The sequence below is a fragment of the Dicentrarchus labrax genome, unplaced genomic scaffold, assembly GCF_905237075.1.
Source record: "Dicentrarchus labrax unplaced genomic scaffold, dlabrax2021, whole genome shotgun sequence".
Classification (NCBI taxonomy): Eukaryota; Metazoa; Chordata; class Actinopteri; family Moronidae; genus Dicentrarchus; species Dicentrarchus labrax.
Genome location: NW_026136703.1, coordinates 18,924,998 through 19,193,754, shown reverse-complemented (window position 1 = coordinate 19,193,754; position 268,757 = coordinate 18,924,998). Strand labels below are relative to the sequence as shown.

General features: G+C 40.8%; 10 protein-coding genes and 1 non-coding gene across 19 annotated transcripts; 7 read left to right on the top strand and 4 right to left on the bottom strand.

The window, feature by feature from the left end:
* Positions 1-13,167: 13,167 nt before the first annotated feature.
* On the bottom strand, positions 13,168-13,239 carry trnae-uuc (transfer RNA glutamic acid (anticodon UUC)). Its single transcript has one exon. It is a non-coding gene; the product is annotated as a tRNA-Glu (tRNA).
* Positions 13,240-13,809: 570 nt separating this feature from the next.
* crip2 (cysteine-rich protein 2) lies at positions 13,810-36,735 on the top strand. The gene is made up of 8 exons (XM_051389635.1): positions 13,810-13,978; positions 26,558-26,652; positions 31,152-31,209; positions 31,876-32,007; positions 33,446-33,514; positions 33,692-33,786; positions 34,935-34,992; positions 35,268-36,735. The coding sequence occupies exons 1-8, from the start codon at positions 13,936-13,938 to the stop codon at positions 35,333-35,335; spliced, it is 618 nt and encodes a 205-aa protein (XP_051245595.1). The 5' UTR covers positions 13,810-13,935; the 3' UTR covers positions 35,336-36,735.
* A 25,836-nt stretch (positions 36,736-62,571) lies between these two features.
* crip1 (cysteine-rich protein 1) lies at positions 62,572-68,920 on the top strand. The gene is made up of 5 exons (XM_051389648.1): positions 62,572-62,749; positions 66,897-66,991; positions 68,076-68,133; positions 68,471-68,518; positions 68,678-68,920. Exons 1-4 carry the CDS (start codon positions 62,710-62,712, stop codon positions 68,512-68,514), a joined length of 237 nt encoding a protein of 78 aa, XP_051245608.1. The 5' UTR covers positions 62,572-62,709; the 3' UTR covers positions 68,515-68,518; positions 68,678-68,920.
* A 12,310-nt stretch (positions 68,921-81,230) lies between these two features.
* On the bottom strand, positions 81,231-102,738 carry mideasb (mitotic deacetylase associated SANT domain protein b). The gene is made up of 14 exons (XM_051396328.1): positions 102,527-102,738; positions 99,487-100,318; positions 98,430-99,439; positions 96,095-96,367; positions 95,130-95,472; positions 94,780-94,846; positions 92,226-92,368; positions 91,560-91,663; positions 88,716-88,791; positions 87,739-87,827; positions 86,883-87,026; positions 86,161-86,280; positions 84,401-84,600; positions 81,231-83,016 (listed from the first exon to the last, which is right to left on the bottom strand). The coding sequence occupies exons 2-14, from the start codon at positions 100,061-100,063 to the stop codon at positions 82,791-82,793; spliced, it is 3,372 nt and encodes a 1,123-aa protein (XP_051252288.1). The 5' UTR covers positions 100,064-100,318; positions 102,527-102,738; the 3' UTR covers positions 81,231-82,790.
* Positions 102,739-106,786: 4,048 nt separating this feature from the next.
* On the top strand, positions 106,787-109,846 carry ptgr2 (prostaglandin reductase 2). The gene is made up of 8 exons (XM_051396327.1): positions 106,787-107,105; positions 107,211-107,329; positions 107,792-107,983; positions 108,113-108,283; positions 108,617-108,826; positions 109,079-109,288; positions 109,425-109,464; positions 109,563-109,846. The coding sequence occupies exons 1-8, from the start codon at positions 107,069-107,071 to the stop codon at positions 109,625-109,627; spliced, it is 1,044 nt and encodes a 347-aa protein (XP_051252287.1). The 5' UTR covers positions 106,787-107,068; the 3' UTR covers positions 109,628-109,846.
* A 1,517-nt stretch (positions 109,847-111,363) lies between these two features.
* Positions 111,364-121,071, bottom strand: tmem62 (transmembrane protein 62). The gene is made up of 13 exons (XM_051396326.1): positions 120,783-121,071; positions 120,221-120,332; positions 119,934-120,071; positions 119,366-119,411; positions 118,719-118,860; positions 118,256-118,380; positions 117,829-117,951; positions 117,105-117,260; positions 116,432-116,591; positions 115,952-116,150; positions 115,637-115,732; positions 114,897-115,015; positions 111,364-114,048 (listed from the first exon to the last, which is right to left on the bottom strand). The coding sequence occupies exons 1-13, from the start codon at positions 120,981-120,983 to the stop codon at positions 113,728-113,730; spliced, it is 1,938 nt and encodes a 645-aa protein (XP_051252286.1). The 5' UTR covers positions 120,984-121,071; the 3' UTR covers positions 111,364-113,727.
* A 415-nt stretch (positions 121,072-121,486) lies between these two features.
* ttbk2a (tau tubulin kinase 2a) lies at positions 121,487-144,558 on the top strand. 4 transcript variants are annotated; one of them, XM_051396324.1, is made up of 16 exons: positions 121,487-121,581; positions 128,317-128,479; positions 130,809-130,956; positions 132,294-132,367; positions 133,082-133,222; positions 133,659-133,763; positions 133,967-134,032; positions 134,163-134,255; positions 134,363-134,488; positions 134,747-134,904; positions 135,033-135,240; positions 135,363-135,586; positions 135,700-136,252; positions 137,119-137,457; positions 138,257-139,230; positions 140,018-144,558. In XM_051396324.1, exons 2-16 carry the CDS (start codon positions 128,411-128,413, stop codon positions 140,463-140,465), a joined length of 3,726 nt encoding a protein of 1,241 aa, XP_051252284.1. In that variant the 5' UTR covers positions 121,487-121,581; positions 128,317-128,410; the 3' UTR covers positions 140,466-144,558. The 4 variants fall into 4 exon arrangements, with proteins under 4 accessions (XP_051252284.1, XP_051252282.1, XP_051252285.1 ...); XM_051396322.1 differs by lacking the exon at positions 121,487-121,581 and adding an exon at positions 123,718-123,989; XM_051396323.1 differs by lacking the exon at positions 121,487-121,581 and adding an exon at positions 124,065-124,430.
* A 631-nt stretch (positions 144,559-145,189) lies between these two features.
* On the top strand, positions 145,190-156,673 carry cdan1 (codanin 1). The gene is made up of 28 exons (XM_051395267.1): positions 145,190-145,308; positions 145,785-146,500; positions 146,593-146,793; positions 147,098-147,288; positions 147,591-147,707; positions 147,793-147,871; positions 148,015-148,135; positions 148,453-148,562; positions 148,750-148,839; positions 148,959-149,034; positions 149,272-149,477; positions 149,843-149,975; positions 150,221-150,364; positions 150,587-150,753; positions 150,906-150,987; positions 151,152-151,241; positions 151,344-151,398; positions 151,600-151,736; positions 151,832-151,935; positions 152,206-152,355; positions 152,634-152,697; positions 152,903-152,981; positions 153,854-154,077; positions 154,280-154,387; positions 154,484-154,547; positions 154,700-154,911; positions 155,481-155,588; positions 155,709-156,673. Exons 1-28 carry the CDS (start codon positions 145,231-145,233, stop codon positions 155,829-155,831), a joined length of 4,029 nt encoding a protein of 1,342 aa, XP_051251227.1. The 5' UTR covers positions 145,190-145,230; the 3' UTR covers positions 155,832-156,673.
* A 1,068-nt stretch (positions 156,674-157,741) lies between these two features.
* Positions 157,742-199,052, top strand: stard9 (StAR-related lipid transfer (START) domain containing 9). Of its 2 annotated transcripts, none has more exons than XM_051396229.1 (32): positions 157,742-157,985; positions 161,029-161,098; positions 163,767-163,883; positions 173,839-173,955; positions 174,199-174,231; positions 174,335-174,396; positions 174,982-175,094; positions 176,939-177,081; positions 177,263-177,330; positions 177,531-177,628; positions 177,833-178,045; positions 178,732-178,829; positions 178,919-178,996; positions 179,280-179,354; positions 180,177-180,356; positions 181,357-181,408; positions 181,797-181,922; positions 183,011-183,093; positions 183,261-183,322; positions 183,783-183,976; positions 184,157-184,637; positions 184,818-191,612; positions 191,979-192,182; positions 192,304-192,487; positions 193,021-193,167; positions 193,342-193,441; positions 193,705-193,871; positions 194,037-194,101; positions 194,252-194,454; positions 195,552-195,631; positions 196,075-196,233; positions 196,634-199,052. In XM_051396229.1, the coding sequence occupies exons 1-32, from the start codon at positions 157,939-157,941 to the stop codon at positions 196,733-196,735; spliced, it is 10,716 nt and encodes a 3,571-aa protein (XP_051252189.1). In that variant the 5' UTR covers positions 157,742-157,938; the 3' UTR covers positions 196,736-199,052. The 2 variants fall into 2 exon arrangements, with proteins under 2 accessions (XP_051252189.1, XP_051252188.1); XM_051396228.1 differs by having other exon boundaries at positions 179,277-179,354.
* A 1,255-nt stretch (positions 199,053-200,307) lies between these two features.
* Positions 200,308-248,735, top strand: sptb (spectrin, beta, erythrocytic). Of its 2 annotated transcripts, XM_051396231.1 has the most exons (37): positions 200,308-200,609; positions 206,082-206,354; positions 218,543-218,694; positions 218,823-218,996; positions 220,480-220,577; positions 222,056-222,136; positions 222,301-222,416; positions 222,556-222,668; positions 222,751-222,938; positions 223,975-224,092; positions 225,346-225,504; positions 226,277-226,579; positions 226,662-226,812; positions 227,073-227,943; positions 228,123-228,260; positions 228,830-229,589; positions 230,166-230,368; positions 231,690-231,780; positions 232,218-232,364; positions 232,850-233,116; positions 233,592-233,816; positions 234,418-234,507; positions 234,889-235,179; positions 235,490-235,620; positions 235,887-236,091; positions 237,108-237,331; positions 237,617-237,767; positions 238,728-238,972; positions 239,899-240,037; positions 240,401-240,485; positions 241,015-241,211; positions 241,433-241,515; positions 242,247-242,310; positions 242,651-242,907; positions 244,139-244,312; positions 245,146-245,188; positions 245,733-248,735. In XM_051396231.1, the coding sequence occupies exons 2-37, from the start codon at positions 206,207-206,209 to the stop codon at positions 245,922-245,924; spliced, it is 7,074 nt and encodes a 2,357-aa protein (XP_051252191.1). In that variant the 5' UTR covers positions 200,308-200,609; positions 206,082-206,206; the 3' UTR covers positions 245,925-248,735. The 2 variants fall into 2 exon arrangements, with proteins under 2 accessions (XP_051252191.1, XP_051252190.1); XM_051396230.1 differs by lacking the exons at positions 200,308-200,609; positions 206,082-206,354 and adding an exon at positions 209,739-210,389.
* A 120-nt stretch (positions 248,736-248,855) lies between these two features.
* LOC127361537 (synaptosomal-associated protein 23) lies at positions 248,856-265,013 on the bottom strand. Of its 4 annotated transcripts, none has more exons than XM_051396235.1 (8): positions 264,895-265,013; positions 259,935-260,049; positions 255,455-255,496; positions 254,863-254,911; positions 253,651-253,768; positions 252,237-252,410; positions 251,942-252,086; positions 248,856-251,302 (listed from the first exon to the last, which is right to left on the bottom strand). In XM_051396235.1, exons 2-8 carry the CDS (start codon positions 259,989-259,991, stop codon positions 251,240-251,242), a joined length of 648 nt encoding a protein of 215 aa, XP_051252195.1. In that variant the 5' UTR covers positions 259,992-260,049; positions 264,895-265,013; the 3' UTR covers positions 248,856-251,239. The 4 variants fall into 4 exon arrangements, with proteins under 4 accessions (XP_051252195.1, XP_051252196.1, XP_051252194.1 ...); XM_051396236.1 differs by having other exon boundaries at positions 264,858-265,003; XM_051396234.1 differs by lacking the exon at positions 264,895-265,013 and adding an exon at positions 264,656-264,822.
* Positions 265,014-268,757: the final 3,744 nt, after the last annotated feature.

Here is a 268,757-nt window from a genome sequence, read left to right as displayed (position 1 = left end):
AACTTGCAGAACACTACTGAGTGGTGCACATCAGAGGGGATTTAGAAATGGATATTACCCTGCACTATGCCACTGGGCACAATTAATCAAAATATTATCACAATAAGGCCTACAGCAAAATCCAAATTGCAAGAAGCTGCAGTTTTTGATAAAAGTCAAATGTGTGACAAACAGCATTATAATGAAGTGCTGCAGTGCTGCAGGGATGACCTGGCCTTCACATTTTGCCCTGTAGACGTAAGAAAACGTGTTTGTTTGGTACAAACCCCCAGATAATGTCACATATTCATGATTTTCTTTTCAGAGAAATTACAATTTTGGATGCAAAAATGATAATTCCCACACTAATCATGAATCATATCGCAATATCTGTCAAAATAATCGCAATATGATGCTTTTACCGTAACGTTCAGATCTAGTATAGATTATGATTAAGAGAAATAAAGTAAGTTTAGTGTGGATCTGGGCTCGGTTTGATTGAACTTACAGAAACTAGTTAACAACTATGTGTCATACAATAAAACACAATATTTAAAGGTAAAACCTCAGTTGTACACCTTAGAAGAGTTAATAATAAAACAATTTGTGGACACGTCCCAAAGTTGGTATATATATATATATATATATATATATATATATAAAGAAATCTGAAACTTGGTGTGCCAAAAAAAATTAAGCTTCCCTGTCGTATCCCTTAAAACCAGTGCTGAGATCCCAAATTACTCAGCTCAGTGGTGTCAAGTGAGGTCCACAAACCACCAGGGGACGGCCCCATGGGGTTACTGGCAAAGAGGAACGGGCTTAGTTACTTTTAATTAATGTGTCTAAGAATGGTTACTAAACCCATACGTTTATCCCTAAGCGCTGTGACAGTAACTGCATGAATGTTAAAGATTACATTACACATAATGGTTGGTACCTGATTGTTGGGGTGGCACACTTTCATTTAAATGTTTATGTAAGATGGCCTTTTTCATTTCATTGTATTGGTCTGTAGGCTTTATAGATAGATTTAATTATTTTCTAATAAGTGCAAAAAGATGGGATGCTCTTAAATTTAGGTTTTCTTCTCATGATGAGAGTCTTTAAATTTGCTCAGTAATAAGAAAAAAAATCAAATATATTTTCCCTGTCTAATCGCTTTTTTTTTTATCCACATGCAATAAATGGTGTGGTAGCAATTAAAGTTTCTGATCAGATCATCATTAATCAAGCTGAGAAATAATTTCCATGCTACAATTCAGGTTTATTTATTATTCTATTATTTAATGCAGTGTGGTATGAAGCTCATATTCACACATATTTTAGCTCTGTGAGGCAGAAAGTTGCACAACACAATGTCCTGCAGCGTGCAATGAGGGCAGCGCAGTGACTGATGGTATGATATTATGGGATACACAGGATTCTGGCAGCATCACAGGGAGGCGTATCAAGCTTATTACAACCACCTATGGACCTGCATGTATGTGGGCAAATAGAAAGTGGGCAGGATTTTGTAGTTTGGCATAAGCTGCCATAGAAAAATTTGATATATTTTGTACTGCAAGACAAACTAGCAGCACTGTTAAACATGTACCATAAACACAGCCGCTCTCATTGGGAAATATAAAATAGGGTCGAGCATACAGAGGGGCAAGAGAGAGAAAGTGTAGTCTTTTGGAGATAGTTGTTTGATTAGCTGCAGTTTTCATTGTGGATACAAGCGTGGAGCCTCTGTGCTGGAGGAATGCTGTGGCGAGGGCTACATCTGATCTATACCATATGGAAGCCTCAATTACTGTTTTCTAACACAGGGGACTACAGTCTGCAGTCACATGACCGCCATAAGCCAATCATGTGTACTTACTGTACGCACTCCTGCTCAAGTGTGCAGCCTCAATGTTGGATCTGTGCTGCATTGGAGAGATCCTGTATTGTGTCCCGGGGCTCTTTCATGAAAAAAGAACGAGAGACAGATAGATGTGTTTGTGTTTATGTCCTACGGGTGTGTACATCTATTGTCATTCAGACTGAAATATAGTTAATTTGAGAATATTTTTTTCCATGATTATGTGCAAACTAAAAGGTGTTTTTAATGTGTATTATGATGTTGTGTTACAGAAATTACCCTTGTGTATTTCTGCATATTATATATTTATTGCTCACTGCTATGTGCAACATTTCTGCATGAAACACCATCACAGCCATTATCTGTCCGAATATTGCTGCATGTTGTTTAAGACAATGCTCACTCTATTGCAGTTTATTTCATATGCTTACCTTGCTAACTGACTTTCCTTTGGAGCAATAAAAATGTACAGTATTGCAGTATATTACAGCATATACCTGCACAATGTGTGTGTTATATATATCACATAGCAACTGACACAAGTGAGCTGTCTTTTTAAGCTCTTGTAATATTCCCCCAATAAACTGGGAAGTAAACGATGCCAATCCTTAATAATATGGTCTTAATTAAAGGAAAATAGGTGGTCAACAATGTGGCCTTGTGTTTGGGAACTGTAACTACTTTCATTAAGACTGTTTGCTTACTTGGCTGCTTGCTGTTGTGCAGATGTTCTTTTTGAATCCACTTGCTCCTCTGCCAGATGTTGCTGCAGTCAGAGACACGGGCAGGCGAGCATGCAGGCAGAACACTATACAGCACAGAGCAGTGCAGGTGTTCTCCCTGATGAATCTCAGTCTGTGGAGATGGATTGGCTCGAGACACAGAGCGTCTGCAGAAACTCCCCTCCATTCGCGCGCAGTCCCAGAGGGTGACCTCTGATGGCCTCTCTTTCTTTCGCCTACTTTCTTCCTTCTGTCGTCGTCTTTCTTTCCTCTTTGTAGCAGGAGAGACACAGACACAGAGGAAATCAATTAGGCCTGTTTCCTGGCAGAAACCATTCCATATCTGTGATTGTGCTTCCTCATTTGTTCTCTCACTGGGGGTTGTGCTTGGATCCAGAGACACTATGGGAGGTACAGCAATAAAGAGACTATTGTTAGAGCAATTTCTCCTCTACATGTAAGTCTGTATAGGTGTGTCCGTATTAACAGTGGAAAAACGCCGGGATTATCCAGTCATTTTTATTAAGGAACAATACCTGTGATTGTGTTCCCTGGTGGATGTTCAAACACCATTAAAAGGGTGTTGCCTACACCCCTCACTGTCAGCCAGGTTAGTGACACTTGCCTTTTAAGCCACGCCGCAGCCTTTGTTTGGTCATATCAAGTCACAACCTCCTGCTCTGAGTCATGCACTAAGTATAAGGCATAGTTAATGTTAAATAAACATTACTTGCTTTGCCACAGTGCAGCAACAGCAATTCAAAGAGACCCCACACTCTTGAATCTACACACAAAACTACTCATCTGCACCTCCAACTGAAGAGACATCACCACCACATTGCAGTCTAAACAAAAGACTCATAAAAGGTGCAGTCTATCAAGTGACACAAGTACAGTTTTTTTTTTTTTATTGAATACAAGTCTTGAAACGTGACAGTTCTCTGTTGCAGACTTCATTAGTGACAAGCCATGCTTTAACAGCTCTGAAAGCTTTGGCACAAAGCAGCGCTGACTCTTTTAATTGGGAATCTCTGCTGTAGGGGATCTGTCAGACAGATTTCACAGCTAAAAATATCAGTAACTGAAAGGATACAGTGCCTCACAGGACATACAGCTTGTGTTTATTAATATCAAACTACAGGGGGAGCTATTGTCTTGCTTTTGACAAAATGGGCAGTTGATAGAAAGGGGTAGCGGCTTTGCATACAGAGGCCATGCATAGCTGGATATAGTGCCATCCATAATCTTTAGCTCATATAAAACATGTATTTAAGCTCCAGGACCTTTAAGAAACCATCAAAATGGCTTAGTGCCAATGAGTACATGGAAAACAAGATGCTCCATGTTGCACTTACCTCAGTCCACCAGCAGGAGTCATCACTCACACATCCCTTTTCCATTGTCCTCATTTGCCTCTCTAACAAAGCAGTGATCTTGTGGAAGAGGAAAAAAAGGACCGGAGGTGCAGCCATCCCTAACACTGGAAATTACTCTTAAGTGAGTTATCATGAATTCTGGGACGACGGCAGAGAGCAGCTTCAGGGTGGCACACAAAGATGTTTACCGTACACCTCAAAGCATGACATAAATCACTCTTGGCCATGATGTCCTCATTATTGAATGCAAGAAAGCTGGTTTACATTCAGGGCTGTGCGTGTTGCTTTTTGAAGTCCTTTTTCAGACTGTCATCTGTTACTGCAGACAAGGCTTGGCCAGAAACACTCAGCCATACTTTGAAGGCCACTCAAGAAACCTTGGCCCTAATCCAAAGGGATTAACCATATTGCATTTGTGGGTTATTGATACTGTGACCTTCACAGAATGAAAGCAGAATAACTATGACACTGAGAAGAAAGACTGTGTCAGACAGTTGAATATGTGGCACCAGCCCCTCAAAAAACCACCCTTTCTAGGATCCCAGGCCCCTCCTTGCAAGGGAATCCTGCTGCTGAGTGTTCACCCTCCACCACAAGATCACGTGCCAAAATGCCAGGAGCCGCCAGACAAGAGCAACACATTTCTTTTTTGTCAGCTGGTGAACCGCCAAGCATGTCTCCATCTTCAGAGACAGAGGCATTGGCAGCTGGTGAGAGGAGTGTGCCATGTGGGGAAAACCCGCCACACTCAGACATAAAAAAGGAATCACTGGAATGGCAAATGGCATCAGAAAATCACGTATTGAATTTCTATCCAGCAAGAATGCTTGCCATTTCATTGGTTGAAAACCATCGGAGCTACACCAGCTGATGTCAAGATGCTTAAAGAACAAAGATTCAGCAACTTGTGATACATATCTTTCTCAGGACCAAAAGACAGAGGTGCAACTTTATATAACAAGTGATTCGAGATGCAACTGCGATTTAAAAATGTGTTATCTTTTAAATACAGTATGCATACCGCAGGCAGGAAAAGCCAGGTGTATATATCATTAAAGACAAAACAGAGGTGTGTACTGTTGCTTACACAACACTAAATAATAATAATAATATACTTTATTGTCCTTCCCAGGAAATTTGTTACCGCAGTCTGTACATACATACATACATACATAGAAACAAAAAAAAGAAAAACACATATGGACACCGCGACATAACAACAAGAATAAACACTTAATACAGCACATTTAGCACATTTACCCCTCCCTGTCCTGTGCAAAGCACTCACTCACGGCTGTTACCGGGATGCCTTGTTTAAAGACGCTATGGCAGAAGGTACAAAACTCCTGCCATAGCAAGCACGTTTACAGGCCACATAGGGCTCTCAAGTGATCTATCACTGGGGTTGTCTGCCAAGAGACAATTTATTTTTTTATCCCAAAAATAGCTGATTTCATTCTAATGTGCTAATTGGTTGTTTCACCTTGTTAAGTTCCTGCTTTGGATGGAAACCTGATCTTTTTGAGCCTCTCCAGTACTTGACTAGAGCCTATAATGTGATGCAGTTCATCTGGAGGAACTGAGTACAAGTGTTTACTTGTTGCCATGTCAATTTGAACAGTGCTTTATAGACACGTATAGACAATTGTTTGGTAATTTATTGTTTGGTAACATTAAGAATCAAGTGTGAACAAGATCTTCTTTTTCTTAGTCTAGCCAAGTTGTTATATATTAGTCTATATTAGTCATTTCTGTACACAAGTGTTTATTCAGTGGACCCCCAGGATAGCACCAGAGGTCATTACGATAGGATTTGTGACATTAGGATTTTCATGGGGATTGCTAACTTTATAATGTATTAATCAGTGCTGTAGTACTCAAGTCTGGACTGGAGACATTTTTTGGACTGGTTTGTATCTGCACTGTTACTTGTCTTGGAGTTGGTCATTGGTTTTGCCAGATATTCTAGATGGTTTCACCCGGGTCCAGCAACATATGTTTTTGTTTTCTGAAGCAACTTCCTCCAAAACAAAACCACTAATGAAGCGTGTATTGGTTTTATTCAAAATCCAACTAGAACCAGTATTACATTGGCCAATTATTTGCAATTTCCTGTCTCGGTCTTGACCCTGTCCCTCTCATTTAGACTTGGTCTTGACTTAAACTCGAACCTCTTTGGTCTCTTAACTCATCTCAACTAGTCCTGGTCTTGGACTCTGGTTTCAAAGCTTTAATCTCTTAATTTAGTATGACTGATAAATGTGAAAATCCATTAAAGAAATGTCACCAAGAAGCTCTGACAGTAGAAAGACAGAGGTGTTTATAACCTTTTCAATTCTGGAGAGAATATGGGGAGGGGGAAAGAAATTAAGGTTTGTCTCGTGAAGGTCCCTACAAGCACCTCAAACAGGATGGGATCTGGAGTATGCTTTGTTTTCCATTGCGGAACCACCCATGTTCAGAAGGTCTAATTATACATCACAAGAGCTCAACTCAGGGAGTGTGTGCAGCATGTTTCTTTACATCAACTGGAACAAAACCTTTTTATGTATCGGTTAGTTTGACTTGGACCAAAGCTGCGTAGGGCAGCTACATCTGAAATGTCTCTGCCCATGTGGAAGAAACAGACACGCTTTGTTTAATGCTGAGGTAAAGAAAATTTTCCAGCACTGAGTTTTTTTTTTATTATGAAATTTGGGCTTGCAGGGCCAAGTGAGCGAGACCTTGTCACAGTGACTGACATTGTTTGTGGACAGACTTAGCAAGGGAGTGCCTGTCAGTTTGAGGACATGTGAAAGAGTAGACAGTTTCTCTTGGGGGGTTTCCAGCAGCCGTCATTTCAAATTCTTTTGACTTCAAGTGTCTTTAATAACTCTGATAGGTTAATGTTAGAAAACAGCATTACCCCCAATCAGATCAGAACATTTATTCTGCATGATAGGTGCTGTTTTTTGTCAATTGCTAAAATTCACACTTCAAGTGTATCTCTGGCAAGACCATTTGCATAAAACACTGCATATATTTAAAAGAAGTTGATGAAAAGATTGATACCACTCATGTACAAGTACAAAAGAAGAAAAGTATGCTAGCTAACCCCAAGTTAGCATAAAGACTGGAAGCAGGGCGAATATAATATAATATTCATAGGTTTGTTTTCATTAGTGTATAATCACCTGAATATAGGAATCATTGTGTTTTCATTACTCAATTGCCAAGAAAGGACAAACCAAAAACTGGCTGTAGATAGGACAGTTTGCGTTTTTCCCAAGTTTCACGGCCACTGTCGTTTCTCCCAAACACTTCTCATTCCCAGGTCGTCAGATACAGACATCAGCAGTGTTCAGTTAGTTGCAATCTGCAACTTCACCACTAGGTGCCACCAAATCTTACACACTGCTCCTTTAAAAGAACTGTTCAGCATTTTGTTTTCTTTCAGAAAGTTAGATGAGATTATCAATATCACTCACGTATGCAAGCTAAATATGAACAGACATAATATGAACAGACACCGATGCTAGCTAATCACAAGTTAGCATGAAGACTGGAAGCAGGGGGAGCAGCTAGCAGGCTATGGCTCAGTTTGAAGCTAAAATCTGCCTACCAATTGCTGACAAGCTGTGTTTAGCTTGCTGTTTCCCATCTTTATGCTAATCTAAATAACCAGCAGCTTGCTGTAACTTCATATTTGGCATATAGAGTGTGATATCTATCTTCTCATCTAACTCTGCAGGAAAGCAATTCGGTGCATTTCCCAAAATGTCACAACTGCCCCTGTAATGTTTGTGTGTTACACTTTATACATCCACAATACACGACTAATACAGCTGATTGGATGTTAGTCTGTGGCAGTCCTGAATGATTCGTCTGCTGATGAAGGAAGTGCACACAGCACATTAACTGAAACATTCGCTGAGTGAGATGGATTCTTCAGGAGCAATGAATCACTGATCAGACGTATTGATCATTAATCAGCTGTACTTCAGCAACAGAAAAGCCTTGATTAGTCAGACATTCAACTGATTGCACCGGGGGTCTTTAGTGTGATTAAAACGAACGGCAGAAATGTAGAAAGCCAAATGTACTGTTCTGTTAAATATTGGTTTAAAACAGCTTAGTAATAGTGGTTCAGTCACCTTTAAATTCAAGTAAATATTTGATCAGTTAATTATCCTCCTAATGACTATATTTTAATTAAAAACTCAGATGAACATGAGGACATGCAGGTTGTCTGTGTTTAAAGTCTAACTCCCATGTGAGATATTCCCTCGGAAATGATAGGGAGCTCTGTGAGAGGGAGGATCACAGGACATGTAGATAGAGAGATCAAAACCTCCAAAAACTTCTGCCAGCTGCCTCTACCACACCCTCCCTCACCAGGGGCCCCTGATTGGGATTCAACATGAGCGCCACACCTCATGTCTCCATACATGTGCCCCTCAAACCCCTCGCTTCGTCTTGTCGTCTCGTCTTGTAAACAAACACAAGGCAGAAAAACGAAATGACAGATTTAGTGAACATATACCGGCTAAAAATAGGCTTTTAGATTAGACAAGGGAGCAGTGAAAGTGCATACAGTGGAACCTCAGCCAACAGTGACCAGTGAGGACATTTGCCAAGTAAAACAATACACCCACATCGCTAAAAATGGCATTCAGTGGAATCTAAAACCCCAAGTCCAAGTGGGAGTAAAAAACTTCAAAATTGACTGTCCACGGCAAAAGAAAACACACGGGGCACTTTCCCATCTGCACTTAGAAATGCTGTGATGGAGCTGCAAACAGACTATTGTTTTGTCTGTAAAAGCCACCCTAGGGCTGGGTCAAAAGTCCCGGTGAGTATTGCATGTGATGGGTCGGGGTTAAAGAGGTCACTGAGCGTGTGACTAACATGTAGAGGTAATGTGTGGAACTGGGGGGGGGGGACCCATTTAGTCAGACAGCTAATTAAAATATAGGCATTATATTTGATTAACCATTAATATTTGTGAGTTACACATTCATTTTCACTGTTATGTGGCGAATATAGTGTATTATTTGTGTAAATTGTTTGTATCATGGCTCAACAAGATGACAGCATCCTCCAAGCAGACAAGGTCCATCCCAATTTTTAGAGAAAGATAAAAACCGGCCTTGTTGCGCTCTCAGTCTTATCTAAAAGATAAAGTATCTGCCCATTAAAATCTCTCTAGACTCCGTCTGTCACCCAACGTATAGCTTATCATCTCCTGAAAATGTTTAATCTTACCCCGTCTCCTTGCAGTGCTAAACATAGGCTACTGTTTCTAAAATAATCGCCACTCTAGAGTGTGTGCTGTGGGAACATTTCAATAATTAATTCAGGCTCTTTTTTCTCTCTCTCTCTCTTACTCAAAGACACGCACATGTTCACCCAACAGATCACGTGTCGTCCATACAAACACAGCGTACAGTCTTACATTTTCAGAAAATACCATAGCTGTCTGAGGTCTTTTAAATGATGTGCTTGTCCACTTAAAATAGAGGCCCTCAGATACCCCTCAATCTGTCCTAAATCATCCGGTTGCCTCTCTCTTGCACTTTGTGCCCGCTTGCTGAAAGAAGCAGCCGGCTGTGGTCTTGGGCTGGGCTCAGGCTGGCCGTTCTGTGGGCTCCTCAGAGCAAACGGCATGTCACGTGGATCATGTGGATTATGCATGCATTTGCATCTGTGGAGCCTGAATGTGTGGATGTGTGTGTTTTAGAGGAAGGGGGGAGAGTGGGATGAAGAGGAAGGAAAAAGGAAGGAACTGAAGGCAGACATTGGATTGTCACTGTCTGGGGTCAAAGGCAGCTTTGGCACCTGTTTGGCCTTGGGGCACAGGGCTTATACAGTATGTGTTGGGGTGAGTGCTGTTTAGGACAAGTGTGCAGCTGAAAGGTATAAACAACCATCTGCTGCTAACTGGATCAAATATGCTTGTGACCTATTGACTTATTAAAGGCACTGAAAAACATTTTTTCCCATCCGCTACTTGCCATAAGTGATTGGTTCCGGATGTAAACACTGTTTTCTGCCAAATTTAGAGCAGTTTTATTGATTTTACATTAGTTCTGTATTTTTTTTTTTTTTTTTTGCTCTTCTTACTGGTGTGAAATGGGCGAGACTTAGTATTTGAGTGCACTAATCAGAATTTAACAACATTTGGATCGAAATGTACTGACAGCTGTGGAGTTGTTTGCCAGATCGCATCAAATCACACCTGCACATTTCTGAGGAAAGAGATTAAGTGTAAAAGTCTTAATAAATGGTATCTGCACTGTTTTAAATGGTGTATTATATATTATTTTTAAAGAGTTGGCTATGTTTCCAGGTAGTTTTTCATATGTTAACTTTTCTGACTGAATTTTATGTGCAATTTTGCTTCCGTGTGGATTCTAAGAGGAAGTATTGCATTCATCTACTTGAGAAAGACAATTACACAATTTAAGAAAAATCAAATGGACAATCCATTTATTAGCTTACTAGTAACAAGTTTTCCCTTGATTTAGTATTTGAAAGACATATTTTTAAAACAGTGGTCCATAGTCCCTAGTAAAGGTCAAATTCCAACAACACTAAATTCTACAATTCCCATAATTCCCATCTTCCATTAGGCTCTCCCTGCCTTGTAAATGCCCACAACATTCAAGCTTCACACCCCAGTGCTTCACACAAGCTTTCTGTTATTAATAATATCTCTCAGACTGAGTTGTGGTTCCTCCAGAGCCTCTAGTGACAAGTATTATGTTTGATAAAGAAAACATTAGGATGTGTCACATTTTGATCCCTTGTTTGCTTTATCCTGAGTGTATAAAAGTAAAGTACTAACATGCTTTTTTTTTTAAGCCCTTAGGACCACCTCAGCCTTCTCTCTCTACCCCCCCTTCTCTGTCTATTCCTGTCTTTCCCCCCGTGGGGCTGGATGCTTGATCTGCTCTGGAGAAACAAACTGGAGTGTGGGTCTGAACCATGCACCAGATCCGAAACAAGTTAAAAGTAAAACTATTGGCCTGGATATGTCCACTTCAGCCTCCCTGGGATTACCATCTCCTCAGAAGCGCCAAATCACTCTGCCTGTCAGGGGCATATGTTCCCTCTCATATCATTCCTTTTTTGCTTCATATATCCCCCAATCTTAAAATTTTAAGACTTTATTTTGAAAGGGAAGGTTTGCTGATTGTACATTCTCTCTTTCAGCCTCCCATAGATGTTTTATATCACAGATAGTGGGGAATAATATACCTCTCCTTTCATCTTTATCGCATGTGTTCAGCGAGCCGAGGATTTCAGAGAACACTGGCCCTTCAGTTTCAATCTCCTACCTCCTCTTTGTCTCCATTTCGGTCTGTAGTATATTTGACCTTCTCTCCTCTCTCAGCAGGTTTGAGTCTGATTGTGCGCCGCAGCTGAACTGGCAACAAACCTGCAACCACAGCAAACAATTGGAGGTGAACGGTAATGAACTCATGTCCTCTGTGAAACACACACTGTGAGCTTTGAGGCAGGAAGACTCCATACTGTACACCGGGTAGGACAACACTATCAAACATCTGCTTGAGCATCTCCTGATCAGGATTTGCCCAAAAGCTGCCCAGTGCACAGTGTTTTTGCTGCCCTTTAAGAGGCCGTTGAGTCTCCACCTGACTGATTTTCTTTTAAAACAGTGAGCTCAGAGATAAGGAGAAACCGGTTACAGGCATGCTGACGGGTGCTAATCAGCCGGGACACAGATGTGGGAAATATCAGTGTCTGTTCCTGGACCAGGCTCTGCGCTGTGTCACTAGGCAGACAGACCAGACAGCACCAATGTGTGAAATAGATGACCTCAGTCACTCTCAAAGAGGCCCAGTAGAAAGAGCTGCTGGAGGAACTGATAATATTTTGTCAATGAGTCTTTTAATTAGTCATCATAAGTGAATGCAACAACGACATGTCATCCCAGATTGTGAGAAATTCAGAAGCTGTTATTCAGCTCCACCCGTCTCCCTCGGTAGGCCTAATTTGTCAGGAAGCCAGCAGTCTCCTTAAGGGGAAAGCCGATCCTCCAGAGCCACGTTTCAGCGTCTTCCTTTGCCTAACAAATTCCTACGAGTCAGTCACTCTGAAAGAGAGCATTGTGATTCAACCTAACACTACTCCTACTCCTCTTGTGGAAAAAGGGGGGAAAGGGAAGTGGGAGCGCATGTGTCCCAGTGAAACTGCCCCACCACTTGCCCAAAAGCTTTCCCGCCTGGCCAGTGCTGGCTATGACAGAAGACAGGCTGGGCTCATAGAGAAAGAAATGCTGCCTTCGAGTGCTGCTTGTAAAAGTTACCACTTCAAATACAGCTATGAAGATTTTAAAGCCTGGATTATGCTTAAAAGAAACTAGGCCGTATGTGACGTCATGTGAAAGTTTAAGTGTTAATAGCTGCTCTGAATTACCACAAATAAACACTATAAATTGTTTGGAAAAGGGTAGGCACTTTAAAAAAACAAAACTCAGTGAACGTGCCATTGCCGCTCTTCGCTCTTCTTTCAATAAAGAAATAGCCTACTATCCAGTTCTGATGAAACTGATCATCAGTATTAGTCAGGTACCACATTTCCATTTCCATTTTTTTCTCAAAGGTTACATTATATAATCTTATACAACACACTACATCAGAATCAGAATCACTTTTATTGGCAGTGCGCACACACAAGGTATTTGACTCCGGTTTTACATTTCTCTCAATGTACAAAACACAGACTAACAGCATAAACAGAACAAGTTCAACAAAATAGACATAGACTTATATACATTATTTTATACGTATATATAAACAAACATTTGTAGACAGTAGACAATAATGCAATAGTGCAGAGTGCAAAGGATGCTGAAATTCATATTTTACGTGCAGGTATCTTTATGTACATGGGGTAGATGGAGTCTACTGTAGATACAGTACATACAGTATGTACAGCATGAGTAGATGAAACTGCATTTTCAACATTACGAAAAATAAGTAATAAATGGTTTTCAGGTTCAGTGGATATTAAGAGTCCTATGGTTATTGTACAGGGCAGTCAACTGTTGGTCAGAGTGATGGCCTGTGGGAAGAAACTGTTCACGTGTCTGTATGTTTTGGCGTATGGTGCTTTGTAACAGGTTGTGTGCTGCTTCCAGACAGGTAAATGATAGAGCCAAATGCCATCTGCAGTGCTGCCTCTTGAACCAGACAGTGAGTGACAATCAGGACGAACAGACTAATTGGAGAGCTAATTCCCATACCGGGAGTTGAACCCGGGCCACCTGGGTGAAAACCAGGAATCCTAACCGCTAGACCATATGGGAATATATGCATTGTTATTTGACATAAAGTAACCATCCCTACCATGGTAGTTGGACCACAAATGCATAGATTAAAGCCTGGCAATTTGCAAGATGGATTCTCACTGGATTTTGTGATTTCAGGACATTCATGGCAAAAACCTATATAAAAAAAAAAGCTCCAAAGCTTCAGAACATACAAATTCAGTGTGTGATCTGCTGTCTTTCGCTTTCAGTTTTCAGGCTTTCATCAGTTAAAGCAAATTTTTTTAGGCAGCATACTTTGCCAAAGGGCTATTGCATCCCTAATAATTTCTTTCTAGTTACTGTTTGAGGAATACTTTTCCAACAAAAATGTGCTAAGGGAGGCAGAATAAAGAAAGAACACTAAAAACAAGCATTCAAATGCCATTAAATCTCAGAAATTCCCCCAAAATATGATCGTTTTCTACCTTTTTTTTTTTTTTGCGTCCACATTTTCGATGAAGTGGGGACATTTCCCACAACCCGTGAAGGGGGCTCGAGTACGGGTAATCGTGGCGGGTGGGGGCGTGGCTATGCAAATGAGGAGCCGTTGACTGAATAGATGCTCCCCCAGCTTCTGTGAGCAGGAGCGGGACACTTGCTGCCGGAGGACGAAGAGAAAGTGGACGCCGCTCCGGACAAACAACAAAACAAACACAGCTCGCTTTCACTCGAAACCACAACATCGCGACGACCATGGCTTCAAAGTGCCCCAAGTGTGACAAGACGGTGTATTTCGGTAAGTGATGGCCGCTTTATTTAGTCCCACCTATTTGTAATTACTTTTGGTAATCATGATGGTGATCCCCCCCCCACCTCCACCTCCTCTTCAACCGCCTCTATAAGATACTCCTGACAGGGGGTTGATCTTGTTTTTTTGGGGACAACTTGTGCCACAGTGTTTGTAAGCCTATAGTTAATTCATTTACAAATGTAAAACAAAAAAACCCCTTTCTCTGAGCTTTGTTGTATCACAGATTTACATGAGCTAAAAATGACTACTTTTCAAATGAAGTTCTGAATGGAAACACAAGTGCGCTTTTACCTTCTCTGTTTGAGAGTATTTTACAACATACAGAAGCATAATAAAAAGCATTTTTGTGCTTAATATTGGATCCATAAAGATCAATATTGCTGTAGGCTTTTTTTTTTATTGTTCAGGAGTGGGGAAAAAATGTAAATCCTTCCTACATTTCCTAAAGGAATTCCTCACAGAAGTAAAACATTCCTTAGATTAGGCACTTTTTTTTGTAGGAAAAGAGTTGCTGGCAATGTAAATGATTCACAGAGATAAACTTTGGGAAAACAAAAAGCTGGAGAGGCAAATGGGTCAATGTAAACAAAAGCTTTTAGAGCAAACATACAACAAATTTCTACTTTTTATTATATATAAAATTACTTTTAATGTACATGAGAGAAAACATTCCCTGTCAAAAAACTGCATAAATGATTTATCTTATTTCCAAACTGATCTGTGCCATTTTTAATTTGTTGCGTTTGGTAAACATCCAAGCATGGCAGTTGGCTTTGGAGGGCTGCTGATGATGATCGAAGCCCTTGCCAAGAGAGTAGAAATGCCATATGCAGAGATTGCCCACTCGCAAGAGGAGCACAGCAACACCACGCTGCGTCAGTGGGATAGAAAAACCTGTAAACATGCATCTTTTGCATCCTTGAAAACAAATACAGGGGGGGGGGGGACTTTGAGTCACACTAAGCCACAAGGAGGACGATGGCATCTTTTATATTTACTATAACAGATGTTTACAGTGACAGAAATGCACACAGACGAGCAAAGTAGAGGATTAAAGGAGCTCAGGTCGTGAAGATAAACAGAAATTTACATTGCTGCCTTGAATCTGAAGGCTGCACATTAGATGCTCAGTTTATTTTTAGGGAACATGCTGCTGTCCTGTTGGACCTTGAATAATCCTGTGTTTATGTTCGGCCATATGCTGGGAAACAAAAAAAACGAAAGAAATAAATGAATGTATTCCTCTGCGCTGATCTTTTCTACACTTCAGAGCACACATCAAAGCGGTCACGGGGGTCAAAATCAATTATGTGAGTGGATGGAAGTCCTCTTACGTAACAGGAGTGGCAGCAAACTCTCATCACAGCTGCTGCTCATCCAATGGATCCAGAGAATCACTGTGACACGGAGCAATATCTGCACAAATAAGATTTATTTTCCTCCCATGCAGATTTTGTGCACATCTGAGTGTTCATTTGTGTCGTAGCCTTAATTTGCTGCAGCGAGTGAGTCACAGCTCCTCCATGATGTGTGTGTGTGTGTGTTTTTTTTTTTTTTTTTTATGTAACACACTGAGATCCATCCTTGCATGGGTTTATTTTTGGTTGGGGTGTGTCTTAATGGGTGGCGAGCGCCTCGGGCTGAGTCGACTGTAAGGATGATGAACGGCTGCTATGAACCAGCATGGGCGGATTCAGCTTCAGCAAAACCAGGGAGGATGGAGAAAGTGAGGGGAGGTGTTAATGACATAATTGAAGTTTATGTCATTGCAAAAAGGGGGGGAGGGAGAGGCTGGGAAACGTATGACAAGGCACGGGGGAGAGGTCGGGGTGGGAGAACAGTTTCACGGACTGTGCTGCTGCCCACAGATTGAAGCATCAACATGTGATGTTAGTGATTTTTAGATGCTGTAGAATGAGCTCAGCAGCTCCACCTACATACTTTGCTCTCCAGAGAGTGCAAGAGATCCTGTGTTGAGGTGAGTTTTCAGGTCTGGAGAACAGTTAAAGTGGGTGTAAAGTGGAAAAAAAAAGTCTCCTGCTTCTCATCTACACCAGCACATGTGTTATTGATACAGAAAATTGTCTATTTCCCGTCCCCATTTTGCTCCCATTTTCTTTCTTGTGGTGGTGGTGGTTCGTGGTGCGCTGTATGGAGCGGTGATTGGCCCACCCTGCAGTTACCCACCTGGTCCTCCAGCTGGTGTTGCCCAATATTGGATTTAGCACGCAAAAGGCGCTCAACACTTTCCTCTCCTCCTTTTTTTTTTAACTCTTGCAGAACAACGTCATTAAACACAACGGCGGTGAGCCACAGTCTGGGGAGCAAGATTCTTTTTGGGGTTTCGTGAGGGGAAACGTTTTTGTATTATTTTCCGTCTGTTACTTTTAATGGACAGCTGTTTCATGGGGGCGATGGTTCAATTTCATCGCCACCAAAGGCAAATGTTGACTGCCACTGCCACTCTTGTTGCCTGTGAAGCTTCTACAACCCTTTAAGTGCAGGGAAAACCGTCGGTTGTCGCTGGTGTTAAAAGAATGCGGAACATCTTACTTTTTAATTGTAGGGTTTTGGCTGAATTCAAATTCCCGGCGTCCACATTGTGGCCTCACATCTGTTAGTTCCTGTGGGACAGAGATGCTTAGAATACACCAGGGACTATTGGCTGACATGTGACCAAGGCCCAGTGGAAATACAATGTTAGCGTGCGATAGAGAGTCCATGCTGGACAGAACACAGCGTGGCTCACATAGTCTCCCAGCTCAGGACCCAGATTCAGCTCTTGTGCACGACAAATGGGAGCAAAGCGTCTTTGTGCAGCTAAGTGAATAAATGAGAACTTTAATGGGAACTAATGGTACTCTGCTGTGAGTTTCTCTCTCTCTTTCTCTCTCTCTCTCTCTTTCATTCACCAATTCCTCTCACTCTGGCTCTCTTTTCCTCTTCTTCAGTCACTTGCTCTTGCCTCAGGCCCTGAATTCCTCTTCCCCTGATTTATTTTTTTATTTTTTTAAAACTACGAGGACAGGGGGGAAAATGGGGTGAGATGGCTCGCCTTTTATTTAAACGGAGACTCTCGAAGTGCCTCATGCATTATAATGAGAAACGACATCTCTATTCACACAAAGCTCTTTCTGTCTCTGTGCACGTTGGTCCTTCCCAGAGAGGCAGAATACCTTCGTCCTCTCAGCATTCACGTTTCCCACACACCCCTTTTTATCCCACATTTACCCCAAACATCCACACAATACCCTTTTTTTTTTTAATGCTTCCCCCTCCTGTCAACGTTAGAGTACCCTGTTTTCCACTCGGCTGCCCAGTGGGCTGTGTGAATGTGCCTCGTCAGTTATGTAACATCATTTCTTGAGTCGTTGCCTCCTGCTTGCTGCCATTGCATAACCTGCCAGCTACTGTGCGCCATATAATGAGGGGCCCTTTTTGAGGCACAAATATGATCCCCTAATGGACATGGCATTAAGCCTGGTGCTGAAAGGCAGGCTGCCCCCCCCCCATGCCCTCCCAACACAGGTGAAACCATCCCACCTTGCAGCAGAATGACCTCTTACATAAGAGCAGAGGCACAAGGGATCAAAGTTGGTTGTCTGTAGTTCATCCAAATGACTCACACTTCAAAGATCTTAAGATTTTCATTATATCAAATTTCATTTTTGATATAATTTATGCATTTATCAGCAATAAACAGTCGATCTGTTTTGCCTGTTTAAGAGTCATATTTGTACAGGTGCACAGCCAGGAGGACATACTTCCAATAAAGGCTGAAGACCAGCCTAAAAGACGATTTACTGGAAGCATGTTGGACAAAACGCAGCAAATTCGATGATAAATCAGAAAGGAGATAGAATTAGACCAGAGGTTTTGTAATAAATGTAAAAACAAGAAAACTGGAACTGGAACAGGAAAATCCTTCTACAGTTTGTAGAGCGTCGACTGAAGAGCAGCACATAATCCTAAATTGCATCTAGCTTGGATTCCATGTACTAACTTGTAAAGACTTACAATCTAACCTGGTCTCTATCCTCTGTAGTCCCTGGAGAGTAGATGTAAAGTCAGTGTAAAGATGCCAATGTACAAACTGAAGCAAATATGCTACCAAGCAAGTTAGAAATATTTAACTTGACAGACTGGAGAAACATGGCGGAAGAAGTTCTGAAATCAGAGATCAGTCAGAGAGCTGTCACACACACACATACACATACACACACACACACACACACACACACAGGTAGTGCGTACATTTCTAGCTATGTTACAGCTATACATCGATCAAAAATGACTTTCTAAGGGAACTCTTCCACCTGACCACACACTCATGTAGACACGGTCGATTTTATAACGTCACTTTACAAGACTCAGGTGATTTCACTCAGTCTACTCCTAAGCATATCTACATTTTATGCCTCTGTCATATGATGTCTACCCCTCAGGGGCTGATTATCCAATTACCAAAGGCTGGATCTGAAGGTGCCATTCTAGTGTGACAGTCCTGCTTCCTCGTTTGAAGATATGGTCCACTACTCTGTAAGTTAGTCATGCAGACTAGATCTTTTTGAAGTCCCTGTAGCCGGGACACAGTGTCCTGACCGGTTAGAGATGAGGTGCAGCGTGGGGCAAGCAGTCCCAGGGGTTCAGGGAGGGCAGACAAGTCACTGAGGCAGGGAGCTGTGGAGCAGCGGTTTGCCTGGAGGCTCCTCTGACCAGCGCAGACAGGATGCGAGTTAACTGCAGCCCCATTTACGTCAGCCGGCAGGATTCACGAGGTCGGCCTCTTTTATTCAGAGAGGGGAGGGGGGGAGAAAGGGAGAAAGCCTGGGGAGGAAACCTCGCCTTGGCTGAGGCGACAGACGACCTCCAGAGCTAAGTTTTGCCACAGGGTTGCATCAGCCACAGGGAGAGACGGATCCAAATGTACATGTTTCCTAGTGGCTCTTAGTAGCATCGGTCCCCACCAGAGAGAGAGAGAGAGAGCTGCACGAATACACCGACCCCGAACAAATCCATCCAAATGTTTTAACACACCGGTGCCGGGGGCTCAACTCACTGTCAGTCCAGGATGAGCTTTTAAAACTCAAATTCTGTGCTTCTTTTTCAAATCCCTGTAAACCTTATCGAGTTCAGATTATTAATCAAGTGTTGAATATTACAGTTTACACAATAGACCTTTTTCACAGCTGCCATTTTCACATGAAATAGTAGTGTAGTAGGGTAAACACAGGTTCCATTTAGTGTAGCAGAGCCTTTCCAGTGAGCCAACATGCACAATAGCAGCACTCTGATCATAATGGAGCAGAACCTTAATTTGTATGATTGGTAGAAAAAGGGCTGCTGTGAAAAAGGTCTGACAATCCTTTTCTATGTTTGATATCGTTGTGTTTTGACAAACCAAGGCTGTGAATTCACTGAAGTCACCACGAGCAAATTATAATGGACATTTTTTCGCAATTTTCTGACATTTTATACACAAAACAATTTGGGATGGGATTAATTGTGACCGATGTATTGGTGATTTCAAATAATCGTTAGTTGTAGCCCTCAAGTGACTGAATCACTTCACTGTAGGTTTCTCTAATGCGAGAATTTGGTTTCACATATCATTATAAACAAAATCCTGTTGATGAATTGAATTGGAAGAGGACATCGTGTGCTCTGGGAACTTCCTTTCAGAATTTAGTCCTTATGGCATTTCATTAAGTAACAGTTATCATATTAAGCTAAGGATTAATCAATAACAATAATAGTTTTGGCCTCTACAGTTCTGGCATATTGCCTGTAAACATCCAACTCTTTGGCGATGCCTCTTGGACATGAAACTTGTTAAAATCATCAAGATTGATCAAATATCAAACAAAATCCCCAAACCCCAACACCCAAGAGATACTGTTGGTTGAGTATGTGACAGATGAGTTTGTTTAATGCACAACTTCTTCCTCCTTCAAAGTCACTTCCCTCAGTGAGGTTGAATGCCCCCTGTGTGCCCGATTGAATGTCGATTGTCTGGTGAAGTTAAGTGAAAGGTCACAAGTCCTTGAGGGTGTTTGTGCTCCAGAGAGCAGAAAAGTCAGAGGATGCGAAGAAGGAAACACAGGCTGCTTGTTTTTTCCTTTCGTACATTTCTCTTGAGCCAGGTTTTTTCTTTACTTAATGCACCTCCCATGTGTGGGTCCTGCTTTGCCTTATGGGCCTCCAGTCAGTCAGTCAGCCAGTCAGTCAGTCAGGTGTATGGTGTTTATTAGGACTTGCAATTATCACACTGCTGTGACAAAAGCCCCAAAAAAGACACACCCGCGTGGACTCAGCTGTCACCAATAGATGAAGCGAATGAGAAAGAGGACGGGGAGAGGGCAGTGTGCATCTATGTGTGTGTGTTTTTGCTTTATGAGTGTGTTTTGGATGGGTTTATTGTGGCGAGAGCTGAACAGATGGGTCCACGTTACCAGAGGGTGCTACGGAACAGAATCCAGCCAACTGTGATTTAGAGATATTTACAATAACATCGGTTACATCATGAGCGTCATGAAGAGACTCGTTCATAAGCTGCGTGATTTGGATGTCTGTTTTCAAAATGCATTCAGTTAACATCAGCCTTGTGTGTCACAAAGTGATTGAGTTTACAGTCATAAACTGTACGTTTTTGCTTCATTAAAGTGTATCACGTGTATGTACACTTTACACACGAGCCGGTACACAAGCAGAAAGAGCCGCCTTTTACAGTCGCTGCTGGTTTTTATCTCCTCCCGCAGCACGCCAAAGAAGTGGACGCAGCGTCGTCCTCTTCGTCAAACGCATTACATTTCCCCCTAGGTGCACCCTGATCGAATTATTGAGTTATAAGAGAGCACCCATATGAGATTTCACAGCCCAAACCAACCCCCCCCCCTCCTCCCTCCCCCTCACGGACATTCCTGCCACGTTGCATGCTGGGAGCTCAGCTGTCTAAATGTTGTTCAGTACTTGTACTAGTGCTTGTTTATCTGTTGTGACTTCTTCAGACTTTAAATGAGACAGAGAGGGCAGATTTCCTCCTGACCCGGGGTGAATCTCAGTCCATCGCCGGCTGGTTCGGTCGCAGCTGCCCTGTCACTGTTCACAATTAAGCAACCATAATTAAGTCATTTGGAGAAAATGGGGCCATTAATGTTTCCCCCTCTGAAGACTGGTTGTTAAAGTTCTGTTGCTTAATGTTCTGTCCAATTACAGTGTGTTTGTAGACCATTTGCTACAGGCCCGCTCCCATGCTGCTCCTCTCGCGGACTGTCTGTACACGGGAGAAATAATTGGTTTCACTCTTAATATGATCTGAAGTGTAAGTGAATCATGTAACAGAAAAAAAAAAAAAAAAGAATCAAATTAGAACCTTGTTTGAAGTTCTCTGATGTACGTCTATCTTTGCAAGCAGAACGAATACTCTCACCCGCTGGAATATCACATGAGTCATTCGTTTTCAATGATATTACGATCTATTTGATGTTGAATTGCTGTTTTTACCCTTTTGCATTAGATGTCTTATGACTGTTATTTAGGCCCAATTAAAGATGTCTCTTCATCAAAGACCACGACTGGCCCTATCTAATGCTTTTGTGTCATCTCCTGATTAATCTTTATCGTATGGGCTGATATCAAGGATGATATGTCATTAGAACAGAAAAAAAGCTTTTCAAAATAAAATTTCCCCCATCTTAAAGGAAAGCTGTGCTCTCTTATTAGCTATGGTCTTTTACAGATGTTCAAAGTATGTTTGCAGCTATGACATCCGTTATGGCCGGACCCAGTGCTGCATAAAGTGTAAATATATCTGACCTTATTAAATCAGAAAGTATGAGCCATTCACGATTTTCAATGGTTTTTCCATTTAGCAAGGTAAAAGCACCTAAATCACTTACTCATGCCTTGAGTATAAAGTTTAGATGAGATGTTGCGCCTTAATTTCATGCCAGTACTAGCGCTAATGCTGCCCTAATGCCATTTCTGCTGGCCGTTTGGTAATTTCCTGGCTCCAAATCAACTTAACTGTGCAGAGGTGGGTGGAGTGCCACAGCTGAGGTTGTGTTCATGTGCATCAGGTGGTGCAGTGCACAGTTTAAGGCACTCATTTCTGCACACGTTATCATGTTTCCTCACATCTTATCACACGAGCAAGCCTCTAACAACATGTTTTTTGTGGGTTGAGTTGATTGATGTGCACACGCAGACCTCTTCAAAATCAGCAAAAACACACTGAGTTTTGCCTCCTCTCCTTCTGGTTAATGTTCAGTCACATCACTGAAACCAAGCACTTGTAAACACTGAGGCTAAATCACAGAGAGGAGTCAGCAGCAGGCTGTCTCAGTGATTTAAAACCATATTGACAATGCAATCAGAGAAGCCAACCGCAGACTGAAGAGCTTAGACCAGGAATTTACAAATTAAGTTAAGCAGCTTACAGTCGTGCAGGTATCATATGGTTTCGGTGATCATGACCTCTGACCAGCGCTGTTTCATTTTTACTTTTTCATCCTCTCGTCTGGAGCTCGCTCTTCCTGCAGTAACATCGCCTGACAGTCAGTATTTAATATGAACACTGGACATTTATCTTAATTGAACGTGATTTCAATAATGTCCTCATATGAAAATCTAATTTTCAAAAAAAATCTTCAAAGCAAATCCATTCAAAAACGTCTATTTTCTATAGAATCGTCTGAGCCTGTCGCAGTCATCTGTTGTGGTTGCTGACTTTTTTTGGGCTCCATTAACTTCCAAGATGAGCTCCATCCAAGCCCATGGATGGAGCTCATCATTTGGATTCAGAAGGGATTGATTCCCCCAGGAAATTGTTTACCTGAGACGGTAATCCATCCTGGTTCTGACTCTGCTCTTTTATCCCAACGATGTTCTATTTAATGTTTTTAGTAATATTAAAGCGAGGTGGTCTTTGTGTCAGGCGATAGGGAAAATCCCGATTTACTAGAATTACTTAATTTGAGATATCACTTAGTAGGTTAACCACAAAAAACAGACAGACACGGGAGTGTAATGTGAGACGTACTACAAGTCTTCAGCAGTGATTCCCCCAAAGCTGTCCCACCGTTTGCATCAAATCACAGGGGAATCCTTTGTTATGTGCAATAGAGTGAGGCAAATAGCAGGCTGTCATGAGAGAATTGGCTAAAAGGATTTGGCACACCGTCATCAATGTTGACAGTGTAGATGTGAATATCCGGAGAGACTTCCCTGTAAACAGGAGCTTGTTTGTTTACGTAAGTGGGTGCATTTACCCTGGGGTTGTTCCTGTAATGAGGTAGAGGAAGACTCGGCGGCATTTCTGTCACCTCATTTGTGCCCACACGTTTACTATTATGGGAGACGAAGAACTGTATTGCATCATTTCTATTCATCAGTTGTTTTATTTATTAAAACAAATCTTTGCATGCATCTAAAAATGTCAACCTAAATGCATATATCCTGGCTTAATTCCCGTGGTCGGGGCTATATGAAGGATAATAAAGATATTGCTTGGAGCTGGGGGTATAAACATCTGGGCCAGAAGCAGATCCCCTCCACCTCCCCCACTCTATAACTCCCACAACACGTAATACAGACAGACAGGCTCACCCGTCTTACAATAACAACTGCCCTCTAAAACAGGGAGCTGTTAAACACTGGACTTTGTTACTACACACAGACGGACTCGTGTACAGAGGAATGAGGACATACTGCAGAGGCTCTGACGTCTGTTTCCATTCATACGCTGGCTTTTCAGATCTGTCTGGAGGTGTGTCGTGTTCATGAGCCAGTCAATGACATGGACATACACGCACACACACACACTAAATGCACAATATTGAGGATACACTAACAGTATTTTTAACTCTGTAGAGGTGTCAGGAGGTATGTGGATATCCTCAAATTTAGGAGGAAATAAATCACACACACTTAGACTCAGAACAGACAGGTTAATCCCCTGCTGGTTCCATTTAGACTCTGTTTAAACATCTTGTGAATGTGTTTAAAGGTTTGTCACGACTCTTTAATTTAAAAAGATCCTAGAAAAGGCTAAATTTACTGAAGAAAATTCAAGTGCTTGCTTAGGCTGAAAGTTGCACACATCTCAACAGGTCTTGAAATGTCTTTAAATATTGTTGAAGAACTGAAAGAAATGTAGGAGCCGAAAGCATTTGAACTGTAAGAAATTACTGTTCAAGTACTGTAGGTAGTTGAACTGTCAACTTCACAATAAGAGCTGTCAGCAGATGAAAGCAGTTGAACTGTCGGTGGAGTTGTTAACAATTAAAGCAATTAAAATAGTGTTTACAGTGTTAATAGTTGAAGTGTTAGACATCAGTTTTTAGCTTCACTGTAGGAAGTTGAATTGTCTTTTTTAATGTAAATGCTGAAAAGTAGTTGAAGATCAAGAGCTGAAAGCAAGAGAAGTGTGAGTTTTTAAGAGCTAAAATGTCAGTAGATGTCTCAACTGTGTTGAGGTGTACGAGATGAAAGCAGTTGAACTGTTTATAGTTTACTTGGTTCTCAAACTGCGGGGCAGGCGGTTGAAGTCAGTTGAATTGTAATTGCCTTTAGCATTTGAACATTTAATTTCAAGTTCAAGCGCTGTAGGCAGTTGAATTGTAAGTTTAAGCTCTGAAAGTAGTTGAACTGTCAGTCAAAATGTAACAGATGGAAGTAGCTGAAATGTCAGTAGATGTCTTAACCGTAAAAGCAGTTGAGGTGTAAAATAAGAAATAAATATCAGTTGAACCGTAAACGATTGCAATAGAAATTAAACTTAAAGTTGAAGCAGCAGTGAACTATGCATACTGTTAATAGTTGAAGTGTCAGCTGGTATGTAAGGGGTTATATAGCAGGTTAGACAAACAAAAGCTACTTGTCCCATTCATACATTTCCTTTTAACTCTAGTGGTGGAGTGGGGGGGTTTGTGGCCATCTTCTTGATTTAAGAGCAGCTTATTGATTTTAAAAAGTGATTTATTGGAGGCTTTTTACTCTGAATAACAGTATCTTTAAGTGTGAGTTCCCATTTCCGCCAGTGTGCTATGTCCAAGTCAGCATTCCTCTGCTCTGCAAGTGTTGATGGGAGGTCCCCAGCTATTCTCCAGGGCCTTGTTGTTGGCCATTTGTCTCAGTGCTGTAATTGACAGGGAGGGACTGACAGTGAAACTGATTGGAGAGTAAACAGAAACCTCTGCAGGGAATAGTTAAATCCTGGAGAAGCATTTTCCACACATGATACCCATAACACGGTCACTCACGTCGAATCAAATCAAATCAAATTTAACTTTATTATCGAAAGAGAGAAATTAATTTGGTCAACGGGGAAAGAAGACGCAGGAGCATTACAGAAAATCCCAAAATACACACAATCCATAAAAGTACATCTATAAAAGCTGTACATCCGCGTGGTTGTCACAGGATGTTTGTCCTCTCTTAACTGCGACCTGAATTAGTTCCCTATTGCTCATTTTTATCTCAAGATTTGTGGCACTGAAGCTAAAAGTGTGAGTTGGTTTTGAAAAGTCTGTTATAGATTTAAAAAAAAAAAAATCTTTCCTAGCTTGTAAATTATTGTTATCCTTTGTGCGACGTCCATATTCAGTCATAGTTTTGTCTTCCGGTTTGTTTTTGTTTTCCTGTGTTTTTGTTATTTGCATTCCATACTCTTCATTTATTTAATTTCCTTCCTGATATGATGCTGATACAGGACTTTGAAAGTACTTTTACAGGTTGCGGTACATATGGGAAAGCATCTAGAGGAAGTAATCGTCTATATGTCTGCATACATGCTGTGTGTATGTGTGTGTGTCTGTACGTATGTTTGTGTGTGTTTTTGACTGAGGGTATGTAGGAAACAGACTCCAGTATCCGGCTATTTGTGCCCTGCCTTGATAAGAGAAGGTGTTTCCTCTGCTGCCTGCACGACTCCTTAGGGCCCATTGTGTGGAAGCAGCAGGGGTTTATTATTGGTAAGGGTATAATTAGGGTCCCTTGCCTGTCTGGAGGAGGGGCCGGTTTTGCAAGACTGGAGCAATGGGGTTGAAGGGCTGTCTGCAGCAGGATGGTTATACTGTAAACTGGGGGGAGGAGAGGGGTGTTTGTATGTTTTGAGGAGTAACACAAAGGATCTGGGTTAGATGTGGGCAACCCCTGCTGCTCCAGCTGGACTGGGACTCACGCCACTGTCTGTCTATCCCGCAATGACATCATCCTTGCATCCTATGTGGCACACAGGCATTCCCAGTATTCCCACCACACCCCACCCCCACAATCACTCAGTTGGCACGATGACAGGATTTCCCCCAGGACACATCAGACCAGCCACAGAGCACAAGCTCATCCTTATTCTGAAAGAGTGAAGCAATGAGGGACGTCATTCCTCCCCTGCGATGAGTGATTTGAACGGCACATTATATATACGCACAAAGCCCGACACAATCGATGGAGAGAATAAAGACCGTTGTTCGTCGTAATGTATATAAATGCTGCTTTATGTGAATGTTTGCACTCACCCCCACCCCCGTTCCCTCTCCACCTCTGTCTTTTGTCTTTCATGTGCAGCTGAAAAGGTGTCATCACTGGGGAAGGACTGGCACAAGATGTGTCTCAAGTGTGACCGCTGCAACAAGCTCCTGAACGCCGGAGGCCACGCTGAGGTCAGTAACACACCACCAGCAGCCGTACAATACTGTCACTTCAGGGCTGGAATTGAAATGTATCTGATAATAATTGTGAGGTTGTGAAATCTGACTCTAGTGCTGCGGTAAGTAACAAAGTACAGCCACTCAGGTACGTTACTTCCAGAATAGAGGGAAATGTTGTGCTTCCTGCTCCACTATTGTACATTTATTTCAAAGCTTTAGTTACTAGGATTCATTGTGGTAAATTAACAGTAAGTCTATAAAAACTGTCAACTTAAACTCCTTAATTAAATTATGATGACAATAAAATGCTTCACACACATTATTACATCAGTAATGCATTAATGTTACTGTTTAAACGGTCTCCAAAATACCAAAGGCAAATTAGCATTTAGTGTAATGTAATGGACAATTTTCTTATCATAGCTTAATAATATTCCAATTAAATATAAATAATCATATTCCAATTAAATATATTTAATCATAAATCTAACACATTTTGCTGCTAATACTTTGTTTGTACTTTTAATTGGGAACGTGGAAAATTTTTACTTTATTAAAAGATCTCAATCCTTTTTCCATTTTTTTATTTTCAAAAATGTTTAATTCTGTCTCTTATTCTTATGATTAATCAATTAGCTGATGTACCCATCACAGTTTCTGGGGGTGATGTATCCAAATGGCTTTTTTCATGTCAACAGTCCAAAACTCAAAGAGGTTAAATTTCCACATATTTACAGGTTCAGCTTCTTGCTTGAAGACACTTCAGCAGGGATTGAACACAAATTGTCCAGTCGTTGCTCAGAATAGCTTCACACTATGTAAATGAATGGTGAAATTCTGAAGGAAATATACAATATATAGGTTTTAACTCTGCAACTGGGGCAGTGATATGGCGGTGAACATAGAGCACATCACTAACATTGCCTGGGGCAGGAGTTCACTTCCCACTGAGCCCATTCATGCCAGCATTATATGCACTCAGTGATGCTGTGCAGCACTGTGGCTAAAAGTGTCCACTAAATGGCTTAGCATGTTGAATTGACTTCACAAGCTTTTATCTATTAATGCAGTTTCTATTTTAGGTGGTTATGTTTCTTTATAACATATGTCAGTACAGTAGTGTTGCTCACACCGGGTCAAAGGTCAACAAACTCTATGCCATTGTTTCTGTACAGTTCATTGACTGTTGTTGTGAAATGTAACAAGGGGAAGTCAAGTATTGACTTATTGACAGATTGTCCCTACAGAGAATCCTCAATGAATAATACCAACCATGTCACATGTTTATGCTTTAAGGAAACTTTATTATCTATATTTGTTTCTCATATATAGCTTATTTTTCTTTAAAATCCCTTAAAATATGTGTAGTTTACGCCAAGGCAGTTAAATGAATATCTGGTTCTAGGCACTTGGAGATGTAGGGACTACACGCAGGGCTTGTTGTGAACAATTGTTGGCAACCACTACCATGCTAGCTATTTAGGAAGATGCTGTTAGTCCTTCATGTTTGTTCTCAGGATTGTGTTTAATAATTTCCATCAATAATTTCACACAGGTATTCAAGTAGATGTTTTTGTACCATTTGACTCCTGTCTTAAACCATTCTTCTTCAGTGGAAAATGTTACATTAAAGACGAAGTTAAATAAAAGTAAGCGGTGTCACGGTAGCTTCCTCCATTTAGGACTCGTCGTTCACCCAAAAGTCGGCACAATTGAGGAGGTTTGCTTTGGTCAGCGATGGCAATTAATGTGCCGAACTTCACTCGAACTCAGGGTGGCGAAGGCTGGTAAAACGTAACGGTGGCTGAAATAATGAATACTATTGAGTGGGCGGTGAATTTGAACACTTAACGGCTGGTGGACGCTTTTAAAAAGTTAATTTCCCACCCTGGTTGAACTTCACCCCTTCGAGCGAATCCATTTTAAAAGCTGGTGTCACCGGGTCTTTAGACTGGAAGAGGGATCTTTTTCAAGTGTCTTTTTCACTTAATAGAGATATTAAGTTCTTCCCTTTTTTATTTCACTTCACAGAACTTGTGCATTTTGTACAGGAAATTGCTGAGTGCATGCCCTTCTTCCGGCCTTGTTGTGTGTCTGGTTGCATCTGTCAATATGAGTCGTCCCTGTGGGAATATTAACCCCCACAGCGTTACCAGATGAGTTGCCTTTTTTTTTTTTTCCTCCCTCTGTGTGTTACGCAATCACACGGCAGTATCACGTCTCAACATAGATTCCCCCGACTGTGTGTGCTGCTCACTATCCGGCACCTTCACCCTGGGGATTTTCTTATTATGCTCTTCTTTTTTTTTTTTGCCTTCCACTACTCCGCAGTCAATTAAATTCTCACCCTCTCGCTCTCTCTGTACATGGGTGAATATCACACACACACACACACACCTTTCTGAATCTCCCGCTCTTTTCTCAACACAAAAAGGATGTGATCTCAGCATCTTTTGTACACAAAAGCAATTTCCCTGCAGACATGAAAGGATGCAGTTTAATCTCTGCATGATTACAGTAATGTAGTCGCACAATCTCTCTGAGGCCCATGTTCCCTAGGCCATCCTCTCTCTCTCTCTCTCTCTCTCTCTCTCCATGGACAGCATCCAAATCCCGCCCCGGGCTTCAGCGCCGGCCATGAGCCGGACTTTAGTAGGCGAAAACTCAATACTCGATCATCGTCATGGAAACAGTGTAAGGCTGAGAGGTGGTACATATAAAATAAATAAAAAAAACAGGGAAGCGTGTAAAAGGGACTGTGGTTTTTGTCGGGGAGGGTGTTTGATGTCATCACAAGCCTGGTATCCAAAAGGTTCTGACCCTCAGAGCAATACTGCTTCTTTAAAAGGAGTTGGGGGGCCGGATGAAGCCCACTGCAGCCTGTCCTCTGTGGGCCAAAGGGGGAGGGCAGCAGCTTCCTGGGGCTGGTGGCAGAGAGCTGTCAATGTTGACCCTAATAGATTAGGGTTGTATTCACTTTTAGCACCTGATTAGCACAGTTTGTCTTCAAAAAGTAAATAAATTACATTTATAGTCTTCTACTGCTGACTCAAGTGACATTTATCAGATTCCATTCAACTCCCTCTAGAGCCACAAAAGGCTTTGTACTGTTATTCTTTTCTCATATCCAGTAGTCCTCCCAAGACCTATAAACAGATTTTGATAGAAATCGAGTTCCCCCTGTAAAAAAATACATCGCTGTTACACCAAAGTGTTTCTTTTTTCCAACTTTTTTGATTATTTTCTTGTGAAATACGGTGTATTTGCAGCAATTATGCCTCATTCAAATGGTGTAATCTGAGAAGGAAAAACAACTCTTTGGTGAAAGTACCCAGCTTAAAGCCCTAACCTCAGACGAGGGGTCACAACAAAACAGGGCTTTGTTTGAAGGGGTTTCACAAGCCAAAGAGGTCAGGAACCACTGTCCTAGAACATGCACAGCACCACATCCTCAAGAGGAGGATGAGGAAAGGAGGAAGTCAGGAAAAAGAAAAGACAAATAGATGGGAGAAGACAGATCTCGGTGTCAGGATGTGGGAAATGAACAGCTGGGAAGAGAGTGGGCTGTGCATTGATGGATAATCCATTTTTAGGGTCCCTCTGTCTCTTGATGTCTCACAACCGGAGCCACAGCGAATACTGCACAGCCGACTGTTAACAGCCCTACTCGGGTTCACTTGACAATGAAGCCCTGTGTGTCTTGTCCTGAGAAAGTCATCAGTGCTTAGTCACGGATTGGCATCGGCACCCAAACCTTCACGGATCTCATAAATGTCAAACAGGACGTGTGAACGGAGTGCGTTGCTGCTTTAACAGTAGCTGATCCTGTCACGGGTAATGCATTATTAAAGGTGAGAGAACAATCCTTTTTTTTTCTGCCACACCGTCTTCTGGGGAAAAGGAGCTCATGTGGCCAAAGCAGAAGGGATTGTGGGTAGTATGTCCCCTTTTTTGTCCTTACCACCCAGTGCCTGGCGTCATGCCCGTGGCATTCGCTTGGTTCTTCTCTTCTATGGGCATTAGGCTCTGGACCAGTGGCCACCCTGGCCCTCAGCCCTGATCCCCTACCCCCTAAGATGATCACATGCTCCTGCAATGACCGCCACTTTCCCAGCATGCATCAAGCGACAGGCCATCTATGTCTTAGACTGGCTTTCTCTGCCCCTCAGGTGGCAGACAGTCACGCGTGTACAGACGCGTAGGTTGTACTGAAGTTTTGCCGTTAAACTCATCAACAGAATCCTGTTTCTCGGATACAGCCGGTGTCATTCTTATGTGTTGAGATGGAAACAGTCAGGACACAATAACTCCATCTCCTCTTAAAACCATGGGAAAAAAATCAAAACAAAACTATATCATGTCAGAAAAATGTGTGATAAACATGACTTCTCATCTCACGTCACAGTTGCATTTTCCCCTTTGCGTCATCAGGTGTTTTTTTAATCCTTAAATGCCTATTGAGTCAGTTTGTTTTATCTGTTCGTCACTGTGTTTTTCTGTCTCTCCCACAGCACGATGGAAGGCCTTACTGCCACAAACCATGCTATGCTGCCCTCTTTGGGCCAAAAGGTGAAATTCACGTCATTTTATTTACATTCACATACACTATGTTTATCCATCTTTACCACTACTCTCTTACTGCATCCTAACCAGATATGGTATATATTATTTTGCAGTGTGTGACAGTTGGCTTAGTTTGTTTATGTTTGTATTTATTGTTGTAACTCTGTTGTTGCTCTTGGCCAGGTCTGTATTGAGACTTTTAGCTGGTTAAATACAGGAAAATGTGAGTTTTTAGTATGGAGGAAGAAATAAATAAGTAAATACATAAACAAAATGCTGACCTTAATACATAAACAAATACATGTCTTGAATTTATCTCTACATTTTTACAAACCTACATGTATTTATTATCTATTTGTGTGTTCATTGACTGTTACACCTGCTAGCTCCTAGCTCGCTGCAAGATCAGATACCAATATTTACTTTGAAATTATGCTTATTTAATTATGAATTGAATATTTATTTATGCATTTATTTTATTAAAATGCTTATTTATGTATTTACTTTGGGATTTATTTATACATTTATTGATTTATTCAGTCACTCAGTCATTTATTTTTAGTCTTTAGTGGAGTCAGTTATAATGTTTCAGTACAGATCTCAAATTAACATTTCCTCCTATTTTTTTTTTTTTTTTTTGCAACTACTGATGTTTTTTCAACTCTTTTTCAGGTGTGAACATCGGTGGAGCCGGCTCTTATGTGTACGATACTCCAGCCAACAACAACCCGTCTCCCACTAGTGTGGACTCAGCCCCCAAAGCTGAGGAGAAGCGAGTGTTTGCACCCAAGGCAGCATCGAAAGGTAAACAACAAGTAAAAACAAGTTTATATTCATATTGCATGTGCTGTACATTGTGGTTCTTGCCGGGGGAAAAAAACCTACTTGATAGGGAGGTGCCTGTCACTTTAGATTTTGGTGTTTTCACGAAGCTGTAGGTCAGACGGAAAGCTGCTGCTGACTCAATGATAAGAACATCGATACATGAAGTCTTTCGGGACTCGAGGAAGATTTTCTCAGACGTTTTAGATAGGGTGTGTGTTCTGGGAAATCCCATGTCAGCTGGAACAAATGGGTGTTTTTCGTTGATTTATCTTCTCTGTGCAGTTTTCAGTTAGTGGCTCTTTTCCTCCCACTTGGTTGTTTTAAAGCCACATTGTCTGGATATTTCAAGTGGGTGTCAATCTGTTAAAACTGACCAATCCCAGAGGGTGTAGGCGACGTGAAAGCTGAGGAACGGCAGAACAGAAGACTAAAGTTTTACTTTTTTCCAGTTGATACTTATATATATATATATATATATATTATATATATATATATATATATATATATATATATATATATATATATATATATATATATATGAAATATTACTTTATCAGTTAACAGTGAAATCTGATTGTCTGCTGCAGGCAAAATGTAACTGAATTCAATAACAGATTGTTACGAGCATGGAGGAACTTCTTATATTACTTATATTGAATTTTATTTTACTTTAGGTTTAAAATATATAACCAGGTAGACATCAGCAGTAAACAATGTTTTAACAGTCTTAATAATGTAACTTGAGATATTGCATACTTTCTTTAAATTCTTTACATCCCCGACAGATACTTGAACAGGGATTTAGGATTTTGTTACCTTTCTGAATCTAAATCCTTTCAGTGTGTGGGGGGGCTGAAATTTAAAATAGCTTATCAGATGACGTGAGATCTTACGACTTACTTTACTCAAACAGAAAGAGGAGAAGTGATTTTATTAAAATGCAGCATTCTGTATCACAGCTTACAGCCAGTCATACAACAGAACCACCATAAAAAGAAGACATTTTGTTCTATATCCTGTTAATAGTTTTATTTTGTTCATTTAGAGTCTCTGTTTTAAGCAGGGTTGAGTCTGTGTGAAGAGGTTGTGTCTTTGCCTTTTGGCGCCACCTGCAGTTCCCAGCACAGCGCTACACGTACGCTAAAAAAACCTCCATTGGCGCTCATGATTGGCCTCTGTAAGAGGGAGTGAACGTTTTTAACTTGGCAAACAGAATATCTAAATTGGCAAAATTAGCCTCATTACTCGATAATTCCTTCTTGAGACATATAAAAGCTGTTTAGCACATTTTTTACCCCTACAGTATTCATGCATTGGATTTCACACCCAATGGACAGTTTACCTCGCCGTGCCTTTTCAGTTTTTCCAATTCCTAGCATTGTAATGTGTCTGTAATGTGTCTGTAATGTGTCTGTAGCTGGCAGCATCACCACTTTTTCCGGAGAGGCCAACCTGTGTCCCCGCTGCAACAAGAAGGTGTATTTTGGTGAGTAGTTCCACACTTCCAGGAAACAAGCTGAGGGGAAAAGGTGTGAACTTGCAAAGTGGTTGCCATGGTGTCTCACAGGTGTGTGTGTGTGTGTGTGTGTGTGTGTGTGTGTGTGTGTGTGTGTGTGTGTGTGTGTGTGTGTGTGTGTGTGTGTGTGTGTGTTTGTCACAATAGCTGAGAAGGTGACATCACTGGGTAAGGACTGGCATCGACCCTGCCTCCGCTGTGAGAGGTGCAGCAAGACTCTGGCTCCTGGCAGCCACGCAGAGGTGAGAGAAAGTAGATGAAAATCTGAAGGAAAAAAAAGACTGTAAGAAGGTTACTTACATGACGCCTGTGTTTTAGTTGTGTTAGTTCAGTTTTATGTCTTAGCACTGAGGTTATTGTTAGTGATGGTTTAATTAGAAACACCAACCTTTAACTATAGGTAAATAAACCGAACTAACTGAATTTGCGCATTTCTTAAAAAACTGAACATTACAAGCTTTGTAAAAGTAGATGTTATTGTAGCACTGTTGGATTGGACTGCATTAGATTGTACTGGTGTGCCTCATTAAGGGTATAATGCTCTGTTTAAAAACAGGAAGCGCTTCTTGGGTCTTGACAGCGATGTGCAGGCAACCAAGTCAACTTTATTTATATAGCACCTTTCATACAAACGATGCAGCCCAAAGTGCTTTACATTGCACAACCGAAACAACACACAAAAACAAAAATGAACAACAATAAATCAAATATTTCAAGGCTAAAAATTAAGACAATAGCAACAATAAAACGTGAAAAAACCCCATAAAAATATAATAGTCAATAGAGAAAATACAATAAACATAAGGGTGATGAATTAAAAGAAGTTACCAATGTTCACAAAAAGGGGGGATTCGTTCCAATAAAAGTCACTGTTTCATCAAGGTACAAAAGATTAAAAAGCCTTGAGCGCCCTGATAGCTCACCTGCTACGTCCTTGCTGCAGCGGCTATGGGCTTAAGTCCGACCTGTGGCCCTTTGCTGCAGGTCATCCTCTCTGTCTCTCTACCACTGTCACCATTGATTAAAGGCAATAAAAGCCCCCCAAAGAAAGGTTAAAAAGCTTTAATAGCTACAAAATACAAGACCATACATATCAACTGAAATCAACATACATAGAACAGGATTATAACAGAAGGACTGTAGGATAGTGGTGAGAAAATCAACACCTAATTCATGTCATGAAAAAGATCAGAAATCTTTATCATTCTTGAGACCAGGATATATAAAAGTTTCCCTTTTGTAGTAGTCTTTTCAATCTGTCACCATATAACAAAGTCTTTTCAGCCTCTGTGTCTTGACAAAGCAATGTTCCTTGACTCTTTTGTGACAGAAAAAAACACATTTATTTACTTTTCTAGTGTTAATTATATATATTTCTTTTACATTCCAGCATGACGGCCAGCCCTACTGCCACAAACCTTGCTATGCTGTCCTCTTCGGGCCCAAAGGTAACCGCTAGGTGGTGCTGTCAACCCACCAATTATCAGCTACACTTGAAAACAGAATGTCGTATGTCTGAGCTGTTGACCCCGTGCTGCACACGTTGCACACAACGAGTGTTACTCAAGAGTCATTTCATCATAAAAGTTGTCTACAACACAGCAGATTTTCTTCAGCCTGTACAGGAAATGTTTTGCAACCTCTCCTGCTCATGTTGTACCTTCTCTTTACCCTCTTTATTTAACCCCTTACCAACCCACTGCTGTCCCTGTGGTTTTTCCAGGCGTGAACACTGGTGGTGTGGGCAGCTACATCTATGACAAGGAGCCCAGTGCAGTGACCCAGCCTTGAACCTTTGTCCCCTCAGCCTTCATCCCTCTTCTCTACGCAACACTGACCATCAGCCACAGTATTATTTGTAGCCGTTTTTTCTCTTCCCCCACCTGTGCGTCCATACCTGAGACAACCAGCCTTCTGCTCCAGATTCCCTTCTCCTTTTTTCTTCTGACCCACTCCCGGCAGCCCCAGGACCAGATTTAGCACCATGAGGAATGATTTCAGATTGCTTAGACATGTGTTATATGTATTTGCTCCAGGAGAGCTTTCAGCACCCCCCGCTTCCAGCATTCCCACACGATTTCTATAAGTTATTACGCACCATTCAGATAATCTTTTGCCATGTTTACACATTTATAAATGTATGTGCACACATTAAATTTCACCGCAGAAAAAATACGAAGGTCTTATATTTCAATTTTGTACCCTAAGAAACGAAGATTGAAGGTTATCTGTTTTGAAAAAAAGTGGGGATGGAAAGTGATTCTCAGGTGTGTGGAAAGATGCATTGTGGGTAGAGGTGCAGCGCGTTGACTGTGACGTGTTGACAGCCAGTGAGGAATTTCACCTTGGAGGCTGCTGCACGCACAGGTGGTGCTCAGGAGCGCATTGCCAATAAATCTGTATTTTACAAAACGCCATATTTACAGTTTGGCTGCCTGACAACATTCCTTATGTGAGAAAAGTGAAACTCTTTTTTTCTTAAAATAAAAAAAAGTCCTAACATATTATAAGAAGGTGGGAATGTGGATCTCTCAGGCGACTGTTACATGAACACATCCATAAGGCTGTATTGAGTCGATTTATTTTACTTTCGAGCATACGTTAACCCTGTTTTATGTCGAAATTTGGATAATAATGTGCTAATAAATAACACAAATGTCTTGTCCCATTTGTTATACATTAATACTATTTTTTAAAGTGGGGTTAAGTTTTAGGAAGGGAGTGGGGTGAGAAACATGTATTTATTACTTTTAATTCAAGGCCTTTTTAAAAAATATTGTTAGACATTGTACTACTATCCCTGTATGGGAATGATTATGGAGGTAAAAACGAGTCAATGTAAGCTGTATAAATCTCTACGATCATAATTTTTATTGTTATTTTCAAAAGGAATAACCCTGCTGTTTATTTTTTCCGAGAGATGATGCGCTATTTGAAGTATTATATGTTTTGCCATTAGCAGAAACAGTAGCTTAGCTTGTAGAAACAGACGAGGCACTGCAGACAAGTCATTCTGGAAAGAAGAATGTGCATCTTAGTATTACTGTATGACTGTTACCGTGTTTGTTTATTACCTGTGTTACATCGTAGGGCTTCATAGACACTGTTTGTAGAGCTGAAACGCTGCACTTCAGCCCTGCTGCTGCATTTGTCTTTTTAATCCCCCTCAAATAAATATTTCAGAAACTCTTCGTCTGTGTTTTTACGATTTATTATTATGTGAGTTTAAACTCCCTTTTTCTGTTCATGGATTGCAATAAATAAACACTACATGTCATGTGAGTTTGTTGTCTAATTATGAGTCTTAATCATAAGCATAAACAATCTTCTACACTGAGGATCATGTATCTCTGTCTGACCTATGAATACTATAAACTACAGTCTTGTAATTAAGAGAGCAGAAGTTAAAGCAGAGGAAGCTTATGTGTCACTCTCACTACCGGTTATGGTGCTCGGCAATGAACTTGAAACATAACGAGAGCAGAGCAAACGTTTCCCTGAATGAATCACGAGGCTCATTCATCTCAGGTCAGACTTAACTGTCGTAACCGTAACGCGGCGTGTTTTATGATGCAGAAAAGCTCTGTTTCATAATCCGTGCTGCATGTGGGGATGTTTTAAAGTTATATGAGGTGTACTCCTTCTAGTCAGGTGTCAATTGGAAGGAGAGAAATACAAGTGATTGCATCAGAGGTTGGATAAAATAATAAAATAACCACTATAATATGATGTAATGTATAGGTTTGGGGAGTAATGAGTTACATATAATTGAGGTATGTAATTAGGATACAAACATTTTTAACTGTAATCCATTATAGGAAAAAGCTACACTTAAAAATGGAGATATTAGTAGGATTACAATTTTAAAATCAGTTTACACAGAGGAGAGGACATATTATGCTAAAAATCAAGCTTTTCTCTTGTCTTTATTTCCATATTTGGTGTTAAAGTAATCTAAGAAAGTAAAAAAAAAAAAAGTTACATTACTTCAATATTGTGATGCTTGGATTACATTACTGACTACATTTTTAACAGGTATTTAGTAATTGTATTGGAAACCCTCACAACAACGATACTATAACAACACATTAACTAATGGTTGTCTTGGTCTTTTTGGAGGACTTTTTGATGAAACAACTGTTTTTGATCTGAATTACAGGAAAAATCATATAATGTTCTGAGACAGGACAAATATTGTAGTACTCTGGTCCCCAAACTATGGTACGTGTACCGCAGGTGGTACGCAAGCAGCCTCTAGTGGTATGCAACAAACCGATGAAATGTAATTTTCAATAAGTTTTGCTTTTCCTGTAATGTTTTGTTGCAATATCAGTCCACCACATGGTCCCCCGTTCATGCATGTAGCGCACTCATACATCCATGACTAGTTACGAGCTAAACTGTGAAGGCAAGATAGTAAGTGGAGGTAAAATGAATGGTTCAAAAACACTGTTATTGTGGCTCTAAACAGGAATGACTGGGAAGAGAAGTGTGGACCTGGATTCCCCCTTTTCCACCAAGTTAGGTCAAGTCTTTGAACCGGTTCCATTCAACCATCAATAACAAATAATCTTATTATTCATAATGAATCCGCCTCCTGTCCTGAGTGAGCTGTCCAAAGTTGAATAGAGTCGGCCTACGCTCCTGTAGTTTAACATCAGTCATAATGGTGGTTGTAAAAAAACATCATTTATTCTAAATAATATTATGTAGGTGTTAAGAGTGCCGTTGTTGGTAACACTTTACTTTGAGCCCCCCTATTTAGTATTTATATAATAGTTTTAAATATGTATAATACACTAATGTAGTTGCACACAGCTCTATCCCATGAAGACATATTTTTATTACAACTGTAATATTATTCTGTCAGTTCATTGTCAGTTTATACAGCAGCCTCCACTTTACAGAGAAGGTAAAACTAGTAGCACTGCAGTCCTACTGTATTTGAAATAGAAAGCAATAGAAAGCTTAGTTAGTACACCGAGGCACACACACACATCCAAACATAATGAGTGACAGCAGGAAGAATGGCATCGGCCAACTGCACAGTTTCAGTCTTACATCACTCATGAAGAATGTGTCGCGGTTTCAGTGTAATACAGGTACGGTAGCATTGTTTGATATTAATAGGAAGGTTTCAGTTGCAACGCTATGTCATCAGATCAATCATGAGATAAAATATGAACCACCATTTTTTCCCACATATATCACTTACCAATTTTTACTATGGAAACATTCATGTGCCGTTGTACTGGGCCGCGCCCGGGAAACTGTTGCCTGGATACCAAACAGATGTCAGTATATATGTCGTCACATAGCCGCCTACATCATGAACTCTTTATTGTTTTCACATCAGTCCTGACACACACACACACAGACACACACACCTTGGACTGACTGTGGCTTTGTGACTGAGACTGCCAAATGAAACCATCTGTTGCAGGCAAAATTAGACACACAGGATTTACAGAGGATACAGTTGTCACCACCTGTAGGATGTAGAGTCAACAGCTTCAGTCATGTCCACTTGGTTTTTAGCTTCTATATTGAATGTGAAAAGGTTTTCTCCTACATTTGTATGTCAATGTTCATTGTCAGTTTTGGATGTATTGTATTCTTTATAAACCTCTTTTGACCTGTGGCTTTAAGATAACAGCCAGAGCTCCAAGCCTTTAGCTTCTGTAACGCTTCTTAAACTCCATTTTTGGTGCCAGCTAAATGGGTTGAGCACCTAGTCCCTTAACATAGGATTTTGTAAAGAAGTAGCGGCCAATGCGCCACAAAAAGTTATAGACATTTTGCTGCCTTTCTCTTCATCTCCATCCTCCCTTTCACAAATAATCTGGCTTCCACTGCACATCAACTTCTTAATGAAAACGTAAGTGCTGACATCAGTGCCCTCCGTGGTTACTTCCACACAACTGTGTGTGATCATTACTGTTGTTTTGCAAATGCACATGTGTTTAAGACTGTGAACAGTTCACACTGTAATCTAATATTGATCACGTTTTAAAAATAGCAGCCCAAAAAAAAAAAACAATCGACATTAGTAACCTTAGAGACACTACAAGAAGATATTGCTTCATTAGGGGCTAACTCTAAAGACGCTGGAAACCCCTTCCCTGGGAAAGAAACCCTTTATGAACTAACTAGTGGAACATAATCTAGCTTGAAGATGAGGAGGGACTTCACTGCAGATCTCAGATATGGAAATATCTTTATGTGATGTCTCTCACAACTGCTTTTCCAATAAGGGGATATCAATTCCTCCCTGTGCCTTTTCTTTTCCTTTCGACCATTTCCTCCTCACTGAGGGAAGCAAGACTTTGTCTCACATCATAAAACAATATTTCCACCATCTACAGTTATTCCCTAAATAGATCTTGCATACTCGGGCTGTGAACGTTCCATGGACTCTACCCGTCTACCAGATGTCCGAAAGCTTCAGCGAAGTGACCAGAGCAGCCGTATTGAAAGAGGAGGGGAGTGTAGAGGTCACTGTAATGGGACCGGGAGTCTCTGGGGGGATGTCTTTGTCACTTTCCCTGGCCTGACTAGTCTAGCAAACATAGAGCAGCAACTACCCATCATGTCCATAAGTGGTTTGATTTCAAGTTTGTCAAAGAGATTTAAAGCAAACAGAAACATGAAGCCCCTGAAAACTTTAAAATCTTAAATATATCTCTAAATCCTTAAGTGTTCATGACTGAATATGCAGCGTTCACCTTATCGAGAAGGTTGTATGATTGATTACAGAGTTGGTCGTGTGAAGATTAAAATACTGCGGACTGACAATGTGACGCCATATCCTCATTTTTCTCAATCGGCTTCTTACTGCAGTTTGAAGGATGTCTGAGCTCCTTGAACTGGTTTTGTGTGTCTGTGCACCAATCACGATTCAGCAGTATTTGAATCAAAATCTGGAGTTGGTTGGTGTGTTGTTTGCTCACGTTGCCATGCTACTGTAAGTATGATCACACCACACCCACGCAGTCCTTCGTTTTTTTGTGTGTAATGCTGAATTCATGCAGAGGCACTGTGGTGTGTGAATGTCTGAATTTGGGAGACTCTAATAAGTGCCTGAAAAATAAAACGAATATGGACACCTCACCTCAGCAAAAGGCCGGCGTTCAATGTAAATAAACCCAAATTTAATGGTTTAACTGTGGCAAACTGTGCTACGACACACATAACACCCAGTTCTTGGAGGTCAGGTGTCAGTCGGACTCTGACGCCGTAAAGCAGCTGTACAGAGCTCTCTGTACTCTGGATCTCACCCATGTTAGCTTAACTTCAGCCCCAGTCAGGTGGGTGACAGCCTGCCAGGGGAGTCACTGTTTTGTTTCCCATTCAAACCAGGCTGAATGAATTATTGAGGCGCCTCCTCGTAATTAGATTGCACATTTTGGACCGCTCATTGATCTGCAGTGATTATAGGGGACTAGCTTATCATAAGAAATTTACATTGCAGTTATGATTATGATTTTTCCGATAGCCATCGCTTCGGGGCCAAGAGTCTAATTCAGCAAAACATCTGATGTGAGGTGCCCACTTAATAACATAAATGTGCTGTCACAAGCCTGGTTTCTGCATATGTCTGGTTTAACAGTACTGTTGCATGAGATCCTGCGCATTAGTAAAAGGCGTCAGGGACTTTATAAGCATTGTCCTCCTCGTCACGGTGACAAGGCCATCTGCCTCCACATCCTACCACTGTCCCCCTGATGGTTTTTCAGACCTTCAGATGCCGTCTTACCACAAAAAACACCACTTTACATGTCTTCTATGACAGTTATCTGATGATATCAGAGAGAAGCAGATGTGAGAGTTTAATCACAGAACAGCCTCTCCCTCCTTCTGCTCATAACATCCTCCCTGAGGCGGCAACAGCTCGGGCCCGACTGAACACAGCCAGATGGAGACACATTCAAAATGTGACAGGGATAATGGTGCAATGATTTTCAAAATAAAAGGGAGAAAAGTTGAACCCCAGGACCTCCTTGCTACCCCGACAGCCCAAGCTAAAACTCTTTCTCTATCTACCCCACATGAGCACAGGTGGGCCCGTCTGCTGTTTCACATTGACGAGAACAGCAGTGAAGAGACATGAAACCATGGCAAGCTGCCACAGCCCAGGCCTGAAGCCAAGACCTTCTTTCCCTCTTGTCTCCTACGCTCTGAATCCTCTGTATCCCTCTCTCCCACTGGTCCCTCGGGGCCTGCCCAGCCCACGATGAAGGGATTTTTATCATGCTTTTGGTGAAAGGAGCTCTTTTTTTTTGCACCGATATCTCAAAGACTCAAACAAACCAGCTGCCTTCCCAGGTTTTCTCACACCTACGGGTTCTCTGTCAGAGCTACATGAGGGGTAATTGGGGCAAAGACAGTAGGGATAAGCTTTGTTTTGGATCACAACAAGTTGTTGGCAGCCAAAACAAATCACAGATAAGTTAACAAGGAATACAAAGACATCCCCTTGATTATAAACCCAAGACCAACATCAGGGCTTTCTGCTGTCATTTATCTGGTTTGTTGAAGTGGAGCCGGTCAGGAAAAACAAGATAAAACTAAAAGTGAGATTGTAAAAACATTGTTGCAGCAGAATCTGGAGATATAGTCAGTTCTGATATTCATGCTTTGGAAGTTCTGGCTGAACTTAGATGTTTGCCAGGAACATCTTTTTCTTTGCTTGAATTCATAATGTTACATGAGGCAACTATAAGCGGTAAAGTCTGCTCTGTCCAGCCTCCCTTCTTAAAAAAAAAAGGGTTTTTGCATGTTTACTGATGTCAGATCAGTTACATAACGTTATAACGTTCAGCCACACCCTTACACCCATCAGACAGGCAGGAAGCAGCTGTTAAACCGATCACATGGGATGGCGGACTCCTCATCATCACGTCTGTCCTCAGTCTTTTCCCTCTTTTGTCACCCTTTCCTGTTTTTCTGCTCTTTTACTGCAGGTTTCCACTGTGTGTATTTGATTGAGTATGCATGGCTACGGGATCTACAGGAGGGTTAGTCAGTGTCAGGGCCAAAGGTGAATGATGGAAGAAAAAGAAGAAGAGAAGAGTAGTGGCCTCAGAGTTGCCATATTTCTTCTTTTTTTTTTTTTTTTTAAAGTGAAGTTGGCAGTTTATTCACCTTTTAGTATTTTGTCCAACTCTGTTAAGCCAGTTGGAAAGCTGAGAGGGGGCTAGAGCAGAGGAAAGAAATGCAAAGAAAGTTCTGGTGAGATTCAATCCCAGGCTTGTAGGTGGGCTGCTGCACTCAGATCAGTTATCCTTATATGAAATGTTCATTAAAAAGAAACTCTGGTTGAGCAAATGGGAGGAAATACCTCTGAGACAAGTAAAATGTTTTTGGCACTTTGGCTCTCAGTTCGCTGGTGGACAGAGTGGAACATTTAGCAGCTAAAGAGTCAGATATTTCCCACAGGATCCGATGGAGACCCAAGCGGAGCTAAAGGAGAGTTAACAATGTTAATGGGCTTTCTTTTTGTGCCTGCTGGATGTGTACAGAGGCAACTGTTTGCCTACAACAGCCATATCAACTATATAAGGTGATAATAGGTCAGTGTTGTGTTTACAGCTTGAAGACTAATGTTAATGTTAACCACCAGACAAGGAGCCATTCCCAAGGGCGTCAACACTGTTTAGTCAATATGTGAAACCCTCACCAACTTCCCGTGATGTGACTGCAATAAACAGTTTGATCCTTGATCCACAGAATAACTTACAAGAGATAGGAACTGATCTCTAACCCGCAAATACTGATGAAAACTGTCCACTGAATGAGAAAGGAGTCCAGTAAATAATCCTGGCTGACGTATGCATGATTGAATGTCGGTGAATGCAGCAGCATTCATGAGTAACTCCACCTAATTCTTATCTTTAATTGAGCTCAGATATAAAAACAATGACCTCATACCGGCCTGGAGCCACTGTACACACAAAAATGCTTAGCGGTCACACAAGTAGAACAATAAGGCAAATATTTAGCTGCTAATGTGTCCAATTTCCTTCTGGTTTGCCTGGTATGTCTAAAACATACTTTGAATTTTGATATTTTCAGCTAATGTGTTACATAAATACAGTAGGACTCCTGCATGTCGGACAGAGAGGGTGTCTGTCTGCATCCAAGTCCACACCTGCTAACGTCACAGCAGCTTCACTCATTGTCGAGGATCCGGTAAATGAGCAAAGCCTTTCTGTGTACAATGGACCCAGTGTGCATGCATGCCAGACTGAGATGGAAAACAAGCGAGGAGGGGCGCTGGGCTAAAGTGCTGCAAGCAGTTTGTAGTCGCTTTTGGAGGAGGATGAGAGATGACTGGAATGTCAATGAGAGGGGATGATAGGTAGGGAGACAACAATGGCAGACAGGACAAGACAAAAATGTGACTCATGAGACTCTTCTCCTGGCACGGGATGCTCTTAAAGATGAACTTTTTCAAAGAAATCAGTGTTTATTGACAGCGCCTCTACTAACAGGGGCGTGTCCATGGCCTGGGGTGGCACTGGCCCTTATCCTTCCCTCTTCCACTCCATCTTTCAGAGGCTGTAGCAGGCTCTGTTTTAAAGCTAGAGTGAAGATAGTAGTATCATTTGAAATTAGATGATCTACCAACCATTAGTACCAACTATGTCATGCTAGCACATCGGGAAGGGGGCTAAATAAGGCTACACATTTAGGCTAAATTTTGATAATGGGAAAACTAGCAAAAATGATCCCTTGACCTCTGACCTCAAGATTTCTGAATGAAAATCAGTTCTATGGGTACCCACAAGTCCCCCCTTTGCAGACAGGCCCTCTTTATGCCCATGCAGCTTGGGGCAAAAAACATGCAGTTGGGGTTTAAAAGTGTTATTTTTGCCTAGTGCATGTGAATATTTCTGCATACTCGGGTCCATGAACGGTATTGGAATTGCATAAATTGGGAATGACTGGAAAGCTGAGAGACATACTTCATTCCACCCCTGCATAAGTCAGTGCCACCCCAGTCAAAAAAAAGCCTGGACACGCCTCTGTCTCCTAGCAATGTCGGTCAAACACTACATGCGCCAACCAGAGGACTGAATCTTAGCCACTGTTTCCACAAAAATGGAAATTATGAACAATAGCGGCAGTATGATTTTACATAATGTTTTCTTACACAAATGTAATTTCAGTTCCTGGTGTTTTTGCCTGTCGATTCACTTGGAGGTCTGCTCTTTGACATCTGCGCTTTATGCCAGTCTCACTGCGAACACACGAGACACCAGATGGAACATAAACCAGAGCAGATCTTTTAAAAAAAGTGGGCAGTGACAGGATCTCAATTCTGCACACTTTAGCCTGCAAAGACCCCAGCTGTTGCTCTGATATTATTTCACAGACTTCTTCAGTGGTCACCGAGTGTTCCCACATAGTGAAAGCCCACCACAGGGACACTTTAGAGCCTATCACTTGGGAAAACATTTTCTCTGCGTCCGCCTTTTATTTGCCTGGCGAGGGAATTGAGGCCTGTTTGTGTTATGGGGAGACGGTTGCCAAGGACAACCGTGTTTCTCAGACTAGCAGCATTCCAAGTTATTTTGAACATCTCTCACTTTTTGTATGATCTGGAGAGCCTCTTTTCTCTTGAAACATATCTTCAAGCGGAAATTTAAGAAATGACTTCATTATATTCTCAGTGGTGGAGGAAATTTCAGACGAAGGGATGAGACACAAATGTATCCTACTCCAGATGCAAACATGTTGGAAGATTCATACTTCTTATAGGAATAACATGTTATTAGTGCTTGATTTTTCACTGGTCTGTGGTTGGACAGGCTTGGTAGGGTTGCCAGAAATGTGGCTCAGAAATCCCCCTGCCACAAGAACCTTTATTTGATTTAGTCCAATAAGAAATTGATCAGTGAAAACCACAAGATTTTTATGGTTCCCTCCAACAGGAAAGAAAGTGGTTTTCACTCTGCTATGTTTAGTAAAATATATTTTAGAGGCTGTGCGATGAGCGCGGCTGATCAGTTCCTCTATAATCGTCACATGTGTGTTTTATATGCTGTTTTACTGCGTGTTGTAGCTGGGAGGCAGCATGACATTTCTCCACAGGCTGAAGCGTGGCAACTGTAGTAAAATAGTAAAATAAGACTCAGTTTATAAAGTGTCTTAACAGTTAACCTTTCCAAAACCAAAAACGCCAAGGTAAAAGTGTAAAGAATGGATTAAACAGTATGTTTATCTGCTTTAACGCAAGCTCCAACCATTAGCATGCCAGGCTAACAATCTTACAACAGTATGCAATATTTTACACGCCCTGATCTGCCTCTGACTGGCTTACCCTGACATTCTCACCCTAATCCTAACCAACCAAACCAATGAAGGCAACGAGTACCAATCAGAGGCGGAGTAGGTCGGGTCATGACTTCACTACACTGTGGAGAAAAATGTTGGCCTACTGTACCTACTGTAGCTTCTTGTCAGTATTGCACATGTGCAACACTCAACAGAGATCAGAAGGAAACAAGATGGTTCACTCGTTATCTACTTCAATTATAAGCTCTGGATGCATTATTTTATTTAGGTTTTTTCCTCACTTCTCAGTAATAGTTTAGGTTGCATTAATAACTATTAATTAATAATGGTCCATGTATGTACCATCTCTCACACAGTCACCATATTATATACCTCATTAGACTGCATCAACAAGGCGTCAAAACTCGCTTTTAAAAAGTCTTAATAACATTCTGAGTTACACATTTTTTCCAGAGCTGGTGGGGCGGCTGCGGATCAGGTGGTAGACAGATTCGCCTACTGATCGCAGGCTCGGTGGTTGGATCCCCACTTCCTCCTTTTCCAACATGTCAAAGTGTCCTTGGGCAAGACAATGAACCCCAGTTGGCTCTCCAGCCACTGGGGATGCACAAGTCAGTACATTCGTGATTGCCAGTCCCAATCCGGCCAACAATGGACACTCTGGACAGGATAGTAACATTTTTCTTCCCTCAACAATAGTCAGCAAATGTGCCCTTAAACAAGGCATTGTATTACAAATCCCTCCAATGCAGCAGCTCAAATAGAAAACAGTGGTTCAAAAAAGATTCCCAGATGTAATTGTGTATGATGTGTCATCAATGAAAAAGAGCGTACATGCACGGTCAAACTTTCCTGGACAATTAAAGGCCAAAAACACACCACAATGGATCCATTTACATGTTAAGCTTTGTCAGGATTAATTTACATCTACGCCCACTTCAAAACACATCTCAGTATCTGGTGCTCTGTTCAATGCAACATCCAGATCCCTCACCGAGATACAGCTCACACAGGGGCCTAGCTGAGCTGCCAGAAGTGGACCACATCACACACGGCAATTACATAATCTGCACCACCAACTTGGATGTGGGGCTATCTTTATCCAGATGGGGCTGAATGAAATAGAGTCTGAGAGGGGAATGGTCTCTGGAGGTGAGCCTTACTGGTCTGCGTACTGTTAGACTAAAAGCTTGAGCCTTGACGACAAAGTAAACACACTCGGGGATTCACAGACGTTTTTTGTTGTGGAATTTTCAATGTGAAACTATGATCCTCGTGTGTATGTTTCAAATTACTGCATTAAATCCCGCAGTTCATACCCTCCCTTGATTTACCGGGTCTTTGCCGCCATATTTAATGGGCTGAGGAGAACAACAGCAATCGTAAACAGGAGACCACAAAAGGTGGCCACCCGCCATACTTGTGGAAATAAATCTGGAAGCAGCAACAGCAAACAAAATACAGTCAGAGTCAAGTTTCCATAAGTTGTTTGAAACTGTGTATTTCACGAGGATTAGAGTTATATAAAACTGCCACGATAGGATCATTGTTTATGGATTTGAAATTAGATGGTGCAGAGGAAGAAAACTTGCATAAAATAAAATTCCCTGTGTTTCCATCATCTTTGGGACATCTTTTCATATAATGCAACCTTGCATTTGAGTAGTCACACACCTCCAACTGGCCCACTCTTTATAGTATAATATTTCTCAGTAGTTAAATCAACTTCATGAGTGTTCATGGAAATACAGAGAAACAGACATGCGCACCGGATGATTAATGGCTCTCTTACTGCAATTTGACTTTCACTGGCACTCGCAGAATCTGTCCGAAGGAAAAGGCAGACTGTTTTTCCGGCAGCGTTTAGGTATAAATATCATGAGATGTATTTTTTTTTTCCTCCATTGACTCAGTGAACTCTCCAGTTGCACTGAACATACGGTACAGTGGTTATTTTCCAAATACCAGCATTCAGTCATTTTATCCTACTGATATTCTAAAAACGGGCACGTGGGAAAGTGTGAGGATAATAAGACTGTTAAATACGTCAAACAAAAGGATTTAGAAAATCATGTGGATGTAAGCATTCCTTCCGGGCGAAATTTGATTTATTTAAGTACCATTAATGGCTTTAATTATGGGTGTTACTGCATACACAGCTGGTTCATTAGGTTGTGAATACATCCATACTGCTTCAATTTTGTTCACTGATCAGTATCAAAACAAATGGATTCATGACCTCATGTGTTTATCTAAATGGTTATAACTACATCCATCCATCCATCATAAACTGGATTGCTACGACGTTATGAACCTAATAAAGCATAATATTCCTTTTTTTAAATCATTCTACTAAACTATCTCAGTTATTGAATGACCATGAAGTGAATAAAAAGTTACAGTCTGTCACTGGTCACTGTTCCTGCTGCCTCCCCTTAACATGATTTATGGGGAGAAGGAGAGCACAAGCATATAATTTTGAGCACTTTGTGAATCATTAGTCCGGTGATTGATCTGAAGTGGCATATATATGGCATTTACAGGATAAAAATGTAACTATTCAAAGCTTTTCGGTCGATGATTGCTCACAGTGTTTAGGATCTAAGTGCAGTTTCAGCTGAGATTGAAACCAACCATGAAGCTTTTAAAAGAATCAAAAGAAAACCGCTGTGTGATGAAAATTGCCTGTTAGAAGCGGTCGATGAGGCAAGCCACTCAGATTGGTGGGTTTTCTGCAGGAGCAATTTCCAGACCTGCTCTGGAGACCTGCTAACCTTGTGAAAGTGTGCGTGTGGTTACCGCTCCTTAAAATCGAGTAAACCGTTGATGAGGCCACTTTGATTCTCATTTAGGATTATTATTTTTCCAAGTAGCCATCTGCCTTTGAACAACACGTTTATTCATTTTGCTTGCCGGGAGTTAGATGAGAAGATTGACGTTACTTGTGTGTGCATTGCTTTACTGTTACTTTGGAAAGGAAGTCAAGAGGTAATTAGCTTAGCATAAAGATTGGAATCAGGGAGAAACAGCTACAGCCTGTCTGAAAGTTAAAGAAACAACAACACAAACCCCACCCATTATATCCCATTTAATAAATCTGCACAGTAAATTGAATGTATTTTTACGCAAAGCTACGTGATGGAACAATTTCTTAGTGAAAGGCAGCTGTTGCATCCTGGGTCTTGTCACCGTAACTTCCCATAAAACCACAACTTCTTGTTTTTTTTATACAGATTAAACAATAAAGACACATGTACATTTATGAGCTTTAGGCAGAGCTAGGCTAGCTGTTTCCCCCTGCTTCCAGTATTTATGCTAAGCTAAGCTAAGCTAATTGCCTGTGCATTAACTCCATAGTGTGAGGTATCAATCTTCTCATCTGATTCTTGCTAAGAAAGCAGTTAATTCTCCAAAAAGGTCCAACTTTTCTTTTACAAGCGGAGATCCATTATAACAAAGATCATCCACAGTTGACAGTAATGACACACAGTTACAACAAAAAGGAAGATCCAAGAAAAATAGGAGCCTTTCAGATGTCCTCTTACAAATAGTATTGCAAAAGTTTTGTATTTTTAGTGCCCTGGTCCTAAAGTCCACCCTCAAAGTCCAGCTTGGCACCATAAACAAATCTTGGACATAAAAATTGTTGCCAAGTATTGCACCAGACAGATTTATGAGCCATCTTTTGTCCAAGTCAAAGCCTGGTGAGGCAGTCCACCATGTGTCCACCTACTGTAAACTTTAAAAAGGCCAAGAAATAGGGGGAAAAAAGCAGGCTTGTAGCTGCTCAGTGGGAAATGCTATTAGACCTATGATTGTTCTGACTGTGTGCCAAGCCTACAATGAGGTGAGACAAGATCCACTGAGTTACTAAAACTGACAAATGACGCTTGATCTAGAAACTGTAAATCCCATGTTTGCATTAACGTGTTGCCATTTATGTTCCAAAAAACATTAAAAAATCTCTCTGCGGACCGTCCCGTACCTTTAATAGGCCCAGTGGTGCTGAAATAAAGCAGCATGAGTTGGCGTCACTGCCAAAATGAGGCTCTAATGAGCAGAAATCTTAACACGTTCAGAGTCGTGGAGGTACCGGAGGGAAAGTCACGAACAACCAAGAGACTGTCAACAGGTGCTAAATTATAGGCCGTGGTCAAGAGATATTTGACACCTTTCAGAGAGAAGCGGTTTGATCTATGGTGAGGATGGAGGTTTATGGAAGAAGGCTGGTCTGCTGGTTTCAGTCAACGGGGAGCTACGCCTTCAAGGCTGCAGAGGAGATTGATTTACTGACTTGTACATAGCAGAAGTTGTGGAGGCCAGTGAACAAAGGAGTGTTTGTGTCTTTTGGTTTCTTACTGAGGGTTGAGGAGAAAACCCATTCGACAGCAAACAAAGTGTAAATATTTAGACAGTGTTGGACATATTTCTTCTGTTTAGTTATTTTCTTATTCACTGATACAAGTGGAAGAACCATCGATTGCACTGAACTGCAATCAAAAAAGTAGGCAAAGAAAAAAGCTGCAATCATCTTTGAACTCATTTTATTTATCTTTGACACAGGATGTCAATAATCATAACTGATTTTTTTTTTGGCTCTGGGTGAAGTGCAACATCTGTTTGAGATTTTATCAATATAAAGTTACATTTACACATTCAGCAGATATGATAAAACAGTATCGATCAGTTGGAGTTGACTGTAAGTCTATTATTCACTCTGTGTTAGCTGTTTTTTGGGTCATATCAACTACTCTAGCTGCAAATGGTCTAATTGTGTTCAGCAGCTATTTGCGAACTGTGTCTATGTGCTGTTTGGTGCAGGGTAGGTAGCATACAGTAGGTTTTTAGAGGTTTTCATCTGAAAACGGTTGCGTTGCGTATGAAGGAGACGAGACTGAAAACAGAAAATAGTAAAGTTGCAGGCCGAGAAAAAGATGCTAAAGCACTCCGTAGAGCGTAGTGAATGATATCTATCACATTACATTTACATAACAAGGTTGGGAGGGTTATAAATGTAATCTGATTACTAATTACCCATTGAAAACTTTAGTTTGTGACCTAATCCAAGTAACATTACTTTTGGTTACTTTTGGTTTACTTCAACACCAAATGCAAATAAAGACAAGAGAACAGAAATATCTTGTATTTTATAAGACAACAGAACAATGTAACCTTAGGAAAGGAAAATAGAAACTATGATCTTGTAAATATTTATTCACAGTGAAAGCATTTTTGATGGTAATGAACTGGCAACTGTAAGATTAACAAATGTTTCACTGGCAACCAGAGTAGTGGAGTTATAATGTGCATTGTAGTCTTTCATTCTTTATTTTGAAATGTGTTTTAAAAATTGTAATCTAATAATCTCCATTTTACTGTGTATATGTATGTATGTATGTATATGTAATGTGATCACGTCTTTTCTGTGTGTAACTTGTTACTTCATTTGATCTCCTGTAAGTATATAAAAATATTGATTTGTGCCACTTTAAAAACAAATTATCATGTACAGTGACAGTCTCACAACAACTAAATTCCTCTTAATCGAGAACAGATTCTCTGAGGACAGCAAAGATAAATAAAACAACATGACATAAGAACATAACGGCATGATAAGAAGCCAGTTTGCAGAAATCAGCAGGAAACACTTCAGAGAACACCACTGAAACCTATTAAAACATGTGGTATTGTTTGACAGTCTTACTCTGCTTACACTAATCTCCGCTGTGCTTTCATTCAAAATAATATCCCACCTTCAGTCCCACTGCCATTTATATAAAGCAATTGTCTGATTGTGGAAAATTGGAGTCATGCTCTTTAGAATAAAACACCCCCTAAATTTGATCCAGCATGCCTTTCTTTTTCTGGTTACCACTCAGCTAATGAGTTCCAGCAAAGCGGCTTTTGACAGTAAATTTAAGGTGATATTGTAAAACTGCGGTCCTAAAACAAGCAAAGAAAAACAGGTTTGTTGACAAGGAGCACAAAGGCAGAAAGTTAAATAGAAATATAGGAGGAAATGTATTTAGTTTAGAGTCTATTTGATCAAATCTTGTCAACACAACGAGCACGAGGAGACAATCGGTGTATTATTGGTGATTATTGAGACTTGGGATGAAAAGCAAAGACTTGAACGAGGAGCTGCTGCTGCTGCGATCCAAAAAAAAAACACATACTTGCATAGTTAAGTGTGAAATATGACATTTCTGTCTCTGTCAAAAAACACATTATGTGAAGCAGTCTACAGTGCAATGAATAGGCAAGTATGTGCAACAAATCTTAAAGCATAAAATAGGCCTCGTGGGGGAAACTGTGAGGCTAAATACTGCAGTGGTAAAACCAGATGTTGATGATATACAGGCACTCCTGGGTAAAATATATCATGTACAGCATCCAAGCAGCCGGCTACTTGTTTTATTTGAGCACGCGTCCAATTTTTTAATTCACAGATTTAGGGTAGATTATATTTCTTAGGTGTAATTTACTTGGATTTCCTTCAAAAGTCTGGATTTAATGTTTTTAAAATTGACCATTTGCTAAAACCAGCCCCCCTTTTCAAACAGTACATATAGTTTATGTTGATAGATTTTAGCAAAATGTCACTTTTTGAGAAGTCATTATGTTGTATTAATTATAAATATTATTATACTCTTGAAAGCTCCAATTTCAGTTCTCCATGTTGCCCTCATTAACATACACTGATATAACAGAATGGAGAGAAAAACATGACGTCTATTCTTTCTAATTGAATCAATATCTGTTTTCTTTCATTAATTACATCAAACACTTGACTTGAAGTGACTAAAAAAGGGAATTTTTCTTTCATGTCACTCAGAGGAAATGATCACATAGCATCCTCAGAAACACGCAGCCTCTTCATTTCCTGTTATTGAGGAACTTGCCGTTGCCGTGGCAGCAGAACACAACCTCCCCGACAAACAATTACCAGTTGCCAAGGAAATTGCAGCTTACCACAGTGTTTATTTGTGTGACCTTTCTCTCGCGTCTAAATAGTTGAGCTCGGGCCAGATCCCAGCATTAAATGAGCTTTAATGACAAAGGTTTACTGTAGCACAGTCGGTTCAAATGGCTGTTTTAAATTCTTACAATCTGACTGGTTTTTTTGTTGTTGTTTTTTTTATTATCAAAAACGTCTGCAGCTATGTTTTCCTCTTAATGGTGCCCAATTTGGGTTTTCCTCCCTTGACAGTTCCCATGAAGATCCAAATGCTTGACCCGTTCTTACCCCGACCAACAGTGTTTGTACATGCATCCGTGTAAGTGTGTGTGTGTGTGTGTGTGTGTGTGTGTGTGTGTGTGTGTGTGTGTGTGCATGTACATGAGGGTATTTATTTTGATTGAGGGGCCACAGCTGAAAGACATCCAAGTCAAACATGGCTTGAATTTGTCCACCGTCTCCGACTTCTTGCACAGAGGCTCTGGAATATGTCGGTGAGTCTTTGCCATGGGAATAAAAGAAGAGGCATTGAGTGTGACTAGAGGGTTGCTGGTTCGAATCTGGTACGTCTCTTCATTTGGACAGCACCTTTCAACAACAAGTCAACTCACTGTGCTTTATATAAGACATAAAAAGCATTAAAGTAATCATTTTTATTAGATAAAACGCTGTTTTGAAGGCATTTATGGTTGGAATTTCTTCATCAATAGCAATTCATTACTATACAATACTAGTTTTATACTAATACTAGTTTTTATTGTTAGTGTCGGAGTCCACCATCCCAGCACAGTTTCAATTGCCTTCACATGCACAAGAGATTTACAGGAAAAGAAGCATTAATGTAACGTTAATTTGGCTTTATACTATTAAGTGGTTAATACCAGAGTTTCTTAAAGTGGGAGCCAACATGCGGTTGCAGGGGAGCCTCAGAAAATCTCAGAGAAGGCAAAATGTATGACAAAATATTGAATAATTACCCTATTATTATGTATATTATTATAAAATCTAATTTATATGAGTATATAACACATCGATATCGTATTCTATATCGTATTGTCAACAGGTTTTTAAAGACATCTTGCAAAATGAGTCCACATGTATTTGGTACCCCTGGTTTATACCAGCATTGGCATTTTAAAATGAATTCTCCTTCAACTTACTGCACCAACAGAGCTGATCAGCAGGTTGTGGCCATGCATGACAGCACCCGCAGTCATGAGGACACCAGGGTTCACTAACTATTACAACACTTACACTTATCTCGTCCAATCTGTTTGTAGCCATTCAACATGTTCAAACAAGCTTAGTATAACTCAGCAGAGGGTGAACGGCACTGATGAAAGAGGAGGGACGCCTCCAAGATGATGTGATGCAAGACAAATTACTCCACAAACTTGTCAGTGAGCTGAGTGATGGTGATGTTTAGGGCAAGGGAGGAAAATCTTTATGAAAGCCTACAGTGTTGTGGTATGGACGCGATCAATATTACACAGGCAATTTGTAATTTATATGTCATGTCCTCTAAAAATGGAGTTACATGGGAAGCTAGGATAAACCTCCTCGTGGTCGTATGGCCTCCACCAACCAGCCGAGTTGCAGTTTACATCAATGTTTGTCCACACTCACATAACATATGGAGTGAAGACTTTGACATGGTTCCAGTTTCCAGTCAGAAACATGCTGTCTTCACCTAGAGACTGTTTTTTACACAGAGGACTGACACAATCATTTGAAGCTCAAAATCAGCAAAACTTATGACCTTGTTGTTGCACTACAATGCTTCAAATATGGATGTTGTTACTAAAATGTTGGTGCTTCAAACACATCTTCAACCTGGCACTGACCACAGAAGATCTACTCAATTGTTTCCTGTTTTATTTTGTAATACTTGTAACCTCTCCTCTTGTGTCAGTAACTTTACCTTCTGCCGTTCTGCATTTTTCCCGCCCGTTTTGATTGTCTGCCCTGCCCTGATTCATTTCACCTGAGTCTAGTTATCCTCACCATGCTCACCAGAGCATTAAGTCTGTGTATTCCTTTATCCCAGAGCCAGTTCGTCTTTGTCTGAATGTCAAGTGTTCCAGCAAGTTTCCGAGTGTGTTTCCCAGTGTTTTTAGACTTTCTGCTTTGTGATGTGGACTCTGGATGTCTTGCCTGCCCCTTTTGGATTTGTTTGCCCGTTGGACTGCCTCCGTTTTTTTAACTATTGCCCGCCTTTTTCCCGTAAAGCCTTTATACCTCCCTTTGACTTTGTGTAATAAATCACTTTACTGCACCAGATCTGCCTCAGTAGTCTGCATTTGGGTCCAATTCCTTGTGTTCCCTGTCACTAAGCTTGTACAATTGTGACAAAGTTATGGCCAAAAATGTGCTTTGTGAGGTCACAGTGAGCTTGAACCTTTGACGACCAAATTTTAATCAATTCATCCTTGAGTCCAAGTGGGCGTTCGTGCCAAAAAAGAAATTCCTTCAAGGTATTCTTCATCGCGTTCACAGAAATGGGACCAAATGGACGGACAACTTAAAATCATAATGCCTGGGGAGTCCCGGTAGCTCACCTGGCAGACTTCTTCAGCTGTGCTATCACAAGAAAACTAATTATCAAAGACATAATGCCTCCAGTCTTGGCTGAAAATACACTTTTAAAGTATCATTTCAGCTTACATGTCATCTTTGCATACCATCATCTTCCTTCCATGGATCATCAAGTTAGCCCAGAGCAGATTTTTTCTTCCTCTGAATACAAACATATCATTACAGTCCTGCAGGACCAATCAAGACATTTACCTCTGATGTGGGGATAAGTAACCAATCTGAAGATGACTTATCGCTTCGGCGACCACAACAAAGCGCAGATGCTCCAGTGTTTCCTTGTTCAACTCAAATCACAGGAAACCGATGTGGAGCGTGAGGTAATGAGAGCATCAAAGGCGAGCGGAGATAAGAGTGCAGACAGTGACCCTGGAAAAACCTGGAGTGTGTCTGTAATAGTGAGAGAATCTGTGTGACCCTTCAGTAATCCCACTGTGACATTGCTGCTTTTAGCAAGTAAAAATATCAGAACCACGGTGGAAAATACTCAAAAGTTGAAACATTCTCGCTGTAACAACTACGAAGTGGATCTTGAGGTCAGATTGTGTTATCAACCGCCGTGTCAAAGTTCAAGAATGAAGCCTCAACTTTTACTTTTGAATCATTGTTGACATGAAGTCCTTAAAGTGCTCAGAAAACTGGAACTTCTACATCTACGAATACATGACAACAAACTCCATCTGCTTATACAGCTCATGTGATATGATTTAAAGCTCCAGAACAGCTACTAAATGGAAGCATCAACTAATGTTTTAAATATCAAAAGTGAGCTTTAAACCTCAATATTAGCACTATTTTTCAAAAATTTAAATAGTCAGGTAAAGTAGAGGTACTTAAACCTTCAATTATAACAGCAGAAAGAAGCTATAAGCACAATGACACCATATTTTAGGTTGATAAGGCTGCAGTTGCCTATCCAGAGATGGAGTTACAGAGCAACACTGACATTAAGTTCATGTCTGGAGTGCTGGGGGTCCAACTGAGGACCTATTATGACTCTGTAGTGGTCTCAGCAATATTTTATAGCGTGATCAGCTGGGGCAGAAAAGCTGATTAGGAAGGCAAGCTCTTGTCCTTGGATGCCCCCTCGATCCAGTGTGGGTTGGCGGGAAAAGGGAGCATAACGAACAAATTATCCACCATGATGGAGAACATGTCCCATCCCATGCTGTGCAGCTACTTCAGTGACAGCCTGCTGCACCCACGTTGTGCCAAAGAGAGGAAGCGCAGGTCTTTTCTTCCTGCTGCTGTCAGGATCTACAATCAGCACGTCTCCCAGTAGACCACACACACGTTTACATACCGGAACTGAGAACATGTGTGATTAATATGTGCAATTAACATCTCTGTGCAATATATCCAGTATATTTTAGTATATTAGTACTTTATTTTATTCATTTTCTTTGAATTTACCCATTGTGGGATATTAAAGAATGAACTTATCTTATCTTGTCTAAGTGTAATATTCACTCTCCTTTTGACTCTGATTTGGTCTCCACCACCTCCAGAGGGAAATATCTGGCTATTAAGCTCACTAGCTATTATAGCTACAGCAGCTAGTCGCTAGAAACAAGGTTATCGAGAACACTGAGAGTGAACCAAATTGTGGGCTGTAAAATAAAATAAAATGCTGCATACTCCATATACACTACTATGTGTAACTGAATACATCGACTGTACAGTAAATGCATGTGTGTATTAGAGTTTTTTAGTTTTTTAAGTGTGTGAAACTGAAGCACTTCCCTCTATGACTCAATCGCTCTGACAGCGTGTGTGCTTCACTGAATGGACACAGTGTCCTCCTCCAACAAGCTGTGGTGCTTTCCTGGCTTCACGTTCTCCCCAGCCTCGATTCCGTCCTCTGGGTCTCCATCTGACAGATCTGTAGGAGTGATGGCCGCCACCCCGCCGCGGCTTGTTTTACTTCACTCCCTGATTTCCTAACAACAGATCATGTTTGCTTGTGTTGCGCTCCGCATGGACCCTGATCCATCACTGTGTATAATTACAGTGCTGCTTGCATAGATTAAACAAAAAACCCAGAAAATATTGGTACAGTTAAAACAAGCAGAGCAGAGGTTATTTTGAGATCTTTGACAAGAAATGTATTGGGCTCATTTTGCTGCTCTGGAAGCAATTTCAGATGTTCTCCTATTAGTCTTCTAGCAAATTGAGAGGCCTCTTTCTGACTGATGCTCACACAGTTTAAATGTCAGATTAAATGTTTTTCTTATTTCTTGTATGATGGACTACTTTCACAAAGAGCAGATTTTGGACACATGGACGCCATGATGTCATGCTACAGGATTTATGGCTCCCAAAAGTAAAACGCACTCTATCTGACGGTTGCTCCCAGTAGCTCCTCTTACAGTAGCCCCTCTGTGTTTGGGTGAATTTCAGCCAAGGGGGTCACACTGGGAAACTCGTTTTTTAATCATATGAATTCACTGGTCAGAGGTCACCTCGCAGTCTGAATGTGTTTGAATGATGCAAATGGAACTCAAAAAAAGCAGCGACTATCCTCTTAGAGGAAAACGTGACATAATATGTCAGATCCCAGTTTTGGGTGCCAGACTTTCAGTCGTAAATGTATTAAAGCTTTTAAACTGGCTTTGCAAGATTCCAGTGTGCAGCTCTCGAGTCTGGCAGCTGTGAAGCTGAAATGCAAAACAAAAATAGACAGAAACCATCGTCGCTTAGCTTGAAAGTATTTTGAGATACACATTTTATAACTCAAAAAGTAGCTGCTTGGCCCAGGGCGGAAACCAAATCTCATCATAATGAGTCACCTGCCAAATCTCTCTGACCCTTTTTGGTTTTGGATTTTTTTAATTCATATTTTATTTTAACCTGCCTTGGGGTCCGCTGTCAACACTTATTTATGATCAACCTTTTAGGTTCATGTGGCAAAACTTGTAAGGAAACAGTCCATTTACACATCCAGCAGACACCGAGCAACGCTGCTGTAAGATAGAAATGTAGATTATAGCCGCTTTAAAGGTCTGGTGTGACATTTAGGAGGATCTAGTGGCAGAAATGTCATGTAATATTCATAGTTAGTCTTCATTAGTGTATAATGACCTGAAAATAAGCCATGTTGAACTGCCATGTTTCTGTAGTAGCACAGAATGTACAAACCAAACACAGGAAACACTTAAGTTTATCTTAATAAAACCCCCAAACAATTGTGGAAGCAACTTACAAAACTATACCTGTAAGATTTAAATTGTAGAATATAAACACTTCACTAGTTTCTGGTACACTGACTGGAATCAGTTTTCTGCCTGTATGACTCAGGAAGTGTGCAGTAGCCTGCTGTCTCTACTGTGCACATTAATGTCTTCATGTGGTAGCAGTCATGTGTGTATTTGCCGTACTTGATTAGTGATGTAGAACATGAAACCGCCATGTTAATCGTGTCTAATTTAAGGGAGGAGGGCTGATCGCTGCAAGGTTGTAATTACAAGGCAGTAACAGAGGCACATCAGGGGCCAACCTCACCGGCTGGACGAGAGCCCAGGCGACCCCAGGAGCAGAGTGCAAGGCGCCGAGGCGTGACTCTCGGCTACCTGGGTGGCTGGTAGAGATTAGCTCTCTGATTAATCTACAGTGGGTAGAGCTTCTGCCTGCCATCCTTGATTTAATGAAAAAGACATCGCATGAAGAAAAATTACAAGGCTCCAAAAGCCTGCAGGTAAATCTGTCACAGTAAACCAGTTCTGAAAAGGATTTGAGGTCACGTCATCGGGATAAAACTTAATCTTCTTTCTTTGTTTGAGCACGTTGGCGCCTGCTGTCGCATGTTTAGTAATATTTCTTCTTCCAAATAAGACACATTCAGTTTCCTGCCTGACACCAGATGTTTAGAGAGTTTTCATAACATGGAATTACATGAAAATACTTTGTTTACTGGGATTTAACTTTCATTCAACATCAGGCAAGAATTAATAGACTAGAAAAATGGAAATTTACCTCCATGTTTCTCTCAATCAGTAAACCACAGAATGCTCCAAAGTACCAAAGATCCATGCCAAACACACACAGTTTGACAAGATCAGCTGTTTGTTTGGTTGCCATGGTGATATATCAAGAGCTCCTCAGAAGGTTTGTTATCTTTTCAAACTCCCTCTGAAGGTGTGTCTGTATCTGTAGCGTGTGTAGACACCACATAAGAGTAAGCATAACAACATAACAAACGCCCACACACACATTCACACACTACTGTACAGACACACATACAGATTATAATGTTTTTTAACTGCACTGATCAGGTCAAAAGTTGCTCTGGAGTTGGGTGTAATCTGTTTGTATTGTAATAATTACACTGAGAGCTCTGGGAACACTGACATTATCATCATCATCATCATCATCATTATCGTGATGCAATCACAAGTCATCAGCTGTTTGGCTACCTGACCTGGATTTATAGTCCGACACCCCAGCCTTGTTCCAAATGTGTTCATTTGACTTTAACTGAGTTATATTTAATTAATTCTATTAAATAGTAAACTACACCGATCAGCCATAACATTGTGAGCACTGACAGGTGAAGTGAACAACAATCATTATCTGGTTATCATGGCATCAGTGGGTGGGATTTATTGAGCAGCAAGTGAACATTTTGTGTTAGAAGCAGGGAAAATGGGCAGCGTGAGGATTTGAGTGACTTTGACAAAGGGCCAAATTGTGATGGCTAGACGACAGAGCATCTCCAAAACTGCAGCTCTTGTGGGGTGTTCCCTGTCTGCAGTGGTCAGTACCTATCAAAAGACAGGTACTGACCACTGCAGTGGAGACAGGGTCATGGGTGGTCAAGGCTCATTGATGAACGTGGCGAGCGAAGGCTGGCCTGTGTGGTCCAATCCAACAGACGAGCTACTGAACATGGCGGTTCAACATGGTGAACTCTATCAAAGGCAACCCACGGCGTCTGTAGATAAGAAAGGCTCATTCTACAAGGTAGCCAAAACACAACGATTCTCAAATTTAGGTGATTATACACTAATGAAAACATACCTATGAACATTATATTCAATTTCTGCCAATAGATCCTCCTAAATGTTACACACTGGCCCTTTAATTTACCACTTATCTGTCTATTTTCAGCCATTTATGCACAAGCAACCCTTCTGTAAGGTATAATAATTGTATACAGACCATGTAGAAAGAACTCATGCACAGCAGAGCAAAGGTGTGTGTTGTTTGTCCTCAGTCACTGCCAGCTCTGTTGCCTCACCTTGACTTGTATTATTCATCAGGTGAGTTATCTCGGCATTGTGAATAGATCGGTGGAGGCACCCATCCAGCAGATTATGACAGAGCGGCAGGGAGGTCAATTTACTCACACACACAGAGGGTAAATAATTAAGAATGAGAACTTGGCAGCACCGACTTATCTCACTTGTTGTGTTGTTTTCATTGTTTTTGTATATAGATATTTAGTTCATTATGTCCTGTAATCAGTGTTGGGAGATTCAGATGGGAGCAATGTAATTTCCATAATTTAGAAGATGACTTAAATTAACCTTAAACGTTTATACTTTGTGCATTAGCTTTTTATTTTAAAATTCAAACGCCTCCAGATGAACCTTTCAAAGGACAGTGTGACCTACAATAAACATCCCTCTATCATCTACAGTACAAAAGTAAAACTGACCTCTTGTGGCCCCGTGATCATGTATGATAATTAAGCTAAATTATATCATTGTTCACACAGCTCTGCAGCAGGGAGGGTGTAAAAGAAACTCAGCCTGAATGGGAGAACAAGAATAAAGGCTTTTTGTACAGAGTATTAATCATTTAGAGTTTATTCCACAGAGGCATTCTGCAGGAGTTGTGAAGATTAATTAGACTAGAACAGTGGTTTCCAAACTGGGGTCCGAGGACCCACATGTGTCCTTGAGTAAGTTGAACGGGATCCCCAGAAATATTTTAACTTTTATCACATTTTTTGGAAGAAAGAAATCTGGTTTGCCGTTTTGATTGATTGTTATTTATAATGTTCCTAGTTTGACTTATTATGAAGACTTTTTTTTATTATCTTTAAACCTAAAAATAAAAAACTATTCATAGGAAATTCCTCAAGACAGTATCCTCTCTACATTGCATCTATTGCGGGGGTCCTTGACATGAAAAAGTTCAGGAACCTCTGGACTAGAGTATGAAATCCCAGTGACTAAGTGCCGACTCTGCACTTTAATGATAAAACATGACTTATAAATTCCAAACATTATTGTGTTTTTATGTTCTCGTACAGTATTCTTACATTAAATATTCACTCCAGACATGTTATAAGAAATATCAGATTATTTTGAATGAGTTCAATAAACAGATGTCATACCTTATTAAAAACTCCAGAATCTACGAATTCACAAATATTGTTTATTTCAAAAGAGACATCTCAGTATAGTGAGATATTGTATCACAAGTGTGTAAGTTGCATATTGGACTATGATTTGCTTCCAAGCTAGCTGTGATGACACAAAGTCATCTGAAACTCAGATTTAAAGTGCGCAAAGAAACTTTCCTCCTTCTGCGAGTGAGAAAACACCACAGAAAATGTTAAAAAGAGATAAAAACGGGTTAAGGGTTGTGCAGAATCAGGGTACTGGCACCTCTTTTGGTCCAATTCAGGCACTGGAAGCCAAAGATGATCAAATGAATGATTTATAATTAATGTTATTCAATAGCTTCTAATAATTATTATACTGATTTCATAGTATTTCTCATCTTTGCTGAGCAAGAGTTTTTAAATTAAAGCATGTGCCAAATAAAGGAAGGTTGAGTTGAAAGCAAATAAAAGCCCAGATTATTAATTTATACATATATGATTCTGCACATTAAAGCTAAAACAATCAAATTGAACTTTTTTTTGAGTGGAGGGGGACACTGTGGACACCTCTGAAGCAAGTAAATATAAAATAAAGACAACCAAAGTGGCATGTTTTAACTACACAACACATACAAATAAATAAATCTCTCTTAAAAACTTTAAAAAAGCTCAAAAGAAGGAGAGTTTACTTTAAGTGCAGTAGCCAAATTCCTTCACATCAGTGCCCAATGAGATGTTTTCTGGCACGTACTCTCAGTCCAAGCCTCAACACAAGCCTCTCCCACTGGTTAGAAAAAGTTCTGAGTTGAACTATTTCCTCGGTGCTATAAATACAGGAGGAGCGCACATCTGCACTTCAGAGCGAGGCGTGGTCAGCCAGAGCTAACAGGTGGGCCAGTGCGTACAGCTGCAGTCACTCTTCATCCGCAGGATACCTACCGTGTTTTTACATTAACACACACACACACACACAGCTGCAACAAAATGCCAAAGTGCCCAAAGTGCCAGAAGGAGGTCTACTTCGGTAAGGCTGCTCTCTTTTATTCTCATGTTTTTAATGCAAGGATGTCATGTTTCATGCGTTTCATCCATTTCCTGGTTAATGTAAAACAAAAGAAAAAAAAAATGCGGGTTTTCTGCACAAATGAGGAAACAGGAAATTCGACAAAGCAAGAAGCTGCAAGCACATGACTGCGTGACTTTATATATTATACGAATAACATGTTAAATAAGTTTTACAGGGAGTCACAGCGCCACTTCAAAAGTAAAAGTACTCGTTGTGCAGACTGAGGCTCATTATTGGATATTAATGCATGTAACCAGTACTTGGTGGAGTATTTGGTCAAAGTGGAGCTCATTTGAACAGTTTTATGTACTTTTGGGTAGTTAAAACATAATGCATCATAATATTACATCCATATACTTTGTATGCAACATCCTAATCTGCAGAGTAATCAGTAACTGGTGTTGTAACTAAATGTTGTGGACTAAAAAGTACAATAATTCCCTCTGACACTGATGAGTAGTATAAATACAAAGCAGCAGAAACTTGAAATACTTAAGTAAAGTACTTCAAAATTGTGTTTAAGTACAGTACTTGAGTAAATGTACTTGATTACTTTCCACTGCTGATAATAAGGCTCCACAGATACAATAATACGACACTGAGTTCTGCACAATGAGTAGAATCCTTTAAGTAATTGATCTGAAGGCCTCCTCCTCCACTGATGCACTCACACACAGTACGCAGCACTTTAATGCTGCAGCTGGTTGAGCTGGAGCTAATTTTACCTGCTTTGTTTACTTGTTTGGGTACTTGTATAATCTATAATTAATCATATAGAGTAAAAAGGTAAAATTTTCCGCTCTGAAATTGAAGAAGATAATAGAAAATACTCAAGTAAAAGAATAGTACTTGAGTAAATGTAGTTAATTTAATCACTAGATTTTTAATACACCTTTATTTGCTTACTTGCTCACTCTCTTTAGCTGTCAGTCCACCCTCTTATAGTCAATATATATATGTATAATTTTACAAATGAATGCCTCGGAAGGTCACTTAAGCTTTCTTGTTATCAAGTTACGTTGCAGTTTAAGATCTGTGCTCCCTCTAGAAATTGAATTGTCTTTCTCGATGACTGACGAGCTACGTGAATAATGACTCGACAGCTTCATTCCTTTCCAAAGCGATCTTGTTGGTCCGTCTCACGAGGATCCCATCAAACAGGGAGCAATTACAGCATCCGGGGAGGAAAAGGGACAGTTCCATTTTATTTCGTGTCTTAATCCATTTACCAGATTGTCTGCCGCTCAGTAGTGCAACAGAGTAAATCTTCTCTGGAGAGACACGCCGAGGGCCGAGGCCAATACAGAGTACAAAGCCAAGTCTTTGGACTGTCAGTCAGATGAATTGACCGTGCAACTGGGGAGCCACGCTTCCCATTCTTCCCTTTCATGGATAAACTTCCCCCTTTGGGCCAAAACAAGCGAACCAGTTTGTTTCGTCCAGAACGAGCCGACCAGTCTTTTTCCTTTTTCCATGCAGGAAGAGGGAAATATAGCCTAAGACAAAGCTTTGTATTCTTTTTGTGGTAGCCTCGTCCTGACCTGTCTACATCAATTTCCCCCCTCAGACCTCCTTTATAAACTCGCTCCATGTCTCACTCCTTCATTCTGCAGTCTGTGATCGCCTCCATCGCACCTCGCTGCTCCACATCCTCCCTTACTCTTTTTACTGCTCATCTGTCTTAATGTTTCTAAGCTCTCAGATGGAAACAATGAGGCTACCGCTGCCCCCGCTGAATGATGAGGGGGGAACTTGATCCACTTCCAGCTTCACCTCGAGCATTAGACAAAAGAAATTTTAATATACTGCTCCTGCTTTCCACTGCTGGTCAACTGACTTTAAATAAACTAAATAGGCAAATTTTGTTATCTTTGGACAGAGCCCAGCTTGCTGTTTCCCTGTAACGTTAATCATCTCATGGCTGTAGCTTTATATTTAGTGTATAGACACAGGAGTGGTATCAATGTTCTTATCCTGCTCTAGTAAATTATTTCCTAAAATTAAACTATTTCTATAATTAGTAAGAGTTAGAGGTGTTTGTAGGCTGATTTTGGACAAAGCCAGGCTTGTTGTTTCCCTCGTCTTATGCTAAGCAGTCCCTCCAGGAAGTTGCGAGGTTGCTATCGTAACCATTAATGCAAATTCAACCAATAAGGGGGTTTGTTCCATCATTCACAGTTTCACCACCAAACTCACTTCTATGTTTCTAGTTGTGAAGGTGCAGATTATGCCGATGCGAACGTCTCACATTAACCCCGTCCAAACAAGTTGCCTTCGTAAATTGTAAATTTGAATACATTTCAAAGCTATTTTTGCATTAACAGATGTTAACATTAGCTCATTTTATTTTTTTAGTACGAAAAAAAGAAAAAGTCTATTTCCTTTAAATATGCCGCTGCAGCCAGCAGCTGGTTAGCTTAGCTTAGCTTAGCACAAAGACTAAGAATAGAGGGACACAGCTCGCCTAGCCTAGTGTCCAAAAGTAACACAATCTACCTGCCAGCTCTTTCAGCCAAGAATAACGTTAATTAGTGAGCTAGTTTTGATTGCCTTTGGATAGAGCCAAGCTAGCTGTTTCCCCCTGTTTCCAGTCTTTTCGCTAAGCTAAGCTAACTGGCTGCAAGCTGTAGCCTTAAATTTACTGAGCAGATATGAGTGATATCAATCCTCTCATCTAACTCTTGGTCAGAAAGAGAATAAGTGTATTTCCATAAATGCTAAACTATTCCTTTAAAACTTAAACTCAGTTGATCTTCATACCATAAAGAGGGTTCCTGTATTTAAGGTCATTCACTCAACCCTAAATCCTTCAGACTGCATTCTTAGACTCTTTTTTTAGCTCGACAAAGTGTTATACAACCTCTCCATGAATCTTTTTTGGGAAGGAATGAAGCGAATAGTTGAGCAGGCCTCCCTCATTGTGTTTTTCCATTCAGATTTGTGTCTGATTGTGTGTTTTGGACCGCCTCCATAATGCCCCAGTCAATGCGAGTTGATACAGAGAGCAGATCTCATTATACGTCTGTCTGTCACACCTCATATCTTCATATCATCAGGTAAAATAAATAACCCCGTGCACAAAAAGTCAGCTTTATCAGAATCCATACACAATGAGGAGTAGAACTGATCAGGATGGGACGAAAGCCCGCTGTTCGCTCAGTCCACTAGTTTGTTATTTGAAGTCAAGTACTGTGATTATTTCGGGTCAGACTTTCGTTCCAACCCCCCGGCCGCATTTTGCTGAAATGTTTTTATGCTGCTGGGCTGAGAGGTTGACCTCGCCCCGGAGCACTTTCTCTTGTTTCCGCTGCCTGTTGCATAATCTCATGCCACATCGGGTTATTTTTAGGGAGGAAAATATGTCAAACGCTAATACTGTGGGAAGGTTTGGAGGCCGGTGGCTTCAGGTGAAACAAGGGTTACTTTTGCATTCCTTCATACATCCTCTTGTCCTTTGACTTCTTTATGTTTTTACAAAATGATGGCAGATGTTAATCACGTATTGCACTCTGCAGGATGACATATGTTCAGTTAGTTCATCAGTTTACACTTCTCCTTTCCCTTCCCTTCTCTTCTCTTTGCACAATTTCCCAGGCTTGCATTCCCCCGAGCGATCAGGATCCTTGCGTGTAGATTCTTGGCCAGATTCTCGCTCGTATTCGAGTGATGAGTCTCAAACGTCGTCTAAACTCTTGTCCATCTTTCTCCATTAAAGACTTAGACTGTCGGGTTCCTCCCCACTTTTATAGTCCTCCTGATGAGTGTTTGTGCAGATCAGCCCTGCAGATAAAGACGGTCTTTATCAGAGTTTATGAGACGGGAGGAGGACAGATTCCTTTGGGACACTCTGTCCTCTTTTTCCTCAAGCGCCACACCCAAAGAATGTTATCGAGATTATCTGCAAAGACAAGATCTTGTTCGTCTATAATTGATATTGCGCCAAAACACTCAGGACTATGAGCTCATACTTCTGGTCTGAGATGCATTAACCGAACCACGTGTGACCCTGTGACACTTCCAACTCCTCTGCAGACGACAGTGGCTCTCTTTGTGGTGGAAGTTCACGGCTGTGATTATTAATTTTGTCTTTTGGTGTGTTTGGCAGCCGAGAGGGTGACGTCACTCGGGAAGGACTGGCACAGGCCCTGTCTGAAGTGTGAGAAGTGCAACAAGACGCTGTCACCTGGCTCACATGCGGAGGTGAGACACCTGAAGTACCTACAGTACAGATAAAACATAATGTATACAGGGTATTAAATCTGAACCTCATTCATTTGTAGTCAGTATTTAGCTACTATTAAGCAACTTAAGTTATAAATTTGTTTTTAAGAAGTAAAGCTCAAATACAGAAATTCAAATAACAAAAAAAGTTATACTAATAGTTGGTATATTTGTTACTTAGCTATTGATTACCTCAATGATTATGTTATTTGCTAGTGAAGAAAGACTGAAGAAAAGACTCATGAAGTTAATCCAAATTCAACCAACCCCTGTGAATTCCTGCAAGTTTACTTCAATTTTTAATGACTTATACAAAAAAAAGTGTAACTATTTTTGCAATTTTCACTTTCTCCCACAATTTCATTGCAAAAACATACTTAAAAACATCACAACAATCCAAAAACATTTGATGAAATCCTGGTGGGATTGACTAAATTTGTTATTTTAATTAGAAATGGGTCCATGGGTAGAGTGTGGCAAAACATAATCCAGTCCGGGCAATTAAATGGACAGTTATATATTAAATATCTTCAATAAATACGGACGAGTACATTAATGTATTCACCCCCAAGTTCAAGACGATTTATCAAGTATCATAATGTACCTTATAACAGCAGCTTTACACTACGATATATAACGGTCAAGTGCAGTTTAAGAGATTGAACGAGGTTTGCTAGCAGCCCCAAGTCTTATTTAAATGTATGATTGTATGAATACACCCCCAAGTTCAAGTCATCAAAATAGTATAATTGTAAGCTTTAACAGGGAAAGAAAAGAGAGGGATTATATATGAAACACCATATTTGGACATACACACACAGGAATACAGCATTTTATTTCACTGTGTCTTTAAATGTACAGTTATTTCTATGATAATGTACTTTTTTTGTTTTGTTTTGACAACTAATAAAGACGTTTTGAGCATACTTTTCACCAAAAAAAGCATATAATGTTGTTGGATTGCCTCCAAAATACAAAAATAGACAACGCTTAGCACCTTAATATTTGTATATGTTTTGATATTTTCAATACACCCATGCTCATACAACTCTGCCTTTTACAGCATGAAGGCAAGCCATACTGTCACAACCCCTGCTACGGTGCAATGTTTGGACCTAAAGGTAAGAAAAAAAGGATTGGCCCCTGACAGCCATGATAGCGAAAGGCTTTGTCACCTTTGTTCATGAGACTCTTGGCCAGGAACGCCCTGTGGGAAAATTATGTTTTGTATCTGATTGTGTAAAAAAGGCAGTAAATGATCCCATCCCATCAGAGCATACGCTGTCAGCTGATTGGGTCACGCATTCAATAAACCAGTCATTACACAATTGGCACCATTCTGTTAAACTCTTATCTTGGGTGGAAGTAGTTGTTGAAATTAAAAAAAGGTGAGGCCATGAGATCATTTCCCTGCTTTAATGCCCATTAATGTTGACTTAATGTTATCTTTCCTCGCAGGATTTGGACGCGGTGGAACCGAGAGCCACGCATATGCTAAATAGAAAGGTAGTGAGCACACAGCAGCTGTCAGCAGATCATTTGCCTACATTTGTTAATCTCTCATTATTTTCATCCTATTTGTTAAGACACGCTTACACCTTGACTCTAAGCAAATCTTCATCGTTGCACTTCCTCATGTGTTTGTTTTCTATGCTTCTTCATCAGGTTCAAGGCCCCGCAGTAAAAACTTTGCCTGGAAACTAGAAAGCCAGCATGCTCGAAAGTCCCAATAAAAACCAGCAAACAAACTGTAATCTGATTCAGAAGAAACATTTTGTGTGCGTGTGTTTTTATTCTGGGTTTTCTGAAGAGGATTGTGTATTCCCATGATACAGCAGTGAAGACGTTGTCCTCTAGTCTCATCCTGTTATTAATGTGGACATTCTGATTAAACACTTTTTAAATTTGTGTCATTCTTCATTTGGTTTTTCTCTGCAGAGTCTCTGTATGACAGACCCTTGAATTTGAAAAAGATATATACAGTAGGCATATATTTTTGCATTTAATTAATTTTCTGTTAAAGAAAGTAAATGAAGTGCTTATTTTTAAAGTTTGGATTATTATTTAAGTTTAAGTTTAAGAGTTAATAGAACAATGAGGAAACACTGAAATTTGAAAAAAGCCTATTAAGCATGATTCTTAAAATAAAAAGTTATTGCGTTCACTATTTGGGTTCATTGTACAGTTTTTGTTCTGTACTGTTGTTGTTGTTATGTGTTGATGGTGATGCAGAATCAGGGTTGGTGTATTTTATGCAGTAATATGAGTATTTACAGCTCAAAAACCATTAAACTGACCTCAACCAACCACGTGGTCCTTGTTCTGGAGCTTTTAGTCTTATCACATGATCTTCCTCAGCAGTGTAGATGTTAAAATAAAAAATGTTCTGAGCTTTTTAACATCTTGGCAATGATTTTTTAAACTATTTTAAGTGAGAAGTGGGTTTAATGTGTGTCTGGGTTGTCTCCAGCTGCTCACCATTTCCTGTTATCTTGCTAATGTTAGCTATTAATAAAGGCATAAAAAAATCCCCCAAGTTCTGATCATATTTTTATGGTGGTGACACAATCAGCAACATTGTGTTTACAGTACCACTCGACCACCAGGACACTGAGTTTTTAAATTATTTTTAAAACATTTACGCAATTTATTGGTCCCAAAATGTTCGAGGACAGATATATGTGACATGAAACCAAACACTACAATCTGTATCTGTTATCTCAAGTAAAATGTCACTAATAATAAGTCATCTTACTCTTGAATAAGCGCCAAACTGACCTCAGGAAATGTCAATTTCTAAATGAGTATGAGTGTGTATAAGAAAATGGCCTTGTATGGACTCCATGACATTAAAACTTCCATCTACTGTGGAAAAGATTGTGTGATGTGATTGAAAGCTCCAGAACAGCTACTAAATGTTTTTTCCAACTATTTCCGAAGGTCAGGAATAAATTTGGTCAAGTCTGCAGAAAATATCTCAGTGGCAAAAGGAAAGTAATTTTTAGAAATGCATATGTTTTTGGAGGAGCAGCTGAGTCTCTGCAGATCCACCAGATGCTTCCTCTTTGGGGGTTTGTTTTTGGGCTCTGTTGCCAAACCTTTTGCTCTGCACGGTCGCCCTTCGCTGTGCATGAATCACGTAGCAGCTACCACCTCCACCATTGCCTCTGCCATTGCAGGCCTGACAGTTGCTATGGCAACAGACACAAACAAGACCCAACAGACAAGCCAGAGTGCCCGTCTGTCTCTCTGCAACAAAGACGCTCACTGTCGCAGGGAAAAAATCTCAACCAAGGCCACAGACACCGAGGCAACTGATGAATACATGCAGAGGATGTTTGGCAGTGAAGCATTTTTTTTTTTCAGCTCTTACTTTAAATTGGTTGTGATGTGAAATACAAATGTGGTTTGTTCATACATTTTCTAAATGTTTTGTGAGAGGGGTTAGGCTTTATAAGCTACATGTTTTCAGTCATTGCTATCATTGATTTTGTTTTACATTTGCTTGTTATTTTGTGGCTGTTTTTTTTTTTTGTTTGTTTGTTTTAATTATCTGCATTTTTTAATTTAAAGCAGCAACAAGAAGCTTTTATTGTTTGTTGATTCTGGCAGCCCCTGTGGACAAAAGCAGTAGTGCTAGGAATAATTATATAGAAATGTCCAATCTTCTTGCTGATCTTGTATGCCTATGTAGGTCATATACAGGCATCAGTATTAAAGTGAGACTGTTTAATAACCAGTTAAAAACTCCTACAAGTATCTTGTAAACAAAACTCCCCATGCACTGCCAACAACAGTCAGGTGCTAGTAGGTTGCAGGACCATGTAGTAAGAAATCAGAACCACCACACAAAAGAGCGAACAACGCTGTCAGTAAAGTCACTCCAGTGTGCGGTGGTTAATTCTGACGTCTTACTCCTACAAGTATGATTAAAAGTCCAGGGTGTAGGATTTGGTGGTATCTAGCTGCAGATTGCAACACCCTCACTTCAATCTCCCTTTCCAAGAGCGATACTAGCTCCATGGAAGGCCATGTAGATAACTGTAGATATAAAAAGGCTCATTCTAAGGTGATGATACATTAATTAAAACATACCTGTGAACATTATGTTCCCTTTCTGCCAATAGATCCTCCTAAATGTTAAACACTGGACCTGAAGATAGAAATAAAGACCCATTCAATCTAATTTAAATACAGTACTGATGCCCAGTTAACACATGCACGGTTAAAACTACTAAAAATGGGGAAGTCAGTTCACTGCCCCTTCAATTACTGTTTCACTTTCAGTACACACTTTACAATTACAACTGTGCCACATTTAACACTCAAAAGTCTTTTGTAGCAACTAGTTCAGAAATTTAACTTCTAGCCGACAACTGAGGATTTTGCTATCTGAAATTATAACAGTTGCTGGAAGAGTTTATCAACAGTAGTTAAGTAGCTAATCTCTGAGTTCTCTGAGAACTAACAACCGTCCACTAATCGTACGGTTGTTGGTTCGATCCCGGGCTCCTCTGGCTGCATGTCGAAGTATCCTTGAGCAAGATACTGAACCCCAGGTCCTCTTACCATTTACTTTCAAATTTAATATTTGCATTTTTAACATTACAAGAGAAAGGTAAACATTCATTCCCAAATTCAGTAAGGATCAGGACAGAGCTTAACCCTGAACTCTGATATTGGAGCCTCCAATGTTGAACTGCCATGTTTCTACGTTAATGTTTCGCCCAGGAGTTTCTTAGTTTCTCCTCTTGTGCTTGGAAGAAGAAGGAGAAGCGAGGGAGTTGCAATCTGCACTAGACTACTACACTAGATGCCACTAAATCCTGCACACTGGTCCTCGAATACATTCCTCTTTCGTTTTGGGCTTAGAAAAGGCTAAACTCTTAAAATAAAGAGTATCTCTGTCATTACAGCGCCGTGTACATCACATAAAAAGTTTAATTTAGCCTCATTTCTACATAAACTGCTGAATGTCCCCGTGATGGGTGAATAAAAATAGGATCTGAGGGTGATTAAGGCTCCCTGTCTGAGCGTTCTGTGTTCAAAGGTAGTGTTTCACTCCTTCGTCATGGTCTGGTGGCGTCTGTTTATATTCCCGCCACTGATAATAATCAGCCTCAATCTGAGAATGCAAATATCTCATTCTCAGCTTTGCTCTCAGGTTTATGTTTTTTTTGCACAGGAAATACCAACATTTCGGTTGCTGTGGCGACGCGTCCGGATGTTTGTGTGAAACCTGCAGCATTAGTCAAGTTCACAAGTTTGATGGTGAAGTACATGTACCAAATATACTTCTGGCTCCCAACAGTCTCACAGCACATACCCCGTTCATGTCGTTGAAGGCCTAATGTTTTAAAACCGGGGATCATTTCCCGACATGATCATCATAAAAGCATCATGCAGGCAGTAAGTAAGCACATTTATAAAGCACTTATGTTGACTTACACTGCACTTAAAGTGAAGTGTTACCATTTTGTTTTTTGTTTTTTTTTCTGAGAGAGACGTCGGAGTAATTTGCCAACGAATACCCGCTGTGTCAGCATGAATCAGAGGCCCTCAGTCATGAAGCAGTAAAATTAGACTCGTAAACCTATTAAGGGCTGGAAAATAAGTGTGGAAGTGTCTCACGGCTATCATAACTCATCCATACATGCAGAATTAGGGTGGCTGTGACTCCTCAAATCATCTTGGATCACTTTAAGTAGAGGGCAGAGTAAAATAATGCACATCTACGAATGTGAGAAGATACGATTGATTCAAAGACTTATTCTTGTTGTGGTACTTTATGTAAAGAGGTTAGGGGGCATTAGGTAAATAATTGTCTGCTTTATTGTAAAAGAACAAACAAAAAATAAATTAAATCAGGGTTGAAAGTAACTAAGTACATTTACTCTAACGCGTATTTCTATTTTAAATTAGCCTACTCGATACTCTCGTACATTTCAGAGGGAACTATTATACTTTTTACTCCATTACATTTATTTAATAAGTTTAGTTTCACAATCACTTTGCAGATTTAGATTATTAATATAATATTTTGAACAAAAACTTCTTATAGATTAAGCTACCCTGAAGTATAAAAAGTAACTGAAATCAAATTAATCTATCAGTAATTATAATCCAATGATATAATATACATTATTCTGAAATCAGCCCTTCTGCATAATGAGTACTTATGACTATAGTAGAATATATAATATATTTGTTGCTAATACTTAAGTAAACATTTGAGTTTACTAGAGTATTTCTACACTGTGGTATTACTTTTATTTAAGTACATTATCAGAGTACTCCACCATTGAATAAAACAAATTAAAATACAATAAAATTGACAATAAACAACAATTTGACCTTCCTTTTAAAGCTCCCTTTGATATGATTTAAAACTTTTAGACTTTGGCGACTCCTAGTCGTATTAAAATAAAAAAATACACTACACTATGGTATTAGATAGCAATGCACACTGATACACAGATCTCTCTGCACTAAACTGCACCAGGGACACTGAGGTTAATCCGCTTGAAGCAACACACATAGGTTGCACTCACACTGGGATTGTGTCTTTCTCTCAAGATCAAGGTCAAGGACAGCTTTATTATCCCCGCAGGATAATAAACAACAGGCAACAAACAATGCACCTTAAATACAATACAAAGGCCAAGGGCAGCAGACAGCCAGGACCTTGAACAGATGTGGAAGGTCACTTAAGGTTGTGCCTGCACACTTTGACTATACCCTGTAGTCTGTTCCTCTTTTTGAGGGTAAGTAACCCATAGCAGCTAACAGAAGCAAACATCCTGATTCAATAAAGCAGGAATTAATTATAATTCATTAATGTATTATGAGGGCAAAAAAAAAAAAAAAAAAAACGAAGGAGCAATGTGTTATTTCTTGTTTTTATTGTTGGTTATAAATTAATTTATGTGTATTACACTCCTCAAATAGTAAAAGAGGATCTAGGACCTTTTCACTCAGGAAGATAACCACTGCATGCATTACCACTTCCTGCTTTTATGAGATACATTAAGTGAGAGAACACAACATGCCTGAAGAATACTTCATATCCCTGAGCATGAAGAACCTTAAACTGTATCAGATGTGTGATAACCAAACACAGTCTTATAGTCAGACCATACCAGTATAGTTTTAATATGACACACACACACACACACACACACACACACACACACACACACACATCTCTGCCAACATGCTATTATTATCTGCGACATCTGTCTTTACTACAGTATTGATCCTAGACTGTTTAAGATATTAAAAATATATTGTATTCACCACTATGTGCACATTTGGTCCGCTCAGAGTTTCCACTCCCGAACCTGTGAATGTGATTTCAGAGTATATAAAGAAACATATGAACAGGAAATCCACCATATACTTTTCTTTTAAACTTACTACTACTTCTATAACTGTTAATACAAATGTCTGTGGAGTTTTTTCCTTCCCTTTGATGGCAGTAACATTCAACATTCAATCATCCCTAAACTATGGGTTCCCAATCTGAGGGTCAGGGCCCCTCGCAAGATGATTAACGGGATAAGAGAGAACCAAAAAATGTTCAACACAATATAGAAAATACATAATATACATAATATTTTACTTTAAAAATGATTTAAAACCAAAATGTTGCTTTGGTTAAACTTCTAATGACTCAAACATTAAACATTAAACCTGTGACACAAACACGCAAAAAAGGAGGCTGACCACTGTATACAGGTAATATTGTATGGGAATATTTGCTTTCTTGCCAAAATTTAGATGAGAAGATCAACAGCACTCTCACATCTGTTCAATAAAGATGAAGCTGCAGCCAGCATAAAGACTGGCAACAGGGGGAAATAGCTAGCCTAAGTATATGTAACAGCAATAGAAATCCACCTACCAGCTCCTCTGAAGCTCATTTATTAACACATTATATCTTGTTTGGTTATAATCTGTTAATCAGTGAGCTTTAGGTGCTGATAGGTGGATTTCATTACATTACTTAGTAACCTGCTGCTGACAGTAGCTCTATATTAACAGAACAAACATGAGCGTGTTATCCATCTTCTCATCTGACTCCTGTCAAGAACCTTTCCCTTTAGAGATCCCGTTTGTCAAAGTGGCATTGGGACACCAGTTATCTAACAAACTCTGTATTAGTGTTTTATTTTATTTCACAAAACATTCAGTTAGTATCGGAAACAGAATCCTTCGTGTTTTCACATTTCACCGCCCTCCTATCATCATTACTGGCCCCCCGCCCAGGCCCGAATAAAATTCAGCGTGTGAAAATTCGGAAACATGTCCAGCACAGCCTCTCGTGCTGAGAAATGCTAACTCAGGGAGCATCTTCAGCCCCGTGAAGCATCCCCCAGCGTCCTGTTTGGAGTCTGACTGAACATATCAATCCAGAGGCTCCAGCAGAGAGTTTTATTTCTGAGCAGTGTAGTCAGGCGTTGGAGGGATGAGAGTCGTTGCGGTTACCGAGCAGAATCTGGTCCTCATTTCTGTAATTGAATATGCATGGCTGTCTCAGATACTCGCTCCCATATCCCCATTCACTCCTCGATTCCTTCCCTTGATCCCATTCTACTTAATTCCTCCATTTCCCTTCCACCTCCTTTATATTCCTGCCTCCCTATCATCCCCTCTCTCTCCTTCCCTCCTTACATTACTCCTTCTATCCGCCCTCCCTTCTCGTTTACCGGGACTCGGGCTGCAGTTGATTAGTGCTGTTGGATGTATTTGTTTCCACTGCTGCGCCCCATCTCAGCAGATGTGTATAAATAGGCCCTCTGGCGTTGTAATTGCTAATAAGGATCCAGTGTGTGTGCAGAAAAGACGAGCTGCTGCCACAAGAATTTGTATGGCAGCCAGCTCCCCCTGAACACACACAGAGAGGGGATTCATCAGCAACTCCAAGCCCAGGAGGAAGCCTCTGTGCTGGAGTAGATAATGAGGAGGCCAGGCCTCACAGCCTGGGTCTCGATCTCCAAAAAACATCTTGGTGCATCAATCATGTTTTTTCCCCTGTTTAAGCCAAAGGGTAGGAGTCTGGCAAACACTCATCTCCTCCAATTAGGCTTTCAGCAGCCTCAGTAACAAGAGCCTCCCTATTATAGTGCAATTAAACCTTGGACACCAACATTAGTTTAGGCTGTTGTGAACACTTTGCACTCTCCCCGTATCTAACGTGTAATTACACTATTTGAGTTGGAACCAGTGCTGAAATGATTGGTAGATCAACAGAAATGTAACAAGTTACTGATATGATTTTATTATTGTGACCATATTAGCATTTAGCTCAATCAGTTGCCATGCCCACGGTGCATTGATCCAGGCCTTAAGCCTGTCTGCCTGAACCTTTACTCCCTGCAGAATATCCCTGAATACACACCACGCAGACTATAGCTTAGTGGAGTTGAAGGGGAGAGCGGTGTACAATAGACAATAAAAACATGTTCTTTTGACATGTGTTGATCAAATAGCATGCCTGTCTTTCAGTAACTGGTAAGGTTGAGGACTCAAGAACCAGGTTGCACTGTTTATACAATCATATAAGTGAATAAAGACATACAACAGCCTGTAAATACAGACCAATAACTGAGACATCTGGGTGCTTACAGGCTGTTAGTCAACAAACGCTGATGGTGGCTTATTTTATTTGGCTATAATGTGCATAAATAAAGGCACCAAATACATATCCCTCATTGTATCTGCTCCCATGTTCACTGTTGTGTTTCTGCTTTCTTTGCTGTGATAAGTACAAGTACCAGAAAACGAGAACTCATTATCTCGATCCTTTCATCTCTGCACTGGCTGCCTGTTAGTTAGTTTTAAAGTAGATTTTAATTATCTCTTTTAAGGCACGAAGTCCTGGAGCTTTTAATCCCCCATGTGCCTCCACGGGCCCTGAGGTCCTCAAATGCAGCTCTCCTGGTGGTTTTCAAAACAAGATTTAAAAAGGTGACAGAGCTTTTTGCCATTAGAGCCCCTAAACTGTGGAACATCCTTCCAAAGGTTTTATTTTTATTGTTGTTATTGATTTATTGCTGTGTTTTACAGTGTTTTATTCTGTATATTGTTCATGCTGCTATGGTTCTTAGTGATTTATTGTTTGTGTTGTTTTTACCCTGTAAAAGCACTTTGTAAACCCGTTTTTTTAAAGGTGCTATATAAATTAAAGTTTATTATAAGTATATACTGTATATCTGACAAGGAATGCTTTATCTAGCAATTGCCACCCTTTAAGATAATGGAGGTGGGGTTGTATTGCTGACCGTGCTAAGGTATCTTACCTCTATCTTACCGCCTCCCCAGCCCGGCTCCAGACAGACAGGCCCTTCGGACCCTTTCACTATTACACCTCAACAGGCTGAATCTGATGATGTGACACTGAGCTGTAGTTCCTGTTCTGAGACTGCACACGGTGAGGCTAAGAGGAAAGAGCCAAATGTCTGGGATGCGGTCGAGGATTGAGCTGTTAGATTTCAGCTTCCAGGTTTTTGTAGCAGTGCAGCTCAAAGCATTTTCGCTTCCAAATTCTGAAAATACCTTTTTAATTGTTCGACTGTTAGTTGAACAAAACAAAACAGTTAAGACATCAGTTTGGGGTCTGGGAAACCGTCAGAGGTATTGTACACTAGGCTAAACTCCCTTGTGGCTGGATTTTGGCCTCAGGCTGAGAGTCTTCACATCACACCTCCTGTCTCAGCTCAGCTCTGACGGCCAGCCATATACACTATCACATCGAGGTTGATGGACAGTGAAGGAGGTGATGAGTGTTCTTGCATGTGTAAAAGAGAGCAAGGGCATGAAAGAAATCCCCTACATTCATTTCTTCTGTCTAACTCCTACACACACTCTTGCTCTCACACACACACAGGCAGAGCACCTGGTCACGTACACGCAGGGTTTTTCTTTCAACATGCCGTCCGAAGCCTCGAAGGATCTGAAGACAGTTTGATTGTACGAGGGCTGTGATAAATAACCTGCGGTCTCTCTCTGCGTCCGTTGTGATGGATGCTCTGCAATACCAGCGCAAATGTAAGTTATCATTAAGCTGGAGGAATTTCTTCAGAAGTGTGGTTTTAAATGTAAAAGATGAGTGCTATTTTTCAAACTCAAATGACACCGAGAGATGGAGGCGAGTGAGCTTTTCGTGCAGTTTTGCCGTTCAGTGTTTCCCATTGAAATCCACTAAGACCTTGCTGTGATCTCTAATTTTCTCCAGCTGTAAGATAAAAGTCAAATAAAGTTGTGTTCAAGCACTCCTTGGATTCCTCTCCTCCCTTCCATGTCTTCCATCCCTCCCATTTGTCTTCCTCCTCCTCCCACCTCCTCCCTCCTATCTCCTCCTCCCACGGTTTGGAACAGGCAGAGAAGAGTATGCAAGGACACACTGAGCCGCATGCTGTTCTTGTTTGCCTTTCCCAGATTGCCCTGCTGCTAGCCCTGGTGCTAGTGGGAGTTGCCAGTTCCCCTCATCATGTTATCTCCACAGTCAGATCCTACAGTTATCTCCGAACCATCCTACACTGTCATGGCAGTTATTTTACATTTTCCACACAGTAACTGCTCTTTTTTGTTTTGCTCTAAGGTATAAATAGAAACTCTTTATAATGCTGCCATGGAAAAATCTGATCCATATTTTAAAGGTGCACTGGGAAACTTTGCATGATGGCAGCTTTAAATTGATATATTTCTCATTCTGTGGGGAGGGAAGTGTGCATAGATGAGTATATTAATAAGAATATTGCTTCAATATTATTCAACAACACAATACAGTAAAAAAAAAAAAATTTTTTTTTCAGGCAAAATGTGAAACAAAAACTTCAATAAAATGTACAATTAACAAATGTGCTTTGTCTCAACCAGGACAGATGGGATACTTTCCTCTCCTGCTGCTTCATATTACGATCTAGGCCGATGGGTGTATTTTAAGTTAAACTCTTGCCTAGAACAGCCGTAATGCTTTGCATGAGGATACTGGTCCACAACATACATGGTAAACACGGCATGAGCGGGCTGGCACATGAACAGAAACGTTGATTACTGTGCTCTGTTATCAAAGAGAATAAAATGTAATGAAACTGTTGCATAGCCAAGTGGAAGTAAGAGTGGAACCTATTCAAGTAGATATTTATGAATCAAATCACTGAAAGGTATGAGGACACACTCACTAAAGATGCATGGAGATAGAATTGTGACACCCAATCTGCTTTGTGAACTCCCTGCATGCCTTTGAGGTCATTCTGTGATTTTGTACTACATAAATAAATTTGACTGCACCTTTAAAATCACTATAGGATAACCAGAAGGAGGTGTAGTTTCCACCAAACAAACACAACCTGATTAGGAAGCCATCAGACACTTATGCAAGGCAGCACAGCTCGGCTCTCAGCTGGTGTTACAACGACGCCCTCCTCTGCTCTTCGTAGGTACTCGGGTGCATGAACAGCTGGGACAATGCTGCCCCCTTGTGCCGCTTCTTCTCTGATATGGTTCCATCAACACCACCATCACTTTTGGGTGTTTTTTTTTTTTTTTGTAAAGAGCTAGGATAGATAATGGAGAGGGATGGGGAAAAAAATGGCACACTCGAAAGCTTCATGAATATTTTAAAACTTTAATATACAGTGCTTCATAAATCATTACTAAAAACACAGGTGGTAAAAATCAAATCGAAACAAATAAGTTACACTGTAGTAAAAAGCACTTGAGATTCCTTTCCGTTTTTCATCATTAGTGTGAACCCCATATGAAAATAGCATAGAAAGTATGCAAACATAGAATTTCATTCATATATATTTTCTAATCTTTAGCTAAATAAACCTTTTGTCCCCTTTAAAATTCCCTTAACCAACTGGATGAAATGAGAAAAAGTTTTACAGCTGTGTGTGTGTCGTGGCCTCGATTTCATCTCGAATTTCTTTCTTCTTAAAACAGCTTGAAAACCTTTTTGTGGACAACAACTTTCCCCCACGTGAGAACCTCAGGACAAGCCCCAAATAAAAAGGAAATATAAATTAACATACCAAACATGTGAACAGTCTGCAAAAACTTTTTTTTTTTTTTCCATTGACAGTTTTCCATTTGACCTCAAAGCATTCTCACACACACTTTTAACAGTTTGTCCACACACACACACACACACTCACGCACACATAAACAGTCTGTGCATAGACCCAGGATTAACTTGTGGAGTAACTGGTAATTGGAGCTGCTTTCACCCCCCTCCCGGCTCCCCCCCCACTGTGGTTTGTCCTTTAAAGGAAAATAACCCTTTAACCCATTTGTTGCTATGGCAACAGAAGCTGGCTCCGGCCGAAGGGCTTAACATAGAGATATGTCGAGATAGACGGATCAAAACATGTCGTTTCCATAGTCCAATTCAGTGCCTGCTATCAGCAACAAGGTAAACAGAAAGAAGTCAACAATAGATACACGTCGGGGTTAGACAGATGAAAATATAGAGCCTTGAAAAAACAGCCAGCCAGTCTTAACCGCCACTACAGAGTCAAATCCTTATTTTTATTATTATTATAATAATTTGTACGTATTTCCCCATGCATTATTAGCAGGCTGTGTCACAATGTGCGTCTTTAACTGTTGACCCACATAGACAAATAATCAATGGAGTGTGTCGGTGTCACAACGATCTGAACAATTTGAGATATTTTTCCAATGCGGGTAAACGAGAGAATTACTTCTCCTAATTTTTCAGGCATAACAGGTCAGAATTTAGAAAATCACAAAAATATCAGCAAACAGGGACTTTTAGTGTGAAAATATCGAAGAAGAAGAAGAAGAAGAAGAAAAAAAAAAAAAAAAAAAAAAAAAAAAAAAAAAAAAAAAAAAAAAAAAAAAAAAAAAAAAAAAAAAGAAAAAAGAAGAAGAAGTCCCTGTAAACATCTGCAAAAGTTAAGTTAGGTATGGTGTGCAGAAGAATGCTTCTGACTCTTGTTCTGGTCTGTTTGCTGTTGTCTGTCAAAAGTGAACTCTAGCTGAAATGTGCAAGTAGAGAGCATAGGTTATATTCATGTCAGTATCTGGCCAATATCTCCTGTTAAAACCAGCAAAATATGGCTTAAGTTTGGTTTACAGTAGAGAACGCTTACGCTTCTCTTACCGCCTGTTTGTATCAGCAAATTATTCACCAATATCAAGGAGAACGTGGACGCTGTAGAAGTGAACTCTGGCTAAAATTTCAGGCTAGTAAGTGTGTCATGAATGTTGGTATCGGCTTCCAAAATGTGTCTTGATCTCATTTGTGCTGTTTGTTGTCTTTCCCCACTTTGTTGTGTATCTACAGAGACCTGCGGTTTCAACAGTCCGAGTCAGTGCCTCCTATCAGTTACAGGGTTTGACAGAGAGGCATCCAGAGCAGCCAGTCATAAGCATGACAGAGAGGGGGGGGGGAGGGGGCTTGGACGCTCTGGTAACAGGGGGTGGGGTCAACTTGTTCTATTGCACATATGTTTCTGCCTTTTCTTCATTTCTGGCTTCCAAAAAAATCTCACAGTTATAAACAGGCAGCAAGTAGCATTATTTTTGTTTTTTGTTTAAATAAAAAAAAAAAAAAAGGAGGAGAAGAAGCTATGGACAAGAACGGAAAAGCGCTCAATTAAATTGCAGCCCAAAACAGGATATTATAATAATAATAATAATAATAATAATAATAATAATAATAATAATAATAATAATAATCAACAAGAATATTCACAAAAACAACAGCAATAACCATATATAGCTACACAGGCAGAAAAAGTAACGTTTACCTGTATATATATATTTATAAAAAAAAACAAAAAAAAAAACAACAGTGTAAAATTGATTGTCATTTCAAGATAAAAAGCATCAAAAACATCCAAGGCATCAACAGTGAGGAACAAACTGGGAACTATAAAAAGTGACGAGGGCTGAAGAGGGATTCACAGAACTAAAGCCCAAATGAACAACGCTCACAGAGAAAGAGAGAGGGAACCCATTTGGTGCACAACATGCGTCTGAGAAAGCTTTTGGCAGCCTTGAGTGCAGAAGAGCGGCGAAACAAAGGCAACAGTTTGCACATGCCATCCATCCATCCATCCATCCATCTGTCCGTCTTAGAGCAGAGAAACTAACAGCACGACCCTCCGTTCGTTCGCCTCGCCGCGCTCCCCCAGCTGTCAGATTTCAGTGTCCATATCGCCAAAACTTCATCCAGTCGGGATGCGGCAAGCGCGTGCTGTGGCTCATCGAGAGAGGGAAAGAAAAAAAGGGAGTCCAACAAGTTCCCGCGTCTGACAAAAGGAGGCGGCGAGAGACTCGAAGTGCTGAGGAAGGCCGTGGCCTGGCGTGGTAAAAGCAGGACAGCGCCGAGAGTGGCGGCATGGCTTTGATTTGGCCGAGCCCTGTGACCAAGAGAGGTAACTCTTGAAAAAAAGCTTTTCAAGCAGAGTAAAGGGGCGTTGGTGAGTTTTGGAAAAGCACACACATTCTCTCACACACACACACACACACACACACAGACACACACACACACACACACACACTCAGTCCACGCATTCACAAACACACACACACACACACAGTCCACGCATTCACAAACACATACATGGGAGTAAATCTGTCCCTGAATGTGCCAAGCAACGGAAGTCTTCTTGTTCCACAAAATATACACAAAGTTCACAGGAGGGATTCTTTTTTTTTTTTCTTCTCTCCAAACTTTCCTTCTTCCATTCCAGAGAGATAGCCACGCTGCACGGAGCAGTCAGTCTGTGCGGCCTTTCTCTTACTTCCAGTCCTCGTCGTCCTCGTCCTCCCCGTCTGACGAGTCGTCGTTGGTGCTGTCCCCGCCTATCTGTCGCGTCCCGTTCTGCTGCCGTGCGGCGAGGAGGGCGGCGGCCTCCGCGGCTGCTCGTTCCTCCGCCTCCTTCTGGCGTAGTGCCGCGGCCTTCTTCTCCTGCTCGGCGTGGCTCTTCATGTGGGCGCTGCGGCTCTTCACCTTGTAGAAGATCCTACAGGAAAAGAAAGGAAGAGTTTTTCATACATGAATGCGTAACATTGCTTGTGTCTGTTATATAAATGTTCTGCATCAATGATTTGAAAATGTATCCTAAGCCGTTAATTACTAATTAACTAATGATCACTGCTGCCTACTCTATAATGTCCGACAACAAAATTAAAAGGAGGGAGACAGCTGGTCTGATTATTATTGGGGTGGTACGAGAGTTTTTGTTGCCTCATGACTTTTGCCCCACACCACAAGGGGGGTAAGAAGATAAAACTGGCCTGTCCACAGTCAGTTTATTTTAACATGATGTCTAAAATTGGCGTCACATCTCTGTAAAAATAGCAGCGTAGGAAAAAAGCAAAAGCACTTAGGGAGCAAAATCGTAATCATTCTTGTTAGTTCAGGGAGTTTGGTGACCTTCAGCAAATTCCCAGAATACCAACGCACAGCAGCCAGACTGTAAAATGGGAACAGTGAATGCAAAACAGGCTTGAATTTAGCATTCCAGAAGATGGATAGAAAGCACAAAAACAAATGACTGGAAGATACCAACTGAGAGTCCCCTCATCATGTCTATTTAAGATAAAATGCAATAATGCTGAGTGCTTAATTGGGTGTTAAGAGAGGCAAAATGTGCTCATTGTTACACATTTACTGTGTCGAAAGTCAGTCAATAGTAATTACTCTCTTTGTCTCTCCTCATAAAGACCGTGGGCAAAGTTCAGTATGATGCATGGAAATAAGGGCTGGGTAATGACGGGCCGTATCAGAACAATGAATATCACAGCATGTGACACAGCAGTGGGTCTGTAGCTGTGCGGCAATGTACACTGAAACCATCCCCAAATTATGCAATTTTCCAAATCTTTTCAATGACTGTAAATGGCAAATAAGCCTGGTTGAGTTTCCTGTATCAGCCCCTGTAGCGGTGGCTAATCTATAATGAGCACCCTTTGAGCAGGGTAAGTATTTTAAAGGGTGAGTGAAACTCTTGCCAAGTCACTGGGTAGAGCTGCATCGACGAGAGGCGTGATGTGCCGTATCTACTCTGTGTTTCAGTTGCTAGGACACAGTTGGCAATAACAGGCCCGGTGTTGCCAGAGGACGGGCTGTTATTTAACCAAAGCATGACAGGATGGGCTGGTTCTTTCGAGCACCGAGAGACACTTGCCTCTATTTACCAATACATATTCCAAATGGGCAGTGGCAGTGGCAATATTTCCTGCAGAAATTCTGTGTTTCACATCTAGCTAGCTCAGTCAAAGGCCACTTATGTGACTTCAAGTGGCTGCTGCTGCTACTGCTGTCAGCTTTGCATAAGTAAACAGAGCCATGCCAACGTCTCCAACACAACAGCAGTGACTGACGTGATGTTTCTGATCACTGACCTGCCACATTTCTTGCAGGGGAACTCTCCCTCTTGACCAGCTGTGCCTTTGTTTCCTGTTGAAGGGCTGGTCTTGCGTGCGTTGCTGTCGTAGCGTGACTTGGCGCTGGGAGGGGGTGGATGAGGTGGTTGGATGACCCGGGACAGCGGCTGGTCCCGCCCCGCGTCTTCCTGGCCTTTCATGATCAGGACGGTCCCAGGCTGCACACACACACAATAAAAATGAGAAGTAGAGTTAACACAAAAAGCTCCCAAGATGTTTCACACAAGTCACTGAGAGCATTTGGGAGATAATGAGCCTGGAGCTACTTTATGAGCAACTTTTATGGAGGGTAGGATTACAATGGCATGCAAACGTGCCAGTTGACATACATATGGACACAGTTTAAGAAGACAAAAATAAGTAACAGCCTGGCAGTTTTATCAACAACCTGTTATGTGTGCTAAACGGCAAAGTGCAATGGGAGTAACAGGGATAAAGTTTTCTTGTCGAGTCATTGTTTGCTAACAGACACAAAGGGGTTACACAATCCAGAGGGGTGGACATCAGCCACGTTTTCTCTTCTAAAACATCCAGCAGGGGGCAGCAGATCCAACACCCATCCACCAGGACAATTCGGGTAGAGTTCAAAAGGACAAGCATGTCAAGTCTGGTGAGGCCAACTGAGGTTTCTAAGGAGCAACAGAGTGGAAGTTTGCTCCAAAATAATGTCTGTTTGCTTCCTCCCTTTGTTTACCCTGAAGCAACACATGTGAGTATATGTAGATGTAAATGTTTTGCAATAATAAAGAATATTAGAAAAATCAGATAACTCCTTTGATCAAAGCAGTTTGATGGCATCCTTCTGGAGTACTGACCTATTTATGTTCGGTTTTGATTCTGCATGATTTCATTTTTTATTTACGATGCCACGATGACCCACATTTCTATATATACACTGTATATGTAAGATTTTTATTCAGGAATGGACTAGATGTTTACGTATTTACAACATCACATTTTAGTTTTAAATGGCGTATCCTGGCCCCTTGCATTATGGGTTGTTTGTAGCCATACTGCTGCTAGGCTAGTAAGATTACCTGAGTCCATTTTTAATCAGTCAGTCCAATCGGTTGACCGATTAATCGGGCCGATTATTTGGTGCTTGCAAGGTCGATAAACAGAAAATGACTGCAGACACGTCTGTTAGTTTGTTTCCAGGCCGGTATGATAACTCACATGCAACCTGCTGTAAGCGTTTGCCTAAAACTGTGGCTAGCATTATATATATATAACTTATGTTATAATAATGCAGTTGAGCAACATCGCTTATGACACACTGTACCTCATTCTCCCTTAATACCAGTCACATTCTGAAATCTACAGAACAAACATTATCTGCAGCAGAAACTTAGTGAGAACCAAATAATCTGTCAAACTGCCAAAAATGACCGCTGTCACTGAATCACTGAAGAGAAACTCAAAAAGACCGAACAGTGAGAGAAATATCACCTCTGAGAGCCTGACGAGAAAGTGCGAGTATGTGACTCATAAAGAAGATGAAGCATTTCCTGCACCTGAAAATATACTACACAAATGTATTTCATGTTTCACTTTTACACTTCACAATGAAAAGGCTTCAAGGATGAGGACTTTCATATTCTTAACGGTATCTAGGAGGAAACCTTCCCATCTTTTTCCAATCTACTTATTTATTTATTCATTCTGTTCTGGGTTTCCGTTCCCATGAAGTGCAGATTTAAACTGAATTTCACACTCACGTTCTCAGTGGACTGCAACGTGTGTGTCACCCTGGTGGGGCCGACTTCCTGTTTCCTGTCAGCTGATCCTTCCCAGTTCCTGCTGTCCTCCTCCCGTTGTGGCTCCAATCTGTGAGAGCCCTGCTGACCCAGGGACAGAGAGCGTACGTGTAAGACAGAAGACCTCCAGGAGAGACATTTACAGCTAGATGCTGATTCATAAAGCTCTGAAGTAGAGTGTTGTACAATGAAACTTCATCTCTTGAACATTAGTTTAAAGGTTTTTTTTAATGTTATTAGATGATATGACATATAAAGAAGGGGATTCACACAGTTCAACACAAGTGGTCAATTAATATACTTTGAGCTGTGGTTATTTCTGAATGTGACAGTTTCACATCTAAATAAAACTCTACACGTTTAATCATGACCATGCAGTTTAACAGTAGCATTCATTCTGTTCACTAACCTGGTCTCTGCTGACTGTATACAAAGCTCCTGAACTACTTTTGCAGATGCTTATAAATTGTTTTAGCTTTCAGTAAAATCATTTTAAATCAATATTTTGTCTGCTGTATTTGTTTTTGGGACTCTGCTGTTTGTAAGAAGTTTGTTCTGCTTAATGTCAGTGTCTTTATTCTCTCTCAGGAGATTAATTAGCTAAAATGAGCAGCATTACATCTATACCTTAGCAACAAAAAAACATCTGTTTCTGCCATACAGACATTGAACATTAAACTGACCTTGTGGTCCATCTCCTCCTCAGTGGTCCTGCTCTCAAGAGGCTCAACCTCTCCGTACGTCAGCGTCCCGTTGCGGCCGATCTTGACATGTTTCTTGTACGTGTAGTAAAACTCCACACACTGCGCCACCGACTTGGTGATCACCTGTGAACGACACACACATTTCCCTGTTAATGGAGTTTTAATTTCTCTCTCCTTTCTTTGTAATGTCACTGCGTGCAGGCTGTTTTGGAGCACAGTCCTGCTGTTGGAAAGCAAACACGAGACACAAGACAGAGCAGATGATGTGCAGCTTTAAAAAAAAAATTAATTGTCTGTTTTTATTCAGTATATTTTGTATTATGTTTTGTATTTTTGGTACCCCTGATGACTTAATGTCCTTCAGATAATAAAATAAAATGACATTTGTTTTGAGAAGCTTCATTGCGGCTACAGCAACAGCCGTCTCAACAACAAAGGCCTAAAGCAAACTCATAAATCAAATTTTAAAAGCCTTTAATCTGGTGGTTTGGCCAATGAACACTGAAAAACTTAAACTGATATAATTTGGCCTCACCCTTGATCACTGAAGTGGTTAGGACAAGAAAATTAAATTGTTTTGCAGTCTTGTGGAAAAACAATAATGGACTGTGACAGTGCAAATAATTAAACAAGGACGAAACATTGTTCCAGAGTGACTGTATTTCCTTTTCCCCGCCCACACATAGCCAGGGAAAATAATGTGTGCGCAATGTTTTTTAGGGAGGGTGTGTAAACTGTGGGTAGAGAAAAAAATCCAATCAGTCAGAGCCCACAGTTACTATGTGGCTTGGACGAGAAGTCATTTTTATTTCCCTGCTCATATGTTTGAACGTACCTGTTTCTGCACCTTGAAGAAATCCTTCTTGTACGCAGAGATGCCTTTGTTAAACTGGCGTCTCTCAGCTGCGGTCCAGCTGTCGGATCCTGAAGGAGGGGGGAGGCAGAAGGGAGATAGGTAGAGAAAGAGAGAGACATTTAAGAAGGAGGAAAGATGCAGCATGTTAATGGCCAGTTTAAAAACACTCAAGTATCTGCTTCCAGACTATATTCTGAATGTGTGCAGACACTGACAAGTTCAATCCCACCCCCCACCATTAAAACCACACACACACACACACGTAAACAATGGCTCTCCTGTCTTCTGCTTGGGATTAACCACATGCTGTAAAACTCCTCCCTTCTCCCCTCCTTCCCCTCATCATGTTGACCCTGACAATCCTCCACAGTCAACCCACTACCCCCACCGACACACAACCCTGACACTCTCACTGCTGCAGCTGCCATTGCTTTGAGGCAAAACAGAGGCCTTAGAAAGTCACTGTTGGATGGTCAAAAGAAAATAGGGGAGGAAAATGTTCGACACATCCAAGAGTCTAAATGGTAGCATAAACAGAAAATATTCAGAATGCATCTGGGCTGAAATCAGGATTTCCAAGTAAACATGGGCATTTGTTTTCAGCGTTTGAATATCAGCTGGGTGGAGTTTATCAGATAAGGCAAAAAACGGATGCCAGAAAATAATTTCAGGATGAATCCAGTAAACTTTCTGAGACATTGAGATATTAATTATTCAGTGACCTGCCAACTATTTTCTTGATTAATTATTTAACTGTTTGGTACAGAAAAACTGAACTAATATCTAAATATTATCAATTTAATGTCACTCAAGGCTTAAACAAACTGTAAATCCTCAAAACTGAAGAAGATGGAATTGCAGATTTTGTGTTGATCTGTTGTCGTTTCAGCCCTAATGCTTTTATTATGGTAAAAAATGATATTGAAATACAAGTAAATTCTACTTTTACGACTCACCTGAGTAGTGGTAGTTTGCCAGGTGATGAGACTTGGGGAAAATTGGATTCTTCAGCATCAGGAGAGACAGCGCAGCCTGAAAGAAAAACAAACACTGCTTTAAAGTGAACCAACACGGCACTTTAATTGTTATGAGCCTTTATGCAGCAGGTCACTCTCCTGCCAAACACGCTGACTCTTGCTCTATTAGGCGCTCAAACTGTGCTTTATAAACCCGTAAAATCACACTGAGCTGATGTTGCTTACAGGTAACCAGGGAGTGAGATAACCATCGTTCTCATTGTTTCTCCCCCCAGCATGTATCAAGTACCTGAGTGCATTATATCACGATCATACCCTCCCTGGCATTGTCGAAAAAATAAGAATGAACTTTGTGCTCTTTGAGAAGAAACAGTCTTGACTGTGCATGAATGTTGAAAGACGGCAGTTTGAGCCGGACTGCTGCAGAGAGTGGGCGCTTACACACACACACACCCCCCTCCCCTCGTAGTTTCCATGGTAACGTTGGACCAGTGCTGGTCGCTGGGGTCTGAAATCTCCACCAGTACTACTATAACTCTGCATCAGGCTGCGAGTCAACTCCAGCTTGTACAATTGGGCAATAATGGAAGTATTGATTTAGGATCACCGTTTAAGTCACTGTACTGTACATCTCTCCTGATCGGTGTGAAATAATTGATTGGCAATTAGATCCACTGCAATTTATGGTCGTAAAACAGGTCTTCTTTAAACAAAAATAGTCCATGGATTAAAAATATGATTTAGAAATGTTCAAACCTAATACTTAAGTACTTAATACTAAAAATAAGGTGCCACAGATACTTGAACATGTATATGGGTTTTTTGTCATTATGCAAAAGAACTTTTATTCCAATATTGCCATTTGTTTTGTGTTGTAAAGCACCGTATATTGTTGGTTCAGAAATAAAGCGTATTGTTATTTTAATTATTATTAAAGCTGCAACGATGAGTTTTTTCCAGCTTCTCTTATGTAAGAATTTGCTGCTTTTTCACATCTTAACATTATAATAAATTGAATATCTTTATATTTGAAAACACCTCCTTGGGCTCTATGAGGTATAAGTATTATTATTATTATTATCATTTAAATTAATCAAATCAACTTCAATAACAATTTAGATACAAGCTGGTTACATGCAGCAAGGCTATTCTGAGATGCTAAGCTTTCAATTTTCCTTTTTAATATCCCAGCATCCACTTGTAGCCATCTAACCCTCCCTCTGCTCATTAAATTCTCGTAAACAATAATAAATATAACTGCATCCTCTGCTGCTGGTGTTTCAAATGGGGGTTGACGTGAAACAGGAAAGAGCCACTTGAGATGCTGCCTCATAGCGTTTAACACTGCCCGCTCTTTGGCCTCGTTATCGCAACCAGCATGGGGCACATTGTTCTGTTTTTTTTGGTTAAGATTACATTCTTGGATAACAGCACTGTGAGCTAAACTAGCCCTGATGATGAGCTCTGATGTAATTAGTGGTCTGACAGTGATGCAATAGGTGTAAGACACAGGATGCATCATTGCAGCAGTAAAAAGGTGGAGCACCAATCTGACCAATCAGATTTCTTGGTGGGACTTTTTCTGACCTTCTTCAGGCGTATTTTATGACTTAGATGTTTTGTCTGGTTGCTCAAGTAGAGCAAAGAAATTTGCGTAAACCTGACCATGCGCATGTAACCCTAGTGTTAATACAACAATGGCAATACCCTGTATAATGGTGTACATTTCACCTCGCAACCTCATGGTAGAAATCATCATGTTGAGAGAAGATTTCCCCCCAAAAACACAACTTAGAAACTGGAACTAGTGAATTTATGGTTGATGGATGAATCGATTGTTTAAGCTCTGTAGTGAACCCTGTACATCACACCTCAGTGACCGCATGTGCAGCTCCTCTGCTCTACAGAGGCATCACCGTAGCCTCTGGCTCAATAACCAAACTGTTTTACTATCTCAGTCATCTCAGGCCACCACAGAGTTTCACTGTATAGCAGATTGAAAGTCTACAGATCAGTCACTTCCGTTCAGTAATCATTGAGAGCTCAGATGAAGGCATTCGATCATTACATTTAGATGCACACAACAAACCAGGTTAGTGGAAGATATCAAGTTAAGGCAGGAAGTCGTAGGACATGTGTATGTGCACTGCAACAACCCGATTACTGTAAACCTCACGTTTACATGCAGCTGGTCAGTAATACGATTTCTGCGTGGCATACTTTCAGTTTATTAGTGAGATATGAAGCTACACTTTGACATGTTTTTGTCCTGGTTGTATTTAATCATTCTGGATACAAGGACGCACTGATCTTATCTTTCATCCCACCTCTCTGAAGTCTTTGAAATGCACTTGCACGTATCTAGCAAACCCTGTTAGAACAAGGTTAAGGGTTTACAAGAAACAGAAATCAGTTTTCACCAGCAGAAAAATCTACGCTTACTAAGTGCTTTTGAAATAACTTCAAAATGATGTTACTTCGGAAAACAAAAGTAAACCCACTACTGTATAAAAACGACTATAATTGGTGGTAATTGTATCCTTTCAATCATTCTTTAAATCCCCTTGTCTTCAAACGTAACATTAAATATGAATTACTATATAAAACATCTTTACATATTTACCACGTAGGAGTCGAGTTAACCTGCTTTACCAGTGGTAGTGCTGATTAGGTTTGATTGACAGCGACCAAAAAACGCTTTTACACTACACACTAACTTGACTCGAGTATGCACAGTGCAGGACACAGCTTCCAGCCATTATTTCCATTAATCATGGAAATCCCTGCCTTGTCAGTCAGTGTGGATTGTTCTGTTGTGCTCACCATTATGTCCCCTTTGCACTCGTACAAACAATGGTGGGCTAACTCCTGGTTGGTGCCTCCTCCACAGAAAACACTGGAGCAGGCCAGGTGCATGAGGTCTTCCACTGAAAGACACAGAGTGATTATGAGCGAGCAACACAGAAATGAATACTTTTTAAAAACCTGAAACTAGAAAAATAATTGAATTCAACAGTATCTTCTGTAATTTTATTGTATTTTGTTAATGTGGGATCCACAACAAACTTCCCCACAGTGACAGTTAAGTATATTTTACCATATTAAATTGCATCATATACGCTGGTATCTGAAGAGTTCAAACTGCTTACATCTTCTCACTAAACAAACAAGTATCTAAATGTAATAAAGGAGGACATAATGAAGGATTATGCAGCTTGAGATAAAATCCCATCCGCCTTATGGTGAATTATTAAACACAGTCTATTCAAACAGAAAGTTACTTCTGTATTTTGCAAACAAGGAAATGACAGACTTCAGCCTGAGACTCAATCAAAACAAAGTGCAGTTATTCTTTTCCTGATGAGTGACATACAAAATGACCATAGGAAAATTATCTGTCCAGTAAATAGCAAGAATCTACTGGCTGCCAGTATTTAGGCTTTCAGTTTCAGGTGATGTAACAATTGTGAAATATGATACTTTTCTTACCTTTCTCCTGGTAGTCGGGTTTCTCCTCCAGTTCAGTCAGTGGAGCCCAGACCAGCTCAGCTCGATGATGATCCAGCTCAACAGCTGACCGCTGCCTCAGCTCTGGCACCTCCGCCTGGTACCGCGACCCAATATTTATCCGTCTGGGAACAGGACATGAGCGTGAGCTTTGAATTTGATCTATCCAAAATTCATCAAGTGCCTTCACTGTTAAGAAGTTTTTATTCACTCTTAAATATTTCAGTCAATACATCATGTATGAATATCAGATTTCCTTTAAGAGTAAAGCTCTTGTTTTATTTCTGAGATCATATTTTGATTTCTTGGCTTTTCTATCTGCCGTGATCTTTAAATAGTCACAGGAAGATTGTTGAGGCACTCTGGGCTCTGAGCACTGCAATTCCTGCACTGCTTTGAATTCAAGCTTGTTGTACGTGTCTCTTGTGCTCTAAAGATAATGAATAAAATGCAAATCCCTTTGAAAAATGTGTATTTCAAAACAGTGCACTTCCTAAATTCCTCAAACTGAAAGTAAAGGGATCCTCATCATGCTGTAGGACAAAGGTTATGTTCAAGTAGAAAGAAGGGCTGATTCTCAAACAAATGCATGTATCCCATATGCTTACATGTCAACTGAAACCAGATACCTCAGTGCTATAGTTGTGAAAATCATGCTGCGTAGTATTAACAGACAATCCAGTTCAAGCATGCCCCTTCCCTCCCCTGCATTTCCAGTGGGCCTGCAGTATTTCCAGCTAAGTGTGTGCGTGTGTGTGTGTGTGTGTGTATTCTGGCAGCCTCCACCAGGGAAGGTGGGCTGCTAGAAGTTCAACTGTGATGGCTCTGGTTGTGTTTGGGAGTACACCAGGCCCAGCTGAAAGCCTGATTTATGGGAAGCTTCACTGGCTCGTCCCTGACTGACTTCTGAACAGCTTGCACAACGCACCCCAACGGACTGCACCTCACTGAGCATGCAACACCACAAAAGAATCCTTGACTAATAGTTTAAGGGTTAAACTAAATGGAGTCTTAGTACCCCCCTTTCTCTGTTGCTCTAAATTTCATAAACATTCAAGCTATCAGTTTACATCTATGAAGTATTTTGGCTATTGACCATGTTCTACTGAAGGTCTTATTTGGTTCAAGTTGTTTACATGCACTGAATGAATGAATCTCTCTCGGGATAAATAAAGTATCTATCTATCTGACGTACTGCATGCTGATTTTACCTGAGAATACGTTTGAAATTCTTAAGATTTTCATGAAATTAAAACCCCATGTTTGATACGATTTATGGTAACTTTGTTCTGCAATAGCCAGTCTATGTATTTAAATTTGGTAATTACCTCCCTGTACAGTAGTTTTTATTGTTAGTGGCGGAGTCCGCCATCCCCACACTGGATTGAGAATGCCTACCGAGCTAAGTATTAAAGATTCACAGGGGACAATCAATCGAATCCTGTGTAATTTTATCTCATTGATGTCAGCAGCACTGTTCAGTCTATTTACACAGTATCGGAGTTGTATAAAGTTACAACTGATGCGAACACAACATCATACTGCTGCTGCTTCACGTTAAAAGTGTTAAACTTGTGAAACACAACCACAGGAAATGCAGTATATCAAGGTTAGCGCTAACCACGATCAGGTATCAAACATGCATCTACATAACCAAGACAACACGTATTTTGGATATTTTTTGGACGTAATTTCAACCCTTCAGCAAGGCAAAAGGGTATCAGATTTCAGCTGCACTTCTTATTGACTGACTTCCTTATTAAAACAATGAGAGTCTGTTTGGTTGCACTGGAAACAGATATATCAGTTGCTCTACTGTTGTATTTCTGACAAAGTAGCTGCTCAACGAGTGTTTGCTGTAATATTAAACTGCACTTGCTGTTGCCACGGTAACAACAAGTGTCCCCCAAATCAACCAGGTCTGAAATCTTAAGGATTACAACTTCAATATCAACAAAAGCCACATATGGTAGATTGTTAAAAACCAGATACCTGCCCGGTGTAACGTTAGCCAACCTTTGCATATTAAATTGAAACAGATTACCTTTAAAACAATCAAAACCACATTCTCTGTTCATGTATGTTACAGAGCCTCTGACACACTGACTGCCATTAGTTTTCAAAAGGCTTTAAGGCTTTCATTTGACAGTTAATATGGAGTTGTTATGACAGGATGCACTCTCTCTTATTGAGGGAGACATTAGACTGCATAGTAAGATCAGAAGGCGAATACTGGCACTAATGCTAGCTGTGGATGACAGGGCAAAAGATTCCAGTGGTAACAGTGGCGGAGAAGGAGGGCAGCTTTAAAGGATGGGTTTAGAATTTCAAAAAGCCTCTTTTCTCTTTCGGGACAATTCATGATTCAGCCAAGTGTTATGGTTTGAATAATTGATTGCAGAACTACTATGATAATGCATGCCTCTGAGTATCCATCATTATCATTTATCTGAAAACGTCACACAAACCCCCAAACCCACCCTTTCCATAATGGAAGAAGTTGATGATTTGGGGATGTTGGGAGGGGAATACTCACGGCTCTATGCTGACTGGAGTGGCCTCACTCATAGCAGACAGAACTGGTGGTGTGATATCGCAGCTGTCTGAAGGAGCAGAAACAAAAAATGAACACAGTGACATTATCAAAAAAGGAGTTATGTAATCAGAAAAGGTCATTCAGGCTTCAGGCTTAATGCTAATACTGAAACTTTCATAATTGATTTACACACAAATAGTCTGATATCAGATTATTTATGGTGAATTATTGCCAGATGCTTATTACTAATTAAGTGTCAAGAGCTTCATCATTGAATTCCCACAGTTAGGATATTATGGGGATAATTCTGGGAGGTTTTATGAACTTATCTTTTTGCTTTTTTCACTTACTGGAGCGCAACAGGCTGCGTGTTGCCGACTTGGGGGTTGCTGGAGGTGGCAGGCCCTGGGCGCTGGCTGCAGCAGCTGCAGCAGTGGACAGGAAGGTGGAGAAGTACAGGCCAGAGCCCTCACGCACAGGGCTGAGGATTGGCGGCGGCGTGTAGGGAGGTATGGTGAGGGGGTTATCTGCGAGGCGAACGGGGGAACGTAGGTGACTCTGGTAGGGTGTGATTGAGTAGACAGAGGGGGCAATGAATAAACTGGGTTTAGGTGGTGGGATGAAAAGAGGCTCGGGTCGGGGACGCCGTTTGCACTTTTTGCCGTCATCGTTCTCTCCTTCAGTTCCTCCATTCTGGTGAGGAAGAATAGTGTTAAGAGGTAAATGAATCACAGGAGTCTCTGTGTGCACTGTGATACCTACATTTTCATTTTAAGCAAGAACACACACCAAAAACAAAACCTGATAGATGAAAATGAAAAATGAATGATATGCCTACTCAAAGTTGGCTTTTTGTTTATTCATCCAGAGAAATTGTAGAGCGAAAGAACAAGGCACCCCCAACCCTCTACTCTATGGTACATAATGTACAGCATGGCAGTGCTAAACCCTGATAATCTTCCTGATCTGGGACAGGGCCACCAGTTCGCCAAATCCCCCCCAAATGAAAACAGGGAAAGGGAGAAAACTGTGGACTACTGAAATGGGGGCAGGGGAGACATGGAGAATGGTGGGGGGAAGGGAGCATGTGCTGGCGGGGCGATGTGGCATAAATGCAGGGATTTAATAGCTGGAGTTTAGACAGTGGAACACCATCAAACTACCTGTTCATTCTGCGTCAATTAATTCTTACAGTTCAACAAATAATGTAGGTTAAAGTATTAAAAATTGTACTAATTTAAAAGTGGCACCAAAGTACACTAACTTCAAAAACAATAAGAAAACAAAAAGCAGCAAAGAATGAATATGCACAAACCTGCTCTGAGCTCTCGGACAAGGAGTTCCTGAGTGAGCGTCTCCGGGTGACAATGACTGAAGGCTTGTGGTCAGCGCGGCCGAGGTCCTGGGGATTTGAAGGCCTGGGGGGCCAGTTGGAGGCCAGGGCTGCTTCATCTCTATCAGGAGAAGAGGGTTCCTTCCTTCGTACTGGAACGGACACGGGGATGACGAGTGGAACGAGGCTGTCGTCTCGGGGCCGCTTGGCATTCAGACCCTCTGAGTCAGTGGGACTCCACGGCCGGCGGGGTTCCTGATAAAGACGGTGGATGAAGTGTTAGAAGACTACTTATAAACTGATTTTCTCTTTAATATAAAGACATTAATGGCATATGTAAACGCATTACTTTCCCATTGCTAATGTGCAGGTTTGTGCAAGTAATCTTTTAAGTCAATTGTTAGATAAATAGATAGATAGATAGATAGATGAATGGTGCCTGCGCGCGCTGGCGCCACCCCCACACACACACACACTACAAGAGGGCCAAATTTGTGTTTTATTTGATTGTTTTGTATGTTTTTTCAATATATCTTGTCACTGTAAAATTGAAAAATAATAGTCAGATTAACTGATACTAAAAATAATGGTTAGTTGCCACCCCAAATGTCAAAATTACGTCCCTTGTTGAGGTGAAACGTCTCAAGTGCGTGACTCCTCAAAGACAACTTCATCCTGTTGTTTCTTGCTATAAAGGCACTTGTTGAAACACGTGAAACTGCAGCTCATGAGCTCAACACATCAAAACTTTCAGGTGACACATTTTCAAATGCACAAACGAGTAAAATCTACTTGGCTAGCCGATACAGTGCACGACATAACAGGTGCAAAGAATCATACTCCCTAACAACTTAAGTAACTGTAGCTTAGCAAAACCACAGCACAGTAAATCTTTAACTAAAATTTACTTGGATATCTATTACTTCACATGGGCAGGCTGCAAATATATAAATCAATACAGTAAATTGGTACTAACCTCACACAAAAACAAACAATATGAAGAGAAAATGATGTCTCATACTCAAGTAACAAACAGTGAACTGCTGTGAAAACTAACCCTTCAGAAGACTCAGCGAAAGCCTTCCCAGACAAGCCTTTCGTGTGTCTGCACCTTGATACAGTACTGTTAGGTGCAGCACTTAAGTGACAGACCTTGCATACATGGCAAAGGAACCGTCCCCAAAAGCATTCTTCACATTTCTTTCTTTGAGAAACCATAATGAGTGGGCCTGTGTGCTTTAGAGCAACGATCAATTCTGGAGCAACTTCAAAGCCATCTGAAGCACCACATCACAGGCCAGTCGAAGACAGATGCATTCTGCCACTGCACACTGCATCTTCATGGCTAGAGAGGCATGCAGCAGTGTGGCTACGCTAAATCTGTGCTCATTATTGCTGGTGGAAAACTCCAGCCCCTACACCAGAGTGGTGGAGAGACATTCTGCTGAGCACTGCAGGCAGGGCAACCCTTCACCCCTCCCTGTATAGAGGGAGGGGAGGCCAGGCTGGAGTTTCTCTCCTTTGATGGGATGGGGGGAGGTGTGCAGGCATGTAACCGAACACACTGTCTGTATGATCAGCTACCCGTGAGGCAAATCCAGGGCACAGCCATGCTGAAACTACAGACATACTGACTCAGTGCTGTTTGGCAACAGGACTTGTTGCACAATCAAGACATTCAGTACATAAACATAGATAAGTGTAAGACTTTACAGTCAGGTTATGTGAGCTGAGAAGTCACATATGAAGCTATTTGTGAAGAATGTTTACCTTGTGACAACATTCACAATGCAAAGTCTTGTTTTAGCTGCATATTTTTCCAACAAGGCAGAGCTAAGCAGCTCAGTTCTGGGGTGCATACTTCGTTGGGGCGTTGATTACATTCAGCATCTCTTCCAGCAACACGTTAATCACAAACAACACAAGTTTGGCACAGTTTTCCTGGCAGTTGCGTTAGGCCGTTTGTTCCAGTTCCCACTCTTGCTTGGGGAGTTAAAGTCCCACTGCAATTATACCCTGGGATAACACTAGAAAAATAGATTTTGTAGCTCTCGCGGAGATATTCGCAATTAAGGCTTCCAGCTTGCAGCAACGAGTTTAGATATAAACTGCAATGCAATCATCAGGATTCGGAACACTCAGTTCTTTTCTGTTTAAGGTTATTTCTGTGGTTGCTTGAGAGGAAACAGCTGAGAAACAGATGAGTGAGCAAAAGAACAGCGAAAACAGAAAGACACAGAAAAGGAAAGACATGGAAAGAAAAACGAAAACATTGAAAGATTATTTTGACAATCTCAAAACTGAATGGAGCACTTACCTTTACAACATGTGGTGGTAGAGACTCCATTTCGGAGGCCTTCTGAGCAAGGGTCTCCAAGTTGACCTCCTGGGACACCCTGCGTTTCCTGCGCGTGCTCTGGATGACGCCTGTCGGGGCCGCCTGGATGTCACGGGCCCCGTTCTGCGAGCCCTGCGGCCCCGGGGCAGCCTGATCCGAAGAGACGGAGAGAAAGGGGTTGTCGGATGGCGCCCCACCTTCCTTGGATAACCGTCGTGATCTGCGAAGGTGGGTTTGAGATTGGAGTTGTGTCTGGGGCTGTGACTGGGACAGGGGGTCAGACAGGAGAGGGGGCTGTAGTGGATCTGAAGGCTGCTGGGGTTCTGGGGTGATGTCCTGGATAATTGGTTCCTGGATCTTTGGGGGAGCTGGAGCAGAGGACTCCTGGGAGTGTACCACCACAGGCTGTGGATGTGGGTGAGGGTGTGCATTTTGCGCACCAGGGTAATAGTCAAGCACATGAGGGTTTTGTTGTTGCAACTGCTGATGTTGCATTTGTTGCTGAATTTGGAGCTGTTGCTGCTGCTGCTGTATCTTTTGTTGCTGCTGCTCGTGCTGCATTTGTTGCTGCTGCTGTAGCTGTTGCTGTACATGCTGTTGGTGTTGAATGATTTGTTGTTGCTGCATTTGATGATGATGCTGTTGCTGAATTTGTTGCTGGATTATGTGATGTTGTTGTTGTTGTTGTTGTTGTTGTTGTTGCTGCTGCTGCTGTTGCTGGCGTTGGATCTGCTCTTGCTTCTGCAGCTGCTGCAACTGGTGAGGGGGTTTTGCTTGTGTGGAATAGATAGGTGGATTAGGTAAGGTTGTCCTGTTGCCTTGAAAGGTCTGGTAGTAGGGTGGCAGGTGCTGCTTGGGTTGACCAAAGGCCAACTGGAAGGGCTGCAAGACTGAGCTTCCTCCTGGGTGGGATGTGCTGTGCTGCTGGGTGTTCAGTGCCCCAGGTTTCAAGGTCTCCTGAAAGGCCTGGGACTGCTGCTGCTGCTGCTGCTGCTGCTGTGCTGCTGCTGCTGCTGCTGCTGCTGCTGCTGCTGCTCCCACTCCAGTCCCCGAGCCTTGACTGCATCCCTGTATGCATCAACTGCAGGGTTAGGCCCTAGAGGCAACTTGTCTGCAGTTCTGTTAGAGGGCTGCTGATGTGGCTGTAAGCCAGAAGTCTCATGCATAGACTTTGCAAATGCATTCTGGGTCCTTGAGTCCGTTACATTAACTCCTCCGATGTAATTAGCAATGTTTTGTCCCCAGTTAGTCATGGTATTCCACGAGGCAGCTCTCTGCTGCTGGGACAGAGATGGCTGCTGCTGACTGGGCTCCTGGTGCGCCCACTTCATAGGCACAGTCTGCTGATAATGACCCCTGCTCTGGTCGCCCTTATCTGGGCTGAATATGACCGAGTTTAGGTACATGTGAGGGCCCTCTGGATTGGAGGTGACAGTACTTGCAGCCTCGCTCTGTCCGGGGTCTGAGGCAGTGCCACCCGGAACATAGTACGACCCCTCAGGGTGCTGAGAACTCTCCTTCATTGCTATGCTTTGTTCGTTGAAAAACGTGATGCGTTTGCCAGTTCTTTTGGCGCTGGGTTTCTGCTGGGCTGGTACGCTCATGACGGGCATGAATAAGCCGAGCCAGGTGAGTATTTCCAAGCAAACCAGCTATTAATGCTCCACTGGGTATCACTTGAATATATCAATCCAAAAAAATCAAAAGGGCAACCACAGTAAAATAACTACATTGACATCAGTGGCGAAGTCAAGCAGGGTAATCGCCTCTTCCCCTCTGAAGTTCTTTGTGACCAACTCAGAGGTCGCCGGCCTGGGGTGAGCAGATCTGAAGAAGTCTGCCTGTTTTTCTCATTCATGGGCAACACCCTGTATAGAGAAAATGAGAGAGGGGTCAAGCATTGAGCCATCAGACTAAAGGGGTCCCCACGGGGGGGGGTCTCATTATCATCCCCGCCTCAGCCATGTAAAAACCTGCTGTTTGCTTTTTCAACAATAGACCTCTACTGAAAGGTATCGGGTGTGAGAACAGAGGAGGGGAGGGGCAGGTCTAAACTGTTTCATCATTCCCTAAGCTCACATGACACAGGGATAAGATCCTGCACGCAGGCCAACACGTATACTGAACCTGAATATGCTATTGGAACTTTATGAAAGGTTGTTGATAGAGATAGCTCGATCAATAGTTCCTGGAAATGTCATCACAGGATATTACTGCACCACGTTTAACGATGAGCATGACATCAGCACCGGGGGAGATAACGCGCACTGAAAAAATGTCCCTCGTGGCTCCACTGCCCAGTAACAGAAAAAAGGAAGCTCTCTTTCCCGCCAAACTTTCAGCAGTTTGAACGTGACAGAAACCTCTCTTTTTACAACTGTGTGATTCATAAGAGGTGTAAAAAAAGGAAACCCATGCCCTTTGAACTATGTACTGCAGACTCAAAAAGGAAGGGCAACTGAAAGCGAGCAGACATGAGTCATGATGACACGAGCTTCGCAAGGGGAAAAAAGGAGAGCAGGGAAAAGTCAAAATGGCCTTGCATGCTTTGATAGCTTGTAGGGGGATCTTGACAATTGCCATGGAAACCTGTGATGATTATCAAAAATATTATCCGATGGCAGGGTTCTGGAGCAGATTTTGACACAGCGCAGTCTGCCAAATATCAAGATGCACACAGATCCAGACTGTTTCTGTTTAAAATTTCAAATCCTTGCTCCATCTGTATTAAAACAGAAACTGTGTCACTCTTGTGCAGCAGTCAACCATCTAAAAACAGAAAACCACTGAGGCTCTTTATCGCTGCAAGAATCACCATAAGCAAAAAAAAAAAAACAACAATTTCTCAAGTAGATTATATAAATGAATACAAGAATCTCTACAACATGGACTTGCCAAAAGGCCCATCTCTCACAACCTAGGAAGTGACTGACAATTGTCACCCTTTACTCTGGTGGCCTAGTAAAACAGAAGCTTCCTAAAATAGACAGCTGCAGCTGTTCAGATCCTGCACTGGCTCAGAGGCACCACTGACTGAGAAGGAAACTGAATGACCACGCAGTGTGGCTAACAAACAGCGTGTGTGCATCAGCGACGCCATGTGATGCTACACACGCCTATAGCCATGTTGTCAAACCCCCCCCCCCATTAAAACATCCCTCTCTCTGAAGGAGCTGCACATAAATACATGTTTTACCTTGCAGACGGACCCAGCTTTTGGAGCAGAGATATTTTAACCTGCTGATCACTGGGCGACCACGCTGTGTCTCTGTGCATTAAAAAAAAAAAAAACACACACACACACACACCATCTGAGGTGAGGGATCATCGTGACGCATCACAAGTGCAACCTTACACAAGCCCCGGGGTTTAGCCCCATAAACAAAAGTAACACGTTAAATTGGATTAGAATAAATGTCAAGCACCATTAGCCTCCCTAATCCATCGCCGTTTCCTAATATAAAACCCAGCCCCGTTGTGTGTGTGCACGGCTCGCACAACCAGCGGGAATGCGAAGGGGCCTGCAAGCGTGCAAGAAAACAGACACAATTAAGAAAAAATATAATAAAAAAGGAAAAACATGCTGAGTCCTTCCACGACAGGACTCTTTCCTGGACCTCCCTCCCACTCTCCCTCCCTTCCACATCACTTTCTGACGCCAGCCAGCTCAGCGCTATTTACGAGAAACCCTTTGTTGCAGGAAACGGATTATCCAGTGCCATGTCCCGTTGCAACCACCCGAGCCAACAATGCAGCCCCCGTGTGCCCAGAAGACAGCTAATAAACAAACACCGAGGATCGATTCAACTTGTCAGCCACGTTAATACGTCACATGTCTCTCTCATGCACGCTGCAAGTCAATCCGCTTTGACATATATAGCAATATATATATATAATACCATATAAAAACATCCTACAGACAGCCGTGCGCGCCCTGTTCGTCTCGGCGAGGTAAACAAAACTTTGTCAGCGAGCTGCGGCCACAATAACACAGCAACTGTCGACTACAAACAAACAACGCCATCGACAGCACGGCTCCAGTGCCCCCTCTCTAATGTCTCTGTCCCAATACTTACTGCTGGTTTTGGTCATGAAAGCTGCTACTAACGGCGGCTCAGCCCTGCAGGATCGCACACATCGCAGCTCTGCGCGGCCAGCAGCGGCAGCAGGCCCGCACCATACAGACAGACAGACCCGCGATGATGACTGCATACATCCCCAAGGTTGACTCATGCTATGCTGCTGACCTCACACTCGCTGGTACTTTTTTTTTCTCCCCCCCCCCACCCCTCACTCACTCACTCACTCCCCCTCCCTGCTTTCTATAAAGTCAAGAGCAAAAGAGGATCGACGTCCGTGCGTAAACAGAGTTCTTCCAGGTCGGAAACGCAGCGCTAATCTGCACAAACTCTCTGTTGCACATTATTGCACTATGGTTGCACACACAGAAAAAAAAAAACTCACGCTGACAATGCGGCCTTTTTTTTTGCTGTACATCGAGTCTCTCCGTGTCTCTGCTTGTCTTGTGATCCCCCCCCCCCCCAAACCACCACCCCCTTTCCCTTGATACCCTCCCATCCCCAGCCACCAGCTCGATGGCCACACCTACTTCCATGCCCATAAAAGGTCTTCCTCCAACATGCAAGGCGCTGTAATTTACGGAGCAAGATCCCTCTCAGTGTATGCGGGAAATTCCTACACACATGGGAGGACCGCGGGGATGGAGGGGAAGGGCACACCCGGCTACTCTCGCTTTCCAAGTTTGACACACTTCCTTTTTTCATTTTCTTTTAAGTCTTTTTTCTGAAGAAATCTCTTCTTATAATTCCTGTGTGGTGGATGCACACAGCAGGGAGGGTATTTATTTATGGAAGCTGCAGAAAAAACCCCCAGAGAAAATCTGGTGGTGAAAGCAGTAGATTTAAATTTATATTAAGACAGAGATAGAAGAATTTTTTGTTTTGTATTTTTGTTTTGTTTTGTTGTTGTTGTTTGTAGATTATGTGAATTGGTGCTATGAGAAACAGTCACTTTCATTATCCATAATCAATAATCTTATAATGCTTATTTTATAAATGTATTTGTTAGTTTGTGAAATGTCAGAAAAAGAGTGAAAAATGTGAAACACAGAGCCCATGGTGGCGTCTTCAAACGTCCCCACATATGATAGCATATATGTTTTGGTATCTCAGGTGTAATTAATAATATTAATACTTTATTTATATTACTTTCAGGTGGTCAAGGTCCAGCAAGCTTTTATTGTGAAAGATGCCAGAACAATACAATGTGTGCTTTTCCTATACTGTCAAGTGAATTAATCTGCCATGAAAGTTCCAGTTTCTAGATGAGAAGGATAGTTTAGCTAGACTTTGTTGTGAGCTCTGCCACTAAGGCCAGTAGAGCTACACACCATTTAAATCAGTATCAGCTGTTCGGTACCAGTCTCCAACTGTGTTCATGTGAGTTTCACATGTGGAAGAAATAATAACTAGTGAATACTTAACCAGGCCCAAATGATGCAAGGCGATCTGTGGCCTACACGGTGATGTAATGTCAAACAAATAAAAACGATAGCTCAGATAAAAAAACAAGTGACCCTGATCGGCATGAGGCAAATGTATAAGGAAGTCCTGAAACAAACTGCTGACTGATTAGTCAACCAGCTGATTCAGTGTAAGTCAATGTATTATGTAGTTCAACAGAAGAACATAAATGGAGAACTACTGAACAGGCTGGTTCATCACTAGACAGCACAGGAACCGGTATTGAACATGGTGTCTTACTGACACTTTAATAGCACCGAGCCATCAGGATGTAAAGTTCGAATGGGTAGTAAATGTTAAAATTATACCAGCCACTCGTTACTATTGTTTCTTAAGGGCTGGTGAGTGAAGCAAATCTACCAGCCACTTGCATCTGTGTTGTGCTTTTCCAGCTATAACAAGTCAAAATGTCCACTGTGAAAAGGGAAGGGAAGTCAAACAGTCTGCCTACTCCTATATGATGTTGGAGTTTTAATATCATGGCATTGGACATGACTAGGCATGTGAGAGCCAGACTCTGCAGGGCGGTAGTCTCTCTCCCTCTCCCTCTCCCTGGTCTTTGGCCCTTAAAATAACGTGCAAAGCCTGAAAACATTCACAGATGCAGCTGACAAGTAATCGAGTCAGACTGACATGCCTGCCTCCGATGACACTGTGACTGCGCTGGGAATTGTGGTGTCACCACTCAGTGTGAGTGTTTGTGCCAAACAACCTTTTTTCTCTCAGCGGCACCGATGTGGTTTTGTTTTAAGCTGATATATTAGTTGATTAATGGTTTAGTCGACTGAATGAAAAAAAGGGAATCAGATTAGACTTTTTCAAGCTAAAATGCCAAATACTTGATGGTTGCAGCGCCTTTAAAGTAAAGATTTTGTACTTTTCTCTGTTTTTATTTCACAATAAAGAGGATGTCTTTGGGGCTCTTTTCTTACATTTCTCATTTCTGATTTTACAGGATTAATTGATAAAGAAAAGAATCAAAAGTTGCATGCAGACCTAGACACCAATATCCTGCATTTTCCCCCACACATGACAAAAAAAAATCCCCCTACAAAATCACGTGCACAACACAAGTTGTTTTAGATATGCCAATTTTCAGCTCACTGCCACTATTGACAAGCAGTAAACTAATACTGACTTTATCAAACTTAACATATCACTTTATAATCTGCTGATCATGTTGATCACTAGCTACAGGTGTAATATGACACACTGGGTGTGTTTCCTCCGGGACTTTCTGAGATTCTGTGTGTGTGTGTGTGTGTGTGTGTGTGTGTGAGAGAGAGAGAGAGAAATAGAAAGAGAAATCATGGCAACCGAAAGAAAACAGAATATGTGTGCTGTGCTCACTCTTCGACAGGTGGGACACACTTCCTCCTGCAATGCATTTGATAGTATAAGTAACATTTATTTTAACAAATTAAAATCAAAACAGATTTCAATGCTCTAAATCACCATGCAAAAATAAAAAAAATAACCAGAAAGAGAAGGAGACAGGGCATATCTTGCTGCCCAATGTGTATTAACATGCCACAACCTGAGGGACAATGAGTGACCTATATACACAAATACACACTTACATGAAAAAAAAGTCACTTATTTGTGTTTTGGTCTACTTTAAATCAGTTTTCTACTTTATTCTAAGTTATTAATATCATTATGCCCTTACTAACCTGTATATGCATGTATTTAACACTTGCTTTGGTAATATAAACCCATGTTTCCCATACCAATAAAGCTCCCTTTGAATGTATCTGCATTCATACAGAGAGACTGAGGGTAAGTGCAGGGTTGGGTGAAGCTACCTATATTCACCACAGCTCCTATATATACATATATATATATAAACACATAAACAAAAACACATTAATATGTGGCTAATAAGAGCGTACCACACACAACACACCCAGCACAGGGTTGACATGCACAAGCTAACGCTGTACTTACATTGAACTGTCCCTCCACGGCTCACACATACAGTAAAGTCTTCATTTCCCTGTAGCCACCAGTAGCTTTTGCTGTGCAGATAAAGGTAACGGTATGCTAAGTGTAACTGCAGCGACTCACTATCGAAACTTTTTTATTTATTTATTTATTTATTTTTTATATAAATTCCTCCACAAGGCGTCACTTCCCAGTTCCACTTTGAAAACACTTTTAGCTAGCTAGTCGACTCTCTCTGCAATGTCTCCGTGGGAACCGACCCCCCCCCCCCCCCGGCAGTTTTATAAGCTTTGATGCGAAGCGACCGACTGCATTGGCAACGTAGACTGTCAGTGTAGTTAAAGTCACTGGCCGAGTGTGTCCGATAGCTGCAGTATCGATGACCTGTAATAATAAGGGCGCGTACCGTTTCTGATTTGCCGTGGCTGCCTTAACGGCTCAACTGCACCTTGGAGAAGACGACTTATGTCCGACAAGATAGTACCCCTCTTCTACACCGGAACAGCGGAGGGGAGGGAGGGGGGGATAATGTCGTGTACCTCACGTTAGCGTTCAGATGATTAAGAATGTCATTAGCTAACTTCAGGGAACACGAAACAGATACATATTGAGCATGCGCAAAATAATAATATAAAATAATAATAAAAAAAAAAGGCTGCCTTTTAAACATAATAAAAAAACAAAATAATTTTAAAAACATGTCGACAGTGGGCGTCACACGAAGTGGTCACTGTTTTAAAAATAGATACGGAATCAAACACGGGATGCTTATCGATTACCAGCTAAAAAAAAATAAATAAAAAAAAAAGATCGGCCCAACTGCCTAACGGGATTTAAACGAAGGCGGAAGTTAGTGACAGGGAAGCCTCTCGCTCGGTTAGCGCTGAATGAGTGGCGTCTGTTGACTTTCTGCTAGCTTACAGACTAAACTAGAAGGAACCTGTTCGACAATGTAAACATATTGAATAGTTTTTATAATTAATAGTCTTCTCCAGTTGCTATTTATTAGTATTAAAATCCGCACACCATTTAACTCTGTATGTGACCTTGGGGCCGTTTGTTGCCAGGTCTGGTTATCACGTCAGGTACCAAGTAGCGTAAAGTTAAGAGGCTAACGTAACTTTTTCAGAGATGCAGGTGCAGAAAGTCGTTCTCAACTCACGACCAGGTAGGAAAACTAACAGAAGAATGTCCTATTTTATGATGTCCTATGCTGCAGCATTACTGCACCCGTGTGGCTGATGTGTATTTCAAACCACTTATTTACATTAAGGTACAAACGGGGCGCCAGTTCCTGAGAATTTCCGTCTGGAGGAGGCGACTTTAGCACCTGACCTGAAAGATGGGGAGGTCCTTGTTCGGACGCTTTACCTCTCAGTCGACCCTTACATGGTAGTTGTACAGCCACTCACGTTATTGTATCTGCGTATGCATTAGGAGATACACAAATGGTGCAAGCTCACAACAATCAGGGCTGCACAATTTATTGAATATTATCTAAAGAAGATGCAATTTGAAGGTAAAATGAGCATTATGACGAAGTTTGTTTTGTACAGACCTAATAAAAACAGGTTATATATCATGATTTTAGTAGTTTTTTAACTGGAAATCTGTGATGCAAAAAGGATAATTTCCACTAATCGAGAATCATATCGCAATATCTGTCAAAATAATCGCAATGTTGTATATTTTTTTTATCATATCGTGCAGCCCCAATAATAATAATAATGTATCAAAGTTTTAGATCAGTGAAACTAGTCCATCTGTGTCATCTATAGAAAGGTTAATGCAGCCAGTGTCAAAGCTTCCCCATCTCCATAACTCCCATAAATCTTGCTGTCTTTGCTGTTACAGCGATGCAGAATGAATGAAGACACAGGTGCTGAGTACCTGACTCCATGGCAGCTGTCTGAGTGTGTGGATGGCGGAGGTGTCGGTGTGGTGCAGTCCAGCCGCTGTAGTGCCTGCACTGAGGGAGACGTGGTCACTTCATTCAACTGGCCTTGGCAGACCTTTGCTGTTATGAAAGGAAGTGTCTTACAGAAGGTGCAGCATATTGCCTTGTGTGTCAACACCGGGATATAGTCCATCATGATGATTTAAAAAGCACGCATGGACTAAAAGAGCCCTACACGTACTGCTATTAATACTAATATTACCTTCTGTCTATTGCAGGTCGATCCGCAGTTGGTTGATGGGCACTTGTCTTACTTTTTGGGTGCAATTGGCATAACAGGCCTCACTGCACTGTTGGGCATAAGGGAGAAGGGCAACGTGACCAAGGGGGCCAATCAGACCATGGTGGTGAGTGGAGCGGCTGGGGCCTGTGGCTCCATAGCCGGACAGGTAAATACAGCACATTTTGGTTCAAAAAACATGTTGTCTTTTATATATATAAATATATATTATGTATATAAATAAATATATATATATATATATATATATATATTATATTATATATATATATATTTATACAGCTGTAGCTATCTGAGGTACTGGCAAAATGCACACACAAAACATTTTTAAAATCTAAACGCCTACTCTCATTTTACTTTTAACCACGCTCAGAAGATCTAATCTAGCTAACCACAGATGCAAACATAAACAGAGCGGATTGCAAAGAAAAGGAAGTGACATCCTGATTAGATCATTTTTGACCCTGCTTTTTTATTTTTCCAGATCGGCAGGCTGGATGGTTGTGTGAGAGTAGTTGGGATTTGTGGTTCTGATGAGAAGTGCAGAGCTTTAGTGGAAGACCTGGGCTTTTCTGCAGCCATAAACTACCGCCAAGAAGACGTCCCTGCTAGGCTGAAGGAGTGCTGCCCTGGTGGGGTAGATGTTTACTTTGACAACGTGGGAGGTACCATCAGTGACACTGTAATCGCACAGGTACTGCTTGAGTCGAGTCTGTGTGTGCAGAGCGTAATCTAGTGGATGTTTTACTTGAGCTTTTTTACATTTCTTGTGTATTTGGCAGGGAAAATGTGTGAATTCTGAGGTGTTTGTTGGCTTCTCTTTCCCTAATTGTGCCGCCAGCATTTGCAAAATTAGAAGTGGTGGATGTGGATTCTGAAGGGCCTCCTCTTAATCTTAAAGTTTTCTGTGCCTTACATCGACCTCCAACCCTCCTCTAACCTCCAGATGAACAATGGTGGCCATGTGATCCTGTGTGGGCAGATCTCGCAGTACAACAAGGATGTGCCGTACCCTCCACCCTTGAGCGATGAGACACAGGACACCCTGCGGAGTAAGAACATCACCCGGGAGAGATTTACGGTGCTCAACTACATGAACAAAGCAGACGCGGCCCTCTGCGAGCTCAGTCAGTGGGTTAAATCAGGCCAAATCAAGGTAAGGAGGAAATGATGATGATGATGATGATGATGATGTGTGGTTGACCATGTGGGTGTCTTTGTTCGTTTGCAGAATGCATGCTTCTTTCCTCCTCTTTGTTTCATTTAGTTGGAATTTTGCTTTCGCTCTGTAGGTGCTGGAAACTGTGGTGAATGGCATCGGGAGTATGGGAGGTACGTGGGTTTGAATTTGAGCATTTTTCTTTCTTCTTTATACTCTTTCTTTTTGATTAACTTGGCAGAAGTTGAATCATTCTTTCATTTTGTTGCAGATGCGTTTTGCTCTATGATGAAAGGGGGAAACATTGGCAAGCAAATTATAAAGATATCAGAGTGAAGAAAATCACCGTAGCTGCCAGCAGAGACTGCTCTCACCAGACGCCTTGGGAAATTAACCTTCTGTTGCCTCTCCATTACTGCCGTTAACACTAACTTAATGAACTCTAGAACGACATTGCCCTGATTATCTGAAGCCCAGTGTTTGCAATTATGAACCATAGATGAAAACTTTTTTGTGTTTTTTGTTCTCAAGAAAAATAAAATGAAATGTAAAGAATGCTTTGGAAGTTACATAAATGTTTAATATTTGATTTAGACTTTTGGAAATTGGTGCAGCAGATACAGAAGAATAGTTGGTTTTAAACATATTATAGTTGTACCATTACAAGACATTAGCAGACATTGAACTGACAAAAGGCAGTAAAAAGTTATCAAATAAGTCTAAAAAAAAGTTATTAAGTAATATTAAGCTTTTTAATGTAGGTAAAACTGTGTGTTAGCTGAACACAGGAAAAAAACCTGCCTTCTCAGCTAACTACCTCGCTGAAGAGTTAACATTCTTCATAAAACTACGCCAGCCTGTACAACCAGAATGCTTGTAACAGTAAAATAATGGTGGCAAGTTATATATATATTATATGGAAGTTATCAATAACACAAGTTAGATTACTAACACTACTTGGAAGTTCAGAGTTTCTATATTTATAACATTATTATCCTCTTTATTTACTTGGCTCTTGTCTTCACCAGAGAACACAATGGAGATAAACCTTTTAATGTATCTTTTGATGTTAAATTAAAGATTTTTTAACTACCATTTGCTAGCTAAATTTGTTTTAACTCAACATTTTGTTCATTCCTGTAAAGAAAACTAAATAAAATAGTTATTTTATATAAAAAAATGTTTTATAACATTTTGATTATTATTTAGGATGTGAACTGTAGATATTCACTGAGCCTTCAGTCTGTTAAACAGCCTCGTCCTGTATTTGAAAAGAGCTGAAAGAACAACAGCCGAGAATGAGGAGGAGGAGGAGGAGGAGGAGGAGGAGGAGAGAAAACACTGAACTACATATGATTGTTAACAATAAGAAAACAAAACCACTAATTTTACACAAACCTCCCACAGTTACTGCATTCACTGTGAGTTAATAGTACAGTTAATCAGTTGTTGCTGTGCCGGTATTGTTATGCAGTAAATATAAACACAAGAGTACAAACAGCGATGTATTAACATTAGTTTTAATGAAGAAAGTTAGCTGTAGCTAGCTGAAGAAACTAGTGCCCACTGTTTTCTACCAGTTAAGCTACTAACATGCACAGCATCAATCACATTGTGCAGATGTGATTCGAGATCTTCTTTCTCAAGAAATTAAAGACTTTAAAGTAGCATTACCTAGCCAATTCTGTTAGCATCAGCTTTACAGTTAATGTGCTTTAATGACAAAGATAACAAGGGTGATGCTACGGCAGTATGTAACATATGGATGATGAATATTACATGCACTGAATGGGTGTTAAGAAGAGCTATAGCTGAAGAGGGCTGGTGTATACTGTATTTTCCACTAGTGTTTTCAGTTAAGATACCTTCCCCTTCTTTCATATACACATAAGGGAAATGGGAAATGTAGTTTAAAAGGAAGTAGATAAATAATGTGTGCCTAGACCAACTGTGTAGGAAAACTAAGGAGAATAAAATGAGAGAGAAATAAGCATTTTGAGTCATCTGATGATGGTTTTTTACTGTCAGGCTCCATATTCTCGTTTCAAAGACGCGAAGACAAACAAAGTATGTAATTTACCGTAATGAACATTTTATTCCACAGCACTATAAACCATTAATAAAATAAAATTGTGGTTGGCTCTAATTTCAGTTGTCACAAGAAAAATATGTGGCAGGTGTAAAATCGTCATCTGTTCATTCATATACTCGTGTTTCAACGTAGGAGGAGTTGGGGGGGGGGAATGCAGAATAAGTGAACTGAACACCAGTACATCACTTACAGTATATTCCTCGGTGGTGGAGTCAGTTTCTTTTTTCTTGTGAACAGTCAAATCAGTGTACAGTACAGAACAATCACAACCAGATTCATAGTTAAACATAATCAGTGAGCATCAATAGAGATGAAGTTTTGGTGCTTTTCTGCCACCAAAAAAAACAAAAAAAAAAAAAAAAACTGTCCCATGCATAATTTGGAGGTGGAAGTGAAATGCAGTCTCATTACCCTCCAAATCATCAAATACTGCCTCCTTGTGGACAGATTACATAGCTTGTGAGAGGTATTGATCGTCATGGAAGAACCCCCCGTTTGAAATATCTATCTATCTATCTATCTATCTATCTATCTATCTATCTATCTATCTATCTATCTATATGCTGGAATTCTACACTTGGTAATGCTCTCATACGATGATGAAAAAGACTTCTATATGCAGAGTGGGAAAGTTATTAAACCATTGCCGGCAAGAGTGCACATAATTGAATTTTCCCAGTGTCTAGCAGCTGTTCTAATATTAAACTGCGTGCCTTATCACAGCACTGAGCAATTATTCTCCACTCACGCTGGTGTATGATTTAAAAAAAAAAAAAAAAAACTCTATTGGAACATTGCTTCTATTAAAAGACTTGATAAATGTGGTCTTCATCCTATTTGTCTCCTCTTTTTTAGACCGGTTTGTTCTTGTGGAACCCAGCACCTGCTACGACTGACTGGAAAGGATTGAGCTAGAGTGCAAACAGACACAGTTAACTGCTCTCCCACCTTCACAATAAAAAAGGGAATTAACATTCTGGGCGACACAACAAACGTGTTTTTCACACACAAAAAGCGGTCAAAGTAACGCAGGACATTTTCTCCTTTCTCGTGCTCGACGAGGGAGGTGAAGAATGCCCGTTTGCAGTGCAGATACACAACATTAAAGGAAAAAAATCACTCAATACAATCAGGAAAGGAATAAATAAATAATAAAAAAACAGCATAGTACTGCTTAATCTCATTTCACCACATCTATAAACACATTCATTTTGTTTAGTTTGTTTTTTATTAGCCGCCACGCATCTCGACTGTTTGACATGTTGTTTTTTTTTTAGTTCACTGAGCTACTTGTGGAGTATAAAAACATTGTCCTGAATTTCTACTGGGACCAGCCTATTGTTCGAGTGCTCACATTCCTGAGAAACAAACAGCTGCTTCCTGTAGTCACATTTGAAGGAGCACATAGAGTCGGGCCGACTTCTTTTTTTTTTGTGTTTTGGTGCATTTTTTTTGACATGACTGTTCGATGCGAATACCGAGGCGTTTTATAGTGGCAGTTTTGTGCAATGTAATCACTTTTATTTAAAAACACTTTCAATCATTAACTACTTGTACACGGCTCAACTACAGTATTGGATTGATTTGTCATTTCCTTCCTTTGATTCACTGTAAATATGTAGAACAAACTCAAAAAAACTAGTGATCGTCTAGGTTGCCAGTACCTGTGTCGTCTTCACCAAAGTTACTGTAACTACGAGGGGAAGTTAAGGGAAAGCTTACAGTATACAAAGTGATGCGTACACCTTTCTTATCCACATGATTAGTGTGTCAGAAGGTAAACATGATCGGTTTTGGCACATCGAGCCTTCATTAGTGAATGAAAATCATTTTCAGGAGGGAAGAATAAAAGGTGAAATCTTTTCTTATTCATCTTTGGCAGTGGTGAAGTGGCATTTGGCCAAGGCAACACTTCCAAAAAGTGCTAAAGCTCAAGTAAATGAGTCAGCTTAAACCAAAGCAGAATACAGCTCTAATACTGTCAAACTGCGGCACACATTGGACTAGTCCTCACATAGTTTAAATAGGCGATTTTACCCTCAATGTATCCAAGGTGTGTTTTTTTTTTTTTACACTGTACAGATTGCTATGAATATGGCAAGAAATGTGCTCACCGGTACTTTACAATAACATGCATATTAAGTAAACAATACTATCTATAAACAGGATAGTGAGTGATGTACTGTGAAGTGGCGTTTGGAAGGAGGGGAGAGAGAAAGGAAGGAAGGGGGCTGCTGTGTCGGGAAATAAATTGAGGCTTCCAGCGTGGATAGAAACAGCAAAATATATCTGTGAGTCAGGCTCGGGCGGGGGGAGGAATCGTGGCGGTGCAGTGCAATTACTGTCAAGAGGGAGAGACGCTCTTGCTGTTGTCGCGGAGGAGAGGGGCGGGGCCAGTCCAGGCGCGGTAGACCAATAGCAGACTGAGCCCGAACGCCCATGTGCGGACAGGGGACAGGAAGAAGGCTATGAGGCCGTAGGTCTCCAGGAGAAAGTAGCAGGAGTGGGCCTGCCAAGTGAGCAGCAGCAGCATGAAGAGGTGAACCGCCAGAGTCCGCCAGCGGCAGCCCGGCCGCAGGAAGTGGGATTGGAAGGTGTTGCCACGGCAACGGTGGTGGAGGCTCCAGCACAGATAAGAGGTGAGGGGCATGTTGAAGAACAGGATCTGGCGGAGAGGAAATTAGTCCGGTTTAATGTGATTAGTCCTTAAAATAAGATGAGGATAATTATGATAATAAGATAAGACGAGCGGGTCGGTGTAAGGCTGCGGTTCACAATCTGTCTGGCTTGTGATCTTAAAATGAAGGCATGACTTGTGAGCAGTGCACACACACTGAGATTTTTGCATGTGGGACAGTTTAATTAGATTTTGAGTTAAAAGTATTCAGTATTTTAGAATATTGTATATATATATATATTTGGGACCTCTTGGTGTGAAAGATATAGATGTTGTGAAATTGCAAAAAGACACTAGTAGGTCTGTGGAACATATTAAGTTAAAAATTAGAATTAAAAAGTATGATGTATATGCCAAAATGGGGGTAAAGCTGCAAGATTAACAGTCTTTGGGTGTTTGGTGTTGTCTTTCTGGCCACCTGATGATGGTCTCTACCGACTCCTGAGGGAAATATCTGACTCTTTAGCTGCTAAATGCACCACTGTGTTCACCAATCAGTCACTAACTGTGTCTGTCTATGGTTTGGTGCTGGGCAGGTAGTGTACAGTTGGTTTTTAGGGCTTTTGTGATGAAAACAGCTGCCTGCTGTGGCTGAAAACACTATGAGAGCAAACCAGAACCGTTAAGCTGAAAGCTCTGTAGAACAGAGGGCGATAGTCATGTGACCTTTTGCTAATAAAAAGCATTGATTTTAGTTGCTTTAAGTGTGTGAAACATGTGAAGTTATAACCTATATACACAACTATTACACACACAAAGCATATTTGCAGAAGGTCTTGCTCATGGTACAGACACTGCTGAGATTTAGACACATTGAATAAAATCCATTTTCTTACTTGCACGACTCCAACAACGTAAGTGAGACTGCCCTCCAGGAAGTGCCCATCAATGAACACCCCAAAGGCGAAGCAGGCCCCACTATGGCCGTCTATCAGCTCTCCTATGAACCATGGACCTGAGGGAAGACAGGCGGAAACATGGGAGCTATTTATGCAGAAACAGATGTAAGACTATAGAAGGCTATTTCTGAAGGAATTGCAGTGTGAAGACTGACGCTTCACTGCACTGCTGGCTTTAAAAGTGGAATAATACCAATAAGCACATGGTGTGAAACCTTTTTACCAAGTTTGTGCCGTACGGGTAAGTAAACATGTACAGTACTACAGTAAGGTATGTGAGGGTAAGGTATTTCTCTGTAATTCAGTCTGCTATTTCAATCTCTCTTGTCAGCTCTTATCAAAAGATGCAGGTAACAGGAAACGATAAATAATAATAGAAACAAAACCAAGCAAGAGTAATTTCCTGTAGTTTAATTTAATTTAAAACACTTTATGACTAATTTCTGTGTTAATCCACACCTCGCATAAAAAAATAAAAATAATAATTTGCAGAGCTTCCAGTATTCACACCAATGAAAAAGGAAATGTTAAGTAAACCAGCATGTTTACAGAGATATCTTATAGGTGCCTATGTATGTTTGACTGTTACTTACTGACAATCACAAAGAGCCATATTATGACTTCTTTAATTCACAGATACTGTGTAGATTTACTATTGCAATACTATTTTAACCCACCTAACGCTGTACACAGGTTGAACAGCAGCAGCGAGTAGTAGAAGGTGTCCATTGTACTGACCAGATGGAGCGACATACAGGCTTGAGAGGTCAATCCTGTAGATGATAAACCAAACAAAAATGTATGAATGGATAAAAAACAGAATCATTATTGTTATTTAAATAATTACTGACACCTATGTGGCAAAGCAAACATGATAAATTCTTGTTCTTGTGTCGCAACCAGAGCAAAGAGTACACTGCACTTCAGTTGCCTGTATTTTAAATTAGGTTATGATGATGTATTGGTTTGCGGGGCGGCCAGTGACAGCTCACCTCTCCCGGGAGGAACACGCAGGAACCTGAAGGCCAGCAGCACGCCGACATTCAGCAGCATCATAAATATGAAAGCCACTCGGCCCAGGATGTAGTGATCTGTGAGGAGGATGAAGGACTGCACGAAACCAAAGCTGGGAGTCAGGTCGTCCTCCAGAGTAAAGTGCTGCTCCCGCACCGACGACCGGCCTGCCGCGTCCTAACTCACACACAGACACAGGAAAAGATAAGAGGAGGCGCAAATAGGTCTACAAATATAAAAAAAAGAGCACATGAAAGTCTGCATAATAGTGGGATTGCCAGCTCTACCAGTGATCAATAGTAAGCGGTGTGTCAAAGCCACAGTGCCTAAACTGCAACCTACTGAATCATAATTCAATTCGAGCAAACAAGCCTAATAAATTTAATCAAGTCCTATGCAATATTTAAAAGTCTCTGAACACTTTTCACTTTAAGTGGAAGATAAATGAATGTAGTGACCTCCACTTTAACTCTGATGGTGTGCAGTCCAGTGAGGTAGAGAGACGGATCCCACAGCAGCACGTACAGAGGACCTCCGGCAGAGTGGCCTTTCCCCAGAGGTTCCCCGTCCACACTCACATGCACTGCTGTGATTGGAGCCTCGGAGAAGGCCAAGATTCTGTTGAGCAGCAAGAAAATTAATGTTTTAATATTCAAAATGACATGAAGGCAGTATTATTGTGATTACGAGGTGCCCAGTGAAACACTATTTATGATGAATCTCTCCCAAAAGAAAAATGAAAATGTTTAAAAATTCTGTATTCAGATTTGATACGTGAAATGTTAGAAATGTACAGGGTATATATGCTTGTTATTACCATTTAAATAAGTGCACTAGTTCATGAGAAATAGCTCCTCATGTTAACAAATCATTTAAAAGATCTGTAGATCCAGATCTGTCTAACTACTAACTTGGGCTATGACCTACATTTCTACCAAATTACACTAAAACTAGATTTTTCAGACAGACAGTAGCAATCAAACACAAAACAAAACCTCCTGGGCAGAGATCACTAGCTTACCTAACAGTGACGTAAAAAAACAACATTACAAGCTGGTTATATTATGCAACACGGGCAGGTTGTGGAGGGTTTATGGTTCAACAAACGGTGAGCACACACAGAACAGACACCTGATGTGTGTCGATCTCCGTATTCTACCCAGCGGCTCCACTCCGGGATGAAGGTACTGCGCGTCCTTGGGGTTGGTAATGAGCACTGCAGGCCACTGCTCAAACCTCAGATCAGAGAAACTCAGCAGGTCGTGGTCAAAGGCCAGAACCCTGTACCTGGAGACAGATGTGAAACTGGGGTTTCTGCAAAGTTCACCAAAGCGAAATTTAAGACTTTTTAAGACCTTTTAATACCACACAGAATGCAATTTATATACTGGCCATAACCGGGATGATGTGGCCCAGAATTTCAGTACTTCCAAACAGTATAAAACAATGATTCCTAATGATATAATTAATTAAATTAATGCAACCTGGATCCGGATAAATAACGATTAACTCATTTATGTTACCCTCGCCCATAATGAGTTGATGAGCTTCCTAACAGCAGCGACAACAAGTGATTGAACAGCCTCCTGTGTGCATAATCTGCTGTCCAAACAATCCCACTTTTAGTAGTTTATAGGCGTGTGATGTCTCCTGACAGCCCGCAATCAGATGCAAACACAACTGACATTAGTTGCTATGGCAGGAAAGAACATTTTTAGACCTTTTAATACCTTCCAGTTGCTTTTTTTTTCTTTTTTCAAGACTTGCAGATACGGTTGTGTGATTCTTTATTTCTGCGGTGGGATAAAAAACCAAATAATGAGGAGATATTTTGTGATCCTGTTGTTTTCCGTACCGGCGGTTGTCCATCCAGTCGCCCAGCTCCAGCTCCAGGGTGCCTTGGGGATGTCGGCTGTGGAGGACGGGCATCAGGCCGCCCAGTGTGTGCAGGTGGCCACACAAATAGGCAACTGCAGATCTAAGACACAAGAATGTAAAAAAAAAAAAAATACCAACAACTGCTTGACAACATTTAGAATATTCCTGAAAATGCATCTATCACGTCACATGTAACCATCACAACCGTGACTTGGATTTTAATATATTTGAACAGGAGGACTTTAAAACCAGCAGCCTTTGTGATATACATCTTGCCTGAAGGTCAAAAACTGCAGGCTCTTGAATGTTTGCACAATGACTTGAAGGACAAATATGCATTTACACACCCAGTTTAGAAAAAAAAAACTAAACTGGTTTAGCTTCTTACAGCAGTATTTTCTAACCTCATCATGTCCCGAACTCCCGGAGAAGGGGAGACGACGGTCGATGTTGTGTAGTGGCCAAACCAGATCGACTGGTTGCTTTTCAGACTCTCAGCTCTGAACGTGTCCAGCAAGTCCATCTGAGTCTGTGTATATATTGAGGAAAAAAACATTTATGTTCTCTTATATTTCATCATCTCCGGTGTGTAAGTGCTTTATTTATATATTATTATTATTATTATTTATTCCTATGAAGACAGAAAAAAGTGATTGTGAAACATGTTTACAGCACTGTTTACCATTTAAAGTACTGTATTCAGTACAACCTTCTATTTGCTTTTGTCTTTAATAAATTAGTAATAGCCACAATCCTAAATCAAATCTCCTCTAATCTTTAAAAGTAAAGCTTCTCCGCTTTCTGAAGTTAGTCACAAATTCAGCGAATGTTTATGTTCCGACAAGGGAAGGTGGGCGACGGCCGTACCTGGTTGAGAATACCAAAGAAATTGTACGGCCTCTTGGGTCCTGGAGTCAGGGTGGCATCCGCACAGACAAAAGAGTAGTTGCCAAAGGGAGTTTTGTGAACGTAGTGGAAAGAGCCGACTTTCTGATTAGCCGAGTACTTCCTAGAGAGGGATTGGAGGAGAATAGGAAAAAAAAGAGTCAACGTGAGCAACAAGATAATGTGGTCTGGGATGAAGCCAGCAGTTCCAATCCTAATAGGGTCCTGAGATAATTTAATGCATTTTAAATAAATAAATCAGGCTCGTACAGGAGGCAGACTCTGTCTCTCGCAGAGGATGACCGCAACATTAAGGGATATTCGTGGAGATGAAAGATCAATCAGCATTAACGGAGGTAGCGATGTCGCATAAAACATCGTTTGTGTCAGAATACGAGAGAGAGAGAGAGAGAGAGTCGGTCTGATCATGTGTAGATTCTGCTTCTATTTTGGTCCTCGGAGGGGCTCAGACAGCAGCTCGGGAGTATTGTAGGTCTGCAGCTGCTCATATTTCAGAGGCAGTGAAGTTACTATGTGCTCTGATCAACTTCAACCATTAATATAAAGACATGCAGGAGTAGGACTGTGAATCAGGACAAGCTCTGTAGTATTGACCTTTCCATACTGACCGGTAATAGTTGTTGATGCTGTCCAGTGACATAATATTGAAGGCATCTGTTAGGAGAAAACGAAAAAACTGTGAGATTAAGCAGAACGTAAAAGGAGAAGTGAAAAAAAAAAAAAAAAAAAAGAAGTGAGAAGACGACAGCTTTTAAGATTTACTGCTAAGGACCAAAATGTTTGATGAAGAGACTCCCCAGAGGAGCGACACATATTTAATCCAGGAATCAGATTTCTCCCCCTTTCGTGTCACAGAGAGATATCGAACAATATCTGCTGTTACATACACGCCAGATAACAGATAAAACTTGACAGGATGGACGTTAACTTTAAATCCAATAACCAGCTTTCTTCTTTCTTTTTTTTTTTTTTTTGGACAGCTGGAAAGTAAGGCTATCTTGTTTCACATCTAATAGCTTACGATCCAATAACAGAGGGAGAAGCAGCAGTGAAGAAAAACAGGGAGGGTTAGGGTGACTTCCTGTACTAAAATGCACCACAGTTAATGGATTCCTCAGAAAGTCCTAATTGTACACTCCCACGCCTAATTCAACCGTAACCAGTGAGTTTAGTCACCGTGATTTCCGCGGATGTCTATCCACCTGGTGCGCTCCATCACGCGTGACCTCTTCAGGACGTTGTGGTAGGCCTGCCACTCCACCTCGTGCTGGAGGGAGCCCACCTTGCTCTCTGTTTTAGCATCTGTCAGATCCCCTGTGGAGTGGAAGAGGATGCGCCTGAGAAATACATTTAGGAAGCCACACGAAGGAGGCCACACCCAGTCCGGCTTCCTTACAATACAAGGACTTTTTAAACTAGTTATAAGGTGTGTGTGTGTGTGTGTGGGGGGGGGGTTACTGTACCTGTTGCGAGCACTAGAGCTGGTTGGATCACTTCAACTGTGTCGGTGCAGAACTTTTCAAAATCTGGAATGCGTCTTGGGTCGTGAAATCGGCTAATGTGAATGTCAGACACCTTGAAACAGGCATAAAACAGGGAGAAAAACATGCATTAAAACACAGTCTTGGATCTGGCTTTTGTGTCTCTCTCTCTCTCTCTCTGTGTGTGTGTGGTGTGTGTGTGTGTGTGTGTGAGAGAGAGAGAGAGCTGTAAAGCACAAAAAAAAAAAAGGTTCAAAGTCTGACTACAACTTACCGAGCTGCTGAACCACCTTTTGACCTGACAATGACACACTTCTGTGGTCAGTGACCCCTTTCTGTCAATCATTCACAGAGAGTTCAGTAGGTGAACTACCATAAGCTAGGCTTCCTACAACAACACTGCAAAAAGCCAAAAAGGTAGATAACCCCCATTCATGTCAGATGTAACTAAAGATTGTGGCATTAAAACACGGAGATAACAGGTTGAAATGAGTCTGCTGCAAAGGACTACACAAAGCTAGCGTTAGACAGGGATGAAGCCCACCTGTATAAACCAGAATATATTGCTCAACTCGCCGCCGGGGAACGGTGGAGAGCTCCCCGTAGATCCACCTCCATCACCGGCAGTCGGGCGCTGAACGCTCCGCTTCGGGTGCCAAGCCGTGTCATAGCTGTCCAGCACCCAGGAGGTGATGCACGCCAGGGCCAGTCCGAGGATAACCAGCGCACCGAACAGCTTCAGCATCCTCCTGTAGTGGCGAGAGATTGGGGAGGGGAGGAGGAGGGGAGGGAGGAGGGGAGGGAAGCTAGCTGCCGCCGTTTGTCCCGGACAGAGAGGGAGAAAAAAAAAGCTAGCTGCTGGTGGAAGACTAAGCTAAGGGCACGAATCACACTAACATGTAACTACAGATGTGAAGTGTGAACCATTTGGCTACATGGCTAAGATCTCACGCTCAGACCGTTTCTGTCGCTGCCATCGCGGCCACGGGAGATGCATTGATGTGCGTGGGTTCATTCACGGCTCTCCGTTCAGCTGCCCTCGGAGGCGGAGGAGGTAACGTTAGCTCGGCAGCGGTACTAGCGGGTTCTTCAGCTAGCTACCAGCTACCAGCTACCAGCTACCAACACAGTGCCCGGTTGGATCGGGGGACGTCACCTTCGGATCAAAGACAGCGTGTGAACACAGAGCTCTCACTCTGAACGCGGAGCTCTCACTCTGAACGCGGAGCTCTCACTCTGAACGCGGAGCTCTCACTCTGAACGTTTTCTGGGGACTGAAATCGATCTCGAGCCTACTGCACCTGCTATCGCGAGAGGTTGCGGGAATAAGAAAACAACGGGAGGTGAGAATTATTATTATTATCGTTGTTGTTATTGTTGTTGTTATTGTTGTTGTTATGATTATTATTGTTGTTGTTAGTCTTATTATTATATTTTATTATTATTATATTCTAATCTGTTATTGTTGTTATTATTATGATGATGATTATTATCGTTGTTATGATTATTATTCTATTATTATTATTATTATTATTATTGTTGTCACTCTATTGTGTTATTATTATTGTTATTATTATTCTATTATGTTAATATTATTGTTGTTATTATTCTATTGTGTTATTATTACTGTTGTTATTCTATTGTGTTAGTATTATTATTATTATTATTGTTATGATTATTATTGTTGTTGTTATTATTATTCAAATTTATTATTATTATTATTATTATTATTCTATTTTATTCTAATCTGTTATTGTTGTTTTTATTATGATTATGTTGTTATTATTATTATTATTATTGTTATTATTATTATAATTATTGTTGTCATTCTATTGTGTTATTATTACTGTTGTTATTCTATTGTGTTATTATTGTTATTATTATTAGTAGTATTGTTTTATATTCTTATTTTTCTATTTTATTATTATTCTAGTGTTGATATTTTCTTGATTTGTTTGATATTTTCTTGATTTAATCATGTTATCATTTCTTAATGCTTTGTTACACTCATGCCAATAAAGCAAATTTAATTTAATTTAATAGACTGACAGTACTCTATTAACCACAATGGGGAACTTGCAGCGGAATCACATGGATTTATTCATTCTATTTGTAAGGGACCATGTTCAATATTAAACATAAATGTTACTCATAAAACAAGATATTAAAGAAACAGAAGGCAATATTACAGGATATATATAAACAAGATTTTTTAAATAGAGCATACCGTTAAGATAAACCTGAATTACACAGATTTGGTGTGCAGTTACAGTGCAGGGCAAATTATGAATGAATAATCCCACTTGTAATCTCATAAAAAGAGCAGTGGCAGACAGAGACATTTTAAAACTCAATTTAAAAGAACTGCGCGTTGGAGCAGACCTCAATATGTACTGGAAATACACAAAGATACTGCCACAGTAATATACTGTGCATTAGCACACAAAGGTAATACTGTGTATTACATTAAGGTGCTGGTTTGAGTTTTTATGGAATAAAATAGAATAAACTGTACATGGAGTGTATATATTTATATGTTTTTTTTTTTATAAAAAAAAAAAAAAAAAAAAAAAAAATTTTTTTTTTTTTTTTTTTTTTTTTTTTTTTTTTTTTTTTTTTTTTTTTTTTTTTTTTTTTTTTTTTTTTTTTTTTTTTTTTTTTTTTTTTTTTTTTTTTTTTTTTTTTTTTTTTTTTTTTTTTTTTTTTTTTTTTTTTTTTAAATTTTTTTTTTTTTTTTTTTTTTTTTTTTTTTTTTTTTTTTTTTTTTTTTTTTTTTTTTTTTTTAATTTTTTTTTTTTTTTTTTTAAAATTTTTATTTTTATTTTTTTTTTTTTTTTTTTTTTTTTTTTTTTTTTTTTTTTTTTTTTTTTTTATTTTTTTTTTTTTTTTTTTATTTTTTTTTTTTTTATTTTTTTTTTTTTTTTAATTTTTTTTTTTGTTTTTTATTTTTTTTTTTTTTTTTTTTTTTTTTTTTATAAAAAAAAAAATAAAAAATTAATTTATTTTTTTAAATTTAATTTTTTAATTTTTTAATTTTTTTGGTTGTTGTTTTTTTTTTTTTTTTTTTTTTTTTTTTTTCCCACCCATCCCATCCCTCCTTTTTTCCCCCCCCCCCCCCCTTTTTGTTTTTTTTTTTTTTTTTTTTTTTTTTTTTCTTTTTAAAATATTTTTACTTTATCCTCTAAAATTTTTTTTTTTTTTTATTTTTTTTTTTTTTTTAAAATTTTCTGGTTTTTTATTTTTCCACGTTTCTATAATAAAACATTAAAAAAAATGTTACTAAAAAAATAAATAAATAAAATAAAATAAAACACTCAAACGCTGGTTTGTGGCGATAGCGCACAGCCTCGCGCGTCGACCGTTAACCCGCGAACGAGCTTTAAAAGGACCCTCCGAAAGAGCGCGCGCGCCCGAGCTGTTGCGAGGGGCGATCGAATCGGGGCCGCGCGCGCAAGGCAAAGGCTTGATGATCATCACAGAGTCGTCACGTCACGGATCCGCAGCGACCGATAGAGATGCTGAGGTGACAGGCAGAAGGAGAAAAGGGACGACCACACTCAGACATATTCCCCCCGTCCGCTCGCTCGTTTGCCGCTAACCGCCGACTCGACCACCGCCGCCGCCGCCGCTTCCTATGGACGCTTCTCCCGCTATGGGATTCCGCTCGATGTCGCCGCCTCCAAACGTAGAGGATTTTTTCTAACCACACCCGGCTCTTCTTCGGATCAAGCATTGGCAGCAAAGACCCGAGGTAAGGATCCAGAATCCAGAGGCCGTGCTACGGCGCCCTCCTCCTCCTCCTCCTCCTCCTTCTTCCTCCTCTTCGCTTTCTACCAACCCCATAAGATCCCCATTCTTTGTCGCGCCTGCAGCTGCATGCGTTTGGGGTTTGTTGTCCCTGCTACGGTGTCGGGAGCATTTACAGCATACCCCTCCTACACGCCAGGGCCAGGGGATGAGGTTGCGTGTGGCCTGTGGACGGCCAAGTGTTCGTGGACGCGCCTGAGTAAATCTGCTGTGGCAACCAAAACTCGCTATGCAACAAGCCTGAAAAAAAAAACCAGTCAGTCCACTGCAGGGGGAGGATAGGTGAGGTGGTTTTAATTTTGCAGACCGGCATGGAAAATGCATTGTGACACTGCTGCAGCTCGCTACCTGTCACATCCCCCCCACTGGAAACAGCTCACCACAGGTATTTGTGTTTGCCTTCGTGCATTTGTTAAAACTGTGTTGTTGCACAACTGGGTCTTTAAAAATGACAAGTAATTACACCAAACCAGGTACTTCTCCTTTAAGGCTTTTATTATTATTATTATTATTATTATTATTATTATTATGCCAAGTAAACACACTGTCTCATTCTTTACAGTTGCATTCATGCTGTGACTTGAGGGTGGAGCCCACCCCCCACGCTGGCTCCTCAGGGCCTTGTCCTGCACACAAAGTTGTCAGACCACCAGACACTAATTTATTTCCTGCAGCAGTCCGACAAGTCTCCCTAGTTTGTTTTTTGTTGCCACCGAGCCAGGCCACACTCGGATTAGAGAGGAAATTATAAGCAGACGTTTGATTATCTGTCAGGTTTATTCTAATTGGAGCCACGTGGTAAGGCATATGCATGCATCGATGGTGTTTCTGGGGGTCAGAGTTTATTGGCTATCAATATTTATTGACACAACATCTCCAGATTTTAGTTTTAAGTGGAGGCACGGGAAGGGACCACTTTGACACTTTCATGATGCTCTGTGTGTCCTGCCGTAAACTCGCAGCTTCCAAGCAAGACCAAACAGGGGCAGAGGCGACAGCAAAGCTGCAGTCAGCAGATGAAAATGGCACTGCACCATCGTCGCCATGGAGACGTGGAGGTCAGGAAGCGTGATTCATGATGAGACAGACCCCTAGCTGTCATAAATTGGTTTAATTTTTTGGTCCAAGGTCTGCTCCTCATGGGCTGTTTCTCTTCTTTTTCTCTCTCCATTGATGGTGTGTGTTTTTTTTTTTTTTATGTATGAAGGAGGAGGAGGAAGAGGAGGAGGAAGAGCAGAGCCTCTGTGAGGTGTGAGATTAGTCACAGCGTGAGGCAGCCGAGCTCGTACATAGGAGTGTGTGTGTGTGTGTGTGTGTGTGTGTGTGTGTGTGCACTTCTGCGTGTTTTTGAGTGCATTTGTGTGTTGGAGAAGTGTCTTAAGCCCTGTTACATGCAGTGTACTGGCTGATAGCATCATTCCTGGTATTCTCACACACTCTGAGGTTGTGTTTGAGGGATAAAAGTAAAGGTACAAGTTGGTACAGACTTATTGTCTGTATAGTTTGGCTAACAGAGACTTCCGGAAACATCCATCCCTTCTTCCGTATCTTCCAGCGGTCTGTCAGAAGTGTTTTTCTCATCCCTTGAACACATTAGAAACAAATCAGTCACTCAGAAAGGATGTCTCACGGATGATAGCTCGGATGTGAAAAAAGTCGAGGAAAACACTAGAACATGGTGTGACCTTGGAAGGTCTGACACAGCGCTCACACAGCAGAGGTTATTTAATCAGTGTTTACGGTGTACTCTCTCTCATCCCTCCAGGTTAAAAGGGGGGTTTTGTTGTACAGCTTGTTTCCTCTGTGTGTGTGTGTGTGTGTGTGTGTGTGTGTGTTGTGTCGTCGCCAATTAGCATAGCATCAAGAATCCCACTGATGTTGTTCCACTTTGTTTTTCACTCTGTGCGTACAAAGATTTGCACGACGCTCAGACGCTGCACAGGAGGAAACATTACAGGTTTTTAGTGCCTGACATTAACTTAAATTGTTTGGCGAGTTTTTTTGGGAAAAATCCCTTCATTAAACATCTTCAATGCATCATCAGTGGTTGTTAAACCTAATGATTCCAAGCAGCATACTTTTTAAAAAAACTAAAAATAGAACAAACACTTAAATAACTAAACAAAACTAAAATATATGTGAGATTAAATTGACTTTCTTAAGGATTTAAAGGAGATTTTTCCAAGTCCAGAGTGTTCCAAGAGTGTAAAATCTACCTACAATCAAAATGTAATTACACAATAAAACAGTTTTGTATGAAAACACCAGACTTAACAGTATAATATTCAAAAACAGGTATTTCATTCTTTGTAACTAACTACTCATTCTGTCCCAAAACAACATTATACAAATACATACATACATTACTATGTACTTTGATGAGAGTCTGGTTCAGCTTTGGGCAGTATGATTTTAAAGACGTGTGTTGGTCAAACGTTTAGTTCCCTTCAACTCCTGCGATATCAGTCCGCTGATCGGTCCAGAATGAAGTATCTCAACTCCCATAATGCCATACTGTCTAATAAAAGACAGTATGGCGTTCTGAAACGTCACTATAATAACATTAATTCACCATATAGTGTGTATAGTTTATTAATGGTAAATTGTAAATGATGGCACAGCATCAGGAGCAATCTGAGGTTCAGTGTCTTGCTCAAGGACACTTCAGCACGCAGCAGGATGACCTTGTGAGTAGTGGACGCGCCGATATAAATATTAAACATACATATAAAAGTCTTAATCTTAACCTTGAATTGTCAGTGTCCAGACATTAGGGTCGGCAATGATAATAAACAGTAACTAAATGCTAAAAGAACACAGTTCAAAGGCTATTAGAGGAATAGTATGTCTTAAGAAGAGATTTATAATCCGCAGACATCTCGTCCAGTAGTCATCTTACTCCAGAGTTTTAACCCTGGGTCACATTTCATGCTTGTCATTTCACAGTTATCTAGTCCAACCACGCTTTTCCCCTCTTCCAATCTCCCAACGTCACCCTGGTGCATGATGGGATTGATTGCCTCCTTGATGTCGGGATCATGCCCTGTAACCAAATAGTGTTTTGAAGGCCCGTTGCATAACGCGTAGATGCCTGCGCGCCGTGTGCAGAATGATGAATCGAAGTCGGGCTTTGCTGTGAGTGTTTGAAGCCAGACTAAAGGAAGTTACCAGCATGTGCTCTCCCGAGAAATACCTATTTATGACACGGATGTTGTATAATGCAGGAGACACAGCTTAACTAGGGGGAAACTCATTGTACAGACAGCTTGCTTTTAATGTAAAGGAGGCATGTGCTACATGGCAGTAAATGTATTGGTACCACCTTTTTCCCCTTTATGAAGGTAACCAGTGGCTTTATTAAATAATAATGTAATAATGCTTAATAAATCAGTTATAAACCATAAATAAGAACAACCTGCAGAGAATCTGGACAACCTATTAACCTGTATAAAAGTGTGTAACACACAAGTATTTATTAACGTAATAACAGTCTATTACTACCAAATAAGTTTACTAAATTAGGCTTTAGTAAATAATTGTCCATTAATACAGACCTTTGATTGTAGGTCTTGAATTCAGAATAAAAGTAAAATTCTCTTACAAAATGCTATCTGAAGCAGGTAAATTAAACTTATACAGTTCAATATGATGAACCATCAATGTATTTATATAAAACACATGCTACAACAATGCTTTATAATGCAAAGGATGAGGAAAAGATGCTGTTACACAAGCAGAGCTCATCATCCTAATGCTAAATTAGGCAGATTAAACAGTCTCGTTATATCTGACAAAAGTTGTACTACTTTTCTTCATAAGACCTGCTCCTTGGCTGTCATACGCAAGAAGATAAATGGCTGGGGGAAAATGATGCTATGATGAAGCCTTTTTGTAATTTAAGACGCAGGACTTATGCCCGCGAGCTGGTGGGGTAGAATTTGTCTAGAGAGACAGCTGCTGGCAGCAGGTGTGGCAGCTGCAGTGATGGTCGAGTATCAGAGTGCTCCAGCCATTAAGCCAGGGGTTTAACTTTGTCTCTCAACTTGGGGGGGGGGGGGGCATTGAAACTTTGATATGAAGTTCAACCCGGCCTAAAAACACTGGCCTTTGGCATATTCAACTCTATGAAACCTCCTTGCTCAACACCCAAGAACATGAGCTAAAGATGCTGAAGTTATCAGTTTGTGCACACTAGCTTAAATACCCAGAATTCAATCGATTTCCTTAAGATTTATTCCTGAGCGTCTGACAGTTTTGTGTCTCTTCCGTAGGGTTCTCCATCAAGGTCCAAATGCCCGGCCCAGTCTGAGACGGCTGGTCGAGGTGGGGAAGCAGTGAGGACAGCGTCCCTGGTCCACAGACGGGATGAGCGGGGGAGCGGAGCAAGCTGACATCCTGAGCGTGCTCTCCCTGGTCAAGGAACGATGGAAAGTGGTAAGTGGCGTGTTATACATTCGACAATAGGCAGCGTGTTTGTCCAGCCCCGTCACTGCCTGTCCCTAGCTCGCCCTCTGTCCTACAAACAGCGACTCTTTGTTCGTCAAACAATGCTTTCCCCCTGCCTATGAGTCCTTCTGCTTGCTTCTAAAGCGTCTCACCTGTGGCTTGGACAGTTTGGGGTTGTGTCTCTCTGTCCAGGTTGGGCTGCTGCAGTATGGGAGATCCAAAAATAGCCTGTATAGCTATTTGTGGCAGTGCAGTGTGCTATAGGCAGCAGCAGCAGTGTTCCCCGAGGGCCTATGTCTCTCACTGCTGTGCCAGCCTGGGTGCCATGTGAGGCTGTTATTCCTAACTGGCAGCCTGGCACCGCTTCCTGTCTTCTAAGGAGCAGAGTTACATAAGAATGCTGCAGCTAATCCCACGACTTTAGCTCCTAGTGCGACACAAGACTCTGTGTGTGTGTGTGTGTGTGTGTGTGTGTGTGTGTGTGTGTATGTGTGCATGGAGGACGGCGAAGGACACGTGGGAACTTAAAGCTGTGCTAGTACTGAGAGTTGAGAGCGAAACGGCAGAACAGTTGGGGGCAGTTTGACAGAGTGAAGAGAGCATCTTGGAATGAATCACATACTTCTTGGTGTCATATTTGTTGAGAAAACTGTGCAGCCATTTTTGCCTGCCACGCTATCAGACCCATGTACAGCGGTTATTTACAGTTGAGCTAATTACCTAGTCACATTTATTCCTGTGAGGTCAGAACTGAAATGATTAATCAATTAGCCGACCTACACAGAAATAATCAGCAACTATTTTGAGCACTTACTAATGTGATAGTTCATCTCTCTCAGCTGAAATGTCAAACAGCTCCTCAAGTGTGATTATTTTCAGTTCTTCTTTCTCTTTTGTGGTAGTAAACTGAGTATGTTGGGGGGTTTCAGACTGTAAGTTGAAAACCACATTCAGCTTTATGGAACTTTCCCTTTTTCATCAAGAAGATTCAAGTCAAAAGAAATCGGTAATGAAAATAATAATTTCCTTGCAGCCCTACTGTCATGTAACCAAAAAAGGAGGTTTCATGAATACTCATCTCATGAACCGAAGTCACAAAATAAAATGCACTGATACAGTCAAAAATAGGTTGAAAGGATATTCTAAAGCTAAGAAAATGCTCATTTTATCACAGCAGACCATATTAATCCCTTTCGTTGCTTCTTAAAAAAACGAATTTGGAGATTCTCATTTAAACTATCTGGATAAAGTACTGAAGTAATTTATCCAATTGGCCTCCTGTTGCAGTAGCCTTTTATAATATTTCAATATTGGCTGCTATCCCAATCAGAAACAGTTTTGTTTTTTTCTAGATTTCACAAATGCATAAACTCTTTACCCTTTACCACTCAACCCCCGCCTTTGAAGAGAGGGCCCAACTCTGAAAGCAACGTCTTGATATTTTTTGGAAACATTCCTGCAAGTAGAAGAGCTTAAGTTCTTTTTGTGCAGCCCTTTCTCTATTTTTAATTCCTGTGCATTGCCTGTATTTGAGCAGCACACAAATGAATTGCACTGGAGGACCTCTGATTTTTTCATTCATTGCATGGCCTATTTTAGATTGTTATACATAAAGATTTTAAGGATTTCTTAAGCTGTTGGACTGCCAGCTTTGAGGGATGAAAGGGACACACTATATCTTTAAGGTGTCTGTTGAATAATCTCCCATGCGTTGTACTTGGATCACTTTTACAACAGGGTTCAGTTCCTTTTGAAAATAACCACAATGAGTTTAATCTATCAATACATATATATATATATATATATATATATATATATATATATATATATATATATATTATGTTCATATTCAGCAGTCTGTGAAAGTTCTACAGTGTGTGTCCATATGTAGTGCAGGCTTTATATAAACATTAGATTTTTGGTTTATTTTTATAACAAACAATACAAAATTAAATATAGTTGTGCATAGTGCTAGTAGAGTCATTTAAATTAACTCCTTCATGCCCACATTGCCATGGTGACACTGATGTCACCAGAGGAGGCCATCTGATTTGATATTGATAATGACCTCTAACCTCACCGAAAAATAAAAAATAAGCACCAAACCTTCCTGTCAGATGGACAGTTTCAAGCCTTTAGATGAAAACATTTCTCTCCTGCTGTCTTTGAGCAAACGTTTTGGAGGATGTCCTGTTACTGACTGCGGAGAGAGAAAAATCTTTCTTGTGTTAACCTTCCCATGTTTTATAAATGTGCATCTCACTGTCCATGCACACCGCATACAGGCTGTAAATGTAGGTCTTCAATCTCCCTCCAGGCGAAGAAGATTGGGGGTGGCGGGTTTGGGGAGATCTACGAGGCGGTGGACCTGCTGACGCGGATCAATGTGGCGCTGAAGGTGGAGTCGGCCCAGCAGCCCAAACAGGTCCTCAAGATGGAGGTCGCCGTGCTCAAGAAGCTCCAGGGTGAGTCGAAAATGGATTCAGTGGATTTGGTTACATTTCGGGAAACTTGATTGATCCTCCCTGGCACATGTGACCTATTGATTCGCCCCAAAAGAGGATACAGCGTGTAGCATTAGCATTCCTGGCTGGAAAAAAACAAAGTGAAATATTTCCTGTCAGTAATTTCTCCCTGATTGATAGAACAAACAGACCAATCCAGGAAATGTCACACTAGCAGAAAACGCAGGGATAGCCTTTGTGCATCGATAGGAGCGTGTAATAATCTCCCCCTCTGGAGACCAGATATAGATCATCTGACTCATCTGAAAACACAATTTGGCCCAGGGTTCAGCTCAGTTTGCTTCAGTCTCCGCAGTGTAAAACACACGGTCATTCAGCAGGAACAGCAGAGAAATCGTTCTGTGCATCTTGTGTTTTAATTGTGATTTTAAGTGTTAATGTGAAAGTTTTTCCAGACGACAGCAACAGAAGAGAGAGAGAGTAGCAGTACGAGAGGAAGTGAATGTTTGTGTGCCGGGACACTCCCTACGTCTCAGAGCAGAGACGCAGGATCAACACAAGGGGGGGGGGGGGGGTGTTGGTGTATAGTCTTTCTCTTTTTTTTAACTCTGTCTTTTTCCTCCCTTCTTTCTTCCTGCTTTAAAACCACTATGCCCTTTTTCTTTTGGCCTTCTGAGAGGAAAATCAATGACCTAGGATCATGTTTGCTGTCTAATGGCTGCGGCATGGGGCATCATGGGTCTGTTGCTTCCTGAGGGAACCAGCATGTAATATGAGACGAGCTCAACTCCAGGCCCCCCCCCCACAAACATTGCTGACCAGTCCAGCTGTAAAGAGTAAACATCCACCCATGGCCTTAAAGGAGGGCTTAAGGGTCATATTAAGCTAAAAATTGCTTCATTTGTGTACTAATTGGATTATTTTGATTTATTTTATAAGAATTTGGTGAAAGTAAGCGACCCAGTAACTGTTCTTAACAATTTGCATTCACTGTGCACTGTCTGGGGTGTGGCCGCAGTCAAGCTGCCAGTGCGGCAATGTCCTTTGAGACCAGACACACACACTCACACAAGGCATTCATGCACACGTGTAGACGGGTGTTGTGTGCTATAGCCTATAAATCAGCAGGGTAGTCACACGGGGAAGCTGCTGATGGGGGAGAAGTGAGCTGTAGTGACTGGAGAGGGAAGGGCAGGGAAATATGGACACACACATCATCATGATTTACACGCAGCATGCCACATCTTATGATCGAATGATGCAGCTTGACGTCAGGTGACCTCATCTTCTCATCTGAAAATATCCTGAAACTCTCGTCTCCTCCTGTTATTTCTTAGGTAAAGACCATGTGTGTCGCTTTGTGGGATGCGGCCGCAACGACCGCTTTAACTACGTGGTGATGGAGCTGCAGGTTGGTCTACATGCAGAAGACTTAATTCCTCATGAGTCAGCAGAGCTTTTTTGCTGTTTTACATAACTAGAAATGGAATATTTTTGGGCTTTAGACTGTCGGTTGTACAAAACAAGCTATTAAAGCCATATTGACTGACCAGAAGATGGACTGACATTTACCATCCTACGCTGCTAGTGTGAAAATATTTATAGCAACAGTACTCTCCATGTAGAGATTCAGGCAACGCTACTGTTCACACACTACAACACCTGCTGTGATCTACTGAGGCATCAAGTTAGTGTTAATCACTGCACCCAGTGCACAAGGCTGTAATATTAAAGTCATCACCACAAATCTGAATTTGATGATAGATGAGCTTTGAGTGTTTTGAAAATGTGGTCTGGTTGTGATTTAAACACACAGGGATGGTCCAGACCACACCATGTGTTTGATTATAGATGATCAGTGCAGCTGAATTCTTTTTTAGTTTCTGCACTTTTTGGCTTGTTTTCTGTCCACTAAACATATTTGGCTGTCACCACTGTCAACCATTTCAGTCAGTTAAATGTTTTCCAACTACAGTGTATTGCTTCCAAAAGAGAACTAGATAAATAAGTTTAGTATTTTTGTCCTTTTGTGACTCGATTGTTTGGACAGACAGAGGTCCTGCTGTGTTCCTGAAGCAGGAAGTTTCCCTCTTTACTAGCTGATCTCATACACGTGCTTTCTCAGGGTCGTAACCTGGCTGACCTGAGGAGGAGTATGAACCGGGGAACCTTCAGCATCAGCACCACCCTGCGTCTGGGGCGCCAGATCCTGGAGGCCATAGAGAGCATCCACTCTGTCGGCTTCCTGCATCGTGACATCAAACCGGTGAGTCACAGCTAGCTCGGTGCAGCAGAGGATATTTAATGCTTGGTTCTCATTTCATTACCTTATGTCCCTTCTATATATTCCCGACGACACAAGGGAATGTTTTTTATTATCTATTGTCTGGGTAGTGTTTGTGAGTCTTGCACTTTTTATTATTGGCTGCTAGTATTGTTGCTGATGCAGTATTTTATATTTTGACTGTTGCACTTACAGTAAGTTGGCTCACTATGTGTGTTGGCGTAATGCCCAAATGTAGCAGAATGTAAATATCTTCTGTCTACTGAGCTTCTGTATTAAATCATATTCCACCATAGGAACACATTTTATCCCCTGTGGCTACATGCACATAAATAAACATAACATTTTACTCACATATATTTTTGGTATAATTTTATTATTCTTTTAACCATTTCCTCCTGTTTTTAATTTGATCCAGTCCAATTTTGCAATGGGCCGCTTCCCGAGTACCTGTCGAACCTGCTACATGCTGGACTTTGGTTTAGCTCGCCAGTTCACCAACTCTTGCCAGGAGGTCCGACCTGTAAGTGCCCCTCCTCTGTTAAGTATCTAGTGAGCTTAAGGCTGCACTTTTCAATATTTTTATATGTATAATGTTAGAAGTGGCAATAGAGGGCCAGAAAGTATATGTTTTCTTTTAATTTTATTGTGTTTTTTGGCTAAAATTCTTTAATTAAATTACATTAATTTGAGTATTTAATGGCTGTTGCTGTCTATGTTTGTCAGCCCCGTCCAGTGGCAGGGTTCAGGGGAACAGTCCGCTATGCATCTGTCAATGCACATAAAAATAAGGTCAGTATTCATCCACCCTGTGCTAGAGCTGTTGTGTTATCTATCATGCTGCCCTAAACACGTCTATTTATGGGCATTACTTTCTCCTTTTATTGATTAATGTGAACTCAACCCGGGTTTAATTATGCAGGAGATGGGTCGGCATGATGACCTGTGGTCTCTCTTCTACATGCTGGTGGAGTTTCTGGTGGGTCAGTTGCCGTGGCGGAAGATCAAGGACAAAGTAAGGACAACCAGTAATTATTGACCTCCTGGGAAACTAAACAGCCCTGTCCAGGTAGCCGTAAGTAAGGAGATGTGACAGGTGTGTGTGTGTTTGTTCATTCCCAGGAACATGTTGGGAAGCTGAAGGACACTTATGACCATCGTCTGATGCTCAAACACCTGCCGGCAGAGTTTGGTGTGTTCTTGGAACACATCTCCACCCTTGACTACTTCACTAAGCCAGACTATCAGGTGACCCATGGGTTTAATTTGGATTTAATAAAAAAAAAATGTTTTTTTGACTACACAGGAGTGCTGGTTTCTGCATCTTTTAATATAGTTAGACATTTCTCCTAAGCAAAATGTTCTGTATATGATCTGGAAAGGTCGGCTAAAGCTGATGTGATGTGTTATGTGCCTGTCTAGCAAACTTTAAAACCCATTTTCTGTGGAATCTCACTTAATAAAAGCTCATAAAAAGGTTAATTATGTATTTTTGTGTTGTTATAGCTGCTGATGTCAGTGTTCGACAACAGCATGAAAACCTACAATGTCGTGGAGAATGACATTTATGACTGGGAGCGGACCAGCACAGATGGCACTTTGACGATCAGTGCCACTGCCACAACACCGCAACATCACACCCGCCTCACTCCTGCACACATGGGGTACTTTTGATCGAAAAACACCATAAACGTGACTAGACATGGTTGAAATTGAGCAGTATAGGTGGTTACCTGTACTGTCCTTTATAGCCTCAAATATGAATTAATGTTTGTACCTTTTGTTGCCCCAGTATGGCGAATGCCTCCTTGATCCCTGGCGACCTGCAGAGGGAAAACACAGACGAGGTTCTGCAGGACGAGCAGCTCAGCGATGTGGAGAACAACCCCGCTCCAGAGCGCCTACCGGGCTCTCCCCTCCATCCACACCGCAACCAGGAGGCTGATGTCTGGGAGGAGCTGGACCGCAACCGTAACCGCATCAGGACGGCAGTGTGGAAGGTAGACTACAGTATAGTTTCATCACCTCAGGCGCTCTCAGAGAATTGATACCTCAGCTGAAATCTTCCCTTTTTTAAATTAATTGATTATCAGTCATTAACAAATCTGGCTGGTTTCCATAGGCGGCAACGGAGGAGGAACACAGCAACAACCAGGGTAACCAAGAACACCAGAGCCCCTATGCTGGGCCAAGCCTGGGCTCTCCAGTCAAACTGCACTCTGAGGTGGCGGCTTCAGACCGTGATGGCCCTATGCTGAGGAAGCTTCGCAACATTCACAGCTTTGAGCTGGAAAGGAGGCTTGGCCTGGAGTCCAAGCCCAGTCCTGAGCGCTTTTTGGAGGCCAGGTATGTCTGTCAAGTAGCCGATCCATCTAAATTAACATCAGTTTTTTTCTAAATGTTTCAAAGGAGAGGAGAGTAAAGAATTGATTGTTTGCATCTGTCTTGTGTCTCTTCAGCTCAGCAAAGCAGCAGCTTGGCACCCAGCACCAGGACAAAGAGGCTGACGGTGCTGCAATCATCCCAGTAACTCAGGGTCAAGCTGTACCTGCCGGGGATCGTCCTGATAGGGTCTGGCACTATGATGAGGAGTTCCGGTCTGGTGGTGGTTCTCCTAAGCCAGCATCCTCTGGATCTCAGGAGCAGGGAGAGGGGGCAGTTAGCAGTGGGGGGTTTGTGGCCCTCAATCTGAGCTCTGGGAGGCAAGACATTGACTCGAGGGAGTGGGTAATGGTGGAGCGGCCCTGTGGCTCTCCAGGAGCCAAGGCTACCCCCAGCCCTTCGGAGGAGGATGAGGAACCAGAGGTGCTCCAGCCAGGGGAACAGTCTCCTGGATGGGAAAAGGGCAGCCCAGGCCCTAGCTCTGGCAAAGCTAAACAAGAAAGTATGGCTTCCTCCAAGGGAAGTGCAAAAGTGGACAAGTTGGAGCTCAGTGTGGGCCCTGCAGGGGCCCTGCCCCCCGTCACTCCGACCAGCCCAGCTGAAGCTCTGGCTGAGGGAGTTCTCACTCAGGTAAGCACTTTCATTTGAAGGCCATCTCACAACATGGCATACATTAAACTGACTGTAGTCAGCATTTTACAAAGTTAAAAAGCTGCACAGAGTTCTAGCCGTAGAACCTCAATGCTAATATCATACAACAGTCAGAGTTCCACCAGCTGCATCTTGCTGTAGTGTGAAGCTAAATGTTACTGCTTTGTGTTTTCTCGCTTCTTTGCTTGTGTTTACTTGTTAGAAAAAGACATTTGTGTCACAACTGAGCTTTTTATCAGATCACAGCATGGGGAAAAAGAGAGCTTTTGGCTTTGAAATGCACTTTGATTTGCATTAGATATCACGCACAATTTTATCTTATTTTCAGATATTTGCAATGTGTTTGGTTGGTTTTATTTACTTCACAAATTAAATGATTTACTTCCAAAATATGCTTTCATTTGCTTAGTTTAAATTACTTTTTTCTCCTTTGCTATTTATTACCTTCAACCAGCCCATCGAGTCGAATGCCAAAAATTCTACTCAATCTACGAGTTGGACATAAACCGCTTTTACTCAAATTGTAGTGCAGCTTTGTTCCCTACAAGCAGAATAACTGTCCCCTCACTCTCTCCTACAACCAGAACAACTGCCTCCAAGTTGAAAATGTACACAGCCTTCCCAAATTCTTCTATCTCGCCTCTGTCTTCCTTCCCTAGCCTAAGACCATCCCCTTATCTCTAAATCCTCCCGTCGCTTTACCTATTCAAAACAACTCTCCCGTCGTGCTCCCCCACCGCTGCAACCTCGCAGTACTTCCACCATACTTCCTTCCTACACCTCCCTCACCAATCTCACAACCCCTCCTCTCTCCACCTCCTACTTCTCTCCTTCCCGTCTCTTAGCTCCCCACCTCTCCTCCATCCCTGCCTGAGGAGGTTGCGGCCCGGACATGCAGCCCCATCCCTCTGCGCTCTCCCAGCCCACACACTCTCCTGACCACCTTGTCGGACCCGCTGCACCTGCGCCAGCCGCCGGGCCTGAGGCGCAGCCAGTCCGCCGACCAACAGCAGCAGGAGCGCCCCTCCTCTTCCTCCTCCTGCCACGCCTCCCTACCACTACCACCAAACCCTGCCCCCGGCACCCGCTCGCCCAGTCGTAGGAAACTGCCGGCCATCCCAGCGGGTGCTGCCAACGCCAAGTTTCCCTCTGTCATACGTATCACCCGTGCCCAGCTCCAGCAGGTGATGAGCCACATCACGAATCCCGTAAAAAAAAAAAAAAAAACAGACCTCCATTCAGCTTCGTCTACATCCTTAGCAATTACACCGGCTGTCAACATTTTTATTCTTTCTTCTTTTGCTTTTGTTTAAGTTGCTTATTTTGGCTTCTTTGTTTCGTTGGCTTGCTTTTTGTGTTGTTGTCAGGCAGCTCTCTCCAGAAACCATGAGGGGCATTGTGCAGGCCAGACAGAGCATGGGTCAGATGTGTCCTTGTGTCTGGACATGTGTTCTTGTGATCTGAATAGGGGTGTGTGTTTGTCTGATTGTGGCATGTGTGTTTGGAATGTCGAGTCATGACTACAGGTTGCATGGTCTCTTTTGTTTCAGATCGTCTTTGTCCTCTCTATCTTTCTCTTTCTCTCTCTCTCCCTGTATTTGTTCCTCACCCTCTCTTCGCTGAAGCCCCCTGCGAAGTTGCGTGAACGTTTCCTGTTCTACTTGCTGGTTTAGTACTCACAGCTTGACTGACACTGCCATAGCACTTGTGTGTTTCGGTCTGATAATGGTAGCTATGGTATTGCATGCTGTTGCCAAACTAATCACCATTTATTACCCCATATTATACAATTCTCCCCTTTTCACACACTGCATCAGGCTCTTGCTACAGAACTACAGCACAACTCGACATGTTGTAGTCTATCAGCAACAGGCCTTTGACAATTGGAATATTATTCCCATTTTTAGTATGGTTTATTTTTTTAAATAACACCTGTGTTTCTTTCTCTTCCCTCCCATCTTTCCACTTCCCCCTCCCCTCCAGTTGACAGCTCAGCGTCCCTCTGGGCTGTCCTCCCAGTCAGGATCAGACAGTGCCCCACAGTGCCTCCTGCTAGAGAGGCGTGGTGAGGCTGAAGCTGAGGCTCAGCAGGTCCAGGAGCACACAGTGGACATCAGCTCCCCCCAGGACCATGTGCCCACTCATCCAGGGACACCCACAGACCCCCTGGCTGAGACGCTGGTCAATGGAAACAACCACACTAAAGCTCCAAGCCCTGTGCCAAGCCGCATGTCTTCTCCGCGTTCTCCTCGCTCGCCTCCTCCACGTTCGCCTTCCTCTCCACGCTCTCCACACTCTCCTCGCTCCCCTCGCAGTCCTATGTTTGCCAATGGCCACTTCTCCCCTCCTGCTAACGGCCAAAGAGATTTCAGTTATGGAGCATTCCCCAAGCTGAAAGACCCTGAGAACGATTATGGCCACATTCCCTGTTCCACAGAGCCTCAGCTAAGGGCGGAAGAGAGCAGAGGAGTGAACCAGGCCCCAGATCAGACCAGTGGCCCGGTCTCCTCCTCCCCAGTTGCCCCCCGTAAGGACCCTAGCCGGAGGCAAAGTCGCATCCCAGTCCTTGAGCCCTCCAGCCTGCTGGAGCTCCCTCCTCCAGGGTCTGCTAAGGAGAAACTCCTTCAGAAGAAAGCCAGTCACCATGGCCCGGTCCCCTCTCCCACTGCCTCACCATCCCTCTCTGATAGGCGTGGCCCCATGATGGCCTCACTTGCCAGGGACCCGCTGTCCTCCGCCTCTGACCGCTCCCAGGACGAGGACTCTCTTATGGGCTCCCGTTCTGACCGCCAGGGAGACGATGCCCCTTCCCTCTCCTCCTCCTCCAGCCCTCTGTCCCGCAAGAGCAGGATCCCTCGTCCTGTTCATCCGGCTTCCTCAGCTGAGCAGCTGGCTGCCCAATACCTGCCACGCCCACCCCCTGGAAAGCCACCTTGCCGCCCCACAGTGGAGGGCAGGTAAATTATTGATCAGCATTTTTTGCTTTCATGGATCAAAAATTTTACAATTAATCAGTAACTCAAAGTGTTTATGATAAACAGCGTGAAAGAAACAGCATGAAGACATGAAAAAAAAACATAAAATTACTTGCTGATTTAATCAATTGTTGTACATTTTGGGAAATTTGCTTATTTGCTTTCTTGCCGATAGTGAGATGAGAAAATTGACCTGTCATGTCCGTACGCTAAATATGAAGCCAGAGCCAGGAGGTGGTTAGCTTAGCTTAGCATAAACACTGAAAGCAGGGGGAAACAGCTAGCCTGGCTCGGTCCAAGGGTAAAAGAAATCTGCCTACCAGCACTAAACTTTACTAATTAACAGTGCCTAAGAGTACAATGTGTCATGGCCGAGTTCTTACTGCAGTGGCCCTGGTTTGAATGTGGTCCATGTCATCCTCTCTCTCTACTGTCCTGTCGAAATAAAGTGACATGCCAAAAAAAAACAAAACCCACAGCTTGTTTTTACATTACTGTTTGTGTACACTTTAAAAAAAGAGAGATATAAAGTGTTAATTAGTCAAATTTAGAGGCGATGGAAGTTTTGGACAGAGACAGGTTAGCTGTTTCTGCCAGTCTTTATGCAAAGCTAACCACCTGCTGACTGGCAGAGCTTAGGAGAGTGATATTGATCCTTTCATCTAACACTTGGCAAGAAATATGATTCATCAACATGTTTCTTGGTTTGCTTTGAAATATATGACTTGGCAGTTGTTCATAACCTGCCCTGCTTTTTGTACCCACTTAGGCTTAGGCGTTACCGCATCCGAGCTGGCAGCACCAGTGACTCAGACCTCCTGACATGCCTTGCTCAGCTGATGCATGGTTCCCGAGGCTCCCCCCTTCATCACCGCTCCTCAGCACAGCACGGGGGGTCCAGGATGGGCATCTGCAGCCTAACGAGCTCTCCGCACCACCACCGCAGCTCTAGCGCATCCCCGCGCAGCTCCTCCTCCCTGCAGCGCTCCGTCAGCTCCTCGCCCTCCCGCCACGAGCACCGTGGCGGCGGGGGAGGGAGTTGCCTGGGCCGCAGCCGCTCTCCTCCCAGCTTCTCTGGCTCGCCGCCTCCCCGCCGCTTCTATCCTCACCACCAGGAGACTTGCTGCAGCCGCCAGGCCCGCACTGGCCTATTCCACCTGTCTAGGGGAAAAGCCTGTAGCCGAGAGGGCAAGTGCTCCAGCAAGCTGAGCAGATAGTTGCCCACCAGCTTGTGTTGCCACAGCAGAGGATGGGAAGACTCCAACTATGATAGGGCAGGTTCAGTAAAAGCCTGAGTCTTCCTGTATAATTAGAAAAAAAATCGTGTTTCTCTTTTTCCGCTGTCAGTCTGAACCTTACACTTGTCTCGTCGTTTCCCACTGTTCTCTTTACTCCTTCTATTTGCACACAGGGTTTGTCATTTATTTATGTGCCCAGCTTGAAAAGGGTACTTGGAATTGCACTTCCATAAAGTTGTTGGACTTCTTGAAGAATGGTCAAAATCTGTGCAGCTGAAGCTGAGATATCTGGATTTTTAGTCTGTTATGCCCCAAAAACCTCATCACATCCTCTCTATCTCAGAAGCGCCCACTTGTTTCAAACCCCACACCTCCAGTTTGTAATGAAGCCTTTCTGTTAAATATTTTTTAAATCTCAAGCTAATCTATTTAATTGGTGCAGTGCCCCTTTATGATGTATATGATAAGCGATATTGACATGTCATACCATTTTATTTATATTATTACATTGTAGAGAAAAATAATATAGCTGCAATATTAAACAACGATTTCCCAATGCAGGCAGTACTGTAATACATACATCAATAGCTAGATGGGCCAGTGGACACATAAGTGAAACAATTTCCTGTTTATTCATCTTCATCTATCCTGCACCACAATATAATGTAACTTACGTATCCCCAGTATTAATGCACTTGGATCATACTGATATGACATCAGTATAGCTGATCACAGCTTAATTAAATATTGGCCTGGGGTTGACTCAGTTATCTCCTCTGTATTTGGAGATTGCAGGCAGGGTATAATATTTACTTTATGCGATATGTGAATGCATAAAACCAGAATTTGTGTACAGTTGTATTTATTGAGATATTTATTTTGATGCTTAGCAACGCTTTTTTGACTCCTACCCTCTTCTGTGTGATAGTGGATGTATGGTTTTGTGTCACTCACATTAGTTTTAAATGTTTAATCGAAGGGATCGCTCCAAAGTGACCCCTTTTATACAATCAATCGTGTAAAGTGCGTGAGGACACACACCTTTTTGTGCCTACTGTGTTGCTAAGAGGGAATCAGAATGTCTCACTGAACAAAGGGATTACAAGTTAGAATTGTGAAACTCCTTTTTAGATCTCAAGGCATTGATGGAATGTGTGTTTCCAGTATAGTTGTAGTAGCAGTAGTAAGCTTAAACAACGCATTACTGATGAGTAATGTTCAGACAAAGATGTTTGTCTCAGTGTGTGCCTTGGCACTTTGGGCAGCTTGAGGATTAACTTTGGTGTATTTGTAATTAGAAAACAAAAAAAGGAGCCAAAAACAGATTTGTGCCAGCAGTTATAAGATGACCCTTTTCACCAGTATTCTTTTATGTAGAAAAGGTAGCAACACAAACGTTTGTAAGTCAAACACAATTTGAGCAACAGTTTACTTGAGTACAGAGTAGCTATTATTTGTAATGACGAAAAGGAAATATTTCAAGTTAAAGCTGACTTAACTGTCCTGTATGTATGTATGTGTGTATATATATATATATATATATATATATATATATATATATATACAGGTCAGTGTTGGAGTTAAAACTTTGAAAAAAATGTGAATTTCAGACCTTAACATTTTGTCAAATGTTATTAAAAATGGAGGCCATATGTACATATATTTTTCACACCAAAACGACGTTCCATGCTTCCATGTGCAAGAATGGTTTTTTTTTTTGTGTTTTTGTTTTTTGTTCCTCCTGCGCCGGAGAATGTCTTTTTATATAATAATACACAGTATGTTTGTGCACAAGGCAAAGGAATCAAAGTATTTGTTTGTGTTTACTTTAGTTAGGATTCCTCACTGAAACTCTCCTCCACAACCTCCTCCCACTCCTCTGCTTGTAAGATACTGTAAAAATAACTCCAGCTTCCTCCCAATGCTACACTTTGCATGCTCAACAGAGAAAACACGGAAAAAAAAAAAAACTGAATCAACTACTGAGTAAAAAGCTGCATACCACTTCCCATCACACAGCATCTATCTTGTGTAGAGTTAAACCCAGCAGTGTCTTCATTCCATGCTGGGTGAGACGTTTTAATTTCTGTATGACTAGTTTTCTGCACTTCCTGCACTGACTTGGTATGATTGTGTTGCTGGAATATGATAGACTGTATTTTTTATCAGTGCAAGTGGCTGAAATAAAAAAGGAGAATAGTCTTCGCTGTGTTTAAAGCACTCGTACTGTGGGAAACAACTCGAGTTGAAGGATCACTGTCAGTCATAGCCTCTTTAACATTATGGCTGCACACATGAACAAAGATTAAAAAAAAAAAGAAAAATCACATTGCCAAATATTTTGATAGATTTTGAAGGTTTGACTTTAGATGTGATAAATAGGGGAGTGTGTAGGGACCGAATGGGCACATTGCTTTGTAGATATAAAATGTGCTGTGTCGTTCGACTCGTGCAGATATTGCAGATACCTACGCTAGCCTCACAGAGCAGCTATGATGACTCATCCTGAAGGCAGACAGCGTTCAGTCAGTCAGTCGCCTTAATGTCTCTTCTCTGCCCCTCTGTGCGTAGCGAGGGATGACTGAGCCTTGTCTGTGTTGGAGATCATTCCACTATTGGGCCAAGCCAAGCCTTCCTGTCACGTATCCCTCGTCTGTAAATGGCATGTGCTACCATGCCTGTCAGCGTGGTCGATACATGTATCACCACTGAAATCAGTGCTGTCAGACTCTTGCGCTTACATAGCAGTGCTTGTACCGGAGAGCTCCCTGTTTTTCTGTGAGAATGCGTGGGCCGTTTATTGATTGACTAGTGGAAAGATTTCAGGGTGCAGTGTTCAAGGTGTGTTTGTTAGTGTGATAAGTGTGTGCTCTCAAACAGGGGCGTGCAATTTCTACATGTCGCCAGCAATCAATTTGTGACTTCTCCCACTTTCAACTCTCTATTTCAGACTCTCAGATTTCAAGATATTTCAAGCTTTCGAAGTTCAGAACGCTGTTGTGCAGACTTTTAATATATACCTGTAAAATATTCAAAGTAATTATTTAAATAAAATCATTATTGTGAAACCATAACTTATATGCTAACAGGCGTCAGTGAGAGTGAGGAACAGACACTAAACAGTGCTGCTGGTTTTAAAAGATAATCAGATTTCTTCTTATGTTTTATTATTATTATTATTATTATTATTATTATTATTGCACATAAGTGGTGTGAAGTCGTAGTACTAGTGATACCTTCCAGATGAGATTTTCTTTGTCACTTTTTAAAGCGACCTCCTCATAGAAAGGTGTCATATTTATAGTAGCTTGCCGGTATTTGTGGTTACAGATACCAATAGGCCAACAGAACAAACCCAGCTGTTTTATTTTATTTTGAAAAGTGAGATGGAAACTAATGAAAGCTTTTGTGTACACTGGTACACTTCTCATATCATAACATTGGATTACTTGTCAATAACTTATAAATACTTGACAGAATTATTTATTGTGACATTTGCTAATTTGCCCATCTATCATTTTGACTTCAATTGTTGGGATTTTTTAATGGTTGATATTTTTGTGTTGTAATGTATGTCATGGTTTTGAAATGTAACTGTACAGTCTCAAGGAAAGAATGTAACAAGTGGGAGTTTTGCATTGTATATAACTGTAATTATTTATGTTTATTCTATCATTTGTATCATATCAATGCCTTGTACAGTGTTTTTTTCTTTTTTGTTTTAAAATTATTTTGTATTTTATTTTTATAAACTGGTTACAAATAAAATACTCATTCCGCATGCAGACAGAATCTTGTGAAAGGTTTCTGTTTTTATATCCTGAAATGTTGGGCACTGGATGAGGACACAACGCAACGCGGTGTTTCAACAAAAATAAATATCAGAATAAGATTGCCACCAAAATACCAAATAAACATGGAAAAACAGAACAGATAATAACTGCATAAATTAATACAATAAAATACTTTTTTCAATGATGTTTGCCAGTACAATTTGCATGTGTTTTCAGACACTCTGGACCTTGACTTGGTATGTAAGATAATTTACATTTAATAAAAATGATGAAGATTTGTTTGTTTTAATGTATGTGGAACTTGTCAATCAAATTAATCATATATTTTGGAGGATTAAAGTCATAGGCTCTAACCTAAAAATTCCCAAACTGCTGGCCTGTGAGACAATTTTACATGGCCCCCAAAACGTTTTGTTTTGTTTAAGTCTGACCTGCAAATTTAAAATCATCCCTACCTTGATATTTCCTAGATGTTTTATTCTAAGAGATCATTAAGCACACACAATGAAGCATAAAATTCACATTTAATATAAACTCTGATTTATTGCAACGACACCAAAAGTTGAACCGAGGCAGTCAGACAACTCATTATTTTTTTGTTGGAGTTTGGTGACTGTTACCTATCTAATCTGCAAATAACAAAGCGACCACACAAAAGCGACATAACAGGTAAGAGGGAAAGACACTGATAAATTACATTTATTGTTAAAAAACAAAAAACAACAACTCTGGACTATCTTTATGTATGTATTTAAGAGGTAGAGGCTGCACACAGGAGAAAACAACCTGGCCAGTGGCCCCCATGTGTTTTCAGTGAGAGGATTATGGACTGTCAGCTTCTGTCAGCTGCGACACGTGGTTGGCGTACGTCATACGCATTACGCGTCTGCGTAGGCGCTGGCCCCGCCCCCCTCCCCTCAGTGCTTTCGCCGCGCAGCGTCTGGGCAGAAATGGCGGCTCTTTTGGAATCACTCCTGTTGAAGAAAGCGGACGTTAACGCGGTGTTGGACTGGCTGAAAAACGTCGAGGTTGGTCCGAAATGATCCAGAGCCACACGAGGGAGACATGTTACACGCGTTCGCCCTCGCGTAGCGCGTTTTTGTGAGATGACAAAGGTCGCAACTGATTGTAAACAAAACTTTTAGCTAGAGAGCTAGCGGGCTAGGTTAGCTACAGCCTGGATGGGATGGACTCCAGACGAGTCGCTACGTAGTCAACTTCCCTACCAGTCAAGAAACTATTTAGCGGTAAAACACAAGTTACAGAAGCTGTTTACTGCTGGTATTATTATTAATATGTGAGGATGGCTGTGCGGTATAGCAGATGTTGGTCAGTGCATTGTTAGCTAGGTTACCACGCTATTTTCTGCAGAAATGTTTACTGACCAAGTTACTTTGTTTTGGGTTCATCGTGGATTAAATAGCGTGGATCCTTTGTGCTATTTCAGGTTTATAAACTGTATTTATCCCAGTTCGTTTACAACATATATGCCTCTTTTCAACAGGAGGCTGACAGCCTGGCATTCAGTGAACCTGGGCTGACAGTTCACAAACAAGAATTTGTCCCATTTCTTTTAAACTTCCTGAGAGAGCAGAGCAGTCAAGCACTAACCCATGGCCCTGCCACGCCAGCCAAGACCCCCAGCCGCCCCAGACCTGCTGCACAGACGCAGGGCTTCACTGACAGGAGGGGTTGCAGGTCTGCTGGTGGCGGCACTGGATCTCGGAGTGCCAGCAGGGTCCAGCTGTTTTCTCCTGCTTCCTCTGGGTCACCTGGAACGGATGCTTCTGGTCAGTCAGGGTCTCACTGTCTAAGTGGGGTCAACGCCTTCAGCAGTTCCCCATTTAGTGCAGCATGGAGCCCCGCCTCAAGGCCTTCGGGCTCCGATCGCCGGTCTGGCCAGAGGATCAGTCTCGGGGACTACATTGTTTCTCCTCCTGACCTCCAGCCCAGCCCCAACTTCCAGTCACAGAAAGGCCGCAAGAGAAGTGGCGGCAGCGTGCCGATGGGGGGACAAGGAAGAGGAGGGCGTGGAGGACATCACAGTGATGAGCTTGGACGGTGGGAGAGTGGGGGGAGGAGGTCGGGTAGAGGAGGAGGAGGAGGCGGCGGAGGAGGGCACAGTAGGATAAATGAGGTTTCTCCTCCGTCTGTGGTGCAGCTCAACTTGAGCAACTTGGAGGACTTCCCTCCAGTTGGCTCATCGCCCATTTCACCTGCGTAAGTCCACACAACTCTCAGTTAAACAAAAGTCAACACTGTCTCCATCATTCATGTTCAGATTAGTCTAAAATGTTTCCATTATCCTTCAGGGCGTCCAAACCATCTAGAAGAATAAACCCAACACCAGTCAGTGCAGAGCGGCCACACTCCAAACCAAAGACCTGCTTCACCTCCACCCCATTCAGTAAACCTTCTACTCCCCCATTAGCTGTAGAGGCACTTGAGGGGTCGGTGACGGTGGGCAGTCCTCTGAGCCTGCAGGAAGAGAGGGAGCTGCTAAAGAGGGAAAAGTAAGTGCACATGCAGAATGATTCTACACAAAAGCTGACCTCATATTGTACCAGTTTGAGATGTTGAAGAACGTACTTTTTACGTTTATCTGGCCTTTGCTACATGCCCTCTATTGTTTCACCATTCTACATTGTCGATGGGTGGTGCCTTGCAGTATTCACAGAAATGTATTGCATTTTACAGATGTCTACACACATGTCACAACATCTAATTTCCTTATTTTCTGCGTTTTTTGGCTCCAGCACTTCTGCCTCACCTCAGTTGATCTCTGCTGTTTCATAATCGGATATTTTTTGTTCGTAGGACAAAGCGTGCCCAGCAGGTCGGCACTCCTCTGCCGTCCTCACTTGACCCTTGCACTCCCACCAAGTCAGGGCTCAGAACTGGGTCTAAAGTTACACCAGATCTGCAGACACCCTGTCCTGAACCATCCAAAGTCACCTTCTCTTTGGAACTGGATCTCCTGGCAGAGCTGTACTGTACCTGCATTTCTGGTAAGTGACCACAAGGTGCCATTAATGTGCTAAGTAAATAAATCGTGGAGGAAAAGATGTGAATTAAATGGATTTTTTATGTCACTTAAAGATATTTAAAAGAGTAAAAAAAAATATATATATATATATATAAATAATTAAGAAGTCAGACATAAAATAAATAATTTTGGAGTTGAAATTATTTACAAATCAATGCACTAAACACTATATAAATACCTGCCAATAAAATCATTGGAAGATGTCAATTTAAAGATCTCCAAAGATGAAGAAAATGAGTTTGTTTGTGTTTTCATGTCTTACAGAAAACCTAGTGCCAAACATTTTCCTGGAGCTTTTTTTTGTGATGCAGTTGCTAACGTCGCAGTCTCCTCACACTCATGATGATAATGAACAGGGAAGTTTGTGTGCAGCGAATTCAGGTGTGAAGATAGTTTTTTATATCTTTTAAGTCCTATAACATCAAAATATTGAATCGAAGTTAAGAATTTCTTTTTCCATTTTCAGATGTTTTGGAGAAATGTTTCCTTAGACAAGTACACAACTGTGTGTATTTTGCTGTGAAGGTTCTGGAAAATCAGTTTCAGTGAGTTGTTTTACATCTTGTGACACAATTTTCCAGAATTTTCTCCCGTTCGCTTACAGGAATATAACAGCTATTTCCCCGAATTAAGTGACACTGCTCCTCCGGTCTCTCTGAGTTGATTCCTAACCATGTATTCTTGGCAGGTTGGTAGCTCATTTGGACAAGTGTACCTTGCGTCTGCTGGCAGAGAACGAAAGGGTGACGTCTTTCTCTTCGGATCTCAGGGACCGTCTGACTCAGGCCCAGGACAGGAGCACAGCCAAGGTAACAGACTTTTACTTTATGTACAGCTATAAGTGCTTATTATTACCTGAGTGTTATTGAATATAATTAAACAGACATTAGACAATACCCGTTTTTTAAATATTTATATTTTTTAATAGATTAATCTTTAGATTTGCTATGAGTCAGTTAATTGACTTGTCAGTTGACATTAAATTAAACTATTTTGATGATGATTTTGATTGTTCTTTACTTCGGAGAGTACATCATTTTTTAAGAAATTAAAATAGTTCTGCATTTACGTGATTTGATTTGATATGTTTCCCCTAATATGTTTTTATTCTCCGTATCTTTTCCAGCTGTCTCCTTCAGTTTCCACTTTCATCCACTCAGTCCCTTTCCAGCCTGCTACTGACAACCGGTCCAACTTCAGTAGTGACAAGGCCTTCCACACATTTAAAAAACAGAGGTATATCACAGTTTTTGTGTTGTTTTGTAACACTGCCCTCTCACTTTGTGTCCAGTAAAAACAACTTGTATGAAGCAGATCAGGTTTGTTTATAATTACAAACGGCCGAGTACAGGCTGAGCACATGCTGACTCAGATGTTATCGTTAGTTACATTTTGGCATGTGATATTTTTGTCCTTTTCTCAGAGATATTTTTTATGAGGTGTTACGAGAATGGGAGGACTTTCACAAGGAACCTGGGTGGAACTTTGACCCTGCTCTTGGGAGTAGGATAAAGTAAGTCTAATTTTATTAAACTGCTTTTTTTAATCTAATGGACCAGGTATAATTCATTATTTTTTAATTTCTGATGTACTTTCGCTCTGTGCATGTCATTGTTCCATCTTCTTTTTCAGAGGAATGATGAGTCAGCTGACCTCTGCAGGAAACCATTCCCATTTTGCACGTCTGTTTCTGAAGCAGCTTGTTCAGGTAGAATGTGAGACACACACACACACACACACACACACACACACACACATATAAATCTTAACAAATACGGTACTTTTTATTTAAGCCATTTTTCCTACAGTGATAACATTTTGAGACAAAGGAGACCTTTAGAAACTTCCTGACTTTATCTTCCCCTCCACAAAACATTTTTCTTTTAAACAGATTGTGGCATATTGCACACAGTTTGCACAATAAATCCACCTTTTTTTTTTAAAGATGTGTAAAGGCCCCCGTGTGAACAGCTCTCCTGGGGATACTCCTGATGCTGACTTACTAGGCATGCTGGGAGCTGATAGTTTGGGGCGTCTGAAGCGTCTTGAGGAGCGCCTCATTCAGCCTCATGGAGTCGCTGGCCCCTGCCCTCCTCCATCCTTCCCTGGTCACCAAGAGTTCTTCAGAGACTTCCTGCAGGCAGCTAGCTGGTAAGACAATACGTCCAAGCAAAATACATCATATAATTAGAATTACATTATATATCATCAAAAATATAAAACATTTCATTTATTTTCGGAGCTACTTAATCTGACAAGCCAGTAAGGGTCCAACCTCAGGTTTAATGAAAGGCTTGGTTATGTTGTTAGATGCATTATACCCCAATATATAGCTATAGTAACTATATTATCAACTATATTATAAAGTATAATAGGTAAATGAAAGGCAGATCATTTGGCAGATGTCCTTTTTGGTCAAAATTAAACATTTTCCTTGACAACTAAAGCTAAAAGCCTTTAGTGTTAATGTCTGCTATCTTTATATGATCTAACATGTCTTACATATTGTGTACCAGCTGCCAGCTGAACCAGCACTTGCAGGACAGTCTCTGTCAGCAGCTCCTCCAGCTGGATGAGGTGTCCATCCTGAGCCCTCCTGCTTCCATTGGGGAAGGAGAAGAGGAGGGGGATGGGGACATGGAGCAGCAGGTATTCTGTGAGAGTCAGACAAAGTGAAATTATGTCAGTGTCACAGTTTTTTTTGCTTCAGGTGCCATGTCATTTTGGATCAAGCTAGTTTTACAACCACTTCTTTTGAAGCCTGTAGTAGACGATTGATTGCAGCATGGTACGGCAGATTCAGAAAAGATGAATCTGACCGACATGTTCTTAATATATAATTATATAATATAAATATATAAACCTTTGTCCCTCCATTCCATCTACCTCACCAGGATGAAAAGCAGCGGTTCACCTCAGTGCTGCTCCTAGCTCGTCTTCTGGCTAAGTTTCTGGGATTCATTTCCTTTCTGCCTTACCAAACATCTGAGAGACCATCCAGGGAGATACAGGAGACTGCTATAGCCCTGCGCAGCAAGGTGAAAAAGCATGTTTATAAACCAGTTCTTGTGGCCTGTTTTAAAATAGAGCTGGTAAAAGCTAACCAAAATGATTCATTTCCTTCACATGTGTTAGTTGTATCTCATTAAGGAAACTCTAAAATGTTCCTCTTTTAAGCCCAGACCAACAGTTGTAGAGATATAAATGCAAATTTGTTGCCAGGCATTCAATTTCATTTAAAAAATCTCTTGATCCCTCAGAGTGTTCCAGTGCTGGATGTGTGTGCTGTGCTGAGTAACAGTGTTAAAAGGAGGCGCACCATCCTGACTGTGCCCTGGCTTGTTGAGTTCCTCTCCATGCTGGACTGTGTTGGTCCTCTGCTGCTCTGCTACAGAACTGCATTGGGCACACTGCTTCTCCTGTACAGGTCTGTCTCCATTTCTGCACATTTCTAAACATCTGTTAAAGAAGTGATTTAGAAAGAAAAAAATAAACATACTTTTGGTGGTATAACAATTAATTCCCATTCAGAATAGCACTGACACGGCTTCATTTAATTTACTTTTGTATGCTTTGTAGGAGAATGTTGCTGGGCAGATGTGGAGAAATGTGTTACCTGAACAAGCTACTGATGGTGTCTGTGTTGGGTTGGCTTTTCCAGGTGAGACACAACTTGTGGATATTATTTATATTTTTCTATATAGTGGTATATAGTAAGTAGTGGAACAGAAAAACTACAGAGCTCACTTTGGTGTTTGTCTGAATGTGTACATAACAGTTATATGTAATATATATATACATGCTTGGTGTCTCTAACTTGTTTAGATCCCAGTGATACCCGAGGACATTTTCTTCACCAATGAGTTCACTGAGGTGGCCAAGCTGGAGGACAGCAGCACGACTGCTGCAGGGCTTGTAAGTGAAATGCTCATTCAAGTAGCTATTTATCATATCATATCATAATATAACCACTGCTGGTTTGTCATTTTTATTGAGGTTTTTCTTGTTATTTTGTAGGACTGCATTCCCCTGGTTGATCAGCAGCTTCTCTATACATGTTGTCCATTTCTTGGTGAGTGGAAAGTTAATTAATGGCTTTTTTTGTGTGTATATGGTGACAGTGTTCTCAGTGGAAGAATAAAAAGGCAGTTATTCAGAAGCTGAATAACTCACATTTGGTCTATATATGAATGCTCTGCACCACAAAGTAACCTACACTCGTTGTGGATCGATATGTGAATGTGGATATTCTGCCTTGTTTTCATCGGTCCAGGTGAGTTCCGTAAGCTCCTGGCTGCCTTTGTGTCTGGAAGCACAGCCAAGAGCGGAGGAATCATCCGCAAGATCACACCCACTTCTGCTGAGCTCAGAGATACACCAACTGCCAACAGGTCTCAGCAGAAACTGCAGGTGAGTCAACAGGAGAGTTAGTAGAGGGAAATGTGGAGTGACATCACTGAATTGGCTGTGTGCGAGTATTTAAACCAATCACTTAAATGTGGCAGGTGGACCTCGAGCAAGCCTTCTTTCACAACCAGCCCCCGTCGCTGCGTCGCACTGTGGAGTTTGTGGCCGAGAGAGTTGGATCCAATGCCGTCAAGCATATGAAGTTAGTATCACAGAGCCAGGGGGGTGGTTGAGTCCATTTAAGAATTGAAAAGGACTAAAAGTAGTCAATCAGCCTGCATCTTTGGTTGGTTGCCTGCCTAAGAGGTTAGTGACTGTTCAACAGTCCAAAATCAAAGCACTTAGGTGGTGGCTGGTGTGAATTCAGCACCCAATGTAGATGTATTTTACAGATCAAAACTCTATTTTTAACATAATACTGAACTGTACATAACACATTGGATGTTAATGTCTATTTGGGAATCCTCAACAGGGCCACATTAGTGAGTGAGTTGGTGGAGCGAGGTGAGAAGATGCTGTGCAATGGACTGGAGTCGCCAAACTCAAATCCCTCAAAACTGAATGACACCATCTGTGCTCAGCTGTGTGTCGCAGGATTGGAGGCCCTAGCAAAAGCCACCAGGTACAACAACTTCTTTTACAAGCAGCCAGCAAAATCCTCTTCCCCTAATCCATGCCTAGATTTAATAGGATTTTAGTACCTGGTTCTTTTTTTAACAGCCTATATGCATGCATGAGTAAATGGCCATTTGATTGTTGGAAAAAGGGGTTTCTTTTATTTTTAAATTAAATAAACTGTTAGCCTTGCCTTCTGGGTTTCTCGTCACACACCATTAGCATTTCACTTCTGTGTGGTAATCTCTTCTTTATGGTAATGTACTTTTTTATGTGAATTTTCAGGTTTTGCTGTGAGAAGAGTCCTGAAGCCATACGAATTCTGCTTCCCGATGAGACCTCCCCTGCTGTAAGTCCTGTAAAAAATCAGCATGCACAAATGATATAATGAGATGTCAAACAATAATTCCTAAAGCACTTCTAACAAAGTTTTACATAGATTTACGTGGTTTACAGAGAAAAACCATATCTATAAATGCAGAACAGAGAAAAAAAACACACTAGAAACTTGTAGGTGTGGGTGTTCCCATGTTTTTCTCACTCTCGCTCTGCAGGTCCTGAACACAGCTGAAAACATCACCAAACGTCTCGCAACAGAAAAAGCCTGCAGCTGGCTCTCGGCCAACATTACAGGTAGCTAGTTAATGCGGCATGGTTGGGTTTTTACATGTTTCTACTGTGTTAAATGCAATTTCTTTAGACTCTAAATTGATTATTTCCATTTTCCAATGCAACCAATCACACCCTTTTGAGTGTGATATTAAAAAAAAGAAATGTACAGCTAATGAGACATTGTCCTTGTTGGTTATTTGTATTCCATTTTTATCTGCAAGAATCTAGCTTATAATTTAAAACCAGACATTACTGTAATGAATTATTCATGTCAAGTAACGTTAATGCAGGGAGGCACCGATCTAACGAAGCAAATCAGTGGATTCCTATTTTATTCTTGCTGCAAGTTGATTGTCATGCCACAGTAAATTAACCTGCACCTGCACCAGATGGTTGGTTACACGGAACCATCTGGAAAGTCGTCATTGGAAACTGTTTGGAAAAGACTAGGCAAAACTCAAAAGATGATTGCATGAAGCATCTTTCTATCACTGTCTATCATGAGCAAACTTCAACCAGTCAGATCAATGACCCACATAACGTAGTCAAACTTACCGAGGCCACATCAACACTAACCTCTCTGGGAGCCGCTATTGTTGTTAAGCAAGTGTCTTCTCGCTGTGTCATACCTAGCATCCACTCCTGTAGCACCCAGTACTTCCTCAAAGGAGGCTGAGTAGTCCAGTAACACTGTACCGGCTAACAGACAGACTCTTACATAGTAAAACTTTGTAGAGATACATAATACTATAAGGACTGAACCTTAAAGCTCTCAGTGCTGCTGGGATCATGTTACAGAACATCATTGCCTTTTGTGGTTGAAAAGGAATAAAAGCTGTGATTTCGGTTCCCTGAGGACATCCATCTAAGACTTGCTGTTTTCTCACCATCAGCTCTGATAAGACGAGAGTGGAAAAGCAGGTATGATCGTGTGATGAAGGCTGTGGGAAGCCCAGTGGCGCCAGACTCTGGGGATGTGGGGGCCGTGGTTGAGCTGGTCACCCAGGAGCAGTCAACTACCCCCAAGAGGAAACAAGGAAGTGACAGAGTGACATCTTGCCCTCCACACTGCAAACACAGTGCTTCACTGCCCTCTGACATCCTCATTGAGATAAAGGTATGCCTGCATTAGAGTAAACAGTGCTAAAATACGTGTAGGGGCTTTGCTCAGAACTAGTTATTCTGCAAATGTAGCCTTTTTTCGGTTAGTTTTGGGGTTGAAATTCATGAATAACAACTTGCATCTTTAAAGAATAAATCTAACCTCTCGCTGAAGAAAAAGTGAATGATTTCTGTGTGAACTTTAACTTTTAATGTAGGAGTTGCTGAGCATTGCAGTGGGCCCCAGGACTGACGAGGAACTGCCTACCGCCTCTCAGATCAAAACGCTGTTACAGAGAGTAGGAGACACTCTGGCCTGCAGAAAGGTACAAGACACACACAAGTGCAACAAAAAACATGTGTGGATTCAAGGTTCTTTGCCAGTATTCATCACACTCTGTTCTTCTTATCTCGTTGCTTAGTTCTCAACTGTCTTGTCGGAGCAGATGCTACTGAACTCTACTGTCCTACTGGCCTGCAAACTGGGTAAGAGACTGTTCAACTGTAAACTGGTTAATTCCCACAAGTGCAAATGCTTCATAAACAGCATTATTTAAACTGCCCTTTGCAGCTGAAATAGAAATATAGTTGATGTACTGTGTAAAAGACCTGAGTGCATGTTGTGTGTATGTGCTCAGTGTCTGCAGAGCTGCCGGTGCTGTCTCTGTCAGGGTGCAGCGGAGGTGATAGGGTTGTTGTGGGTCCTGGTTCAGGGTCAGAGCCTCCTGTCAGAGCGCTGCTGGAGCAGCTTGCTGAGCTGTGGGAAGGAGACTGCTGTTCCTCCGCCCCTCTCCACCTGCTCTTCACCCCACTCACTGTCACTGCTGTGCTGAAGGCCAGCGACACTGAGGTACCACTGCTGCTATGACTGATAAAGAAGTATTAATGATGCTACTACAAGTACTACTACCTTTTTTGCCTATATGTTTATAGAATACTCTCCTAAAATGCCTCTACTGTGTGCATGGCCCTCTGTAGACACTACAAGCCTTGTAGATCAAGGATTTAAAGAAACTGGTGTGAAAATGTTGGTGCAAAGTCCTTGAAGTGATTCCATCTTCAATGTACAAAGCACAATATATGAAACTTGAATGCTTTCACACAGATAAATGGAGTAATCTGTATATTTCCCCCTCTGTTTTACATTGGTTTAGGATGAAAAGTGTTTTGATCAGATGGTGCTCACTCTGATTTACTTGGTCACTTTTGTATCAAAGTTTTTTTTTGTTTTTCTTCAGATTTTTAGTTTTTCTACAACATATTTTACATTGTGCAAATTCTGCATCATGCATTGTTTTCCTCAATTGGATAGCTGATAGTATAGAGACAGACAACATTTTCTATTATTGCTTATTTCTTTGAAAGTTGTTTGACTCTGTAGTCTTTAATCTTTTGTAATTCATTTGCTTGTCTTTTTAGTGGAATAACTATCTATTCCTGGTGAGACAGCTGGTTGACAGAGGAGTCTTGAGTGAAGAAGAGGTCATATCCCATTGGAAGAAGCTAACAAACTTGGCGTTGCCAGCGGTGAGGGTTCTTGTCATCATGTATTCCTTTGGAATTATTTCTTTTACTCGTGATTTGACCTCTTTTCACTCTCTTCCTCTCTCTTGCTCACTTTGTTCTCTCATTTCTGTGTCATTTCAGAAGCTGATAGAAAATTTTCAGCTGCAGTCACAGAGTATTAAACCTCCCTTGCCTCTGGCTGAGTTGCAAAGCCGCATGGACATGCTGCAGGTCTCTCAACAGACAGTAGAGGGAGCTACATGACAACAATAATGCTACCCAGTATCCCACTGCACCTTTGTGTGATCACCACAGTGTTTTATGTCACATCTGTCAGTGTGTTGTTCAAGAAAGAGACAGTTCTGGGTGACTTCTTGTTGTTGACTATTTTTCGAGTTGCCACAGCCCATCAAAGCTGTTCCTAGCAAGCTTCAGACTTTTGTTCTCCACCTGTGAAGTGACAGCAGCCTTTCACGAATCCCTCTGCTCTTTTGCTAAGGCGCCGGTGAGACACAGAAAGCCCTGCCACTCAGAAGTAGCCAGGGACCACACCGTCTCTCACACCTTAGATCTGTTGATCCTTCCTGCAAGCGAACCTGGTGATTGTGTCCGACGGGATATACTTGTAGATCAAGCTTTTCAAAGAGTCAAGGCTATAGCAGAGAAATAACAAAGACACAGGAGAAGGGTCGCCATCAAAATGGGAATTTGTGAGTTTTTGGAGCCGAGGACTCAAACTGAGTATCTTCAGTAACTCAGCTCATTAAAAGGTCCTGGTTTTTAAATGTAAGATTCTATTAAACAAGCCATAGTTTGTCAAGAAACACTTGATCAGACAGCTACTAAAAATGAGCTGAAATATGTGTTGTTTTTTTAGTCCTACCACAGAAAATAAATGTCTTAAATTTTAGTATAGCACTTTCACACACTGCCTTTGACCGCCACTACTAGTGATTGCATGTTTATCTCATGAATGCAAGACTGCGTTTGTGATTGTTTTTGTTCATGTTGAACGAGCGCTGTACTCCCTGCTGCTTTTAAATTGAAATATTTTTTATGTTGCCACAAAATTTCAAATATAACAATAAAGATGTATTCTGATGTAATTGTTGATTCGTGTCTTGGTCATCATTGTTTTTCACAGATTTTTGTTTTCATGATTGCTAGAAAAATCACATTTGCTTGTTAATTTATCACTAAAACAAACACATATCAGGTCAGTCAATAAAATAAAGTATAATCTCAACTGTAGATGCCTGTGAAGGATTGGTTTCACCACAGTCACTCCAAGTTAGCTTGTAAATAGTACAACGGTTAGAGCACTGGTTCCCAACATGGGGGTCAGGACCCATACTAGGGGTTCACAAGGCTTTCTTGATTTTAAGTATTAAAAATATGCACAGTAGGCCTATATATCAGCATTTGGTTCACTTCTGTGAAGAAATGTAAATGTAATGTGTCTAATAGAACAATGGTTAAACACTAGGGACAAGAAAATACTGAATTTGTCAAAATAAAGCATATTAAATATGTATGATTGTTTAAAAAAATATTTAAAAAATAGATAAAACAGACAGAAGATTGCATAAAAAGTTCCTTAAACAAGAAATAAAGTCCTCAAAATCCCCAGTGAGTTCACTGTTTGGGTTAATTGTACAGTTTTGAATAGAATGTGATTTTAATTATATTTAATATCAATAAAATATGTCACATTAGGGGTCATCAGTTTACTAAATGATACAAAAAGTTGGGAACCACTGGGCTGGAGTGATATAGCAGTGAATAGGATGATAATGACTTAATCATATAGCTGTGATTCTTAATTAATTACAGTTAATTACAGTCTCTATCATATTTAATGTATATATATATGTGTATATACAAAATAAAAATTAAATATGTATATATAATGTCGTGTATCTTTATTTATATTATCAGTTTTCCCACTTGTTACTAAATGACTTACTACCAAGTTACTGTGGCTGTGAGGGGAAGGTTTATGAATGTTTTATGTTTATTCAAAAGTATAAATAACACTCTAAACACTGGGAGGGATTTAAATAATAACAGACAAAAAAAAGATTTGAATATGGTGTAGTAGGAGGAGTATCCAGCAGCATCCCCTCCCCTCTCTCCCCCTCTCCTCCCCTCTCCTCCCCCTCTCGGTCCAGCAGGAAGTTTCAGTTCTTCTGTTGGGAGTTTCAGCGGTTGGACCTTCGGACCGAAGCCGGTTGCTGATGACTTGAACACGGCGGATGGCAAGGACGGTTCCCTCCCGCTCTCGCTTTTTTAAGTTTCACCGGAGTACAAAAACATGCCAGAGGACTCAGTATGCTCAGAGTGGGGAAACGCTGGTCGACTGTAAGTCATCATGGCAAACGTTAAAGTTGCGGTTCGAGTCCGTCCTCCCAACGCAAGGTAAGGTCTAATGTTAGCTAGCGGTTTAAATGCCTCCGATTTAAAAAAAAAAAAACAACTTAACGTAGTTATTAATTAAATTAAATTATTAAGAGTTGCCTCCGTGTGTCACTTCAGCTTATGGGTAGTTTGACTGCTGCTTGATGTTAAGCCACCCCCCCCCCAAAAAACAATATGTTTCTCATGTTGTTGTTTTTTTCTGTGTTAGCACTGTTTCCCATTTAGCTTAATGTTAAAAGTTATTAACAGAAAACAACATTAAGGTAGCAGGTTAGCTCGCTAATAGGAGTGTGCAGTGGTAGGTGGTGCACATGGTGAATGATGACAACTGTGGCTGTCAGTACTGTTGTCTGACTAAGCATCTTGTGTGTGTGTGTGTGTGTGTGTGTGTGTGTGTGTAGTGCTGAGTAATGTACAAAGCTAGGTTTAAAGTGCAGCCAATTAGCATTAGGTTAATGGTGTATAATTAGGAATTCACTTTTTTCACCCCTCTTTATTGAACAAATGTAGATTAGAAACTCAATAAGGGAACAATAGCTTGCATACCCAACAGTAAAATGTAAATATATACAGATATATAGAAACAGTTAAACATTTGGAGGTTGACAACATGAAGAAATACAAGCTTCAGTAATTGAAGGAACAACAACTATTATTTATTAAAGTAAATTGGAGAGGGTTTACTATTCTTGCATCTACATTATTGTATATGATTAGATTAGAAATGAATTATGATGTATTTCAAACACCTTTGGTTGTCTGTTTACATCTATGCCCATGGGATGAATGAGTATATGTCTTTTAATCAGTCCAGTGATTCTGTACAGGAGTTTACCAAGTTTTATCTCAAGATTTCTCAAAGTGTTGGGTGATGTTAACCAATATCAAAAGATAACTGGAGCCCTACAAATACAGCTTTCTCATTGTCTTACACTATCATACAGTATATTCTGCATCAGCTTGTTCCAGCTCTTAATTGAAGCCATGTGATGTTTACACTCATGTTCATCCGTCGACTGTATAATGTACATTATGTGTTCAACCCAAGAGTCAGTGTTTTTATGGCTGCACTGTTTCATCAAATGGAAATACTATAGATGTCTTCCCCACAATTCAGCTTGGCATCGGTGTCTTTGGAAACTTTGGGATCTCCCCTAAGATGTCAAATAAACTTCTGAAAGTTTTAACACTGTTTTCCTGTACAGATTGAGTTTGTGATGAATAGTCCACTGGTGTAACGGGGGTTTAAGGGGTTCATTTCGTAACATGAAACAAAGGAAACAAGATTAAGGAAACCAGTGTTCTTTAGGCCTTTTTTTCTGTTGGCCAACCTATTTAAGTTTAAATTAAAAAAAGTTACTTTACTGTAAGTTTAATATACAAAACAGACCTAATACTCATTTGCTCATTAACCCCCCCCTATTTAACAGTACTGTAAAATCTGCTGTTGCAGTAGTAAAGCAACACAGGAGGGTTGTAAAGTTGCTTTGCTCCACTGGAGCACCCCTTTACATTAACTGGCAGATTGCTACAACATGTTGAATCACAGGTCTTCAGGGTCTGGAGATATAGTACATGTAAGTCCTATAGTAGTGCATTGAATTAAATTAAACTCCTGCAGGATGTTTTGTAGAGGTGCTTAATCTGAAGGCCACTATAGTACCATAACAAAGCATTATTCAGACTATGAAGGGCTGGACAATGATTCTTTCAACCAGTCTTCCTGGTGTTTTGCATAACAAAAGAATTTCTTATACATAATGTTCACTGTCATGCAAATCTGTGCTTCCTGATTTCAGTTTAGGACAGTCTCACTGTCCCCTGCTCTTTTCTACTTTTGTGAAACGAAGGATGTATTTTCTTACTTATATATTTGAAGAAGGGCCTGCTGTGTGGCAGAGATAACATTAACACCAGCCCGGTTAGCTGTGTTTCTCATTCGGCCAGGTAGAGCAGCGTGTTGCTCTTTGTTTTAATTGACCAACAGGATTCAGTTGGCACTCCCCCCTTAGAAAACAAGCAGCCTCTCACATGTGCAAAAAACATGCCAGCCCAATTGTGAAATTGCTCGTTTTAGGTTTGTATCAAAACACCGTTTTATGAGGTTTACTATTTTCCAGCCCCCCCCCCCAACCTCCTCTCCATGCATGCTAGTTAGAGCCTGAGATTGAAGGTTGGTGGTTTTGGGTTGGGCCACTGCTGGGGTTGGCAAAATGAGTCCCGCGTGGTGAAGCACAGGGAGGGATGAGGATTACAACAGCCCCCTCGTCAGCCCCTAACCCACCGCAGAGACGGAGCGTTCAGCACTACAGACAGCATTCGTCGTCATTATCGCTCCTGGAGATCGAAATTCTCTCAGCTCCATGTTGTGATTGCCTCCAGTTTCGCGTGTGTTGCATCAGATGTGCTCGGTCCAGCTGCTGAAGCACACATAGCCGAGTTGACCTTGTTTTACACACATGCGGGGACACACACTGGTCCAGATTATACACACACACACACACACACACACACACACACACACACACACACACACACAGTCGTTCATGCTTTCGACTTTGCGGAAACAGCCCAAGTAACCTCATCAGAGAAAGTCTCTGGAGTGTGTGAGGGTCTGTTTTCATTTGAATCTGAAACTGGTGGCGATTTCGTGCATCACACATGCACGCACGCACACACAAACAGAGTCATTGTGTTAACTGTCATGTGATGGCCTCCAGTCAAGTGGGACTAGTCTAAATTTATCTGGACACCCTCTGAATTATATCTGCATCAGAAAGAAAAGAGGATTTTAAACCTATTTGAATCTGTCCGTAGGGTGTTGAATCCAAAGTGAAACCTTTGTTAAATCCCTGTCCGGTTCGCAATTGTAGTGTGAGACACTGACCAATACTGATAGCATCCCTTTAGATTTGCACTCCTCTATTGGAAGCATGTGTTGTTTTCTCCAATCTGATCTCTCTCACCTCTCATAAACATACAACATCCAAATATGGATGTTTACGTACAGAGAGTTCAGCAGTCGTTCTCTTTTTGCTCGCAGGGAGAGTGCGGATGGAGGAAGGCTAGCCGTACAGGTGGAGGACAAGTTTGTGAAGATCCGAAATGTGAAGGTGAGTATTTTGGTGTGAAAGTCCCACAGACCGATGCACAGGTATATTCGATAGTCATGATTGTGTGTGTTTTGTTGGTAGGACTGGGTGAATTGGGAGTAGTGCGTAGATTGTATCAATCAGAGCAACAGGATGTTTACAGACTTGGATCAGCCTTTCCCTGCTTGATGTCACTGTTGTTTATTATATGTGTCGAGCTGACACACACACACACGCACACACACCGATTTGGAGGCCCTTCCTGTCAAACACATGCACTGACACTCTGCACACCAACACAACCAGCAACACAACTACAGCATACTTCAGATGCTTGAAAGAGATCCACACATAAACAGTAGTAAATGAAATGCAATCCAAAATTGTGTTACTTTAGGTTTTTTAACAGAGAATGTGGCCCCAGAGCTTTTTAGTCCTATTTGCAACATAAGAAGAGTGTGCAAAGTTGTTTTATACTGAAAAAGGTTTTTGTTTTAGTTATTAGTTTAGGTTTTTAAAGAGGTTCTGCACATTTGGAAATAATTACTATGTGAGTTACACAGTCTTGTAAGCTGATACTTTCACAAAGGTTACCAACCTGCTGTGTCAGATGACTGAGTAGACTCGTCTGATTAGTTGAGCTGCATTGCCTGCGGACAGCCTGGAGGTGTTACACTATGGTTTTCATTATGAATGTTTGCATTAGCCGCTATTGAGCTATTGATTAAACGTGTATTTGAAGGGTCTAGCTTGTAGATGCAAAAGCTTTGGTGGGAATCGTGTAACAAAATGTCTGCCTCCAATGTTGACAAATGATGTAAACATACAAAAAGATAAAAGAAAGTGAAGCTTAGACCAAATGTCAAAACTCATATTTAACTTCAATGTAGCTGCACGTATATGAAGACCATTCTCGACAAGACTGATAGTTACAGAATCGCCCCTTTTGTTTACATTTGGATTTTTAAATGCTGACGTACAGAGAGAAGTTGGGTGGGGGAGGAGAGAATCTGTTACAAATGATGTGACAGAGAGAAACCACATATGGTCTCCCTCTGCCATGGAAAAGGATCAAGACTCCGAGGCTCTTGTGGGTCTCATGGGAATAATTATTTATGGAAAGTGGGACAGTTTTGGAGGATCTGAGACGGAAAGAAAAAAGGATTGATTTTAAAACACAATAAACATGAGGCAAACTAACAAACAGAAGGCAATATACGCTCTAAAGGCCCACTGAACTAAATTTAAAAAGTGTGAAACAAGAAAAAGATAAAGGGTAATGTTTTATAACTTGTCAGTTTTCCCTGACTTGATAAGTTGTAAAACACGTCTTTATCAGATGTTGGAGCTCTGTTGGCCAGGAGAGCCGCCTGTGGCCTGTGTTGCTATTGGCTAATCCCTTATACTACAAGGCTATTGTTGAATTTCCTAAAAGTGCTGAGGGGTTAAACAGTCATGCTTTCAGGCAAGCCAATTGCTGTGAACAAAATTGATACCCAGAGCTTAGTATTGCCTAATGCAGCAGTTAGAGAAAGTAAAGGCTATTTACATAAATGTCTGAGGGGAATCATAATTTGGATAATTGACTGCTTGGTTTGAAGTACAACAGTGACAAAAAGCACCCGCTGAAGTGTCCTCACCAGGTCCAACGATGATGCTTTTGTAACTGAACCTGCACTCAAATGTTAACATAAATCCCCTGATGCCACCTCAAATATTTTCCAGTGCAATTACAGTGGAGTAAGGTTTTAGGTGGTTAGTCTTCGTCTTCAGAATTAAAGAGAGAGGGGTTTAAGAGTGACACTTCTTCGTGCTGTTAAAAAAAGCTTTGTGATTCAATACTTATGTGATGGTGTACACATAAAACGTACACAAAGAAGTAGTGCACATGGATAATAATTTTATTTACCAATTTTAATTGAAAAAATGACTAAAATTAAAGTGCTGCAGGTGCCACTTTCTCCTTTGGCAGTTACCACACTAGACCATGGTTCAATGCAGCGTAAATACATGTTGTGTTTAGAGTAAGCTGTTTTGCCCCCGTGCTCACAAACATTTTGGCTACTTACAATCATTTCCTCTATATGCAAATTGATGGAGTACGTTTGGGTCTACTAGTAGAGATTCACAAACCTGTACATATAAAAAAACAACAACTCCTGGAATATACTGAACTTCACACATTGGAGATAACAATGGTATCAGAGGGAACATTTTCCCTCAAAGTCAGGTGCTCTCAGTGAGAACAATAAGGTTCAATAGTTCAGAGAGGTTGAATGCAGTGATTTAGAAGAAATGTTTTCAGATGCAGTTGTGCCTGGGCAAGTCTAAATGCTGCTGTGCCATCTTTCCTCAGTTCAAGATTCACTCCCAGTAAGCAGAAAGGTGTTTAGTGTTAATGCAGTGAGGCGACTAAAGAACTAGAGGAGGAGAGAATGTGTTGCTAATGAATGGAAACTGCTTGCTTGCAATTCTACACCATAGCAGTCCCATAAACAAAAGATATAGTACCTGGCTTTCATCACTGTGAAGTTTTATATAGCCTGTATTTGTTTTTGCTCTACTTTTTATGTGCCTGTGTTGTCTTTATACTTTGTATTTCAGTATCCAGTGTAATACTGTATTTGCTGTTAATAAAGTACTTGTACTCATCCTTATGTGCTGTACTCTTCTGTTTTCCCCACTGAAGCTGGATGGACGTACAGATGGTGCTGTGGATTCAAGGGAGAAGCTTCTGGAGTTTTGTTTTGACTACTGCTACTGGTCGGTGGACCCTGCAGACCCTCACTATGCTTCGCAGGAGGAGGTAATGACCTACTCCCTAACTGACTATGTTTATATAAACTGGGATGTCCAGCAATTGAACTTACACTAAATAAGGCAGTTTTCCAATGTTAGTTTTTCTCACTGAACTATAACAATATTCCCATAATTTTCTTATTTGCATGCTATGGGGCATATCCTGAATAATGACCCGAAGAGGCCCCTCCACTGTATGTTACAACATCAGTGTTTAGCCTCAAACCCAATTATTCTGTGATGTTGCTACTGTGGTTCATCCTTGTGGTTATCTTAGTGGAAATATGGCAAAATAAACAGTGCTTTGACTGATTCTCTTACGGATACATTCTGACGGGAGAGCCAGCACAAACAGGGTTCTCCTGGGTTGGAAAGAAATCCCCATTTGTTGTGTTTAAATGGCAGTTGCTTAATCTGAGTGTTGAATATTTCTGTCTGTATTAGTATAGTAAGTAAAATTAGTCCACAGTTTATGTCCTCAAATTATCTGGATTTACATGTAACCATTTGTGCAGCGCTACCTAAAGAGTTGTCTTGTTTTTGTATCATGTTATGCCCTCTTGTGGGTGGAGACCGAGTGCGTGCCAGTCCAGGCTTTTTGCCACAAGTTGACTCTGGCCAAACACAACCTCTGTACCAAAAAAAGAGCCCAGAGGAAACGGTGCCCTTGTAGACAAACCACAACAAGAGGGGTGTGTATGTTGTGTTGCATGTTTTTACACAGATGGCCACTCAGGGGATAGGATATCAGCTCCATCTGTTACCCAGAAGTCTCTTTGCCTCAGACATGGCATGCCTAGAGCCCGCTCTCTTTTCATGTGCAGGCTTTGATTGGCTGATTAGATATCTTTGTGTTGCTTTGATTGGATGGTGTTGCTGGAACCTGAGACGGGCTACAGATCAAGAGGAAGTGGTGCCTAATTCCATTGGAGGAAGTCTCTCCAAAACCTATTCATATAGAGTTCTTTTTTTGGATACGTTTTCTAATGGTTAATTTGTATTTCCATCGAGTTTTCATTGTTCAGCACAACAGATGCACCATCCATTTTAAAGGCACTTTATCTGTCCTTCGTCCAAAGGGGTGCTCTCCTGTGCCACTCCCTCACTGCCTGTCTCTTCTCTTGTCAGAGCTGCCTTTGTATGTGTTTGAGAAAGACAGGGCTGTGATGGCCCACACACTGTGCAGAGCAACTGACAACACAACACTTCTTCCCCTCTCTGGCTCTGGCTCTGGCTCTGGCTCTGGCTCTGGCTTTGGCTGCTGCTATCCTCAGCAGAATTGTGTCCAGTCACAGTGGCCTAGTTGCCACAAGACATTCCTCTGTTCACCCGTGGTGGGCGAAAGGACACCAGTGAAGGACAGAGCCTCTGGATTTAAATCTGACCTCTTTTCCTGCACCAGAATCCAAAGAATTGTCTCTTTAACAAAGAATCTTGTAGATGACCACGTCAGCAGTTTACTGATCACATCACAGTTGAAAATATTTGAATTGAGAATTTCTCTGGTGGATCTGAAGACACAGCGCTTGACGTAAAAAACAGAAAACACAGTGTTTGTGTTGTAGGGCAGCAAGCCAGATTAATGGAGCACAGTGGCAGGTGGAGTCTATAATTCAAGAGCCACTCTTAACTGTTTCACCAGACAAATTGCTTTTTAGAACGGCGAATAGTCTGTCTAAGTGGCCGGTTGAGTAGGCAGATCTGTTATCCGCAACCAAAATTTTACAACAATGCAACTTGGTGTTAATTTCCCATACTGCTGTGTCGCCTCATTTCCCCTCCGTGGCGTTACATCTAGGTAATTGCTCTCAAGTGAGGGTATGGATTCTGTTTCTCTATCTGGCCTCCAACCACATATATTTTTAACACATTAATGAGTTGATGCTGTTTTTGCCAGCTCTGGATTTTCTCATGGTCTCTACTATACTCCTAAATATATTTTAGCAAGCTTTTCTTTTTTCAGAGCTGGAAGAGGGACTTGCTCTGAATTACTCTTGCACTACAGCCCCCATGAGACTGAGACAATCTGAGCCTGTGGTGGAATGACAAGGGAAAAGTGGATCTTTACTCCTGCTTTTCCAGTCCAGTACGACCCCACCACACCCAGGGCCCCTCAGAGACTGGTTGCCCAGCCCCTGTACCTCCCTCCTCACTCCTTCACTGTGCTGTCTACTGTATATGTCCATGCATCACTGATAGTTTACACCAGATACTCGTCTGGGTTTCCGTCCTCCATATATATATATATATATATATATATATATATATATATATATATATACTGTTACAGTGGAGAGAGCTGACAGAAATGTGGTGTCTTAAACTCTTATGTTGAGGTGCAGACGTGGTTGCAGTCTTGTCGCTGAGGGCTCTCCACAAGAAAAAAGCTTGTCTTACAGTCAGTTTTTCAGTTGTATCTTTGGGCAAAAAAAGTTTCTTAGAGAGAAAGGAGAGAGGATCTGCTAGGTGAGAAGAAGTAGGTTTTTGAAAGAGAACCATAATCTATAATAGGAGCCAGCTGTTGAGTGAGTGCAGGAGAGAACTGGGACTATTTGTCTAAATGCTGCCTTTGTATTGAGCCTAGATATTGAGCTAATATATAGCTTTTTCCACTATTTAACACAAACACCTCAGCTTGTTTATTGCTTCTGACAGTAAGAAACACGGGAGAGGAAAGTGAAAGAGAATCAGAGGATTCAGACAGGCAATAGAAAGAAATAAACTGATTAGAGAAGAGAAAGTGGGAATGTGAAGGGGAGGACAGTAGGGGAAATGGGCAGGGGGTCCACTGTGCCTCTGCAGCCCCCAGCTCTCGTCTGCCAAACTCACAGCTGCCTCAGTAAGTGATTTTTTTGCAGTTAAATTTCAGGGCAAAGACGTCACTGCTGAGGATTCGTCTCAGAGCACAATGCTGTTTTTTATTGCCAAAAGGAGTCGACTTGCTGGGGTTTTTCCCTCTCCTCCTCCTCTTCTTCTCTCTCTCTGAGCCTCTGTCGATGCAGTTTGCGATTTGATTATGCTCGCAGTGTTTCTAGGTCTGTGTGTCAGTGGTGCTGCAGACTTGGTAAAGAATAGCTTCTCTGTGTATGAGAAGAATCCTAGTCCACGCACACGTGAGCATTTACTCCCCGTCAACACAGTCCAGCCCAGCTCAGCCTGGTTTGAATTAACTACAGGACACCAAATAAACCACATACCGTCAACAAGGAAATATATATAATATCTATGCCATATGGCTACAGGAAAAGCACCTGTGATTTATATACAGACTTATTTCTTTTTTTCGGTGAAGGCAGAAAATGAGAGAGACTGAAAGCGGTTAGATGGATGTACATCACGAACATCCAACACTAATTGCAATGCCTGGGCTCTCTGTTTTAATTCTGTAACCCTTGATTTTTGTATTTCTTAGGCAGCAGAATATCAAGAAGAAAAAGAAAACAGAAAGTTCAATCTTCTTATATTGTTAAAATAACTAATTTAAGTGATTTTTTTGCAGCTTTGGTGGATGCATGTGCTCTCTGGCAATGGAAATAGAAATGTATGTCAGTAACACAAAATTTAAACACTAAGTAAGTGATTACGAATAGAGTCTCTGTTTAATTGCATCTGATATCATTTCTGCATTATTCACATGTGTATTAAACATCACATGTTTACTTCTTATGATTCAGCATTCATATTCATGGACTAACAGATAGGTGTTGGTTTTCAAATCAGACACTTGAATAATGTCAAATAGTGTAATAGCAGTTGAGTTTATGTCAAACTGTTGTAAAACTGCACCAGTTTATTCCCCAGCGAAGGAACCTATACTGTACCACTGTACCTTATGGATATCACACAAGGCTCCCACCAGTCTCAAAGCTGGAGAAGTCATTTTCAGGGAGCCATAAAGAGTGTGACATAAAGCTCCACTGTATGGTGTTGTGCTTTGGCCCCTTTAACATGGATCAGAGGAGGAGCAGCAAATCCCCAAACTCTCTCCAGATATGGTTTTATTTATTTGTTTTAAGTCTAGCCTTTGCCCCAGTGTCAGTTGTAACAAGAGCGCACACTGAAAAATGGAAAGCACTGCCTGAGAGCCCTTCGTCTTTAGTTTTTGTTCACTTTCCTGTCCTCTGTTCCCCTTTTCCCCCCACCGTCCTTCAGTCCCATGTGTAGGGAGGCCTGAGTAATGAAGAGCAGCCTATCTGCTTGGCCTGCACATCTCTGTCTCCCCCTCCTCCCTCTCTCGCAGCCTCTCTGCCCCTCCATGCTAATTTGACCTACAAATTCTGTCCAAGTGTGACAAACGAGAGCGTTGTTGAACTCCGGCCAAACAGCTTCCTCTGTGTCTCTTCTTGCTGCATGTGACTCTGTCCCCCTATCTGTGTCCTCCCTCCCACATCTTTTCTCATTTCTTCCTCTTTCACCTCTCTCACTCAGATTATTTGCAGGAAGTCAGGACAAGGATCTCCAGTGACCTTTTTTTTCTTCCTGTGTCAAAAGAAATGCATTTGGTTTTTGCCCAGGGCCCAGCTGTTGTGTTTGTATAACCCACTTGGAAAGCGTGGGACGAGAACCGAGGGACCCTTGCTTCTTCTGCAGCTGTCCATTCCTGGACACGGCGAGTTTGGGAGAAAGTTGCATCTCCTTTTGCTCATGTCTCATGTTTTTGCATTGAGCTTGGAGATGTCCTCCTAGTGAAAGCGGTTGTTCGGGGGTAAAACTAATCTTGGTCCTCTTGGTTGCGTCAAACCTGGCAACAGCAATGAGAAGCTGAAGTCTGCCCGTCTGGCCTTTTGCCATCACCCTTGACGACATCTTACACACATTTGCACACACACGCACACTACACATAAATACTTCTGCAGGGTTTAGTGTAGAGCAGGCCACATAAAACCAGACCAGCAATTGGCATTTTCCACAGCCAGTGATTACAGGACTTAACTCATTACAGAGGCATTACACCATTACTTTTTCACTCTTGTCAGCCTGTCTTTATCATTCTGTCTTTCTTTTTCACCATTGCCACCCTTTCTCAACGTTTCTCACCCACTCCGCTGCCTTCCTCAACTTTTTTTCTGTGTTACCGAGCCATAAACTAGGCTCCCTCTTTGGAAAGAAAAGTGTTTCCCATGTTACAAAACCAACATGGAACAGTTTTTATCATGGGCCGGATCTCTGGCGTGAAACCCAGCTGGTTCCTTGTTCTTCAGGAGACCTAATTTTCCTCAGAGAGGTCTGGTCCAACTTAGTTAGACACACATGTAACATTTAAACTTTTCTTTTTTTCTTTTTTTTTTGAGCTGTGTTGCCAAAGTAGGGTTTTACAAGAGAGCGTGTATGTATCTCTGTACGTCACCACTTTATTTAAAAATGGCTGTCATGCATATCATGTAGCAGTATTAGATTTAAAGCTGTGTGTTCACTAAACAACTAAATTTTTCCATCTCCTGACATTGCATTGCTTGATATTTGAATCTTAGAGTGAGCCTGGCATCGCATTTTGTTTGGAGATAGTGGTGTTTGCCGATGACTGTGCAGGAAGATATCACAGTTAATGCAGACTGGATGATACATTAAATGAAAAGATAATAGAAGCCTGTGGCATGTACTTAAAAGTCTTTTCTCTAAAAGTTGTTTTTCCTTTTCTGCTTGATTATGTAGTTTGTATTGGAGAGAGGCAAAGATGGGAGGAAGTGGGTGACTTGTGCAAAAGGTCATGTTTTGGATTAAAACCTGCAATTGATGTATACACAATAGTATATGTAATTCATCTTCGCCATAGCAGACCCTTTTCTTTGCCTTCTGCTATATCTGGAGGCCTTTTGCCTTTTCTAACCCCAAAGCCTTGTTTTATTCTTCCTTCCTTACTCTGTTTTGACCTGATGGATTTGACCTATTTCCTATACAAGAATGAAATCTATATTCTGCTTTTCCTCTTTCATTGTTGGATTGTTTGTACATTTTTACTCAGAGAGGGAAGTAAACTCTGAGGCCTTTGTCCTTGTTGTGGATGCTGTTTCCTCTTAACCAGTCACACACACACACACACACACACACACACACACACACACACACACACACACACACACACACACACACACACACACACACACACGTGCAGTGGCCCTCTGGTGACAACCACCTTCCTGTTAATGGAGGTGTTTAGTCTGTCCCCTGTGTGTTTTGGGGCAACCAACCAGCCTGCACACTTACTATGGCTTTGACCCAGTCTCTTTATCTCCAGGCTGTTTTTCTCCTGCTTCATTTGATCCTGGAGTACATTTCCATTCCCACAATGCAACCTGTCGGTTACCTCAACTGCTTTGTTCGTCCAAAAATACCTCCCAATGCTGCAGGGTGCTGCAAACTGAAAGTAGGTTGTGGCAGAGGGCCATTGTGGCACAAATGACAATCTACTGATTTTAATTTGGTGTGACAGTGATGACAAACGACAGGATTGTTTTAATGTTGCCTAACATGGCCTGTCTAGACCACCTCGTACACACAGTTTTAATTCTCTCAAGAGGTTGAAATAAGTGTAGGCTTCCTCTTGCGGTTTTGTTCAGAGGCCATTTAAAGTATTTTGCAGAATTTTGTTAAAAGAAACAGGCAAAGCGATGTAAAAACAAAAGAAATAGTGTACAGCGAGAAAATAGAGAGTCAAGTTCAGAGGCGCAGTGCACAGTTGAAGTGAAGTTCCTGCTCTTTGTGCTAAGCCGGGAGGGACCCTCAGCCTTGTTGTAGCCCCCATAGAGTGAATTTAAGAGGGTCAACTTTAACAAGGGCTGTATTGATTCTCTGTGTTTGAGGGAGGAGAGGGTGTCTGTGTCTGTTTTTGAATAGTAGGATGAGGACAAGACAGGGGCGGCGCTCCTTTTTGTCTTCATGTTTAATCCTCCATTCAGCCAAGAGGCAGGGGGCAACCCTTGGTGGTCTGGACTCCAGGGGGACTGCACACTTTGTGACTTGACTGTTTATTGGGCAAGAGAAACTCACGCTTTCAATATTGTTTTAAAATAGATGTTTAGACATGTTGGCTAAAATTCAAGTGTTTTTTTCCCCTTTGTCCAGGTTTATGTACAGTATATTGCTCACAATTTGGCAACAATGCTGCTTTTTAACAGCAGTTACTTAGTTAGCCTTAGATTAATAGCTTCAGTGATTTTTTTTCAAGCAAAAAGACCAAACATTGTCTGTTTCCATGTCCTGAAATGAGAGGATTTTGTGCTTGTTTTTGTCATGCATGATAATGAATCAAATATGATTGGATTTTGACCTCTTGGTCTGATGAAATAAGCAATCCGATTAAGTCATGTTAGGCTCTCAGAAATTCTGAGAGGCATGTTCCACTATTTCCTTTTTTTTTAGACAAAACAATGAATCCACTAATCAATAAAGCACTTGCAGATTAATCAATAATGAAAATAATTGTTTGTTGCAGCCTTTACTCACAGGTGTTAAATGGATTCCTATGCATAGGAATAATGATGTGTTGTTGCCTCTCCCACAGTGCCTGTTGGGTGATTTATAAGGTCAATGAGTAAGACAGCCGTTGTGGCAGTACTTTTACTAGTAACACGTGGCTGTTGGCTAGGCTACAGAAGTTAGGGCTGGAGCTAACACAGCTATTTTCATTACTGATCAATCCATTTAGTTCTGTTTTGATTAATTGTTTCCAATCACATGTTTCCACAGCCACAACTGCAACTTCACATGTCTTGCCTATGATATTCAATGTACAATATAGAACAGAGAAAAGGGGCAAATCCTCACATCTGAGAGAGAGCTGGAACCAGAGAATGTTTGGTATTTTTGGCTTGATTTTACTTGATATAACACTAAATCAAGTATCATCATGTTCATTTTCTTTTAAAAATCGACTTTCCTTTGCAGCACTAGTAGGGTTGTGAAGGAACAGATAAAATGTCAACTTATTCCAGCCATCTGAATGTTTGCTAATTTCTTTTAACCAAAAATGCCAGAAAAATAAAATCACAGGTATCAGCTTGTAAATTGTGAATATTAGCTGATGTTCTTAGTCTTCTATCTTTGGATTTTGGACTGTCTGGTTGGACAAAACTAGACATGAGGACGTCACCAATCGATCCATCGGTTATTGGTGTTCAGCTCCATATTCTGTGGCTTTTTGAAAGCAACCTAACTTGTAACTGTCATATTTACTAAATGATAGTGCCTTTATGGTGCTGATTAACACTTCAAGCAGGTAATCAGTAGTCTATTACATTTTACAAAGTCTTTGTCCTAACCTTGGGTGTCGGTTTTCTCAATGTGTTTTGCGTTAACTGTTGGTGACTGTGGTTAGATGTTAGTCTCTGTGTGAGCTTTACTCACATTGAACATTTTACTTTTCTCAAGGAAAACTCGAGGCTGTTGAATATTAACACACACAGATTCACACACTCCTCAGAACAACCAAATGACCATTGAATCCTTTCAAGGTGCTTTCACAAGACCCGGGCCTTTCACAAGTGCTTTCAACCACATCCAACCTAAACCTGTTCCCACCGTTTTGTAAGTCTAGAGTATACACAGGCTTAAGGCCAGGTTCTCTCTTCTCCTGACCGTGGTTGGTAGTCACATATACTCACCCACATGGGAGGTATGTTTAAATAATTCCTGCGTTTGATCCTCTGAGATCGTGGTAGCTTCGAGATCATTCCTCCTCTCTCCTCTGTGTACTTACACACCAGTATCCCTGGTCCAGGCCTGAGCCTGGGGGCCAGGGAAGGGGACCCCTCACTGATCTCCAGGTTGTATTATGGTTCTGGGGGGGAATGTGCTGTGTCTCAGGTCTGGTCTAGATCAGGTTTCTGTCCCCCCAAGGCATGTGTTGCCTTTGGACTGAGCGTTTGGATTGCCAATGAGGCCACATGTCCTCAGGACCATGTTCTGATAAAGTTTCTTTGTGCTTATCAGTAATGAACAAAAGAAAGATAACAATAGATCGTTTGTCCATTTGTCCTACATCTACCCAATAACACACACAAAGACACATGCAGAGAGAACGGTAGGTGCTGCTGACCTATAATAAATTATATTAAATGAAGAACACCCACATTGCTCACCACTGATAATGTGCCCTGTTGAGTAAGGTGTTTCATAATTATCCACTCTTATCACAATGCAACATATTTGACTTTGACGCAGAAGTACAACTGGACTATGAATTCTTATATAATAGTTAAGTCAGCATCTTGGGGTTTAGGAAATTGTAATGGGCATTTTTCACTGTTTTCTAAAAATTTTTAAAACCAACAATGAATTGATTAATTAAGAAAATAATTGGCAGATAAATAATTGAAATAATTGTTAGTTGCAGCCCTAGCCACGTGTTTTCAGCTGTTTGGGTTAAATTGTTAAACTGTATTAAAGAGTTGTTAGGAGGTATTTCCAGACTCCATCTCTCAGATACAGACAGAGAGAAGGAAAACAAAAGGCCTCAGTTGATTGTTTTGAGTGGGACTCTCCCGGATCCCCCATCTCCCCACCCAGCTTTTAGGCAAGGTTTATTTTCCTGACCCAGTCACTTTCCAAGTCTTTTTACCCTCTCATTTGTTTCTCTCACATACACATTCTGCAAAGTTGTTTACCCAGAGTATTAGCTGACCTCCCTGCTCCTTACCCAAACACCTCTGCAGGAAGCAACATTAACTCCCCGCCACTGGCCCGCTGCCACAACATTATAACAGTGAAACCTTGGTGTAAATCTACACTCATGTGAAAACACAATGCGATTAAGATCAGAGACACCGGCGTACATTGTAAGCAAATCAGCCTTCAAGAGCCCCCTCTTTTTTAATAAAACACACTTTAATATTTGAACTGATTTTCAAGCTGAACCAGGTATCTCACTCCACCCATTTATTTGTAGACGTCTCTAAGTCGGTCTTTCTTTGTGTATTTGTGATTTAATGGTTGTGTGTGTGTGTGTGTGTGTTAATGTTCCTCAGGTGTTCCAGGACCTGGGTGTGTCTGTGCTGTCCGGAGCTTCTGAGGGCTACAATGTGTGTCTATTTGCTTACGGCCAAACCGGATCTGGAAAGACGTACACCATGATGGGGACACCGGTAAAGAGGACACTGGAATCACTGCATGGCATTATCTACAATTTTTTAGGCTTTAGCTGGTCTCCCCAGGAACATTGGAGACAATACAACTGTTACACAAAGTATAAAAGCAAACCATGCTGCAGTGAAAATAAGCAAATGTAAACACTTAGTTCAGAAAAGCATGTAGTTGTGACCCAATTCTCTGTGGCAACTGTCAAAATAATGCCAATGTACCCTCACTCTCTCTGTTTTTTTTATCAGGACTCCATTGGCTTGACCCCTCGGATCTGCCAGGTACATCATTGGATTGTTAAATTCAGTGTAGTGAGACAGTTCAGCCACTTGAGTATCCGGTGTTGTGGTGTGAAGTAAATTGTGTTTCTCCTTTTTCTTACAGGGTCTGTTTAGGTCCGAAGACACTTTCCCTGATGGGCAAAACTCAAGCAGAGTGGAGATCAGGTACTGTGTGCTTGTCTTTCCCTTTTTAATCAGTGCAATTGGGTCTCTTTTCTGAAATTCAAATTAGACGGGTATGTAACAATTGTGCTGAAAAGCTGCAGGCAATACAATTCAGAAACTGGATATTCTTGTCTGTTTTGGAGGCAGCCTGAACTCCTACAACTTCTTGAAGGTGATTTGAAAAAGAAGATATTATGCTGACTTGCTGCTGAGTTCTCCATGCCATTCATTCAAGGAAAAAATGTGGTGGTTTTGCTTAATTCTAAGATTTTAATTTCCATGGTTTAGACTGTGTTTCTGGGTCGTCTGGTTTGACCAGCAGTCTAAAACACAGATCACTTAACCATGACTATGACCCGGTTCAAATACAACCATTGTTTCTGACATGTTGAGGAAAACTTTAGCTGATGAACTGACTTAAAACAGCTCATAAGTATAATGTGTAATGGGGCTGTTATTTAGGCCTGTGGTGTATATATCTGAGTGGTGGTATTGATAAAATGGGCATTAGATGATCCAGTCCTCACATTATATCAAATGTGTGTCTTCATAGCAGGATGTTGTGTTTTCCCTCTGTCCCCGCAGCTTCCTGGAGATCTATAATGAGCGTGTGCGAGACCTGCTGAGACAAGGAGAGCAGAAGAAGAGAGCCTCCCTGAGAGTTAGAGAACACCCTGAGAAAGGACCCTATGTACAAGGTGAGTGTTTGGGACACCTGCAAATATACTAGTAAAGTGGTTGACAGAAAGACATAGTGTATACTGTACTTCCCAGGGCTTCCCCCAACACCAAAAGAGACAATAATTACATGCATACAATCATATATGTACACAAAATCACAGGTTTAGGGTTTGTACATGGACCTATCCTAAAAACACAAAACAAGTAAAATAAATTAAATGCAGTACAATTTAAATTCAGTATTTAAACATGACTCCACAGTTCCAGGTGTAATTGCACAAAATGTTGAACTCAAAAACCGACAGATTGCTTCCACTGTTTGTCTCTTTCTGTCTGTCTTACTGATTAAATACTCAACTACAGGTCTTGAGGCTGCGAATTCTCATTACCCGGCTAGGATCATTTCACTAAGATTAAAATAAGATACCAAATCTGTGCACACAAACGTTCTTTTAAATAACCTTGCTGCAACCTTATGTCTCAGAAATACAGTGGGACTTTGCATATTTAAATTTGATGCTCTTATGATTAGATGCTTTCACAGGCTATGAGCTCTGAGAAGTCTCCAGTGTAAAATGTACACAAACACTCAGCGGTGTATCATATAGTAAAAGAATCTGTCTGAAACACTTTGTACTAAGAGGGTGAAGATGTGAGTGGATACCGAGGGTACATTTTCTGTCTCTACACCGGCTTACACACTCAAACACATAATTTTGTCAAATTATGGACTTGGAAGTGTAAGATCAGTCCGCAGTATTTTGAGCAATGCTCGTGTCTTGTAAGTTTAGTTTACAAGTCACTGTGGTATGTGGTCGGTGGTGGAATTTCTGTTCTGTTGTTAAGCTTTTGATCAGGTCCCGAATTGGCTGTCCTGGCTTTAATCCAGTCTCCTCTTTTAGCTTGTCTTACTTTGTTTCTCTCTTTCTATTTCTCCTTCTGTCTCCCTATCCTTTTGTCCTCTTTCTTTCTTTTTTCTCTCTCTCCCTCTCACCCGCCCACCTCTTCATGTTTAAAGCTCCACATCCACTCATTGTCTGTATCAGGAGAAATCCCAGTTGACCAGAGGAAGTGAAGTAATTTCCTTGTGGTTCCAAGGAGAACACTTCACTACACACACAGAGCACATTTAGGTCTCTCAGCTTTTGCTTCTTCTCCATCAACACGTGTCCATCAAATACTGTTTCATGTCACTTTTTTATTAAATGTTCATATTTTAAACAAGCACTAAGTAACCATATGTAACCGCACCATGAGGCTTTGTGGTGATCTGTGCGTGCATGTGTTTTACAGCCGCTTAAGATACGTGATTCACGCCTGGAGAGTAGAAGACTTTTTTTTGTTGCTAAATACTGTGGGGAAAATATTACGCATGTAATGATGAGACATGTTTCCTGTTTGTGTCTTTTTCTCATCTCCGTCCCTCTGCCTGAATGTCTTGCTGAAGTGTCATCAGCGTCCAAGTCCGCTCAACAGTGTAGTTTCATTTACTTTTACTCAGTGTATCAGTGTGACCTTGTTCTTAGGGCAGCCATACACAACCTTAACCTTAAAATGTAAATCGATGTTCTTATCGATGTCCTTACTCTTCATGATCATCATGCCTTTACATTCGTCTATAAAAATTCTATAAAATTACATTTGTTTTTTTAATTTCCAACAATTGTAAAATATGCATCATGTTACCCGACAACAGAATGCACTTGCGCTGAACTCATTCTTACAGGGAGTTTCACATTAATTACTTTCCACTGTGGGACAACTGATAAGTATTTTGCAGTTCATATAAAGCCCTAACACTCTGTACATTTGCTTTTTTTACTCAGCATTTTATTTCTTGGGTTTGTTTTTCTCTAACCAGACCTGTCACAGCATGTGGTCTCAGACTGCAAGCAAGCCATGGACCTTTTGGAGGAAGGCATTGCCAACCGAATCACAGCAGCAACCCACAACCATGATGCCAGCAGCAGGTCCCACGCCATCTTCACCATCCAGTACACACAGGTCATCATCCCTCCTACCCCTCCAATCAGTCTATATAAAACTACACTCATCTGTTAATGAGTCAATGTGCTAATGATTTTTTTTTATTTTTTTGCTAGCAATTGTTAGTATCTATTTTTAGGTGGAGCATTTTTCATTATTTACAGATTCCAGTCTGGTTACTCTCGTCTTTTCTTCACAGGCAACCCTAGAAAATAACCTTCCTTCAGAAACTGTCAGCAAGATAAACTTGGTGGACTTGGCTGGGAGGTGAAACTGTTTTCCTTCTGTTGTGTGTTGTTTTTTTAACATCCTTTTGAGTCAAAGTCATTGACAAAACTGCCCCCTAGTGGCTCTCTGCTACTGCCCTGAGATTTTCTAAATCCTCAGTTCTGCATTTTTTATTGCATAATCTATGTCTTTAATCATTGTGAATTACACAGACCTAATGTTTTTGTTGTGTCTGACAGTGAGCGAGCAGACCCCCACTACTGCAGGGATAGACTGACGGAGGGCTCTAACATCAACAAGTCACTCGTGACTTTGGGCATCGTTATATCAGCTCTTGGTAAATTAACTTACTGTTTATGATTCAATTTGAAGTTCATGTGATGTCTAAGAAAGCAGTTTTTATTTTGAATAAAATATAGCATGAACCTGGACAAAATCCTGTTTTTCCTTCCACATTTCCTCTATTCTTAGAATATTCCCATCTGCCTATAACACTCTCCATAAATCCCTCAACTCCCTCTTCTTCCCACTGCCTCCACAGCCCAGAACTCCCAGATGTCCAGCAGCTGTCAGAGTATCAACAGCATGGCCTCTGAAGGCGATGGCAGCATGGTAGGAAGCCACAGCAGCTCCCTGTCTGGCGGAGGAGGAGGAGGTGGAAGGAGGCACTGCTTCATCCCCTACAGGGATTCGGTCTTAACCTGGCTGCTGAAAGACAGCCTGGGCGGCAACTCTAAGACCATCATGATTGCAAGTAAGTATAACAATTCAGTAAAATTCTGTATTATTTATAAAGCACCAAAACATAACAGAAGTTATCTCAGGACACTTTTTCATAAAGAAAACGTTCTCCTTATATAACAGATCAGGTCAGTAGTGAGTAGTGTATGCTTATATAAGCCTTAACTGAATGTTTAGAGTTGGTGGCTGAATCATGTTGCAGTGGTGAGGTGTTCTGTCTCGATTTAAAACCCTAAAAGGCAAACTTAGAAAATGAAAGGAATAATATATATTATAAATGCAAATATGGTAGTTTTTTAATGGTAGCCAACTCTCAAGGCTCTGCTGTTACAGGCTTTCTTGCAAGCACTTGAACTCACCAATATTGAAGGCTTTTCAAACCAGCCCTTGCTCATCATAGCTGCTGCAGTGTCACAACACTTTGATTAAAAACTAAATGTTACTTTACCTCATGCAAGTCTGCAGGTTATTTCTGTGCGTGGTACACAATGAACATAATGGCTGGCTGAGAAGTTGGAAATTACATTTAAAAATTAATGGTTATGGTTTGGAAAATCGTTTTCAGTAATGTGACCATACTGCTAAAACCACTGGTATGGTGTCTTAAGTCTCACTCTTGAAACTTCATACTTATTTCTTGTGACGTTGGCGCTAATTGCTGTATGTGTGTGTCTTTGCTTTTGCGTTTTTGTGTTGCAGCGGTCTCACCCTCCGCCAACAGTTACAACGAGACCCTCAGCACGCTGCGCTATGCTGCCCATGCTAGGAATATTGTCAACAAGCCTCGAGTTAATGAGGTCAGTGGCTGTTTTGAGTCTGATGACAAGACTTTGTGTGTGATCTAAATGTTTTTAGTAGATTAATGTGTGCTTGGATTTCTGCGCAGGATGCCAATGTTCGGCTGATCAGGGAACTCAGAGAGGAGATTGACAGGCTGAAGAGCATGCTGCTCAGCTTTGAAATGGTATGGTGACCTTTTATCGTTGGAGCATAGCGCTAACACTCTCAGGGATACACCCCGCTGAGTTTTCCCCCAAAAAAGCCCTCTTAGCACTGTAAGGCTTTGAATGAAAGAGACTCACACATTACACATTTTTGTAGCAAAGGCTTAATATAGTTCTTTGTGATTTTGTAACATTTTTAATCCCCTGGGTGGTAAAGATCGAATTGCATTGTGACAAATGTGACATTTTCCTTTTTGCACAGTATATTGACTGATAATTTTTTACCCTCTTGATTGACAGCAGCGTAATCCCAGTCCATCCCTGAGCGACGAGAGAGATGGAAATCTTTCTGAAATTGTGCTACAGAACGAACTGAAGGTAACACAGGGTCGACACCGATGGTTACATCTGCCTGACAGACAATGTAGTTCTCAACTCATCAAGCCTGTTTTCTTTCATCTTATTTGAACATTTTTCATCAGTTTGACACAAATTTCAGTATAAAGAAATACATGGCAATATATAATCAACAGCATATAATCCTCTATTGATGGGTACATCATCACAAATGTGTTTTGTACTGTCAAGCATTATTCCAACTGACAGGTCTTGATTTTTACGCTCTAGTCAAGAAAAGATAGAAATATGTCATGCATTTATTTGTAAATGTGCATGATATAACTGAAAGGAACAGTTCATCCACATTTTCCAACGTCCTGTATCTAGATAGCTTTTGTTTGCTCGGTTTTGCGATTATTTGCAATTATCATTGACTTCTGCTGAGACTTAATGAGTACATTTTTTAATTGATAGATAAAAAATGTTCTCAGTTGATCCTGAGTAACTAGGACATTGTTTCTTAAAGAAAACTTCCCTGTCAGTGTATTGAGCTCCAAAATCAAGATTCTGTTCTCCCCTATTGTATTGGGATTGCAGTCTTTAGTAGTGAATATCACGATACTGTGTTTTGGAAGTACATATTTGTTTACATGTCTGTGACACCTTGTCGGACAGTATTTAAATATTTTTTTCTGACTTTTAAACCTCTTACAAGAAAAATGTAAAATGTAAGGTAAAGTAGTATTAGTGCTATTGATACAGTTGGTATCATCATTATCTCCTTGACCACAGATATTTATGGTGTCAACCCCCTCTTTTAATAACCTTCCTTCATTGTCCTCATCTGTCTCTCCTCCTCAGGTGGAGCAGCTGACAAAGGACTGGTCAGAGAGCTGGAGAGACAAGAAGGAGCTCCTGGAGCAGTACAGTGTGGACATCAACAGAGACCGGGCCGGATTCCTCATCAACTCCCTCCAGCCACACCTGGTCACTCTGGATACAGATGTTCTCAGCACTGGGGTTGTGTTCTATCACCTCAGGGTACGATGATAAAAAAGCATAAACAGTCCATAAACAGTAATGTTGTTTTGTTTTGGTGTTATTTAATTGTCCTCCCTTAATGTGGTCTTTTCTTTATGAATGCAGTGTTTTTAGTTTAAATACATGTTGTCCTAGTGTGGGAGTTGATATTAATACTAATAGTGTGTACACGTTTATGGTATTTAAGTGTGTTCTTTCACTCTGACTCCTTTTAATCCCCAGATACACATCATTCTTTTGCACACATGCTGTTACACAAAAAATACACATTCGCATGAACAACATGATGCAAACTCCCACAAGCTTATATTCTTTGCATTTGCTCTACTTTTCCCCAACTCTCAAGTTACTGATTTGTCAGCTGTCTTGACTGAAACCATCTCTTTTTTTTCCTACTAGATTCTTCCCCCTCCTCCTACTACTTTTTCTCTCTGTTCTGCTAGAAAAACTCTTGAGAAAAGGTGCGTTTCTACTGTCTTCTCTTTTCACTCCAACCTCCAACTGTCCTGTCGATCTCCCATCTCTGTGTGTGTGTGTGTGTGTGTGTGTGTGTGTGTGTCTTCTGCAATGCATGAAGCTCAGTTGGATAAGAGGCTCTTAGTTCTGAGGCTAGGACTCAGGGGAGCTTAAGCTGTCCTGATTCTGACAATGACAAGCATACCCTCAGGCCTGACAATTACACTGTTTCCTGCATGTGAAGAGCTGAGGCCACCTGGGAACACATGTGGTCTTGACACCATATAAGAAAGCCTTTAATCCCATTAGATAAGACTTCAAAGTAAACAAATGATATTTTTTCTGTCAGCTAAATGGAAGAAAAAAAGTGAAAGGACAATAGTTCTCAGATCATTCTGTAAGATTCATTGTATCTGCTATTGCTTGTGTTTTAAGCACAATCCGTTAATGTGCCAGTATGCACAATAGTTGTTTTAAAGTTTTTGTTTATGTAGACTTTAAATTTGTATTTATTAATGTTTATTATATATATTTCTTCTCACAGGAAGGTGTTACCCACATTGGACCTCAGAAACAGTTTGAAGAGCCACAAATAGGTATTATTTATTCATTTGGTCTCCATGTTTCCTCATCCAGCTGCAAATATATGTTTTCAAATTGTGTCATAAGATTTGTTTCTCAACTGTTGTTTACATTACAAGAGTGGAAGTCCTCTAAGCATCTTACGGAGTAGACATACAGCAAATTGGCAGCTTTTGACAAAACATGCCGGATAAAACGTGGAACATGGCAGAAGATATACAAATACAAAGTATGCTGTAACTATTAAATGAGAATGCATAGTAAAAATATATCCCAAAATGCACTGTACACTTCTCATGAAATGCTGCATTGAGTGCTGAATATATTTAGCAGTACAGTAGCTGCATCAGCACAGCTTTCTTATTCTGTATGTGTGATTGTGTTTCTGCATTCTGTTTCTAGTTCTGCAGGGCAGTGCCAGCTGTGAGATTGAAAACCACGGAGGTGTGGTAACGCTCAGACCACTGCCAGGCTGCGTCTGCCTGCTCAACGACAGAGAGGTCACTGAGCCCTGCAGATTGGCTCAAGGTCAGCTCCTGTCCTTAACAAAACAGTTTTTTCACACTGTCCGTTCCCAATGCATTTTTTATGTACATGTTACAGAGGTTGGATATTTTGTAGTCAAAGAGAACAGCAAAAAGAAAGTTGGAGTATGGTTTTAATATCTGATGTAAGCCTCATGGATATGCAGGCATGCAACTTACATGCATGTTCACGTTTAATTGACTGATAATGAATATTAATTCTTATTTTAATATCCTGAGGGCAGCTGTTGTCACTTTTATGTGTATGTAGAAGTCATGGCAGTTTTATTTCTATAGGCCAGAATTGTCCTCAAGGAGCTTTGCAATCTGTACAAAATACAACACCTCCTGTCCTTAGACCCTCGATTTAGAACAAAAGTAGGTATGACACAAAATTATGAGCCATAAGATTTAAGTTACTTGTTATTGTATCATGAAGACCATAAGAATGTCGTAATAGTACTACTCCCAGAGTTTTCTTCTAATAATAATAATGATGAGTGCAAATTCATTTATTGCTTACAGCAGAATATCAGCCAAACATAAACAGTATCCAAACTGCATACTGTAAGCAACTTTTGTTGTAAAAAAAAAAAAAAAAGAGAGAAGAATAGTAGATAGGAAAAAATGTGATTCAGCTTTTCTGATGCTGTGCGAATACACACATTCAATGATACATAAAATCAGACCTGAACAGCACTCGACACTGAGCATTAAAGCCTGCCATGTGACTGTTGGACTATACTGGATATCACATGTAGGTTAATGTACAATTATATACACACCCTCACTTAAAGATGCACAGATAAGATTTGATAGCATATATGGGTTAATATACAATTACTAATGCATGTCCACTTAAAGATGCACAGATAAGATTTGATAGCATATATGGGTTAATGTGCAATTATATATGCACGCACACTTAAAGGTGCACAGATAGATTCTTCCCAAGGATAAACATAGAGGCTCACACTCACATCCACTCTGTAACACTCATACACTGCAGCACATACACCTACTTTTCTCAGCTTACATCAACACAATGCAGCAGAATGAGCACAGCTTGTGATGAAGGATATGTCTCTCCAGGGACGGTGATCACCTTGGGAGGAGTGCATAAGTTCCGCTTCAACCACCCAGCAGAGGCGGCAGTCCTCCGGGAACGCAGGCGGGTAGGTGCTGCTCAGCTGAAAATGAAAGTGATGCTGTTAGTTATGATGGCAATCATGATAATGTTGATGATGTGCAGATGACTAGGATGCTTTCTGAGAAAAGTGATAGTTGTAGTTGTTTATTTTCTGGTAAATATTAAAATGTATCTTTTCTTCACTGTTGTCAGGCCAGTGAAAGTGGCATGACCTGCACCTACATTGACCTTTGCCCCTTGACCCCTGAGCACAGGTAAATACTTCAAAGAAATACTTCACAGAAAAACATAATATTCATCCCTCATATGTGTTTATGTGTGTGCTGTACAGAGATCTTATTCTGTCAACATACAGCATACATATTTGATAAGAGGTACATGTGTTGTACCAGTGTTCCTGCTGTAGAAATAGGGCAATGCTTCACATGTGTGCATGAGATTGTATGATTGCATTAGCCCCCACCTTCGTGAATGATCCCAGTTAGCTGTTTACAGGACAAGCTCAGCTGTTGCTTGGTTACTGCTGAGACGCAGAACTGAAAACCAACAACAGTAGCTTTTACTTTAAACCTGCCACCACCAAACTGCTTAATTCTAGAAAAGAAATTGTACCTAGGTGAGGTTAAGTGATTTCTTTGACTTTTTCTGGTTGTCTTTCTTTCCATCACAGTTTCTGTCGGTATTTTATCCTGGATCTCTGTGTCTGTTTTATAGTGTCGAAGATGTGAAGATCCAAGGGCAGCTGGGTGCCTGTCTCTCTCCCAGTGAGGAGCCAACTGCTAGGCAGCGTTTGGAGGCACAGCAGTGCTACGTGGATAGTTTGCGACAGGAGATTCAGGCTGAACAGAGACGGGCTGAGAGAGAGCTGGAGAGGGAGCAGGCCCACCTCCGACAGCATCACAGTGAGAGTGAGTAGTAATTCCACACGCTTATATTAAGAAAAAAGTTATTGCTCATGCAGATACATGAACAAGTACAAGACAAAGTTTTAAAAAAAGATTTACATCAAATTTAGTTTTTTGATAAATGTTGTACAGGTATAAGATATCCATCCTTTATGATTCCCTTCTATAAATCTTACCCAACAGTCCAGCAGTGGATTTTGCGGGAGAAACAGCGCCTAACAACTGTAGAGCAGAGAATCACCCTAGAGTCTGGAGTTCAAACAGACCTTATCCCTGCACCCCTCCTGGAGCGACTGACAAGTCAGGCACCTGAGGATCAGGGAGGTCAGACAGTGGATCGTCCGTCTCAGGTGGTAAGAGCCAGGAAGAAGGTGATGCAGGATGAGCTACTAAAGCATCACGCCCTTTGCCGTGCCGAGAGCCGCATCCGTCGGAAAAGGTTGCACTACCAGCTGGAGAGAATCGCCCGCAAGCGGCATCTGTTGGAAGCTAAGAGAGAACTGCAGAAGCTTGAGAAGGCCCTGCCTCCGGGACCAGACAGCCCTGAGTCTCCTGAGCTAGGTTCCCCCCCAAAGCTCAGAGAAAGACAATTTGTTTCCCGTAGACACTCATTCTCTGCAGATCTTTTGTCCCGACTCTACCCACAGAACACCCCTATTTTCAGGTAGGTAAATCACATGGAGCCCAGGAATCAAACCTCTTTGCTTAACTAATGGGCCAATACACTACAAAATATTCCAGCTGTTTTGTTTTTTATTTGGCTGTTTTGTGGTCATTGTTACCTCCTATGTATAAATATTTTCCAAAATGTTGATCTTTGTCTTTCTTTTTCTCTCCTCGACAGACACTTCCTCAAAAGGAACAGATCCACAGAACTGACGTCAAATTCCTCCACAACCTCTGATTCCATTGGCAGCAGGAAGTGGGTTTCAGAGGAGTGTCTTCCTCGGGAAAGAACCCAGAGTTGTTCTGGTAAGTTCTTCTCAGGACAAAGTCAAGCCTACCGGAATAGAGTAGGCTCCTCTGAAAACATCCGACAAACTGGCAAAGAGGAGCCCCAAGCTCAGCCCTGCCGGGAACGACCAGAAAGAAAACCTTTGCTGCCAAACCGAGACCTGACTTTTAAGAAAAGATCAGATCAGAACTCGACAGTCACTCTGAAGTCACCAGTTGGAACTTCTTTTCAACCAGTCAGCAAAGAAAATGTACAAGGACTCACAACACACAAACCTAGTTCCCAGACTGTGCCTTGCATGAATGAGACAACTCAACCGCATGAAGGTAACAACGGACTAGAAACCATCACAAAGACTTTCTCTCGTTCTGTGGGGCCCAGGTTAAAAACAGCTCTGTCCAAAGTGTTCAGGAAACCACCGCCAGGTGCAAATGGAGGACGAAGCCCCAAATCTTTGGGGAGGATAGCAAGCAAATTTCACTGGAGACAAAGAAGAGATAGGAGCCTTAAAGAAACCAAGATGAGCCGAAGCAAATGTTCTGTTAAAACAGCTGTCTCATGTGAGGAGCTTGACCAAAGTACTGTGTTTGAGGACATTAGACAGAGGCGGTGGCGTAGTACAGAGGCTCTGGTGAATAAGACCAGCGGATGGGTTGAGAGACAGCAGGGATTGATCAGATGGGAGGAAAAGCAAGAAGATGGAGATGAAGGAACATCGGACTGTGAGAGCCTTTTTTCTCTTGATTCCCTGTCCTCTGCTTATGCGACAGCGCTAGCAGAGCAGCTGAGACACGAGGAAGCAGCTCAGAGTGAAGCAGAGAGCGAAGACAGTCAGATGTCTAAAGATTCATTGGCTCTGGAGAGTAGTGGTAAATACTCAACAGTCAGGAAGCTTAGCCAAACTGTGCTGCCAACTTACTCATTGATGACAGATTGCTCCCATTCATCCATGCGCCAGAATAGAACTGCAGAGATCAGTTTAGATTGGGACAGCTGTCAGAAAGCTCAGGAAATCTCAGCAGAGGTGTATTGGAACCAGCAAGACTCCCCAAAATCAAGACACAGTGGTGCAACAAGGAAGGCTCCTTCCCAAAACCCATTAGTAGCAGATTCCAGAGGCAAAGACACTCTACACAAATTGAGTGAGGACTTTGGGAACATGCAGACCACTTCAACCAGCAGCCCACGCTCCCTGAGCAGCTGCAGTGTGAGGGAGCCAGAAAACATGCTGCCGCTCACCGATGCTTGGTCCTCCACCGATGCAGCAGACAGTCCCAGGATTCACAGGAATTCTTTGCCTTTCCAAAGAGAAATGATGTTCAGAGGTGTAGAAAACAGCAGTAGCAGTCCCAGTCCAACCAGTATGAACATCTCAGACTCTCAGAGTGGAACTAGGAGCTGTAGCTCAACGTCCAACAGCACTGAGGGTGTAAATGTAACAGTGCAGGAGCATGGTGTTGAAATTTCAGGGGGCTCATCAGAAACATTAGATTTTCAAGACTCTCAGAATCCAAAAACACCAGCTGAAGCTCTGAAGGACGTAGGATATTGTGTAGTGCAATCAGAGGGACAAACTGAAAATGTGGAGGAGGCTGTTATAGATACTCCGGACTGCAGCAGCAACAAAAGTCCAGCATCCTTACCAACCTTAGATCAGACCGCTTGTGTGTTACCCACTGAGATCCACCACACTGAAAAACAAGCATCACAAGTAACCGATGTACCTGACATGGTGGCCGTGGCTGATGTTACGATGTCCTCTGACAATGAAATGTGTACATTAGGTTGTCAATCAGTGATGCATTTCTCTACAAGTCCTACTAACCAAGGTCAAGTACTGAACAAGATGTCTGAAGCTGCAAGTGCCTTCAAACTGTCCACTAAAGATGAAGTACTATACACTGTAGATGGTGCAACAGAAAACTTGAAAAATATACAACCGTATGAGTTTGGGAATACCAAATATGAATCTTTTACTAGGGCCAAAACTTCAGATAAGTTTGAAGCCAAAGGCATTGAGCAGTGCATTGCAATACAGAAAGATGTTGTTAAATCAGCTTGTAAAAATTCCAGGAAGAGGAACAAAGACCAGCTGGATGCTTTCATAGGCAGCCTGAAAATTCCAAAAAGGAGCAACAGCAAAGAGTTAGTAACCTTCTGCTCTGTCCCATACAGCAGCCAGGAAGATGTTTGTCCTGATGACAATAATAACACTGGTGACTCAAAAGGGGAACAGTCTTCTGAGGAAGCGGACAGCCCCGAATTTGATTCTGTTTGTGTTGATGGCAGTGTTAGACAAGACACAGTAGCTTCAGTGGCATCACCAGTTTCTGATCCCATGAGCAGGAAACTTGGACGGAGTTGTCAGATCTTTGAAGACTCTGAATGTGATGACAATAGTCCTCAAAGTGCTACCTCTGTGGTAGAGAGGAAAGTAGTTGAAAAGAGACATGAAACAATAAAAGAAGTAGCTGCAGAAACAAAAGGGTGGATATCCCAAATTGATAACCCCAGAAAACATGAAGAAAGTAGAAAACACATATGCAAGTCAGACGCTATTTGTAGCGCCATTGACTTGAGAATCTCTGAAGTCGTTAAAAATCACATGAGATTGGCAGTGATTGGCAGCAACGATGACAGGAAGAGCAGCAGTCAAAGCATGAATGCCTTGTCATCATCTGCATGTCATTTTGGCTGTAATAGTGATGAAAATATATGGACAGAAAGAGAGCTGAGAGATGAAAATTGTGATCAGGTGAAAGAAGGAGAAGGTGGAAAATGGGAAAGGATGACAAGTGAAAACACAGTGGTCGAAAGTGAGCACCAGGCATCAGATCTTCCAGCTGAATTGAAGACTAGCCAAGAGAGCAACCAGTTTAAATTTATTGAAGTAACAGAGAATATTGACCATGGTCTTGCCTTTTCTGATGTAACATCAGATAAGCCAGTATTTGAGCATTGCGTTTCCAAAAACAATATCCAATCAAATTTGACACTTAAGAGCCCTGTTGAGTCTGAGCACCCTGGCAAATCTATATTGCAACCAGTTTGTTTGTCTTCAATGAGTGATTCCTCTTCACCAAGAAAATGTAGTAATTCACAAGGAAACGCTGTGGAGAATGAAGTGGACATTCAGAGCTGTTTGGATGCCCCCGTTCTGAATCCAGAACTTCACCAAATACCCCATGAAACACCTTCCACCATGGGTGATATAAAAGAAAACTGTCGCTTTAATCATGTAAAGGATGTCAGTATGGAAGCCACATCCAGTGATGAAGCGAAAGATGGTTATTCATACAAACAAAACTCGCCAAGGACGATTCATTTCCACACAAGTCCTGACACATCTGGCGCTGTGAAATTACTATCTGATGAAGGAGATCTTCAATTCAAACCCCATGGCGATCACAGAAACCAGAACACACCAACTGATGACAACGCCTCTATAAAAGGTTTTGCCATTACTCCTGGTCATGATGGAAAGGATGAAACAGAGAAAACAAAAGGAGGTATACCTTGTATTGCAGCACAGGATCAATTCTCCTGTCCAGAGACTCATTCATATAATTTTGCTCAGACTTGTGTGGTCAATATGAATTACAACAACAAATGCCACAATTGCATCACAAAAAATGACAAAGAGACATTGACTCACCAATCTGAAGCGCAGGTTCCAAAGATCTTTGTAGAGTCAAAATATGAAGCAAGTATTTCTGGATCTAGAAAGCCACAACACAAAATGCCACATGGAAATGCCATCAAAAATATAAGTTGCTATTCATCTGTGATGTCCAAACCGGTTGAGCTAAACACATCTGGTGATAAACAGGATAATTCTGCTGTTATATCTAAAAAAGCCAAGTCTAAAAGGTTCCGAAGGTCTAATATCCAGACTCATCCCACATCTTCCTCAGAGTCCTCTCTTAAGTCATCAGATGAGGATGAGGAAGATGACAAAACCTCCAGAGCGCATCACAGCCGACTCTCATCTAAATGGGTTAAGCTTGGCAGTAATGGCAAACAAGAAGTCAGACAGGCTAGAACTAACAACACAGATATTTCTGCTACAGTGTCAGTGGGCAAATCTAAAATGAAGGCTTGTTTTGCTGGAGCTCCAGGTAAAAGTGAAGTTAAAGTTAGTAGGGATTACACCCTAAAAAGACACTCTTTACCCCCTCAAGCAATTTTGCAAAAGACAGAACAAATCATTCCATATGCAAAGAAAGGGGAACCCCAACATACGCTCAAGTGTCAGGACTCCCCTATACATTTTGCTTCCAGTGACATCAACCCTTTTGTTCACCAGTGGCAAGGCGATGACCCAAACCAACACTGTTATAAGAACCCAGCATTTGGAAGTGCTGCTGACCTGTCCTGTAAATCTCCACTTTTGAACAGCGCTGAGAAACGTATAACGCGATGCTGTAGTGTTGACAATGGTTTGAACGGGCAGAACTTGCCCTTCAATTCCCATCTGAGCACCTACGCCACCAACAAGGGGCTCTCCAGCACGCTTAGCAGTATGGAGGATTATAAGGAACAACTGAACAAAACATCCCAGCTTACGCCCTGTCAACAGGCATCTGTTGATATTCACAATCATCTAGCCAATCTGACAGTGACCGGCAGTTCTTCAAGTAACGATGTTGCTGGTGGCTTTGGTAACAACTCCAGTCAGGTAGATGAAATTGTGTTTGTGTACTCGTCTGAGCAAGAATCCCAGACAAGTAAAACCCAAAGAAGGAGGACATGTGAACATGCCACTCAAACGGAGCGTAGCCAGACAGTTAGTATCGGTAACCGTTGTGGTGCTCCAAAGAGGAAAGAGCGGCACAAAAGGAGTAAAACTGATGTACCTGCAACACAGAAAACCAAAGTGGACATTAAAGAGTCTCCAACGTGGGCCAGTATGGAAAGCATGTCAGCTCACCTCTCAAAGCTGATCGATAGCACCTCGGACCTGCTGGGGGACGTCCAGGGAATGAGAACAGACGAAGCCCTCAAGTCCAGTCTGAGGAAGAGTGTCAACTTGTCAAATATCAGCATTTCTTATTGTGAGTCTAATGACTACACCAAGAGAGACTGCTCAACTCAGACAGCTATAGATGTTGGTATCCAGACAGAACGGCCTCCAACACCAGCAGAGAAGGAAATTGCTGTTCATCAAACACCCAGTGAAAGGTCCAAATCTCATGAAGTGAGTGTCATAGTCAAAGTGATTGGTTCTGAGGTTGTCAGTGTGTCTCAAGACAAGAATGTGCACTGTATGGTGAAGAGTAAGGCAGATGAAAAGATTCAGAGCATGCCTGACCTGAGGGTTAACACCTTTGCTGCAGCACAGAGGTCTGCCTCACAATCAGAGAATGACCCTCTGAAAACCCCTCCTTTAAGGACTGGAGGTGAATGTCAAAGACGTGTAAGATCTGCTTCTTCTAGAGGCTCAAAGCAAAGCATGCCCCAGGCACTGTTCCACAAAAGTGTTGGAAAATCTGAAATCAGGTCATCAAAAAACGTCTCCCAGGAAAACCTCAGTCCCTCTTTAAGCAAGGACCTATCACTTTCTTTAAAGAAGTCAGCTACATACACAGACCGTGCATCGTCTCCCATACTGACTGTGGGAGCAAGATTACGTGTGAAGCAGAAAGGAAGCCAGTCACCATTATGTCCTCCAAAATATCAGGGTAGAAATAAAGACCATACCTCTGAGAAAGACAGCCTTTGTGTGCCTTCCAGCAAACAATCAGCGTGCACAATAGTTTCAGAGGATGATGAAATGCCCAGACAGGATTGTGATGTTTCGTCTTGTAAATCAGAATCTGTATCACTTGAGAATGTGACTGAAATGAGTTGTTCCAGCCCTAAAGTGTCTGATAAGTGCTCTACAAGCCTTAGTTCATCACTGGATAGATATACAGACAGTGACCGGAGAACCGAAGACAAGGGTCCCAAACGGCAGATGACCTCTCAGCAGTGCAGGACTTCTACTTCAGTAAAAGGTCTAACTATGCAGGACCACATATCTCCCATATTAAGACCGACTGGTGTGCAGAAACAGCAGGCTAAATCCACCTATGGAAAAACAACAAACTACACAAGACCTGAAGCTGATGCTGATTTTTCAGTTGATTACTACGATTCATCCCCAGTCAGCAACCAGACTGACAAACTTCAAGAGGACGACATGGTGTCACTGGCACCCAGTGAGTGCAACACAGACGTCCTTGTAAATATAAAACCTGTCACCGGTGCATCCCTGTGTCAAGACCACCAGGTAGTCCCAGAGGATCTGCCCTTGCACAACAAGTTCACCAACTGGTCAGGGATCAGCCTGCAACAATCAAAATCCGCCAACAAGCCGACCACGTTCATTACCAAAGACCACAACAAGAGCAAAAACTCTGCCGAGTGGGGCGAGATGGAGAGTTACTGCTCAAATGTAGAGTCCATGGCGCAGAGCGACAGAAGGGCCAGAGAGATAGAGAAGCTGCGACAGGAGAGAGAGCAGGTGATGGCGACGGTCAGCCTCAACATGAACCCGACACCTCTGACTGTGGAACTGACGGAGGCCAAGCTGCATTACGGCCTCGGAGAGACAGATACACTGTTAAAGATGCTGTCCCCGAGGTCTAGAGAAGAGCCGGAGCCCCCGACCTCTGTGACTACCAAACAGCTGCTGTATGATAGGTACATTTATTTTATTTTGATCAAATACAGTTGTCTTGTCTTTGGGATAGTTTTAATTTTAAAAATTCCAATGCCTGTACAAGTTATCTTTTCAAGACCTTTGTTTAGGACATATAAATATGTAGTTTCTACATTTCATTTCATTTAACAGGATAGATTAAACTATTTAAGTTAAGTTTCTAATTTATATAATCAGGAAATATCTCATAAAACACTATCAAATCTGATCAAGTATCTGATGCCAGCTTTTAATATCTGACAGTTTTGATACACTCACTTTTGCGTTGTTAGTGAAAAGGTATTAAGTTGTAAAACTGAATAAATGAGCTACCATAATTTTCTGTTTCTGTGAATATTTCCTGTCAGACACCGCAGAAGTATTGAGGGTTTGAGGCATGAGAGGGAGGAACGTCTCCAGACTTACCGGAGAGCTCGTAGTCTGAGTCCCAGCAAACATCCTCGCTCCTCGCCACAAGAAGCCGCTTCCTCCTCCAAGGTGTCTGCCGCCATGCCCAGTCGGCGTAAAGTGTACCTACAACAACTCCGCCAAGAGGTGGTCGACAGCACCAGGTAAGACACAATCCCCATATTAGTCTTGAATTTTATACATAAATCCAAGTTTAGTGTTGAAAATTTTTATTTTTTAATTGGTTTAAATGCAACTTTATTTGTTGATTTATCGAAATGACAGAATACCAGACCCCCCACGAGGAGAAGGCCAGTGTCCGTCTGACATTGAGCAGCTGTTGCGGGACTACGGCAGAGCCCGGGAGGAGGCCAGGACAGAGATTGCAAAGGCACGAGAACGACTGCGAGAAAGGACCGAGCAGGAGAAGAGGAGGCTTCAGCAGCAGGCCATGTCTCAGGAAGTGAAGGTCTGTTTTTGTGTCATTGCAATATTGTAATTAATTAATTCAGACATGTGTGAGAAAGACCAAGTAATAATTCGCTGATAAAGGTTACAACTAACAATTATTATTATTATCATGCTGATTATTTTTCGATTAATCAAATTGTTTGGTCTATAAATATCAGAAAATAGTGAAAAATATCCATTACATGTTTCCAGAGCCCAAGGTGGTTTTGTGAAATTGTTTTGTCTGAACATTTGAAAAGATATTTGTTGTTTGTTATTTGACACAGAGAAAAATAGCAAATTATCACATTTGACAAGTTTTTTTTTAAATATAATAATATTTTTGTTGATAAATGACTAAAATGATTATTTGATACATTGATAAATTGTTTTGGCTCTACATTAGATTGATTTGATAACTCTAATTAACTAAGATTCCAAATCATTTACCGATAAATTTGTAATGTTACAAGTTATTTTTCCTGTTTTATTTACAACCCTGAAGTATTGTAAATAATGAATTGCTGTCTCTCATCTCCCTGTGTGGGGCAGGATGACCTGAAGCATCGGACAAGAATCAGTAATAGCACCTTGTGCACAGGATCCAGCCTGAGCCTTTCCTCTGGACCAACATCAGGGTACAACAGTGGCAACACGGCCCAGCTGCAGCATGGCAACAGACCACTTCTGACTGGACAGGTTAGTACACTAATCTTACACATTACGGTAGATTTGAATAACTGAGATTAAATAGCTGAAAATCAAAGAATAAAAATGAAATGTTTTGGATTCTTTTTAAAGTGCAAATACAGCTGTCATTTTTCTTTTTGGATGAGCAGTGCTGAGAGTAATTGTATTGTCGTCTTTGTTCAGACCACAGGGCTCCAGGATGAAGGGCTGAAGGTCAGGACGCGTCCTCCTATATGTGGTCCTCAAAGTGTGAAGACACAAAGAGCCTGGCTGTCTGCCCACGGTAAGGACTGCACTGTGACTCACAAACTCATCAAAACATGTGGGCCAAAACCATCATCAAAAGCTCAAATAAAGAGATAAAAAACATTAAAGTACAAAGAATCATTGACATCATTTTAAATTTAGAAACTAATATACAGTATGTGATTTCAGACAGCTTTGAAAATACTTTCCATAGTTGTTTTGCCCATGTCTGTCAGCGGTTAGGCACTTAATCCCCCTCTACATTCTCTGTATTGAAATTCCATCTGTGTGTTTTGCTAGATGTCCGCCTTGACCCTCCTGTCACTACGTTTGAGCCCCTGATGACTTCATCTCCATCACCCCCAACTTGTGCACGTCAACGCACCGCCTCCTTTGGCTCCTCCTCTTCCATATCCACAACCTATCAGGATATCACGTCTAGCCTTCTTGGTCGAGCACTGGCCGAGGTAACAACAGACCTGAGTTCAGAGCTGGTTTAAAGAAAAACCTGAACATTTCTTTGCTTTTTGTGTTCCATTAAAAACATTAACAATTAAACAACGAAATGCACTGTTACTGATTAACATTATAAAGAGTGTCCTTGTTTGAATATTACATTTCTTTCTCCACAGGTGCGACTAGCTTCTTCTGGGGATTTGAGCAACCTGCTAATGGGCAAGGCCACAGCTGGCTGGGGGTGAGCTCAGTGATTCTCTTTTAATAAACTCATCCAAAAATCCTCTATGGTCAGACACCCTCTTTAATTAGAGGAATCATGCTTGACTTCAGTCACTCAAAACCACAGATATTATTCATTTGCTAATGTATTAAGTTTGTGTTTATTTAGGTATCAGGGAGAAGAACGAGGTATCCAGGCTTACTACAAGCCCTCCTCCAGCCCATCTGTCCATGGTTTCTTGGTGGCCGGGGAGCTCAACAGGCCCCTGGACAGTCTGTGGAACATAATCTGCCAGCTGTCCAAGAGCCACATGTATAATCAGTCAGTCCGTTCTGTCTGGACACGACCACTAGATGACAGCACTCAGCTGGGTGAGCCAACCTGTCCGCTCAGTCTATATCCTCACATGGTTTCTATGCATTACAACACCAGTGGTGGAGTCAAGAGTTAAACTTAAGTGCAAATGTGAGGTACCTGTACTTTACTTTAACTTCTTTATTTTATGCCACTTTGTATTCCACTGCAGTTTAGTTAACAGAAATATAATAGCTATTTATAGATTAAATTACCAGAAAGTATATAAAATAGTTAACATTTGCTCCATCTTAACAAAGTACAAAAGTAAAATGCTACTTCCACATTCATTGATCAGTGATAATTTATTAAATGATATAGTATATAAACATTTCCTGCATTGAGCTCTTTTACTTTTGATACTTTTAATTACATTTTGCTGATTATGCTTACTTTAAGTAAAACTTTGAAGGCAGTATTTTTACATTGTGGTATTATTACTTTCACTAAATGAGAGGATCTGCATACTTTCTCCATCACTGGTTAATACAACGATGCTCGAATGTGAAATGATGCATATTAAAAATGCTGCAAGTAGCAGTTCATAAGATACTGACAAATACTACAGTAGTTGAGTGTGATGTGACTTAAAAGCACCTTGCAAATAATAGTTGTATTTTTGCAAGAATATAAATATATTATTATTATTATCTTTGCTGCAGAACTTTTTATATTTTTGCAAGGTGTTTATGGACCCTGCACATGTATTTTGCTTCAAATGATGCGTCTGCATCCATTAGCTATGTATAGTACAGTGCAGTACGCAATCCCATTCATCACTGACGAGCTTATTGTATTGCGTGACCAACTCCATTCTCACACCTGCAGTTATGTTGCATTCAAGAACTTTGGGGCCTCTCTTACTTTATCTACTCTGCCCTGATCAAAATTTTATTTTGTCTATTTGTATCGACACACTGATATAGAGTTTATTGTAATAGATCATCCTATCTTTATATAAATGTTACATTTAGCCTTTTCTATATCAATAATCTATTCTTTATTAATAAAATCCTGTTCCATTGTCTTGGTTCTTTTATATTTTCTTTTATTTACAGGTTTTCATCAACTGTTTTTTTCCTATCTGACACATCCTCTCTGTATTTCTGTTTAGTTTACATACTAACCGATCCTTCCACCTGCCACCTCAGCCAGCCGCGGGACTTCTGCTGCATCAGCACCGAGTCTAAACAGGTAAGCACAGCTGCAAAATCATCCAGCCGCTCCTGATGATTACTGCTAGTCGCCCTTGTATAAGGTCCACTGAGCATTTTGCAGCATAGTTGTACACAAAATCACGCTTCAGTTTGAAGGAGAAAAACTCCATTTACTGTCATATTAGTGTGGCAGGAAACCAGGATCAGACAGTGTTGTCTTTTGTAATGAAGATCAATTTATGGTAAACAGCGTGATGTGGAGTTTTTCATCCACGAAATGTAGAACATGCTATTTAGAAACCACTCATGCTCATAGAAACAACACTGAGAGTAAACAAGACTGACCCACAGGCAGTGGGTGTGGAAGACACCATGTCAGCTGTTGGTTATCAGCGTCAGTGTACAGTTGCCTCTCGGCTGATCAAAAGTCTGCACTGCCTGTTTTATTGATTTTTTTTTTTCCTCCGCTCTCTGCCTCAGGCCGGCCTGTGCGTGCTGGCAATGCAGTCTGTGTTCGAGGAGTCTCTGCCTCGTCCCAGTGTGGATGCCGTCCGAGGGGAGATGATGCCCAGTTGCTGGGTCTTGCAGCCAATGAGTCGTAGTGGACAGGAGATCACCAGGGTTGTCTACCTGCTACAGGTGAGCTATGGTTGCTATAAACTAATCCGGCCGGCTGATATGTGTGTCCCTAGCAACAGCGGCACATTTTAACTGCCAGTAAATGCACAGATGTTTGGGTTAATGATCTGACGCATAAAGGTAGTCTGTGGGAATGTGGAACTCTCAAAAAGCATGTGTGAAAAATGCTATTTTTGAGATAACCTTTATTTTAATGGCATTTTGATGCTCTATTTACATTTACAAGATATTTTTATAAGATCTCCTGGATGTGTTGTTTGTTAAAAGTGGTTAAAAAGTTGTAATAAAATCAGTGTTACTGTGCAGACTCCCAAAAGATTTCCACCACAGTAATGCCTCTTTCTTTAATTCCACGTTGAGTTCGGGTTGGTCCATACAATGTAATTTTGTTCTTCTCCAGGTGGACCTAGGAACTCCATCCTTTCCTCACCGGCTGTTGAACACTGTTGCCCTAAGACAGGCAGCTGTCATCGCTGATCTTGACGTTTTCCTTGCTTCATAAAACCACAGGATGAAGACACATTAGCAGTGAGCACTTAGACTAAACTGTCTCCACTATGGATTTAGTCTGTCTTTTGAATTTGCACCTGAAATTTATTTACTTGACTTTTTTTTATTCTAAGAGCACTGTTATATTGATTCCCAGTTACAAAGCTGAAACAGCTTTTTTTGTATGAAGGTATTTTTTTTTAAATAAAATATTGAAACTGTATTTTTATATTTGTAATGTACATAAATGCTTGTAACAATCGTACTCCTATTTTACCAAAGATTGAGTCTAAAGGAGCGATATGACATGACACATTTAGGGTATTGTGTTTAGCTTCAGACAGCTTGATAATTAATTATCCAAGGCGGCAAAGCAACAAAGTTTCCCCACCTTATTGACTCATTCATTTGAATAAATAGGTGAATTATTCTGATCTAACCGTGAATATCAGCCATTTAACCCCAGTAATGTCAACAATATGGCGTCTATTGATTTCTACCATATTGTAACAAGGACAGCCAAATATGTACAAGTTAACGAGATCAACGTCATAGCTAGAGAACCTTTTTAAATTCAAAGTCAAACAGGTGGTCATCAGATATTCCAAGGTTACAGTGGTTTCATGTATATTTACTAGAGTTTTACTAAAGTGTATTTTCACTAGTGTTTACTTTCTACCTGTCTATGATGGGTAGATGCAGCCAGCTTTGTAGTTACAAGGTCATGTCAATGCACCTGAGAAGAAGAGAAGGCAGCCTCACTTTATTCCAGATCTGCACCAAGCAGTTTTTGCAAATAGTTAAAGGCTGTTTTAGCCTGCTCAGGTAGATGATGAGTGGAATTTGTCACATACAACAATACAATTAAAGCTGGAACACTGAGACTTGCTCACAAAAGGAAATATTTGAGTTGATTTAATTTTTTGTGAATGACAACTGAGGTTAAACCCCAATTGTCCTGATATACTGATACTGATGCTGATGTTGGCAAATCCTGATTTGTTACAGTACATACTGTATATGTACTTATTTCCTCAGACACTGCATATTTTAACCACTCAAATACCTTCATTCTGCAAAAAAAAATAAACTTTGAATGTCCTTCAACGCTTTTGCAACAAAAAGGGAGAAAAGCGAAAATGTCAGCTGGGATTTTTACTTTCTCCTCATCCTAAATTAATATTTTATATCAGTCTTCATTTTCAATATAGTTAATAGTTACATAAACAGTTACAATCAAAAGACAACCTCTAAACTCTGGGGACTGCCTTGTCTTTTCAAATATATGGTTCAGCCCCCCCCTCACTTCCCTGGTAATTTTAGTTACGTGTTGGATAGTAAGGTGACGTATTGAAGGAATGCTCAGAATTACTGGGTTACTTTTCAGCCTTTGCTTGTAATGTATGTGTTTGTCTGCAGGACTTTGTCCATAAACAGTTTTGTAGCAAAACGTGGAGGTGGCGAGTTAGAAAGTCAAGAACATTTTGGATATGACGAGTCAAAGGCCATGTAGGCAGAGCAGTTTTAAACCAAAGCTCTCTGGATCAGCATTTGGCCAGCTCAAATGTCCTTTAGTAAGATACTGAAGATCCCACGCTGACCTCTGACCTCCCTCTGTTTCATTGCTGAGGTTAAAGTAAGATATGGACACAATATGGTACCCCAAATCTGCATAAGCTTTTAGGTTTTAAGGCCTTTTGATCTCACCTGTTTCTGAAGTCTGTCATATTTATTTAGTTCTTCTTACCTTCTGTTTGAAATGCTGTTGAATGTGTTTTATGGTTGTGATGGGTTTTTTTTTATGTAAGCAAAGCACGGTGCTGTGTTTTTTTTTTTACGGCTTCTTGCACAAAACTGTTAATGCATTTATTAATGTGGAGGTTTTTTTTGGTTTGTTTTTTGTTTGTGCAGTGTTGAAACTATGCAGAAGCTGATCAAAGGCGCGACTGTTCTCAGTCAGAGCTGGGTCAGCGGTATCCAGATATGAAGCCATATTATTTACAGTAGTTGAAGGTTCAGGACTGTTTTGGCACTGCAGCTGCAGCGCTCAGTTTGGGACTAAAGACGTTCCCAGGGGAACCAAAGAGAAAGAGACAAAAATACTGAAGACACAGAGTGAAGGAACACAGAGACAACTTTTTGTACTGATTTCTTGTTGTCCATATTTTAGGTGCTCATTTCATTGTGTAAAAAGCTTTTGTTATTTATGTTTTGACGATGTGTTGTAAATGTATTTTTATTATAAACACCCTGCTTCCTGTTGCTAATAAGATGTTATTTGGCCTGTGTGTTTGGCCATTTTTTATGAATACAATGCATATTTTAAGTGACTTGTTGGTTTTCCTTTTTTCTTGATCATTTGTTTTGTTTATGTTCTGTTCCCGTTAGATATTGATAATATTGAGCCTTTGTATCTTTGGTGCTGATTGAAATGTGTCTGGAGCACACAACTCTGGTTTACCTATTTTACTTATATATTTATTTGTTTTCCATATTTGAAAAGTTTTAACCCTTTTTTTTTAATGGAAATAAGCTGTTCATCTTTTTCGTTTTGATATTGTAAATCAGGCAGTATATCAGCACCGATAAAGACAATACTTAGACCTTAGTCTAAGCAGTCTATACCTAAAATATTTAGTTTTTATTAGTCCACACTTTAATACAGTATGTAAGCTCAATGCAATATGGTCATTTGTATAACTTCTAAAACGGTCTATTTCAACATACAGGTGATGTTTTTGATATTCTGCAAAACATCTAAAACTCAAATAATCTGTTGCACTTAAAGTGAGTCAGTCAACTCCTCAAACAAGTAAAAATAGCCAGTTTCACAATTTATTTTTCATTATCTGACAAGCAGTGGTGGATCCTTTACTTAGTAAAAATATCAATACAAAAATAAAAAAATGCTCATAAATAAAAAATACTCCTTAACTAAATGTAAATGTAGTTTTTTTTTAAAAATATATTTTAAAGTGGAGCTACTTTCTTTATATGTAGTTCGTCTATAGTGACTCTCATCTTAGGGGGTCTATGTGTGAGTTTTCTCTAATATTTATGAAATATTGGACAATGTGGGATCTTGGTAAAAGTTACTTCATTCAAATCATCTGCTGGGAAATCCCTTTTCTGTGCAGGGCCCCAACTGGACAAAAGTTAAAGTTAGGAACCATTGGTTTAACTTTTAACAATGGGTTTTATTTTATAAGCTTTTCATAGTTCAAAAGTACAAAATTTCCTCTGAAATGAAATAGAGTAGAAGTATAAAGTAGCATCAAATTTAAATATTAGATTAAGGTACTAAAAGTAGTAAAAGTACTTAGTTACTTTCCACCACTGACAGGCGTCCTCTCTCTGTAACTGATGGACATCCTGTGTAAAGTGAGGATCTTTCTGCAGGACTCGTCTCCGTGTCCTCTCTTCTCTTCTGCACTGCCCGTTAAATGGCACGCAGAGCCAGAGGTGACATTTCTGAAAGGGTCCCTGTGGGTGGGTGTTGTGTGTGTGCGATTAGAGCCCCGGTCGGGGCGGGGTGGAGAGGGAGGGGTGTGGGGGGGGGTACACAGGAGATCAGAAGTGTCTCTGCCATTTAGAGTCACCAGCTCTTGTCAGGAATGTCCGTCCCCTGCGCGCACAGATCATGTACTGCATGCGCCCACTTTATTTTTAACCCGGCAGGGTGGGTCAGTCGCTGGCTTTCGGGAATGACCGTGGAGCGCGCGGCGCCTTCAGCCCCTTTCCCTAGTCCCCCGTGCCCTCCTCGCGCTGTGGAGACCCCGTGTCCGCTCTGACCAGGACCCCGCCGCTTCAATGGGATTATAATTGCTTTATTGGCAGGGAGAAGGCTCAAGATAAACACTTTCGGACAGGACGACATCCAGAAGCAAGTAAGTGCAAATTGAAGGCAGAGCTTGTTGCGCCATTGTTAAATGAAATTATTGATCTTTGGCCAAAATACTTTCTGTCACCGGTCACTTTAATGGCGCTCGTTCCATTTAGTCTACTGTTTGTTTGGTCGTTGTTTTAAGTGGAGTTTAAAAAAAAAGTTGCCTCCGAACCACCTGTTGGACCAAGCTGCCATTTTAAACAATGACGTCGTTTTTGAAAAGCTCTCAGACTTTAATTATTTATTGTAAATGGTAAATCTGGTCTGCTATTAAATTAAATGTTTATTTTAATTTTAATTAAGCTACAGCCCGTAAAGTTCATGAGTCGGCGGCGGGTCGTTGAAAGTGCGCACAATGACGTCACTGCGCATGTTTGCGCCTGGAGAGTGCGCTTTCCCCAAAAGATTGTTTTCTAATGTCAAACAGCCTGAAAATGAGTGTTTTGTCACATTATTATTAGTATTACTGCTTTATTAATGTGTAAATAGGATTTTACTGGTTGCTTTTTTATATTTAAGTATTTTATAAACTTTTGGGATGGTTTAATATACAACAGTGCATAAATGTTGTGTATTTTTGTTGTAAAATTCCTATTTTGTGCAGTGGTTAGGAACTAAAGATGTTAAATAAATGTAGTGGAGTAAAATGTGCAATAATTTCCCCTGATGTGTAGTGGAGGAGAATTTTAAAGGAGCATAAAATGGAAATACTCCAAGTATAGGTACGTCAGATTTATACTACAGTACTTGAGTAAATGTACTTTCCACAGCTGCACATTTTGCTCCATTTCTTTCTTAGATCACATAACAATGCACGTTCCATCTGTGATTGAACTGTATGGCGGGCTTCTTGTGTAACAAAGAAATAAATTGTTCCCTGAGCAGGAGAGACGTCCCTCCTCATTCCCCTTAAAAGGACAAAGTGTGAGTTTGTCGCCGTGTCTGGACGAGCAGGGACTTCTGTGTAAACACACTCCAGGAATAGTTTACTATCGATTCCTTCTAACCTCTCACAAAAACAGGCTTGGTATTGTTGCAGTCAAAACAATATTGACCACAACAAAACAAGCCTTTTTTCACAACTTGTGTACATAATCAATGTACGGTATGGATTATGCTAAACATAGTGTGTTTACGCTCAACTTCCACCATCTTTTCCCTTATATCTTGTGAAAGTACACGAGTAGTAGTTAGTTTGATGTTGATATTGGCAGTTTGAGGAGGAAGTTAGGGCTGCAGTCTTTGATGGTCACTCAATCCAGTAACCAGCAACCCCTCCTCTCCCTTCATATTGATCTCTGTCCACTTTGTGTTCATGTCTCAGATTTACTCTCTGCTGGACCACAGGCCTCCCTCTCCTCAGTCCAGTTACTGCTGCTGCTGCTACAGTTTCACACACACTGTAGGTCACATCTTGACCACACCCATCTCTTATTTCATCCTCTCCATCTGACTCTGCTCAGAATAATGCACTCCCTCCTCGCCAGCTAATGTGTTGCTGCTCCTCGGCGTGCATCAACAAGGAGTTAGCTTACAGCTGGGAGCATAGTTTTTCCAGAGTTATTATTCATCTCAGGGGCTGATTCGATGTTTGCATTGTGCATATTTGTTTACAGTGTAGTTTTTTTGCAGTAGCAGCAAAGGAGGGAATAAGTGCAGTCAGTTAAAATCACAAGCAGCGGAAAGGTAATCAAAGAAAAGTTCTTTCACACCTCGGAAACAAGGAATTGTTTTGTTTATATTCAAACTCAGCAAATCTTAAGAGCAACACCTTTTAAGCCATTTCCCCAAAAACTTTAAGAGCAGAGCTCATATCTCATTAATGTACTGCGTCATGAGTCATGATAAAAATAAATGTAATGTGTGTTTTTTTTTTTTTTTTTCTGAGGTCAAGCAGCTCTTGAATATCTGGAGAAATTCCAGCCGACATTTTAATCATCTCTCTTGACATTTATAAGACTTTTGAGAAATTATCCAGCACCCCCTTTACTCATCAGCTCACAATGTGCAGCTATAAAAAATGTTATATTTACTGGACCATGTGCAAAGGACTTTATCTACTATAGGCGCTAGAAAGAATTACAAGGGGTGCCAACGTATTATAATCATTTGTTTCATCAGCAGAGGCCAGTAATAGCAAAATATGTAATACCAAACTCGTATCAGATCTATGCATCACGATGGTAACAGTAATAAAATGACTTATAATGCACTTGGGACATTACCAACATTTAAACTAGCGGTGGTTAATCTAAAGTCATTTGCTGTATAATTAATGGTCAACAATTTGGATTATTAATGAATGCTTTTCTCTGTTTTGTATCATTGTAAATTGCAGTCCTCTGGGTTTTGCACAGTTATTTGGATGTAAGATGCAATTTCAAGAACTTGGGCAGTTGGAACTTGTAATTGGCATTTTTCCTTTAGCTTTTTATCCATTATAGTGTTTGTAGGGATGGCAGTGTTGGTCAGTATGTTGGTGGGTCAGTCCACCACTTCGGTCCAGACTGAAGTATATAATTAATAAAGAATTATTTGATTGATTCTCATAATAGATCCCCAGAGGATAATTGAATTTGGTGTCTGACCAAATACCTGCAAACCTTCATGACATTCCCATCAGCCTTTGTGTTAAGTGACAATTAGCGAATGTTAGCATGCTCACATGCTAAACTAAGAGGGTGCACATAGTAATATACTATCAGCGTCTTAACGCTGTCGTTGTGAGTGCACATAGTAATATACTATCAGCGTCTTAACGCTGTCGTTGTGAGCATGTTTGCATTTAGCCCGAAGCATTGCTGTGCCCAAGTACAGCCTTGCAGAGCTGCTAGCATGCTTGTGGACTCTTGTTTTCCATTATTTTACCTGTTTAAAACGGATTAGTAGAGTAATTGTGAAAATAATCAGAACATTAGGGGGTAATGAAAACAGTTGTTAGTTGCAGCTCTAATGGAAACAATTTTCAGTAATGATTCTGGACAACTCTCTTTTAGAGCAGTGGTTCTCCACCTGGAGTCCGGGGACCCCCACAGAGAGTGTGTAAGAATGACTCTTCTGTTCACTGTTAATCTGCCAATCTACAGTATAGACAGTTATTGAATAACTGAATCTTATCAGACGGGGTTCCTGGAGATTATATCTTATCAAATACGGGTCCGCAGCCTGATGTGTGTCAATTTGAGGGTCCTTGACACTAAAAAAGGTTAAGAACCACTGTTTCAGAGTCACTTTTCAGCCACCTTAATGGTGCACAGGTACTGTTTTGGCCCACTGATACACTGGCTCAGCACTTAATATCAGTGACAGCATTTTATTAGAGATTTTTAGACTTTCATTCTGCTTTGCAAAAACCAAAAGCTAACAAGGTGACCCCCTGTGAGTGAGCAGGACACTCAAGGACACCACAGAAGGACACCTCACTATTGACAGACACACACTTGCTGTGGCAGGCAGTGAACCTTCTGTCACAGGGCCTGTCTATAAGCAGGAGGCCAGGCGGCTCTGAGAGGAGCCTATCACAGTATCACTGAGAGTAAGTCCTCAGCTCACTCACACACACACAATTTGCTGCAGTTTGTGTTCGGCAGCTTACAGTCAGTCAGTCCTTCGACACGATTAGAGTCTTAACAGGTTTTGTATGCAGCTGACAGTTCGTGGATACAGGGTTTGCACAGTCTGTAAGGAAGGTTTGTGCAGTTGTGCAGTAGTCCCGTCCAGGTTGTGTGTGAGGTGATAAGGGGATCCCCAGTTGTGGGTGGAGCATCCCCGGGCTGATAACGGCTGCCTGCAGAGGACTGATATTGGAGACCTGTAGGATGCCATCATTGTGCATCACTCAGGGCCTCTTCTCTGAATGCACCGGAGAAACATCCTCTGTGGTCTCATTGAGGAATGAATGTCAGTAGTGATGCAAAAGTAGTATATTTACTCAAATACTGTGCTTTTGAGGTAGCTGTACATCATGTTTTCCAATTTTCCAATTTTTGTATTGGAGCACTCAAATACTCAAGTATTATACATGCATTGCAGTATTGTACTTACAGTAAGTACAGTAATTGAGTAAATGTGCAAGTAGAATAAATGTAGATCATTTGCCTTATCTCTAATTTTAGTATTAATGTCATCACTTAAATCTCTGATATGAAAAATATGTGGTATTCAGCAATTGTTGTATGCATTCTTAGTCAGTGCCACATGAGGACACTGTCATGTCTCTATTCTTTGTGTACTACAGAAGTTGGATTCCCCCGCCTTACTTCACCTCCTTATTCTCACAAATACACATCAACGGAATTGCGCAAACACACACACACGCTCGCAGTTCAAACTACGTGAGCTGCATCATTCAAAAGAAGGTGGTTTCGTCATGTTCTGCAGTACAGAGGGGTTGCCCTCCCCCTGTGAAGCGTGATAAGAGAGCTATGCTGCACCCAGATAGAGCTATCTGAGCGGTTACCCTTCAACCCGCCATTCCACACAAAGAATACACAGACACAACTGCAGGCTGACAGTTGAGCAAAGTGACACACATACAAAATGGAGATTATGACAGGCACAGGAGCTTCTGGGGCGAATGTGAAAGTTATGATAGGTGAGATTTCTGTGTGAAAATATACTTCTGCCACATCTGTGATCACATAGATTTCTTCAAATTGCCAAAATTACATTTCTTAAACCAGGCGTAGAAACAGTCCCTCCGCAGTGGGATTGATACACTGAAACTTAACACCAACATACAAACTAAACTGCATTGAGACAGTGCTCCTCGCAGAGAAAACTGGATTTACAAGTCAGCATCCATTTCTCGCTTTGTCCCTACAGTAGTTCTGCAACTAATGAATATTTTCATTGAATTCATTCATTGAATAACTGATTCATCGTTTGGTCTATTAAATATCAGAAAACACTGAAAGAGGTACATTACAATGTCCTTGAGGCCAAATGAATGTCATCAAATGTTTTTCAACAAGCAGTCCAAAGCCCACATTTACTGTAATGTAGGACAAAAAAAGCAGAAAATCCTCACAATTCTCATCTGGAATCATCACATTTCAGGCATTTTTGCTTGTAAAATGAGTAATTGAATCTCAAAAAGGTTGACAATTCATTTTTTGTCTATCGATTAAGTGATTAATTGATTAATTGTTGCAGCCCTACGCTACAGTATCCTGTGGAATAGAGAATCACTAAGCAGTATACAGCAGATGAATGTGAAAACAGCCGTCTTTTGCACATTCATCATTATGAACAGTGAAGGTCAAACATCAAAGTGTCATACCAATAAGGAAAAACATATTTTTGAGTGAAGGGGGATTTTAAACCTCTTAGTTCTCCTCAATTATGTACTTTTCTGATATAACTTATTATTAAAGAAGTCTCAGTTTCAGTCGTGTATGTGCTGAACCCCAGTTAATCATCATAATCAATCATATTAACACCTCTACTGTCTGTCTTTCCCCCTCTGTTTCAGACTACCTCCAGTATTCGAGGTCCATCCTGCCATTTCGTCCCCACCACTCTTTTCCCCACACACCCGGAACCACCTGAGGACGCCGACCGCCGTCCCCTCACCCGCTTGCCACGCTGGCTACCGCCATGACTTCCACCACAGACTTTGACAATGCGGAGATCACGCAGCAGTACAGCCACATCAACACCCGCTTCGACCTCACTGACGAGGAGCTAGACAATGACAACAGCTCTGCCCGGCTGTTTGAGCGCTCGCGCATCAAGGCCCTCGCAGGTGAGTGCATGCATAGTAAACAGGCTGTGTCCTCTCAGAGGCATTTCTGTGACAGATTTTTGAGATGACAGTGTCTCTTTAAGAGCGTGAGAAGGGCAGTGAGGATGAGCTATAATGGGTTTCTGTGTAATTTTGGCAGGTTTGAATGGGCTTCTGTCACTGACCTTCACCTAGATTTAGTCATACATTACACTCCAGGTGATCCTTTATTTTACTCCAGAGCTCTCAGGTAGAGCTCTGCAGACATTGTGTGTGTGTGTGTGTGTGTGTGTGTGTGTGTGTGTGTGTGTGCGTGTGTGTGTGTGTGTCGTTTTGCATGTATCTCTTGGTGTCACACACCCCCAGCAGCTGAGCCCTGACAGTGCTCCACACCCTCTGCGAGTAACTGGGATCACTTGCACATTCCCAGAATGACCACCGTCTGACCGATCTGGACAGCTGCCCTGCCCGTCTGCCTCCCATAGCACAGATCTCTGGCATTTCTGGCTAAGCTGGTAGGCTGTGACCCACCTGTGGGGCGGCTGCTTGGGGGTTTTAAAATAGCGGTGTTTCTGTGGTGGACAACAAAAGGGGAGTTGAGGGTCACACCATGCTTGTATCTGTGAAGCTGTAGACACCAGAGAGGTCAGCCACAAGGAGGCAAAACATGAATGCAGCTCTGTGGAGAAGGCACTTCTGGGTAGCACGGGGGGTTGAAATATTTTGCTAGTAGTAAGAATATGATAAATGAGATACAGATATCAAAACGCTACTTTTGTTACACACCTTAATTTGTGAAATATAAACATGTTTTCTACAAATCCTTTATTAAATTAGCAAAAGAAGCTAATGTTTGAGATTTGAACTAACTTTGATTTGAAGTTAAAATCACACAAAAGGTGATATTCTATTCTTCTCTTTGTTAACACATCATGAAAACACTAACACCAAACATGAATTGATCCCACTTACCAGTGTTGCTCCATTGTTGTCCTAAAATTATTAGAAACACATCAGTGAGCCACGCCATTGCAGTGGGTTCCTTCATTAACATGAGTATGAGCACTGTAGTTTATTTGGAGTCAATCTCAGATACACTGTCCTGCTGCCGTAAATACTTTATAGAGCAGCAACTGTGTATTAATCCGCTGCTGAAAATAGTCCCCAATGAAAACACAATTTACTTAAAGTTTCCTGAAAACTACAGTGTCCAGCTGTTTTAGGAAATTATTGAGCCTTTTTAAAAAATGAAACTATATATTTAAGAGCTGTTTTTAAAGATTTGCTTCTTCAGAAGGAACCATTTGGTCTAGTGATTAGAGCCAACTGGCTAACAGACATCGTTGGTTTTGGTATTTTCATGTGATTAGTTTCAGTCCTGGTTGATTCTGTGTTTCCTCTGGTCATTGGTTATATCTGCTAGTATGTCCCATAGCAGTGTGGTTCTAAACTGGTCTCACGTTGGGACCCACATTTTCCCATGGTCATTAAGTTGCGACCTACTTTTATAGAATTCAAACCAAGCAGATGTAATTTTCACATAGGCTAGTAAACACATGCCCAATGTTAATCATGACCTTTTTTTAATGTAAAATATGCACATATTCTCCCCCTGCATTCAGGGAGGGTGCTGTTACATCTGAATGCCTTGCATACTTCAACTCACCTCGACACATAAACACACACCCTGCCAAGATTGGCATTACACACATACACAGAGCAGTCGTACAGCTAGTAAACACACATGTACATAAAATACACCCATATTTACATCCCTACAATCAGAGCACATTACTCTAATAATAAACTATGTACCAACATCACAACTGCATGCTGCTTATTCTTATAAATTAGTAATAATAAGTTAATGTCTACAAAACAGGCTGTTTTCACTCAAATATTTGTGGAAGATTTTATGTCAAAATAAAAGTCAGACATCAGATAGCTGAACATTTAAAATAGATTAGTTTATTGGACTACACACTCCAAGCCCCATTTAGAACAAGCCTGTGACCCACTAGTTGAGAAAGCATGTCCCAGAGTGTACTGACCACTGTGGGCAGGAAAAATATTTTAAGTGGCCACTCAAACAAGCTAAAGAACTAAACTTGTGATAAGTTGTCTTGCGCATCGTGTTCGTGTGCATGCACTGTTGGCTGTGAGTCCTTTCTGACTTTTTTTCATTTAGTAATGATGAAAAGTTTTATACAGAGCAGTGATGTTGATTGATCACTGGCTCATTCATCAGTTGAACTTGTACTGTCCACTCATTGTCTTACAGGTGTACAGGGCGGCTTTTGTAAATCCACCACCCCAACTTTGTCCGTATCTGTGAAGGTTTAAATATTGTTTACCTAATTAGAATTTAATGTTCTTGTGTTTGTTTGTTAAGGAGAGCAGTTCTCCTTCACCAAATCACCATTTGCTATAAGTGGTTAACGCCTCGATGTAAGTGTGCCTGGCTGCACACTAAATGGCTATTACTGAAATAAATGATCATTAATAGTAGCAACAATGGGTTTTGATATAATGGAAATGGACTACAAGTACTCAATGATACGCACACATTTAGGTCTGTACCAAAGAAGTACTGTTGTTTGATATCCAGCCCTACATCTGGGTGGCCAAAATGTTTAAAGTTGTGTCCAGACCGTTTATCGGGCAGTGCTCTCACTACTTTTCTTGCTGTCTCTTTCTGTCTCTTTAAGTGATCAAGGTTTCTGTGTGGGTGTGGGTGATATTGTGTTAGAGTGCTGCTGCACTGATGTTTCTGTAATGCAATCAGTGTTTCCTGTCAGAGAAAGAGAGAGAGAGAGGGGGGGGAGAGAGTGGTACAAAGAGGGAGGAAAGTGAAGAGAGAGGCAGGAGTTGAGAGACGCTCTGAATGACACCCTCTGCTGATTAACAGCTTGTGAACTCAAAAAAATGCACCCAGCATGCCTTCAAACCACATACAAAACGTATTGAATATCCAACCATTTACACTGCTCCTTACATAGACCTAAAAAACAGGACACAGTTCCTTTGAGATAGACAGTTTTATGTTGGATTATTGGCACAGGAAACCACAACTGTGCCTGCCTTACTCTTCACATTCAGTGATGTCACGACTGACTGTGTGGGAGTGCTGGGTAGAGGGAGGGAGTCGTTTGAGCTTGTGGACGTATTGAAACATATTGTATGCATGGATGGGGCTTGAGAATTCACTCTGAGCTGAACCGAAGGCTGCCTGAGCCCTTGTGCAGGCTGAGAGTGGAGGCATAACATCATCACGGCAGCAGTGAGGAGAGAGTGAGAAAGAAAGAAGAAGAAGAAGAAGAAGAAGAGGGAGGGAGGGAGGGAGGGAGGGAGCAAGAGTGAGCACAAGAGGGATCTGGAAAGGAGGACAGAGAGCCAAGAGACAGAGAAGAGGAGAGACGTGGAGTGCCAAGCTCCTCTGCCGGCTTCAGGCTGTGTATTGTTGTTGTTGTCGTTTGGGGGTCAGGATGAGCAGCCCGTGCCTGCTGCGCGCTGCCCCTATAAGCCAACCCCGACTCAGAGAGGTCAAGATCAGCCTGAAGGCCAGCAGCAGGGAGACCACATCCATCCGGAGCGGCAGCGGAGGCACCAAGGAGGCTGCCAGCCGCCCCTATGCCCTGGCAGAGAAAGAGGCCCCTGTCCGGGTCAGCATGAGCAGCAGTCGGAGCAGGAGCACCCCGGCAGTCCACCGCGCCCAGAGACCCGAAAGCAGGAAGACAGCGAGGGGAAGCAGCAGCAGCAGTAGCAGCGGGAAGCAGCATGAGCCTGAACACCACCCGGAGAGGAACGGAACTCTCCTGCATGTCCCGCTCGCCGTGGCGCCCGCGGGACTCTCCCCCTTCTCTTCGTCCTCTTCCTCGTCCTCCTCCTGCACCCCCAGACGTCAGCGACCCTCTCACCCTCACCCTCCCCCCGCCCTCCTCTCCTCCTCCTCTTCCTCCTCAGCTAAAAGTATGAAGCGGGCGCGCTGGCTGAGTTTCAGCACCTCCAACATCTGCTTCAACTCCATCCTGGATGGACGCTTCAGGCAGCTGCAAGGTACAGGGTCCTGATGGAAGGGCTGTGTGTGTTTGTGCACCTGTGTGTGTTTGAGGGAGAGTTCATCCATCCTCTCCTGCCTCACAGATAACACTTTTCCAATCATGCCCCCTCTCCTACCCAACTTGTGTTTAGGCCAGGATGGGATCGCAGGGAGGTTGGGCTGTGATGTGAGCAAGTGTGAGGTTAGTTTGTCAGCCTTTTGTGAGAACTGGAAAATGGCAAAAACAAAAAGCCTAAGCTTACGTAGCGGTGGCCCTTTTTATTAAATGTATAGGGTAGTAATTTATTTATTTTCAGGAAGCTGTGGCTCTGCCCCAATTGTTCACTGACTTGGCTTTGAATAATTCATAGGCAAACTCCTAAAAAGGTTGAGATTCGTTTCCCTCCAAAGCCATTCATTGCTAGCTAGTGTTATGCGCTCCATTTGCTGTGCTACTTTTCTTTAAAATAACAAACAAATTCATCATTTTAGCTTGTCACCTATTCTCCATATGGCCCTTACCAATTACAAACTGTTCCAAAGAACAAAGTATTTGTGTGTTTTGATCCTAACCTCCTTTTTTTCCTGAATGAGTGCGTTGGCGGTGTTAAAAAATAATCATTTTCTCTGATGGTTTAACGTTTCACTGCCTGTGTTATTAAGGTTTTAAGAGAGAGGTTTGCCGTCACTGTGGATTTTGTTAGCTTGCACTATGCTATCCAACTCCCTGATGACAGGAGTGCATTAGTGAGAGGAAGAAAATGGAGGAGACGATGCAGGAGGGGAAACATGCTTTTTTTTCTGCCTCTGCTAGATTTCAAGTATTGACATATTCTGAAGACTGCGGAGGCAACTGATACGTGAAGTGGCAAAGTTTTGGAGAGAGATTGTTCAGAGCCAAGTGTATTGATTCAACCAATTGCATGTCGTGACATTTTATTAACTTTTTGTTTACCCGTTATTAGGGAGAACTGGTCAAGACTGCAGTAGAATTGAGTTGGACAGAACAACAATAACAGAAAAACATAAGTAATAAATAGAGAAAGAGAGGACAGTTTGTGTTTTGTGTTTATTGATTTCTACCATTCATCCATTTTCTTATATCTTTCTTAGAATCTGACACACTCATTGGTGTTGAGTATTTCTGCTGCTGTTTGTATCAACTTGTCTAGTTGTTTTGGTGACACCTTGACCTTTAACCTTTTAGTTTTACTCAGCTCTGTCTGCAAACCTTCCCGTTGATCCGTCCTTCTCCCATTTGCTGTCAAAATTTTCTCAAATGGCTGTTAATATATGTTCATTGAGCCTTTGTTATTTGCAGTTTGTGTGTACATTACCCAGAACTCAACTCGACCTGGCATCAAGCAAAGATGAGGAGCAGACTTCAGAGGTCACACTTCTTTCTAACTGCAGATTTCTGTCATTTTCAAACTTATAGTCTTCAAACCCAACTGACGCTGACTAAGGCAATTTATCAGATTTCAGGCAGCTTCCTTTGGAGCCACAAAATGCTTCATACAACCTTTTTTCCACATTTGCAGTACTTCTCTGTGAGACCTTTCAGACTTTCTTGGACTTCCCTTTAATCCTTATGTGTCAAAATACTGGTCTGTTTTGCTCTTTACAACATCAAGAAATCCTGACAGTCTCTAGTGCGTATTAATCTCATGTTTAGCAGTTACAGAATGTGAGTCCATTTAGCAAAAGCTCGGACGATTCATCTTAGACTGAAAACATGTCTTGAGGAAGCACGTAAACAAACCCAACAGAGGAGGTGTTTCATCTAAAACCCCCGACAGCCCCACTTATAAAGACATGGTATCATGGCTGCAGGACAGGTAGCACTGGCAGTGCCATGACTCAGGCATGTAGCGACGTGCTGTCGGACCACTGGGTCACATCCAGTAAGAGCTGACTGTGGGAAAATAAGGATCAGGCTTTATACAGGGAAAATCCATCAGCATGAATAACTCATGGAGCTTCACTGGAGTCAAAGAGTGGATGAAAGATAACAGAGTAAAAGCATGTGAAACAGAGGAATGTTTAGTAAGGCTTATACTGATATGTAGGAAGAAATAAGCCAGGTGGTTGGAAAAGCAACACAGCAGGTGTGGTCGGTGGAAAAGTGAGAAAATATGGATACTGTATATGACTGCTGCACATATTTAATTCATGTAAAAAGACAGTATGACAATGACCTCTGTTGCAGCACCACTAAACATTAAACATACAGTAAGGTTGGAGTCAGCCCATCGTTTTAACTGTTACACCTACTCTACTATTTATGAAGTGTACCTGAAAGCAAAGCCTCCCTTTAAGCTGCAGTTCTACCATTGTTAAAGTGGAAAAGATACAGTAAGTCAATAAAAGAAATTGTAGCTTTCATATATATTCATTTCAATCTAAATTCCTGAATGAAAACCCCTACTTGAACAAAACCTTTAAGCTAAAGTATGTAACTTTTGACAAAAGCGATAAACGCACACTTTTATTCAATTTAATAAACTCAGAAGTTTTGCTGTTATAGAACTTACTTGGTCTGATATGACTGGTAGCTTATGGTGGCTAATTTTAGCTAAAGTTAGATATTACAATGTAACTGACATTAGTCAGTCTGTTTGCTGACTAATGATTCTTCTCTTTTGTGTTACTGTTCCATCACATTTAAACATGCTAGAGCAAAAAAATTGAATAGTTTACCACAAAATACAACAATCATTAAACACAGTGTAGCTCATCAGGAGACGTGTGCCAATTCCAGCTTGTGGTCTCATTCGATTTGTTGCCATATTTTGATATCTTTAAAGAAACTGACTCAAGATAATTCATTGAGTCGTTATTCTGTATTTGCTGCTTGTGGCCACTTTTCAGCAAAAGTTGAATAGTCCATGCTTTAAGCAAGGATATAGTCTTATTATTATTATTATTACTACATTATATGCATTGTAAGTTGATATTGTAATAGCAATATAAATCATCATACAGAACATTTTCAAGGAATGTTTATAGCCAAAATAATTATGGGAATTAACTCAAAATCAATATATGAAGATATAATGTTGGGATTGCTGATTTGAGAAACACTTTTAAGGTGATTTCTAACTTTTCTAACTCCCTTCTCACTCTTGAATAAGCTCTGACATAATATTTCTTACCTGTAATGTAGTTTTAAAGAGCTGCAATCTAACATACTGTATAACTTCATAATAATAGTAACATGAGCGATGATATTGAATCTTATATCACTAATCATTCTGCTCAGCAATACAGAACCTCTACCTTTTGTGGTTAAACAGAACTTAGTTTTTAGATGATTGCTGAGGGCGCGTTCAGCAGCGGGCGCACAGATGAATGTTGTCATATTGAGCTTGTTGAACTACTCATCTGGAGACGGCTCTGCGGGATGCACGCAAGCAACAATCCTCCCACTCCTCCTCCCTCTCGGTTTGTCCCATGCTTCCTAAATGGCCAGGAGCATCAATGTGCACTCTGTCTCCTCTCAAGGTCTCCCGATGTGAGATGATACGGGAGAGCCATGTGCACACTTCGGGGATGAACTTTAATTGTCCTCTTACTGCCTCCACTGTAAAATCCTCCGGAGGCAGCAGCCCAAATAGTTCAGAAAGCATTTGTCACAGGTTTTATTGCACAGAGGGCCGTCTTGTTGATGCTTTTTGTCTCTGTTTTTCGCTCTGCTGACAGATTGTGATGTGATAAACCAGAACTGACACTCCTATTGGAGCTTTGAGTTATTTGCATGTCTTAATCGCCATTACTTTTTTATGTCTGCGTCAATGTAGTGGAGCAGTGCGTGCTGTTGTTCTGCTGAGGGAAGCAGAATGAAGCATAATTTATTTACTGTACTGTGCTGCACCATGTGTTTTACATACAATAACCTCTGATATCTTCTCTTTGATGATGCTAAGAAGGGAGCTGGAGTTTTTTTCCGTGCGCACTGGGTCATTTTTAGCAGTAGGGGAGATACTGTAGGTAATGTATCTTGTTCTATTTTCCTAGTTGGGTCTCTGTAGATTAAACCTGAATGTCTGAATCTCAGTCAGTCTCTGCATTACTTTCTGTCTTGCCTTTCATCGCCTGCCCTCTTTTACTCTTCCTCCTCTTCCCTGGTTTACCTTTGCTCCAGTCTCTCTGTCTCCTCCTGTATCTTACTCTGTATCATTGTCTCCTTTTTAACCTTTAGTCCGATATCTTTAACTTCTTCTCTCTACCACCATTTCCTTTCTTTTCCTCCCTCCTCTTCTTCCGTTCCTGCTTTTTAGCTGTTCCTTGCTTGTTCTCCACAGCCTCGGGGTCTGAATCATTTATTACACAAGTCATGCATCAAGGATGCAGTCCTTTGCACTATGTAGTTTGGTAGTCATATTTGGGCTCAGGAATAAACAGGGCGAATGTAGCAGGCCGACTGAGGGGAAGTCACATGTTGCAAGATGGGATGACTGAGGGGAAAATGTCTCATCACCAGTGGCTGACCTGATAAACTTTAAGGAGATGTGTGTGTGTGTGTGTGTGTGTGTGTGTGTGTGTGTGTGTGTGTGTGTGTGTGTGTGTGTGTGTGTGTGTGTGTGTGTGTGTACAGTACGTGTGAGTGTGTGTATCTGCTGGGAGTTGTGGGTGCAAGTTAACTGTAGTCAATTTGCATTGTGCTTCTCTCATCCATGCTCCAGATTATTCTAAAATACCTCAGCTGGACTAAAGGCTGCAATCAAAAACAGCTATATTTATTGTTGATGAATTAACAGATATTAGATATGTAATAATTTTCATGATTAGATCAATTGTTTGGTCTACAGAATGTCAGTTAATAGTAAAAAATGCCCCTGTTTCCAGAGCCCATAGTGATATTGTTAAATGTCCCAGTTTTTCTGGATCAATAGCCCAAAGCAGTCCAAAAAGACCTATTTTTTGGGGAGAGTAAAATAAAAAATATTCACATTAAAGAAGCTGGAGACAGTGATTTTTTGTCATTTTTACATAAAAATAGTTAAAATTAAATAATAGATCACTGGGTGGGACTGTTTTGTGTAGTGATTTAGGGCTGAGATTAATAGTGTAACGGATTGGCTTGCATTGGACATTCATTGAATCATTTTAGATGTAGCCTATTACATTATGCATGTATTACACTGTTCATCATTTATAAGTCAAGTCTTGTTAATATTGTGACTTTGAGTTCAACAATAGTACCAAGACCTTAAATTATCCGTAAATTAAACATAGAGGCTAATAAATATGGCAATGAAAAATTTCCAGCCTTACATAAGTTTTATAAAAGATCTTATTTGCATACAAGCTACAGTCTCAGTCCCAGCTAACACTTTGCTGTTGTGTTCATATTTCCCACTCTGAGCAGTGGTGTAGTGGTGGGTATACACAGATATTAGTAGTATACCCACTTATTTTTCAGTCAGCATTTGGTGTACCCACTTCTAAATCCCCTCTGATGCACACAGTAGTTCTACAAGCTGAAAGTTTTTCCTACGATGGCACAGACATACGATTTTCATGAGTGGGTGGAATAAGGAATAATAAACACGCTCAAAATGCCTAATTATGTAATTGTCTCACCCTATAGTCTGGGGGCCAGTACTAATTCTTCTGTGGCTAATGTTAATTTCATAATGATCTTTACTTCCTGGAGTCAAGTACTACAAATACTACTGACCCATTTTTGGGTGAACAAAATATGCAAGAGTAGTCTTACACATCACTGTTTATAACACAGGATGTTTATCCTTTGCTGGACAAGTTGCTTTAAAGAAGATTGGGGCATAAATTAAATATGTCCGCTGTTCCATTTACCACTACACCACTGCCTCTGAAATGTTGTTGTCTCTGGATCTAATGTCTAAAGCTACATCATTAAATCGACTGGGTTGTTATCAGCTTATAGCAGATATATAATTATTGGTGAGTATGGAGGCTGATAAGTAACGAGAAATACCAAAAATATGTTTGAGGTAATTTAGAAACTGTACAGCTGCAACAAAGTTCACACAAAATATTGAGGGGGGATACTGTAGGTAATGTATCTTGTTCTGTTTTCCTAGTTGGGTCTCTGTAGATTAAACCTGAATGCCTGAATGTCAGTCAGTCTCTGCATTACTTTTTCTGTCTTGCCTTTCATCGCCTGCCCTCTTTTACTCTTCCTCCTCTTCCCTGGTTTACCTTTGCTACAGTCTCTCTGTCTCCTCCTGTATCTCACTCACAAAAATATCACTGACAAGTTGATTTAGATGTAAAATGTCCTGCTCTGTACACATAAATTCTTATTCTGCTCTGTATGCTCTTACTTAACTGAGCAAGTTTAAATCATACATGTAGATTTGGATCATTTTAGATGTTTACTTAATGCAGATACAACCCACAGTCACAAGCGCACACCCACTCACCCACTCACACCGCCCCCGTTCCCATTCCCATTAACTGTGTCCACAAACAAAATAAACAGTGTATAGAACATTGGGTCATGCTGACATATGGTCCCATCAGAAATTGGTTTTATTTTTTGCCACTGAGTGGGAGGCACATCTGCCGTGCATTGAGATATGATTTTAAAGTGTGAGCGCGTGAGACCGGCAAGATGTGTCACCATGTGGGCAGCGCTCATCCTCCCAAAAACCTCTCCAAGTCTGACGCTCGTACTCTCTCCACCCCTCTCCTTCCTGAGTTTTCAGGCAAATTTTTCAGTCGAGGAATATCAGCATAAATACCACACACCTACACCTAACCTATATGCAGAGACCTCGCTTGTGTGTTTACCTACGTTTTTATGCACGTGATGTTATTATGTGGCACCACTTCTCTATCCACTCTGCAAGGAGGATGAGGAGATGTAGATAATTACAGTCAAGCTTTTCCTTGGGGAGTATTCTCTTGTGATGGTGTGTATCAAATTTGCAAAAAAGTTCTGAAGTCATATCAGTAATCATGTCAAGCATGTCAGTTGTTTAATAGCCAAAGCACGTGTGACCAATCTTGACTCCCCCAACTCTGATAAGTGAGCAAAAAGTTCCAGTTTCCAAGAAATGTTGACATTTTAACCGAGTAATAGTGCCACTAGAGTAGTTTTATTGATGAACATATATTGCTCTAATTCCAACAAAAGAAATGCATTGTATAATATATAGTGAGTTTAATGTGACTCCAAATCTTGTAAAATGGCCTCTTTTTAATGTTTCCCATTTTGGCACAACAATGACTAAGTGTCACAGTGAGTCTTTTTCAGCAGCGCAGCACTGTGATGATGTTTGACCATTTAATTGACTAATTGAAGTTTTAGTTACAGACACGGATGCATTATTAAAGAGTCTCTGTTTGAAGTGTTAACTTTTCTTGAGCTCAGTAGGGATATCTGTAACATTTTGCTCTCCTAATATTGAGTATCTGCATATCAAATCCAGTTTAAGACTATTTTTTTGTTTATTATTACGCCTACACTGCATACTGAGGCTACAGTAGCATTTCATTAAATTACAGTAAACTTGGTAAAGCAGTTTAAATCAGAACAGAAGAAAAGCTCTTGTTGTATCTTGTGTTTCTTTTGATGGTTTTCCTTTAATATTCTGTATAGTGTGTGCTGCATTATTTTACAAAACATCTGTGCAGATGAGTGTCGGTGCGGATCTGCTGTATCAGGAAGCTTTAAGACAGCAGTCAGACAGACTCTCATCATCTCCAGCGTGAACTAAATACAGCAGCTCCTGAGAGTTCTGGTTATGTAGGAGGGGTAGGGGCTGTTTAACATGACTGTGCCCAGGGGTCCATTGCCTCTGAATTGGTCCATGGTTAATGGAAAATCATCTTTCTTGAAGTTAGAAATACTATTATTGGGTGAGTTGGATTAAACCAGTGGAACCAAAGAATCAGTTTTGAGTGCATGGTTGCTGCAGACAAAACTGACTACCTAATAACGATAACTGGGTATGTCCAGGCGGTATTTTCTCAGTAATTAACGAGAGTGCACAGCTTAATTCAACACCGAGGATTAATTTAACCAGTAAGATTTCCTCAACTCACATCAGGGTCCTCCATATATCCAAAGTGCCCTTGAGCAAGCTCGTTAATCCCCGCCAGCTCCAGTTGTGCTGTTCTGTAGTTATTTCATTACTACGGGAGCTCATGTTCTTTCTGAACTTTGTGCTCCCATCAGATGAGCGCGAGGCGGTTCAGAAGAAGACCTTCACTAAGTGGGTCAACTCAATCCTGTCCCGGGTCGGCTGTCGCATCTCTGACCTCTACCTGGACCTGCGGGACGGACGCATGCTCATTAAACTGCTGGAGGTGCTGTCCGGAGAACGACTGGTAAGACGCTCCCTTGTCAAACCTCACAATTTTATATTTTCATCTCCTTTTTTATATTCTGTGTGTCATCCCTGTGGCCCCTATTACCTTTATAATGCTTCCATCTATTCTCATTCTCTTCATTATAGCCAAAACCCACTAAGGGCCGAATGCGTATCCACTGTTTGGAGAATGTGGACAAGGCCTTGCAGTTCCTCAAAGAGCAGAGGGTCCACCTGGAGAACATGGGTTCCCATGACATCGTCGACGGCAACCATCGCCTCATCCTTGGCCTCATCTGGACCATCATCCTTCGCTTCCAGGTAAACTAAGACCTTGGCTACACCGAAAGCTCCTATTTACCTTTATTTACTTCACTTTGCTGATTTGAATAACTCCCTTTTGTCTTTCTTTATCAGTTATACCGAGTAAAAGCACAAGTACAGCTTCTTCTGTGTATCTTAGTCCACCAATGAAATATTAAATATATTGCAATATATTGTAGATCCAGTACAATGTGCAGTCATGTGTCAGTGTACAACAGACTTTTTTTGTGTCAAGGTTGGTAAAAGAGGTTTAAAATTTCAATTTGAAATTCAACCATTTAAATCATTCATAGTGTCACAACTCCACATACACTAATAACCCATTTGTAGAGGACATTTTCTTGCCAACAGAGTTTTCCCAAGCATGTTTTTAGCTTTAAAAAAAAAGGCTTTTCAGAACCAAAGAACCAAAACATTATTTATTTACAATTCCTTTAGATTTTCTTACATCTAAAAATATCACCATTGCAGTTCTGGTCTGAAAACCTCATGATATTGATGGTTTTTAACACGTGTATCACAATCTTCAAATAATATGATGAGCTGGTCACATGTGCAACCCGACCACAGTTTAAATATGACTGTAAGTGTAACGACTATAGTACATGTTCTAATGATAAGGCCACCATAGACTATTATAAAATAATATAGATAACATCAGAGTACATTATCACTAATTTTAGTCTCATTTGGGTGTGTATGCATGTAGCACAGAAACAGTCTCAACTGCCAGCTTTTGGGATGTTTTCAACGTTATTTTTCCTCGAATGTGATGCCTTCAGGTTCCAGCCATTATTATCTGCTGTTAGAAGCACATCCAGAACATCAGAACATGTCTGTTTGGCTCTTTTATCTTCTTGGAGGGGGCATATATTTATTTTTAATTTGACAGCAACACTGTTATTTTTAGACATGGTAGTTCAAACAATATGGCCTCCTGCATAATTCAGACTTTTCAAAAAAATAAAAAGGAAACAGGAAAGAAAGGAGTTGACTTGGTCCTGTCTGTATCTTTTTAGTCTGCATAAACCAAGGAGAACCAAAGCTGGCTAAATATAGCCCTCTCTCAGGGCCTGTCTCTCAGATCACATCACTGCTCTAATTACTGGCCCACTGTGTGGGAAAATAAGAACTTCAATAATTACCACCCCTCCTTCTATCAACTGGACCCCAGCTTTAGATTTGTGAGAATCCAGTCGGCTAATAATTGATGATATATCGCTTGAGATTAGTTTTGTTTCACGCAAATAAAACCTCCTAGTATTTCTGTAAGCTATAATAAATAATGTATTTCATAGGGGTATTTGTGCCACATTGCCAAAATGTTCCCCACTGCTACATTACATCCTGTTAGTGACATGTTGGTACCAGTTCGGTTTCTGTTCTCTGTCATGAATTGTTCTTGTTTGATAGCAAACCTCACAGTCATTAGTTAAGTTTCATTATTTACCATCCAGCTGTGCTTGTTGTTCCTCATCAGATCCAGGACATTATTGTGGAAACGGGCCAGGCGGACCAGAAGGAGACGCGCTCAGCCAAGGACGCTCTTCTTCTGTGGTGTCAGATGAAAACTGCAGGGTAAGAGGGATGCGTGAACTTTAGCATCACCAAGCTGTTGGAAATATCCTTTGGGAATTAGTCTGAAAAACCTCACTCCTGTGCACAGCTGTAAATCTTTCAGTGGATAAAAATACTTTTTTGTGTCTTTTCAAAAATCCTTTTAAAAACAGCTTTTAATATTTGATTTTATATACTGCTCTTCTCTCCTGTGCTTATGTTGTTTTAGTTTTCTAGGTTCTTGTTTACATATTTAATTCATTATGTAAAGCATCTTTGAGTATCTATAAATAAAATTGCTATTTTTATTACTCTGATTTTAATGTTAAAAATGTGTTTGCCAAAAACAGAATCAATGTTTTCAATTTTATCAGTTCCATTGTGCAAAGAGTGAAGCAGTCTTTAGTTTTTAATTTGATATTTAGAAGTTATTTAATTAAATGTGCAGCAAAATGTATATTCACTTTAACATAGTACCGGTTTACTTTACCCTCTGTAGTATATATTTAATAACCACAAAGCCATAATAAGTGACAATATTCTTCAAGGAATAGTTTTATATTTTTGGAACTTCTTGCTGAGAGTTGATGAGAAGATGAGAAGATCTATATCTGTCACATGTCTGCTAAATATAAGGTTACCATTACAGTAGAAGACAATTAGCTCTGTACAAAGGTAACAAAATCCACCTACCAGCACCTCTAAATCTCATTAATTAACATGTTATATCTCATTTAATAATTCAATAATTGTGTAAAACCATGTTTTGTGTGCTGGTAGGATGATTTTGGTACTTTGGACAAAGCCTGGCTGGCTGTTTCCCCCTGTTTCCACTCTTTATGCTGACCTAACTGGCTGCTGTCCGTAGCCTCAAATTTACTGTATAGACATGAAAGTGGTATTGATCTTCTCATCTAACTCACTGCAAGAAAGCCAATAAGCAGTTCTCAAAATGTCAAAGTAGTCCCTTCATTAGAGAGATTTAGATGTGCTGGTAGGTGACTTTTTGTTACCTTTGGACGGAGCCAGCCTAGCTGTTTCCCTCTGTGTCCACTCTTTAAGCTAACATAAGCTAATGGGCTGCTGGCTGTAGCAGCATATATACCATACAGACATGAGAGCGGTATCAATTTACTCATCTCACTCTCGGAAAGAAAATGAATAAGCAAAATTTCCCAAAATGTTGAACAACATTAAAGGTCTTCGTTTGATGTGTTGTGCTTTGTTATCATCCAGTTGGATTCGGTCATATTACAGAATCTACGCCTCTAAATTTACCAACTCTCAAGATTCTTGAATACATTTGGTGAGGAAATCCCAAAATGCTACTCTTCTGGGAAAACACTTCATCTGCTCAGGCCTGAAGCTACAGAAATATGTGTTTCATAATTACACTTGTTGAGAAGCAGAACAGATCCCAGACACTGATTTAAAACAGCAGCTCCTCAGCAATGTCCCCTATGTTCAGTCAATGACATCCCCTGGCTGTTGTTTTGCAGGTATCCCAATGTCAACATCACAAACTTCACCACCAGCTGGAAAGACGGCATGGCCTTCAACGCTCTCATACACAAACACCGGTAAGGAGAGATGAATGGCCAAATCCACTCTCACCAGCTCTGAAATGTAAACACACATAAAACCCTGTCTGCTTAGTGTCTCACCTCCTCATTCTCCTTCATCTCTTTCACTGTCTCATTGTAATTTTTTTTCCTCTTTTGCTCTCTTCATCCTTCTCTCTCAGGCCAGATCTGCTGGAGTATAACAAACTGAAGAAGTCCAACCCGACCCACAACCTCCAGAACGCCTTCAACGTAGCGGAGCAAAAGCTTGGCGTGACCAAGCTGTTAGACCCAGAAGGCGAGTGCCTGATGGAGGCTGTGCCTTCATGTAGAACTAAATGTTTATGAGCTTTAAAGCCTGGTGGAAAAAAAGACCTCAGTACTAGTGGTATCTCTGGCTTGGCTGTGACTGAATTGTGTGCTGTTTTGTTTTGTAGATGTGTTCACAGAGAACCCAGATGAGAAGTCCATCATCACATACGTCGTGGCATTTTACCACTACTTCTCGAAGATGAAGCAGCTCGCTGTCGAGGGCAAGAGAGTTGGAAAGGTGAGATGGAAAGATGGCGCACGCTTTTGTACCTTTTTTTGTTGAGCATGCTTCCCTCACTGTCTTTGACTTCATTCTTCAGGTTCTGGATCACGCCATTGAGACAGAGAAGATGATTGATAAGTATGAGACGCTGGCGTCAGACCTGCTGACGTGGATCGAGCAGACCATCATCGTGCTGAACAACCGGAAACTTGCCAACTCTCTGACAGGAGTTCAGCAGCAGCTTCAGGCCTTCAACACCTACCGCACTGTAGAGAAGCCGCCCAAGTGAGTCAAGCCAGGACACCTCTCCGTTACATTGCACTCTATTTCTATTCTAATCTCTTCTCTTTTTCCAGTGTTTTTAATCTTCAAGACAAAAAGAAAACACATGACTCACTTTTACAATGATTGATGTTAGGCACAAAAACCAAATAGTAATTTAACACCACCTTTAAACACACCTTCTGAGCGACTGAATTAGAGTTTAAATCTAATAGGAACCCCAAACTTTTCCTTAATAACATTTTCACTTCATTTCTTGCACAAGATAACATCATTAAACCGCACTGATATAAAGATTACTGTCTTTCCATTAATTTGTTAAACACTTACTGACTTATTATCAGTTATTATTGATTTTTTTTTTTAATTCTGTTGTGTGGTAGGTTGTTTTTAGTTGTGTTTCTTCCAGACAAATTCAATCCATTTAATAAGTTCAAACTTACAGTTTAAATTAATTCATATCACAAATTATTGACACAAACCACCTTGTATTTGTCATTTTCTGCATTCTGAACAAAAAAACCAACCCTTTTTTTTTACAGGCCTCTTTATTTATTTTGTCAGCAAAATACCAACAAACAACAAATATTATACCCATTTCTGATCAGACACAGCCACATACATACACAAGCAGTTAATGTGCATTTAGACAAATGGAAAAATAAATAAATAGTAATATAATTACTTAGACACTAAATGGAAGTGAAGTAATTATAAAGAGAATACACAAATAATTATTTTTATAATTAAATATAAATATATAACTATAAAAATGATTAAGATTTTAATTATAATAGAAATACACTGATTGTGGTTTACGCTTTAGTGTGGGCATCACTCAGGGATTGTAAAAGAAGAAAGTTCTCCATTGGATATTTCCAAGGGTAACATAGAGAAGAATATCTTTAATCCATAGAGAGAGTGGGTTGGGGCAATAAAGTTCTGAATGCTCCAAATTTTGAAGGTCTGCAGAGGCCAAACAATAACATAACTGCAGTAAGTGTAAATTTTTGTGGGACTTGTGTTTGATTTCTTTCAGGTTTCAAGAGAAGGGAAACCTTGAGGTGCTGCTGTTCACCATCCAGAGTCGTATGAGGGCCAACAACCAGAGGGTCTACACGCCTAAAGAGGGAGCATTGGTCGCGGATATCAACAGGGTGAGAAGGAAAATCATGTTTTTTACTTACTGTTTAATCTTATTATATTATATTATTATTATTATATTTTTGTGATTAATAAATAAATCATTTGGTCTGTAAAATGTTAGAAGAAAACAAAAGAAAGCCCATCACAATTTAAAAAAAAGCTTGTTTTGTCCAACCAACAGTCCAAAACACAAATATATTCAGTTTATTATCACATAAGACAAAGAAAAACAACAAATTGAAAAGCTTGACCAAGGCAATGTTTGGAAAATTAAACGATTAATTAACTAACCAATTACTGGACTAATCATTTCAACTGTGCTTTTAATAAAGAAAAGGCTTGGCTTTTGATTTTGCGTATGAAGATTGTCTCTCTTTTGAGCAGCATGTAGAAGTCTGGGGTTTAAAGCTCAGGCTTTTCAGCTCAGCTAGATGGACAAAATTCATTCATTTAGCAGAGCACAATCCCGAGGCAACAATTAAACCGCAAATGAATTGAATTATACCGGTAACACTATAGTGCAATTCAGTAAACCAGAAAATGAATTTCTGGCAGGACTGCAGACACAAGCAAATAAAAATGTGTGTCTCAAATGAAAGAACATAAAACTAACATGTCAACATGGGATCTATTTCCCTCTGATATAGCTCAGGTGAATATAATTTGCATGTATTGTAAGTAGATATAAAATAATTAGCTGATTAATGAATTAGTACATCAACAGAAAAACAATTAGCAACGATTTTGATAATTAATTAATCCTTTTAAGTCTTTTTATCAAGCAAAAATGTCTAACATTTTGTGGTTCCTGTTTTTAAAAGTTAAATTTTAACAAACATAGTCTGGTTCCAGTTTTTAAGATGTGAGAATCTGCTGCTTTTCTATGTTTTAAATCATTTTAAATTTAATATTTGTGAGTTTTGAACAGTTGAAGACAGTACCCTGGGCTTTTGTTTGACATCTCACAGATCAATACGATTAATCGAACAAAAATAACTGACATAATAGATCAGATTAATAGTTTGTTCCAGCCCTAATTTTAAGGTCCTTAAGATAGGGTAATGCAGTATGTGCACTTAACACTTAATACCTACCGACTTCAGGAGTTGTTCTGTAGCTGACCTTGACCTCTGAGGCGTTTGTGGACTTCTAATTTAGAAGTTCAAGCTAAGAACTTCTAAACTGGAAATGGAAAGTATCACAAAAAACTCCCAAACTAGCAAAAACTACAACCCCTATGTTCCATCTCATCATCTGTTTGCAGGCCTGGGAGCTTCTGGAGAGGGCGGAGCACGAGCGGGAGCGCGTCCTGAGGGATGAGCTGATCAGACAGGAGAAGCTGGAACAGATGGCAAGAAGATTCGACAGGAAGGCTGCCATGAGGGAGACCTGGCTCCTAGAGAACCAGAGACTAGTGGCTCAGGTAAAACATCAACAACAAACCTACGGACATTATATGATGTTATTAACTGATATTTGTTCTGAGCAGTCTCTTGAAAAAGATCCTGATCTTGATTAACCACCGAATTAAATTAAATGACATGTATAAGCGTACAGATTGTTACAGTATTTGCATTCGCTAATTGACACAGCAGGTTGTTTGCATACCTGATTATTACTGATGATGAGAGGTAAACAGGTTGCTATGAAAAAATAGAGCGATGATGCCAAGTAAAAGCTGCAAGTAAAACTTTAGTTAGTAAGACGAAGTTAGAGGAAAAGAAAAATGTATCTGTGGAAGAAGAGGTATTAAAATCCTTTACTTTAAGGATTTTACTCACTGTTTTCTTTGATTGGTTCATGTTTTGTCTATCTTGGGCACTAACATGCATTCATGTGGATACAGTCCTACTAGTGGTTACACACTATTCCACTGACCTTCAGGTGGCAGTAATGCAGCAAGATGTGCTACAATGCAAAGGCAGGGAAGAAGAAGACTGCGAGCTAGTAAACATGGATGTAAAGAAAACTGGATTTAACATACTTTAAATTAGCTTCACAAATGTTTTATGGGGAAGGAAATGCATTCAACACATTCATTAGAGCTCCAAGTTACACACAATGTGTTTTGGTGAGAAACAATAAATGAAAAAACCATCGTCTCCACAGGGCACCTTTAAGTGAAAGCACCAATGCCACTACAAATAAAATTGTATTCACAATTTTAAGTGAGCCACTCTCTGCTCTCCTCTCAGGATAACTTTGGTTACGACCTGCCAGCAGTGGAGGCAGCGAAGAAAAAACACGATGCCATTGAGACAGACATTGCTGCGTACGAGGAACGTGTTCAGGCTTTGGTGGACATCTCAAAGGAGCTGGAGTCTGAGCGATACCATGATGCCAAGCGGATTGACGTGCGGAAAGACAACATCATGCGCATGTGGGACTACTTGCAGGAGCTGCTGAAGGCTCGTAGGGGGCGTCTAGATAAGAACTTGACCCTGCAAAGGATCTTCCAGGAGATGCTCTACATCATCAGCTGGATGGATGACATGAAGGTACAGCACAGGAGGCAATATTCATCAGCTATTACCATTTATTTTCTAAACACTAAGCTGATCAGATTGCTCCTCTCTTTAGGCTCGACTTCTGTCCCCTGACTTTGGGAAACATTTGCTGGAAGTGGAAGACTTGTTACAGAAACATGCTCTGTTAGAGAACGACATCGCTCTACAGGCAGAGAGAGTACAGAGCGCCAGTGCTGCTGCTCTCAAATTCGCCAATGGAGATAGTAAGTGCAGTGGCTTCTTGCTCCTGGTTTAATTAGGGATGGGGACACTGATATATTGCAAGCAATTGACCATCACCAGGTTAAATAAAAGATGGCCCAAAAAGTACAGAAAGTTATCATCAAATGTTTTGTCTGGTCTGGTCATAGGTATGGCTGTAAGTGTCTGATTGTGTTAGTAATCCTGAGAAGAATTAAGCAATTAGAGAAAGTGAGTAAATATATATATATAACGATTATATTGTCTTTCATTTTTTCCCTAGGCTATAAGCCATGTGATCCCCAGGTGATCCGAGACAGGGTGCAGCACCTGAACTTGTGCTACCAGGAGCTTTGTGCTCTGGCAGCCCAGCGAAGGGCTCGCTTGGAGCAGTCCCGCCGCTTCTGGAACTTCCTGTGGGAGGTGGCGGAGCTGGAGAGCTGGATTAGAGAGAAGGAGCACATCTTCTCCTCCCTGGATTATGGGAAGGACCTGACAAGTGTGCTGGTGCTCCAGAGCAAACACAGCGCCTTCGAGGATGAGCTCGGAGCCCGCCGCGCCAACCTTGAACAGGTCTTGGCTGAAGGACAAAAGATGATCCAGGCCGAACACTTTGGCTCCCCGAAGGTCCAAGAATGCATGGACGACATCAGGCGGCAATGGCAGCAACTGGAGGAGCTGGCTATGTTTCGGAAACAGAACCTTCAAGACACACAGAGGTTCTTCCAGTTTCAGGGAGATGCTGATGACTTCAAGGCCTGGCTGCTGGATGCCAAGAGGCAGATGAGCACCGATGACGTGGGTCACGACGAGTACACCACCCAGCGGCTACTGAAAAAACACAACAGCCTTAAGAATGAAACAATCAAGAACGGAGCAACCATAGATGCGCTATCCAAACAGGCCAATGCACTGCCAGAGGAGCTGCAAAACACCCCTGATATCCAGAGACGTCTGAAAGACATCAAGGACCTGTACATGGAGCTCATGTCTCTGGCTGACCTGAGACAGAAGCGGCTGGATGACACAATGGCCTTGTACACCATCTTCAGTGAGACAGACGCTTGTGAGCTCTGGATGGGCCAGAAGGAGACGTGGCTTGTGGGTTTAGAGGTGCCTGAGAAGCTGGAGGATCTGGAAGTAGTACAAAATAGGTACACAGAACAAATTCGTCTAGACTTAATATTTTAATTCACAAAAATCTGGAAAAAAATGTAATGTTTTGACAGATAACTTACTTGATTCTCTCTGAATCCAGATCTTGTATACATGTGTTTATGCATCATCTACATTGTACTGTTTTTATTTTAAATAACACTTTTCTTGTTTTCAGGTTGAGCATTCTAGCTCAAGAAATGGGCAACGTTCAGTCGAGAGTTGATGATGTCAACAAAGCCGTGAAACAGCTTGAGGACAGCAGACACCCTCGCACCAAAGAGGTTAAAGAATGTCAGACTCGACTGAATAAGAGGTGCTTTGAATATATAATCTGTTTTTTATGTGTCATACATTTGACTGTTTATTTGTGCGTCAACATGTCTTATTAGTCATACAGAGTTATAAATTAAATAACAAAAAAGATACACATTTTTATGTTTGCTCTTGGCATTGAGGCATATGACATACAGTATGTTTTTGTAACACTTCTTTTTGCAGGTCCATAGTTTCCTAATAATTCTCAAGAAGTCTCCTGGAAAGAAGTCTGTAATTTAGCACTAATTATAGGTGAAATAGAGACAGTGTTCAATTGGTGTGAATTTCTTCCCATTTTCTGTTAATTACTTGCAAGCTCTTTTAGTCAGTGCACAGCAGGTCAGTGGGACATGCAGAAGTGTGAAATGTGTCTACAGGGAACACATTAACTTTAAATCAAGCAGTTCTTCTAAGGAATATTTTCCCTATAATTAGTATGGAATTACATGGTTCTGTCCAGAAAACATCAAGAAGTTAAAAGAATTATAAGGAAATGAAAGCGTTACCAAAGTTTGAAAAAGATATTTTGAGAGCTCATGTGACATTAAATAAATACTTCTCTTTCAGGTGGGAGGCCTTCAAGGCCATGGTGGAAGAAAAGAAGAGGAAAGTGGATTCTGCTGTTAGTCTGAACAACTACGGGCTGGAGTGTGACGAGACAGATGCCTGGATCAGAGATAAGACACGGGTGATCGAGTCCACGCAGGACTTGGGCAATGACCTGGCAGCTGTTATGACCATCCAGAGGAAGCTGTTTGGCATGGAGAGAGATCTGGCTGCCATCGACACCAAGCTTACCTTCCTGAGTAAAGAGGCCGATCAGCTGGCTTTGGACCACCCTGAGAGCGCAGATGAAATCTTGGCCCGCAGAAGGGAGCTGGACGAGGCCTGGGACACGCTAAGAAAGACCCTGAAAGACAGAGAGGACTCTTTGGGTGAGGTCAGTAAGTTACAGACCTTCCTCCAAGACATGGATGACTTCCAGTCCTGGCTTTTCAAGACCCAGAAGGCAGTGGCGTCAGAGGAAGTGCCCGGCACACTGCCGGAGGCCGAGGAGCAGCTCAGCCTTCATGATGCTGTGCGTGAAGACATAAGCAACCACGAGGAGGACTACCATCGCGTGAGGGACACCGGTGCCCAGGTCACCCAGGGCCAGGAGGATGATCCTCAGTACCAGCAGCTGGAGCAGAGGCTGAAGGGGCTGGACCGTGGTTGGTATGAACTGCAGAAGATGTGGGATAGCCGCAAAACCTTCCTGGATCAGGGTCTGGGCTTCCAGCAGTTCATGAGGGATGGCAAGGCTGTAGATGCCATCCTCAACAACCAGGTACTGTATTTCCTGTGTATGGAGAGTAGTATTATCTGTCAGAATTGCCTGTCTTCTGAATTTTACATATCTTCTTAAAGTCTTGCATTACATGATGTATCCATGTGTTTTATATCCAAATATGCAAATATGCAGCCTCATCTTTCTGTAATAAGGCACTATTTGTTTTGGAGCACTGTATAGAGATAGTTTGACCCAAAAGCTGAAAAAAAGTTTGATTGAATTTTTGAAATTCTTCAAATCTCTTGTGAAAGCACACCTTTACTCATGTGGACCGATTGTTTTGGTGCTTGAAATGGATTTACCAAAGTCTTAGGTTCACAGAAAGTAAGTAAGTAAAAATGTAGATAGACACACAAACCCACCAATCACTCACTTCTCTTGCTCCTAGTGTGATTCAGAGTTAGGGTAGCTTGTTAATGATGGGGTTAGTCAAACTCCAGGTGTTTAAAAGAATGTGGTATGGAAGAATGCAGCACGGTCAGTTACCACACCACATGTCTCTCCTTTAATGTAGTCAGCTGGTTGTGTGTCTCTTTTTGTTTCTTTGTTGATTCTTTCGTGGCTTTGTTGCAGGAGTACACGTTGGCCCACATAGACAAGCCCGACACCTTGGCTGGGGCAGAGAAAGCTTTGAAGAAGCATGAGGACTTTGTGAGCACCATGGAGGCCAACGAGGACAAGATTGACAGCGCTCTGCAGGGTGGACAGCGGCTGGTGGACAGTAACAACCTGTACTCTGGGAAAGTTCAGGACAAAATGGACTCAATCCGAGACAGGTCAGGTTTTTGGTCAATATGATTTCAGTGAACTGCCGTCAAAAAGGGCTGTTGAATAGTAGAATATTATTATTATATTGTAGTAGTTCTGAGAAATCTTTGACCTGATTTAAACCACATTTGGTATTGATCATGAATAGCTTTTGACTTAGAGGGATCTTTTTTTGTCTCTTTCTCTCTTTTGTTTCTTTCCCACAATCATTTTTCAGAGTGAATACCTCTTTTTTGTTCTGAGAGTCAGTATTGATCAAAACATTATAAGAATTACACTTAAGAAAGAGCCAGTTTAGGAGTATTAAGTTCTTTACCAAGTCTGTGACACATTTATGAACACTTACTCCAACTTACAGAAGTGTAGGAGTAATATTTAAAGGCATGATTAATCACAATTATGCTAAATATCAGATTTACCCAACATCTGCCTCAGGGTTAATTTTTGGGAAAAAAGCTTTACATTTTACTCAGTGATATGTTACTCTGCAAACGTGATTTCAATAAAAAAAAAAAAAGGTAGTTTTATATATGTGAAATATTACCATAAAATATTAACAACAATCTAAATAGGGAATAATATTGTAAAGTGGCAGAAACAGAAACCTTCTGCCGCAGGTAGACAAAATACATCAGAGAAAATATATTATAAAGAGAGTAGTACCACCTTGACAGTGAAGACCTATGCAAAGTGATTGCAATGGTAGCAAAACGAATCTTTTCTGAATTATACATGTTGTCTCTGCGTGATCAATGATATTTTGTACAATCCCTCCAAAACATGTCTCAGAAGGTGGTCGCCTCTGTTTTTATACTGCATTCCTCTAGTATCTACGCTAGATTTTTTACTTTTATCATCACTTGACACAAAATTTCACTTTTAGCCGTTTGATAAATGCTGTTCGGGACCTGATGTGACTTAGAGAATAGATCTGTTCAGTCTAACTCATTCTTCTTCAGACCTTCTTCTTTAACCGGCTCAGCAGCGAAACAGCTTTCTTATCACTGTATCATTAGCCTCAACAAGAAGCAGTAGAGAGGGCACAGGAGCTTTTCCCATTAACTCCCACAATTCAGCTTGGTAGACAGGCGCCCGCAATAATGGATATTGATCTTTAAGTGAGAGCTATTCTTCACGGTGTAGCAGGGAAACAGATGACTGTTTTAGGTTACTGTGTCAGGTATTTTTCTGTGTATTCTACCTCGGTCATTCAGCGATACATCCTGTTATGTCACAGAGAGAGGTGTTGAATAAATAGGTGGAGAAAGTTATACTCAATCTGGAGTCGTATTTTTTATATATTTTCTTGGCTTTTTGTTTGACCTTCAGGCACGACAAGAATAAAAGAAGAGCCCAGGAGGTGTCAGAAAAGCTCAGAGACAACCGAGACCTGCAGCACTTCCTGCAAAACACTCAGGATGTGAGTTCATTGTCAGTTTACTGTTCTTGTAATCACTGGGTAACATCAATTAGTACATTAATTATTAGATTAATTATTCCCTCACTGAGATTTGACATCATAGTGTTTTTCCTCTTCTTTATTTCTTGTAGACAGTTTGCAGAACACACTCTGCTTTGTTTACTATAACACAGTGGTACTTGATGAGGCTTTCTTAGGCTAAACTTGTATCTTCCCTTATTGGGATAGGGGTCCCATTTGGCTAATTGGTAAATGCGCTGTTTTCAAAAGATAAAGAAGTAAATCCTGCTCAAAGAAAGTCACCTCTGCACAAATTTAAAATGCTGATGTTTCCATGACTTTCCCAAGTTTTGTAACCCTACATGCTTGAGTCTTAGTAGTTGATTTGAATCTTTTTTGCTAATCCCTAATATTGACCCCTCCTCTTCATGCTACAGCTGACTCTGTGGATCAACGAAAAGATGCTGACGGCTCAGGACACGTCGTACGACGAGGCCAGGAACCTCCACAGCAAATGGCTGAAACATCAGGCCTTCATGGCTGAGCTGGGCTCCAACAAGGACTGGCTCAACAAAGTAGATCAGGTTGGTAATGCTGCCTATGGGTCTATGTACACCTGTGTACGTCTGTCAAGTGGTTTAATATTTTAGAGAGGGGTAGTATCTGAATACTAATTAAAAATCATTATCATATCTAAAGTCCTACCTATTCTTTTCATATTAGCCTTTGACAATAACTGAATTAATGCAAGGTTAAACTCATGATGAGGGATCCCAAATTAGGCCTTCAATTCATAGTGAAGTTGGGAAGTGTCTTTAGCTTCCAGGATTTGGTTAAATTCTTCATTTTTGATTGGATCGTTCCAAAGTAGGCATGTCTTAGTGAGTACAGAGCAATCGTTGAGAAATTTAGATAAAAGTTTTTGCCGTCTGACATCCAAACACACACCTCTAACCCATGACATTGCTCTGGTAGCTACTATAATCCACTAATTAACAGTAAGGAACTGTTTTACTTCCCAGTGAAGCATTTTAGAAACATCTTCTGTCTGTATTTTTGTTGGATACAGGAGGGTCAGGAGCTTATGGAATCCAAGCCTGAGTTTGAGCCCATTGTAAAGGAGCGTCTGGCCAAACTCCACGAGCTGTGGGACAAGCTGGAGTCCACAACCCAGGAGAAAGCCCGGCTGCTGTTTGACGCCAACCGCTCCGAGCTTTTCGACCAGAGCTTGACTGATATGAGGAAGTGGCTCGGTGAGCTGCAGCAGCAGCTACAGAGCGGAGACGAGGACGTCAAAGACCTGACTAACGCCAACATCCTGCTCAAGAAGCATCAGGTCTGCATCTTTGTAACAAACAATACTTTAGATTTGCAGGCTTATTGTGTCTGCAGTTCCTTTGGATATACGCACGTCTTCAATCATATGTAGTTAAATCTCACCATGGGAGTGAATACATTATAGTTTTAGCTTCATGTGCTTTCTTAGGATTAGCTTTGAGTGAGTGAGTGTCTGTGTTCAATTTGTATTTGTGTTTACTCTAAGCAGCTGAACACAACAAACAAAAACCCTATAAAGCAAAATCTTAATGTGAGCTTTATATTTGTTGGAAAAAAAACAAACAACTAGAGCAGTCTTCTAAATTGAGTTGGTGCTGCGTTGGTAAAATATTCATGAAAACAGTGACTAAGCTCAGTTTCACCCATAAAGGGCAAGACAAACTAACTTTTGGTGGGTTTACCCTCCACTACATCCTGATTAGGCTTTTGAAAGGCTATTCATCTCTTCCTCTAATCATATCTAACCGTGCCAGATGACGGAGAACCAGGTGCGTGACCGGGCACGGGAGCTGGAGGAGCTCCAGAATGCCGTCAAGCAGCACGGCGGAGGCAGGGAGGACCAGCCGGAGCTAGAGGCCGAGCAGCAGGTCCTGCAGGAGGACTTCCAGCAGCTCCTCACACCTCTGGCCCAGCGCAAGGGCAAGCTGGAGGCCGCCAAGGCTGTCCATCAGTTCTACAGAGACCTGGCCGACGAGCTTGTAAGCATGGATCCAATTTCAGAGCAAAATTAAAGTGTCGAAACTCCCTGCCCTCGCAAAATGATTGATAGCCCAAAATTAGAATAAAGCATGTTCGATTTTTAAAGGACCTGGATTAATGTTGGCTTTTGAATGACAGCATGATAACACCTTTTGGGAGTTATGTAGAAATATTAAAGCCTGAACTTGAGGGGGTGTTTTTTTCCCCCAAAATGATAACTTATTAATTTGGAAATGAAGTTTTCAATTACAGTATGTGCACTTAGTATGCAAGGTAGTAAGACCACCAACTCTCTCCATGAAATTGACTCTCCAGGTGAATCTGGGTAAAAAGCTTTAATCCTTTATTGGTTTCACTGCCTAAATCCACTTTAATCAGGTGGAGGAGACAGCTTAAAGAATGATTTTTACTGTTTGAGATGTTGGAGAGATTTTGTAAAGGGGTAGAATTTGATATAAGAAAGATGGTCTGAAGATTTTTTTATACTCTGTGTACAGCTGAGATCTGTAAAGCAATTTCTCAACAGAAACCAGCCCTTACTATTTTCTCTTTTCATGGTCGTTTTGTTTTTTGTTTTTCTCCTTCTTCTCTCTCTATCAGCTCTGGATTGAGGAGCGGATGCCCCTGGCAATGTCACAAGAACATGGCCACAATCTTCAAACGGTGCAAATGCTTCTGAAGAAGAACCAGGTGAGGGGTTTTCTGTAGAAGAGTTGTGGTTCGCTGTACTGTGAATCGCTACTTTTAGGGCTGCATCAGACTATTTTTTTCAGTCTGAAATTATTTTCTTGATTTATTGTTCTGATTAAAGTATATAAAATGTAAGGAACAATTCTGCTGATAATTTCTTAGGGCCCAAGGTGACTTCTTCAAATTGCAAATTTTATCCCAACAGTCCAAAACCCAAATAGATTCAGTGTATAATTCTATATGATAAAGAAAAGCAGCAAATTGTCTTATTTGAGAAGCTGGTGCTTGAAAGTTGCAGAGGGAGTTTAGAGCCACCTGGACACTATCATATTGTCCCTGGGGCGATGCTGTACCCTCACCGTCTCCCTCTCTGTCCATCAGACGCTGCAGAGGGAGATCGAGGGCCACCAGCCTCGCGTCGATGAAGTGCTAGAACGAGGGAGGAGAATGGCAGCTGCCGCCAGCGCAGAAGGCAGACCGGAGGCCGAGCGAATTACGGACCAGATGAAGGAGCTGGAGGAGGCGTGGGCCCGGCTGCAGGACGAGATGGTCAAGCGCAGGGAGAGGCTGAACGGCTCCAACTTGGCCCAGCAGTACTACAACGACGCGGATGAGGCCGAAGCCTGGATAGGGGAGCAGGAGCTTTACATGATCGCTGATGAAAAGGCCAAGGTGAGGAGAAGAGCGAGTGCTGCTCGTGACAGATGAGAAAGCAGGCTGATTACCTCGGGGAAGTGGCCACAGATGTCTGAAACACAGATTTTATTATCTAAATCAAAACAAGGCATATCATGTTGCGCAAATAACAAGTGGCACTGCATGCATTAACATGATTACATGGTTAGTGGTTTCTTCAATTAAGTTGACACGCTTTTTATAAGTGGCACCCTCTACTGAGAGCTCATTTGGAGTATTTTGTTTTGCTTTGATGTGCAGTCTCCTGTCCCCTTTTCTCGCATAATTTCTTCTTCCATCTCTCCAGGATGAGCAGAGTGCCATGCTGATGCTGAAGCGCCACATGATCCTTAAACAAAATGTGGACGACTATGCCGACTCCATTCAGAAGCTGGCCGACCGTGCCCAAAAAATGTTTGCCGAGGACCATCCTGATGGGTTTGTGCCTTGATTATCCGATGTACACACAGAAAAAAATTACATCTGAACTCCTTGTTAGGATGCTAATTCACTCATGTTGTCCCACTCAGTTGTGGTTTAGCGTGATAAGAGAGACAAGCCTATAAAATGTGATAATTCTTGTATGCTTAATCACACACCTCATCTAGAGTAAACCTAAATCCAATCTCTTTGCCCTTTTCTCATTTTCTCCATCCTCCCTGCATCTCATTTCCTCCCATCCTCTCCCTTTACCTTTTCTGCAGCGAGGAGATAATCAGGCGACAGGGCCAGGTGGATAAGCAGTACGCAGGGCTGAAGGACCTGGCGGAGGACCGCAGGAAGAAGCTGGATCACACCTACCACCACTTCCTGCTGAGCCGAGAGGTGGAGGACCTAGAACACTGGATCGCAGAGAGAGACGTGGTGGCCTCCTCTCAGGAGATGGGCCAGGACCTGGACCACGTCACGGTATTATTCACACAAAAACATGCACACGTGTGATCATAGCATATAAGAATACAATTATAGCACATACAGAGAGAAACCAGCCAGAAACTTAAATTCTCTAGGACTTACTATGAGCCAACAAGAAACCTGCATGTCGTTTTTGACTCGCAATTAAACTTTTAGGCTCCTATTTCACAAAATTTAGCTTTTCATCATCTCAATAAAATATAAAATATAGCTGAAGTGCAAACATTTCTCTCTCTGAGAGATGAAAGCATGCTGTTATATCCAGCAGGCTTGACCATGCCCATAAGAATTTGGTTTGGTTTGATTTGGTTTTTGTATTGATTTATTTGAGCATTTTTGTTTTTAAAGCACTTCATGGTCTTGCACCTGTCTTTTGATTTATAATGTGTTATGGCTTCTCTGCTATATATATAGTTATATATATTGGTTTTATTACCTAGTTCTGTATAATTTTCTTGTGTCCAACGGTCTCAAACTATTTTACTGTTTATATTTGCACTGTGTTATTGAGTCATTTGTGAAGCACTTTGAATTGTACTAACCTGTATGAAAGGTGCTATACTAATGAGAGGTGCTCAAATACTCAAAAAGCTGCGTGTGGCAAAAATTTTATGTAAACCCAGTTTATGTAACTCTGGAGGTGGAGCTCTTCTAGATAAGATAGGTCGGTGTGCTCACTGACTAAAATGTATATGTTTAAGGGAACTGAAAAATCAGCTAAGGGGGAAATGAAAGTGTCTCATAAACATCAAGGGAAAACCAACTATTTTAAGTGATCACACGTCTGTTTTGATGAACACTTGTGCATTCATGAGCAATCATTGCATGATTTCTTGGGTATTCAGGTCAAAAATAGTTTTCTCTCACTGCCATATGGGCTCACAGCTTGCACACTGTCCTGTGCAGCTTTAAGTCTAAATGCAATTCCTACTTCCATTCCAACAAAAAGTCAAAGTTTGTTAAAGTTGTTACCTATTTTTTTAAAAAACATATCTAATTTTTCCCTTTAGCTTCTGAGGGATAAGTTCCGAGACTTTGCACGGGAGACGGGGATGGTGGGTCAGGAGCGAGTGGACATGGTCAACCAGACAATAGACGAGCTGATCGAAGCCGGCCACACCGAGGCAGCCACCATGGCGGAGTGGAAGGACGGCATTAATGAGAGCTGGGCTGATCTGCTGGAGCTTATTGACACTCGCGCTCAGCTCCTCACTACATCTTACGAACTGCTCAAGTAAGCAAACCAGTATTGATAGACCAGACCATGAGCAGTAAGATGGCTAGTTATCTGGATTGATGCCATTAAGATTTCATGTCTAATCCTGTAACGCAGCACAACAGGTCCAAACATGTGAATGATACTGATTTCTGGAACAACTTAAACCAGAATCTACTATCACAAAGAATTCAACTTGAACATGACAGCTTTACATTGATTAGAGTTGTAGGATGATAAATGTAATGATAATACACACAGGGCCAAAGAGACTAAGAGATCGATCCCTTTTTTTTTTTAAAGGTACTTTGATGATGGGAAGGAACTCGTGACTCAGATCACAGACAAGCAGAAAGAGCTGCCTGATGATGTGGGAGAGGACTTCAGCAAAGCCGAGTCCTTCCACAGAATGCACGCCGCCTTCGAGAGAGACATCACTGCTTTAGGCAAACAGGTACAACACAGTGGATCAGCCCTTTTACTCTCAGGGAACACAGCAGGCAGCGGCCAAGAGGCAAACTTTGATGATTCATATCTAGAGGGGAAGGGAGAGAGTGCTGCAATATTGGGGAAGCTGTGGAAAGTTCTCTCAAGGGGTGCAAAGCCATAAATGGTGGTCTTACATTACTATCAGCCTCTTATTCCCATTACTCTGGGAACGAGCAATTAATAAGATTTAAAAATGTAAAGCTGCTTAACAGTGGGTCAAATTAATATATGTAATGTGAAAGGTGTCAATCTTGGTGACGAACCCACAGAGAATTATCACCCCACTCAGCTGTTTCATTCAGCTCTAAGGAGAGTTTTAGGGCCTTTTGACTCATTGTTTTGGTTTTAAAGCCCAAAACTCTGTCTCTGGTTCAACCCTGTAAAATGAAATAGAGTACAATTTTATTGTGTAGTTAAGCAAAAAAAAAAAAACTAATTTAAATAAAATAGTGTGAACATGGTTAGCTAAGCATTTAAAATATTTACCACATAAAAAAAAATTTTATTTTTTAATTTGTTAAGTAATTGGGAAACAAGGGTTAAAACATCAGTGCATGGATACAAATTCTTTTGTCATTAAAATTCCTGTAAATGAGAAAAATGCTAATACAAATGAATAAATACATGTTTTTCTCCTATTCACATTCATCTTATGATCTCATGATCCCCTAGAGACATGTTTTAAGAATTAAAAAAATACTCTGCTTGTCTTGTAAAAATACTAAAGATTACATCTACTCCTTCTCCCTCATTAAATAATCCAGGATCTATGAAAATGCAAATACATTTCATTTCAAAAGTACGGGACACAAGTGCCTCCTACTTCACTGAAAAGTGCACTGGAGGTTTTAAAATGTCCTTGTGTAACACGATAAGTTGCATATTGAACCAGGTCACAGGAGACTCTTGATTCTCCTTCCTACAGGTTCAACAGTTCCAGGAGACAGCTTCGCGGCTTCATGCTCAGTATGCAGGGGGCAGAGCGGACAGCATTCAGGCCACAGAGCGAGAGGTGGTGGAAGCCTGGAACGGCCTGCTGGCTGCCTGCGATGGCCGCAGGGTACGACTGGTGGACACAGCTGAGAAGTTCCGCTTCTTCACCATGGTGCGAGACCTCATGGCCTGGATGGAGAGCATCATCCAGCAGATAGACACTCAGGAGAAACCCAGGTGAGCACATTAGGACAGAGTTTTTATAGTTTAATTAGATGTCTATTCAGTAAGATTCAGCTTGACATTTATTTCTAAAAATTCCAAACTGCAAGAGGATGCATTTCTTTTTTCTAAAGAGAAATCTGATTCCGACAGCTGAAAAACTAAACTAAATCATTGCCCTTTGAGTATTTGAGTTTTTTTCACATGAATTTCAACTGTCGACAAAAATTTGGATGTTAACATCTTTGTGGGTAAAGACATAAGAAAAGTCCTAACTGACTCAGTGTTTAAAGAGAGTATGTATATTTTATTGTTTTGATAGTAGGTGGAAACAGCAGAATAATCTCCACTAAGTAATAAGATATAGGCTCAAATAAATAAATTAACAACACAAAAAATGTCAACCCACATCGACATTGATTTCTACCATTTCCCATTTGTTTTTTACTGATTCAAAGAGCTGAACACCAAACCCCAAACCTTGCTCTTTGAGTTTTTTTACACATCATTTTCAATAGTCAGTAAAAATGTGGATTTTTTCCCATTATATTCTGTATAATTAGAAACATTAGTGATAAACATGAGATTAATTTGTTCTCGCACATATTGTTCTGTAGCCAGTCTCAGTGGGTCCAATTTGGTTTGCTTGTATAGTTGAAGTATGAAGAATATTCAGGTTATAAAAAGGCTGTAAGTGAAGAAGCTATAATTCACCCTGAAAAGCAACTTGTTCACTTTTGTAGAAAATATAGTTGAGCTTTAGTATATTATCTCTTCATGAGACTAGTATGAATTTATATAGTACAACTATGTTTGCATTAGATAAAGGACACAGTAAACTTGAGCCTGGTCATGCAGTTCCAGTCCCTACCAACAGAGGTAGATAAACTTCTTGCATTACCTGTTATCAATTTACATCATCCTTCCCTCCTCTACATTAGGGATGTCTCATCCGTGGAGCTCCTGCAGAAGTACCACCAGGGGATCCGCTCTGAGATTGAGACCAGGGGAGCAAAATTCACTGACTGCATAGACCTCGGCAAGGCCCTGCTGACACGCAAGCACCGAGACTCTGCTGAGGTAAGGCCTCAGCAGCAAAGACAGCTTCTTTTCATCCTCAGCTGGGCCTCAAATTGCTGCTTTCATTAGATTTAATTACTTTTCTGGGAGTGATTGTTCTTGTCTGGCACAATGGAACCAATTGGATCGCCACGAAAGAAAAAAATTCCACTCATCTTACACTCATCAGGGAGACTATAAAGCAAACACTAATTAGAAATGGAAAAGCCAAAAGAATTTAAATGAGCAATTGACCCCGGCCTGAATTTAACGTGTGGTTAATTACTTCACAATACTAATTCTTAGAGGATAATAGCCAGTCTTGGGGCTGAGTTGTTTAATAATGCTGATATGTAACTGCGACTGAATAACTGCCTGTGTCAGATCAAGGAGAAGCTGGTGCAGCTGACGGAGAAAAGGAAGGAGATGATGTTCAAGTGGAACGATAGATGGGACTGGCTCAGACTCTGTGAGTAAATCCACACTAACCTCCAACCTAAAAGCAATTCCTGTACATACATTATTGCTTTCACAAATCTACACTAAACTGTCAAAGGTCATATGACTAACTGAGCTTGTATATGTACGAACGTTTGCACATGAAAGAGCACCGTATAAGCATGTTAATTGTTGTCAATGTGCCTCTCTGTTTTATAAACCTCCATATTTGGCTTATACAGATTTAAGTGTAGAGAAAATGCTGCTTTATACAAGATGGACATCAACAGAAAAAGCTGATTTCCTAAATGTTCTCACCATCTAAACGACATGTTCTAAAGCATGCCCTCAGTTTCTAAAAGTGTCCTTACATTTCAAAATGTCCTCATTTTCCAAAACTGTCTCATAAAGCAATTACAGGCCCTAGCACTAACCTTAACATAACTTAAAACTAACTATAAAACCAAGCCTTGACTCTAAAATATATTTAATAACCAGGTTAAAGAATAAAACTTCACTGTAAAAGCTCTGCTAATGTCTTCTGACTTTATTGCCTGCAGTGCTCGAGGTCTGTCAGTTTGCGCGGGACGCCTCGGTGGCGGAGGCTTGGCTTATTGCTCAGGAGCCCTACGTGACCAGTAAAGACCTGGGCTACACTGTGGACGAGGTCGAGAAACTCCTCAAGAGGCACGAGGCCTTCGAGAAATCCACCGCTTCTTGGGAAGAGCGCTTCTCTGCACTGGAGCGCCTCACTACGGTAAGGAAACAAAAAAACAGGACTCATAGTGCTGCTGAAAAATAGGATAAACACTACGGTTTTGTGAGAAATATCAGTTTGGAAAAATCTTACCTGCAGGCTTACACAACAACTTTAAGCAAGACATATTTAGTTAATCAGGGCTGACAAGGTGTGCCGTATGATGTTCCTAAATGGAAGAATCGATTCGGTACTGATTCCTCTTCACCACTGTGTTACAGCTGGAGTTGTTGGAGCTGAGAAAGCAGCAGCAGGAGATGGAGGAGTTCATTAAAGAAGAGCAACGTTCAGATAAGGACAGCAGGTAAACACACGCCCACATACCGGCAGTCATCATCAGCACAAAAGTCCTTTTAAATGATAAATCTGGTGATATTCAGAACTTTTCTTATTGTCTTAAATCCACTGAAATCACTCAAACCAACAATGAATTAATCCTGTTGACAAGTATTGTCTGTGTATCTGAAACCTAATAGAGACCTCCACTGTTTAATAAACACATACATGAGCCACACTGCACTGGCTGACGTGGTCCTTCATTATAATGAACACGGCCTCTGTGGTTTACTTTGAATCAATCCCACATACACTGTCCACTGCCCTAGATACTCACTAATGCAACATATCCACCACTGAAAGAAGTGCCCAACAAAACCCACACAACCCACCGTGCCTAGCGATTCTAGGAGATTATTTTGCCGATTTTAAATACAAAAATACAACAAAACAAAAGAAGACAAATCTTATTGACACAGTATGAACAAATGGGCTCGGGTTGAGAGCCAAAAGACAGGCCAAAGAGGTCATCAAGTATTTAGAGACGGACAACAGTGCAGTGTTTTGTCTTCCCCAGGTATTATTGACAACAAAAATATAGAATACTGCAAGACTTATCCTTTAAAATTTCATGCAGGCACAGTCTCTCTCTCTCTCTCTCTCTCTCTCTCTTCTAGCTCTCTATCACACATACAAACACATTGTTACTTCTCCCTGCTGCTCTTAAAAGTCGACCCCATGCTGCCCTCTTTCCTACAGGAGAGAAGACACCGGCTTTGTAGAAGAATCTTCGCAGCTTTACACCATTGAGGAACAGACTCTGGTTAGTAGCTGCACTCACTCAGCTCCTGTCCTCTGTAGTTTGTCATGTCGTGACCTCTGTTCAAGAATGCTGAAAGTTTAAAAAAGGAAAATTAGCCTCTCTTCCATGCTTGTTTCCTACTGACTCCTGCATTTAAAAGAGCTCCTTGACTTTCTTACTCTAAAACAAACTAAATTTGACTCTGTTGAGAACCCTCTTTGCACACTTGTAAAAAAAATAATCATGGATGCATAAATCAAAGGCAATCTCTGCTCTCCTATCTCCTCAAAAAACGCAGGTTGAATTGCTGCTAATTTTTCTCATTCTGTTTCTGTCTCCATTAATTTTTTTCCTCCTCCAGTCTGGTTCTGGTGCAGTCGAGCCTAGTTCGGGTCTGCCGGAGGGGACAGCCGGTGACTCTACAGTGCCCATAGAGTCAGAAATGAAAGAGAGTGGTTCTCTGGAGCTGGAGCCCTCTGTCTCAGTTGTGATGCCGAAAGAACCAGAGAGGGCTGCCACGATGCCCCTGGAGCCCCTCAGAGCCCAGACAGTGCTGCAGGAGGGCATGCTGGGCCGCAAACACGATGTGGAGGGCTCAGGAAAGAAAGCTTCAAATAGGTAGATAACAGAAGAAAGGACCACAGTGCTGCATATTATAGCCCCCTTACCACATGTAATGTAGTCTTTACATTACTCCACTATCCAATACCGAAATTAATTTGCTTCCATTAATTTCTGCATGTTAGGAAACTTATATTAGCATCCTTGAAAAATTGCTCACCTTCTTTCATCCATCACCGTGAACATCAAGTCAGCATTCATTTTTCAAGTTACCTCACATATTGCACTCAGACTTTTTAAATCAATCTGCAACAGCAGTACAACGGAAATGAATGCAGAGTTCATTTTCTTTGTGATGGATTAAACAACTCAAGCAAGTTTCAAGAGTTTTCTAATTTATTTTCAGATTGGAAAGAAATAAAAGGAAACCAATGGCTGCCTGTAGGGGTAGTAAGAAAAACAGCTACAATTATAGCGCGCATGCATTCAAAACACACATGTGAGTCTTAAAGATAAATAAAAATATAGAAATGCAAACTTAAGTTATAGTTAATATACACTTAGCAGGCCCTAATATGGAAATGCTCCATGTAGAGTATTAATTACTGACTCACATCCAAAACATACATTAGAAAACTGAATCCTTAAAATCTGAAAATGGGGAACTTAAAGTAAATTAATCTCTACAACGCAAGCAGCTTGTATTTTATAGAGATTTGAAATTGAAGAAGCACTCTTCCAGTACGTGTGAACTGAATTATTACGAGGATTTCAGACATGCAAAGTTCAACAAGGAGCTAATGAACGTCATACTCTGGCAGAAACTGTACATTCACAGCTTAAAAACTCCTTTAGTTTCATATTTATTTTGTGAGTTTCTGTACACAACATAAGCAGTACCAGAAAATATTAACTATCTACCTTTCAAGTTAAAAGCAAGTCCCTCTGTTGTAGCCACTGATCGTAAGATGATTAAGCAGCTGCTATAAGTCAATTTGTTACTACAGAGACCAAACGTTTTGTTTTACTTATACTTTGTGATTGCTTTTTTTTTATTAAAAAGGATCTGGCAGTGTTCTTGATAAAAAAAAATTGTTGTTCCAGAGCAGTGAGCAACTGTGCTTCTTATTTCTAATGAACTAAATGAAGTCTTAATGAAGCAGTGATGTTGTTGTGGCTCTTGTAATTGGGATTAAATTAAATTGATTCTGCATTATTGCCACACATTAGCCACCTGAAATGATCAATAGTTAAGTCCTCCATTTTCAACTCTTCCTCTTTCTCTCAGGTCATGGAACAACTTGTACTGTGTGCTGAAGCCTGGTCAGCTCTCTGCCTATAAGGACGCCAAGAGTTTTGGCCACGGGGTGACGTACCACGGCGAGATCCCCCTGTCCCTCAGTAACGCCAGCTGGGAGATCCTTACCAACTACAAGAAAAAGAAGCACGTCTCCAAACTACGGTGAGAGTCCTATCCATCTTCAGGTTTTCGTAATAGACCTTTTTTCACAGCAGCCACTTTGACATGAAATAGTAGGGTAATCACAGGTGTTGCTAATGATACTAATTCAGCGTTTATTCCATTTAGTGTAGCAGAGACTTCCAGTGAGCCAACATGCAAAATAGCTGCACTCTGACTCTGTTTGACATTAAAGGAACGGAACCTTAATTAGTATCACTGGTAACACCCTGCGGTTTCATGTCAACATGGCTGCTGTGAACATGTCTATGGTGTCACTATTAAAGGAGTAGTTTTAGGAATGTGTTCGCTTTCTTTCCGGGAGATAAATGAGAATCAAATGTGGTCTTATCGGCCAATATGTGCCGGACTATTTCTTTTTTATTTTGTGTAAGAAAGGCACTAAGTTTGTTATCATTAGTGGCCGGGTGCAGTGACTTCCTGTAAACTGTGAAGTTTCCAAGCAGAGACTCCAGGAAGTCATTGCTCCCAGCCAGGAAATAGTCCTGCTCATAAGGCCACATAAAACCATAATTCTGTTGTTTTGGTTTCTGTATTAAACAGGTGAGATGTAACGTGTTAATTAATGTGATTAGCTGCATCCCCGTTTCCAATCTGTATGCTAAGCTTCAACAGCCCGACTGTAACTGCACTCACATAGTCGCTAAAAGACAAAAAATGTGTACAAAGTTAGAGTTCAGTTGCTTGGATTGATTAAAAATATGTTTTGGGGAAACTTTTTTACACTTTATTTTATTCTAATTGTCAAAATAAAGTATAAAACAACCACTAGATTCCCCACACAATAAATGTTCACTTTCCTTTCTCTCTTTCAGTCTCGGAGACGGCAGTGAATATTTGTTCCAATGTAAAGACGAGGTAAGTTTTGAACCGCTAAAGGAGAATAAGTTTGAACCACTTTCCATGAATCACATGAGACTAAATGTTCTCCACTTGTTCTGGCATGTACTATATGATCTTTGACCCTATGTAAAGAGGTGGTCACAGGTTGTAATGCTGCGTGCACTACATACATATTTCATTTATAAGCTGTTTAAGTTTAATGTGTCTTCCCATGTCTAAGTAATCAGGGAAGGTTATTTAAGTAAGTAGCTGATATTAACAAGGTCATTCATATTTCTTTGTTTCACCATCAGCTAGCAAGAGATTTACCCTACGGGGATCATTAAATGTAGCAAAATAATTCTGTGAATAATTCACAGCGAGGTTGTTTTCAGGTTGATTTAGTTTCACAAACACCGTTTTTTAAAGTTTGATTGCTGAATGCATGACCAACTCCACTTTGAGTTAATTTACTCAAATAGACCAGGAGACAAAAACACACACTGCCCCTCTGGAGGTGGACTTCCCTTTGTAAGCCGCTGTGGTGTGTGTGTGTGTGTGTTCTTGTGTTTAATTTCAGGAGGAGCTCCAACGTTGGAGCCAAGCCATGGAGAAGGCCGTTCAGCCCCTGGCAGCGGAGGAGGCGTCGGGGCCCTCAGGGGCCAAAGCCCACAGCCTGCCCGCTCCCTCCTCCTCAACTGCCCTCCCTGAGCCCAGCTCTGCCAAGAAAGAAAAGGAGAAGAAGTTCAGCCGCTTTGCCAAGAAGAAGTGAAAGGAGATGGGAAGGCCACTGGGAGGGAGGGAGGGAGGAAGGGAGGGTTGCCTAGGCAACCTGGTAAGAGAAAGTAGTATTTGTGTACAATCAGTCAGAGCGAGCTTTTTATCACTAGATTTTTTTATATTATTTTGCGAGGATTAAATATTGTAGTTTAGGTTAAAGCCACCACTCTTTTGCCTGTATTTAAGCCAGTGTATCATTGCAAAAGGTCCACTTTTTTGTGTTCTTTTTAACAAAATGCCAAATTTAAAGCATTAAATTAAAGCACAGGAATGCTTCTTTCACACTCAACCAAAGAATGTTTGTTAAACTTTTTTTTTTTTTTTTGTGTTACTTTTGCTGCAATTTTGGCTTTAGTATGGCATGCTACGACATAGCTATGTACGATACGAAGGCCTGTAATGAACATAGGGTGACTCAAGAGTACTCAAGAGTACTTTTATTAATCTGCCTTATATAATGGTTGTGAACTGTAATACTGTGCTGTTTGAATTTGGAGCGCTAAACGCTACCTATAGAATCAGAACAGAGTGAAGCTTTGTAAATGCGGTGTAAAGACTTGGTGATGAGCAAACCGTAGTGCAGTGCTGTACAGTGCACACACACACACACACACACACCAAGTGTTAATTGCAGGCATGCAAAATTAAAATGCGCTATGCACTGTGAAGGGTTTGACTGTTGAGATTTTAACTGATGACATACAAGCAGTCATGAGACACCACAATCAGTCAGTTTTGAATATTGAACCACTCATTCTGTATTCTCAACTGAACTGTGGCAGTAGTTATTTCTGTGAACTTGAAATATATTCAACACTTGTGTATTGAACCCTAAATTTCATATCTATTCATTAACATATATACATATACAGTTTATATAGCTACAGATGCATGAAGTATGTTTTACGTTAGTTTGATATGGTGCTATTGTGATATTCTTGAACCTTCAATCAAGACCAACTTGACCTGCCTTATTTGTCTTCAACTTTGGCTTGTAGGGACACACGTGAAAATATATTCTGTGATCATATATCTGAAGGGTGTTTCATAAACGTGGCTCAGAAGAGTCGGTCTTATTGTGAAAAGCCTCAAATTGAAATGAGCCTAACAAACTGAACCAGGATTAATCCCTTTCCTAAAGTCAAGTTTGGACCCGAGACATGAAGCACTGATAACATTAATTCAGAATGAAGAAAATGGACAAAACCACTGCCATAAACAAAATAGAGACAACTTCTGGCTGAATGCGGTGGGTCAACAGTGAGACTAAAAAAATAATATGTAGATGTATAAAATACAAGATGCCGTTAAACAACTTTGAAATATACATTAAGACCCCAGCTCAGTAATTTATTTTAAAGCATGGCAATGACAAGAAGATAATTAGCATTTTTAGAACCTAAACTTCTCTGTCAGTATTATTTTGCCACTTAGTAAAATAACAGCCCCCACATGGTGAAAACACAATTTAAATACCTTGAAATTGGCTGCCTGCCACCGGTTACTGGATGTCTATTTCTTCATTATTTAAAAAATGTAATTAAAGAGAGAACAAATGGTGAACATGCTGCTTACTATGAAGCAAAGTTGGGTCAAAGTTGTTTTTTGTTTGTTTAAAAAGACATATGTTGACTGGAATGAAGGCTGGAAAAGATAAATTTTTAAGTGCAGCTCCTTAAACACAGGAAGCTTTAAAGAAAAGCCTGTTTCAGGTCAGATTTATTTAAACCTCCTTCATGAAAAAATAGGCCTAAATTGCTGAAATAAACCTGGTTTGACTGGTAATCTGCATTTATGAAACACCCCTCTTGTCTCACAAACTCAAATTTATTTTATGAGTGTCAAATTACAGCCAACTAGAGTTTAAACCAGGTGCTCTCGTAAAAGCAGAAAAGGCGCCCGGACTATTATTCAAAAGGTTTTTACGGTACCAGCCAAAGTCTAGGACAAGCTGTGGGTCGGATGAATCTTGACTGCTTTTCCAAACCACACAACAGGGCCAGGCATGCTCTTTATCTAAGGCGAGGATCATACAGTACCAGTATGGAGCTGAGAGAATGTGTCTTTAATATGAATGTAAGGGGAGAAAGGAAGGAAGTGAAAAATTTGGTACATTTAACAATAAAGCCATTATAGAATAAGAAATTGTAATCTATATATATGCATACAAGGAATATAGAGTATGTACAGTATATGGAACAGCGTTTGAAGATGTTAATTTGTCACAAGGATGGATGGATGGTGGCTCACACATACACTCTCCCACTGCCGTCTTGCCTTGTACTGTGGGCTCTGTCCCTGAACTACGACCCAACTCAAGTGACCTCATTGAAACGATGGAAATCAGGTGTAGAAAGATAAACATGACTGTTCAGCTCAGGAGGAAATGTGGTAGCATCATGATGATCTCTGTCTAGATTACATACAAAGGAACAAAGTAGTTATTAAATATATGATCTTCTCGAGGCCGTCCAAAACAAGAAACGACCAGAAGAACATCACGTCTGTGCTACTAGTGCCAGTAGTCAAATTTCTCTGTTATCAAGCTCGCAATAGTTTGGGAAACTTGCATCACATGTATCCAGTCTTGTTTTTATTGGTCACTATTATCTACAGTAACACTTCTACTCTGTCACCTCCATCCACTTTGTTTATTCCTCCACTCCTTCCTACCTGCCTTTTCTGTTCAGTGGTTTTTAATCTGCATTTTGTACTCTCTAGCTATGTAAAATATCCAAAAATGTTGAGAAATATCAAATACATTTTGAGAGAATAAACTTTAAAATAAACTCCTGAAACTATACAGTTTGGGCTGATTTATTGACCTTAAGCTAAACTTTGAAATTCATGACCACGGTTGCCTATTTTGAATGAATACTGATTTTATTATAATTATTAATACATTAAAAAAGATGCAATACAATGAATTTCAAAATAGATTTATTGAGTACAAATATTTAACAGAGGCAGCCGTGAAAACAAAAGGCATTTTTACTTTGTTGTACAGTCATCCGTTAACCAAGCTAATTTCAGATAAGACGACCTGCATATGAACATATTCAAAATAGACAAAACGGTTGGATTTACATTCCAGTGGCTGTTGGTACAACAATGAATAAACAGCCTCAGGACAGCGAGGCGGCCTTAGGCTAGACTAATTAGATCTCAGCTGACAAGTAACGGGCTGAGGGTGATCACTTATAGCAATACAAAGCCCTGAATAACAGTTCATTTCAATCTTTACAAACTCAATAGGTGTATGCCTGCAGCAGAGAACACAAATTATCATTTTTTTCCCAAAACAAACAAGCCAGAAGATGCATATGAGAGATACTTTCAGCATACTGTATCACTTTATCATTAGCCAATTTCCCACAGCGAGGCCTTAACAGCCCGCCACAACTTATTCTGCTTCTACGTTTACCCCTTAAACATCATTCATTTACATGTATACTTTTGCATCTTGCTGCCAGCAGTAATTTCTCAGCCTTGCTACGGCTTTGACAAAGCAAATTATGCTTTCCATGATCAGATATTATCATTTTACTGTAGCCCTGCTGTGAAAACTGGCTATTTACAGAACAGATGCAAGAGGAGCTGTTTGTGATACACTGGCTGTTAGAACACAACCATAGACCATCTATAAAAAGGCATTTACAGGGTTCCTGCACATTCTCCCATTCCTAAATTTAAACATTTTCCTGACTGATAGCTTTAAATTGTAAGATTCTCAGTCATTTTCATTATGACAAAACCGCTGCATATGCCATAATGACAGTGACCCAGTGAGCTAATATGAGAAATGATAGTAGATTAAACAATGTACAGCCGTCTGTTTCAGGACTGAACATTTGTTTTCATACAGACTGCAATTATCAAACTTGAGGAAAATTAATTTTCCACACATAACCAGACTTGTGTAGGAACCCTGCATAGGCTGTTAAATCTCCTCTTGGGTGCTATAAATCTTTATTAACCAGGAGGTAACGCAGAAAGAAGAATAGAATTAGATTAACAGAATGACTATAGCTATAGTATGTTTCAGTATGTACATCAACACTGCGCTCAGAGTGGAAAAACCTAGAGAGCCGCTAAATATGAAGTACAGCAGTTGATCCACTGATGACAAATCAACTTTTATTCAACCATTCACTCGTGTTTCCCATATTCAGTGTTATTATAAACTAAACTAGATTCCTTGGAGGAGCTAATGATGAACGTTCCTCATGATGCGTACTGACCCTCCTTCACATTTGAAGGACAAGTGATTGCTATATATATATATATTAAAATTTCTACCAGGTCACCGCCTCACAATTCTTTTTCGCAAAATGTTACAAACAACCTTGACTTCTCAGTAGTCAGAAAATGAAAACTTTAAATTGCCATCATTCAGGGGTAGGTGCTTTGAAAGCCAGCATGAAAGAATTTGCCATGACTCACCCCCAAAGCACAACATTTGATATCTTTTGAAATAGCTTTTACATCTCAAATGGCACAAATGACATGAGAACAAAGTGTTAAAAAACACAACTTTATCCACAGGTCATTTCTGCTTGATAAAGAATAATTAAATAAGCATGTCATCTCAAAACAATACATGATACAATAAACTTAATTACACATTGAACCAATACGAATTTGAGGAAGATACATTCTCAGACTAAAATCAATGTTTTTTTGATTTAACTAGATGTAGCTGTATCGAGACAGGACCAACAGGGGCTGACACATAAGTTAACGCTGTGCTGTATATCACTAAAAGATAGTTAATGAGTCTGTATCTGTGACCTCATCCATACAAACCACAGACGCACACAGACAAAGAGAGAAAGTTCATAGTTCCTGAATTTAAGAGAAAGGCAAAAAAAGAGGAAAAAATAAGAAAGAAAAGCAGCAGACCTGTGCCGCTTTCCTTCTTGTGAATGAGATATGATACAACAGGTCTTGTGCATATTTGGTATCAAACAGCAGGTATAGGCAGTCAGTCACATCTGGGTGCAGTTTCTGATGCCCAGCCTGCTTCTCAAAGTCCAGCATGACTATGAAATACATATGTCAAAGGCTATATTGGTAGTCAATTTATAAAATGTATAAATGTTTGTGTATTCAACTTACATCTTGGTGCAGTAAAGGCAGGCACACTGCTGGCAAAGATATTCTTCCGGACTGAATTTTTTTTTTATGTCTAAGAGTGTGTGTTTGTGCATGTGCACAACAAGGCAGTGTGTGTGTGTGTGTGTGTATGGGTGCAGCGACAGAGGCTCAAGGTTGATGGATAAAACTGGTGGAAGCGGGGTTCCTCGTCTACTTGATGAGCTTGTTGGCTCTCTGGTTGGCTTCATCGATGCGAAGTTTGTTCATGTCCGCCTGAAAGACAGAACAGGAGCAGGTGAGAAAGGGTTGGTACACAAACATCCACCCCTTTTTTCTTTTCATTTAGCACTTCACTGACTTTAAATGCATTTTAAAAAACATTTCCTGTGGAGTTTTTGAACTCTGGTGCTATGGGGCAGGTTTTTAATAAGTGGGTCCCTGTTTTGTTTGTCTCGTGGACGAGGATACACGTGCATGGGGAAATGTAATGTGCAGCAGTGCTCCAAAAGGAAAGGCCGAAGTAAACATGAATGTAAACATGAATGTAAACAATGCAAAGAAAGAAAATTCTTCTTTGCAAATATCTTAAAAAAGGAAGGAAACTGATTGAACATTGTTTTGGTTTTCAGGAAACCTTCACAGGGAACCTTTAACCTGAATGTACTTCATTGCATTTCCTGTAAAGCAATAAGTAATTCTTTTAAAAGTTACCCTGTGGTGTTTTCTTTTAAATTGACAAAAGTTATGTTTTCATTCATTCTCTCTCTCACCAGAATGCAAAGTGTGTATCCTTGAAAAAACATGCTGAATGCATTTCCTTCCTCATAAAACTTTTGCAAATCCAACATCCATGTTTGAAAAACACGTTGAGGTGCAGCATGAAACAATTCAAATTCATCCCAGACTCCTTACCTTGGCAGTGATGCCGTCGATCTGTTTGTTCTGCTTGTCTATCTCACTGCCCATGTCCATAGCCATAGTTTTCAGGTTGCCAATGATGCTGCCCACAGCATCCAGATTCTCCTCCATCTCATCCTCGCGTGCATCGTTGGTTATCCTGTACCACAGATGTAAAGTGTGTCAAGTGTGTCCCGATATCTTATTTGTGAATATTAAAAATAAAGACTGAATGTAATCTCTAAACTAAACAAGCCTCTGAACATTATGAAGAAAGATTTGTAAGGAAACAAAATGCCTAGGACTCCACCTCTTGACGTATGGGCCTGAGGGCGCCGGGGCGCTCGCCTGGGCAGCCTGGCCATTACGGACACCTGAGGGCTGCCTTGAGACTACTTTTGAGCCATTGGAATCAATTTCGCCGTCACCTCCTCCAATACCCCAGGTACGCTTGTATTTTGAGTCGTGCTCGATTGAAGACACCCTGGAGGAAAAAATGTCAAGTCTTTACAAACCAGGAAATCCAGAAGTGTTTAAATAACAACATGAAGACTGTTAACTTAAATGCACCAACATGGACCTGGATAAAAAACAAAAAACCTCCAGAGGAGATTTATAAAGCTCCAAAATTGGCTGCAGTCACAGATGTTGATTAATTATAAAGGAAGTTAATAAAGATTCCCTACCTTATCTTTTGGTAATCATCAAAGAATCCTCTGCTCCAATGTGAAAGCATTTGGGGAGATTTTTTTTTCCATGTTTAGAACCAGATATGATCTTACTATGCACACACACTGACAATGCATGTCGATATGGTTTGATGGAGGGTTTTAAGTATGCTCAGCACAGAGCGCTTCACCTGTCATGTTGGTAGGAACACTGTCACATTCCTTACCCATTCATAAACCACTGGGAATGCTCACAAACTCAGCAATCTTTTGACTGTAAAATACATATTTGACATGCAAATAATTTTTATATTTACTTTTTTCCATGTTACACTATTTTGAGTGCACGCTGTGTTCATATGAAAGCATCCTGACAGATCAGAGTTGTGTTATGGAAAAGTTTTTCCCAGTTCTCTGTTTCCATTTCAATTTTTTTTCTTTTAAACAATATCTTCAATGTTACTTAATACAGAAACTCAGGACTCTCCTGGATATGAAAAAATCCTATATAGTGATGGAATGACAACTAATTTGAATTTTTCTCTACTTTGTTTCTGAGAAATTATGATTTGCCCATGACTTTGGCACGGTGGACGGCTCAAAATACCCATGAGCGTGAGTTTCTGTTGCTACGCAGAAGGAGCCAAGTAGAGGCGAGTGGTAGACAATTCAAAACAAGTTGCTGTTGCAGTGGGGAACACTGCGCCATAGTTGCTGTATTAATCCAAAATGGACCCAAAATCCAAACGTGAACTTATTTAGGCTACAGACTGTGTTTTAATCCTGAATGCTCCTTACTTTAAAAAATTAAATAAACATATCAAAGTAAAATATGTTATTGATCAAAAACTTCAGTTGTTTCATCCTTTCCTGCTTGTTCTATACAGCTAATAGTGATTGCTTTAAAGTCCACTCACACATATAAACCAGCCACATACCTTCTCTATAAATAATTATGATACATAAAAGCACAGCACACAAAAAAAAGTAGAGAGAAGCATGATGACACACAACAGTGATTTGGAGCCTTCAGCAGCTCTGGGTTGTACAGTGTACCTGTCACAGGGGCAGACACAGAGGCCGCAGCACTTGGAGAGGTCAGTCAGGTTTTTCTCAGCCTGTCTCATGTCCTGGTTGATCTGGTCCATGCCCTCGTCCACACGCCTCAGCTGCTCTGAAACACAGACAGGAGCACCACACCATGTCAGACTCTCCTTTTCTGTATCTAGGTGCGTTTTATACACTGGGAATTTGTCTTATTGTTGACGTTGTTTTGTATAGCCACTCTATTAATCAATTTTTAGAACATATTAGATTAAATTTTAATGATCCCTGTGAGGATTCCTAAATTGGGTCAATAACTGGGTCATTGCAGCAGCAAAAAAAAAAAAAAAAAAAAAAAAATAATGACATCCTGCAGGTAGTACAACAAATAATTACAAATGCACATTTTTAAACAGGGAGTGCATGTCTTAGACCGTAGTTATACATAAAGTTACAGGCAATAAACAATTAAACAAGATTTCAGCACAAATATAGACAAATAACTTGAAGAAACAATGAAGGTACACATTAATCTAGTGCACCAATATTTAAGGATGTACATTACAGAACACTACCAACAAACTGTGGCCAATACTGATGCACACTCAAACACAGATATTTTTTTAATCTCATCACAATACCACTTCCTTTCAGTGTTGCTGTTAGAGTAGAACTATGATGATTGGTGGATGTGTGTAAATACAGCTTTGTTAGCACTTATTCAGTTTTATGAGTTAATGCTTTACAAATCGTTGTCCTTGCAAACTTTCTATCGCAGACTCATCTTTGTGAGCTTCCCTTTGTGATCCTGAGTGCTTCAGTGAAAAGAAATTGTTTCTGTAAATATCAAAACAGGAAATCTATTCTTTTCATTGCGGCACGACATCTGCAACAGAACTGTCCAAAAAATCTGATCCAAATCTGATACACAAGGATGTGTATACAAGTGCATTTTATTATTTTTTATTATTACGGTTTATTGTAATACTATTAGTGTGATATATGTCTATATGTTACTCACTTCCTTTAAAATGTGGGTGACTCTTTAAACTTAACCATTAGCATTTCACTCAGCATTTCACTCTTTGCCACAGACAAAGAGCAACAACAAAAAATAAAATAGCAATGAACTGAAAGCTGGAAAAGAAGAAGAGGTGGATATGTGGAATATGTAAATATATATATATGCATTAAAACTAGCAGTGTTCATGATGTATTATCTACCTCCTTGCTGGTCCAACATCACCATGGTGTTGATGCCAGTCTGTTTGCTCTGAAAACATAAGAGTCACACAAATTCAGAACCAATGAAAAGATTACAGACAGATTCATGTTTTATAAAAGAATGGAAATAATCAGGGTTGGATACAATTAGGAGTTAATTAGGATATTGGTTTTGATCAGAATTTGAAAGCTAACTGATGCTAAGACAAATTCATACAAAAAAGTGTAATAATTAATAACTGAAGCAACAATTTTCTTTAAATGCTTTAACTTTTCAAAATGACTCTTCTCTAATAATCTTTTAAAAAGAGAATATAAACTCAGAGTACCAAATCTTTTATTACATTAAATGTTAAAATCTTCTATCATCTAATGTCAAACAAAGACTACTTAATTATGATCAACTTGTAAGCCTGGGCATTACATCGCAGAAATCATCATTCGCTGAGATGAAAATTTCCTAACCCTCATCCAGGCAGGGGCCCAATTATAAACCAGCATGGGACCGCTTTCCGGTCATCAAAACATGGCTGCGCGTAACACGATATTGTGATTTTGTGTCAGTAGCGGCAGCAAATCATCAAAGTCTCACCTCCTCTGCCATCTGCAGCATCCTGCGTGTGCTTTCCAGTGACTGTGGAGGAAAAACAAGAAGTGTTAGTGGATAAAAAGAGGTGAGTTTTTTATGTGAAAGCAGCCTGCACATAGAATGAGGAAAAAAAACAATAAAAAAAGACAAAGACTGATTTTGGTTGATACATTTGTGGATCCTTTCTTTTAGGTGCCAACTACCCAAATGTAACCAAACAAGATTTTGCAAATAAAATGAATATGGACTGAATTTTATTAACTCATACTTATACTTTATTAGTATTAAACCCAGACAGGGTTTTACATCTATCTGGCTTCTATCTGGATCTGAATTTATTTCAACAAAACCACAGACTGGTGTGAATGTGGCCTTAAGAGACAGAAGAGAACAGAACAAAACAACATAAGGGAATTAAAGAGACAATGAGAAAAGAGAGCAAGATAAGAGGGATAAGGAAAATGGAAAGATACACAAGATAAAAAAAAAAACATGGAGGAGGAAGTGCCACCATGAATGTTTATAAAGTTATGAAAGTAGATAGCAACAAATCTAGAAAACCAGTTCTATGTGAGTGTAAAGATATAAGATCCTATCTTTGTATGTCCACACCTGTACATACAAACACTGCTTCACATACTGTATCTTCTCCAATCTTTTACATCAGTGTTTGAATTAGTCTTTCCCTGCAACCCCAGCCTGCCCTGTTTACCTGGCTGATACATCAATACAACACTGTAACAGTAGACTAGATAGTGTATATTTATATGATTATAAAATCATAATTTGGGGTCAATTGGTTTTCCTGGTCTTAGAAGTTGCAGTGCAGTTATGGAACAAACATTTCAGAGCTTATTAGGGCTGCAACTAATGATTATTTTAATTATTAATTAACCTGCCAGTTATTTTCTTGATTCATTTTTATATTAGTCTATAAAATACAAAAAGACAGGCCATCTAAAGCCTGAGGGGATGTCTTCAAATTGCTTGTTCTGTCCAATTCAGTTTTCAAACAGTCATTTTTTGCAACGCCATCAATGCCCAACATTCACTGTTTCCAGCTTCTCAAATGTGTTTAGCTTTAGTTTTAATCTATTAAGATATATATATAAATATTTCAATTTGAATACGTAAACCTGCTCTTTGGGAAATTGTGTTATTGTTCCAGAATAATTTTTTTAGACATCTTATAGACCAAACAATTACATCGACAAAATTTCCCCCCAGCTGTGAACAACTCCTCTTCTAGAGCTGTAACAAGACAACTGATTGATTAACAGAAAATGAATCATCAACTATTCTAATAATAGATTAATTGTTTGAGTTTTTTGCTTTGTTAAGGATGGCTCCAGTCTCTCAATAGTGAGGATTTGCTATTGTTTTTGCATTCCTTATGTGATAATAACCTGAATGCTTTGACATATTCTTTTATTTCAGCCCTAGATAGCACACTCTAAATAAATAAATAAATAAATAAACTGACTAACACCCTACATACTAAAACCTGCTTAAAATTATTATGATGCGTGGATAGCTGCAGGGGTAGTGTGTGTCACCGTGTCTTAACTCTCCCTGATCAAGTGACATGGGTACGGCTGACACAAAACACAGACACACATGCGCACAAAGACACAAAAGTTGACTGCAAACTGGAATGCAGTCAGTTCAGGTGAGTTACGCCTTTGTGTCTCTATTAATAGCAAGTGCTGTACAGAGACCAGAGCATCCAAAAGAGTGACTCGGGGCATGACTCCATTGTTACCATCACTAATGAACTGTTAACAAGAGAGAGAGTGGGGACCCGATTCCTCATTCTCTCTGTGTTACGTTTGCTCTGAATACATTAATCAGTGAGTTGAGAAAAAGACAAACACGGAATTGGCGAGAGGGATGTGTTGAGCTCAGCCAGGTTTCTGTTGGCTTAGCCAGAACATCACTTGGGTGGATAAACATTACATTATGTCTCCTAAAATCCTTGAACTTGGCTAATTAAGCCCGAAATCGCTGTCTTAGCCAAATTTTCCAGATTGGGTTGCTGTGAGATACAGACAATGGCATGGTATTTTTAACATTTGTTTGGGATGGCTTAAATGAAAGTACAGTCAGGCGAGGTACGTGGTGGTTCCAGCAAACGACATGTAAGGCTTTTTAAAACACAGAAATTCAAGTGTTATTCTGTCACAAAAAGCATAAAAAACACACTACGGGTATAAATTGGCTGCAATATACCAGGATGATTTTGTAGTAGCACACATATAATTAATTTAAATAACTATTAATGTAATACTGAGGAGTGTAGAAGCCTTTTTTAATTACTAGATGGAAAACAGCTTTGATATTATAAGACAGCTTGTGTTAGACGTCCTACAAACAATCCTTTCTTATCATAACAAATTCCGATGTTGCCCTGATACATAACCAGCCATGCTCTGGCTTTGAGTAACTACTCATACCTGAAAGACTCAGAGTGATAAGTAGCATTAGCAGGGAGGACCCTCCCATTCCCTCTCCCTTCTATGAGCTGCAAAGTCAACCACGCAGCAGCAAAAAGAAGAGAGATAAAAGAGAAAATCGCAAGTTAAGTAAGAAAGCATGCAGAGAGAGAGAAAAAACACACAGTTAAGGAAAAAGAAAAAAGGACAATTAGTACAGTCAGAATTACAGGAAGGTTAAGTACACAGCTACAAGCCCAGCTAGAATAAGTTAATTTGAATCCGTTTGAATCCATTTGAATCAGATGGCTGATCATATGATGCCCTGGAGTGCTGATTAAACAATTATCTCCTTGATAATAAAACACTAAGATATAGCTGACAACATTCAAACCCTCAAAACCACAGAGGGGCAAGGGAGCTATCAGACTAAATTAGACATAAAGCGTCACACACTTCCTATTAATGCGTAGCTTAATAATCAACTGTGAATCCAACAAATATATTTACCAAGCCCTGGTGCTTTCAGTGCTGTACGCCCGATTACACGTATGTATGTGTTGATTATTTCATCACAATAATCATAAAGCTTGATTATCAAGTGCATGATTAAATCAAATATTTCAATAGTAATGCACTAATGAGGCTGAATGATGAAACTGAATATACATTAAATGATCTACATTGTTGTAGCTTGGAAGGTTTTGCCTCCAAGTGTTTGGACAAAAAATTTTTATGTTTGGGAAATAAGCTTATTTGCTTTCTGACTGAGAGTTACATGAGGAAATTGATACCACTCTCACACATGTGTGCTAAAAACTAAAGCCAACATGTGATTAGCTTCGGTTCTGTTTTTGTACAGACAGACATGTTAATTGACACATTTTAATTAGCGTGCTTTAGATGTGCTGGTATTTTTTTTTTCACCTTTAAACCAAGCCAGGCTAGCTGTTACCCTCAATTTACAGTTTTTATGCTTAGCCAACTGCCTCTACTTTCATATTAGTGTACAGACATTAGAGTAGTATTTAATTTCCCATCTTACTCCTCCCAAAATGTCAAACTGCTCCTTTAAGACTTTATATTCACAGCTCCTGCAACTTTGTATGGCTTCATTTAAATTTGAACAACTGCAGTTTTGCATCTGAAACAAATTCATTGTCCTGATCGCTTGTTTGTGGATAATTAGCATGTATGTTTTAGTCCTCTGGTCATGAATTAAAGGGATACTCCACCCAAAAACTCCCTTTTTAGTATCAAAGACTCATTCCCTGCAGGCTTGAGAGATGTCTGTTAAAAGTTGGCAGTTTCATTGTCCACAGAGAATAACAGCTGTGCTCAGCTTAAATTTAAATGGTGATAAGTAGCACTAAAACTGGGTAACACTATGTTTTAAGGGTCTGTCATTTCTAAATGATTTCCAAGGACATTTCCTTGATGTAATTTTGTACTAATTATTGCAAATCCTTTAAAGAAAAGCTAAATTTAAACCCAAGAATTTTTTTTTTATCAATTTAATATATATTATATTTTGAAGTGCAAACTTAAGTCACCATATACATTGAATTGTTTGCTTTCCTGTAGACAAATTTCACACATTTGGATGTTACACTCACATTGTGTGCACTGACTAAGACCCTCTGCTAAGCACCAAATTGGAATTCATTAACTGGATGTGTATCAGTTAGTAGCAAAATATGTAATTCTTTGTAGGAAATGACAGAGAGAATTATTAGGAAATTATTCGGAAATTACTGACCCGTAAGATAAAGTGTTACCGAAAAGGATCAAAACACAGAAACTTCTCAAAACTCTCCTGCAAACATTATTCACTTCCCCAGTGTTCATCTGTATGCTCAGTATGCTCCCAACACTGATAGTTTCAGGCTTCTATCTGTAAGCTTGCACAGTTCTGGCATTTCATACTAAAATATTTTGGGCAGAAAATCACCTCAAGGAAGTTTCAGACTCACTCAGACAATGAGAGAATGAGGGAGAGAGGGATTCTTTGTCTGTGTATTGTGTGAGTGTAAGTGTGTGTGACTCAGTACCTCGTCAGTCACTTGGTTGGCCCTCATGGTCATCTGTTCCACAGTCATGTCTTCCATGTTGCTGCTGTCCTGTTTGGAGGCTCCTCCTGCGGCACCGAGCTCGATATTCTGCGGCCTGGAGGAGGGGAAGATTTCAAAAGGTCACTCACTGACGTCACATCAGAGGGCGTCAATTATCATCAAGCTCTGTGACTCCAAACAAATCTGAGACCATACCTTTACTGTGAGCTACTAAAACATATTTTATCACCATACAAGAGTGAGAGTGAAGTATATTAAGTTTAAGGGAGAATATAGCATCATATTGATGCCAATTACTGATGAAACAGGTAGTTGAATAACCAATTAGCTGACAGTGCCTATTATAGCATGACAGATGCTGTATTTTTAAGACCAAAACTGATATTAGTATTTGCTAGTTTGAAAATAAATCTAATGACATGGACCTGCAATTTTTATATATAAATACAACACACATTCAAACATGTTTGATAAAGTTGTGAAAAAAACCTCTAGTCGATTAACTGTGTAATAGTGTTCCTAAATTACCTCAAACCTACTGTATCTTGGACATTTCTGTACAGCAATTTACAGATTTGGAAATGTGAGGTTTCTTTGATATTCTCTGTCTCAAATAATGATAAATGTAATATTTGTCTTTGACTGCTGGTCAGACAAAATAAGCAATTAGGCTCTTATAAATTATGATGGGATTTTTAAAAACCTTTATTTTTTTTTACATTATACCGATTAATCCTGAACTTAATGTCATTGTTTTCAGTAAAATAATCAGTAAGCCTAATTCAAATTCCCTAATTTAAATTATAGGTGTATCAGGGTTTAGTGTCTCAATGCCTCAGCCACAGCACATCATTATGCAACACCAGTAGTCAGGGCTCTGTGCTGTAGACTATTGCTTCAGTGTGTAATCTTAAATATGGAGAACACATTTAGGGACCTAACATTTGACTACATGAGAGCATCAATGTATGTTCATGTCACCCATATGGAGAGGGAAGAAGGAGATGCAAAACCTAAACAAATCAGCCTCTTTTCCTGCCCCTGAAGGAGTGTTAGGAGGCTGAACACATACAGCAGGCTTGCTGATAAAAGAAACGAAAATCTAATTCAACAATGGCTCAAAACTATCTTTTGGTGAGCCTAGAGCAGTTCCCTGTTAGCGTAAAGCTTAGCTGCAGTGTGGCTAGCAGAATGTATGCCAATGATGAGGAAACAGAGATAAGGAGTCTGTGATAGGAAAATCTGAATCATGAGCTTGGATGAACGGGCAGAAGTACGCAAAACATTACAATGGTTTACTACTACTTGATTTAAAGTCAGTAAATAAACAGATCAATGAAATGATAAAAGTTAAAACAAGTTCATAAAAATAGAATATAACAAGATACAACTGTTTTACAAGTGTAAAAAGCACATTACTGTGTTATAAGTAATATTAAAAAGGTAGGTCTTTTAAAAGAAGTTGTCTTTTAGTTGTGTTCACTGATAATATGGACAATTTAAGAAATTGCTTGAACTACAGTTTGTGTTAGTTTGGTTTTAAAATGCAGCATCACAGTTTAATGACACACATGTATGAATTTAATACTTTAAAACTACTTTACTTACTGAAATGAACAGTTAATGGCTCTACTTATCACACCATTCACATTATAAATTATGTTCTTCTTTTTTGTGCAGTTTTTACGTGCCGTAATCATATATCTTATACAATAATATTATAGGATAGCTTATCATGGAAACAAATATAACCAAATGTGATTATTTATGCAACCACAATGATACAGCCTACTTGATTGCCGTCACTAGTATCTTTATGGACTGCATCCAGGGATTGTATTACAGCGGGGTGATACACAACACCTACTTAATTGTCTGAGAACATGGAGGAGGGTTTGCAAATAAACTGCTGCCATCAGTAAAAAAAAAAAAAAAAAGTCAAATTTGATGCACTAAAATGCAACAAAGTTCAACTTTGGCTCCTCGGTGGTAAAGACTGAGTTACTGAAAGCTTCAGTTTAAAAAAGGCACAGACAGTTATGCTACTGATCTCACGTGACGTCCCACAGCTGATCACATCAGAACACACCAGATGTGAGCACATTTCACAGCTCCTTGCAGGCTCTGCGTTCAGATTAATATTGAGATTTCATAATCTTGCACAATATGTACAACATTAGGGCGGGCACAAGGCAAGACGTCGCTGAAGCTGTCACTGTGAGCCATTAGCAGGAAGTGTTTATCATGGTTGGCCACTAAGCGCAGCTCGTTGAGGAACTGGACATTTTTCTGTGCTTCAAGTTTATTTTTTAAAGATTTCAAAAGGGGGACTTCATTGAGGTTCAGACAAAGGTAGTCTGTCAAAAAGAGGTGAATCTGAATTAAATGCCCCTATGTGTTAGAGGGAAGTGAGAGCAGGACCATACGAGTAACATAGCAAAACAACAACCCATATGGTACTTTCCACAGGTGATGTTGTAAACGATGCTGGGTTCTCATTAATACAACTACACTGACAAGCAGAAGCAGACAGAGCTTGAGTAATAGGTGTGTTTGCACTGTGCTTTTCCAGGCAATCCATATGGAGATGCTTTATGTTCACAGCATGAGCTTGGCTACCTTGCAGTGTAGTGGTTTAGCAGATACAAATCCAATCCAAAAGAGAAATTATTTGTGCATTAAGTGACCTTCATTGCAGCCCAGTATTACAGGACACACTGAAATGACTGTGGTGTAATGGCTGCCTCGGACAGCGTTTGATGCACAAGGTAACATTAGATCAAGATCATCATAAGCAAAGACTTAAGCTTGTTTTCTGTGTTGCAGAAAGACTGAACTTTCAAGGACAGACTCAGTTAATAACAAACACATTTTTTAAAGTAGAGCCCGACTTATATGGAAGTTCTGAGACCAATAACGATTTCAATATGGCAACCAATGTAGCAAATTTTGAACATTTTCTACGTGGATTGTGCCCCAATTTGGCACCAATATGACTTATTTAAATATTATTTAACATGTTAGAATAATTAAACATATACGTTGTCAACCAGCAGTCATTACAGTTTTCATATCGGCACATATCGGATGTACGTCGATACCTATATGTCTGCAATAGGCCAATAATGCTGACCTACCAATATATCAGGCGCGCTCTATTTCAAAAGATTAAAACATTCAGGAAAAAACAGCTTTATTCATCTTCCTTTCTCTTCCTCTCCTGTCAACCTTTTTTTCCTTTAAAGTGACTTTTCTTGTTTTTCAAATAACCCCTGAGCTCCAAGGTCCCTTTCCTGCACCAACTTACATCCTGAGAAAAAAAAAAAACACACACACAAAAAAAAAACAGGGAAAATGGATAGTCTACTTGGCAGACACATCAGAGGATTTAATGTTGTTGACTCTGCATTTCTTTTCTTTGGAAAGAGGGCACTTGGTTCACACACTCTTGAATGTTTTTTTTCCTAACTGATTATTGGACTTGGCAAGATACTGATGCGAGTTTACAACTGTAACAACCGAAGGAGGACTCATTCACACATTTTGTGCTCTTTTTGAAATATCAAGGCACAACACCAGCAGATGAACGTGTCAACACTAAAAAGATCAATCACACGTACCAGCAAAGCGGGTCTCCGTATAGCTGACTATAGATTTATCCTCATGAGAAGTTTTACACATGAGCAACTCAAGGGTAAATACTAGATTTGTTTTATATCCCCAGTGCAATTTGAGCCTATCACCTCATTACAGTACACCCTATATTTTCACACCTCACACATACACACACTCGACAACCACTCAAGACTGTGAAGACACACTACATGTGTTCACAGCCACAAGGAGAATAATTCAACAAGCCTTAAGGACATACCCGTTCATGTTATAGTTTCTTCACAGCAACCAACAGCGAGTGTCTAAAAACAATAGCTCCTACAGGGAAACGCATTTCTTGTTCCTCTACCCAAACCTGTTCCTCCAGATCTGACTTCAGCAAACTGACCTCCCTTTCTTATTCTCGCCATGCTGTGATCATATCCCTCTTCTTGATCTTTTTCAGTCACACATAGAGGCTATTTTTCCCCTCTTACAGCCTGTCCCAGGTGATTTTGGTTAAGTGTGAACTGTGAACTGTTTTTAGGTAGGGTGGTTGGCTGATAATCAAAACAAACAAACAAGAGGGCCAATGACATCATTCTGTACACACAAAAACCTTAACCTCATTTATATTCCTCTCAGAGCCTTTATAGGGTACCAAAAAAAAAAAAACGTGTCAGCGGTTTTCACAACAGCTGCCATTCATAACTGAAGACATAGCAGAAAATGCGACAGAGGGTTAATCATTTCCGTTGTCTGCGTTGCATTTAAATATCTATATCCACAAAACACCTGACCTTGGTTACCTTACATACAGAGAGGAATAAAGTTAAGTGCTGAGCCACTATTTAACGAGGGTCACTTGATAAACAAGTGACGTTAGGCTGAATGAGAAACATGAACCAAATGCACTTTTTTAAAAAAAAAAGAGAAAAAAAGAAAAAGAGGCTGTCACCCACACCCACGACACCAAAGTTGTGACTCCAAAGTCCCAACAAATAACACTTTAAAAACTTAATAAAAAGAGTTGTGTGTGTGTGTGGGGGGCGAAAGGGAACAGTGTCGAGTAGTCTGTCAAAAAAGCAGATTAAAGTTTTCCTTACATTGTCTTAAAGCTTGCTGTTGTGCTCTGCAGTGTGGTAAACAAGGGGCAGGCTCCTGGGGCAACTCGGCTAATGTGCTGCTAGCTCGCTAGTTTAGTTAGCTAGTTCCGCTTTCCCGTCAACCGCCTAAACGCCGACAGTCAAACAACTATGTCGAGAGGAAAAAGGGAGCGAGGTGTTTATCTGGGGAGTCAATACTTACAGTTAACCCTCCTTGTGTGAAAAAAAAAAAAAATTACCTCGTTACTCCTCCTTCTTGACGGTATCTGAACTTGGCTCAGGACAACTCTTGGATTCCTTCAGTGCTTCTCCTCCGTCTGCTTGTCCGAAGTGTGTCGGCTGGTGCGTTTAAGTGCTGTCGGAAATATCGCGATTCCAAAGCGGAGCCAACATACAGTGGTTTTATAAACTCGGAAGAAGCAGTGAGTGCAGTACTGTGAATGAATGCAGAAATGTTCTGTTACAGGTGAAAGTGGCTCATTTCGGAGCTATAAATATATTAGATTGTATTGTGTATTGTATTAACCAGATACTGTCTACTACAAAATGTTAGTTTTTCTTTTGTTTGTATATGTATAACTGCACATAGTAGTTCATGTCTATTTTGTTGATCTTGTTGTCCTGTTTATTCATGCTTAGCAACGTAAAACCGGAGGGAAGTTCCTTGTATGTGTGCACATACCTGGCCAATAAAAGTTTTGAATTGAGAACCTCATTAACAATGACGACCTGGCAAAAAAGAGTGATGTAGTACAATATAAGCATCTTCTTCTGCCTCTTCCTTAGTATTGTAGCTGCTTAACTACTTTATTTGTTTTAGGTAGTATCATGTTTTATCAGCATGTAATAAGTTTAATATGTAAAATCTGCTAATCTAATAATTTATCTGCAAAATAGGTATAAAATGTGTAATATTTCACTCTGAAGTGCAGTGGAGTGGATGTAGAAAGTAGCAGAAAATGCACAGGAAAATCAAAAATACCTCAATGATCTCAAAAACAAGTAGTAGGCTATTTGAGTAAATGTACTAGATTACTGTATTGCTTGGTAAGTAAACAATTAACATGGTAATATGTTTATATTTTCACTTTTTTCTAGTTTTTATATAATTCACAATAAGTTTTGGGCTTCTAGATTAGTTTGGAAAATATTTAATTCGGGACACTGTGCCTCTTCTTAACTCCCCTGCACATTATACCAACCTTTCATTACCTGGGTCGGTTTTGTTTGAGCAGCTGTGTTTCAAACTGTAAGTCTCAGAGGAAAGGAGCTTTCGACGAGCACGCGAACGCAGCACATGTTGGTGCGCATGTCCTGTCATATGACTCCAGAGAAAAAAAGAGACGCTGCTCATTTCCCCCACATGAGTGCAGCATTTACCCTTCACCCAAGACCTCCCCCTCGCCCCCTCATCCCCCCCACCCTTCTCGGTATTTTACATGAAGACAGACTGCTGGATGTTTTTCATAGTGTTTCTGAGAGATGCTCTGAAATCCGAGCCTCTAGCATTGAATCTGCTGTGTAATTCCCCAAGTTTTATGGTTTAAACCACAAAAAGCCTGTTCAAGGTGACTGCAAAGACACTGGGCAGGGTGCCAGCAAACATATCAACTGACAATGTCTAAAAGGCAAAGTGTCTTTTTTTTTTTTTTTCCCCCCTCTCTAACTGCAGCTAAATATTTCCCCCTGTTGGGTCACCTACAAGCTGAACATTTTGTGACATCTCCAAATTTGCACAAGGGTTGCTCCAGAGCTGCCCTCACCGAACTGCCCACGGAGCCTGCATGGTGCCCTGCTCCCCCTTCCCCATGTATCTTTTATAGAGTCTACATAGTATGCATTATTCAGCAATAACACACGGTCCATCTGGACTCCTGTATGCCTGTGTGTCTTTGCATGGGTGTGTGGTCTATAGTTAACTTTCCTGCTGTGCCATTTAACTATTTCACGCCACATCCAACAGTGCTTGAAGAGCTTAGAATAAGTATTTCCTCTGTAATTACAACTAAGGTATAATGAGTGTGTGTTTGAAATAGGGATGTGTGTGTGAGAGAGACGGAAAGGGGAAGGGAAGGGGGAGGAAGAATAGAAAGTAGTGAGAGAAAGAGAGATAGATTAAGTGAATGTGTAATAGTGACTACAGATGGCACGTTCAGGATCAAGCTTTTTCATCATGCCGTTCCTCATTAATAGAGATGGGAACGCTGCCCTAATTCCATAATTCCTAAATCATGCCAGTTAGTTGAATACGAGGAGACAAAAGTACAGGGGAGAGAGGAGAAAGGATTAGCCTATAACCTATTAATGTGTCTGCGAGAGCGAGAAATCAACAGAAGAGGACATAGCAAGAAAAGAGGAAAAGAATGGCGAAAGGTTGCCATCTGTATTTCCCTGGTTCTCCTTTTTGGTTGTTGCCAGACCCAACATCATACAGGCCAAATTTATTCTCGCCAATTATTGTCCCACATGAACGGCAGCCAATGAAAATATCTGAAATAATCAAGTGATTAATTAAATCTGGAAGAGAATACTTGGGGATATAATAGTGTGTGCATGTGCGTGTTAGTGACATAGCCCAGATCACCAGTTTCTCATGATTTCAAGGAGCACATCTGTTCGTCTCTGGCTCTGTTCCAGCTGTATCACACATCCATCTTTCCTCTCACAAGGATTGAGACATGGGAAGGTCTCGGGGCCTTGCTTGATCAGGCTTAATTTTACGTTAGGCTAATTCCGCTGGTACCTGATACTTGTCAGGACAAAGAATTGGCTGACCAAGCGTGCATCTCAATATTCAGAGATAATTTCATTCCCTCGTCTCCTTTTCACTGGAATCTACTCTTTCTCAGTTTGAATTGAGCTCTCATATGAAGCAATTTGATGGAAACTAGAGACATCGATAGCCATTAGCCCGCTTTGCACAGGAGGGCCAAACATGGCAAGCCAAGGCTCATCTATTATTCATGTACCTCAGTTTTCCCCAAAAACAATGTTTCTGATATTCTTTTTGCATCACGCTGCCAAAAGAGACGAGTCAGTGGTTTCAAATAACGCTTTTAAAACAGGGCTGATAAATGTTTCAAGCTTGCACTGGCCCTTACAAGCCCCGATGGGGGGAAGTGTCTATTGTCTATCCGTCTCTTCATGTCTGGATCTGGAGAAAAACCTATTGAGCTCAAAGAGGAGAGGAAACATTTCATATTCAACTTTTTTAGACGTTTAGCCTTTAGGCATCACCAGCATTTATCATCCATGTCTTGTGCAAGGACACCTGACTTTTAATAGATATATTTTTTAATAGTTATGGTGGGGATCAAACTTGTGCCCTCACAAGTTAAATCTGTATTGTTGTGAGATGATTAATGATGTAAGAAAGAGGAAAAGCTCTGCAACACAAATTTGCATTTTATTTATTTTTTTACTTTTCTGTAATATTTTTTAATGAAATAATGGCTTATTTATTTTTTGGGGCCTCAAACAGTTATTTAAATGAAATGTGATAAGTTTTGGGTTTATAATCTTTCTTTGGTGGAAATTCTAAAACAAGTTTCTGTCGTAGCACGAATGTTTAACCCAATGTCCAGAAAATACGACTTAATTTGCATTTACATCCACTTATTTTATGTGAATATTAGAAGTTAGCTGCTTTAAGATCATTGGCAGAAGAAAAGGGTGCAATGAGTAGTGTAATGAAAAGAGAGCGCTACTATAAATATGGCTTTTATGTTAGTTTCATGTATTAATTAAAGAAATGTAGTCTGTTCCCATTGCATTTTCTTTTTATCTATATCAACTGTTCAACATCAGTCAAGTGTAAAAATGTGTGACATCTGAAATGTGACAAGGGGCCCCACCACTGATGTTGGGGATCACAATCCAAAAACATTGGAGCCCACTGGTTAATCTTGAACAGCGATTTTATAAACATATCATGTGTGTTTTTAAGTAAAATCTGAAAAAGTAACTTAATGTAGTGGAGTAGAAGTATAAAGTAGCAGACCATGAAAATACTCAAGTAAATTACAAGTACCTCAAAATTGTACTTAAATACAGGCCACCCTGTACTGAAATCTGATGAAAACAAGAAAGGAAAAGCTATCAA

Bases quoted from the DNA above. Each gene is read 5' to 3' on its own strand.
- crip2 (XM_051389635.1), top strand. From the start codon at position 13,936: ATGGCTTCAAAGTGCCCCAAGTGTGACAAGACGGTGTATTTCG. The intron at 26,653-31,151 runs GTCAGTAACACA...TCTCTCCCACAG, and splicing joins ACGCCGGAGGCCACGCTGAG to CACGATGGAAGGCCTTACTG. The intron at 33,515-33,691 runs GTGAGTAGTTCC...TTGTCACAATAG, and splicing joins CAACAAGAAGGTGTATTTTG to CTGAGAAGGTGACATCACTG.
- crip1 (XM_051389648.1), top strand. From the start codon at position 62,710: ATGCCAAAGTGCCCAAAGTGCCAGAAGGAGGTCTACTTCG. The intron at 62,750-66,896 runs GTAAGGCTGCTC...TGTGTTTGGCAG, and splicing joins CCAGAAGGAGGTCTACTTCG to CCGAGAGGGTGACGTCACTC. The intron at 68,134-68,470 runs GTAAGAAAAAAA...CTTTCCTCGCAG, and splicing joins TGCAATGTTTGGACCTAAAG to GATTTGGACGCGGTGGAACC.
- mideasb (XM_051396328.1), bottom strand. From the start codon at position 100,063: ATGCCCGTCATGAGCGTACCAGCCCAGCAGAAACCCAGCGCCAAAAGA. The intron at 99,440-99,486 runs AGCAGCAGCAGC...CACAGCAGCAGC, and splicing joins GGCTCGGGGACTGGAGTGGG to AGCAGCAGCAGCAGCAGTCC. The intron at 84,601-86,160 runs GTGAGTGTGAAA...GTGTGTGTGCAG, and splicing joins CGTTGCAGTCCACTGAGAAC to CCTGGGACCGTCCTGATCAT.
- ptgr2 (XM_051396327.1), top strand. From the start codon at position 107,069: ATGCAGGTGCAGAAAGTCGTTCTCAACTCACGACCAG. The intron at 107,984-108,112 runs GTGCAGCATATT...TGTCTATTGCAG, and splicing joins AAGGAAGTGTCTTACAGAAG to GTCGATCCGCAGTTGGTTGA. The intron at 109,465-109,562 runs GTACGTGGGTTT...ATTTTGTTGCAG, and splicing joins TGGCATCGGGAGTATGGGAG to ATGCGTTTTGCTCTATGATG.
- tmem62 (XM_051396326.1), bottom strand. From the start codon at position 120,983: ATGCTGAAGCTGTTCGGTGCGCTGGTTATCCTCGGACTGGCCCTGGCG. The intron at 120,072-120,220 runs GTACAGTAACCC...TCCACTCCACAG, and splicing joins AGCTCTAGTGCTCGCAACAG to GGGATCTGACAGATGCTAAA. The intron at 115,016-115,636 runs GTGGGTTAAAAT...GTCTTCCCTCAG, and splicing joins CAACCTGTGTACAGCGTTAG to GTCCATGGTTCATAGGAGAG.
- ttbk2a (XM_051396324.1), top strand. From the start codon at position 128,411: ATGAGCGGGGGAGCGGAGCAAGCTGACATCCTGAGCGTGCTCTCCCTG. The intron at 128,480-130,808 runs GTAAGTGGCGTG...ATCTCCCTCCAG, and splicing joins TCAAGGAACGATGGAAAGTG to GCGAAGAAGATTGGGGGTGG. The intron at 137,458-138,256 runs GTGATGAGCCAC...CCTCCCCTCCAG, and splicing joins CCCGTGCCCAGCTCCAGCAG to TTGACAGCTCAGCGTCCCTC.
- cdan1 (XM_051395267.1), top strand. From the start codon at position 145,231: ATGGCGGCTCTTTTGGAATCACTCCTGTTGAAGAAAGCGGACGTTAAC. The intron at 147,289-147,590 runs GTAAGTGACCAC...CATGTCTTACAG, and splicing joins GTACTGTACCTGCATTTCTG to AAAACCTAGTGCCAAACATT. The intron at 152,982-153,853 runs GTAGCTAGTTAA...TCTCACCATCAG, and splicing joins GCTCTCGGCCAACATTACAG to CTCTGATAAGACGAGAGTGG.
- stard9 (XM_051396228.1), top strand. From the start codon at position 157,939: ATGGCAAACGTTAAAGTTGCGGTTCGAGTCCGTCCTCCCAACGCAAG. The intron at 174,232-174,334 runs GTACATCATTGG...TTTTTCTTACAG, and splicing joins TGACCCCTCGGATCTGCCAG to GGTCTGTTTAGGTCCGAAGA. The intron at 191,613-191,978 runs GTACATTTATTT...ATTTCCTGTCAG, and splicing joins AAACAGCTGCTGTATGATAG to ACACCGCAGAAGTATTGAGG.
- sptb (XM_051396230.1), top strand. From the start codon at position 209,819: ATGAGCAGCCCGTGCCTGCTGCGCGCTGCCCCTATAAGCCAACCCCGA. The intron at 222,669-222,750 runs GTGAGATGGAAA...TTCATTCTTCAG, and splicing joins AGGGCAAGAGAGTTGGAAAG to GTTCTGGATCACGCCATTGA. The intron at 227,944-228,122 runs GTACACAGAACA...TCTTGTTTTCAG, and splicing joins CTGGAAGTAGTACAAAATAG to GTTGAGCATTCTAGCTCAAG.
- LOC127361537 (XM_051396232.1), bottom strand. The intron at 253,769-254,862 runs GTAGATAATACA...TCTGTGTTTCAG, and splicing joins GATGTTGGACCAGCAAGGAG to AGCAGCTGAGGCGTGTGGAC. The intron at 251,303-251,941 runs GTAAGGAGTCTG...TCTGTCTTTCAG, and splicing joins TCGACGGCATCACTGCCAAG to GCGGACATGAACAAACTTCG.